The following is a 228,892-nucleotide window of genomic DNA, read 5'->3' on the forward strand; positions in this document are numbered from 1 at the left end:
TCCTGGGACACAGCCTCTCCTATGACAACGCTCTATGATAGAGCTTCCTATACCCGGGACCTGACGCTCCATCTCTGAAAACCAATTTTTGACTATTGTTTTGAACCTTCTCACGCAACACCTACGCTTGCTCTTGGTTTCCTGTTTCCATCTCTCTTCCATCAGCTCCTGTGACCCTGTTGTCTTTCCTCTGGTTTCTTTCTTTTGGCCTTGTGACGTGAAATTTTAGTTCCCCAACCGGGGATTGAACTTGTACCCCTTGCATTGGAAGCATGGAATCTTAACCACTGGACCTCCAGGGAAGTCCCCTTTTGCTCCAGTTTCTGGTTCCATAAGTTCAGATTTGTTTTGATGCTCATATCCTCCAAAACAGGGACTGGCCTGTGAGTCAATTTCAGTTAATGATTTTAAAACTTTTTAGTAATTATATGTTTAAACGGTTATAAGCACCTATGTAACATCTTCAAGTTTGCCTCTTAGCCTATCAAAGTCTAAAATATTAACTATTTTGGCCTTCTGGAGGAAGGTTTGTCAACCCTGGCTCATGGTACTGCTTGCACAAATTCCCACCCAGCCACTCCATGTATCTGAGCTGTTCACTGTCACCATCACCCGCCTCCTGCCATACACACAATCCCATCCAGGTCCTTCTGTAAAACCAGTTTCCCTGGCAGGCTGATCTTGACTCCCTTGCAGGGGACCAGGGAAAAAGCACATTGGACGGGGCATCAGGAGAAATTGCTTCCAACCCCAGGCAATGGCTACTAACTTGCTCTGTGACTCTTGGTTAACTCAAGTAGCTTTTCTGTTCCTCCATTCCCTCGCTGTTGAGTGGGGAGTTTGGGAGTGAATTACTCTGGAGATTGCCCACAGCAGCGCTGGCCCTTTTCAGACCATCGATCATGTCCTCACAAGCAACACATGGAGAGAACAATGCCCCAGGCAGGGCTGAGGAACTGCAGGATGGAGCCCACGGTTCGTCCTTCATGCAGGGACCGGGGACAAGGGGCCAGGGAGGCACATGTGCATGCCCACACAGACACACAAGCTACACACACTTGATACCTGCACACCCTTGCACATATGCTCAACATACACCTGCAGGTAGCATGCACATGTCACACACGTACCAGACACACACATGCACACATACAGGCACACTCACACCACATCCAGACATCACAGACGCACAGATGCAGACACACATCACACTCAGAGGCACACCCCGCACCACGGATGCACAGACCCACAGAGACACATGCGACCTTTCATGGGTCATTAAACAGGGAGTTCCCCTCCACCCCACTGTTCTGGGGCATATCCCTAGGGAGCCCTCCTTGACTCCTGGCTTGATTAAGTCAGGTCTTCAAGAAACCAGAAAATTAAATTTGGGGCCATTTCTCTGTTCCGGATATTGTGCATAATTTGAGGATTACTCTGAGCAGGGCAAAGAGAATGAACTTCTCTCTCTTTTTAAAAACTGGGCTTGAAAAGGAAAACACTGTTGTGAGGGTTAATGAGTGTGCTGGTGGGCGAGGTCAGGAGGGGTGGGGCCAGAGAACCGTGGCTGAGCACCAACCAGATTGCCTGTTGGGGTCAGGTCAGTAATGCAGGGGCTGTAAAGAAAGAGATTGCATTTAATTAAAGAAACATCTTACAATCTTGGTTTTGCTGAAACGCATGTCCAACCCAGACCAAACACCCAGGGGGCCAAACACAAATTGTGTAGTTGGGGTTGCTAGAAAACCTCCCACGAGTTATCTTTTAACACGCGTCAGAACCCGAATTTATCCAGATGTTGGGGGAAGAGAGGGAGGGAGCCCTTTATTTGATGGGTCCTGCATACCACAGGCTTAAGAAGATGATAATGAAATACTCATAGCTTTTTGGGGACTTTTACACACATAGCTTGGTTCTTCCAATGGACGTCAAAGTTATGATTGTGTCTAACCCCCAGACCATTTACCGGGTGTAGAAGTAAAACAAGGCCTTAAGGTTAATAGAGCAGAATTGGAGAATCTTGAGCAAGATCTCTCAGCCCAGAGGTGCTTGAATGACTGCCCAAAGCACTGTGTTAAGAAGGACTCTGAGGGTGTAATTGAGCAAAGAGCTCCAAGCGCTCTTGGCATGGTGTCTCATGATGGGGGTGAGGGGGTAGGGGGTTGGGAGGTGGAGGTGTGGGGTGCCGTGGAGGGGGCACCCATTTTGCATTCTTTCCTTTAGCCTTGGTTTCTTTATCTGTAAAAGTGAAGGACTTGTCCTCCATCTGGGCTCATAAACTCACATGCCAATAGAACACAGAGAGAACGCCCAAGTGAGAGACTAGACAAAGCATAAAAAATATATCATGAAGGAAGCTTCCGGGGACCCTGTCTGCTGTTGTCATGTGGGTACCGAAGCTTTGGGTTCCTGAGTCTGACAGTTTTGAGATCACTGAAGATTTCAGATTTTAACTTAAGAAATGGGTTAAACTAGACCATTGTCTTATATTATAGTATGAGTTGATGGTCTTCAATGGCCATCAATTTCTATAGTTTCTTTGAACTATAGAAATAAGCATTTAGTGTGGATCATCTTGTCTTGACTTTAAAATATTGCAGAGACACAGCATCATATGTCTCTCTCAGCCCTTACTTGAGTAAACACAAGTAAATACCAGGGAAGCCCCAAATACAGCTCCATAATCTTTCTAAAAATAAAGCAATTTATCAGGAGTCTGACTACTTACCCAACCTTTTGTTATTAACCTGTTTATGAATCTTATATTTTTCAGAAAGTTAAGATGTATGTTTGGTATGTGGCCACTGGTAAGAAGCTTAATCATAAAAAGTGAAAAAAAATAAAAATGTTCCAGATCTTAAAGTTTAAAAAAAAAACTATTTTTAAGTGGCAATTAATTTGAATACTTAAAAAATACCTGTGCAAGCTGTGTGTGTGTGTGTGTGTGTGTGTGTGTGTGTGTTTTGGCTGGATATGGCCCCAGGCCTTTGCTTTGCCTCCTTTGGTCTTAACAGTCCCAATGATTCCTTTCAATTCAAAACTTTGAAAAGTCTGTGTGGGCTGCAGATCCACAGAGCACGCGCATGTGCTCTATTTCTTAGTGGACCCACTGTTCTAAACCTGTCCCTGCTCCATTTGGCCTGAGATCAATCTAAGCACCCACTCTGCGCCCACCACCAGGCTTTGACATATTTTATTGTACTCAAGCTTCACATTGACTGTCCCGTTTTTGTGACAGAAGACACAGGCTCACAGAAGTTACAGACTCACTCAAGGCTGCACCGCACATAGCAAAATTAAAATTTAGTCCTTGGTGATTTTTCAGGTTCTTGGCATTTTTAGGGTGGAAATTCCCTGACATAGCACTAGCAGAAAGACACTCTCTAACACGGATAACTACACAAAGCCACCGAGGCCGTTGACCCAACATCGCATGTAGATCCACTGTGCATTTTCAGTGCTCAGAGGATTGTAACCTGATCCTCTTCAGTGGGGATAACCCCGCAGGCGTTATCAGGGCTGAGCGGGTATCAGAGGCCCCTGGGTGAGCAGTCCCTTGGCCGACTTCCAGCCCATAAATTGTCCTAAATGGCCTCCTGGTTTTGGCTGTTGGTGGAGGGTGGGAGATGGGGAGGCCCTGAGAGGCAGTATCTTTCCCATCTGTTCCACATTATGGCGCTGTTAAATATTTCATGCTCTCCATTGTCCCAACAAACACAAACAGAACTAATCTCTGTGCTTAAGCTTCCTTGACTGACATTGCCGGTGATTAAGCAACGTACTTATTTTCCCATAACTGGAGAGGACTGGTTCTTCAGGAGGTTTGGAAAGGGAATAGGTTCTCACCCACAAAGCTGAGTGAGAATCCTCCTCATGCTGACAGGGTAGAAAAAAGTGACATCTCTAAAGATGAGGGTGGGGATGAGAGAGGCTTTGCAACTGTTTCTGCCTTGGAGATGAGACTTAGAGGAGACAAAAGGTTTTCTGGATGTCCATTTATCCATCCATCCCTCTTTCCATCTATTTATCCATTCATCCATCCATCCATTTATTTATCCAGCCAGCCAGCCAGCCATGCATCATTTTATCCTCATTGCTGCAAGGGAGCCACAAGCCAAGGGATGTACGTGGCCTCTAGAATCTAGAAAAGTCAAGGAACTGATTCTCCCCTAGAATCTGACTCCGAGGTTTTAGCTCCATTTTCGGACTTTTTATTAGTTTTAAAAGATTATTAAGATAAATTTTAAGATAATTAATCCATCTTATTTTAAGCCACTAAGCAACCAAGCATAGCACAAGTATGCGGTAATTTGTTATGGTAGCCGTAGGAAAGTAAGTCACAGCCTCAGAGGAGCATCAAGTGAGCTAACATAAAAAGCACAGTGCTGTCACATAGCAGATACTCATAAAAGAGTTTCTCTTGTTCTTATTGTTACCACTGTTAGGACATGCTGTCCTCTGAGGAGCCCACAGCCTAGTGGGGGACAGGAGCACGTGCCTAAGTTGATAAACCCTGGATAAAGGGAAGATAAAGAGAAGCCCCAAAGGGTGAGTGAGGCTGCGGAATTGCTGTCTGAGACTAGCCTTGGGCACTCCGGAGCTATAGAAGGACAAGGGGGTGCCTTACCCTCTCATGCTAACATCATCAGGGTGACGTCTGAGCATCTTAGTCTGATCCAGAGCAGACTGCAGGCCTGATGGAGATGAGAGCTCTGCATACTCTCCAGGGGTAGGGGCTGCGGGCTTCATTCTGAGCAAACCATCCTTCCACACTCCCTGCAGTTTCCAATCTGCTCCCTCAGGCTCTGACATATTTAAATCACCTTTAATCCTCAAAATAATCCTCTTTTGTTTCCTCAGTACCATTTTTGTTTCAAAGTGGAAATAACAATTTTTTCTTTTTTCTGATTGAAAAATGTGATGCATGATTGTTGAAACAAATCTGGTGGACAAAGGTACAATTCTGTGATTTTCTAAAATGCTATAAATACCTGCTATAGATGGGTGGAGTGCCCTGAATTGTCACTCTGCCTTTGTCCCCTCCCTCTGATGTGTCACTCATCAGAACCTTCCCACTCCCCCTACTCTGGGTGGGTTGCTGTCCATGCCTTGGTTCTTGCCTTGCCAGGCGATGGGTTTTGACCACTGAGATGATAGTGGATGTGACAGAAAGCGGAAGCTTGGAAGTACTTAAACTCTTCCATGTTTGTGGGAACATGTCTTGGCTAGCCGGCTAGAGGATGGGAATCTTGTGGCCAGGGTCCCGCATGGTTCCAGTTGACAGTCCGCTGACATTGGACCTGTGGGTAAGCCCAGCCAGAACCAGAAGAACTGCCCAGCTGAGCCCAATCTACGTCACTGATCCCACATATTCACTGACTATATGAATACTTATTGCTTTGAGCAGTTGGATTTGGGGGACAGTTTGTCATGTTCCATTATTTTTTTTTTCTTAAACCAAACTTTATTTTTCTTCAAGTTATGACATTTTTATACACCATGATAGTTAAAGGACTTTGGTTTACTGATACAGAATAATAGGACTTCCTTGGCGGCTCAGTTGGTGAGCAATCTGCCTGCAAAGCAGGAGACCTGGGTCTGATCCCGGGGTCGAGATGATCCCCTGGAGAAGGGAATGGCTACCTACCTACCCCAGTGTTCTTGCCTGGAGAATTCCACCACAGAGTAGCCTAGTCCATGCGGTCACAAAGAGTCGGACGTGACTAAACGACTAACACTTTTGCTTTCACAGAATAATAGTTACAACAACTTCCAATGACATGTACCAAGGATTTATTACATGCTTGGCTCAGTACTAAAGGTTTTTAAACAACAGTGTTTCTTACTGACACACCTGGGTGAGCATCCCCTAGCAGCTTTTGGAATGTCCCAGAGTTTCAACTTAGCTTTACTTAATAAGGAGAGGTTGGGCGGGGGGGAGGGGGGGGGAACGGGACCTCAAGGGGCCTGAGAACCTGCATTTTAGCCATCTCTCCCCTGATTCCTGTGCATCCTAACCTCTAGGAACCATTACCACTCATTGTCTCATTTCGGCTTCACAGCCTCCCTCTGAGGCAGAGATCTTCATGCCCACTTTACGGAGGGGGAAGTGAGGTTCAGAGAATTGAAGTTTACAAGTGTGAGGTGGAGCCAGAACTTGAACCCATGTGTCATGACAGTCAAAGACAGGCTTTCCCTTAGTCAGCACACACCACTCTGGTTAAAGCCTGAGTCCCACCCTCTGCTTGACATTTGGGGCTCACCTGGTGGCTCAGATGGTAAAGAACCCACCTGCAATGCAGGAGACCCAGGTTCGATCCCTGGGTCAGGAAGATCCCCTAGAGGAGGAAATGACAACCCACTCCAGTATTCTTGAGTGGAGAATCCCATGAACAGAGAAGCCTGGTGAACTGCAGTCCATGGGGTTGCAAAGAGTTGGACACAACCTAGCGATTAACCCTTTCCTTTCTGGGGACCAGGGATAACTGTTGTTCTGGGTCCCCTTGAAGCTGGGCTTGCTCCGGACGGAAGTGAGAAGTGTCAGGGGATTGATGAAGTCAACTTTCTTTACTGAAATGGAAGTTGTTGTTAAATAAAAGCATAAATATTTAATTACGTACCGTGACTCCTCCCTGCATAACAGTTTGGAGTCCAGATTCAGTATGAAGCAGGCTTAACATACACACAGCCCCTGGGTTCAGTCCGTGCCTCCCTGACTGAAGGCGGCTGTGCCCTTCCTTCAAGGCTGGCTTCCTACGCCCTGAAGAGAAGAAGCCCTTTACTGTTTCTTCCTCAGCCATGGTGCTTCTAGGGGACGAGCAGTGCCAGGTACCTGTCCACAGCCTCCTGACGCCACTAATGGATCTGATGCTGAAACTCTCACCTCTTTGCTGTGAAAGACCCTTCGAGAAAACAGCCCGCACTGTCTGAGGTGAGTGGTGCTGGAGGCATGGTTTCCTCCTGCCATAGGCTGCTCCTCATGGCTCCCCGAATGGCAAGTTTCAGGGAACACTTTGAACCGTTCTCTCATCGCATTGAGCTCTCTGCCTAGATTTTTCCTCTTCTAAGTTCAGGGCAGAAGGGAGGCAGCCACGATACCCATCTCTGCAGTGGGTGGAGGGGGAGTGGTGGGGAGCAGGGCAGATGGGGAGGGGAGAGCTATCTCTGGCCGGCCCAGGATGCTTTTTCTGACCTGAGGACCCTTCTCTCTGAGGTGTTTTCTTGTGCATGAGATGGTTGTTGGTAGCAGATCAGTTATCGGGAAAGTTCTCTAGCACTCCCTCCCTCCTTATTCCGAGGTTCCTGTCTCCTTCTCCGTCTAAACACTTGAAAGACAACAACAGAAGTGTGAAACAAATTCCATGGAAGTTTCACCAGCTGGGTGCAACAGTGAAATGGTTTAGCCTTTGAGAGGCCGGAAGTTGCCTTGGGGTGGCTGGCGTGTTGGGGGCGAGAGGGCGACAAGACGGAAGATGGAAGGACAACGACCAGGTTGTTAGGGAAGGCCAGGCCAGTAGGGAAGTGACAGACAGTGAAACAAATGAACAGAGAACAACAACAGTGATGGAACAGCTAATTCATTGTGCTCACCACGTCAGGTATGTGTATTAACTCAGCTGATCCCCAAATGCCTCTATGAAGCAGGCACTGTTAGTATTCCCATTATACAGATCACGAAACTGAGGCTGCCTTGGTTCCTGCTCCTGTCTAAGCTTGGTCTTCCAGCCTTTCTTATTTTTAAAGAATGTTCCTCTATCGCTGCTCTATCCCTCCTATACGTTGCCTTTGGGGGACGTTAGCCAGAATTGACTCCCGTCTTTGCCACCAAAGGTACTAACCAGTGTGGGGCCAGCTGAGGAGCTGCCACTTGTTCCCATGATTGGATCTGGGTTTACTCTGTAGTGTCTGGGTCTGCCCCCCATCCCCAGATCCCAAACCTGTTCAGTCTTCAGATTCAACCAAGGACAGTACTCACCCCACCCCATCCCCCACCCTGGGAACATTTGCAATACCTATCTGGAGACATTTTTAGTTTTCATTACTGGGGATATTGTATCACAGAGTATTATGGGCATCTAGTGTGTGGGGGTCAGGGATGCTGCCAAACACCTTGTAGTGCCCAGGATGGCATCCACAACAAAGCCTTGAATGTTAACAGTGCCAAGGGTGAGGAACTCTGCTCCTGCCTGCCTTGTATCTGATCCCTAGAGTGAGGGTCTGACTTCTATAGCCCCTCTTTCTTTATAGATTCCCTGAAGGCTCTTTCCTGCCTCCACTTGTGGCCACCTGCTCCCCGTCACCCTTGCCACATGCCATGAACCATGTGGACATCCTCTTACCACCCCCAGTGGGTCCTCTCTGGGTCCACCTGACCCCAGTTCCAAGCTTGCCACCTGGGTTTGATGGCTCCCAGGTCTTGGCGAAGACCAGCTGCGGTCACCAGACTCTTTTTGTTCAGTTGCTCCATCATGTCTGACTCTTTGCGAACCCATGGACTGCAGCATGCCAGGCTTCCCTGTCCTTCATCGTTTCCTGGAGCTTGCTCAAACTTATATCCATCAAGTCGGTGATGCCATCCAACCATCTCCATCTGCCCAGACACAGAACAGACCCCTCACCCACCAGGATGGAGGTCTTCTCCCTCCAGGACACAGTGTCCAGCTCAGCCGGACACCACCCACCCCTTCTGCAGCAGCCACCCGCTTCCCAGGCATCCAGAAGCCCAGTTCCCTGGAGTTCTGGTGCGGGGGCGAACCTGGCAGTAGAATGAAAAGACTCACTGACCCATGCCTAAAAATAAAAATATTATTCAATTGTCATGCCTTACAGACCAAGCGCCTGACGCAGAAGGCAAACCCATGGCAACCAGATAAACATGCTGAAAATCTTTTGTCTTGGGTGGATTAGAATGCATCTCAGCTGGGCCTTCTGGAGCTGGAGCCAGGACGGGCGTCTCCACAGCTCTCTGGTTTCTGGGCTTGGGTGGGATTGCTGTGTGTACGTGGGAAGAAGAGGGCATTGGGTCCCCTTAGCTGATCCCATTTGTTGGCGATTCCACTGCTCGGAAGTGGATTTGCATTAGAACAGGGAGGACCTGGATCATAAACGTGGACACTCCATTTGCGTCTCCAGTTAGAGACCCTTTTCCTTTTTATGGGCTTCAAAGGTGGAGCTAGTGGTAAAGAACCCGCCTGCCAATGCAGGAGACATAAAGAGAGGTGGGTTCGATCCCTGGGTCAGAAAGATCCCCTGGAGAAGGGCATGGTAACCCATTCCTGTATTCTTGCCTGGAGAATCCCTTGGACAGAGGAGCTTGGAGAGCTAGAGTCCTCACGGTCGCAAAGAGTCAGACACGACTGAAGTGACTTAGCATGCACACACTTCCCTTTTATACTCGTGGGGATATTTGGGCGCTGGACTAGCCAGACAGAACTCTCTCTTCCTCTAAACACTTCCTGCCTTTAAGTCTTTCTTCTGTTCATTGCCTTGTGCAACACGTTCTTCCCTGCCATCTCTACACGACTGACCCAATCTCCCCACCCAGTTAAAATGTCACTTCTTCCAGAAAGGATTTCAAGACTTTTTTTCCCCCTGTGCCAGCTCCACCCCAAACATCTGCGGGCAGCTAGCTGATCCTTTATCCTCCCGGGCTTCCCAGGGCACTTTACCAATCTTTATCCTGTGTTCCTTACCTCAGCAGGAGGGAGCCAGGCCAACCAGCTCATATCCCAACTCTGCTCCTAAGTGGTGGTGTGACTCAGAACACTGAACCTCTCCACGTCTTAACTTTGTTCCCTGTAACATGAACCTGACCTAGCTGGCGGGGCTGTTGTGATTTTAAAAGTGCAAAAGGTAAGGAATCGCCTGCATATAGCTGCTGCTGCTGCTGCTGCTAAGTCACTTCAGTCGTGTTCGACTCTGTGTGACCCCACAGACGGCAGCCCACCAGGCTCCCCCGTCCCTGGGACTCTCCAGGCAAGAACACTGGAGTGGGTTGCCATTTCCTTCTCCAATGCACGAAAGTGAAAAGCGAAAGTGAAGTCGCTCAGTCGTGTCCGACTCTTAGCAACCCCATGGACTGCAGCCTACCAGGCTCCTCCGTCCATGAAATTTTCCAGGCAAGGGTACTAGAGTGGGGTGCCATTGCCTTCTCTCTGCACACAGCACCCCGAAAATGCCAGTTGTCAGTAGCAGCACCTTCAGGCAGCAAGAGTATGTGTTCTGCAGTCAGACTTGTGTTTGAGGCTGGCTTCACTGTTCAGTGGCTTTTAGGGATTAAATTGTCCTCCCCCTAAAATATATGATGAGGTCCTAACCCGAAGTACCTCTGAATGTGACCTTTTTCAGAAAATATGGTCATTGCAGATGCAATTAACTAAGATGTGATCATGATGAGGGTAGGATGGGTTCTTTTTTTTTTTTTTTGGCTGCACCAGGCTGCATGTGGAATCTTGTTTCTTGACCATGAATCGAACCTGGGCCCCCTGCATCAGGAGTGCAGAATCTTAACCACTGGATTGCCAGGGAATTCCCAAGGGAAAGTTCTTAACCCGCATGCCTGACGTCTGGAAGAAGACGGCATGAGAACACACAAGAAGACGGCCACGTGATGATGGAGGCAGAGGTTGGAGTCAGGCGTCTATAAGCCAAGGGATGCCAAGGGTGGCTGGAAACTCCCCCACGCATGGAGGGAGGCAGGGGATGGATTCCCCCTCACAGCCCTGCTAACACCCCAATTTTAGACCTCTGGGCTCCTCAACTCTATGAGGGTGTATTTCTGTTGTTTCAATCCACCACTGTGTGTGGTCCTTTATGACAGCAGCTTCCAGACAATAAGATGATGATATTCACCTCTCAGCTTTGGTCCCTCCGCTGTAACCCAGGGCTTAGATGTGAAAGCTCCGGGCATCTAGTAGATCCTGACTTAATATTCATGGAATCTGGACTCAACCACCTTCAGAAAAAAGGAAAACAGAGGTGAGGAGATATGTGTATTCCCAGCCCAGACTAAAGAGAGGTCAAGTGAGAAATCTAGTCAGGAGTGTCAGTTGTTGCATTTCTGCAGGTATTTACACCCTGGAACCTTCCAATAGTCATGAATGGACGTGAGAAGTGGGCCATAATGAAAGCTGAGCTCATGAAACCATCACAGCATTGTTAGTTGGCTATACCCGAATACAAAATAAAAAGTTCAAAAGAAAAAAAGAAAGTTGTGTGCCAAAGAGTTGATATTTTCAAATTGTGGTTCTGGAGAGGACTCCCTTGGACTGCGAGGAGATCAAACCAGTCAATCCTAAAGTAAATCAACCCTGAATATTGGAAGGATTGTTACTGAAGCTGTAGCTCTAATACTTTGGCCTGATGTGAAGACTCACTGGGAAAGACCCTGCTGCTGGGAAAGATGGAAGGCAAAAAAGATTGAAGGGGGCAGAGGATAAGATGGTTAGATAGCATCACTGACTCAATGGACATGAGTTTGAGCAAACTCTGGGAGATAGTGAAGGACAGGGAAGCCTGGCCTGCTGCAGTCCATAGGGTCACAAAGAGTCCAACACAACTTAGGGACTGAATAACAACAACAAACTTTTGTGGAGGCGGGTGATGTCCCAGAAGACTCACCGGACAAGAAGATAGGAAAGGAACCTGCCAGATAAAGTACAGATAGACTGGAAAGATGAAGAAGGGGAATAAATACCACTGAAAACCCAGGAGTCCTGCCAACCTCCACCCCCCAGACCAAGTGGCAAGGAGATCATCTGCTGTTTTTATTCACCCAGCATCTCTTCCCACGTCTTCTTAAAATAGGACCGTCCTTCCATGAATAGCTCTGTCCTCCAGGCACGTGAATCTAGTACAGCTGTCAATCAGCCCCCTGTGGGCACGTGACCCAGGTTTGCACGATCAGCGCCTCCCATAGTCAGGTCATGCTACGGGAAATGCAGGTGACCCAGTTTGCCCAGTCCCCAGCTTGGATTCTCCATACGGAGGCTGGAGGGAGAAGGCCTCCTTAACCTCGAGATGGCTGAGCCGGAATGACCTTCGCCTGGAACTTTCTGTAGTCACGACCTGTTCCCTCCACTGGGCGGAGCAGTTCACCTGGGAAAGAAAAACTAGGCTCCACACAGGTGTGTGTGTGTGTGTGTGTGTGTGTGTGTGTGTGTGCGAGTGTGTATGTCCCTAGGCCAGCCCCACTCACAGACACTGTTACACAAGCCAGTACATCTGTCTCCATTACTTTTTTTTGGCTGCGCTGGGTCTTGGTTGGTCAGTGGGCTTTTCTCTAGATCTGGCAAGTGGGGGCTACGCTCTAGCTGTAGTGCGTGGGCTTCTCATTTCAGTGGCTTCTCTAGTTGCAGAGCACAGGCTTAGAGCTTCAGCAGCTGGGGCTCCGGGCTCTAGAGTGCAGGCTAAATAGCTGTGGCTCATGGGCTTTGTTGCTCCGTGGCAGGTGGAATCTTCCCGGACCAGGGATTGAACCTGTGTCTCCTGCATTGGCAGGCAGACTCAGTGAAGACAATCTTCACTGTGACTTTAGCCACTTTGAGCTGAGATCCTGCCACCCACTGTGAGAATGTCCTGCTCCACCCAGGAGGGCTGGTGGATAGGAAGAGGATCCATCAGGGAAGTCTCCAGGCCCACCCCGGGAGATCCAAGGAAGAAAGGTTGCGTGCCCCAGGAGATCGGCAGGGCATGGGTTTCCTCTGGGTGTTTGGGGTAAACCTCAGGAGAGGGGAGGCATCCAGGAAGCCACCAGCCTGTTCTCTGGACGTCCCTCCCAGAATTGCTACCTCCCACTCCCATGCTGGGCTTTTGCCCGCACTGCAAGCTTAGGGACCATGGAGTGGAAATGCTGGGGGACTGGCTGTCTAAAGACAGATCCAGAGGACAGAGGGAGGCTTTGGCCCCAGACTGGAGGAGGGACAGACCTAGATAGTATATTAAAAAGCAAAGACATCCCTTTGCTGACAAAGGTCCGTAGAGTCAAAGCTATGATCTTTCCAGTAGTCACGTACGGATGTGAGAGTTGGACCATAAAGAAGGCTGAGTGCCGAAGAATTGATGCTTTCAAACTGTAGAGCTGGAGAAGACTCCTGAGAATCCCTTGGACAGCAAGGAGATCAAACTAGCCCATCCGAAAGGAAATCAACACTGAATACTCATTGAAGGGACTGATGCTGAAGCTGAAGCTCTAATACTTTGGCCACCTGATGCGAAGAACGGACTCATTGGAAAAGACCCTGATGCTGGGAAAGAGCGAGGGCAGGAGGAGAAGTGGGCAACAGAGGATGAGATGGTTGGATGGCATCACTGATACAATGGACATGAACTTGGGCAGACTCCGGGAGATAGTAAGAGACAGGGAGGCCTTGTAGTCCATGGGGTTGTGAAGAGTCGGACACGGCTTAGCAACCAAACAATAACGACAGAGGAAGGCAGCCTCTTCCGCTAAGAACAGGTGAGTGGGGGGAGCAGTGGCCACTGCTAGATTAGATACAGGCTGAGGATGTGCAGAGGCCCTGGGGCGGGATGGAGGCGGAGGGAATGGCAGCTTAGCAGACGTGGAGGAGCAGAAAGGCCGCTGCTTGGGCCCTGGTCCCCTGCCCACTAGACTCACACACTCCTTGCCCAGCCTCTGCCCAGCTGTCCCTTGTCCCAGCAGACCCGCGACCTGCTGGGTTTTTCTTGTTTGCCCATGTCACCTCTGGCCTTCAGGTTCATCTCTGGCTACTTTATCTTCCCTCTAGACGATAAGCCCTGGGAGGACGGGGACTTGGTGCTGCTCAGAGCCTAGCCCAGCATCCGTCCCGTGACAGGCCTCCAGTCATGGATTCAGACTGACCTGGTCTAGTCTTATCTTGACTGTGTTCGACCTTGAACAACTCCTTGGGGCCCCCATTCCTTTACCTGTGATCCCCCTGGGGTTGCTGTAAAGACAACTGAAGCCCTGTGCCAAGTCCAGAGAAAGAAAGTTATCATGTTAGTTTCCTCTTCCTGCCTTGGCTTGCTTTTAAAAGCTGGGACTGTCTTGTTTCAGGACAATGCAGCCTGGTTCCCAGCCTTGGGAGGGAGCTGAATGGTGTTGGTGAATTGAATCGACTAGGGACAGAAACCACCCAGAGGACACAATTTGATAAATTAATCCTATTTTGGAGACTTCTGCTCACCTAATTTTAAGGAAACCAAGATATTGAACTTTGATGACGGTCTCATCTTCCCCAAGAGTTGTAAATCTTGCCAACAAGTTCTCAGATAATAAATGTTTTCCTTGTGAAGTTTTAGCATTCCCTTGAGCAATAAAGGTGACCTTTTGCTCTTATCACATTGCATGATAGAGTCAGGCCTCACTGATGGGCCAGTTTGGAGATCATAGAAACATCTGTTCAAGAGCAGAAGATAATATCCACTCACAACAAGGGCTTCAAACAGGAGAGTTCTATGCAACATAAAATCCCCACTTCACTTGCACTGTTGATAAAAGTTCCTTAGAAACTCAAATCTGATTTGGACCCCAAAGGAGAAAATTAAAACCAGAACTGAGACACGTATACCATACTTTGTTTGGTTTGGTTTGATTTTTGCATGTGCAATTTAAAAGAAAGAAATGCAAATATCCTCCTATTAGGATTCTACTTTCAATAAGGTTAAACTCATGAGTCATTATTCCCAATAGCAAAAATGTGAGTTTAGAGACTTGGAAATATTTTATGGAGGTGCATAAAGTTTTAATATTATGAACAGGATAAGAGGAACAAATTCCCCTGAGCAGACACCATCTGTGTTGTCTGTCTCTGTGTCCCCAGCACCTAATGCAAGGCCTGCCTACAGCAGAAGCTCACCCAGTATTTGCTTAAGTAAGCCACAGTCATAAATATCATAATCAGTTTGGCCACCAATTTAGAACCACAGTGCGCTTTGCTTCCTACGTCAGTGGAAAGCCCTTAATAATTCAAGTCCAATACAACTGGGCTTCAGAACAGACGTTTGCCCAAAGGAACATACTTGGAGTTGTTCATTTCCTAATAGAGCCCCAGTCCAATTCTGGCTCATCCGATATGTAGGCTACACTTGCCTTCCTATTGTGGGTTGGTTGTCTTCTCATTTCTCTTTTGAGGAACATCACTCACACGGGGAAGCCTTTAGGTCATGCTTTGTCAGTTACATGTAGGTATTTCACCTTCTGAAAGAGTCTGTGAAATTCCTAGGAAAATTTCAAAGTCAAGGGTCTATCCATTTCTAGCTGTGTATTAGAAAAAGTATAAAATTGGGATCCACACTGAGGAGAAACTGCTAGAAGGGGAATCAAAACAGAGTAATAGAACAATCGGAGTGATGGAAAGAAAAAGACATAAACATTGGGGGAAGAACAGTCAAATTCAGTCAGCTGGGCACCACATTTTTATGCATTCCATGAAAACAACAGAAGGAGCTCTGTAAAGTAAGAAGAGTTATCTGAACCAAAGGTCCTTGAAAAAGTTCATGGAAACAAAATTAACATTAAAATGAGCAGCCAAAAATTATCTTGGAAAATTCTACACCTAAGTTAGTATAAAAAGAAAGAAAATAAGGAGAACAATATACCTGCAGGCAGTGAAGCATACAAGAAAGACATGCTCATAAAACAGGTCTAGACTGAAACTTGCTATTTTTTAAAGCTAAAAGTCTTTAATAATATGATATGAGACATAAAAATATGTAAGTTATATTTCAAAAACTAAAAAACAAGATAGAACTCAAAAATTGGAAATAGAAGGAAAACAATTTTAGAAGTAAAAACAGAAATCAAAGAAACCTTAGCAAACAACATAACAGAACATGCCTTAAGATAAAAAGCAGATAAAATTTTAAAACAAGAAAGAGACAAAAAATATTTGATAGGCAATGACAAATACTGAAAATAGGCAAAGAAAATATGATATAAGGATAACAGGAGACCCTACAAAAGAAAACCAAACCATGAAAACAGAAGAAATAATAAAAACCATCATTCCAGTGCACTTTCCTGAAAGAAAAGATTGAAAGCTTCATACTGAAAGATCACACTGTTATCCTAAGAACATTGACCAAGACAGTTTATCAAAACCACAGATTTTAATGAAAAAGTCTTTGGGGAGCTGAGATACAAAGAGCATGTGACTTATAGAAAAAATTGGATTACAGTCAATTTTTTAAATATCAGCAATGTATGCCAGAAAATGTAATAACTCAGTTAAGATACTCAAGAGGAGAAAATGTGAGTCAAAGACTTTATATAGAAGTAAACCAATTTTTAAATACAGAGGGTATAAAAATGACACAAACTGTCATCAACATGCAGGAATCACAAAATAGATTGTCCCCATGATTCCTTCCTAAGAAATCTACTAAAGAATGAGCTCAGATGACCAAAATAATAGAGAGGCATCAACAGATGGACTGTGGTGAGCATTATACACATACTTATTTGTAGATGTAGTGATCATATGTTCGCCATGTGTATGGTGGAGCTACAGTAAAAGAAAACAATGGAGAGAGAAAAGGGAGGCATATGTAGAAACATCTTCAACTGTTTTCAATATTCGTAGTTGGTGATGGTTGTATGAATATTATTATCATGACAGTTGAGTGTATGACCTAATGCAAATGAATAATTATGGGATCTTTTAATTCTCACATCCCCTGTGTCCCTGATTAGTAGAGTGTTCAGTGTGGAAGAAAGAAGATAGGGATGTGATAGAAAAGTGAAGTCACATAAAACAAACCCCTGTAGCTCTGATTTGACTTGGAAACATCAAGGTGAACTGATGAGGCATTTTTTGCACATTATAGCTATCCTAGTTCTGTCTACGGAGAAGGTGGACAAGAAATACCCATCACCATAGTGAGTGAGAAAAGTCGCTCAGTTGTGTCTGACTCTGAGACTCCATGGACTGTAGCTCACCAGGTTCCTCTGTCCATGTAATTCTTCAGGCAAGAATACTGGAGTGGGTTGTCATTTCCTTCTCCTGGGGATTTTCCCAACCCAGGGATGGAACCCAGGTTTTCTGCATTGTAGGTAGATTCTTTACTGTCTGAGGCCCCAGGGAAACCTATCACCATATGCAAATGTTAACTCAGATATATCAGCACTAAATGTAAGAGCTAAAACTATGAAACCCCTAAAAAAAAGAAGAAAATCTTTCTGACTTTAGGGCAGCAAGATTTTTTTAGAATATGATATTAAAAGTGCTAACCATCAAAGAAAAAAATGGATCAATCGGATTTACTAAGTTAAAATCTTCTGCTTTTAAGAAGACACTCCTGGGGCAGAGGACATAAGGGAAATTTCTGTATCACACACTCAGTTTTGCTGTGAACCTAAAACTTCTCTAAAATATAAAGTCTATTTAAAAAATCTTTTCCAGCCAAAGAGAAAGCCAAAGTCTTGCATAATTTTATGTAAAACTTTATTGTTACAATTTTCTACTAAAACAGTAGTGACATTTTGAGGGCTGACATAGAGTGCAGAACCAGTTGATGGGATTCATCAATTAATGAGATGCTTGTGGTCCCTCTACTGAGGTGCCACATCTTGCAATGTTTGTTTGCATTCAATGAATGTTTATTTGCATTCAGCCAAGTTTGAATGCAAACTTTGTTGACTGCGAATGAATATTTGCATTCAACCAAGGTAGGTTTTTATAATATTCTGACTCACAAAAAGGATATAAGGACATAATGTCTTTCCTAAAGTTGTCACCTGCTTATTTAACTTATATGCAGAGTACATCATGCAAAATGCCAGGCTGGATGAATCACAAGCTGGAACCAAGATTGCCAGGAGAAATATCAACAACCTCAGAAATGCAGATGACACCACCCTTATGGCAGAAAGCAAAGAAGGACTAAAGAGAGTCTTGATGAAGGTGAAAGGGGAGAGTTAAAAAGCTGGCTTAAAACTCAACATTCAAAAAACTAAGATCATGGCATCCAGTCCCATCACTTCATGGTAAATAGATGGGGAAACAATGGAAACAGTGGCAGATTTTATTTTCTTGGGCTCCACAGTCACTGCAAATGGTGACTGAAACCATGACATTAAAAGATGCTTGCTCCAAAAAAAATAAAAAAAGATGCTTGCTCCTTGGAAGAAAAGCTATGACAAACCTAGACAGTGTATTAAAAAGCAGACACATCACTTTGCCGACAAAGGTCTGTATAGTCAAAGTTATGTTTTTTTTCAGTAGTCATGTATGGACTGAACAACAAAAAAGTTGCCTAGCTAACATACTCTCTCCTACCACTCACATTGTCAGCTACTCTCCTATTTATTACTATTTGAAAGTTCATAATAATTTTTGTACCTAAAATGAACTACTTCTACACTCATAGTTATTATAGCACATTTATACAATAATACATGCACTTTTGTACTTCAATTGATTGATAGAATTTCAATATATAAAGTATGTATTTCAAGATGGGTGTTTAGCCTGAATAAATCTGAATGCCATGCCTTATTGATATTGCTGCTGTTATTACAATGATTAGATATGAGACAGTCATGTGATTGTTGGCCACACACAAGTTCAGGTATGCCAGAAATGATACTGAAGTTGGCATCAAGTAATTGACCTTCCAAAGGCCAAGCCAAAGCTGAAGACAAATATCATATTTTGGCCACTACCAAAAGGCTGAAGTTGATCTACATTGTTTAATAAGCATGTATTTCTTTTATGATTTTGAACAAATATTTCTATTAAAATCGTACATTAAAAAAAACTACTTATCTTCTAGTCCACTGGAGAAAAACTATGGATAAGAACATTGGATTGAAACTTTAAATAGTTTACATCCTTTTTATGAATGGAGAAAGGAAAAACACACACACACATCCAAACCAAGTGAATTTTATGGTGTGTAAATTATACCGCAATGAAACTGGTCAAGATTTAAAAACATAGTCAATATTTATAACAACCTATATAGGTAAAGAATTTGAAAAAGAATGAATGTATATATGTATAATGGAATCAATTTGTTGTACAGCAGAAACTTATACCTTATAAATCAACTCTACTCCAGTAAGATTTTAATTTAAAAAAATTTTTTAAAAAGTTAGAAGAAAATACACCGTTTCCTCTTAATTGTAAAAACAAGAAGAAAGACTTCGTATGTGCTGTGTGCTTAGTTGCTTAGCTGTGTCCGACTCTTTGTGACCCCATGGACTGTAGCCCACCAGGCACCTCTGTCCAGGGGATTCCCGGGGCAAGAATACTGCAGTGGGTTGCCAGGCCCTCCTCCAGGGGATCTTCCTAACCCAGGGACAGAACCCAAGTCTCCCGCATCACAGGTGGATTCTTTACCAACTGAGCCACAAGCGGAGCCCAAAGACTCCATGAAGGAATTGAAAAGGGAAAGCACAGACTAGGAGATGATGTTGGCAATCCATCTACTCGATAATGGACATGTACCCAAAAAATATAGAGAATGCTTACAACATAAAGAAACAACCTAATATTAAAAATGGGCAAAAGTCTTGAGCAGCCATTTTACGAAAGAAGACATGAATGTATGATAGAGATGAGATGCCACTAGATGTCCACCAGAACAGCTAAAACTTTTAAATCTGAAAGTGCCAAGGGCTGGAGCTGGCAGGGAGCAACCGGAACACTCATGGGTAGCTACGAGTGTGTAATGGGGTGATCCTTTTGGAAAACAGTTTTGGAATCATCTGTAAAGTTAAACATAAACCTACCAAATGTCCCAGCAATTCTACTCCTAGATATTTACCCAAGAGAAATAAGTATATAGTTAGATAGTTCAGTCGCTCAGTCGTGTCCGACTCTTTGTGACCCCATGAATCACAGCACGCCAGGCCTTCCTGTTCATCACCAACTCCCGGAGTTTACTCAAACTCATGTCCATCGAGTCGGTGATGCCATCCAGCCATCTCATCCTCTGTCATCCCCTTCTCCTCCTGCCCCCAATCCCTCCCAGCATCAGGGTCTTTTCCAATGAGTCAACTCTTCGCATGAGGTGGCCAAAGTATTGGAGCTTCGGCTTCAGCATCAGTCCTTCCAATGAACATCCAGGACTGATCTCCTTTAGGATGGACTAGTTGGATCTCCTTGCAGTTCAAGGGACTCTCGAGAGTCTTCTCCAACACCACAGTTCAAAAGCATCAATTTTTCGGCACTCAGCTTTCTTCACAGTCCAACTCTCACATCCATACACGACCGCTGGAAAAACCATAGCCTTGACGAGACGGACTTTGTTGGCAAAGTAATGTCTCTGCTTTTTAATATGCTATCTAGGTTGGTCATAACTTTCCTTCCAAGGAGTAAGTGTCTTTTAATTTCTTGGCTGCAATCACCATCTGCAGTGATTTTGGACTGCTGACACTGTTTCCACTGTTTCCCCATCTATTTCCCATGAAGTGATGGGACCAGATGCATGATCTTAGTTTTCTGAATGCTGAGCTTTAAGCCAACTTTTTCACTCTCCTCTTTCACTTTCATCAAGAGGCTTTTTAGTTCCTCTTCACTTTCTGCCATAAGGGTGGTGTCATCTGCACATCTGAGATTATTGATATTTCTCCCGGCAATCTTGATTCCAGCTTGTGCTTCATCCAGTCCAGTGTTTCTCATGATGTACTCTGCATATAAGTTAAATAAGCAGGGTGACAATATACAGCCTTGATGTACTCCTTTTCCTATTTGGAACCAGTCTGTTGTTCCATGTCCAGTTCTAACTGTTGCTTCCTGACCTGCATACAAGTTTCTCAAGAGGTGGGTCAGGTGGTCTGGTATTCCCATCTCTTGAAGAATTTCCCACAGTTTATTGTGATCCACACAACCAAAGGCTTTGGCATAGTCAATAAAACAGAAATAGATGTTTTCCTGGAACTCTCTTGCTTTTTCGATGATCCAGCGGATGTTGGCAATTTGATCTCTGGTTCCTCTGCCTTTTCTAAAACCAGCTTGAACATCTGGAAGTTCATGGTTCACGTATTGCTGAAGACTGGCTTGGAGAATTTTGAGTGTTACTTTACTAGCATGTGAGATGAGTGCAATTGTGCAGTAGTTTGAGCATTCTTTGGCATTGTCTTTCTTTGGGATTGGAATGAAAACTGACCTTTTCCAGTCCTGTGGTCACTGCTGCGTTTCCCAAATTTGCTGGCATATTGAGTGCAGCACTTTCACAGCATCATCTTTCAGGATTTGAAATAGCTCAACTGGAATTCCATCACCTCCACTAGCTTTGTTCATAGTGATGATTTCTAAGGCCCACCTGACTTCACATTCCAGGGTGTCTGGCTCTAGGTGAGTGATCACACAATCATGATTATCTGGGTCATGAAGATTTTTTTGTACAGTTCTTCTGTGTATTCTTAGGACTGCATAAAGTCTTCTATGACAGATGATGAACTTGGTGCTGAAAAGGAAAGGACATTTGTGAAAGAAGAGGGCATTCTATATGCTTCCGCATATACAGGCAAAACTACTCTAGAGAGATTGAAATCGATTACAAGTTGCCTCACTGGGATGGGTGTGGATGTTTGACTGAGATAGTGCATAGGGGGACTTCTAGAATGATGGCAATATTCTGTATCCTGACTGGGGTGTAATCTCTCAGGTACACAATCTGCCCAAATTCATCAAACTGTATATTGTATTGCCTGTAAAGGATATATCAGTAAAGTTGACTCAAAATAACAAAGGGAAGGGAAGGACTGGGAGTTTGGGATTAGCAGATGCAAACTATTATACATACGATGAGCAAACAACAAGCCCCTACCGTATAGTGCAGGGAACAATAGTCAATATCTTGTGATAAACCGTAATGGAAAAGAATATATGTATGTAAAACTGAATCATTTTGCTATACAGCAGAAATTAACAGAACATTGTAAATCAACTACACATCAATAAAAAAATTTTAATGAAGTAAAAAGATAATCTTCTTTATAATAGAGTTTGGGGAAGTGCTAGTTAAACCATGCATCTTTGCTCTTTATGCTCAGAAATAATTGAAAAGCAGATTCAGGAGCCAGACAGATGGAGTTTTTTAAATTTATTATCTTTTTAAAACAGCTTTCTTAATGAAATGATCAGATTTAAAAAGGCAGCAAAGTCTTGTGACCACAGCTGGGGTCCCTAATCCTCTGCCTAAGCTGGCAAAGCAGAGATGCTCAGAATCATGCCATCCATACATTACACCGCGGCACTGGCTCAGAGAGGTGAGGTCTTCGTGTGGATTCTCTGATGGCAAAGCTTGACACATGGACTTGGGTGAAGGCTGTTTACTTGGGAGGTGATCCAGGGAAGTAGGAGTGAAAGGAGTGGTGAGGAGGGGATGGGGGAGGAGCCAGAGCGAGGGAGCCTGGCCCAGATCGCTGCTATAGGCATGCGGGGCTCAATTCCAGGGGACCCTCTGAGAGGCATCCGCACACAACACTTCACAGGACTCCACCTGAAGGAAGCAAACTGGGACATTTAGCCACCAGATCCCTCCCCACACTTGCGACTCTTGTGGCCCCTGAATTTTCACGCAGCTCTAGGCTTTCAGAAGGTGGAGCAGTTTGGGCTGGGCTGACCGATATGGGCAGAGCAAGGGGCGGTGGTGGTGGGGCGGGGGGGTGGGGTGCGATGCAAAGCTGCTCTCATCATCAGACTGGGAACCCCTCCGAAGGCAGAGACCCTGAGTTACTCTCTTGGTGTCTCCTGGGATCTTGCAGGACACAAGGCAGGTATGAGTGTCCACAGCATAGTAAGTGCTCAACAAATACTGGAGGGAGGGAGGAAGGGAGGAGATAGCTGTATCCCCAGGAGTGGCTGGTCCTGGGGCAACTTCGCAGCCTCAGGGAAACACCAGATGTCATGCAGGGAAGCCAAGTGATCGTGTTACCCGTCAGGGTTCTTGGCCTCCTACTTTATCAACAGAAATTAACTACAGGTCAGACAAGAAATCCAGGCAAGGCTTTACAGGGGCTCCTACTGCAGCAGGGGGGAGCGTGAACAAGTAACAGGTTTCCTCGCTTGCTGGATCTCCAGAGGGGGTTGAGCTCATCCCTTGTATGGTGGGAGGGTAGGTGCCAGGGGTCAGGCCAGAGTGACTTAGGCCATTTGCCTACCCCTTATGTGGTGCTGGGTTTCCCTGATGGCTCAGCCAGTAAAGAATCTGCCTGTAATGCAGGAGATTTGGGTTTGATCCCTGAGTTGGGAAGATCCCCTGGATAAGGGAATGACAACCTGCTCCAGCATCCTTGCCTGGAGAATCCCACGGTGCGCAGAAGAGCCTGGCGGGCTACAGTCATGGGGTCACAGCTGGACACCACTGAGCGACTGACGCTTTTACTTTTCACTTTCACTTTAGGTGGTGTTGGGTGCACAGGATGGGCAGTACCCAGCTTTTGCTCCATGATCGTCAAAAGTGCAGTTGGGGTTTTTGCTCTCCTTGTATCTTTTGTCCAGAATTTGCACCAACAGTGCTTGCCTGCGGTTATTTTTAGTCCTATACAGTTTCCTTATATTTTGTTGCTCAAGGAGAGGTGTGTCCAGAGACAAGCACTGCAGCAGAGGGTCCCAGGTCCCAACCTGTCTCAGTGGGGTGGGGGTTCCGGAAGCAGGGGCGTCCTCAGCATAAGAGGGGCTCCCGTCCAAGGGAGAGAGCACGGGGGTGGGGGGGCATCCTGGAGACACAACGTGTTGACAGATCCCAGGGCCTAGTGCAGATCCAGGGTGAGGTTGGCTGAGGGAGCAGAGACAGGTCGCAGTGAGGAGAAAGGTGACTAGAGGGTGTGGGTGTGGTTCTGGGCAGCATTAACAGAGGCACTGGGGTCAGTGAGATCACGGGAGACAGAGGGAGGGCAGCGAGTGAGCAGAAGCCGTTGGTGCCCCATCCCTGCCTCAGTCCCCCGAGAAGACATTTTCTGTCCCCTGTGGGCTCCCGCGTCTCTGGCCTGGCCACCTTCTCCAGCAGCTGGAGTAAACCTGGAGTAGACAGACAGAGGTCACCCTCCACAGACAAGGGACAGAGGGGCTGGAAAAACACCCCATCTTCCTGCCCCTTGCAGGGACGGCTCTGAGGGGAGTTCCAAATAGCGTGTCAGAGGGTCTCCAGCGGTACTGACCTCTTACTGCCGACAACAACAGTCACCCATTAACGGACTTTTTTTTTTTAAACTTTCCTCCCTTCCCTATCCCCTCACGCGCTACCTAGAACCACATCCCAATAGGCCACTTATACCCAAGTCTCAGAGACCACCTCCTCAGGCAACCCAAACTACAAGTGAGTGAGTGATGAAAGCAGAGGAAAGCCAGGATGAAGTGCCAGTCTGGGGTGGACGGGTACCATTCACCACCCCGGGTGCCAGGTGGGCCAGTGTACCCACCCTGAAGAGGCTGCCCCCTCAATTCGTTCAAGTATGGAAAACAGAATTCTACCCGGTGACTTCCTTCTTGTTGTTAACTGTATTAGTTTGCTGGGGCAAACAACAGAATTTATCTTCTTCACAGCTCTGGAGGCTGGAATTCCAAGACCAAGGTGTCGGCAGGGTTGGTTTCCCTGAGGCCTCTCTCCTGGGCTTGCAGACAGCCGCCTTCTCCCCGTGTGTGTCACGTGATCTCTATGTGTGTCTGTGTCCTAATCTCCTCTTCTTATAAAGATACCCATCAGACTAATTAGGGCACATCCTCATGACCTCATTTCAGCTCCATCACCTCTTTAAAGGCCCTGTCTCCAAACACAGTGACATATGAGGTTCTAGGGGAGGGGACTTCAACATATGAATTAAGGGGACTGCAATCCAGTGCCTAATACTAACCTTGGATCTTTTATGAAAAGTAGGCTGGTTGCTCATTTGGTTGGGGGTTGGCCAGATGGAGAAAGGACCACAAGGGCCCTCTCTCCCACGAAATTTCCTTCACTCCACGGCTCTAAGCTGAGAGTGGCCTGAACTCCCAGTGGAGTTTTAAAATGTAAATCCCCTTGCAGGATATTAATCCCGCCCACCTCTTTTTCCTGTTCTGGATCCCAGAGGGGTTGGCAGTCGTTAAGACCTGGCCATTCAGTCTCCTCACAGGCGAGCTTGGGTTCCCAAAGTGCAGATGGTTTGGAGGGAGTTTTATTTGTGTTTTAACATCTTCAAACTCCAGAGCACCAGAGGGGCCTGAGCTGTTTCTGTTCTACCTGCGTTTGTCCCCGGGATGTGGGGAGGCGGTCACCCTGCACCATCTCACCCTGCCGCAGCCACAAAGGCCCAACACGAGGTGGGGATCAAAACGGGCAGGCCTGGCGCTGCCAAGCCAAACACAGAGGAAGTGAGATGTGAGCCCAGCTAGGAAACCAGACTCCCCTGGAAATTGCTGCTCCCCAGCGCGTCTGGAAGGCCGGCTCCGTAAAGCGGCTCTGGAAGCCCTGAAGGGCCCCCACAGCCCTTGTCTTGATGGAGATGCCAATAAAAATCTCAGCACATCCAGCCTACAGGCCCCGAGGCTCTGCCCTGGGGCCATAAACCTCCTGATATGAGCAGCTGGGGAGCCCAAGGGAAGAGTCCTGTGCTGAGAAGGCCACCAGCCAGAAGCCCGAGGGCCGGAAAGTCGTGGAGACACAGTTAGGTAAAGAGGCCAAGGTCACAGTTAGGTAAAGAGGCCAAGGTCGGAGAGCAGGAAGGGAAGCCGTCCGCCCCGTCCAGGCCCCGCTCCAAGACCAGGCCAGAGCTGTAAAATCCAGGGGGACTTCAGAGAGGAGTAAGGACTGCCCAGAAACTGCAGGTTCTTGGAGACACTGGGGGGGAACTGACCTCAGAAAGCAAACGTAAACAGACGCCATGGATGTCAACTCAACTTTGAGGACATCCTGGGGATTCAACTGCACTCAGTGACAGAGGGGGGTGAAGTGAGAGTGTGTGTGTGTGCGTGTGTGTGCACTCACACACACATCTGAATCCACAGGCTCTGGACATTCCAGTCCCATGTGTGTTGTTGTTTAGTTGCTAAGTTGTGTCCAACTCTTTGCAACCCCACGGACTGTAGCCCGCCAGGCTCCTCTGTCTATGGAAATTTTCCAAGCAAGAATACTGGAGTGGGTTGCCATTTCCTGCTCCAGGGGATCTTCCTGACCCAGGGATCGAACCTGCATCTCTTCATTGGCAGGCAGGTTCTTTATCACTGAGCCACCAGGGAAGCTGGTCCTCTGCGTACATGAGTACATATTTGTGTACATGGAGTAGGTGTTTGTGCATGCAGAGTCACATGTACAAACATATCTATTTGTGTGTACATAGGGTTGCCAGATTTAGCAAATAAATATATAGAATGCTCACTTACATCTGAAATTTAGACAATAAGTGAGTACTTTTTTGCTGGTACACGTATTCCCAAGTGTTGCATGGGACATGCTCAGACTGAAATTATTCAATTGTTTATCTGAAATTCAAATGTAAGTAAGTGTCCTGTATTTCATCTGGTAACCTGCTGTGTCCGTGAGTGTTCAAATTTAGAGTTGCCCAAAGCATTTAAGGACTACAGAAGGGGATTTTGGTAATGAGGCCCAAAATACTTATATTTATATATTATTAGCATGATCGTCCTCAAAATTTCTCCTACCAGGTGAACTACTCTCTGTAAGAGGAGGGTTGCTTGCTTTATATGGTGCAGCTGTGACCTTGCTGTTGCCCAGTCACGCAGTTGTGTCTGACTCTTTGTGACCCCATGAACTGTAGCATACCAGGCTTTTCTGTCCTTCACTATCTCCCAGAGTTTGCTCAAACTCACATCTGTTGAGTTGACGATGCCGTCCAACCGTCTTGTTCTGTGTCACCCACTTCTCCTGCCTTCAATCTTTCCCAGCATCAGGGTCTTTTCCAGTGAGTTGACTCTTTGCATCAGGTGGCCAAAGTATCAGAGCTTCAGCTTCAGCATCAATCCTTCCAGTGAACATTCAGGGTTGATCTCCTTTAGGATGGACTGGTTCGATCTCCTTGCAGTCCAAGGGACTCTCAAGAGTCTTCTCCAACACCACAGTTCAAAAGCATCCATTCTTCAGTGCTCAGCCTTCCTTATGGTCTAACTATCACATCCATACATGACTCCTGGAGAAACTATAGCTTTGACTCTATGGACCTTTGTCGGCAAAGTGTCTCTGCTTTTTAATACGCTGTTTAGGTTTGTCATAGCTAGTCTTCCAAGGAACAAGGGTCCTTTAATTTCATGGCTGCAGTCACCATCTGCATTGATTTTGGAGCTATAACCTAAATACATTTAACTTGCAAATGTATCCACAGAGCCTTGCAGAGAAAGAAGTAAGTAACATGTGTAAATGGTGCATTTGTGTTTCCTGCAGTTCCAACCAGCGAACTTGCATGAGTGAGTAACAGCTGAGAGATGCAAATCTGTGTTCCCTCCGCCATATCAGCCCAGACATCCCTCCTAGCAGGAGCACTGATCATCCTGGGGTCCTCTATGGCTTAAATATACCCATTTTGGGGATTTCCCTGGGTGGTTCCGTGGATAAGAATCTGCCTACCAGTGCAGGGGACATGAGGTCAATCCCTGGTCTGGGAAGAGTCCCCATACCTGGGAGCAGCTAAGCCTGCGAGCCACAACTACTGAAGCCCGAGCGCCCTAGAGCCCATGCTCCGTAACAAGGGAAGCCACTGCTATGAAGCCCACGGACCACAACTAGAGAGTAGCCCCTGCTCCCCACCACTAGAGAAAGCCCAGGCAGCAGCGAAGACCCAGCACATCCCAAATTAAAATTCATTAAAACAAACACGTGCATCGTCCTGCCCTTTGATACTGAAATACAAGCCAGCTCCTTCATTCTCAGCTTACCACAGGTAGAGACACTTGTTTAGAGTGAAATGGGAAAAGCAGACCTGCATCCTTATCCAGTCCCACAGAAGCTTGTGGAAACCAGCCAGAATTATGTCCATTTTACTGCTTAAAGAAACTGAGGCTCCGAGGAGGAGGAAAGTGCCTCGGAGGGGCAAACAGGCAGCCTCATTCTTCGGCGATCTTGTCAGCAGAAAAGAAGAGGGGAAAGAGTGATTAAGATTATCTTGTAGAAGAAACCAGCAAATTCCTTTCACGCTGGCTGAAACAGGAAATGAAGTGGATTGCTGATTTGTAGCTGTTGGAAATCCAAATACATCACTTGGAATAGAATTCTAGAAATGATTAGGGTCAAACAAACAAAATAACCAAAGACACACACATTCAGTTTCTTGGGTGATGGTATCGATAAAACAGATGCCAATTAAAATCACATTTGTTATTTTAGTTTTTAGTTATCCTGATGAATAATTCAGGCTGATAACTTCCCATACTGTTGATCAAGCTAACATGGATCCGGTTTCAATGTGAATTGTGTTAGCTATAGTTGTTTAGTCACTAAGTCGTGTTGGACTCTTTTGTGACCCCATGGACCATAACCTGCTAGGTTCCTCTGTCCCTGGAAATTTCTCAGAAGAGAATACTGGAGTGGGTTACCATTCCCTTTTCCAGAGGATCTTCCCAACCCAGGGATCCAACCCGTGTCTCCTGCATTGGCAGGCAGATTCTTTACCACTTAGCCACCAGGGAAGCCCTAGCTATGGTTGTTTGCATCTTATTTTTAATTGCACTTAATTAGAGCTTCCTGGTGTCTCAAACAGTAAAGTCTGCTTGCAATGTGGGAGACCCGAGTTTGATCCATGGGTTGGGAAGATCTGGAGAAGGAAATGGCAATCCACTCCAGTAGTCTTGCCTGGAAAATCCCGTGGATGGGAGAGACTGGAGGGCTACAGTCCATAGGGTTGCAAAGAATTGGACACAACTGAGCACACACATGACTAATGTACTGAATTGTACTTGCATTTTATTTTGTTATTGATAAAATGCTATTATTTATTGAGGATCACCTATTACCTATCAGCTCTGTATAGTCTTTGGTAAATCTCACATCACCTGTATGAGATAGTTACTGTCATTATGCTCATTTTACAGATGAGGAGACTGGAGTCAAAGACATCCTTCAGCCAGAAACCAGAAAGTTGGGATTTGAGCCCAGCAATGCAAAACCAGGGTTTCTTCCAAAACACAGGTGCCCAGAGCAGCAGTACGTGTGCTGAACTTAGCAGGAAACGTTAAAGGGGAGTATAGCCCCACCCCATGTGTGTGTACAGAGGTCAAGGGCAAGTCCAGACACAGAGGGAGATCCAGGTGACGTGCTAAGCCCTGACCTGTAGTCTGGCTGGTGCCCCTGACCCTGACCCTCGGCTCACTGTTTACTGTGATCATAGTGGTCAGTGTAGGGGGCAGGCAGCTTGCTGCTCGGTGGTGTGGGGGGAGGCTCTGTGAGAAAAGCACAGGCTTTGAAGGCAAGCAGAGCTCCATCTGAAGCCTGACTTTACTCTTCACCAGTTGTGTAGCCTTGAAGCTGGGACTGCTGCTGCTGCTAAGTCGCTTCACTCGTGTCCGACTCTGTGCGACCCCATAGACGGCAGCCCACCAGGCTACCCCGTCCCTGGGACTCTCCAGGCAAGAACACTGGAGTGGGTTGCCATTTCCTTCTCCAATGCAGAAAAGTGAAAAGTGAAAGTGAAGTCACTCAGTCGTGTCCGACTCTTCGAGACCCCATGGACCACAGCCTACCAGGCTCCTCCGTCCATGGGATTTTCCAGGCAAGAGGACTGCAGTGGGGTGCCATTGCCTTCTCCACAAGCTGGGACTACCTCTCCCTAAACCACAGAGTCCTTGTTATAAAGTGTGGGTCAGTAAGACCTTCCTGGCAGATAACACTGTGAGATGAAATGCTAGTTCCCTTCCACGCCCCAGCCCTGAGGAGCAGGTAAGCACACAGCTACAGCCCTCATCCCTGAGACAGGGGACTGACCGCACAAAGGCGGTCACAGGTGTGCGGCGACCAGGGGCCAGGGCGAGCACCTGCCCAGTGCTGCTGGGGTTCTGGCCATCTTCATCAACAGGAGGGAAGACACTGCTCTTCCTTCCGTCTCAGAAGGAAGCCGAGCTGCTGCTGGGGGACTGAGCCCAGCACCGCCTCCTCTGACAGCTCCAAACCCCAGGCCTTCCTGGACCCCTGGCACGGACTCGCCGCTTCTGGGCACCACCCTGGCTGCTATTGACTAAATACTTTCCTCCAAGCCTACTTGGTGTCTTTACTGAAACTTTCATTCAGAAGAACGTTTACTGCTGTAAATAGACTGTAGCCCCAACAAAGCATTGGATTGATACCAACCAGGGTTCTCGGCCTTCCCCAGTCAATGGGAATTGATGAGAAGCCAGACGAGAAATTCAGGCAAGGCTTTGCGGGGGCTCCTGTGGATGCAGGAGAAAACAGGTAAAGGGTTCTCTTGCTTGCTCCCCATGGGGGGCGAGCTGGTTCCTTCCATGGGGTGAGGGTAGGGGTGTACATAGGGGTCAGGTCAGAGGGGTGGCTTAGGTGGTCTTGTGTGCAGGGGGCATGTGCAGTCCCTGCTTTTGTTCCCAACACACTGTTCATGCTCCAGCTCTTCAGAAGTGGCAGTTGGGCTTTTTGGTCTTTCTAAATCTTTTGTCCAGGATTTGCCCCAACTTCACATGAGCCCCTTATAGTTTTTTGGTATTTTGCTGCAATCCAGGAGCCGTTTGTCCAGGTGCAAGCCCTGTAGCAAAGGGTCCCAGGTCCCAGCCTGTCTCAGGATGACAGGAAGTCCAGGTTAATAAATTCCAGCCGGACAAGCCACCGCCTGCCCATGGCTCTGAACTTGGGCCTGCCCACTCCAGGTTTGAACCCAGAGGGAGACGAGTGAAGGTCAAAGGAGCGCCCAGGACAGAGAAGCATCAAGAGGAGACTTTCTCCTCCACTCCACCAGAGGTTTGGAAGCAAACTCAAAAGGGAATAATTACATCCTGGGGTGGTCCCATGTTATTTAAAGCGACAGTCCCTGAGACACCAAAATCACAACTGGGCTTCCAGAACTAGCCCACTCTTTAGGAACCACTGATGGACACAACCCTCCTTAGGATCGGGATGTTGAGTGGCCTGCCTGGTGGCACGCAGTAGGAGAACAGAGAACCAGCTTCTGCAGCTGGCCTCCAATGCTAAGTCCATCTAACTGCTGTGGCCCATAGGGTCCAGAAATGCTCGGGGAAGGACTCAAAAGGCTTCGCTTGCTCAGGAACTCTGTTTCCGGATGTGGCAGATACAAATTTTCTCCCACGGATCATCCCAGAAGTGGGGCAATCTGGAGCCCTGGTGGGTTAGAAGCAGTTGTCTCCTACACAGGGATGCTTCATCCCTCGTACCTGCTAATTTAGACCAGCGTTTCTCAACCTTAGCATTTGAGGCCAGAGAGTTCTTTGTTGTTGGGAGGCCTTCCTGTGCATGGTAGGATGTTAAACAGCATCCCTGTGGCCTCCATCCACTTGATGCCAATAGCATCCCTCCAATTGGGACAGCAATAAATGCCTCCTGAGGGGCACACACTCCCCCCCCCATCTGAGAATACTGCTGTCGATCAAATGAATATGGTTTTTAGCTCAAGGGGGGAAGTTCTCATATTAGTGAGGTTTTTCAAAACCTTTTAAGAAAAAGGATGAGAAATTTGTAAGTTAATATTTATTATCCTTGCTACCTAAAAGTTATCTGCCTGAAGATTATAAGCATTCAGGGTGCAGTCATGTATTATTTATGTCACTTGAGGCAAACTAAAAGCTAAGAGAATGGACCAGAGGGTGGGGGAGGAAGGAAAGAAACGGACATTTAAGGAGCATCTCACTGTGTGCCGGATGCTTGACACATCTGCTCTCCTTTAACTCTTGGGAAAATCATCAGGGAAAGGATGAGGAAGGGAGATTGGAAAGGTGGGATCTTCTGGTGCTGGGAAGCCCACGCTCCCTGCCCCAAAGGGGAGAGAGAAGGAGAGTGTTGGTCCCAGTACTTGGAGGGACTTGGAGCCTGGCTGGTCCAAGCTCCCCAAGCTCAGAACAGTGATGGGATGTCCTGGAGGCCATCAGCTGATGTGACCAGAACCCAGTCTGTCATCAAGAGAGCGGAGAGGTTCATTCGTGAACGCTCTCCACTCCCCTAAAGCCTCACACAACCCCATGAAGAAGACACCTCCTTACTCAATTAAGGGAAGGGGAAGTCATTGCATACACTGAGCTCGTCACAGCACCGGAGGAGGCAGAAGAGGCTGTAACCTAGATGGTCCATCTTGTCGTCCTCTGCTCCAGACTCGGCTCAACCAGATAGCCCTTCCTGGATTATGCACAGATGGGGATGGACCTGGAAGGAAGGCATCTGAAACCACTCGATCCCTCATCTTTTCTCTCCATCTCCTTTCATCTTAGCAACTCACTGCTTGACGGCAGACAAAAACTGATGTCTGATGGAGCAACCCTTTGCACCTGGAAAGTCAGAGACCACACACGGGTCACTCCTCGGGTCAGGAGAGCTCTCAGAATTTCTAGCCAGGTTGGGAGAGGACCACGCTTGCTCGTTAAACAGCAGGAGAGGAGTCAAAGCTACTTCCCAACTGGCCGTCCTGACATCAGAGTGAGTGTGCCGGGAGCCCCATCACTGCCCTCACCTTCTATGGAAACACTCAGAGGACTAAAAGGGGTCATCATTTCCAGTGAAATTCTACCCAGGGGACACTTGCCCTTCTCCAGGCTTCTCTGAGTGCTAGGTGCCCAGCCTCACGTTTGCTCCATGGCAAGCTTATTAAATACTAGCTGAAAAGGACTTGGAGAAAGATGAACACTATCCTCTTGCTGTGATGCGAGAACTTCTCAGCAGAGGAACTTGCTCCGGGGCCCAGAGCCCTGCCCATTGCTCGTGAAGGCCATGAGCAGGCTCTGCCTGCTACATGGAGCCACGCTCATTTGTGCAGATTTCTGTCTACTTTTGTTCCCGAGAGGAGAGATGCTGGCATTAGGTTAGAGAAATGGGAGAATGAACTGGGGTGAATCAAGGAAGGCAGTCCTTGGCAGGATGCGGCTCCTCCGGCCGGCACAAAAGGATTCACCTGGGAAGGGGGCCAGCTCAGGAAGGTCTTTGTGAGCGGCTCCTTGGCCGGAAGCCTCTGCCAAGCCGGCCAGTGGAGGTGCCAGCCAGGCCATGGGTCACTCCTGCAGGGGCACTGGCCATGTAAGGTTGTTGGTCCCTTCTCCAGCTCAGCCAACTGTCCAGTAGGGGGCGCTGTGGCCTCCACACTGGCAGAGCTCAAACCTCTGCCTCTGGTGGACCCCAGCCCTGCACTCCCCAGGACTAGGGGCCAGTCTCTAGCCCTGCAGCTGGCTCAGGAAGCTGGTGCTTACAGGCTGCCTAGGCCAGGCCTCCCAGGCAGTCCTGCGACCTTAGGGATGATACATTATATGATACATAGTCATCATTATAGCAGCTGTTTACTGAGCACCTACTGAGTGCCAGGTGTACTTCACCAAAACTTCACAGGAAGCCCCTGGATTAGGTTTAATTATGCCCACTTTACTGATATGAAAGGCAAGGCTCAGAGGCTGCATGGTCAGTGAGCAACAGAGCTGGGGCTTTATGTACAGGTCCAGGCTCCTTCCACTACCCACACAGCCTCACATCTTGTCATTCCAGCTAGGCTGCCTCTCCTCTGGGATCCAGGATTTCCTCAACTGGCTAGTGCAGCCTTCAATAGTACCCCAAAAGGGAGTCAAGTAGATTCTGGGCCCCAGTGGGGAGAGATCAGGTTCTAAGTGGCCTCATGAGATCGGGCAAGTCATGTCCCATTTCTGATGGAGCTTCAAATCTCTCATCTGCAAACATCATCTCCAAGCGTTGTTGCAAGGCCAAGGGAGATGATGTCTGGAAGGGCTTTAACTTAGCTGGAGAATACTGGAGAATACTTAGCCTGGCTTCCTGGAGGTGGTGATGTCTCATCTTGGACCTTAGGACCTACTAGGGCCTGGCCTGGAGAAGTCACCTGGTGAATGCCTGCAGATCTTGTTTCTTGTGTGAATGCTTATTGCATGTTGTAAGCTCCGGGTGTTGGTGATGGACAGGGAAGCCTGGCGTGCTGCAGTCCATGGGGTCACAAAGAGTCAGACACGACTGAGCAACTGCACTGAACTGAACGGAACCTGAAGATGAGGTTCCTGTGGTCATGCCGCCTGCAGTCCCCAGCAGAGCCTTGGGCATAAGTAGATGCTGCCCGCTCCTCACCTGCTCTATAGGCGGAGATGGAACATCATCTTCTGCTCCAGGGAACACTTGGTAAGGTCTGGGCACATTTTTCTCATCACAAATGGCAGGGGTAGAGGGTGCTATGGGCACCTAGTGGGTAGAGACCAGGGATACTGTTCAATATCCTCCAGTGCACAAGACAGCCCCCACCACGAAGACTGACCAGCCTTTGAACTTGAACTAAAGTGTCCATTTTGTTGATGGTGAGACGCCCATTCGAGTCCGGGTCTACTGCCTTCTAATATTTTACCGAGGGGGAAACTGAAGTCCAGAGTGGGAATGGGCTGACTGGGCTATGCTGAGGCTTACATGTCACAGTTTTGAAGGTCCCTTTGTGAGTACCCATGACCAGGCACCCATGTGCTTGGCTCTGTGTACAGGTTGGGCATGCGTTATCTCACCGAATCCTCACAAGCAGCTTGGGAGGCTGGTACTGTTATAAACCAAGCACAGAGGTTAGACAGCCTTCCCAGGGTCACACAGCTGTAGAAAACAAGGCAGGGATTTGAACCTAGGAGTCTTAGGATCCAAAGCCCATGTTCTTTGCATCACCTGGCCCACCTCTGGCAGAGTCCCCATCAGAAACACAGAGCAGCCTTGTTTTCCAAAGTAAATAGAAGAATCTTTCCAGGAGCATCATCACCATTGCTCTGAGGGTCATAATCATTGGGCTCCTGCTGTTTGGGGACTTTCTGGTCCTTTGCAGGATCAGCCACCCTCATGTGGCCTTGGCCAAATGCTCTGGCCTCTCTCAGCCTCAATTTCCCCACCTGAAAACAGACTCCAGGGCCAGCGCCTGCCGGGCGCTCCATGGAATGAGATCACACACGCCTGGTCCAGCCTCCTGCAGAGGACAAGCCAGCTCTGTCCCTCTTCCCAGCCCCTCTCCTTCCTGGTAGCGGCAATTCTGGTTCTGGCTCTGGAGTGACCTGGTGGGCTTGTTCCATGGCCAGGATTAAGGAGTCTTTACATATTTGTGTGGGCAGCTCTGGAGCTGCCCTGCTTTGCTTCTGAACAAAGACTCCTCATAGCATTTCCCTCTGCTCCCGCCTCCAGGGTGCTGGGAGCCAGCTCAATGGAGCGCTTGTGGCCCTGTGAGCAGCATTGTGCATTGTCAGAGGCCAGACCCAGCCGCCGGGGGTCCGCGATCAAGGTCACGTGGGGCGGGGCGTGCTGTGCACAAATCACGTGGGCCACCTCCCGGCAGCCTCCCAGCCCCGGGGATTGGTCCCGGGCCCTGGGCCGCGGGGACTTCCACCAAGCAAGCCTTCCCCAGCTCCTCTCTGAACCTAATTAAGGCACCCATCGCTGGCTGACTGCAACCCTGCCCAGCTCAGGCGAAACCCCACATTCCTTAACGGAGCCCTGAACTGAAATGACCCAGGAAGCCAAGGCGGAATGAACCCCCAGCTGAAGCCGAATATTTGTTTTTCACTGAACTGGAACAGCACTTGTGTGCTTTCCAAAGTCATTCACTCGGAACGGCTGTGCGTTTGTTTATTCATGGAATACACACTTCACCGGCCACCGTCCTGTGGGTCAGACCCGGTTCAAAGGCACAGGGGACATGCAAGTGGGGAGGAAGACATGGCGTCTGCCTCAAGTTGCGGAAACAGATAACGCGGAAACATTTCCAGACATGGCGGCCGCGTCCACACCTGGTGCGAGGGGAGCGACTGCTTCTCGGAGTTCAGTAGGGAAAGGCAGGTAGGGGAATCTGGGAGAAGAGTGGGGAGCGGGCACCCTTATAGAGTGTGACCAAGTGCTAGAGGAACAGAACGGGGGAGGGCTGCTCCTTCTCCTGGCAACCTCAATCTGATGCAAACCTGAATTTCACCTCCCTGAAGGGCAGGAGGAGCTTCCTTGATGGCTCAGCTGGTAAAGAATCTGCCTGCAATGCAGGAGACATGAGAGACGTGAGATGTGACCCCATGGACTGTACAGTCCATGGAATTCTCCAGGCCAGAATACTGGGGTGGGTAACCTGTCCCTTCTCCGGCGGATCTTCCCAACCCAGGGACCGAACCCAGATCTCCCACACTGAAGGCAGGTTCTTTAACAGCTGAACCACCAGGGAAGCCCAAGAATACTGGAGTGGGTAGCCTATCCCTTCTCCAGGGGATCTTCCGAACCAGGGTCTCCTGCATTGCAGGCGGATTCTTTACCAACTGAGCTATCAGGGAAGCCCTATGGATCCCTGTGTAGGAAAGTCACCTGGAGGAGGAAATGGCAACCCACTCCAGTATTCTTGCCTGAAAAATCCCAGGGACAGAGGAGATATAGCACAAAAGGTCACAAAAAGTGGACCACACCTGAGCAACAGAACACATGTGCACGAACTACAGGAAACCATGTAACATGAGGATGATGAGATGCAGTTGAATTTTCAAAGGTCCAGAAGGTATCCTGAGCAGAATGCTGGGTTATTCATTCATTCATCCCTCATTCGTTCATTCAACCAGCATTTATGAAGCACCCATCCTAAGCCAAAACCTGCCCAGTCTTAACCGCAATCCCTTCCAGTTTCCATAGGAACACAAAAGAATCTTCTAAGCAAGCCATTCAGTCAGTGGAGCTCACAGACCTGGGTTCAAATCTCGCAACAAATGACTTGAATAAAAGTTTTAATTTACTTGAGGTTTTGTCTTCATTTGTAATGCAACCTGCCTTATGGCAATATTGGGAAAGGAAGTGTAGAAAGAGCATAGATCTAGAACCTTGAAGTTTGACCTGACGCTGTTACCAAGCTTCATGATGATGCCCAGAGGCTCTGAGGACTGATATTAAAGTGATGAGTCACACCTGACATCTGGGAGAAACTCAGGACCAAATATTCCCACCTATTTATGGCATGTTAGTGGCCAGGGAATGTTCTAGGAGGACTACCTTGTGAGACAGATTTTATTTTCCAAAGATGATCACAGCAGTATCTCCTCATCCACATTCTCTGCTGTAATGTGACTTTTCCACTCTCCCATCATGATGTGGAATCTAATTCCTCTCTCTTAGAATCTGGTCTGGCCTGACCGACTTGCTTCACCGTAGAAAGTGGCTGGGCTCTAGGGCTAGGTTTTAAGAAGCCCTGCAGCACCCACCCGGGTCTCCTGAACTGATCTGGGAGTGATCTCAGGACCCAGCCACCATGCAGGAAGAAGTCCCCTCATGGGGAGCCCATACTGGGGTATGCTTGCTGCTCTCCCATTTGAGAACCAGCCTGCCATCATATTGTGTAAGCTATCTCTGATATCTGCAAGGTAAAGTCTGCAGATAATTCCAACCCCAGCCAGACTCTGATATGCAAAGAGCATGAAAGACCCTAAGCAAGAACCACCTAGTCGAGCCCAGTCAAATCACTGAATCATGAGAGATGCTTTGATATTTTAAACTACAAAGTTGTGGGTGATTTTTTTACATATGGCAATGGATAACTGAAACACTTGGGGTGACTTTCAGGACATTTTGATTAAAGAGAACTAAGGACAAGAAGTTAATCAGGCCTCCTCCTCTGGGCCTGCAGAGACCCCAATATGATCACAGTCAGAGTATCCTGAGCCCAAATCATTTGTTTACTTGCCTCTCTCACTAGACTGTGGGGTCCTGGAGGGCAGGAAAGATGTTAGGATTCTGAGGTTGCTAAAAACAGAAATTTTTGGCTCCAAAATCACTGCAGGTGGTAACTGCAGCCATGAAATTAAAATATGCTTGCTGCTTGGAAGAAAAGTTAGGACCAACCTAGATAGCTTATTAAAAAGCAGAGAAATTACTTTGCCAATAAAAATTCATCTAGTCAAAGCTATGGTTTTTCCAGTGGTCATGTATGGATGTGAGAGTTGGACTATAAAGAAAGCTGAGCACCAAAGAACTGATGCTTTTGAACTGTGGTGTTGGAGAAGACTCTTGAGAGTCCCTTGGACTGCAAGGAGATCCAACCAATCCATCCTAAAGGAAATCAGCCCTGAATATTCTCTGGAAGGACTGGTGCTGAAGCTGAAACTCCAATACTTTGGCCACCTGATGTGAAGGACTGATTCATTTGAAAAGACCCTAATGCTGGGAAAGATTGAAGGCGGGAGGAGAAGGGGATGACAGAGGATGAGATGGTTGGATGGCATCACTAACTCAATGGACATGAGTTTGAGTAAACTCCAGGGGTTGCTGATGGACAGGGGGGCCTGGTGTGCTGCAGTCCATGGGGTCGCAAAGAGTCGGACACAACTGAATGACTGAACTGAATTGAACTGAACAACAGAAACAAAGATTGGTTTATGTATGTGAAAACAGAATTGATCAGGAGAATTTGGGAGAACTTGAAGAGTCTCAATAAAAATCTAAAACTGGGTTCAGAAAGGAGTGAGGGAGCTTTAGGCAATAGGGGCATCAGGAGAGTCTTTTAGGTGCCAGCTCCGTAAATGGACAAGAGCCCTTTGTCATGCTCATGTCGCCCTGCATGCATGCTAAATCTCTTCAGTGGTGTCTGACTCTTTGTGACCCTATGGGCTGTAGCCCTCCAGGCTCCTCTGTCCGTGGGATTCTCCAGGCAAGAATACCGGAGTGAGTTGCTGTGCCGTCCTCCAGGGGATCTTCCCAATCCAGGAATTGAACCCGCGTCTGTTATGTTTCCTGCATTGGCAGGCAGATTCTTTACCTCTAGAGCCACCTGGGAAGGCCTCCTGTTACTCTGCTCAATATGCACATTCCAGGGGAAGAATCCTGGGTCACAGAACGACAGGCCCACCTGGATGACAGGCCCACCAAGGCTGTATCTGTTAGATGGAGCTGCTTCCTGGACAAGAGGCTGGGGAGTGGGTACTGAGCAGGCAAATCTGAGTCCCCCCCATTTACCTTAGAGACCCCATTACTTGGCTTGATGTCTGGCACATAATAGGTGCTCAAGAAATATGAGTGAACAAATAATTAAGTGAATAAATATGCATGAATGAATGAATGGAAAAATAACTGAGTGGAACGTGGGTGGGCAGTATGCTGGCCTGTGAAGATATCTGCCAGATATTACAGCAGGCTTTTCTCCTCCACCCAGCCAGACTTTTCTCCTCTCAGGAGAATTCCCAAGGCTGGATTCTAGAAAGTATAGAATTTTAATCCCTTATCCTCTCAGTTTAAGAACATTACACACTTGGAACAGTGTGATAATTCCTGATAATACTCCAGGAGGAGCAACTCCCTAGCCCTGCTCAATTTTAAGTTAGGTTTTCAGGGAAAGGGCAGTGACAGAGACAGGTGTGAGTAAGAGTGAACTCTGAGGCTGGAAACTGGATTGTCTGATGGTTTTTTTTTTTTTTTTGTGGAACCAAGCAGCTATTAAGCAGAAAGCAGGTGTATCATGCTTGGTCTGCTGGAGGCTACACTTCACCCAAGACAAGTGGGTCATCCACACATCTGCCCAAAATCTGCCCATAAAGGATGTCAGATGGTGCCTCAGTCTTTACATGGTCTCCTGAGAATAAATGGATGGATTTCATTAGCCCCTAAACAAGATCCTGCTATTTCTGTTTGTTTTGTATGCCCCAGACAATCCTCCTAAGTGTATAACACAAAGTGGACACACAAGGGGAAGTGTTTGCAATATGAAATGAGTCTTTGATGCCTTCACAATTACACAATGGAAGAAAAATTAAAAAGCAATTTGGCTCAGATGCTGGGGGGAAAAATTGAAAGCAAAAGCAGAAGAGGGTGGCAGAGGATGAGCTTGATAGCATCACCAACTTAACGGACATGAATCTGAGCAAACTCCGGGAGATAGTAAAGAACAGGGGAGCCTAGTGTGGTGTAGTCCACAGGGTAGTGAAGAGTCTGGCAGGACTTAGTGACTGAATAACAACAACAATGTATCAATATCTAGAAACATCCTAAGTTAATTATCTAGGGGTAAGTTGATGGGCTTCCCAGGTGGCGCTAGTGGTAATCATGCCTACCAACGCAGGAGACGTAAGAGACATGGGTTTGATCCCTGGGTTGGGAATATGACCTGGAGGAAGGCTTGGCCACCCACTCCAGTATTCTTGCCTGGACAATCCCGGTGGACAGAAGAGCCTGGAGGGCTATAGTCCATAGGGTTGCAAAGAATCTGATATGTCTGAAGCGACTTAGCATAGGCACTGTAACTTCACAGCTGTTCTCCACACAGGAGGAAAAGAATAAAAGGAGGGGAAGGCATTCATGGTGAGCACTTACCACGTGCCAGAAGCTGTGGAGGGCACGTTCACTGTATGATGTCCTTTTATCCCTACAGTAATCTGGAGGTTCCTGTTAACCCCATTCCATGAGTGAGGAAACTGCATCCAGAGAGGTTAGGTACATTACTCAAGGTCGTGAAACTGCTAAGTGGCAGAGCCAGGATTTTGACATGGATCAAGTCAGATTCTGTGGCCTGTCTCCATTTCATTACATCACACGGCCTCCAAGGAGTAAACAAAAGAGTCTTTTCAGGGACCTTATTCATGAGTGAGTCTGCCAGAGCCATTTAGTCTTGCTTTCACACAACTCTCACGAGTGTGATCATCTGATCCCTTAGTTCACAGACTTTCTGAGACAGCTAATAAGAAACAGGAGAGAAGGCTACAGAAGGAGACACTCTGGTAATGACAAATAGTGAAGTAGGGCTTATATTACAGCAAATGAATCAGTTGAATGAGAGTAACTCTCCCAATTGTAACAACTAAAAACTCTGAACCGTGTATTTAAAAAAATTAAAATAGAACCATTTGAAGGCACTGAAAAGAAAAAAATAGAATACAACTCTTGGAGAAAAAGAAAGCACACAATTTTATTAGTCTTCTCAAAGATAAAACTTTTGGTTTCATTCTGTTTTTCAATTTCATTGATTTCTAATTTTACTTTATTACTTCCTTTCTTCTTCTTTCTTTGACTTTAATTTGCTCTCCCTTTTCTTGTTTTCAAAAGTTTCTTGTTTCAAAGTGTAGGTCATTGCTTTGAGAACTTTTCTCTTTTCTCATGGCAATTAGTGCTATAAATTTTCCTCTAAGCACCACTTTAGCTGCATCTTTTGAATGTTTTAATTTTCATTTAGTTCAAATTACTTTCTAGTTTCCCATTTGATTTTTTCTTTGGCCTATGTGTTAGAAATGTGTTATTTACTTTCCAATACTATGGGATTTTCCAGATATCTCTTGAGTATTGATTTCTAATTTAATTCCTTTACCACAGAACGTACTTTGTGTAACTGGACTCCTTAGACATTTACTGAGACCTGTTCTGAGACCTTGGTCTACTTAGGTATATGTTCAGTGTGCTTGAAAGGAGCTTGTATTTTACTGTCCTTGGGGAAAGTGGTCTATGAATGTCAACTAAGCCACGTTGGTTGGTAGCATCCCATTTGGGGTTTTGTTCCCTTTTTTCCTCTTTTTCTGCCTTCTTTGGATTATATATTTTTAAACTCATTAAGTATTTATTTATAGGTTTATGCAGTGCTATTAAAGTTCAATCAAATGTAAAACTTAGGGACTTCCCTGGGGATCCGGTGACTAAGACTCCACTCTCCCAACACGGGGGGCCGGGCTTCAATCCCTGGTCAAGGAACTGGATCCCACAGCCACAACTAAGAATTAGCATGCCACAACTAAAAAAGTTCCACATGCTGCAACTAAGCCTGGCACAGCCAAATAAATAATTTATTTAAAAAAACTGTAAAACCTAGCAGACAGCTCCCAGTTGTTAGGATTATCTCAAGGGACACTGAGTTGGGGATTGCAAGTCAACATAAGCTGCAATGAGCTGGACTTGGCTGTTGGCTCAGTCTCTCCAGCCAAAAGTCACTGTTTGTTCCACCTGGAGTGCTCCCAGGCCAGGAGAGGAGGAGTGCTCTCCCCAGGAGAGCTCTGGGGAGCAGCAGCAGTGGGCTGGGGGTGGGGTGGGGTTTGGAAGCTATTGGTATTGCCATTTGCTTCCAGATGGATTGTATTTTTTATGACTCCATTTTATCTTTTTTGTTAGTTTCTTAATTATACCTCTTTGTTTTAGTGCTTGCTTTAGGGCTATAGTACACATATTTAACTTATCACAGTCTTACCTTCAAATGATATTCTATCACTTCACATACTGTATAAAACAGAGTATCCCATTTCCTCCCTCCTGGCCTTTGGGCTAATGTGCCATACACTTTTACTTTTATATACTATAAACCCTACAATAAATTGTTAGTATTTTCACTTTAGTCAATTATCATTTAAGAGGATTCTTTAAAAGAGAAAATACATATTTTACATTTACCTACATATACATCATTTCCAGTATTCTTCACTCTTCTAAAAAGAACTAACTAAATCAAGTATTGTCAACAGTGTGAAGCAACTGGAACTTCCATGCACTGTTGATGGGGAAATAATATTGTGTAACCATTTTGGAAAACAGTTTAGTGGTTTCATGCTAAACACACACCTACATATAATCTAGATATTCTTATAAGAATTTACAGAAAATAAATATAAGCATATTTCCACACAAAGACAAATAGATAAATATTCATAGCTGTTTTTTCCTATAACTGCCCCCAGCTGGAAGCAACCCAAGTGTTCATCAACAGGTGAATGGATAAACAGATTGTGGACATCCATACAACAGACTACTACTCAGCAATAATAACGAATGCATGAGGACACCTATGACAGTGTAGATGAAGTGCAAAATAATTATGCTTTAAGAAAAAAATCCAGAAAGGAAAAAAGATGCATGTTGTACAATCCCAATTATATATAATTCTAGAAAATGCAAAGTAATTGGTAGTAGCAGAAAGCAAATCAGTAGCTGCCTTGGGAAGGAGAGTGATAACGGGGGATAGACGCCAAAGAAGCACAAAGCAAGTTTTAGGGGGTGATGGGTAAATCCATTATCTTACTTGTGGTGATATTTTATGGTTGTTCCATATGTCAAATTTCATCAAAGTTTACACTCTAAATATGTGTAATTTACTGTATGTTGATTATACATCAACACAGCTGTAAATATTTATTGGATGGGTTTAAAGCCAACTGGACACAGCAGAAGAAATGATCAGTTAACTTAAAGAAAACATATTGCTTCCATTGAAGAAAAATGAGAAACTAATACTGAAAAACAAAAAGGGATCCTAAATGATTAGTGGGACAGATCCAAGAGGTTAGCAGATGTTCAGCCGAAGTCTTGTAAGAGGAGAAGGGTAACCAGACGGGGAGGGGGGGGAACAGGAAGAGATAAGGGCCACATTTTTCCTTTTCAAATTTGCAGTACACCAGAGGTCCAAAAAAGATCAACAAACCTCAAGCAGGAAAAAGATGAAGAAATCCACATCATAGTCAAATGTCTGCAAACCAAAGATAAAGAGAAAACCTTTAAAACATGTGAATAAAAAAAGGATACATTCAGCAGGGGGAAATAGCAGCAGGAGCCACAGATACATTCTGTTCTCTATAGAAACATGGAGAGACAGAAGACAATGGAATTACAGCTTTAAAAGTGCTGAAAGGAAACAACTGCCAACCTAGAATTCTATATCCAGTAAGAACTTTCTTCAAAAATACAGGGAAATAAAGACATTCTCTGATAAACAATCACTGAGAGAATTTAGTGCCAGCAGATTCACACTGCAAGAAATGTTATATAAAATGCCTCTGGTTAAAGGGAACTGACACATATGGAAAAACAGATCTAAAGGAAGAAAAGAAGTGTACTGAAAATGTTGAATATGTGGGTAAACATAAATGACTAGTTTAAAAAAGATTTCTTTAAAATATGATTAAACATTTAAAGCAAAAAATATTTAAACGTGTAAAAATTTATAATGTAGAAATAAAATGGATGACAAGAAAAGCACAAAAGAATAAGAAAATAAATGAATTTATGCCATTGTAGTTCTTACATTTTACAAGAAGTGATAAAATATTAATTTAAAGTCAAGTTGTATAATAAGTTCAGAGTACATACTGTAATAACTGAAGTAACCACCAAAAAATAATACAGATACCGAAGTGTCAATGAAAGGGGAGAGAATGGAACACTGAAAAATACTACCCCAAAGAAAACCTGAAAGGAGGAATAAAGAAAGAAAGAGGAAAAGAGACAAAAAGAAAACAAGTAGAAAATGAAGGCTTACATCCAACCATATCAGTAATTACTTTACATGTAAAATAAACACTCCAATTAAAAGCAGCTGTCGGACTGGATTAAAGAGTAAAGAGTAAAAAATGAAAACAAGATACAACTCTATGCTGTTGACAAGAGAGAACTTTCGATATAATGAAGAAAACAGACCTGAAGTTCCAGTGACAGAAAAAGTGCATAACATGAAACTATTAAGCACAGAAAAGCTAGTGTGGATGCAACAGCAAAGTCAAGCTTACGACAAGATGTGTTGCCAGAGAAAGAGAGGAACATCTCATATTAAAATCATTGATTAATAAAAACATCCATATATGTATGGATAATAGAGTTTCAAAACAGGTGAAGCAAAAATTCAAAGAATGAAGCGGGAAAGTAGGCAGCTGCAATCACAGTTGGAGGTTTTAACAATTACTTTACCAATAACTCATTGAAACAGGGCCAGGACCAGGGAAAGACAAGTGAAGCAATCACCTTGGGTACAAAATTTCAGGGGCATCAAGAAACCTTGTAATCAAAGAAAATGATATTTTAAGATAGTATTTAAGAAAATCAAAATGAGTGCAAGAACTCCATAAGGAACAAAAGTTCAAAATTTTAAATAATGACAGCATCCAGTGTTCCTGCATTTCTTGAGCAAAGAGTCAGACAAGACTGAGTGCACACACACCAATGTTCCAGATTTTTCCTTTTGCTCCAGGCTACAGTATATATCAGAAGAGAGTCATCACTGACTCTTCTTTAGTAGTTTTATTTTTCCTCTCTCCATGATTCAGAAGAAATTACAAAGAGAATTAGAAAGTATTTCAAACTGGGTGAAGGTGACATATAGTAAGACATGAGGGATGCTGCTAAAACACTTCTTATGGGAAAACATACATCTTTAAATGGCTATATTTGTATGACTCAGGGAACTCAACCTGGGGCTCTGTAACAACCTAGAGGGGTGGGGAGGGGTGGGAGGGGGGTTCAAGAAGGAGGGGACATATGTATGCATGTGTGCCCAGTCGATTCAGTCGTGTCTGACTCTTTGCAACCCCACGGACTGTAGCCTGTGAGGATCCTCTGTCCGTGGGGATTCTCCAGGCAAGAATACTGGAGCGGGTTGCCATGCCCTTCTCCAGGGGATTTTCCCAATCCAGGGATCGAACTGGCATCTCTTATGTCTCCTGCATTGGCAGGCAGGTTCTTTACCACTAGAGTCAACTGGACCCATGGCAAATTCATGTTGATGCATGGCAGAAACCGACACAATATGGTAAAGCAATTATCCTTCAACTAAATAAATTTTTAAAAAAAGAATAAAGTTTTAAAGTCCATGGTCTATGCTTTCAGGTTAACAATCTAGGGAGAAAAAGAATAGATTAAACTTCAGCTAACAGAAATTTAATTCTAAAAATGAGTCAAAAGCAATGAAATAGACAGCAAACAAAAAGTAGCAAAAAGCAACAAGGTCGAAAGCTGTTTCCATGAAAAATTAATAAAGTATATAAGTCCCCAGCTGGACTGATAAAAGAGTGGGAGAAAAGATAACCCAATTTATTAATATCAAGAATAAAAAGGGGAATATTGCTACAGATACTATAAACATTAAATGGATAATAAGGAATAACTTTATGCCAATGAATTGGACAATGTAGATGAAATGGATAATTACTCAAAAAGTAAAACCTATTAAAACTGATCAAGAAAAAAACAGAAAATCTGAAATTATTTGCTTCTGCTCTTACACACAACTCCCTTTCCCTCCGGCCCCAGGATTCAGATGAGCTTTTCTAGACCCTGGGCATTTTATATCTCAGGGTTCCCTGGTCCTCAGCCCCTCCTCTGGGAGATATAGTAAATAAATGTTGTCATTGATTGCGTTTTATAGCTCTATGTCATCTATATTTATTCCATCATTAATTCAGCAAGTTTACTGAGCATCTTCTATCAGACTCTGTGCTAGGTATTGGAGTTACAGTAGCTAATTGCATTAATTAGTGTGAATTGAATTTGATCATTTGTTCATTCTTATTAAAAAGTGGGCCTTGGATCCTTGGTGAGGGAAGTAGCCCATCATTGTGACATTGTTTCCATAGAGAAATCAGACTGTTATTTCCATAGAAAAATCAGACTAGGTGGATGTTATTTCAAGGCAGTATCTTTGCATTGGAAGTGAAACTTATTCTAAACTTGAGGATTGACTGCATTCTATTGAGGCAATAGATATATGCCTGATACTATTTAGAAAGCATTTTAACTAAAAATACTTACAAGGTGGTCAAGGCTTTAAAGGAACTGTCAGTTATCTGAAAAATAATGTCTGTGATTCTCCAACAAGATGCTTCTAGATTGCCAGCATCATGTGACCCACCTGCTGTGGTGGCATCTGGGACCCCACAGGTGTGTGGGTGCTGTTGAGGCTGGGAAAGCGGGTGGGTGAGGAAGGAACCTGGGCTGAAGGGGAGCAGGACCGAAATCCCAACTCTGCTACTCAGCAGCTGCCTGTGTCTGAACAAGGCATTTCCCATGTAACAGCCGGCCCAGGGTGGATTGGAGGAGTATGGGCGGGTCTCCTTGCAGGCCCAGAGGTGCCTCAGCAGATCTGCCCTGCGTGTGACCCAGCCACCTTTTATCACCTGTCCCCTGGGTACCAGAACAGCGAGCCAGGAGGGTCCCAAGAACCCCTCCTTAATGCCCTCTGTTCCCACACCCACACTGGTGCAGGACCCAGTCACACACGGACTCCAGGACCCTGTAAACCATTAAGAGGAAGGTACTCGTAAGTTTAGAACAACATCCACGTCTTCACCTGGTCGTGCACTCCACCACATGTAAAGCCCTAGCTCTTCTCTCATTTAACTTTTAAAACCACCTCCTAAGACTCCAGGGTGAGAATCACGTGCCCATTTCACAAAAGGGAAAATTGCTTGTCAGAAGGAAGTAGCGCCTTCCCCAAGGACCCACAGTCATGGGCACAGCTGGGACTCCACACCTGCTCCAATCTTTGTCCTCCGTGACCTTGGGCTGCAGGAGATTCCACTGTCCCCCTCTGGTCAGGGAGGCTGATGAACAAAATTACTGTAGATGCTGGAGGCTTAATTGGTGTTGTTTTTTTTTTTAAGCCACATAATGGATACTTGTAAATATCTCTGGAACCAGATGGAGCCATTAAAATGCTAAACAAATAAGGGCTATCTTTTAGAATCTATAGGTTGTTTCCTGGAGTCTGGGCCAAGCAGACTTGATGGAGGTGAGGTTACCCCTTCAGCTGTGAAGGAGCTCAAAGCAGCTCTTGGGGGGGTGGGGGTGAGCTTCTGCATGGGCCTGTGGTTTCCTCTCCAAACCTGTGTAAACCTCTGAAGGGTGTCCTAAGGCCAGAGTGGTGTTTCTCAGGGTGATGTTGCTAGACAAAGAAGAAGCTGTAAGGCAACTTGTTCCATGAGGAGGGGGTGCTATGAGGAAGGGGTGCTGTTGAGAAGGAGTGCTGAGCAGCTGCTCCGGGGTGACATTTGCCCGCTGCGGGCCATCTCCCCAGCTCCCGCCTGTCTCCCTAGGACCATGCAGATGACAAAGGCGCCCAGTCTCCATTTCCCAGGGGCTTCTGTTTCTAGATACCTTGTTAGTTTCCCCTCTATTTCTCTAAGGCTGCAGAACAGGTGGTGGTTTGACTTTTCTCTGTGCCTACATCAAACTTGTTTCTTTTCAGAAGCAGAGATCTCTGGATCTTCCTGCAACCTCTCTTCTCTTCAGCCCCACTCCAGGGTAAATTTCTAGCCTTTTGCTTCTGCTGAATTCCTCCTGGCACCTCCAGCCCAAGTGCAGGGTCTGAGTCTTCAGACCCACCCAGGATGGCTGCACTGCCCTGGATCTCACCCAGTGGGAGTCCCAGCGCCAACGTTGTGGGGGGCCTTCACCCTCTCCACTCCTAATCTCCAGCGGCCTCCTCGCTCCCAAGCCACTCCACAGAGACATCAAGCCAGGAAGAAAAGAGCCTGCTTGTCATGAGAACACTTCAATATGAGTACAGTAAGCCCCCTACATACGAACATTCAAGTTGTGAACTTTCAAAGATGCCAATGTGCGTGCCAGCCCCTGTTTGCTATTCTACTGTACTTTTCAAGGTAATGTACTGTCAGATTAAAGATGTTTTCTTCATTTCTTTGTTTGTTTGTTTTTTAGTGGCATAATAGTGGAAGTTGCTTAGTTGTGTCTGACTCTTTGCGACCCCCATGGACTTGTAGCCCACCAGGCTCCTGCGTCCATGGAATTCTCCAGGCAAGAATTCTGGAGTGGGTTGTCCTTCCCTTCTCCAGGGGACCGTCCTGACTCAGGGATCAAACCTGAGTCTTCTGCTTTGCAGGCAGATTCTTTACCATCTGAGCCACCAGGAAAGCCCATTTTTTAAAGAAGTATTATGTAAAAAGTATTATAAGCTCTTTATGGTACAGTACCGTATAGCCAGTTGTGTTAGTTGGTACCTAGGTTAACTTAGTTGAACTTGTGAATGTGCTCTCAGAACAGAACTCACTGGGATGTAGAGGACTTACTGTATATCTCCTTCATTTGTAGACAGCCCATCATCTTGTCCTGTACTGAAATTCTGGAGCTGCCATCGGCCCCCACCACCTCCAATCTATCCTTTCAACACCCTTGTGCCTCAGGTTTCTCATCTGTAAATATTATTTTATAGGATAACAGGCCCTAGCTCACTGCCGTGGAGAAGGAAATGGCAACCCACTCCAGTATTCTTGCCTGGAGAATCCCAGGGATGGGGAGCCTGGTGGGCTGCCATCTATGGGGTCGCACAGAAGCGACTTAGCAGCAGCAGCTCACTGCAGTGCTGGAAGCATGTAACTGTGCCATCACCCAGCAGGGCTTGAAGATATAACTACTACACTCCTTCTACAGTTCTGTTCAGGCCTACTCTCGGGGGCTCATTCCTGCCATGGGATGAGCTCTTAGGCAGTCCTTGTGGCTTATCTGCTGACTCTTGGGTAATGTGCATGCATGCTAAGTTGCTTCAGTCATGTCCAACTCTTTGTGACTCCATGGACTGTAGCCCGCCAGGCTCCTCTGTCCATAGACCTTTCCAGGTGAGAATACTGGAGTGGATTGTCATGCCCTCCTCCAGGGGATCTTCCCGACCCAGGGATCAAGCCCATGTCTCTAACATCTCCTGCACTGGCAGGTGGGTTCTTTACCACTAGCACCACCTGGAAAGCCCCTCTTGGATAATACCAATACTGATAGCAATCCTAGGGGGTCACAGTGGTCTCCTGGCCTCATTTTGGTAAATACTATGTTCAGTCAATGTAATAACCAACACTTTTGTCTTCATTCAAAGTTAAAGCTCCTCCCTCCCTAGGCTAGCACCTGATGCAGGGAACAAAGGCCCGGGAGCATTGTGGTCCCCATGGAACACTTCGGCATCCTTTGTCCCATTATCAACGCAAGTACAGTGGTCCTGTCACCTCCTCTGCCACCAAAGCCACTTCAAGTAGCCTCTTAAAGCCCTTGAGATTTCACAAGGGTGGGTCACACGCCAGTCCACCGTGTCTCTGAAGCTGTGAATGACACATGTCATGCTCTCTGAGATCTTCTCAAAGCCCCTCCCAGCTGGCCTTAGACAAGAGGAAAGCACCACCCACTCCTCCTGATTGGAGAAGGGATTAGGGGTGTGGAGGCGGGAAGGGGCTCCATGCACATGGACCACTCCTTTGTGGTTCACTGAACAACCCTTCCAATCTCCTGGCTTTTCCTTTATGTTCTGGGGCAGCTAGTCACTCAGTCGTGTCCAACTCTTTCCAACCCCACGGACTGTACAGTCCATGAAATTCTCCAGGCCAAAATACTGGAGTGGGTAACCATTCCCTTCCCCAAAGGATCTTCTCAACTCAGGGATCGAACCCAGGTCTCCCACATTGCAGGTGGATTCTTTAGCAACTGAGCTACCAGGAAACCCCAGATGAGCCTACAGAGGTCATAACATCAGTTGCCACCAGCTCCTTGGCAAGTTTGACCTAGGTGGTTTGGAATCCATTCTAGAACACGGGAGTCTATTCCTTGAAGCCATCATTTCAGGGCCTTGATAAAAATGAAGAATAAAATAGTTCTGCTTAAACACCACAGGATATAATGTTCTTTCCATTTAAAAGGGACTAGCACACAGCAACCACGCCATAAGTGTTGCTATTCAACTAAGTGAATAAGTGTTAACCAGTACTGTTATTACCACTAATGATTACTATCAGGACCTGGCCAGCCTCGGCGCTTGCAAAGCTTCCTTCCATTTATGGTCTAACCTTTCCAGATGCCTTGCAGTTTCTTGCCTTTGCCCATGCTATTTCACCTCCCCTGGATGCCTTCTCATTCCACTCTCAGTCTGGAGAACTAACCTCTTCCTTCTAGCCCTTGTCACCTCATGGCCACATTGGTGGATGATTCAACTTCCCCAGATGAGCCTGACCCCTCTCTTATTCTGATGCTCACAGCATCTAATCTGCCTTCATCCTGGCACTGATCCCACCCTCTGCATGACCTTCAGGAGATACTCACTCCCCACATGTACACACACACACACACACACACACACACAGGATTTTTGAACCATGGCTTATGTATTTACATAGCTCTAGTGGACCTGCACTTAGCAGCGATTTTTGAATGATTGCGTGATGAGTGAATGCAGAATGGATATGTCAAGGAATCAAAAAAAAAAAAAAAAAACCACCAATCCGTCCATCCACCCATCAATGAGCTAGGAGAAGTGAAATTTTCCTCAGTTAATTTTGCCCAAAGTTATCACCCATACTGAGTATTTGTTTTTATTTTTTGAATGTTTATTTATTTATTTGGCTGCATTGGGTCTTCATGGCAGCACACAAGATCTTTGTTGAGGATGAAGGACCTTTAGTTATGGCACGTTGGATCTAGTTCCATGACTAGGGATGGAACCATGGCCCCCTTGCATTTGGAGTATAGAGTCTTAGCCATTGGACCACCAGGGAATTCCTCCTGCCAAGCATTTGACCTTGACTCTGGCAAATCCCAAGGTTCTGAGAGACTAGTAAAGTCAGTGCTTTTAGTGGTGATGGTCATTCCTTCACTTTTCACTGAGGTTGCCATTTTCATGAATCAAGAGGTGTGAGGGTCCTATTCCCTGTGGAGTACTAGTGATTGTGATCTGTGAGCTCTGCATCTGACACTGATCCTTGACAGTTTGACAAGGAAATTCACTTACCCAGTCTCACTTTTAGTCGTCTTTACACTTCTAACTTGCCAAATCCAATGATCAATTTTCACTCCCATCTTCCCGGCAGCATTTACTAATAACATGGTTAATCACTATTTCCTCTGCCTAGAAACACTTTCTCAGACACCACGCTTTTGTGGGTTTTCCTCCTACTTAGCTGGCTTCTAATTCCAGATTCTGTCCTCCTCTGGACTTCTCCTTTCTTTTCCCTTCCTTTCCTTCCCCTCCCTTCCCCTCTTTTCTCTATTTTCCTTTCCTCTTCCTACAACCACACCTTTAGTGACCTTGTCCATTCTCAAGGCATTAAATATCTTTTTACACTGATGACTCTAAATATTTATCTCCACCCATGCCAGCTCTTCTGAGCTTCACAAAGCCAACTGTATACTTGATAATGCCTCGCCTTGGATGGGCTTCCCTCATAGCTCAGCTGGTAACAAATCTGCCTGGATTTGACCTCTGGGTTGGGAAGATCCCCTAGAGGAGGGCATGGCAACCCACTCTAGTATTCTTGCCTGGAGAACTCCATGGACAGAGGGTTGCAAAGAATCAGACATTACTGAAGTGACTTAACATACATACACACACCTTGGATATCTCAGACTTTGGATTCTTGATTCCCAGTGCCCATCTAACCACATTAAGTTCCTCTGGCCTTGTTCATCTCAGTAAATGACAGCATCGTTCATCCAGACCAACAACCTCACATAGTCATTCTTACCTTTTTTCCTCCCCCTTATACTCATATACTCATAAGAGATGGTTGGATGCCATCACTGACTTGGTGTACATGAATTTGAGCAAGCGCCAGGGATTGGTGATGGACAGGGAAGCCTGGCATGCTGCAGTCCATGGGGCTGCAAGGAGTTGAAAATGACTGAGTGACTGAACTGAATCGATACTCATATTGGCAGATTCTATTGGCAATGGCTTTAATAGCAGCTGACTCCTTGTCTCCTTCCTGCTCCTGCCCTGGTCCATGTCACTGATTTCTTGCCTGGTTTATTGGAAAAGTCTCCTAATTTGTCCCCTTACTGCCACACCATGTCCCATTTGTTCTCCATACAGCACCCAGAAATATCTTTCAGAACAAGTCATAACATCCCTTTCCTTTGCTTGCAACTCTCAGATTGTGTCCTAGCCAATGCAATAAATCAAGAAAAAATAACAAGACTAAAAAAGAAAAAAGAAGCAGCAGCAGAAATGGCATGATAGAGTCTCATAAGAAACCTCAAGTTGCATTTTGTTGTCATTTCTTTTCAGTCTCCTCTGATGTGAAATGGGCTCTCATTCGTTCCTGCCTTTCACATCCTCAACAATTATGTGGGGTAATCCTCAGCCTGTGCCTGCATGATGCATTTATTGCTAAGATATATGGTATGTCCAATTTTAGTAGAAACAGTCAAAAAGTTTCCCAAGGTGGCTGCACTTACCATGCATTCCCACCAATAGTTTGCTGCACATCCTCATAAACACTTGATATTTTCTGTTTTGCTTAATTTCAGTCATCCTGGTGGATGTGTAATAAAATCTCAGATAATTTGAACTGGCATTTCTCTCATGATTAATGAGGTTGAACACCTTTGCATGTGCCTACTGGCCATTTGAAGGTCTTCTCTTGTGAGGATCTTATTCAATAATTTTATTCACTTAAGAAGTAGATTTTTCTGTATTTTTTTAAAAAGCCTTTTATTTTGTATTGGAGTACAGCTGCTTAACAATGCTGTGATAGTTTCAGGTGAATAGCAAAGGGACTCAGTCACACATATACATGCAACCATTCTCCCCCAAACGCCCCTGCCATCCAGGCTGCCACATAACATCAAGCAGAGTTCCTTGTGCTAAACAGTAAGTCTTTTCTAGTTATCCACTTCAAATATAGCAGTGTATACATGTCCATCCCCAAATCCTAACTATCCCTTCCCCTCATCCTTCCCCCCAGCAACCATAAGCTTGTTCTCTAAGTCTGTGAGTCTCTTTCTGTTTTGTAAGTAGGTTTATTTGTAGATCATTTCTTTTTAGATTCCAGATAAAAGGGATGCCATATGATATTTCTCCGCCTCTGTCTGACTTACTTCACTCAGTATGACGATCTCTAGGTCCATCCATGTTGCTGCAGATGACGTTATTTTGTTCTTTTTGATGGCTGAGTAATATCCCATTGTATATATGTACCACATCTTCTTTATCCATTCCTCTATCAATGGACATTTAAGTTTCTTCCCTGTCTTGGCTATTGTAAAGAGTGCTGCAGTGAACACTGGCGTGCATGCATCCTTTCAGATCTTTTTCTTATTGATTTGCATGAGTTCATTATATATTTTCAATATGCCTTGAAATGTTGAAAATAATACAATAAAGTTTCTAGAAGAAGCAATATTTTTGTGTAGGCAAAATTTTATTTAAATTGTTTAGGCAAAGATTTCTTTAAATCAGTATAAGAAGCTCTAACCATAAAGGAAAAGATTGATAAGTTGAATTACACTAAAATCAAGAACTTTTGTTCACTGAAAGATATTATTGACAGTCTAAAGGCAAGCCATAAAATGGGAGAAGATACTTATAATACATACATCCAGTAATGACATTTGGGGGCCATATTTACTAAAATTGATCATTTCTATGTACTATGAACTTGTATTAAACATTCCTGAGTACATACATAACATAAACACTTACATATGTGTAACAAAAGCATGAACAAAAATGTTATTAGCAGGATTATTGTTTTTTTATTTTTTAATTTTTAAAAAACTATTTATATTATACTGGAGGATAGCCAATTAATAATGTTATGATAGTTTCAAGTGGACAGCACAGGGATTCAGCCATATGTGTGCTTGTAGCAGCAGTATTACTTTTAATAGCTACAAACTGGAAACCACCCAAATGACTAGCAATGATAGAACAGATAAATAAATCAAGGTATGGTTATATAAGGGAAAAAATAAATAGTTATGGGGGGAGAAATATCTAATTGCTGCATGTACAGATAGGGATGAAATCTCATAGACAGTGTTGGTCAAAGAAAGACAGGCACAAAGAAATATGTACAAAGTATTTGCATTCATATGAAGTTTAAAAATAGGCAAAACTGCTTTTTACTTTGTAAAAACTTATCACTGATGTGTTTTCTTAACAGTTGTATAATTCATAGTACATGAAGTATTTTGATTAAAATTAAAAGAATGACAAACAGTGCTCTAGTGGCTTCCTATTGTACTCAGAAGAAGTCCAGATTCTTATCAAGACTGTATATTATTGGATGCCCTGGTCACTCACCTCAACTTCTATCTCTTTACACCTCATTCACTCCACTCCAGCCAGACTGACCTTGTGGCTGACACTTGAACACACAAAGCTAGCTTCCACTTGTGATAAATAACACCACTGTTCCCAAGTCTTCACCTTCTCTATATCTATGCACTTTGCCACATGACTTTGCAGTTGCTTCCACTAGAAATAAAGTATATCTAGTATATTTCTCTGCCCCTGGATGTTAGCCTCAACATGGGATGTACTCTGCTCAATGAAATATGTTTAGAAGCCACAGGGTGCCAGTCCTAAGCCTAGACTGTAAGAGAACTCATCTCTTTCTGATCACCCCGTTGCTCTTCTACCTCCATCTTGAGAACATGTCCTCCTCAGCCTACTGATCCAAAGAGGATGAGAGACACCGATATGTACCCTGGAGCCAAGCCCAGCTGAGGCCACCCTACATCAGCTACCTACTAGTGGATCTGCAGAGGCATCATCAAGAATAAATAATGTTGTCTTAAGCTGCCTCATTTGGGGATGTTTGTTATGCGGCATCATTGTAGCAACAGTTGATGAATACAGCACTTCAGGGTCATTACCTTCTGCCAGAAAAGCTTGTTATCTGAATACTCACATGGTTCACATCCTTATTCTAGTCTGTGTTCAAATGCCACCCCTGCAAAGGTGCCTTCCCTAACCCTTCTACCTTAAATATCCCCATTCCATCCCTTCATTCCTCTCCAGCCTCTTACCCTGCTTTGTATTGCTACCTAACATTTTATTGCTGGCACAGAAATGCAAAGTGATCAGACGTTAAGTTAGTAGAAGGAAAAAAACTAAAGCAAAAAAAAAAAAATTCTGCAAAATCCACAAACTGTCACACCAGCCCCTGGGAAAACCGTTCCATCATGATAGTGATTGGATTCCAGTTTCCCAGTCCATCCTTCCCAGAGCCCTTTCTGGGGCCTCGCTGCAAGAGAACATGCCCCAGGCAGGAAACAGCTACCCATCAGCGTGGCGTTGTGCATTTGCCAAACACCACCCACATGCCTGATCTTTCAGAGTCCAACCACTGGCCATAAAGAGGAATGAGTGCCAACTATGTGTCTAGCCCCATGCCAGGTTCTTTGTGGGCTCTATGACACAATACTCCCAAGATCTCACCAGGTAAACAGCATCAGCGTTACTGTTTACCAAGGAAACCACAGCCAGGGTGGTTAAAGAGCTTGTCTAAAGGGAACTGGCAGAGCCAGGATTTGAACCTCAATCTGGACGGGGCTGAAGCCCAGGTGGTTTCCACCACATTATCAAGTCCCTCTGCACAGAGAGAGACAGGGGTGAATGCACCAGAGCTGGTGAGTCTCAGGGCCAGTATTGGAGCCCCTACAGTTTTAGAGTCAGCACTTTGATTTTTACCACATGTTCCTGGCTATGGAATTTGATTTCGTGAAAGCATCATCTTGAACCTGACCTGCTCATTGTGAATTATTTTCAAGGTCTTAGGTGGATAAACAGACAGTTCTCAATCGTAGCTTCAGATTCCAGCCTCCACTTGAAATGCTTAAATAGAGGTGGGGTAATAGCACCTTCATAGCACCTAAAAAGGTTGGTGCAGGCATAGTTAGAAAGATGTACAATGGGTGAAAAGAAAGGAGGAAGTGGCCATGGACATATTTAGAGGGAATTGACAAAGAAGGAAGGAGAGAATAAAAATTGCCTTGGTTTCTACAAGGAACCAGCACAGCAGTTTGCAGAGTTATGTATGCCGAAGCCTGTGGCAAGAGGAAAAGGAAAAAATACAAAAAGTTTCTCATCAAATAACTTTCCCAAGTACAGTACAAAGGTCTCTGGGTGTGTGCCCAGCACACCTCAGCCCAGAGGGCAGCAGTGGGCAGTGGAGGGGGGTAGGGGGAGCGGGACAAACTCGCGAGAACAGGCAGTACAGGTCAGTGCTCACCAGCCTAGAAGCAAGAGACAGTGGGTCCTGAATCAGCCCTGAAAGAAGGAAATGCCATAAGACCTCTTTGTGGCTCTGTAAACCTCCCAGGTGGTGGTAAACCTCCCATGCAGTGGCTGAGAGCTGGTGCAGATATTTATTACTGCATGTAAATTGTCATAATCTTTATGGTACTCCCAAAGAACCTTCCCATGTGCACATTGTTCATATTGTTCACAGGGGACCCAGGTTCAATCCCTGGGTAAGGAAGCTCTCCTAGAGAAGGGAATGAGTACCCACTGCAGTATCCTTGCCTGGGGAACCCCTTGGACAGAGGAGCCTGGCGGGCTACAGTCCATGGGGTCACCAAGAGTCGGACATGATGGAACATCTAAACCACCACCACCGCCATCTGTCTATCCCGGTGGAACACCTGCTCCATCATTCTGAGGAGTGAGGATGTTGGGTCCTGGGCTGCATGCTGAGAACCCGCCCAGGGCCACACACAGCAGGAGTGTAGGAAGGGCTTGGGGGTGAACATGTGTACCCCCAGGAGCCAGGACAGGCCCTTTGATGAGATCAACCCCCCGTGGACACTGGCCGGCTTGCAGCCCCGAGAGCTCTGCTACCTGCCAGGTATAAACTCCTGACAGCACCACTGATAGATTTGAGGTTCAATCTCCTGGAAGCTTTCCCATCCCCATGTCCCCCAGTCAGAATGAATCCTCCTTCCCAAGTCTCCTGCCATGGCCTTTATCACTCTACTGATGGTGGCACTTGCCTTTCACAGATGCCAGGCGCTTGGTCAGTGACCTCCATGAATCTCCCCCTGGCAGAGTGAGGAGCCACAAGTTTGAAGCAGAAAAGCATCCAGTTCTGAATGAAGTCTTAACAGAATCTGTCCAGCTGCTGGGCTGAGCTTAGTCTGCGGCGGGCAGGCAAGGACAGACACAAGGAAGCTAATTTAGAAGCAACTGTAATAATCTCATTGTGAGAGGATGTAGCCAGTGGGGGGCGGGGGCAAGAAATGATTGGATTATGGATTTTTAATTTTTAGGTAAAATCAATAGGACGTCTTAGGCACAGAGGGTACCCAAATACTAAGATCTGGAAGACTTGGGGGGAGTCAGTTTTGAAAGAAAAATAGGGAAGTCAGTTTGGGATGTGTTGAATCTGAAATGTCTGTAAGGCATCAAACTAGAAATATCAAGTAGGCAGTTGGATCTATGAGACTTAAGTGTGGGTGCTGTCAAGGTGGAGTTAATGTATTAAAGCCAGGAGCCTGCTTGGGATCACTGAGAAGTGAGGATGAAGGAAAAAAGAAAACCAAGGAACTGATCCCAGGGCTTGACTACACCTCGCTGAGCACAGCTCTGTACTAGGAGCCGGGGGAGTGCACAGATTTAAATGAGAGGCAGTTTCTGCCTTCAAGGAGCTCATGGCCTGGTGGGGAAGACGGAGTTTGCATCTCACCCACAGATCTCATGAGCTGGGCAACATGGAAAGAACTCCAGTTCCGAGCCAGGCAGACCTGGGCTGGACATCTCCCTCCACCATCCCCTCCCCACCCACTGGCCTGGCTTTTCCCTGCCCTACAAGGATCTCTAGAGCCTCAGGCTCTTCCTCTATAAAATAGGGATAATTATACATCTTGCAGAGAAGACGCTGAGAGATATAAAGAAAAGAGAGGTGCTTGGCACAAAGAGGGCCTCAGCATCCTGTGTTTTATGATTTGCTAGCATGTTCCCCTCCCTTAACCCTCCTCCCCAGAGCCCCTTCTTAGCTCGTAGCCTCAGCTGGGTTTCCCCGGGGGCCTGGTCCCCGGGGATGGGCCCTGGGACTCCGTTTGCCTGCTGCCCGCCGTTCCTCCGTGGCTCCTGCTGCCTTCTGTGGGCTGGGGACGTCTGGTGGCGAGGTCAAGGCCACAGCTGCCCCTTGGAGTAATTGAAGATGACAACAATATTTCGTGTCTCAGGGAGACTGGTACAGATCAAAGGCATCGCAAACGAGCTGCTGCGACAGGCAGGAATTCCCTGGCAAAAGCCACCAATTACCCCAAATTGGCTGCAGTTATGGCTATTACCATTAAGGGCTGCCTGGCTTCCCCCAAACTGCCGCCGAAGTGCCCTTTTGATGGCGTGTGTAAGAACATCCCAGCCGCGCTGGAGTGGGCGGGTCAGAGAGAACCCCAAGGGTGCCCACCTGCCACACCTCAGGCTTCAACATGGATTATGGGCCAGAGACAAGCAAAAGGGAATCTGGAAGTGTTCTCTGAGCAAATAGGAATCGGGGGTCTTGGAAAAATGTGTGGGGAGGGAGGTTGAGGTCTTGTGCTCAGCAACGAAAATAACTGTGGGCTCTGGACTTCATCTCCATGAGCTGTGGCTGTGCCTCACCAGAGGGCCGGGCATCAGTCCTCGGCCCAGGGTCCTGATCAGAGGGCAGGGCTCTAAATGTTGTGCCAGAGGATGGCCTCACTCTGGACCTGAGAACAAAGCAAAGGCGACCTTGACAGGATGCAGGAGCCTGAACAGAGCTACAAAGCTCTGAGGGTGTCTGATGCTGCTTCACTGCCTTCTGGGTTTGGCAGTGGCTTTGGGGAGAAAGTCCTGAAGAAGATGGGCAGCCAGAGAGTGACCTTTAGGCCAGCGTGGGGTGTATATCAGAATTCCAGCAGGTACCAGGGATGAGGGACTAGTACAGGAGCAAATAGTTCCTTCAAGGCTTTCTTCATTCCAGCCATGAAATATCATGGATCTGATCTCTGCCTCTAACACCTATGAGCTGTGTGACATTAAGCAAGTTACCTAACCTCTCTGAACCTCTGATTCCACGTGTGAAAAGTGAGCAAAATAATACAGACATCAGAATCATACAAGATGGCACCATAATATGAATCATGAAATTATTATTGCTGCTAAGAAAAGGTCCAAGACTAACTGCTGCTTGGTGATCTGAGAGGGGTCTTTGTTGTCTACAAGAAACACATAGACCACTGTTTCTTATGCTATCAGTCAGCTGGTCAATGGGGATTGAATGCATCATCCCGAGAATAAAAAGTAAAATGACTTTGTGTTAGGATGCTTTGGGCTGCAAGTAACAAGATGCCTAATTGACAGGGGCTTAAACAATGAAGATTATCTCAGCCAGCAGCTGAGGGGGTGGGTTTAACAGCTCAACAAATCAAGAATCCAGTTTCTTTCTCTCTTTAGTCTCTGCCATCTCCAATTAGCAGTCTCAGCCAGCACCAGCTATATAATTTATAGGGCTTGGTGCAATGGAAATGAAGGACCCCTTATTACAAAACAGGAAAAAAAGCTCTGTAAAGGGTACTAAAATATAAACCATATTCCTTTCTTCCACAGTCCCTTTCTTGACATGTCATGATGTTTTTATTTGCTATATAATGCCATGCTTCGTCATGAGGGCCTGGGAGTGGTGGGGGTCCTGCCCTGCAACTGGACACTGCTGAGCTCCTCTCCCCCAACCATGGACTGACATTTGGTGGCCAGCTGGGACCTAGAGCAGCAGGAGGTGGGGAGCAGGCAGCTGTGAGACCCTCTGGGAAGGCGGTGGGAGTGGGGAAAACCAAGGGAAAACCATGTCCTCCAGGACATGCTCCATTGTCCCATGAGACTTCACTTACGAAACAAGAACTCAAAGATAAAATTATTCAGAATTTTAATACAGCAACTATAGAGCATGAAGCCCCAAGCACAGGGCCCTTCAAAGTGACTGCACTGGCCACATACCCTCAAAGCCAGCCCTGACCTGGGCTCTGCCCTCAGCGTCTTCACATGACGACATCCACAGGTAAGGAGAAAGAGGGCTTTCCCCACAGCCTCTCACCTTTGCGAGGGGGAAATAAGTATTTCCCTGAAGCCTCCCAGGGGTCAGCGAGGTGAAAGAGGGATTTCTGTCATCTCATTGGCTAAACTAGGTCATGTGACCCCCTGGTAGCCGCAAAGGAGTCTGGGAAAAGGAATATTTAGGATTTTCAGCTTCTGGAGGAGGAAGTGGGCAGGGAAGAGAAAGCCTGGCAACAGCTGCTGCCTAGACAATCAACAGTGTAGACCACAGGCAGGTGTGGGAATTGTTCCTCAAAACCAGCCCCTGCGACCTAGATCCGCTTCTGGCTGATGGGTCATCGGCTGTATGGGGTTCAGGTCCACGGACCCGAGGGAGGGGTGCCGGGGACTGAACGGTCAGCAAGCAAACATCACGTGCCAGGTTCCTGGACACAACGCGTCTTTCTTGCCCCAGCCCGGGGGACAGATGGTGTTAGTCTCACTTTCTGCAGGTTGGAAAACTTGAGGCTCACAGCTTCAAGTAAATTGTCCTAAATTCATAGCAAGTGAATTAAGTGAGAGGTTGAGAACACGAGCAGACATTTCTCTTGACTCTGAAGCCTCTGCCACCTCCCCTAGCTGGTCCTAGGCCAAGCCCCCGAGAACAAGAATGTTCCAGTGACTTGCCTGAGGGGTGGGAGCAGGGCAGGGCTCCAAACCAGGAAGGGTGTGAGGGAACGTTCTCCAGAACGCCACAGCTTAGTCAATATTGCCCCATTGTTAAGTGAAATGAGGAAACCTGACTCAGGACGGTCTCCACTTTGGCTTTTAAAAATATGTGACAAGCTGAGGGCTTTGAGTGGTTAAATAGTTTGCTGAGGGAAGCAGTAAAGATAGTCCATGAAAACGCCACAGAAGAGAGTGTGGTGACAGGAGCTCTCAGGCTTCCCAAACTTGCCTCCTCTGGCTGCCGTCAAAGTTCGCCTCCCACACATTGGCCTCACGACAGCTCCGTGACCCCGAGGGCACGTGGGTTCCCTTCACCAGCCTTTGCTGTTGCCGCTCCGTCCACCCCTCAGTGAAGACTCTCCCCAGGGCCATTTAGTGGCATGGTGGGAAGAGCCCTGGCCTGGCAGCCTAGCGATGTGCGTCCTTGTCTTGACTCTGCCACTCATCCATTTGTGACCCTGAGGACTCACGTCCTGTGTCAGTCAGAATTTGGGGGCTGCAAGCAACAGACACCCAGCTGGCTGACTCAGGCAGTAAAGGGCAGGCCATAGATGGTTTCAGAATTAAGAGGAAAGGACCAGATTCTGAAGGCAGGATAACGCTTCCCAGGCTGGGGCTTCAAGCAGCAGGAACTGACGAGGGGGGTCTCCTTCACACACTACCTCACCCTTCTCTTCTGGCTGTATCAGCTCCAGCCATCTTCAGTGCTTGAAACTCTGGGAGTTGAGAGACAGAGCTTCTGATGGGTTGAGCTGGGCCGCACACCCATTCCTTGGCCAGAAGACGTGGGCACCTTGATAATTCCACTGGCCAGCCGATCATGTGGAGGAGGTAACTCCTCCCAAAGAAGTCAGAGTACTATTTTCAGAAGAAACGGGAAGCGATATTGGTCAGAAAAAAATCAACACATGTCTACTACAAATCCAGCTTCTGGAGTCTCAGTTTCCCCATCTGTACAATGGAGACAGGCTTCCCAGGTGGCGCTGGTGGTAAAGAATCTGCCTACCCATGCAAGAGACATAAGAGGTGTGGGTTCGATCCCTGGGTCAATAAGATCCCCTAGAGGACTGGCATGGTAACCCACTCCAGTTATTCTTGCTTGGAGAATCCCATGGACAGAGGAGCCTGGCAGGCTGCAGTCCATAGAGTTACAAAGAGCTGGACATGACTGAAGCGACTTATTGCACACACACACAATGGAGGCAGTGATACCCGTCTAACCTGATGGTGGTGCTGATTTGGAGTACCTGTGTGTGCCCCACACCGAGTAAATGGTGACTGTTCATACCGTAGCCAAAGGGGTTTCGTGAGATACCAAGACCATCCTTCATGTGGATCTCAGCTGGATGGCCATGCAGTTGGGACTGGATAAGGATTCGGTGTTCAAGCCCACTTATTTGAGTCCAGAAGGTGTTTCCTTCCAGGAAGAAAGAGGTGAGCCATACGGATATTTATGCTCACATACTCATTATGCCCAGCCCATTTTCCAGATGGGACCCAATCTCAGAGAACCTAAAAAGCTTGTTAGTGTTAGGCGCTGCTGAACCCAACTCAGGTCTGCGTGACCCCAACATGGCGATGGCGGTCGCAGCTCAGGGTCTCACTGGCGCCTCTGGGACCACCACCTCCCTCCAGAAGGACCTCGTGTGGAATTTCTCACCGAGGCTCCCTGGACCCTGCAGATGGTTCTGCTTATACTCTAAGGGAGTATTACGTGGATTCACCTGCAGTCATTTTCTGGGGGCAGGCAAGTTACCAGATGCTGGTACGCGGCCTCCCCTGCACTCTTCCTGCGAGGTATGAAGCTTTAATTTTTGCTTTTCTTAAAAAATAATGGTTCTGGGGGCAGGAGGACACGTAAAATCAAAAGAAAATTGTAGGCAATGTGCAGACAATTCTTGGTTTCCAGATGCCCATCAGCCACCTCAGGAAATGGGCCCTCCTTGCAGGTAGGAGCTGCCAGAAACCCTTTCCTGCGGTGGAACACCCTGGTGGGGAATTAACGAGAACTCTGCCTTCTCACCAGGGACCCTTCTTCATATTTAGTGGCATTTAAGAAACAATTCCCCATCACTGCTGATTAAGATGGACATCAATTTCACTGGAGAGGTGATACCAAATTTTGGCCACCTGCCCTCGCTGGAAGAGGTCACCCCCTTCTCTGAGTGTCTGCATTTCTTTCCTTTCCAAATTAGGCCCGGGTGTGTGGGGGAGGCAGCCTCTGTCATTTCATGGGACCTGGGGTCCTCCTGGCAAAGATACCCAGTGGCAGGAAGGGTCCACTCATTTGTACAGGGCTGTGGGTCGGGAGACTGGTTACAGGTTTTCCTGGCCCTGAGGTGTCACCTAGAAACTCTGGGAAACATGATCACCCTCCTCCAACCCCAAATCCTCCTCGTGTGACGTTCTCTCTTGTGTTATGTCATGACCTTGTGCATTTCCAGCAATCAGCAAAGTTGGGGGCATGCAGATTGCAACTTTCACAATTTTGAACCACTCAGTTGTTCCATGTACAGTTCTAACGGTTGCTTCTTGACCCACATAATGCTTCCAAATTGAGAAAGGAGAACAAGGCTGTATGTTGCCACCTTGCTTTTTGAACTTATATGCAGAGTACATTATGCAAAATGCCAAGCTGGATGAATCATAAGCTGGAATAAAGATGGCCGGGAGAAATATCAACAACCTCAGATATGCAGATGATATTACTCTAATGGCAGAATGTAAAGAGGAACTAAAGAGCCTCTTGATAAGTGTGGAAGAGCAGAGTGAAAAAGCTAGCTTGAAACTCGACATTCAAAAAACTAAGATCGTGGGATCTGGTCTCATCACTTCCTGGTAAACAGAAGGGGAAAAAGTGGAAGCAGTGACAGATTTTATTTTCTTGGGCTCCAAAATCATTGCACATGATAACTGCAGCCAAGAAATGAAAAGACACTTGCTCCTTGGAAGGAAAGCTATGGCAAACCTAGACAGCATATTTAAAAGCGGAGACATCATTTTGCCAACCAAGGTCCATATGGTTTTTCCTGTAGTCATGTACAGATGTGAGAGTTGGGCCGTAAAGAAGGCTAAGTGTCAAAGAATTGATGCTTTCAAATTGTGGTGCTAGAGAAGACTCTTCAGAGTCCATTGGACTACAAGACCAAACCAGTCAATTCTAAAAGAAATCAACCCTGAATATTCATTGGAAGGACTGATGCTGAAGCTGAAGCTCCAATACTTTGGCTGCCTGATGGGAAGAGCCAATTCACTGGAAAAGACCTTGATGCTGGGAAAGACTGGAGGCAAAAGGAGAAGGCTGTGGCAGAGGATGAGATGGTTAGAGAGCATCACCGACTCAATGGACATGAATCTGGGCAAACTCCAGGAGACAGAGGAGAACAGAAAAACCTGGCGTGCTGCAGACCATGGGTTACCAAAGAGCTGAACACAACTTAGTGACTGAACAATGACAGCAAATTGAAACTTGTAACTCAAAGAGAAGTTGAATAATTGAATGGAAGCCCAGTCTTCTTGGGCTGCAAATTTCCTGCTAATCTCTTTATCAAAAATTTGCTGAGGCCCAGGGAAGGTGTGGATGGGTTTCTAGCAAGCAAGGAATGGAGAAAGAGAATGGACACCCCGTAGCCACCAGTCCTGTTTAAGTTATGTGAAAGGCTTCATTCAGGCTAATCAGATGCCTTGGTCATACTGTTGTATTTCATAAATGCAAAAAATAGGTATTGATAAGAAAGATCATTCTACATTTACAGTAGAACACCCATGCTAGTCATGATGCTAAGACCTTGGGATGGATTGAGAAATAAAGTAAATGCAGGAGATGAGTTTGGATTCATTTCTTCATTTATTCATTGTCACTCATTCATTTCCCCAACCAACTCGGAGGGTTTCCCAAGTGCAGGTAGTTTTCTAAGCACTGGGATCCAGCAATGAGCAAGGCAGACAAGATCCCTGCCCCCGCAGAGCTGTACCTCTGGGGTTGCAGCACCAGGGCCATGGAGGAGAGACAAAATAAAAAGAAGCAGATATTCACATCTTATGGAAAAACCTGAATGAACTTCTTGGCACACCAGCCTGTGAAAACTGCTAACAAAGAAAGACCCAGGGTAGTAAGATAATAACGGATTTCTTACTGTAGGTTAATGCAGATGGGTGTTACAGATATAGTGATACATGTGTGTGGAGTCCAATTCTCCTGGGGAAACTGGGCAGGAAAAGCTTCCCAAAGATAAGTACCATTTTGGGAATGCTTATTATGCAGCAGAAGTTGTATCAGGTGTTTGATATGTATTTTCTCTAACCCATACAATGACCATCATTGTCCTACTTTGTAGATGAAAAACACTGAGGTTCAGAGAAGTTGAGCCACTTGTCTAAGGTCACACAGCAATATGAAGCCAAGTGAGTGAGGACCCCAGGCCAGTCTGTGTCAAAGGGCACAGGCTGTTGAGTCTCTCTCTCTTTGCAAAGGTTGTAAGGCCTGAGTAGGTATTAACCTACTGGGCTCTGACTACAGGGGTGGGAAGAGCATAGTGAGTGAGTTAGGTAAGCAAAGATGGTGATGTGTAATTGTCTGGGTATATCTTTCCTTTTCTCCTTTGCCTTTAGCTTCTCTTCTGGGGAAACAATGGAAACAGTGTCAGACTTTATTTTCTTGGGCTCCAAAATCACTGCAGATGTGACTGCAGCCATGAAATTAAAAGACACTTGCTCCTTGGAAGAAAAGCTATGACCAACCTAGGTAGCATATTGAAAAGCAGAGACATTACTTTGCCAACAAAAGTCTGTCTAGTCAAAGCTATGGTTTTTCCAGTAGTCATGTATGGATGTGAGAGTTGAACTATAAAGAAAGCTGAGCACTGAAGAACTGATGCTCTTGAACTGTGAGGTTGGAGAAGACTCTTGAGAGTCCCTTGGACTGCAAGGAGATCCAACCAGTCCATCCTAAAGGAAATCAGTCCTGAATATTCATTGGAAGGACTGATGCTGAAACTGAAGCTCCAATACTTTGGCCACCTGATTCAAATAACTGACTCATTTGAAAAGACCCTCATGCTGGGAAAGATTGAAGGCGGGAGAAGGGGACAACAGAGGATGAGATGGTTGGATGGCATCACCGATTCAATGGGCATGAGTTTGAGGAAGCTCCAGGAGTTGGTGATGGACAGGGAAACCTGGCGTGCTACAGTCCGTGGGGTCACAAAGAGTCAGACACCACTGAGTGACTGAATTGAACTGAATTGCCTGGTATGATCCAAGAGCCCAGTGTGGCAGGGAACAGGCATGTGAGATGAGGGTTAGGGCTGGAGGGCCTGGTAAGAGCGGGAGGCAGTGTTCAACAGCAGAACCATGGAGGGAATGAAGCCAGGGAGGGACATTTGTAGGTCTTTTCCTATCTTAGCCTCCTAAGCCCATTTTTTGCACAGGTCCTTGGCACCCAGCTACAGGAGAGAGGCTGCCTCATGTCTGCAGCCTGCATGGACAGGATGTGCAGACAGACAACACAGCCAGGTTCAAATCCTAGCTCCATCCCCTCCTTACCATGATGCTTTGGAGAAGGGACTTACCCACTCTGTGTCTTGACTTCTCCTTTTGTGATCTGGGTGGTCATAGGGTCACAATGAGTTGTTGTTGTCTTTAAATAGCCTTTCATTTTCTTTAAGCAGTTTTAGATTCATAGCAAAATTGAGTGGAAAATACAGACATTTACTGTGTACCTTCTGACCTTATACATGCACAGCCTCCCCAATTATCAATAACCTCCCCAAAGATCGGTACATTTATTGTAATCATTGAACCCACATTGACAAATTATCGTCATTCAAAATAGATACTTTACATCAGAATTTACTCTTGATGTTGTACACTCTATGGGTTTAATGTTAATGTATGTATCCATCATTATTATAGTATCATACAGACTAGTTTCACTGCCCTACAAATCCCGCATGCTTCCCCTGTTTATCTCTCCCTGTCCATAAACCCTGGCAACCACTGATCTTTTTCTTGTCTCCATAATTTGGCCTTTTCCAGAAAGTCACATAGTTGAAATCCTACCGTGTGTAGCCTTTTCAGATTGGCTTCTTTCACCTAGTAATATGAATCTGAGTTTCCCCACATCTTTTCATGGCCTGATAGCTCATTCCTTTCTTAGGGTTCAATAATATTCCATTGTCTGGAGGGACCACAGTTTATCCACTCACCATGGTGAGTCTTCAACAAAGTAACACATAAACAACATGGAGAATGGTTCCTGAATGTAGGAGCCACATGTAGACACCGAGCATCTGTCAAGTGCCCTACAGAGTAGAGTGGCTTGGTGGCGAGTTTGACCCTCTTCTGAGAGCTGGACCCCACGTGAAGGTAGGGTCTCAGTGATTTCAGAGTCCCTGTCTAGCAGGTGGCGGGCCCAGTTAGAGCTGTGGGCTGTGTGCTCCTCTGAAGGAGGAGCTGTGTAAGGCTCCTGGGTTCATAGTATCCTTGAGCTCAGTTCATTCAGAGAGATAGGGCCTGTGAGGTATGCATCACCAAATGAAATTCTTGTGTAAGGATAATCTCATCAATGGAAAGTATTTGCAACATCACCCCTGCTAATTAGCTAAAACTTTTTGGTATCAATTCAGGGCTTCCCAGTTGGAGAAGAACCCACTTGCCAATGCAGGAGATGCAGGACACATGGGTTTGACCCCTGGTCGGGAAGATCCCCTGGAGGCAACCCACTCCAGTGTTCCTGCCTGGAGAATCCCATGGACAGAGGAGCCTGATGGGCTACAGTCCACGGGATTGCAAAGAGCTGGACATGACTGAAGTGACTTAACCACACACGCATGCACCAATTCAACAAACTGTTTTTGAGGCTTGCTGTTCTGTGAAGCGTGATTCCTAAATATATTGCTTAGAAGACATGCCCTAGGGTGTAGGTTCTAGTTAACCAGTGCACCCAACATGCATCTGGCAACTTAAACCAAAGCTCAGTTCTAAAGACAGTCACAGGCGCGTCACAAAGGCTGATTATGGAGTCCATCCCAGGTGCTATCTGCCTGCTCTCTCTGACTCTCCCCTCCCTCCTTGGCCTTGGGAACTGGCTCTTTCAACAACTCATTCCCCTGGACTGGTCACCAGCCAGGCTGAAAGCTGGGCGTGGAGGTGGGCAGGTGGGAGTTGTGAAGGCAGTAAGGAAGGACAGGGCGTGACAGAAAAGCCCTGGCCTCGATCGTGGGTCCCTGGGGTTGCCCCAATTTGCTGCGTGGCCTTGGAAACTCCTTCCCCTCTTGAGAATCAGGCTCACTTCTCTGAGCAAGGCGCTGGGCTCCCTGATGGCCCACAGAGCCACAGAGGCTCACCACCCACAGGGCATCGCCTGGGGAGCTGTAGGTGTGAACCAAGGCCCGTCATCCCAGGACCACCCCTGGCTGGCCAGGAGATGGCAGGTGCCTCCTCCTCCCCGTTGGCGCTCTCTCTCATCTGCTCTCACCCAGAGAGAGGGGAGAACCCAGGTCCTCAGGCTCTGCATCCACAAAGGCAAACTGCTCGCGCCTCTGTCCTGCAGCTCCCTCCTGCAGCTCCTTCTGCGTCAGTGAAACCACTTCCATACAGATGGAGGAGAGAGCCTCTTCCTTTGGCTATGGAGTCTGACTCTGGGCATCAGAGTTTGGGGATCCTTGAGCCAAGCTGACCAACACTGGGTCCCAACACCACCTCTTCCTGGCAGGTGACCATGGACACAGAGATTCCCTGAACCCCATGTTCTTATCCATTTAATAGAAACATTGACATACCCAGCCCATATTTCTCCTGGGGCTGGAAGGGTGTTGAATTGAGATTGTGAAGAGCCATGTGTTTGTGACAGCCTGGGCAGTGAATGCTGGGGATCCTTTGAGCTGTGATGATGTTCGGGAGGAAGGCAGGAAGGGGAAAGTTGCTTGGGTTGGATGGGGAACCTTCAGCTGCCCACTGAAAAAACCAAGGGCTGAACAAGCAGAAGAAAGAAGGGAGAGAGGGCAGCCAGTGGGAGGAACAGGGTGAACCAAGACGCAGAGGCTGACCTGTGAAGAGTGAGTTGGAAGGATGCGTAGGATGCCCAGCCTCCCAGAGATGGTTCAGTCTGTCCCCTGCCAAAGAAATGCCTCCATTTTTCCAGGACTTCCTCCCTCTCTCCCTCTTACTCCTTTCTCCTCCCTCCTTCTCCTCCCTTTCTTCTTTTTGCTTCTTTGTCCAAATACTTATTGGCACCTAGCATGTCCCAGCCACTGTGCTGGTCATGGTGACCACATACCAGCCCCTGCTTTTACAGAGTTAAAGGCAAGTAGGAGAGGCTCATTTCATGAACAACATACTTTTCAGAGAGTCGATTACAGGGGGCTGAGTGCCCTGCAGGGCAAGTTCAGGGAATGGGAGAATATGTAATAGAAAAGCTATTCTCTCTGTGGGTTGGGGGAAGGGTGGATGGTTTAGAAGACATGGCCATGGCTCCTCCCATCCAGGGGTGGAGTTTATTTCTTTATCTCTTGCATCTGAACTTGGCCATGTGCCTTGCTCTGGCCAATGACACTAGCAAGTGCAACACAGGCAGAGGCTTAAGAAGCTCTTGTGTGTTGAGACTTGCCCTCTTTTGAGGCTCTTGGGATCCTGAGATGATAATGTGAGGAGCCCAGGCTGGCCTGCTGACCACGTGGAGGAGGACTGAGGCGACCCCAGCAACAGTGTGCCAACTGCCATGCGTAGGGGGCCACTCTAGGGCACTTGGCCCAGCCAAGGTGCCCGCTCACTCTGGATACCTGAGAGAGCCCAAGGGAGACCAGCGCAAGACCCACCCAACCTGGCAACTATAGAGTCATAGGCTCATTACTGATTGTTGCCTTAAGTCACCACATTTTGGGGTGCTTTGTTACACAGCCAGAACTGGCTGATACCATAGGAAAAGGATTTCCTAACGATGAAAGGTCCAAGCTACATCTGAACATCCAGGAGGAATTAACCAGGGAAAGACCAAGAGAGGGTAGAGAATTCTAAGCAAAGCAAGAAGAGCAAAAGTGGTGTGCAAAAGCGGTTTGGCAGGAGGCAGAGCAGCACTTTTATTTTTGAACACTTTATGGAACATGCACCCTGAAAATGCACCCACAGACAAACTATCACAGAGTGAATAAACGCTTGTACAATCAGATTCATATGGGAATCAAAATGATGAGCACCCCCAGAGGATCCCTTAAGGTCCCTTCCCATTCACCACTTCCCTCCAGAGCTGTCCACTATCCTGACTTCTGTCATAGAAAGAAGTGTTCTTTGAACTTAATTCTAAACTCCACAGATTGTTTCTGAACTTTTTTAAAAATTGAAGTGATTTATAATATTGTGTTTGTTTCCGGTACAGTGATTCAGTTTTTTCAGATCATATTCCATTACAGGTTATTATAAGGAAGTGGGTATAGTCCCCTGTGCCATAGAGTAAATCCCTGTTGCTTCTCTATTTCATGTATAGTCATTTGTAAGTCTTGATCCCATAGCCCTAATTCATCCTTCCCCTCCTCTCTCTCCCCTTTGGTAACCAGGAATTTAGACTGTGAGTCTGTTTGGATATACATTCCTGTTATTTTTTAGATATCACACATAAATGACATCTTACAGTGTTTGTATTCTATAGAGCACTGCAGACGTGAGAAGGAGGCAGTTTTTCATGAAAAGTGTGATGGGAAGCCGGGGAGTGACCGGCCCTGATGCCATCCAAGATTGCTCTGGGGACTTGTGGGGAATACACATTGGGATGTGAGGTTGGGCGCAGCCGGGGAGCAAGGAACCCAGCAGGAGGGGTGGAGCTTGTGGAAAGGAGAGATGCTGGCTGCCTGAATCAGCGCGCCCGGGGAGGTGGCAACAAGAAACTGTCATTCTGGTTATCTAGTGCAGCACAACACAACTTAGTGACTTAAGAAAGCAACAGCGATGCTTTTTCTCCAACAAGGTTGGTGTTGACGGGGCTCTCTGCTCGGAGGTTCTCACTTAAGGTCTCTCATGCGGTTACTGGCAGATGGTATCCAGGGTAATCAAGAGTTCGGCTGGGCTGAAGGTGAGCATCTCTCTGTTCAAGATGGCTTTTTCACTCTGGTGCCTGATGGCTGGAGCAGCTGAGAGCTCTTGAGGTCTCTCTCTTTCTGTCTCTCCTCCTGGCTGTCCGTGACTAGCTTGGCTTCCTTACAGCATGGCAGTTTCAACTTAAAGGACACCTGGATCCCCCTAGAGTTAGTGTTCTAAGAGGCCAAGACAGGAACTGCAAGGCTTCTTATGACGCAGCCTCAGACGTCCTAGAACATTGCTTCTACCATATTCTCTTGGTCTAGCAAGGATTAAGTCCATCTTAGGTTTAAGGGAAGGGAAATTAGACTCTACCTCTCCATGTGGGAGCAGCCCACACATGCATGGAGGGAAGAGTTAATAGCAGCCATCGTTGGATGCTAGCAACCAAGAACAGATTAGGAAGATCAGATAAAATTAATAGGACTTATATCACTGGTTTAGATCAAGGCTTTTCCCCTTACTCCTTAGGACTCTACCTGTTAAAATCCATTTCAACCACATGAAACATACATCCTTCTCAGCAAAGCCACACTAAGGGTTCTTACAATGAAATGCTGCTCTTTGAGATGCTTAGGGGTCAGAAGTAGAAATGTCGCTCAGCATTTTACACAAACACAAGAAACCTCCCTGCAGAGGGCAATGGACAGAGTTTTTCTATTCTTGACCTAGCAGGAAAATCTCACCCTCAGTGGTCTTGTTTACCTAAGGCCAACAGTTAGCTGACAGATTTTATTTTCTTGGGCTCCAAAATCACTGTGGACAGTGACTGCAGCCATGAAATTAAACTACATTTGCTCCTTGGAAGGAAAGCTATGGCAAACCTAGACAGTGTATTAAAAAGCAGAGATATCACTTTGCCAACAAAAATCTGTGGTTTTTCCAGTAGTCACATACAGATGTGAGAGTTGGACCATAAAGAAGGCTGAGCACCAAAGAATTGATGCTTTCGAATTGTGGTGCTAAAGACAACTCTTGAAAGTCCCTTGGACTGCAAGGAGATCAAACCAGCCAATCCTAAAGAAAATCAATCCTGAATATTTACTGGAAGGACTGATGCTGAAGCTGAAGCTCCAATACTTTGGCCACCTGATGCAAAGAACTGACTCATTGGAAAAGACCTTGATGGGAAAAATTCAAGGCAGGAGGAGAAGGAGACAGAAGATGAGGTCGTTAGATGGCATCGCTGACTTAATGGACATGAATTTGAGCAGACTCTGGGAGATAGTGGAGGACAGGGAAGCCTGGTATGCTGCAGTCCATGGGGTTACAAAGAGTTGGGTGTGACTTAGTGACTTAAAAACAGCAAAAAACAGTTTGCTAAACTCATTTCCCAGTGAATCTCCAACATGAACCATTCCACTTAGTAACATGGGCCAGTTCAAAAGATTCTAAAGCTGCAGCCATAGAGAAGAAAGATCAAACTGGTTTCGGCACAGTATCTGGGGTTGAGTCCTTTCTCTACTAACCTATGACCTGTGTGACCTTGGGGATATTCCTGAATTTATTTCTGTCCTTAGTTTCCTCATCAATAAAGCCAGGATGATAATCAAACTTCCTTCAAAGGGTTGAGAGGATTAAATGAGATAATGCAAGACATCTGATAAATTCCCCGCTCAAGACTGATTTTGCAGTAAATATTGGCTGCACAGCAGGTAAGAGAGGCAATAAATTTGTTGAAATTGATTTGTCCATGCAGGGATCAAGGGCCAATCCAGGGACTTTTATTTGCACTAACTTTTGGCTTTTAAACCACCCTTCCTGAGCTTATCATCAATGAAGTTTTCTTTTGATTTCAAAATGTTAAATTCCATATATTTCCCCAATGTTGTTGCAAGCACTTCATACAGGGTGTTTATTTTTCCTTACAGCATCCTGTCCCTCCCCGCATCATCACATTGCCTACATCTCACACTCTGGGAGAGAAAAAGTTTCATCATTTGCTTCACTGGAAAATGTATACTCCTTAAATAGTGTTCTAATGCCTGCAAAAAAAAAAAAAAAAAATTAGCAGAACTGTCTCCAGGGAAGCAGCCTTTGACTATTCAAACCTGGAAGAAATGAAGGGTTTTATTTGTGGAAATTGGGACATCCGGTGGTGTCTACTTAGGGAAGCAAGATTTTTTTTTTATAACCACCCATCAACACCTCCACACTCCAAAAAGTAATAAAATCCCAGAGAATACATTAATATTTTATATTATGGGGAAACTCCCAAATTCAAGGACAGTTCATTTTATGCCATAGAAATGATCTGAATCTTACTAAAGCATCTCTTCTCTATATGCATATCTTTGATCTCACAGTAACTTTTTCAGGTAGCGACTCTGGGCCCCATTTTACAGATGAAACCCCCAAAGACCCAGAGAAGTTAAACACTTGCCCAAGGTCACACAGCCTGAGTCTTCACTGTCTGCCTACACCCACATCTTCCATCCTTTTGCTTGAACCTGAATTTCTTCTGTTTTTCAGTGTCTCTCTCTGCTACCAGCCTTTGTATCACATCCTTCAATATTCCTGGAGGCAGGGAGCAATCAGGGAAAATTTAGCAGGAAAAAATGAGCAAATAGCAGACACTTAACATTCTGTGGGATTGTAGAGTCGGATAGGACTGAGTGGCTAACACTTTGTTTCACTAGCATTCCTAAGGCATAGAAGGGACTCCTTTTTATGGCCATGCTGCATGGCATTTAGTTCCCAGATGTTGTTGTTTAGTTGTTGAATTATATCCGACTCTTTTGCGACCCCATGGAGTGTAGCCTGCCAGGCTCCTCTGTCCATGTTATTTCCAAGGCAAGAAACCTAGAGTGGGCTGCTATTTTCTTCTCCAGGGCATCTTCCTGACCCAGGGATCAAATCTGCGTCTCCAGCATCAGCAAGCAGATTCTTTACCACTGAGCCACTGGGAAGCCTCATAGTTTTCAGACCAGCTATCAAACCCGCATCTCCTGCGTTGAAAGTTTGGAATCCGAACCACCAGACTGCCAGGGAAGTCCCAGATCTTGACTTACTTGAGAAGCCCAGGGCTCCAAGAGATTTTAGAGTTATGGCTTCACAGAGTTAAATACAAACTTATTTATTCACACATGCAACTGAGCTTTACTGAGCACCTGCTATGTCCTCAGGATGGTATCGGGTTCTGGGAAGACAAAGATGAACTAGGTAGTCCTGTCTGCATAGCACTTCTGAGGAATGTGCAATAAAGTGGGTTTAAGAGCCATGTACAAGGACATGGACAGATGCTTCAAAATCCCTTAGCCAGCCTTCAGGTACTGTCAACACCACTATCTGAACAGCCGGAGAATCTGTCTCTGCAGGAGCTGCTCTGGTGTGGGTCACCACCATCTCACACCTGTGTCACTGAGACCAACAGGGCCTCCCCAAGCTGTGATCCCTTTCCACGCCACAGCAGAAGGCACAATCGGACTCCTTTTCATCCTGCAAAGGCTCCTCTCTGCCCTTAGAGCAACAAAGTCCAAACGCCTGTGCTGGCACACCTGCTCACAGGCAGATTCTTGGCTTTGTTTTCTGTTGGGTCCTCCTGCAGGGCCAGGCTAAAGGTGGGCATTGAACTGGTATTTTTTAAATGAATAAATGAGGTCAGGAGATGGGTGTCTACCCTACAGTGCAGCCTTATGACATCACAATGCAGACTTCTTGCCCAGAAGATGTTCTTGGTCTAGTTGAAGCATGGTTAGATAGAATTCACCACAATTTTTAATCTGGACTTGACATGAAATTGCCAACAGTTTTATATGCTGATGAGTGCTCTGATTTTAATGGAGCTATGATTTTTCAAATGTTATATAAACATGACAAGGCATAGGTATGTGGGATTGATGTGGGTGGGCAGAGAGGGCAAAGTCTGGTTTTGGCTTACTCTGATTTTGGACAGGTTACTAAGCAGTTTTAAGCCTCATCTAAAAGTGATCCCTGCCCAGCTGGCCTAACAAGGTCACAGTGAAGACCAGATTAGCTCTGGCTGAGAAAGGACCCGCTAAACCCTAAAGAATTGTGCACAAAAACAGGACCATGACAGTGAGCAGAGAAAATAACTTCCCGTGATAGGAAGCCCCCATCACTCTCCTCTCCTGGAAGTGGGTGGGAGGGTCCACGGGGATTATCTGTGTTGTTTGTCTTCTTTGCCAGTGGGGGTGTGGATGCCCACAGTCCTTCTGTGGGCAGGGATGTTGGGTTTGAGGCTCTCTGAGGTTCAGACCAGGGATTCTCTACAACTCCTTTCACTTGGCAGAAATCAGTTTTAAACAATGACAAGGATTCTAGCAGAATTGGGCAATTTCTAGAAAATTAGTTTCTGGAAAGTCCCAAGAAGCCAAGCCTTCAGGCAGAGTACTTTTCCTCCTCCGAAATGAAAGTGCAAAAGAAAAACAGTATTGTTAATTCATGCTAGAGGGCAAATAACCTAATCCCCCTTGGAAGTCACATGGCCCTCCCTCTCAGCCAGAACTCCAGACCCTGGAGGCTGCATGGACCCAAGAAGGAAGGGACCTTTCACAGCATGGTGCTTCCCTGGTACCCAGCAGCATGGGTTTTACCCATTGCCAACGCACAAACATTTTTTGATGGCCTCCCCAGAAGTTTACTTGGGCCCAAGACCTAGGGATCAACTGTTTGCCATTTGATCCCTGTTTTTTGAGTTCAAGTCAATAATAAAAGTCATTTCTTCATCCATTCACTCAGTATTGAGACCTGTCTCTAAGCCCAGCACTGTGCTAAGTGCTCAGATAGAGAAATTAATGAGACACGGCCCTTATTCTCAAGTCGTTCACAGTTAAAGTTGGAGGGAACCATCAAGGAAAGGTAATTATAATGCAACGTGGAAACCCGACGGCAGGGTCCATGGGACACTGTGAAATTGTACTGAGTACTATGGGAATTGTATAAGACGGGCACTCAGCTGGGTCTAGAGGTTTTGGAGAAGGTTCTCTTATGGTAGACATGATAGAGCAGGGATAAACCAGATGAAGGTGAAGGGCAGGGGACAGGGAAGGGATAGGGCATTTCAGAGGGAGAAGAGGGAATCAAGGCCTGGAGGTGATTGGACATGACCTGAACTTGATCAAAAAAGTGGAAAATCAGGATGGATGGAAAAGGAGGTGGCATAAGGACCAATCAGGAAGGGCCAGAGTCCAGAGACCCTGAAGGGATGGGGGAGTGATATGGACACATGAGTTCAGGGACTGTTCTTATACCTTGTAGAGGCCAGCATCATGCTCAGTGCTGAGTCAGGTTCCCAGCCCACTTTAAAAAACCACCTCAAAGTTTCTTTCCACTTGGATGCAAAGAAAGAACTTCTTTGGGCTGGTGATCCAACATCTGGTACACAGTTGGTGCTCCATCAATGGTGACCGAGGCCCCTCCTCGCCAGGGAGTGGCTGCCGCCTGTACAATGGCCCCCAAAAGATGCGGTGTTCCCTTCACAGGAACAGACATCTTTTTATCATGAAAGATGGCCCATCCCTGCAGCTAACATCCACACGGCTTGTTTAAATCCCTTTGTTCCCTGAGATCTGGATGTCAAGGAAGGCTGATTCTCTTGGCTCTCAACTGGGGAAAGAAAATGACTTTTGGCCTAACTTAGCCCATAACAATTATGAAAAATAAATTGAAGTGTAAAGACAGGCGATGGCTAGCAGATGGGGCAAAATGAGGTGAGGCCTGGCTTCTTGCACCCTGCCCTGCAGGACACAGACACAGACCCTGCTCCCTGGAGTGTGAAACGACCAGGCACTTTCAAATCAAATCAGGAAGAAGGCAGCACCAGCCTTGGCCTGGGGGCCTGTGCCTGGACACCCATGGGCTCCCGTTGGCAACACAGGGCCTCCGTTGGGCTTCTGGACCCTCAGATGAGGAGAGCCAGGGCAGGATGGGAACTCCTGGGAAGGGCCTCAAGAGGTTAAAAAAGAACTTATTGGTTTTCTGTCTGATTGTAAAAATATGTGCTCTTGGCAGGGAACTTGGCAAATGGAGAACAAGGAGAAAGAGAAAGCAAGCTAGAGCTGTGGACCCGGACAGTAGATTCTCATTCATCCTGCAGATAAAGTGCCCCCACGGGAAGAGCAGCACACCTGGGCAGCCACACTCAGTCCCTGGCTGTGCCCTGGGGCTGCCTCCACTGACCCCCTGCCCCCAAAGCTGGCTCCTTTCATGTTTTAGGCTCGGCTCCAATTCAGTCCTCGGAGACCTCCCTGACCCCTGTCTGCATCCCAGTTACTTAGCCTGGGTGGATTTTTTTTTTTTTTCCTGGAATTCACTTCTGTTTGTAATTGTCTCATTTCCTTGTTTGTTGGCTGGCCACCATTCCCAGGAATCTACCTGAGGGCCCTGCCTCAAGGGCACAGGGTCTGTCCATCAGTGGGGGCTCCACTGTTATTTCTGAATTAGGGAGTAGCCCACCGAGGTTTCTAGTATTTCAACCACATGAATGTGGCAATGATGAACATGGCCCATATGTATAAATATTCACTGGGCCCTGCCTGAATTTTTTTCCTCTCTTGGAATATCTCATATATAAGCCATTCTCCTCCCCTTTCTTTCTCTGTGTCTGTTTGTTTTCTGGAAAGGGTCAGAGTACTGAGCTGGGGCAGGGACCTCACGTCCCTAACTCCTTCTTCAGCCTTTGGCAAATTCCAGGACTCTAATGCCTCTTTTTTCTTTTCTGTGTTTGAAAAGCCAATAAAGAATTCTGCCTAAGGTATGAGTTGTGAGCCCCAAATAAGATAAGATCCTGGAACTCTCAAGACTCAAAAGAAACAGTGAAGAAACACACACATACCCCACGGAAAGGTCCATACTCATTCTTTCCTTTTCAGTAAAGCCCCAGAGAGGGTCACTTGGAGACTGAGGTGCCCCAGACGCATGGAGTACCCCAGCTCCCCTTGTGTCGGCTGCTTCTCCCTCCTCCCTAGAATCTGGGGTCACCTCTGTATTGGATCCCCGAGGAACAGGTCCCCACTATCCAAACCCAGAAAAGAAAGCTGGAGGGAGAACCCCACGACTCCATCTGCACACTCGCTGGCCCCCTTCCCAGGCCCTGGCCGGTGCCCGAGTGTCCTAGGGGCGGGTGGCCCCCGCTTGGGGGCTGCCTCCCCGAATTGAGCGGGGGCAGGGGGTCTGGGGTACAAGGGTGGGTGTGCCTGTCAGGGTCCTAGGTGGGACTGGGGTGGGGTGGGGGGAGGCGCTGGGAGTCAGGGTGGAGGGCGTATCAGGGACCCGCGGGGTGGCGTCACCCGACTCACCGCCCCCTGAGACATCACAATCTGGGGGCCGGGACCCCTCGCCTCATCACCAACCCTTTTGCAACCACACAATCCAAGCCACAAACACCCCGGAAAAAAAAAAAAGAAACCGGCCGGAGTCCAGCCTCCCTCCCCGCCCCGCCCCTCCCCTCCCCTCCCCTCGGCCCCCTGGGCCCCCGCCCCCGGATGGGGGAGTGAGCGCTAGCCCGGCGCTCCGCACCCGCCGCCCCGCGCCCGCCCGCTGCCCGCCCGCGGCGGGGGCGGCCCGCCCGCGCGCCCGCTCCGCCCGCGCCCCGCCCGCGCCCGCGCTCCTCCGGCTCCGCGGCGCCCTCGCCGGGTGCGTGCCGCTCGCACGCCCGCCCGCCCGGCTCTCCGCGCCCGCCGCCCGCCGCCCGCGCCCGGCCCCGGCGCCCCGGCCCTCCCGCCCGCGCTTCATGGCTGCGCAGGAATGGGACTGGTTCCAGCGCGAGGAGCTCATCGGACAGATCAGCGACATCCGAGTCCAGAACCTGCAAGGTAACGCGCCCCCGCCTCCCCGGAGAGGGGCGCCGATCGGGGGAGCCCGGAGCCCCGGGAGCCGCTCCCCCACCCCCACCGACCGAGCTCCGACCCGCGCCGCCCCCGGCCCGGTCCTGTCCCCGTCCTGTCACTTACTGGGGGCCCTGGGGAAGGGGTGGCGGCGAGACACCCGCCCTCAAACCCCGGCATTGCCGCCCCCGGCCAGATGAACAGTGACCCGGGGGTAGGGTGGCACACGTGTGTGTGTGTGTGTGTGTGTGTGTGTGTGTGTGTGTGTGTGGTGGGGGGCATCCCATTTGCTTTGTGGAGGGGACGTCACGACTCCCGCTCCGGCCACAGCTGCGAGTTTGGAGAAGTTTGTACTTGGGCTCTTGGGGGTGGTGGCCCAGGTCAGGGAGGGGAGGAGAAAGTGCGTTTGCGTGCGTGCGTGTGTGTGAGTGTGTGTGTCTGTGTGTGTGTACGTTCGCACACAGTTCCTGAGTACCTCCAGGGCTAGGGGAATTGAATGGGGGGGCGGTGCCTCGAGGTGGACAGAGGAGGAGGTCAGAGGCGCGGATCCGTGGGGTCAAGAGGCCGCTTTGTTCGGGGAGCTGCCCCTCCCCTGGCCCGGGGGTCCCCGGGGCGGGCTGGGGGTGGGATAAGGGCAAGAGGCCCGCTCGGCGGCGCGGGACGCTGGGACCTGTGTGTATCTTGGGGCAAGGTGAAAGAGAAGCTTGGGAGCCAGCAGGTCTGACCCGGGCTGGGGGTAGGGGGGTGTCTCCTGCCACAGATGAAGTGTCTTTATCTTCCCGAGGAGTCTGTCCATTGTGGAAACTTAGAAAGCAGAAACATATTTAAAGGAAAAACTTCACCCACAATCTCCTGGTAACCCATGCATCCACCACACATCCAAAGAAAGCTGCTTTTCATGGAGGTGTACTTCCAGCCTCTCTTTTCTTATGTGGACTCTGCAGAACTGGACCACGTTCCACCTCTGACCTCTCTTCACCCATATAGACCCCGGCAGGGAAGTTTAGCAGCTTCGTCTTCAGGCTTGGATTTCTAGAGATTCCATGGTTAGGTGGTGACTCAGAGAGAGCTGGGAGGCCTGGACAGAGAGGTGATGGGGTGGGGTGGTGGGTCCCCCCGCTCATTCCAAGTGGGCAGGGTGCAGTCTTGAAGGGGGTGACCAGGTAGTCAAGTTTAAACATTACACCTGGTAGGATATTTCTTGCGAGCCCACATGGTCTGCTCCACCCCTAGGCTGGGCAGGGACCGTGCAGGCAGAGGTGACTTGAAGTGGGGAGGAAGGGAGGAGCCCTGTGCCCTGGACTCTGTAAACCGAGCTTGTTCTGGGCTCCCCTCAACCTTTTCTGCTGTGATTTGTGTAAAACACAGAGGACTGAGCTGGAGATATTGAAAATGATCTTTTTTGATAAGTCTCACATCTGGGTCCTGTTGCCTGAGAACAGACATCCTGTTTGGGGGGTGGGTGTTAGTATCTTTTGCTGAGATGGCATCTAGTTTGGGCTGTCAGGGTGTGTGTGTGTGAGAGGCAATCAGTGGGTGTTTAATAAGCACATATTAACCAAATCTTGGTGCAACAGTTCCCTGCACCCCTCAACTCTCAATGTGAACGATATCAACTTGTGAAGGGATGTTCAACAATATGAGCAGCTAGTTACACCTGGAACAGGAGAGAGGGCTTCACTGAATGGGGGCAATTTGAAATGGGTCTTGAGGGTTGAGTAGGAGCTCACCGAGTAGGCTCTTCTCTCTCAGCTCCCAGTGATCTGCCCTCACTTCTACGCAATTGCCAATTACAGTGTGAGCGTCAATGGGCTTTGCTATTTTTAAAAAACAGACTTTTAACACTGTGTGTATTATTTATGTTTGTGTCTGTGTACATAAAATGTGCATTAATTTCAAGGACAAGCCCAACATATTTTTATGGGTGGATATACACGTGTAACCATTACTAAGGTCGTGATGTAGAAATTTTCTAGTACCCGGTTGGATGCTTTGTCTCCCCACCATCCCTACCTCAACAAAGCAGCTACTATTTTAATCTTTATTGCTATAGTTTTGCCTCTAGAATTTCTTACAAAATTGAACAGTACAGTGTATGTACTCTTTTGAAATGGCCTTTTTTTTTTGGTTTTGCATTATATTGGTGCTTGTATCACATTCTTGCTTGTATCAGTAGTTCCTTTTTTAAAGTTTTTTAAAAAACTACTTCATTGAAGTATGATTTACATATTATAAAATTCAACCTACATTTATAATTCAGTGATTTGTAGCAAATCTGCAGGCTTGTGCAAACATTTTAACAATGAAAGCTGGGGAACCCTTTCATTACCTGCTAAAGGTCCCCAGTACCCAGCATCTCGCTGTGTCAGTCACGCTCCCAGCCCTAGATCAGACAGAACGTACTTCGCTGTTTTTGCCAAGGACTCATCCACTGTATGGATGTACCGCAGTTTGTTGACGTGTTCTTCAGTGAGGCCCCTTTGGGTTGTTTGCAGTTCAGGCCGTCCTGGAGGGCTGGAGCTGTCAGTCCTGGGGGGCGCTGTGGAGGTGCTGGCCGATAGCTGTGCGGCTCTGCCCAGCATCTCTGAGAAGAGGCTGGGAGAGGAGGTGGGGACAGGAATCTGTCTTGTCTCTCCCCGTCTTTCCCTTGGCGTCCCCATCTCTTGAGGATGCTAAATGGCCATTTTCTCTCCTCGTCTCTCTGGTCCTCAGGAAGTCCAGCCAAAGGGCCAGGTCTGGAAGGCAGCCTTCACCGAGCTTAGAGCATCTGCCCAAACCAGCTGGTGGGTGTCGGCTGGCCCTGGACGTGTCTGGGTGGACATGTAGGCCGTGGGCGGGGCCCTCGATCATCTGAACTCGGTACTGGTCAAGGGAGGCAGGAGTCCAGGCAGAAGGGTTGTTTTCCAAACTCTGTGCTTCCTTCGAGCACAGGTGGGCAGCAGTTGTCGTGGTGATGGGATGCTGGGTACAGTGGCATTTCACAGATCTGCGTCACGGGGACTGAGGCGGATCCTCAGCCTCCAACAAGCTTTTCTCTATGGCCCCGAACTGTGGAATTCTGGAATCCATGCAAATATGATTGTACTGTCACCAGACCATCCCCCCTGGAATGCTGGAATGAAGACCTCCCAACCTGTCTCTGGAGGTCGGGGAGAGCAGGGCAGGAAGCATGGCCTCCTTCAGGAGGGCTGTGACGACTCCCTGTATCTGACACGTGAAGTCCTTTCAATGTGCTCACATCCATGGGCTCCTAAAAGTGTCTGCAGATGAAGGACTCTCTAGCCGAGAGCGCAGAGGTCCATCTGGGCGAGAAGCTGGCTGTGTCATCCCCCCAGGGTCCCTTGCAAGGAAACGGGGGCGGCCCAAGCTGTTGACCTTTTCAGAGGGGAGAACGTGGAATTGCAGGATGTGGGCAGCTGCCGCCTGGTGGCCCCCACTTCCTGGGAGCTGTGTGGTGGGGAGTGGAGGCTGGAGGCAGCCAGTTCAGGTCTGCGTCTTAGTTCTCAGTCCGGCTTTGGGCAGCCGAAGGGTGGGTGCCCTTCCGATGCCAAGGCTGCCCTGACTGCCTTCCTCTTGGACTTGGCCTCAGGGTCCAGCTAAATGCTGCACCAGTTCTGGGGTCCCCTGACTGTTGGTCCAAAGCTGGTGTCAGGCCAGGACTTGGAAGATGCCCCCGTTTATATAGGGAGCCTCCACCACCCCCAAGATTCACAGCCCTTTTCCTGTTGAGTTTAGCAAACATGTGCCAAGCGAATCACATCATGCAGACACCAGGGAGCGCGGAGTTGGTTCCTGTCCCTGCTTTGAAGGAGCGTAACACCATCATGGCTCTCAGCCAGACTGGGACTCCAGTTTTCTGCTTCTGGCAGCAAAGTCATCCGTTCAGTGCAGGACTGTCTCCTGTTGCACGGGTGCCTGTTGGGTCTAATGCTATGAAGCTTGACCTCATTGTTCCTGAGCGACCTGGCTAAGACCTGGCACCTAGAGTTGGATGTGGATGGAGTTAGGTAGGACTGGGCTTCCTAAGGGGCTCAGAGGTGAAGAATCCACCTGCCAATGCAGGAGACGTGAGAGTTTCGGGTTCCATCCCTGGATTGGGAAGATCTGCTGGAGTAGGAAATGGCACACTCCAGTATCCTCGCCTGGAAAAATCCCATGGACAGAGCAGTCAGGCAGGCTACAGCCCATGGGGTTGCAAAGAGTCGGGCACGACTGAGCACATACGCAATGAAGCAGCGAGCAGACATAAGCCTTCCTCACTGCATCTCTAGGGGAACCTGCTAGGAAGAGGGGTCCAGCACTGCCAATGGGGCCCTGCTAACTGGGGTTCCCTAAGTAGCATCCCCGCCTTTGTTTCAGCGTCTCCCTCAGCCAGGATTTATTGGAAAGCAGTATCACCCAGGGTTAGCAAAATAAACTGTGTCTCGGGACACTTGGAATTGACTACCAAACAGAGATAGTGACAGTTCACTCAACTGTGAGCAGCCTGCGTGCCAGGCAAGGCACAAACCACTCTTTAGAACTCTTTCCACAGGACTTGGAGGCTGCTCGAGATGCAGAGAGCTAGCATGACTTGCCCCCAAGGTCATGGGCTTGTAAGTGGGGCTGAGATTTGAATGCAGGTCAGACTAAAGCCACGTTTCCCATCTCAGTGGCTCTGTAAACCTTGGTCAAAGGCCGCCTGGGTGAAGGAGCTAGGAGCCTCAGGGCTGGGAGCCGGGAGGGCCTCTGGGGGGAGTTGGCACTAAAACCAGACCTTGAGTGTGCATACTAAGTCGTTTCAGTCGTGTCCGACTCTTTGTGACCCTATGGACTGTAGTCCACCAGGCTCCTCTGTCCATGGGATTCTCCAGGCAAGAGTACTGCAGGGCGTTGCCAGACCCTCCTCCAGGCAATCTTTCCAACCCAGAGATTGAACCCATGTCTCTTAAGTCTCCTGCATTGGCAAGTGGGTTTTTTACCACTGGTGCCACCTGAGACCCCAGACCTTGAGGGCAGAGCAGTAACTTGATGGCACGAATTCTATTGTGTTATGCAACACGGAAGGCAGCAAAGTGGCCCCAGGATTGCCTGAAGGCAGGCTCCAGGGCAGGACTGTGCCTGTGTGCTCAGGAAGATCGGCCCTGGCCTTTATACCTGCTTCCTCCTCTCCTCCCGTTGGCCCATGCCCAGGCTCTCCTCACACCAGCCCAGACTCCATAGTGACCTCCTCCAAGTCACCCACCACCCAGCCACCAGCGCACATCTCTGCTAATGCCTTCAACAGGTCTCCACGGCCAGCCTGAGGGTGCAGGGCAGCTCCCGTCCACCTTAGGATAAGCATCCTTATCCACGAGAGCTGGGATGTGGGAAAGGTGGGGCTGCTCTGGTTTACAAGGTGAAGTCCAAGTCCCTTCCCTGCTGGATGAGGCCTGTGGGGTCTGGTACAGGATGCCACATCAGCCTCCCCTCTCTCTCCTCGTACCTGGCACCCTCCCGAGGGCAGGAGGAGAAGGGGACGACAGAGAAAGAGATGGTAGGTTGGCATCGTCGATTCCATGGACATGAGTTTGAGCCAGCTCTGGGAGATGGTGAAGGACAGGAAAGCCTGGTGTGCTGCAGTCCATGGGGTCGCAGAGAGTTGGACATGACTGAGCGACTGAACAGCAAAGACCTCTCACGCAGATAGCCATGGAATCAAGAAATAAGGCCATGGTCAAAACTGGTCAGCACCCAGAGAAGCCAAAGAACCGACAGGGAATCTCTCCTGCTTCTGCCTCCCTCAGCTCTCAGAGGGCGCAGCAAGTGTGCTGGAGGTTTCTCTACAAAAGAACCACCACGTAAATCAAATTCAGACGCTTCGCATCCTCCAGGAACTTGCTGCCCATTAAGGCTCTGCCCCCGGGGCTGTGTGCTCAGTTCTAAAGGATGAGTCAGTATGTAGAACGTGGCTTTCGGCCCCCCAGCTGGAGTCATGCCACCGGCTTTGAGTTAACTCTGGATCTTGCCCATGAAAGGCTGTGTTCCAGCCCCGGCTGCCTGCCTCCCTCAGGGTGCGGATTCTTCTCGAGCAGCCTTTCCAGGTGGAGCAGGTGTGCAGCTGGGAAGCCGCAGCCAGGACAGGGCAGCTGCAGGTCTGGGTCTGGGTCCTGGCTTTGCCCGCTCGCTTGCTAGGGGATCCTAGTGGGATCCTGGGAAATCTCTTCCCTCGCCCTGTGCCTTAGTCTCCTCATCTGCCAAAGGAGAGGGTAGGACTGTCAGGGGCTCACATGGGGCCCCGAAGGTGGTGCAGGGAGGGGCAGGCCCTGGACAGAGCGGGTGTACATACCAAGTTGCTTCAGTTGTGTCTGACTCTGTGCGACTCTATGGACTATAGCCTGCTAGGCTCCTCTGTCCCTGGGATTCTCCAGGAGTGGATTGCCATGCCCTCCTCCAGGGGATCTTCCCCACACAGAAATCGCACCCAAGTCTCCTGTGTCTCCTGCATTGCAGGCGGGTTCTTTACCGCCAGCCCACCAGGGAAGCCCCCTGGACAGAGCATCCCCACCTAAAGCCATCCTGGTTCCAGCCCCTGGCACACATGGGCGGGCGGCCATCCTGAAGCTCTGGGCGCCACTGAGCACAGCTGGCTGCGTTCCTGAATTGCTTTTGCTGTCAGGTGTGGGAGACTCACTCCCATTAAAGGTCCCTTGTAGAAGAGGTCGCAGTTCATGAGTTCCGTTAGAATAGTACACGTGGGTAAATGAGGCGCCTTCTTGGTTTATTCTTGGGCTGATTAATCGTGGTTCCTAGGAAGAGCCCAGGAAAGGTCTGGGACACATACTCTGGACTAGCTGGGCTGAGTTGAAGGTTGACCCCAGCGAGGTTCAGGGACCGGCTCACGCACGGCCCCTGCCCTGCACGTGCGCATTTGTACTGAGGAACGTTCCAGACCAGCTGGAGCAGAAGCCCGTCAGCGAAACGGTTGGTCCGCAGGGAGACGGAAGCCTTCCTGGTGACCCCGGAAGAGCTTTCTCACAGAATCCCGTGTTAGTGATTGGCCTTGACTCCATCAGAACAGTTCCGGGGTTCGGGGGGAGGCTTCTGAGTAGATCCAGCGCTCTGGGGAGCCAGCCCTTTGCCCAAGAGGCCCAGGTTACATTAACTGCCCTCCCGGGGCCGGAGAACACTCTGGCATTTAATTTTTGACTGAAACAGCTGAGACAGTGGGCAGAGTCCTGCCTGACCAGCCAGAGGTCACGCCTGCCCTGCCTCAGAGGGGAAGAGAGAAGAAGAAAGTAATTGTCTTTTTAGTGGTTGAACCGTTAGAAACCTTTTCTTACTCCCCCCGCCCCTTCCCCGCACCTCTTATTTTTTTAAACAGTGGTGGATTGTCTCAGTCACAGAAGGAATTAGAGGCAGCATCAAAAATCACAAAGGGTGGTTTTAAAGAATCTTTCACAGTTTTTCCTCGAGTAGTCTGTCTGCTTTTCTTTCATTAATTTTTTTTTCTTATCAGGGCAGGGATTAGTGAACTATGGTCTGAAGGCAGGATCCAGCCCACTGCCTGTTTGGGGGGAATCAAGTTTTATTGGAACACAGCTCTGCCCATTCAAGTGCATCACAGTGGCAACAGAGAAGCTGTGACCACGGAGACCCACAAAACCCAGAACGGTTACTCTCTGGCCCCTTCGGAGTGTGGGAATCCAGAGAGCTTCCCGTGGGGTAGCTGGGTCTTTGTTTTCTCAACCCAGACCCAGGTTACGTGACAAGTCAGAGATGCTTGTGAAGGGTTGTTGCATGTACACGGCCCAGCCTTATTTGCAGAAGGTTGACACGTGCCTGGGGTGGGTTCTGTGCCCGCTTTAGAAATGGACTTCCCCCTGGAAGCCCAGCCGTTTGTTCAAATAATCATTGTTGAGTCCACCCTGGAATGTGGGAGCTGGGATGGAGGGATGGATGGATACTCAGGACACCATGGACAGGGGCATCTTGAGGCTAAGATGAGCACTTTAGGACTGAGGATGCTAAGGTGGGTGCTCCCAGGAGTAAGGGGCCGGGGAGGCCTGATCCAGCCTTAAGGGTGTGGGCCTGAAAATATCTGTAGTCCCAGAGGCGGACAGTGTGGGACCACGGGGTAGGGGGGTGTGGTGGAGGCGGGAGAGGGTGCTCTGGTGGGTTTGCAGGCAGGATCGGGGGGTGCAGTGCGGGGGTGGAGCCCAGAGGTGGCACATTCAACTGCATTCCCCTTGCCCTTCCTGAGCACCAGGATCCACTGCTGCTTGGAGGTTATAGTCCAGAGCTCTGAGGACCAGGAAAAGCCAGGGAGGATTTAGGGAATTTTGTGGAAGCCTTGGAATCGTTCTGGTGTCAACCAATGGGACCTTCGGCTCCTGCAGAACTTGGGGTGTGGAGGTCTACCTGGAAGGCATTAGGGCTCAATGATGTCATACCCCACCCCACTTACCCCTCCTGGGGGGTGCACTCCATGTAGGCAGGAGCCTTTGCAGTATTTATATCCCTTTTTATATCTCTTTTAAACTATTTTTAATCTTCTACGGTATGACATACTTAAAAAGCAGCATTCCGTGGCCTTCTTGCTGGGAACTGGGGCAGGGGGTGGGGAGGGGGCGTGGAGGTGACCTGACAGTTTGGTGGTGAAATAACTGGACTCTCAGATGAGGCCTCTCTCACCTCCCACAGCCATCAGTCCTGACCCTCAATCTTCTCTCTTGTCTACACCTTTCTTTGCCTACTTTTGCAAACATCCTCCTTGTCAGTTGCCAGGACCACTGTTTTCTTGCTTCTAGCTTCTCTGGTCCCACTGCAGCCCTGCGATCCGGAGGTGTCTCTCTCTCTCTGTCTCTCTGTCGCCAAGTCAGTCCTCTACCAAAACTCTTTGCCCTTGGGCAGAAACCCTGCCGTGTGCTCTGGGCAACCTCACTTATGTGTTTGCAGGAGTCAACCAGCTGCCTCCGGAAGTCGTCCTGTTTCTCCTACAAGTCACTCTTTTCTCGTTCCTGTACCTTTGTTTGCACGTCTCCTTCTGCAGAGAATGACCGTGGCTATATCTAGGGCAGCACCCTGCCTGTGCCTTCCTGGGGAGGAATTCACAGCCACCTCTCCTGGCCACCCAGCCCTGAGTGGGTCCCCAGAGGAGCACATGCATCTTTGTCCCGCCAGCTCCAAACATGGGGTAGGTCTGCAGAACTGTTGGCCGCACTGCTATAGGCTGAACGATGGCCCCTAAACATGTCACCAGAACCAGGGACTGTGTTCCCTTACTTGGTGAAAGGGACTTTGAAGATACAGTTAAGTACAGGATCCTGGGATGATCACGGGTTACCCAGGTGGGTCCCCCTAATCACAAGCATCCTTGTAAGGAGGAGGCAGGAGGGTTGGAGAGGAGATGTGTGGGTGGAAGCAGAGACCACAGTGATGCCATTGCTGGAAGGGTCCGAGAGCCATGGAGCGCAGGCAGCCTCTGGGAGCTGGAGCAAGAAGGAAAAGGATCCTCCTCTAGGGTCTCCAGGAGGAACACAGTCTGCTGACAACTTTGATGTTAGCCTGTCACACCCGTTGCGGACCCCTGACTTCCAGAACTTTCAGATAATACAATTGTGTTGTTTTAATCCTCTGTGTATGTGGTAATTGGTCACAGCAGTGACAGGAAACTGACACATGAATGAATTACAGGTGGCTTATCAAGCCTTCTCCTCTTTCCTGGAAGAGACACGCCTAGGGAACATGTGCACACCTGGAATGCCCTTTCGTTTCCAGGGGAGTGTGGTGGACACTGTAGGGTGGTGGTACTGAGCCTGAGTCAGGAGTGCAGAGGCCTGGGCTCTAGTCACAAGGCTGGCCCCCCTTGGCTGCAGAATCTGTTATGGGGGGCCTGCCTGGCCCAGGGCAGCAGGGCAGGACTTGAGGGGACGGGAGAGGGGAGCCTGCCTAGGCCTACAGAGACTCTTCACCCAGAAGTCCATGTGCAGTAGTGGTGTGATCTGAGATACATGCAGGGCTGTGAATGACCAGGGGACGATGCTCCAGGCTGGCCCTGGTGACATGCATGGTGAGGCAGAAAGAGGGTGACATCACAGCAGCCTCTGGGTACCCCCCGATATGTGGACCCTGCAATTCAACATGCTTTGGCAGCCATATTGTCTCCATTCTAATCCTTGTGTTCCTTTAGAGTTGAGATACATGAACTCTGGAAATGCTGATAACCCTGAGTGAGTCAAGTTTCGGATATTCTGGATAAACACTCTTCTGTTTCATGTGAAATATCAAAGTCTGTTTAGAAAACCTGAGAGCATCATTAGAGGATTGGCTTATATGCAGTTCGTGATTTTTGGCAGCATTACATCGAGCGTTAAAAGTTCAAACATAAACATACAATTATGAGGAACCTAAATTCCCAGAGAAGGGAAGGAAAGCCCTAATCACTCTTCACTGTTTAAGCGTGGTCGAATGACATCATGCTGTATTTCTGTTATCTCATGTATGTCCCTGAACTTCCCCTCTCTGCTTACTTGAAGGTGTCCCCATAACCTTTGCTCTGGTTCCATCGGCTCCACGGTTAAGTTTATGAAACCAGTAGTGATCGCTGATAATGACACTTTTATTTTTTTTAATTTCTGCTTATGTTTATAAAACAAGGAGGAATTGCAATCAGCTGTTCCAGGAATTCCCTAAACATGCGGGACAATGAAGATGGCAGTGCAGTTCAAAGGCTCTCCTGTGCCGTGGCTTGTCCCCAACCTCATCAGGCTGAGTTAGCTGAGACCTGGCTTGAGTGACTAAGGATGATTTCGGGGCACTGATGTTGTAAAAATGTATAGTGTATAGTACAGGATGTATAAAAATCAGTCAAGTCAGGGATACATGGGGCTTTGATGTTGTGATTATGGGGAGTGTGAGGATGGAGGGCTGACCCCTTGCTGGACCCCGAAGCTCATCATCCAAATAACCCCTGTGGCGGGCATTATTAGCTGTCGCCCCCAAACTAAGGCTGAGCAACATCATGACGAATGCCAAGCTCTACTGAGCTAGTAAGTGGTAGAACCAAGAAACAGAACCAAGTCTGGGCAGATGGAGTAGGTTGAGGGGAGGGGATGTTAATAGGGGAGACTGATGGGCCTTGGATTTGGGGACGGGGGGGAAGACTTGATGAGCCCTGGCTCAAGGCTGGCTGTGGAGAGGGCAGTTGATTTGGAACCCAGGAAGAAAACTGGGCCAGGCTAAAGGCTGTTTGGCCAGCTGTCAGCCAGCTTTGGGTTCTGCTTCTTATCAGAGTGGGCTCGGTGACTCAGCTGTTTTATAAGTCACGTACACACCAGGCTCCTCACACTGTGACAAAGTCAAGTCTGAATTCCCAACTGATGGTTCCTGACTAGTGATTCCCAGGGGCAGCTCTGAGAGGAGCCAGGACAAGGATCCCCCTTCAGAGGTTGACAAGATGAAATCCCTATAACCTTGAGTTGTGGCTGAAGTGGCTAGAGGCAGCCATGGGAAGCCAGCCTGTCAGCCTCACCCTGCACTGTGTTGTGGTCACGGCAGATTATAGAGCACAGTCGGAACCCTCTGAGGTCAGTGGTGTATCCCCACTCTACAGATGTGGACACTGAGGCCCGGCGAAGTTTGGCTACTTTGCCCGGTCCCACAGCTAGTGACGAACTTGGACAAACTCCTGGAGATAGTGAAGGACAAGGAAGGCTGGCGTGCTGCAGTCCATGGGATCACAAAGAGTTGGACACGACTGAGTGACTAACCCTCCCCACTCTGGTGTCTGAGCCTTATACTGACCCTGCATAACTATCAGTACCCGCTGAGGCTGGTCTGCCCAAGGTTATGCACTTTCCCTTGATGTATACAAGAGACTATGTGTGTGGAGCTCTCCCTGGGGGAACTGGTTTGGCCTTTGAGCTTGACGCTAATCTAAAACAAAACAAAACATGATACCTTCCAAATCAAAGCTGAAGGCCTTGGACCTGGGTGGCAGCAGGTTGGCAGGCCTGGGTGATAGCCTGTTGGGTTCCCGAAGTGTTGTGGGCAAGCGCAAGGTAGTGGCATGTGATGACTCACCTGTGCCGGGGGGCCGGGGGGAGGACAAGGTGCCATGAAGCTGTGGGACTGGTGGTGGGCTGGCAGAGGAGGAGGCCAGGAACCAGACGAGCGTTACCCTTGATAAACTGTGACCACCCAGGGTGGGCACTGCTGGGCTTGGATTTGTTATTAGTTGTGGCTTGTTGACGGAGAAGGCAATGGCACCCCACTGCAGTACTCTTGCCTGGAAAATCCCATGGATGGAGAAGCATGGTAGGCGGTCCATGGGGTCACTAAGAGTCAGATACGACTGAGCGACTTCACTTTCACTTTTCACTTTCACACATTGGAGAAGGAAATGGCAACCCACTCCAGTGTTCTTGCCTGGAGGATCCCAGGGATGGGGGAGCCTGGTGGGCTGCCGTCTATGAGATCACGCGGAGTTGTACATGACTGAAGTGACTTAGCAGCAGCAGCAGCAGTAGTGTCTTGTTGACTGTTGGTTTGCCCTGGTAGACCAGAAGGCTCAGTGGGTCAGGCACTGGGACCTGTCTCATCCACTACTCTATCCCAGGGCCTCACCTTCTGTCCCAGGCTCAGTGTATGCTCAGTTCATATTGGTTGAATATATGAATGAAGACTCAGAAGGAAAGTATAGATTCTGGGATCTAGCAAAACTAGGGTTTTGGTTTCAGCCACCTTTTAAAATTGCCTAGCTGTAGATGTCTGGGCCTGACAATATCTTTTTGGTGAAAGGGGGGATGAGCCCAACTTCTCTTAGTTGTGAGAATATTCAGTGATGTCACCCATCTTCATCCATGCCTGTTAATCCCTTTCCTTTTCCAAAGCATATAAGATGGTAGTGTTCTCCAAGGTTTATATGCAAAACAGGTGGTGCCCCCTGTTGTCGCTTTTCCTAGAGGCAGTCACTCACAGATTCTGCCACCTGATGATTTTGTTATTTTCTTCCATATCTGTAAATAACATGCATGTATTCCTTCATCTTGATGTTTTGGTTCTAAGCTCTGATTTCCTACTATGGAAAGGAAGGAGGTAGGTCTCCTTTTTACCTCTTTTAACCTCAGATCTTTCCTGTCCTCCTTACTTCCCAGTATAGTGTCATCATAATTTTGGTAAGATCGGGAATTGAAGTTAACAGTGATCCTGCTAGGCTGGTGCAGTTCAGAGCTGTGTCGTGGAGTAAATTATAGTCACCGTTCCTCCTCTGCTTTCTGCTTTCCTCGGAGTCACCTATTGTTGTTGGCCTGTGTGTTTAAATTCATCCTCAAACTGGGTCAGTGTTCTAGACAGCCCCTCGCATCATTTGGATGCATCAGGTAAATTCTCTCAGTTTCCTCTTCTTCAGCACTTCAGGATCCTCTGACCTGTCCCCAGTCTGGGCTCATTTCCCCCCACACCTGGGACCTGGCTCTCACCAGGGCCCTCTGACACCATCACCTGTGGTTCCCTTCTGTCCTGGGTCAGATCCGCCACTTCCTGTCTGCCTCTGTGGCTTTGTCCCTTGAATACAGGAACACATGCTTCCTGAGAAAGAGTGCCCAGGGGGTGAATTTTCTGAGAACTTGCTTGTGGGAAAAATGGGTTTGTGCTCCTCTAATTCTTGATTTGCTAGATTAGCTGGGCATCAAATTCAAGGTTGGAAACCATTTTCCTTCCAATTATTGAAAATCTCTCTCCACTGTCTTCTGGCTTCCAGGGTTGCAGTTTTTTGATTCTTGGTGTGGCCTGTTTTGTTCTCCCTGAAAGTTGATAGGATCCTCTTTTTGTCCCCAGTGCTCTGAGACTTCCAGGTGACCTGCCCTGGTGCTGGCCTCTTTTCATCTGTCATGCTGAGCTCCTATGAGATCCTTCCATCTGGAATTATGTCTTTCAGTTCTAGGACATTTTCTGGAATTCCATCATGGTTTCTGCTCCTTGGTTTTCTCTAATACACTGGAACTTCTTTTATTTGGATCTTGGTCCTTCTGGATGAATCTTCTAATTTTCTTATCGTTTTCAATTTTCCATCCATTTTGCTTTTTGCTCTACTTTCTGGGAGACTGCATCAATTTAATGCTCCACATGTTAACCTATCACATTTTTAATTTGCTAGAGTTATTTCTTATTCTTAAGCGAAATTCAGCGTCTTCTCTCTCCCACTGAGAATTGTAGTGATGGACAGTGGTGGCCAGGGTGATACTTTGAAAGGCAGTGGTTGAGAGCACAGATCCACACGGCCCGGTTTGAATCTCACTTCTGCCACTTCTTTGCAAGTTATTTAACCTCATCATTCTTCAAATGCTTCATCCGTAAAATGAGAATAATCAGCCTGGTATCTGTCTCAAGAGCTACAGTGATTACAAGAACGACCAGAGGTGAAGCTTGAGAGCTGCCCATGCACAATGGATGTGATGACATGTGTGTGTTCTTTCTGCCTCTCCCTCTGTTTACTGTGTTTGTTTGATCTGGAGCTTTCACGTTAGAAAATTCTTTCTTTAGCTGATTCATTCACAGTCCTTGGTTGGCTTCTCAAATTTAAGAGTTGGGGACTAAAATGTGTCCTCCATGCACAGGGGCAGGACTTCTTGACCAGAACTCCTCTGGTGGGCGCCCCGTGGGTTGCGTTGTGGGGAACCCCAGTGCCTTATGTTTAAGCCTTTCGTTCTATCTGAGCAGACCCCTCATGGAAGGGTCTCGCAGTCTCCTGTCTGGAGGGTCAAGATCAGACTGCTAGGGGTAAGGGCTGGAGGTCTGGGAGCTGAAAGGAGGAAGAAGGCTTAGGACAGGGTGGTCCTCTGCATCCAATATGTATAAAATCATTTAATCTGCCTGTTTTGAGTACAATTTGCATTGAGACCTCTCTTTCCCTTTTTAGAGAATAAACTTCGAGTCGTATGCCTGGTGGAGGAGGGGCAGTCACCCAGCTAGATGTCGGGAGGGGATACCAGGACCCACCTGGTTCTTTCCTTTCATCCTCTTTTTGCATTCTTCAGCCCCAACCTGTTTCCAGAGGTACCTGTCAGCACTCTCTTCTGAGCCTTTGAGACGTCCGTCTTGTACATGGAATTGGTTTTTGTCCCTTCTCATTGTCATTTGATTTTGTAAAATTTTTTATTGGAGTCGAGTTGCTTTACAACGTTGTGTTCGCTTCTGCTATGCAGCGGAGTGAGTCAGCTATACATACACATCCTCTTTTTTCGATTTCCTCCCCATTTAGGTCATCTCAGAGCGCTCAGTAGAGGTCCCTGTGCCTCACAGCAGGTTCTCATTAGCTATCTGTTTTATACATAGTAGCGTATATATGTCAGCACCAGTCTCCCAGTTCACCGCCACCCCTGCCCTTTGATTTCTTGAATTTGGTAAATCGGGTATCAGAGGTCGGTCTTTTCCCTGCTCTGCAGAATTTATCACTGTGTCCTTCTGTCCTTTCCATCCTGGAGGGTTTCTGTTCTCTGTACGCAATCCATCCACCAGGCAAGATCCCTTTACTCTAGGTTTTACTGGCATTTCCAGGTGGACTGGAATTAGAGTCCATGTTCTGTCTGTCCTCTTTTTCCAAGAAGGCACTCCATCACTTTTCCAAGAGTCTCAGGATAGCCTCGGAGGAAATTGGCAGGCAGGTGCTGCATTTACCTTAGCCTTAAGATTCCAAGCATGAAGATGCTTGCTTGGCGATGTTCCCTTCCCTTTTGACTGTTTTCCAGAGCCCACTGCTGAATACTCATTACCAGGAGACCTCAGGGAAATCATGGTGCGGGGGGCGAGGATGGGGGGAGGCAGGCATGGATCAGTCACCTGATGACTGTTTTCCCAGCCACACACTGTGGATCCCTGGGGCTGGGGACCCAAGGGAGTTAGGGATCTTCACGGGCTGCATCTGTTCAGGCGGAAGGACTTTCTCCCTTGAACTTGCCACCGAGGTCCCCCCAGGCATCAGCACCCTGATCACTGGGCTGAAAACTCCTCTCACCTTGGCAGGTGGGGTTTTAATTGGACTCCCTGTGCTAACCTTTATGTGTTTGTTTTGCTGTTTTTGTTTTAAAGCAGCTGCTTCTGCTGCCCACGAGTTGCCTTGGTTCCTTGGAAGAGAAAAACCAAACTGCTGAAGGAACAGGTTGTTTGGTTTCTACATTGTTTGATGTTGGAACCCTGCCTGCTTTTATAAAACCTTCCCAAGCACAAAGCCACAGGCTACCTGGGGGAGAACTGGCTGGGGCCAGGCTTTGAAAGTTAAGCTATTCTTCATGGCATGATTAAAGATTATCCTGCCTGAGCCTCCAGCAGACACTGCGGGGCTGACTTGACTTGATTGTCTAGATTTGTGAGTGGATCGGATTACACTGGAGGAGGAGCACAGGAGAAATATTCTTTGGAGAGTCCAGTAAAGACAAAAGCAGTACATGACCCCTTCCCCCCAGGACCCCTGAAATGATGCCTCTTTGTCCTGCAGCCCTTATCAAGTAAGCACATTTGATAAATATGAACAAAACCAGAGAAAGGCCTGTCTGGTCGGAATGAGGTTTTGGAAGCCAGGAGTGAACTTGAATTTTATTCATTTATTTATTTTTTTGAACTTGAATTTTAGTTCCTTCACTTTGTGGCTGTAGAACATTAGCCAGATTACGTGTCCCTGTGGAGTTGTGATCTCTTTCACCTGTAATGTGACTTTGATCGCAGGAAGGCCCTCCCAGGGTTGTTTGGAGGATTCAAAGAAGTTGTGAATGCTGAGTGCCCGCCACTAACCAGGATCTTTGAATAAATATCTCTTTCTTAATTCTAAGAAAAAGAGGAATTGTGTGGCGGTGGTGGATGTTTTTGTAGGGGTTCAACTGGACAACCATGAATGAATCCATCACCTAGTATTTTGAGGTCAGATCTGGTGTCTGTATAGGTGATAACACTGTGGAGACCGCAGGGCAGTAGTAGATGACAAGCACTAAGTGAGTTGTCTAGCTGGAGGCTGGACTCCCTTGGAGATGGGCAGGATGATGGGGGCCTAGCTACCCAGCAAGGTGCCACGTAGCAGGATCATGTGTTGGGTGGGCACTGCGGATGGTTAGGTGGTGAGGGAGAGGGTTGGTAGAAGCCAAGGTGCAGGGGCAGGAATGTGCCAGAGTGTTCAGAAGGAGACTGGCCCAGCCTGGGTTAAAGGGTCCAGAGGGAGTCAGTGGGTCCTCATGAATAATGAAGTGATTTTTGGACTCATTTTTCCCCTTGCCGCCATGTCACCTGGAGACATGGTCTGGGTTGGCTTGTGGCCAGAATTCCACAATGCATAGGTATTGCGGGGATGCTATTGAGTTTTGGAGTAGATGGTCTTCCTTGGATGGGATGTTCCATGTGTTACAGGAGATTTAGCATCCGTGGTTTTGCCCACAAAATGCCAATCATGCGATGATCAAAATCTCCTACTTGGGGGAAATTGATGCTTTTGAACTGTGGTGTTGGAGAAGACTCTAGAGAGTCCCTTGGACTGCAAAGAGATCAAGCCAATCAATCATAAAGGAAATCAGTCCTGAATATTCATTGTGGAAGGACTGATGCTGAAGCTGAAACTCCCATCCTTTGGCCACCTGATGTGAAGAACTAACTCATTATGTTGGGAAAGATTGAAGGCGGGAGGAGAAGGGGACGATAGAGGATGAGATGGTTGGATGGCATCACCGATTCAACGGACATGAGTTTGACCAAACTCCGGGAGTTGGTGATGGATAGGGGAAGCCTGACATGCTGCAGTCCATGGGGTCACAAAGAGTCAGACATGACTGAGCGACTGAACTGAACTAAACTTGGGGGAGTATTACCACCCATTTGAAAACTAACAGGGCACCGTTTATGCAGATGAAAGGGGGACACTGTTTTTTTTCTAAAGAGCCATCTCCACTCTCGGACACAGAGGAGCTTTGGTGACTACGTGTGCCCCTCACTCAAAAGACCCTTTGATAGGACACCCCAGCGTTGAGGCTCTTGGAAAATCAATAGTTGATGTAATAGTTGTTCTGTGAATTGTGTCCATTATAACCAGAGTGCTCTCCAGTTCTTGGAAGTGTCCAGCAAAGTGATGCAACAAATGCACAACCCTTTGGACTATTCACGGAAAATGGTTTAATGCCTCGGGTGCAGATGCTGCAACTTTTATTTGTTTTCCAAAATACTGCCTCTTTTCTCGCCAAATCAAACCAACCAGGATTCTTCTGGTTCCTGAGTGAATTTCATGCAACAACAACTTGCAACAGGTATTTGTTGAGTATCTGCTTGATGCCAGGGGCTCACCCAGGTGCCAGAGAGAGACAGCCCTTATCTCTGGCCCACGGCAGGGAGTCAGTCCCCAGGGTCCCACGAGGATATAATGACAACTGTGATGGTGGACAGTTGTGAGAGCATCCGGCAAGGGAAGTCTGCGGCAGGTGCTGTGAAGGACTTTCAGACGAGGTGACATTTGAAGTTGATGTGGGAAGGATAAGTGGGAATTAGACAGATGGAAGGGGAGAGGGACATTCTAGGCAGAGGCGACATCTCACCCAGAGGCTGAGGTGGGCAGGCACGTGGCTCATGGACACGGCTCTACCGACTGGAGGGGATGGAGGTGGCCTTGGGAGCTGTATTCAATCTGGAACACCTCGTGCACAGAGCCCTGGGTGAAGGTGGGCATGTCTTTGGAGTTGAGGCAGAGCTGCTGGATTTTTTCCATTCAGTGAAGCAGTAGACTGGGGCGCTGTGCCATTATCACAGGGGCCAAAAATGCCTGTGATTTGCTTGCATGCAAATATGCTCAGCTCTGGGACTTCCCTGGCGGTCCAGTGGTTAATAATTCGTGTTTCCACTGTAGGGTCACAGGTTTGAGCCCTGGTCAGGGAACTAAGATCCTACATGCTGTGCAGGGTAGCCAAAAAGAAAAAAAAAGAGAGAGAGAGAGAGAAATTGACAGATAGGCTCAGCTCTCAAGAGGGGCTCCCTGCCATTGGTGGAACACGGGTTGGCTCCAGTCCCTGGAGTTGGGGTGCCTTGGGCACAGCAGACACTGTGGTTCTGGTGTCCTGTGGGCATGTCCTCTCCTCTTCCCATGCCCATCTCTCTCATTTCCTTCTCCTGCACTGTCCTAGTTCAGACAGATCTGCCCCTGCCAAGATAGGAGAGGCTGCTCCCTTCAAGCGTCATTTTTCTGGGTTGGGGATGATGAAAATGTAGATGATGAAGGCAATGTATTCACCACCTATATAACCATCATGTCCCCATATTGAATGCCTACGGTGTGCCAAGAACTCTGTTGGGTATTTTATATTTAATTCTCACCGCAACTGTATGAGGAGGGGAATTACCTCATTTTTCATGGAGGAAATTGAGGCTCAGAGAGATCAAGTGTGAGGTTCATGGTCACACAGCTGGAAAGCAGCCGGATTGGAATTTGGCTTCGGGTATTTCTTGCTCTAAAACCTGTGCTCTTTCCTCTAAGCCATACTCATCCCAGGATCGCGTCGGGCACTGCACTTAACAGGCACGTGGCTCTGGCCTCATTCAGTCACCTCTATGGGCCTTAGTATCCTCAATGGAAACTGTGGGGTGAGGTTTGCACTACCTGTTACGGTAGCCAGCAGTCACCTGTGCCTACGAGGACATGTCTGATTGAGATGTGGTGTGACTGTAACATTTGAAGACTTTTGGAGAAATGTGAAACGTGAGTAGCTTGACAATATTTTGTTTTCATGTTGAGATGAAAATACTTTGGATATAGTAGGTTAAAAAAAAGTATATTACTACAGTGAATTTCTCCTGTTTCATGGGACTTTCTACAATATGGCTACTAAAGACTGTAACTTCACACGTGTGGCTTGCATTATATCTTGACTTGGCAGGGCTAGGTTAGACTATGATTCCAGAGGGCCTTTTCATGCTTAAGTGTGCAGACTCCGGGGCTTGTATCACTCTTCTTCCCATGTGGGGTCTTTGAGCCCCAAGCCCCCTTTGACTTCCTTACTCTGTGATTGACTCTCCAAGTGGGGGCTCTTACCCTTGACTCCTGCCTGACTTCTGAGTCCACTGCGGGAAAGAAATGTACCTGCTCTAGCATCATGTAGCGCCCTGGGCAGGTTGTTTCACCTTTCTGAGTCTCAAATGCCTCATCCATCAAGTGGAGGTGGATCTTGGCCTCCTCACAGGGTTGTTCTGATAAATGATGTCTGTGAAGCCCCACACCTAATAAGAGCTCTGCTCACACCCCCACCCCCACTCACAGTCTGCAGCTGACGTTTGCCACCCTCGCAACAGAGTCCAGTTGCGGTTGGCATTGTCCCTGCCATCACTGGTGTTCATTTCTCTAGCAAATGTGTTGGCGATGGGATGCGGCAGAGTCAAATGAGCCGCCCGCCCTGCTGGCCTGCTGGCCTGCTGGCCAGGAGTCGAGAGCTGGGGGAGAGGGACATTGCCCCACCCTGTGCCCTGGCAGCCAGGATGTGGGTTGGAGTCTCGACTTGACTTTGCATCTGATGCCGGGAACTCAGAGTCCTCTGAGCAAGTGGGTCAAGTACCCACCTGGAATCCTGTCTCCAGAGGCCGTAGCTCCCGACTCTGGTCCATCTCTTTGGGCTTCATGGGCTCAGATCTGGAAGCTCTGGGGTTAAAGAGTTAAAATGGGTCTTTGGGGTACTGGTGGGGCAGTTCTGGTGGGCACAGATGGTGGTGATGAGGGGGCAGGTGTAGGACAGGGGACTGCTGTCTAAAACAGAGCCCTCACGTGCCACAGAAGCCGTGGGCGCCAGGATGAGCCCCCTGACCTCCTGGGCTCCATTCCCCAAAGTACTTAGAGGAAACCAGGTCCTGATTTACTGATAATGTGCGTGAAGCACTCGGCCCGAGCCGGTGGCATCTATCTGCTGTGCATTCATCTGTGGCTATGACTGCTTTTGTTTTCACAGGGTTGTCAAAGTCAGGCAGTCATGGTTTGGGGCCACTGTCCTGTCACACCTGCCACTGTTAGTTTTGTGTGACCCCTTCTGGTCCTTTTCATGTGAGTTTGTGTTTTCCTCACTTGTATCAGTTACCCATTTGAGTCCCGCTTTTTTCTGCTTCCTGTCGTGTCTGATCCAGCGCCTTCTTCCGTGCTGTTGGGTGGCCTCCCTGGTGCCCCGTGCTGGATGAGGCCCCCTCTGCCCTTGGCATCGCGTCTCAGCTTTTGTCCCTTCATTGTCACTCTGCTATGACTTGTCCCCTCCTCCATCAGACACGAGCCCTTTGCAGGAGGGTCTGGTCTGAGCCGCCTCCGTGGGCTGGCCCAGCAAAGCCCAGAGAGTAGACACTCCGTGTCCCACCGAGCGCCCGGGTTGGACTTCTTGTAACCAGCTTCCTCCTGGGAGGTGTGAGGCTGCGCTCCAAGCAGAGTTACCTTCTTGAGCATCTTGCGCTCTGAAGGCATCTCCACTCTGGGTGATGCGTTCTCAGGATGCGTGCTCAGTCGTGTTGCTTCAGTCATGTCCGACTCCTTGCGACCCTCTAACTATAGCCCGCCAGATTCCTCTGTCCATGGGCTTCTCCAGGCAAAAATACTGGACTGGATTGCCATGCCCTCCTCCAGGGGATCTTCGTGATCCAGGGATCGAACCTGGGTCTCCTGCATCTCCTGCACTGCAGGCGGATCTGTTACTGCTGAACCACCGGGGAAGCCCGTTCTCAGAATAGGGCCCCTGAAAAACGATGACCGGGTCAGACATGGTGTGGCTCTTTGTAAACCTTGATGGTGAGAGGAGCCTGGCAGGCTACAGTCCATAGGGTCGCCAAGAGTCGGACACTCTGGTGGGGAGTCACATTCCTGTCATGAAGGTTACCATCTTTTTGCACGACTGATCCCTTGCTCCCTGCGGTCCTGGGCTGGTGACTCCATGGCCTCCTGAACAGTCTCTTGTCTTCTCGATGCAGTTTGTCTCCAAGAGTGGCAGACGGCACAGAGAAGGTTGTGGTGGCTACAAGGGGAGCCCTTGTCAGGCAGTGAAGGGTGACCTGGGACGGGACGAGCTGGATCCATCAGCTCCCCCTCAGGCAGGTAGATCTTTCTGTCCCTAATGCCAAGAGAGAACACAGGCTCCCCAACGTGCTTTGTGGTTCACTGGGGCACAAAACTTGGGGAGAAGTGGGAGAGGAGAGGGGGTGCTGCAGGCAGGAACCAGTTGGGAAGCAGGTGCGGCAGGGGTGGTCAGGTGGGCTGAGTCTGGGCGGTAATCGACCTTGCAGTTGGAAGGACTGTCTAGAATGCTGTGCCTGGACCATGCTCCTGGCCTGGCCGTGGAGCAGCTGGACTGCTCCTCGCCTGCTGGTGGGAACGCAAAATGGCACAGCCGCTTTGGCAAAGTTTGGTTGTTTCTTATTTTTATTGCTGTTGTTTAATATTTTATTTATTTATTTACATGCTTTGGGTCTTGGTTTTGGGACACAGGATCTTTTGTTGCAGCACAGACACTCTGCTTGTGGCATGGGCTTAGTAGTCGCAGTGCTCAGGCTTAGTTGCTCCAAGCCACATAGGATCCTGGTTCCCAGACAAGGGATAGAACCCAAGCCCCCAGCATTGCAAGTGGATTCTCAACCACTGGACCAGGAAATTCTGGTGGTTTCTTACAAAGCGAAACACACGCTTTTTGCTGTTTGGTCAGGCACTTCCCCACCTTGAAGAATGTGTGCGTGTGTATGTGTGTGCTCAGTCGTGCCCGACTCTTTGCGACCCCACGGACTGTAGCTCGCCAGGCTCCTCTGTCCGTGGGATTCTCCAGGCAAGAATACTGGAATGGGTTGCCATTTCCTTCACCAGGGGATCTTCCTGATCCAGGGATCAAACCCGTGTCTCTTTTGTCTCCTGCACTGGCAGGCAGGTTCTTTACCACTAACACCACTTGGGAAGCCCTATGGAAGTATTTATAGCTGCTTTATTCTCAAAAGCCAAACGCTGGACACTATGCGAATGTCCCCCAGTTGGTGAACTGTGAAACAATGCTGAGAAAGAAAAAGTTCCTGCACATGTGACATACCTGGATCTCCAAATCAGAATTTTTAAATGGCCCCATGGTTATTAGGGTCCAAGAACCAGGGGGAGAAGATTGGCTACTGTGGGGCACAGAGGAGCTTTGTGGGTGGGTGGGGTGATAGAACAGTCTATATCTTGAATGTGCTGGCTCCATGATTTTATTCATTGAAACTTACAACATTGTACACAAGAGAGTAAATTTTACTATATGTAAATCATATGTCAATAAATCTGACTTCCAGAAGAGACAAAGAGTGAAGAACCATTGACAAGCTGATAATCTCTGTATCAGTTTTTTTTTTTTTTTTCCCTTGATTCTGGTGTGTTCATTTATTCAGGATGGCATAAGAGTAATCTTTTATGGTCCTGTGACCACTGGTGTAAGTAAGCACTTTCTGGACTGATCTTTGGAATCTCTTTCTTGTAAAAACCCCAGAACCCCACTGAGCCCCAGGCATAGATTTACCTTGTAAACGAGACTTTACAGGCTCCTTTCAAATCTAGTAAAGTGAGACCCACAAGGAGGGACACAGGTCGGAGTCTGACAGCACCTTTCCACTCTGGGCCCCACAGGCACCAAGCCCAGAGCCCTCCCTGGGAGTACATTAGCTGGCCTGCCTTTGCTTTCTCTGCCTCAAAGAGAGACAGACCTGGGGGTGACTCTGGATCCGTCTTGATTAGGCTTGGCTGTAAGTTACTGAGAAACTGAGATAACAGTGTTGTAAACAGACATTTATTTCTTTGAGGGCAGTCCAAAGCTGTTAGGCAACTATCTGCCACAAATATCTTAGTGACCCAGGCTCCCTCTAGCCCATTCCACTGCCATCTTCCAGTGTGGCTTTGACCTCACAGTCTAAGATGGCTGCTAGAGCACCAGCCATTGCATTAGTGTTTCTGGCAGCAGGATGGAGGAAGGGACAATAAAGAAGGACCAAGGTGTGGATTCTAGCTCTTTGTTAGTGGAAGTTTCAAGAAACTGCCTCTTGGCATTTCTGCTTTCATCTCATTGGCCAGCATGTGGTCACATGGTTATGATTCACTGCAAGGGAGGCTGGGCCTGTGGTGCCCACTTAAGAACAGGCAGCCTATTTTTATGGAAGAAAGAGAGAAGGGATATTTGAGGTGGGGAGCAACCAATAGTCTCTACCACAGCTCTCAGTTTTGCCGTGTCTTTGTTGTGGGGCTTTGAACCAATCTCTAAACTCTTGAGGTCTTAGTTTTCCCACCCATAAAATGAGCATGTAACTGCTACCTCACTTGCTCATTTTGGAAATGAAACAAGACAATGTACATATAATCCTTGGGACCCAGTTTCCCCGTGGAAACCAGTTTTATTATTCCCACTGTGTTTACTACGAGTGGTCTCTGGTTATTAACTCCTGGGCTGAAAGGGCACAGCGGAGAACACCTTGAAGAGGGGACCCACTTTGTAGTTACCAGATCCAATCATCCAGCCAGATTTACTCAACAGTTAACTCTGATAGGCCCTGGGGACCAGGCTGCTACAAACTAGTGTCTCCACTAACTTCCCCTGTAGCGGGCGCACTCTGCAGAAGGATGCTCTTGACATCCCTGTTGGGCAGAGGGGAAGCCTGAAGCACTGAAAGCCTCAGGGACTTGTGTGAAGTCACATGGCCAGTGAGAGGTGGGGGCATTTGAGCTCAGGCCAGAGAGGGATGGTGTCCCGAAGTGTGTTGTGGGTGCCCACGGCTTTGTGCTGGGATAAACTGCGCATCAGGGCAGGACAGTGGGGTAGGGTGAGCAGGCGTGTTACATGCGGCCCCCGAGATCGATGTCCCCCTTGAAAGCAGCCGAGTAGAGAGGTGGTGTGGGTGGAGGGAGGAGGGCACCCCAGGTGGCAGTGATGGAGCGAGGGGGGTGTGCCATCGGGGTGGGCTAGATAGGTCATGGCGAGGTGCTCCATTTCCCACTGAGCTGCTGGTCTTCATGATTACCGCATGTGGAGACATGTCATCCACACTGTGTTGACTGGGTCACCTGCATCCAAGCCCCGCCACTTGCTGGCTCTGTGACCCATCTGAGCTTCTGATGTAATTCCCCCCCCATATCCTGGGCCCTACACTAAGCCTGGGTGAGAAGACAGGACATATGCACTCAGGAGGCACCTGGCACTTCTTGGCAGGGGCCTGTCCTCATCTGGACCCACCTGGCCACGGCCCTTACCTGCTCTGGGCCTCCTCTGCACCCAGCTCAGGGTCGGCTCTGTGGACAAGCCCCCTGACATGGTAGGATCCACAGTGCCCGTTTCCTTGGGTCCAGAGCCAGACCCTTATCCTTCCTCCGAACAGGCCCCTGTGCGCAGGCGGTCAGCCAGGACCTCAAGGTGGGAAGAGCGGCCCCCAAGCCCCGACATTGCCATGTCAAGGACAGTCCGGTCACATGGCCTTCAGCACCTTTTCTCTGCAATTCCCTCGCTCAGAGACAGGGGAGGAGCAGTTTGCTGCATTTAAAAGCCCCAGGACGGGGGCTGCCCTGGCGGTCTGGTGGCTTAGACTCTGTGCTTCCGCTGCAGTCGGTGTGGGTTCAATCCCTGGTTGGGGAACTAAGATCATATGCTGTGCAACCAAATAAATAAATTGTAAACAAACAAACAAAAAACTCTTTATAAAAAATAATTTAATTAAATTTAAAACATAAAAGCCCCAGAATGAACCACAGGCTGTTCACAGCGGCCCTCTCCGTGTGCTGGACCAGTGGGCATCTGATATTTTCCTTTTTCACGTATGTGTTCCCTAATTTTTCTACAAACTATATGTTAAGTTTTGACTAATAAGATAAACAAAGGTTTTGAAGGTTGAGCTTCCAGTGTTCTGCCTGGTACGTGAGAGACAAACCTGCTGAGCCCTGTCCCGAGGCCTGCCTTCTCACAGACACTTCCACCCAACCAGAGTTTCTGTCTCCATTTTAACCCACTTGATGAAAGGGGAATGTATGAAAACTCATGAATAATTCACATTACAAAAGGAGTGTTGGCTTTACAGCAATTTACTGTCAGAGTTCACTGTCTGACAAAGGCTGCCTGGAGAACCGAAGACATTTGCCAGCCAGAGAGGGGAGACACCTACTCTGCTCACTGTATGTCAGAGGGTCATTCTCTCCTGGACCTGTGTCCTCACCCAGAAAATAGAGGGTTGGATGTTGCTGTGAGTTCTGTCTATTGTTCGTGCCTGCCTGGGTAAGGGGCGGGCTTCCTGGGTGGCTCGGATGGTAAAGAATCCGCCTGCAATGCAGGAGACCCAGGTTTAATCCTTGGGTGGGGAAGATCCCCCTGGAGGAGGGCATGGCAACCCACTCCAGTGTTCTTGCCTGGAGCATCCTGTGGACAGAGGAGCCTGGAGGGCTGTAGTCCATGGGGTCACAAAGAGTCAGACACGACTCAGTGACTAACACACACACACACACACACGCACAGGTAAGGGCTAGGGCCAAGTCTGGGCTCCATGGAATGGCGTGCCGGATTTGATTAGCAATGTCTGCTATGATGCTTTTTGAGAGGACTTAACATGAGTGAAGGATTGACTGTCCCAGGGCTAGATTATCTCAGAAATCTCTTAGACACTCTGTGTATCTATGAGCCGTCCCCAGGGTCAGCTACACAATTGGTGGCTGCTGCTGCGAAGTCGCTTCAGTCATGTCCGACTCTGTGCGACCCCGTAGACGGCAGCCCACCAGGCTCCTCCGTCCACAGGATTCTCTAGGCAAGAACACTGGAGTGGGTTGCCATTTCCTTCTCTAATGCATGCATGCATGCTAAGTCGCTTCAGTCCTGTCCAACTCTGTGCGACCCTAGGGACAGCAGCCCACCAGGCTCCTCCGTCCACAGGATTCTCTAGGCAAGAACACTGGAGTGGGTTGCCATTTGCACATAATTGGTGGAGTCCAGTACAAAAAAGAAAAGTGGGCTCGGGCTGAGAGTGTGGACGGCAGCCTCCTCCCCAGAGGCTTGCTGCCCCAGGCCCTCTGGTGCAGGCGGGGGCCTGGGCTGTGCATCCCGCGGGCGGCGGGCCGCCCCTCCTGTGTCTCCAGATGTCCAGGTCTCTGGCCTCCCAGCCCCACGCTTGGGGTCCCTGTCCCCCTCCTCGTCCCCTTTCCGCTAGGCCCGTTGCCACCTTGTCCTCGGCGCCCGCCGCCTCACCGTGAACCCTCCTCCACTGGCCTCCTGGGACTGCTCTTTCTAGACGGTGAACCTTGGCAGCTCCGTGAGGAAGCTTTTCCGACTCAGCCTGTGACCTACCTAAGCCAGGCTTTGGAAGCCTCTGCGTCCCGGGGGTGGGGACAGGGTGGGAGGCTTGCCAGGGCTTGGCTGACAGGTGGGCCTCCCTTGCCCGCCCCCCTCCCGGCGCATCTTGGCTTGGGCATCTCCTGTGTGCCAGACGCTGTTTCGGTGCTGGGAACGCTAGGTGGGCAAGACAGGCTAGACCCCACCCCCGCTGGAGCTTCACGTCCTAGTGGGAGAAATGAGCCGTACACAAGTAAGTGCACGAGCAAGCAAAATCTGGATGTTAGACGTGCCTGGCGGGGACTTCCCTGGTGGTATGGTGGATGAGAATCCGCCTGCCAGTGCAGGGAGCGTGGGTTCGATCCCTGTCCTGGGACGATCCCACATGCTGCAGGGCAGCTAAGCCTGCGAGCCACAGCTGCTGAGCCCGTGTGCCGCGACTACCGAAGCCTGTGCGCCTAGGTCCCATGCTTTGCAACAACAGAAGCCTCTGCAGTGAGAAGCTCATGCCCCGCACCTAGAGTAGGCCCTGCTCGCTGCAACTGGAGAAAGCCCGCAGGCAGCAGCAAAGACCCAGGGCAGCCAAAAATAAAGAACTTATTTTAAAAAAAGAAGTGCCTGGCGGAAAATCAAGACGCTTTAGGGAAGAGGGTGATGGGTGGGGAAGGAGGAGATGTGGGAGCCAGAATGGTGGTCCCCAGAGAGGCCCACGTTCTAACTCCTGGAACGTGCAGATGTGTGCCTTCCCAGGACAAAAAGGCCTTTGCAAATGTGATTAAGTGAAGGATCTTGAGGTGGGAGATTGTCCCGGATTATCCGAGTGGGCTCAGTGTAATCACAACGGTCCCTCCAAGTGTAAGAGGGCAGTGAGGGGTCAGAGTCAGAGAGAAGCAGCTTGAGAAGGACTTGACCAGTTGTTGCTGACTTTGAAGAGGGAAGAAGACCGCGTGCCAAGGAATGTGGGTGGCCTCTCAAAGCTGGAGAAGGAAAATGGATTTTCCCCTAGAACCTCCAGACCGAACAGTGCCTTGATTTTGGCTCGGTGAGACTCCTTTCAGGCTTTGACCTCTAGAACTCTGAGATGAATTTCTGTGGTTTTGTGTCTCTGCATTGTGTTGATTTACAGCAGCCAGAGGAAGCCTGTGCAGGAAACTCTTTGCAGTCAGGGGAAGCCTCTGAGGAGGTGAGTGATGACCAGCGGCAACTCTGCAAAGATGGAGTGAAAAGTACTTTGGGCAGAGGAAGCTGCAAGTGCAAAGGCCCTGGGGTAGGATTGGTTTGTCTCTGTCCTGGCCAGCTGTCATGTGGAGTGACCTGGTTCTTTGGTCAACATGAGAACTCTGTCTTATGTCCTTTGCTCATGTTTTTCCCTCTGCCCTCTGTGCTCCTTTAGCCAGCAAACTTCTATACATCCAACCCAGTGTCTCTGAGAAGCCCCTCCTGCCATCAGGGCCGTACAGACTAGCAGTTCCGCTCTTTGCTGTTGTCGGCTCTCATCACCCTTATTCTGTGCACACCAATCACTTGTTTACACGTCTGTCCCCTCAGCCGGGCCATTCCCCAGGAGGAAAAGCTGTCCCTTTTGCTGCTATCTTTAGCACTTGGCACAATGCCTGCGGGGTTTGTTGAGTGCCTGCAAGCTTTGACCTCTGAACTGGTTTTTTTTTCTGCAGCCTCTCACTCTTTCCGGCTACCAACCTCTGGGATTAGCCAGCTTGTGGGCGTAGCAGCCTGAACACATTTTCCCCAGGGACAATGTCCTCCACCCTGTCATCAGCACTCAAATGCCTTGAGCTTATCCTGAGGCCTTATCAGCTGGAAGTCCAGCAGGAAACTCACAGGGGAAGAGTCTGCAGGGTTTGCTAAAGGGCTGTTCACAGGGGTGGGGGTGGGAGAAAGGCCCAGGCAAGGGGGGCGCAGCCCTGGGAACTCAAGGAGAGGGGGTGGAGCTGTGGGGACAACCCCCCACAACTGCCCTGCATAGCACCCCTTACAGCCTGGCGAGGGGTCCCTGGCAGGAACTGTGGGTCGAGGTGAATGAATGAAGCCCTGGCATGAGAAGAAGTGAAGTGAAAGTTGCTCAGTTGTATCCGATTCTTTGCAACCCCATGGACTGTGGCCCATCAGGCTTTTCTGTCCATGAAAGTCATCAGGCAAGAATACTGAAAAAAAAAAAAAAATACTGGAGTGGGTTGCCATTCCCTTCTCCAGGGGATCTTCCCAATCCAGGGATCAAACTCAGGTCTCCCGCATTGCAGACCAATTCTTTACCGTCTGAACCACCAGGGGAGCCCATGAGTGCAGGGGGCTGAGTCATCAGACCCCTGTCCACCCCCACCTGGTCCTGCCAGCAGGTGGCTGGAGGACAGGGGTGCCCAATGCTGCACCCTGGGGAGGGTCAGTCTCCTAGATGGGCATGAACTGCGGAGAAGGGGGAGGGAGGGCACTGCCTGGGGAAACCACATACCACAGTGACCTAATCCTGATCCTCAACTCAGCGCTTTAACATGTGTCCTTTTCTGCACGTTATTCGAGACCAAGAGTCACTTGTCCAGGATGGAGCTGCTGGGAAGGGCTAGGTGAGGGAGGAAGCTGGACTGTGGATGTGGGGCTGTCTCCTGGGTCTTTCTGCTGCACCTGATCCTTCCACCCAGATACCAGTGGGCGTGGGTCCCTGAGCACCGACTATGTGCAAGGTGCATGCCCGACAAACACCCCAGCCCACCTCCTTTCCAAGGGACCCTGGGTTCCGTCTCTCAGAGCCTAGCTTTCTTCATTCATCCTTGCAACAATCCCTCTTTGTGATTCTGTGGCTGGCTGTATTTTCTAATGTCTGTCTTCCTCCCTGGGCAAGCAGGACCCAGGCATCTTGCTCATCACTGTGGCCTCATTCAGTGGCTGGCACATAGTAGATGCTTAGTAAATACCTCTAGATGGAAGAATGCGTCCTCCCCATTTATTACAGGTCTGTCAGCAGGCGGGCTGCCCTGCAGTCCTGGCTGCTTGGGGTGTAGTGAGTGGGTGGGACGGGCAGTTGCCTGGGGTGGTAGGGCAGCTCTTCAGGGCCAGACTTCATACCTCCAGCGCCCCCCCAGCAGCACACCGCCCCACCACATCCCATTGGTCTGTTCTCAGCGAGGGTGTGGACCTCTCCCACTGCCTTCACTGGCTGCCCACACCCACCCCCAGCCAGGCAGGGGACTGGCACCCTCCCTGCTGGCATTCAGCAAGCTTTGGCTGCAGCATTAAGTGAGAGACGAGTGGGCGGGATTTGTGTTCTTCCTCTTCCTTTCTGTATGCTGCCTCCTTCCTTACCATATGGAAGTCCAGGCCTGGTTTCTAGAGATCCCAGGTTTGTCTCATGGCCCCAGTGTGGGAAGGAAGGAGCCCAGCTGTCATTCTCTTGCGGGGACAACATCCCACCTGGGGCTATGTTGTTGTCATGGATTTCTTTTTTCATTTCATGAATCAGAGAGGGCTTCCCGGGGGCGGTACACCAGCATGGTTCTGCCCTTCCCTGCTGCCCCTGACACAGAGCCAGTTCCAAACCTCTCCTGGGCACGATCCAAAGGGAGCGGTACAGACCGGAACCTGGCGGACTTCCTAGGAGAGTTTAAAAAAATATCTGTTTATTTTATTTGATTTCAAAATAAATTAGGGAAAGCTTAGAAGATAGGTGGGGGCAGAAAGAAAAGTACATTCAGGCCCATTCACTCTGATGTAATTAATGTCATTTTTAATTTTTTTTTTTCATTTCTAATCCTTTCCCAAATACATTTTTATTTGTTCTCACGGTCATGAACAAAAGTGAAAAGCATTAGTTGCTCAGTCGTGTCCAGCTCTTTGTGACCCCATGGACTGTAGCCCACTGGGGTCCTCTGTCCATGGGATTTTCCAGGCAAGAATACTAGAGTGGGTTACCATTCCCTTCTCCAGGGAGTCTTCCCCACCCAGGGACTGGACCTGGATCTCCTGGATTGCAGGCAGATTCTTTACCATCTGAGCCACCAGGGAAGGCGATGTGTAAAATATCCTTCTGCTCTGTGTCACTTGTAGACTTCTTCTTCCGGGTACTCAGTTGCCTCCATCTGACTGCCTCTGATGGCTGATTGGGTGTGCTGGGATTGAATTAGCTGTGACCTTGGAGAGGCACAGACTCAGGGCCTCCGGTCCCCACGCCCCCATAAGCATCCATCCTGTGCTTTCACAGGCCTGACCTTCCGAGCCTTATCTTGCTCTCCCAAGCTTGTCTGTGCTAATCCTCCATGATTTTTCTCTCACTCCCAGCAAATCCTGGCTCCTGGGAAAGCTGGTGTTTTTAGCAGGGTCCTCCCCACCCTCCATCTCTGCCACCAGCCTGGGAACCAGGAGAGCAGGTGAAGTCGGGAGGGGGGGTGCTCCCCTCTGCCCCCGGACTATGGAAGGGAAACGCTGTTGTCAGGCTTTTGACTTGAAGCTCTTAAAAGTCAAGGGCATCTCCTGGGAAGGAAAATCAATGGGTAAGACAGTAAGGCTTTTGCCTGTTCCAAGGTGGGGTCAAGGGGAGTCAGTCCTGGGAGGGCAGATCTCTCATTACTGGTCTTTGTTTGTGTCGTTGTTATTTAAGCCATTCTAGGGGACATTATGACATCTCTGGAGGCCTTTAAAAATAGCAGAGTTTCTAGCTTTAAAAGTAGCACATGTCCACTGTATAAAATTTGAAAAATATACAAAGTATAAAGAAGATAAAAATCATTTCAAATAGCACCACGCAGAAATGACTGAAGTTAATATTTCAATACATCTGCTTTTCCGGCTTTTTTTCCCTATAAATGTATTGATGGTTTGAGGATAAATGGTTTAATGTACAGTCACTTGGACCTGCATTTTGGTTACAGTGTCATCACCTCCAGGCCAAGGAATAATTGAACTAAAGATTTCTCTCCCTGTCTCAGTCCTTGGTCTGTGAAATGGGCCTAAGGTGGAACCTTCCTCGAGGGCTTGCAGTGAGGCTAAATGATGTCATATAAATATATGTCAAGCCCCAGCCCAGTGCCAGGCACACAGTAGTGCTAAGTGGCTTCAGTCGTGTCTGACTCTGTGACTCTAGGGACTGCAGCCTGCCAGGCTCCTCTGTCCTTGGGGTTCTCACAGTAAGGCACACAGTGAGTGCTCAATAAATGCTTTTCGTCATTTGGCCAATCCTGTACACAATTTTGTGTGCTTATCGGGAGGCACTAGTGGTTAAAGAACCCTCCTGCCCATGCAAGAGATGTGGGTTCAATCCCTGAGTCAGGAAGATGCCCTGAAGATGGTAACCCCCTCCAGTATTCTTGCCTGGAGAATCCCATGGACAGAGGAGCCTGGCGGGCTATGGCCCATAGGGTCGGCAAATAGTCAGACACAACTGAAGTGATTTAGCACGAACATACACAATTTTGAACCCTGCTCCTTTTCATTTTGTATTAGGATCTCAGAATTTTCCCACGTCTTAAAAGCTGGATAAACACCATTTCTGTGGCTGCATGAGACTTCTCCCTGTGATTTTTTTAACCACTGTTTACCATTCAGGGCTCCTCCAGCTTCTCACTGTTTTTGATACATCCTGCTGTGATGAAGTTCCATGCCTGTTCATTCGTTCTCCTGGTTTCTGATGATCTTTAGGACAAATAAAGAGGTACAAACATATTGGGTCACTGGATTTAGGAATTTCTTTTTGGAGCTCCGGATAATTCAAAACCTTTTTTGGGAGGGCAATACCACTCTACATTCCCTTGATGCCTTTGCTAGGACCAATCTCACCTTCCCTTCACCGGCATTCTGGGGGAGTTGATGTTTATTTGTAAAAGTGACCGTACCCAGCCATGCCTGTAACCAGGAACCTCTGGGGATGAGAGGCGGTCACTCTGGCCAGGGACATTTTCAGGCAGGATGAGGGTGTCTGGTTTCCGTGTGTGTGTGCGTGTGTGTGTATGTGTGTGTGTGTCTTGTTCTGTTGGCATCGGCACTCTGCGGCCAGAGGTATTAGCTCCCAGAAGGGCAGGAGCTGTGGGAACAGGAGGATGCAGACTGGCGTGGTTGGGAGGAGGCATCTGTTTACGGAGCATTGCTAGGCAGCTGGGCTCCCTCTGAACGCGGCGGTCCCAACAGGTGGTTTCCTGGAGGGTGAGCCAAGTCCCAGGCAGTCTGGAGGCGCACACCTGCCGGTCCATGAGTGGATGTTGTCATCAGTAACCAGGGACACGGAAGCATCCCCAGTTCCACCCCAGCCAGCTAAAACCCGTTCCAAGGTGGTTTCTTTTTCAGTTGTTCCTGTTCTTTTGGAAATGAAGAATTCGCCACAACAGCTTGGTCAGGCCGGAGCCTAGCAGATAGCTTGGAGGCTACTAATAATAATGAAACTAATACAGTGACCATTTCAGAGAACTGGGCCCTTGCCAGGCATGTTTTCCTGTGACCTGTTCTGCAGCCACATGGGATGCACGCCCCCTTGTATCCTGGCTTTTGTGCATCGTTATTCCTGACTGCTGAGACTCATTCGCCCTGTACTTAACACCACCACCCACCCCACCCCACCCTCACCCCCAACGGCCAGTGAACTCTTCTAATCTGAGCAATCCAGACAAAACGAAACAGATATAGAATAACATAACACCCATTTTATAGGTGAGACTCGGGGAGGTTAGCTTGTCCCAGCTCACCCGGCTGAGAAAGGACAGAATCAGGGTCTTATCAGGGTCTGTCTCCAAGCTCTGCTCTTTTAATATCCCCTGTATACTCCCTTCATACAGCTGGTGTGGGGTTTTGTTTTGTTTTAAATTTTTTTTTGATGTGGATCATTTTTAAAGTCTGTATTGATAATCTGTTACCGTGTTGTTTCTGTTTTATGTTTTGTTTTTTTTTTTTGGCTGCAAGGGATTCAATCGGGTTGAACCCACGTTCCCCACATTGGAAGGTGGAGTCTTAACCACTGGACCTCCAGGGACGTCCCACAACTGGGGTTGATGAGGCACCCATGGCTGTGCCACTGGGTGAGGTTGGGAAATTCAGAGAACAGCAAAGCTGATCTGACATTCAACTCCTCACAGCATCTTAAGGAAGCTTGTGAGTTTCCTGTGGATGCTGTCTCAAATCGCCACACACTTCCTGGTTTCAAAGAACACAGCTTTATTTTTTCATTGATTTTTATGTTAGTCTAGTTGCTTTACCATGTTCCATTAGTTTCTGCTATACAGCCAACTGAACCAGCTCTGCGTTTACATATATCCCCTCTTTTTTTTTGATTCCCTTTCCATTTAGGTCATCGTAGAGCCCTGTGTCTGGGCTTTCCAGGTGGCACAGTGGTGAAGAATCTGCCAATGCAGGAGACACAAGAGACACGGGTTCAGTCCCTGGGTCGGGAAGATCCCCTGGAGTAGGACATGGTAACCCCCTGCAGTATTCTTGCCTGGAAAATCACATAGAGGAGCTTGGTGGGCTGCAGTCCGTGGGGTTGCAAAGAGCTGGACACAGCTGAGCACAGCACAGAAGCGCAGCCGGGCGCCGTGTAGGGTTTCCTGTGCTACACAGTAGGGTCTGTTAGTTACCTGTTTCATACTCAGTCACGTATATATGTCCATCCCGGTCTCCCAGCTCATCCCACCCCCTGCCCCACTTCCCCTTATGGTGTCCATATGTTTGTTCTCTATGTCTGTTTATCAAATAAGGTCATCTATATCATTTTTCTGGGATCTACATGTATGCATTAATATATAATATCAGAGAACATAGCTTTATTATCTGACCGTTCTGGAGGTCATGTGGTCTCACTGCCCAGGGACCAGCAGGGCAGTATTCCTTCCAGAGACTCCAGGAGAAAATCTGTCTCTTTGCCTTTTCTTGCTTCTAGAGACCACCTGGGTTCCTTGGCTCGTGGCCCCTTCCTCCAGCCTCATAGCCAGCAGCATCTCTTCTTCTGTTGCTGACTCTGCTTCTGTCAACGGCTTTCTCATCTGTCTTCTGGATCAAATCCTTCTCAGCCCCTCTCTTATAAAGACCTTTGTGATTCCACTGGGCCTATCCAGAGAATCCAGGATCTCTCCACGTCCAGATCCTTAATTTAGTGGAGATGGGATAGGGGATAAAGTAGGAGTTTGGAATTAATATTTAACACTACTATATATAAAATAGGTAAACAACAAGGACCTACTATATAGCACGGGAAAACCTATGTAATAGCATATAATGGAAAAGAATCTGGAAAAGAATATATATATATATATATATATATATAATGTATATGTATGCACTTGTATATGTGTGTGTATAACTTAATACTTTGCTTCACACTGGAAACTAATACAACATTGCACATTTACTGTGGTGGTGGGTTAGTCACTGAGTCATATCTGACCCATTGCAACCCCATGGACTGGACCCCATGGACTGGACCTCCCAGCTCCTCTGTCCATGGGATTGCACCACAACACTGCACATTTACTGTGGTGGTGGGGTAGTCACCAAGTCACATCTGACCCTTTGCGACCCCGTGGACTGGACCCCATGGACTGGACCTCCCAGCTCCTCTGTCCATGGGATTTCCCAGGCAAGAATACTGGAGTGGGTTGCCATTTCCTTCTACAGGGGATCTTCCCAACTCATGGATTGAACTCACGTCTCCTGCTTAACAGATTCTTTACCACTGAGCCACCTGGGAAGTCCCAAGCGTTAACATGTCAAGATTCTAAATAACCATACCTGGGTCTGACCGCTGCAGAAATCCATCCCTCTGACTTTAATTCTGTGCCATTCTCTCCATAATTTCTCCTATTGGTAGGGGAAAAAAAATCAAGGTATAATATAGATACAGTAAGAATATCACTCAATGTGTTTCTTTTATTAAGTGTAATATGTATACAGTATGATGTACAGATTACCTGAATCTTCAGCTTGTGTGTGCTCAGTTGCTCAGTTTTGTCTGACTCCTTTGCGACTCCATGGACTGTAGCCTGCCAGGCTCCTCTGTACGTGGAATTTTCCAGGCAAGAATACTGGAGTGGGTTGCCATTTCCTCCTCCGGGGGATCTTCCCAATCCAGGGATTGAACCTGTGTCTCTTGTGTCTTCTGCATTGGCAGGCAGATTCTTTACCACCTTGCCTTGCCACCTGGGAAGCCCAACTTTCAGCTTACAAATTGGTGAATTTTAACAAGTGCACCATCTGTGCAACTACTCCTCAGAATCACAGGAAGGGAACCTGTAGAACCCCAGGAGCTTCCCCGCTATGTCCCTTCCCTGTAAACACCAGCCTCCAGCAGTAACTTCTGTTATGATTCCTTTCACCATGATGAGCAGTCCTTGTTCTTGAACTTTATATAAATAGAATCATGCAGCCTGCATTCTTTATGTACCTATGTTGTGATGTCTTTCGCTTGATATGTGTCTGTGAGACTCGTTCAGGTTGTAGGGAGCAGTCGTTCCTTCTTTTTCATGGCTGTATAATATCTCTTTGTGTTAAAGCAGCACACTTTTCCTTTCGTCTTATGGATGGCAGTTATGTCGTTTCTAGTGTGGGGCTTCTATGAATACTGTGATTAAGAACATTTATTGGGCATGCCTTTTGGTGGACTTCAACACTTGTTCTGGGTTGTACTCAGAGGTGGACTTGCTAAATTGAAAGGTTTGACATGTTTCATTTTAGTAGAGATGTCCAAACAGCTTTCAAAAGAGTACCCGCTCACACTACTGCCCGCGATGGATAAGATGAACCCAGACTCCATCGTGAGACCCCCAAGCGCAGAATCTACCTGTCTCTTTGACCTTGCCCTTAGTCACCTGGGAGAACCGATTCTCCGGCTGCTCGAGTCTCAATTGCTCTCTCTTGCATCTCATCCTTTGTATCTCCTGTTCCCTCTGCCTGGAACACTGTTCCTTGCAGCCCTGCCATCTCATTCTGCCTAACTTCCCTTCATCTTACCTCTTTCAAGAAGCCTCCTCTGATCCTCAGCCTTCGTTCAGTCCCCTCCAAGGGCTCCCTTGCCCCCAAGACTGGCCAGGTCATACCTGTGGCCACTCTGGGCTGTAGCTGCCCAGGTTTGTCCTCTCCAAGTGGGGGATCTGGTGTGAGTGAGGTCTTTGAATACAGGACTTCTGGGAGGATGCTGCTATGGTGATGCTGAAATCCTACCGGGTTTAGAGGCCGAGGCCAGATGCCTCTCCTAGGCCCCTCTGTTCTTCAGTTGTGAGATCTTAGGCTAGTCACTACCTTCCTGCGGCTGTTTTCTCAGCTGCAAAATTGGCATCAAACCTGCCTTGAGTCAGAGACGCACTGAAAGGACCCCTCAGCTAACGGTCAGGAAATGCTTTTGTAAACTGGTAGGTGGCATTTAAGCATGCACACAGAATTTTGATGTCCGCTAATTGTTTTGGGGTTGATTGAGAAGGGAAACTGCAGAGAGCTGGCCAGGAACCCCTCTGTCCCCTCAAAACATAGGAGGATGTGGAGATAGAAGAGAGTGGATGGTTTTGGTCGTGAATGGTGAGCTATGGGATCCCACCAAAGACCCAGAATCCCAGAACTTCTCAGGTGCCCAAGTCTTGTTGAAAGTTTGGTTTATGGAAATCTTACCTGCTAAGCTCTTGGAGCAGAGGTTCTTGAAGTGTGATTTCTGGGCGGCAGCTTCATCATCACCTGGGGATGGATTAGAAATGCTGGTTATCAGGCCCCCACCCCAGGCCGCTATATCAGAGACCCTGGGCATGGGGCCCGGCAGGGTTGGCCACCCCGGCACTCCAAGAAGGGAAACTCACAGACCCTCCTTTCACTCTCAGAATCATTGGGAATTATGGATCCAGTTACTGCCGCTGATTCACCCTGCTCCCCTGAGGTTCCTAGGGCCCCAGACCTGTGCTGAGGAGGCCAGGCAGGTCGAGGCAGGCCCCGCACACCTGGCCCTCTGGTTTGTGTGAGGCACTGGGCTTCGGTGGAGACTGACCGCGGGGCTGAGCTAGGAGAGACGCTGCTCTCAGATGCAGGGTTTGTGGGCAGAGGACCAACGTGGGCGGACAGGTTTTTATTTATTCATGTAGACACAGACGTGATGCTCAGATCCACAGGACTGTGCTGGTTTGCACCGTCAGCTCATCAGAATCTCTTCTCACTGCTTCTGCAGATTCCTAGGAGAGGAGTGTCGGAGGGGACTGTCAGAGGGGAGGTGCAAGGACCGGCTAAGGCGGAGGGACTGGGATTCCGGGAAGGTCACGGAAGCAAAGTGCAATAGCCCTGGGGGACGTGGCCTGAGAAGCCGCTTAAAGTGTGACCAGTGCCTGCCCTCGTCCAAGCTCCCATCACTTGGGCCTGGACGGAGACAGCTTCCTAAATGACTTCTTGACTTGTTCTTACTTCCCATCCTGGCCTCCTCTCCACAGGCCACCAGAGTGATGTTCTTAACTCTGATTTGACCATCCCCCATAGTTGCGTCGAAGTCCAGATCATAGCGCAACAAAAATCATTCAGCGTCTTGAATGATTGAAGGCACTTGCCTTCTACCCATCCTCTGCTCCTGCAAAACCAAACTGCTCAGGTGTATGGTACACACTGTTCCCCGGTCATTCTCTTCTCCGGCTACTGTGGCTGGTGAACTCTTATTCATCCTTCAGAACCCAATTCACATATTCTCACCTCCTCATGCAGCTGCCACTCTGAGGAAAGTTACTACCCTTGACCAGAGACACACAAGCACGTCCAGAGGGTGTGGCCCATAGCAGACAAAAGTGGAGAGTTCTCTGGTGGATCAAGGGATGGAGAACACACACACACCTGCTCCCCTCTCTCCTTTCATCGCCCAGTGTTGGAGTAGCCCATCTCTGTGCAAGAAAACATCATGTTGTCACAAACCATCATTGAGAGCTGAAAGTCAAAATTTCTAAAACCTGCTTCCAAGTGTCCAGATAGGAAGATTTCAGTTAAGAATGGCTTTGAATAGGGCCATCTTAATTTCAAGCCAACATATGTTGCCATAGCAGATTCTAAGAAGTCTCAGAAGCGTTTCCCAGTATAGACTTAATTATGGTCCTGTGTAGTAGTTTACTTATGTGTGAGCATGAAATGCCTGCCACTGATTTCCCCGGGGCCTAGTGGAGCATCTGTGAGCAGAGAGACTGTTTTGCCTTTGCCAAGGCCAAGGGATTCCTGCATCCAGAGGTCTCCTGATGCTGGCAGTTTCAGACTGACCCAGAGCACTGTCTGGGAGGGCACCTATGTAGCTTTTAAAGCTTAGCTTCTCCAGACATCACCTCCTCTGGGAACCTTCCTTGATTTTCCCCCAGTCAAGGGAATGAGGAGCTTACTGCTGCTGGAGATGGTAGCTTAGACCTCCTTGCTTTTAGACCATGAGCTCCTGGAGGGCGGGGATGCTGTGTTTCCATCCTGTGAGTTCTTGTGTCTAACACAGTGCCGGGCACAGAGTTAATATTCATGGTTTGTTGAATGAATGAAGGATTCTTCATTGATTGATTAGTCTGGATTTGAGGGAGTCCCTGACCCCCACCTGATTCTCTGTGCTTTGCGCTCATCTTTCCCATTTCATGTTTTCATTTCCTGTTTCTCTTCTGCTCTTGACTAGCCTAACTAATCTCTAAGCACTGCCCTGAACGGCTGAACCAGAGTGACTGCTGCTTTCTATTTGAAACACCAGAAGGAAAGTTATTGAGCTCACCAAAATTTCCATCAAGAGCAGTGCGGATCGTCAGAAGATAAGCGTTGGTTATCTCGGACTTGTGTGACTTTGGATAGTTTTGTCCTGATGACTTCTCTGAATGCTGTTCTTTGAAATGATTCAGTGAGGTTGCAGGTGGGACAGGAACTCGCAGCTAAGACTTCCGGTCCTCATTTGTTTGCATCTCCAGCAAGTCAGCTAATCAGAAGTCTGACATCTAAGCTTGATTCTTCATCTTTGGCCTGGACCAGGTCCCCATCTGTAAGATGCTCTTGGTGGCCTGGGACTGGGGATGGGTCCTTGGCAAAGGCTTCTTGGCACATACAAACTCCCATTTTATTCTGAGAGCACCTTGAGATGGCCTGTCCAAAATGCCAGCCTCTTATTAAGGCCTCACTCAGCCAGGAAATTAGTGAAGGGGGTCCTGGCAGCAGGGGCATGTGACGAGACCCTCCCTCTCTCCCTGTGCTCACGGCACCAGGCAGCACCAGTTCGGGGCCCAGGGAGAGATTCCCGCACCCACGTCTGCCTACCGGGAGGGGATGACAGAACTGATTCCCCAAACCTTTTCCCTCAAGTCTCTTAGGTCTCCTGAATTGGCAGGCAGTTTCTTTACCACTGGCACCACCTGGGAAGCCCACCATATATTTTAATTCCTATTAATTTAAAAAAATGTGATTATAGAGTATTTCAAGCGTTCACCAAAGTAGAAGAGAACAGTGTACACTTCACCCTTTGCAGCTTCAGCACTAATCCAGCTTCGATCTCCCGTATGTCACCCTGTGCCCCCAGTCCGCCTCCCCCACCGGCCCTGATTGTTTTGAAGCAAATCCCAGACCTCAGCTCATTTTATCTGCAGATGTTTTAGATGAGAGCTCCAAAAGAAACATTTTCAAACCATAGGAATGGCAACATCATCACACCTGACAAGTCAAACAAAATCCTTTTAATATCGTCGAACACCACCAGCACTGAGATTTCCCTAATTATCTTCATGCATGGCTTTGGTTTTGCTTTCTGCCATTGTTGTTCAAGTTGGGATCCAAACAGGGGCTCCCGTTGCACCTGTTTGCTCTGTCTTCCAGATCTCTTCTAATTAGAGGTGCTTTAAGGGCAGAGATGCGGGAATCCTTTTTATTATTGTTATTGTTATTTTTATTGGAGTATTGGAGTATTGCTTTATACCGTTGTGTTAGTTTCTGCTGTATGGCAAAGTGAATCAGCTATGCATGTACCAATATCCCCTCTGGATTTCCTTCCCATTTAGGTCACTGCAGAACGTTGAGAGTTCCCTGTGCTATGCAGTACGTTCTCGTTAGTTATCTCTTTTCTATGTAGGCGAGTATACCTGTCAGTTCCAGCCTCCCAGTTCATCCCACTCCTCCCTTCCCCGCCTTGTTATCCGTAAGTTTGTCCTCTGCATCTGGGTCTCTGTGAGATTTGGACATTCCGGAAGGGTTTAGAGGGGTCAGTGCCACTCCAGCCCCGCTGACCACCTTCCCTGCCCCTCCAGCCGTGGCCCGGCCCCCGGCGCGAGATCCCTGGCCTTCGCCGCACCGCTTCTCTCTGCTTCCGTCCGTCCTTCTGCCTCCCACAAGTGCCTTCTTAGTCCTGCCTTTATTTCCCTGTGTCCTCAACACCCCCCAGGTGTCTGTGGTACTGACCTGGATACAGGAATAACAATGACGAATCTCACTGAAAAGATACTACATGCCCAACCTCTGTCAGAATCCGTGCACACCAACGTGTGCATGTGTGTGTGATCATATATACTTGCTACCCTCTGTTGCCCTCAGGTCTGGACTGAGATGTCTCCTTTTCGGTAAGCCTTCCCTAGCCAGGGTTTCTGGAACTCAGCACTAGGGATATCTTGGAACAGATCACTCTACGTCATGAGGGGCTGTGCTGTGCATCAGAGGAGGTTTAACAGCCTCTCTGGTCTCTGCCCACCAGATGCCTGTAGCGCCTTCCCCCCGAGCTGTGATCATCAAAAACCAGGAATTGCCAAATGTCCCCTGGGGTCAGAATCGTGCCAGAGTGAGGACTACTGGTTGAAATTTTAATTGGGAGCATTAAAATACCACCATTTTTCATGCTTCACTCACAGGCTCCTTCTCCCTTCCCTTTTATGTTTGATTTTTCTCTTTGGCTCTTATACCCTACTAACAGACTAGTCATTTTGTGTATTTATTCCCTTGGTTGTTAGCCTCTCCATATCAGACTTGCAGGTGTCACACATCTGGGGCTTTTGTTGGCATCATTTGCAAAATACCCACCTATGCTGTTTCCCCAGGGCCTGGAGCACTGTCTGGCCCATAGGAGGGGTCGGTAATTGTTTGTTGAATGAAGAAGTGACTGTCTTATAAAAATATTGTGAGACACACCCAGTCAGGGGCTCCCCCACCAGTAGTCACAGGTTTGGAGGTGTCCTTCTTAGGCAGCGTGCTGGGACCAGCTCCCTGGGGCTCAGGACACGCTTCCCTCCTAACCAGTGACCAGAGCCATGTGCCCTGGTGTCCAGGAACCAACAGGAAATGGCATGTGGCAGCCGCTGCTGCAGAGAGATGCAGGCAGCTCCCCAGGGGGTATGTTTGCTGACCACGTGATGGCATGATGACAGCTAATCACGGGTCCATGCCTGCCAAGCTTGGGCAGGGGTGGCAATTAAAATACCGGCTGATTTCAGTGTCCCAGATGCCACGTAGCCTTGGGAAGCTTAAAAGGTGTGGTTAGTGCAGTGTGGGTCAGATGGGCGGGCAGGGAGGGGAGAAAGAAAACAGGCGTTTCCAAGCAGAGCAATGGGGAGAAAAAGACCAGAGAAGAGAGAGATGGACTGGGGGTGTGCAGAGATCTGAGAGCTGAGCATTTCCAGGAGGAAGCAAGCTTGAGCCAAAAGCAGGAGGCAAGGACTACACTGCAAATGCGGGGACAAGAAATGATAATAACTGGGAAATAGAAAGACTGCAATCATGGATGGAGTAAAACTGATCGCTAAGCCAGAGCCCAGCTCATAAACCTAAGAAAATAACAGGGCAAAACTCTTCCTTGTCTTTCTCTGCCACAAAAACACACACGGAGAAAAAGAAGTAAAACAACTCTCGAACCACATGGGCAAAGTATCTGTTTTCTATTTTTCAACCAAAGTAGGGGAAAAGGTTCAAGATTGGTCAGCTAAGCTGGGTTCAGAGTGAGAGTCTGAGTGCAGGCTGGACTGGGTGGACAATGGCTCCGTAGAAAGCCTTTGAAAGGGCTACGCAGTCACTGATTGTCCGGCCGGCTCTGGCAAACAGAGTTTTGTAGCTGTTGGTATTATTGTTGACCTAAGATATGTAGTCAGAGTGGAGACCGGTAGGTGAGAGCATAGGCAGTGTTTGTAGAACCGCAGGTCAAGCGTCCACTCACACTTACCCACCCCGACCCAGGCTGATAATCAAAATTATTAAATTCCCTGGATACAGCCGTGAGTGTACAGATGCACCAAGTGTATGGTTGTTACTGATCCATCCCAAACACCACTGAGCCTTTCAGAGCCTTTCTTGAATGCTCTTGTAGCCTGTGGACTTTTATTTATTTAGTGATGAGCCGAGGCTTAGCGGTGAAGAATTCGCCTGCCAAGGCAGGAGATGTGGGTTCGAACCCTGGGTTGGGAAGATCCCCTGGAGGAGGAGATGGCAACCACTCCAGTATTCTTGCCTGCGAAATCCCATGGACAGAGTAGCCTGGTGAGCTACAGTCTGCAGGGTCTTAGAAGAGTCAGACACAATTTAGCGACTAAAGGACAGAACAACATACCTGATGAGGGACTTGCATCAAAATGTATACTTGTATCTTGAAGTAAAATGACAAACAATCCAATTAAAAATGGGCAAAGAATCGGAATAGACATCATTAGTCCTTAGGGAAATGAAACAGAAACCACAGTGAAATACCACTTCACAAACACTAGATGGCTTAAACCAGTAAGACAGACAATAACAAGTGTTGACAAGAATGTGGAGAAACTAGAACCTTCATACGCTGCTGTGGGAATATAGGGGATGGTGCAGCTGCTTTAGAAAGCATTCTGGCAATCCCTCAAAATATCAGTTACTATATAATCCAGCAATTCCACTCACAGGTGTTTATCCAAGAAAAATGAAAACATAGATACACACAGAAAGTTGTACATGGATGTTCATAGCAGCATTGCAGAATTATTAAAAAAACTGGAAACAGCTGAAGTGTCCATCAACATGGAATGGATAAATGAAATTCTGTAAATCAGTACTATGGAATATTATTCAGCAGTGAAAAGGAATGAAGCCCTGATTCATGCTGTAACATGAATGAACCTCAGAAACATTACACTAAGCAAAAGAAGCAAGTCACAAAAGGCCACATAACATAAGACTCCATTTATGTGAAATGTCTCAAATTAAGGGAGCTAGAAAGTAGATTAAAGTTTGCCTGAGGCTGGAGAGGAAGGTGGGGAGTTTAGTAGTTGTTATTTAGTTGCTAAGTTTTGTCCCACTCTTTTGCAACCCCATGGAATGTAGGATGCTAGCCTCCTCTGTCCATAGGATTTCCCAGGCAAGAATACTGGAGTGGGTTGCCATTTCCTTCTCCAAAGGATCTTCCTGACCCAAGGATTGCGCTTACATCTGTAAGCTGTATTGGCAGGCGGATTCTTTACCGCTTAGCCAGGGGAGGGAAGTGTGGGGAGTATAGAATGACTTCTAATGAGTATGGGATTTCTTTTGAAGCAAGTGTTCTGAAATTAGATTGTGGCGACATTTACACAACTCTGTATACATACTAAAACCCACAGACCTGTACTTTAAATAGGAATATAGTATGTAAATTGTGTCTTGAAAAAAGATAAGTGAGGATTTGGCTAGCGTAAGGGGGAATGGATTATTTTTCATTGACTTACTTGGGAAACACTGAGTTTAGGTGTCAATGACAGGGAGATGGTCAATAAAGATAGCCTTTGACTGGACTGTGGTTTGGCAAAGAGATATGGTACTTTGTTGCGGGAGGGTCCCCACTGACAGCCTGAGTCCTGAGCTTGGCCCACCTGGCGGGCTGTTTGACCCTGCCCAAGTCATCCTTCTCCTTAGGTTTTGTTTTCTCCTTTATAAAATAGGAACCTGTCTGGGGGGAATGTGAGCTGCTCTAACAGATAAGCCCACGCATCACAGTGGTTTCATGTAGCGGAAGTTAATTTCTCACTCATGCCAAGTCATACAGCCCTCCTGCCAGTAGATGGGATGGGAGAGCTGGGGTAGGAGCACACGACAGGGTGGACGACCAAGCCGAAAGTGACATGCACACTTCCACCCCATCCACTGGCTCGACCTCGTCACATGACCCCAGCTAGATGCAGGGGTCGGAGGATGCAGTCACCTCCCGGGAGTGTCTTCACACTTTGGGGCGGGAGCCTGAACTTTGGTAGGCAGGTTGCTGGGCTTAGGGCTGCAGGAGGGGAGCCTGGGAGTCAAGAGGCCATGTCTTTGTCTGGTGGGACCATGAGTACAGACCGTGTGCTGAGTTGAAAGGCACCGTATGAACAGAAAGTGCTATAACCTTTATCACGAATCACAGCCTGGGATGAAGACCTTCGAATCACAGCCTGGGATGAAGACCTTTCAGTTCTGCTGTGGGTCAGGCCATCTGACCGCCTTTCAGGAGATCTGGGAATTAGAGGGGAAGCATGTGTTTATACGAACACCTGTGAACTCCCAAATCAAAAGACGGTAGCGCTGCTCACTTCCTCTACTTCATTCAGGTCTGAAGCCGAGGAGTCGCTCTGACCATCTGTCCCACACGGTCCTGCTGTCCCAGGCCCAGATGGCGGCTTCTCCTCTGGCCTGCACGTGAGCTGGGTTTCACCAGGAGATGGCTCGCAGCTGCCTAGAGAATTGTGTTGTGAGACTGTTGCTATAGAGAGAATCTGACTATATTCAAACTTAAGTTCATTCAACAAGAATGTTCTTTTTCCTCAAGGCTGGAGAATGTCACCGGGGAGGCCCTCCTTCCCTCTATCTGCTTCAGGCTACTGGAAGGCCAGTGTTCTACCCGGCTGTGTCTAAGCAGGAAAAGAATGCCTTGTTCCTTCTGATCCCAGCCAGCTGCTTGAAATATGATTCACTGGAAGCAAAAATGAGAAACTGATATGGTTGGAGCAGTGGCAGATGGCTGCAGGCAGGAGGTCTGATTCGCAGGTAGTGACTTTCTCCTCTTACCCACACTCGCAGGGGCCACAGCTCAGCCCAGGGTGTTTTAGTGAGGGTCCGCTAGAGAGACAGAACCCACAGGTTGCATGTATGTGTGCTGTCACTTCAGTCGTGTCCAACTCTTTGCAAGCCTGCCAGACTCCTCTGTCCATGGGATTCTCCAGGCAAGAATACTGGGGTGGGTTGTCATGCCTTTCTCCAAGGGATTTCTTCCTGACTCAGGGATCAAACCTGTCTGTTATGCCTCCTGCATTGCCAGGTGGATTCTTTACCTCTCGCACCACCCGGGAATCCCATGTGTATACACAGATTTATTTTAAGGAATTGGCTCATGTACTTATGGAGGCTGGCAAGTCCAAAATCTCCATCAGGCTGGAGACACACAGAAGAGTCACAGCTCAAGTCCAAAGGCCATCTGTTGGCAGAATCCCTTCTTACTCAGGGGAGGTCAATTTCTGTTCTTGTCCAGCCTTCAACTGATGGGATAAGGCCCACCCACCTATTGGAGGGCAATCTGTTTTACTCAGAGTCTACTGATTTAAGTGTCAATCTCATTCCAAAAAAATAAACCTTCACAGAAACATCCAGAATGATGTTTCGCTAAATATCTGGGAACATGACCCAGTCAAGTTGACATGTAAAATTAACCATCACACCAGGTTTATTACAAACATGCTCACAGAGGTGGTGAGCTGACCTGCAAAAATACGTTGACACTGGGAACCTTGGTTGTGAATCTTGCCTCCTAAATAGTCTAAGAATGCAACTGTCACCTCTTTGAGCCTCTGTGATCTTGTAAAAATACCAGCCACTTTTTGAACCACGTCTTTAACTGAGGATGGTGGATTCATGGTTCTCCCCAAGTTTAAAAGACAGGGTATTTAGGGGACTGGCCCAATTTACAGTGGCTTGGTGAGGAGTGGAGCCCACCAGGTCTGGCCTCCCAGCTCACAGTCTTTCCACCATTGGGCACCAGGCTGGGGAAAAGGATCAATTAAGTAAGGTGTAGGTATATCAAAACCAAGCACAAAGCTGGTCCCGGCCTGGCTGAAGCTCGGTTAGTAACAGGTCTCTTTTCAGAAGGCCCCTTTAGGGGTGGTGATATTCAGTCTGGACTTGGAGAGTCTAAGGCTGTACTGATGAGGGTGACAACCTTCTCACTGGTGTCTGCTTTGCCAGCCGTTTGTCTTTGCTCTTCCCAGACACTTGCTCATTCATCTCTCATGATAACCCCACGAGGTAACTCTGGAGATGATCCCTAGGTCTGCATCCCACCTCCCAGAAGGACCAGCCATGTGGCCTGGGTCACATCCCCTGACTTCCTAAGTCCGACTTTCTCCTCTGGAAAATGATGAGAAAATCTAGAAAACAGCCCCTACCTGGAACCTAGCGAGGTTGGATCAGATCATATCTCTAAAGCCTGTAGCATGGGGCCTGCCTGGCACAAAGCCAGAGCTTGAGAGACCATTTTCTATTTTTATGAGCCATGTAATAAATGCCCAGTGGATGTCTCTTGGCCAATTCTCTGCTTGTTCTAGATCATTTTTCAGGTCATAGCTTGCTGAACTGTCCTGTGATCACTGGAACATATTTGTCTTTTGTGGAGAGAGATAGGGTGGCCCGTCCAGTGAGCAGAACAGCTGGGGAAAGGCTAGATGTTCGGTAGCCAGGCTAAAACCTGGGTTAACCAGAGGGCCAATACAGACCCAGAGAAAACGTTGACTTAACAGAGTCTCCAGAGTTGGCTCTGAGAGTGGCTTTAATTAACGCTTTTGAACAGGTGATGACACTCGATGGCTGGCGCCCTGCTCGAGGTGGGGAGATACGTGGAGAGTTCAGCTTGATTTCCCAGGATGATCGGGAATGCAGGTGTGGACACGGGCCCTGCCCCAGCGCCTGTCATCCTCTTCTGGGCCCTGAGCCGAACTACGGCTCAGAGGAGGAGGAGTTCCCAGGAAAGGCATCAGAGAGAGGGAGCTTCTTGCAAGTTGTCAGGATTCATTCCCTATCAGAACACAGTTGATGGTTGCTTTCAGAGGCCTGGGCAGTAAGGGGACGCTGATGCCTTCCAGGTTCTTGCTGTGGGTGGGAGATGGTCCGTAGGTTATGTCCCCTGAGGGGTGGAGGAACCAGCATACCTGCCATCAGCCTCGGATGGCCCGGGGTGGGAGAGCCTCCTGCCCAACAACAATGATGGGTCCCACTGTGCGGGTCTCAAGACCCTGGTGACTCTCAAGACTGTATAGATCAAAGATGGTGCAGTGGTTTACAGTGAAAGGGGATGCTGTTAAGTACAGTCCATGCTCATTATCCGCGGATTCCATATTTGCAGCTTGCCTGATCAGCATGTTATTTGTAGTCCCCAAATCAGTCCTTACACGGTCATTTGCAGACATGCAGAGTGACAGAAGACTTGAGTGTCTAACTCACAAGTTCCAGCCGAGATGGAACAAAGTGATGACCGTCTTCTTGTTTCGCTTCTCATACTGTCCACAAGTGTTCTTTCGAGGTCTTGTTAGTGTGCTTGCTTTTAGCATTTTTCTGCTTTTTCCTTGGTAATCTCGCTATTTAAAATGGCCCCTAAACACAGTAGTAAAGTTCAAGAAGGCTGTGATGTGCCCTACAGCAAAAGTACATACATTAGATAAGCTTTGTTCAGGCTTGAGTTACAGTGCTATTGGCCCAGAGTTCAATGTTAATGAGTCAACAATATATATCAACTATAGGGTCTTTAGACAGAAACGCACATAAAACAAGGTATCTGTTGATCAGCTGACAAAGAATGTGACCATGAGTAGGAACCCAAACGCATGTTTCCCATAGGAGGAGTAATTCAACTTTTGCTAATTCAGTGTTTGTGGTGACTTTCTAGAATGGAACTACTGTGAATAATGAGAATCAACTGTATTACCTTTGATCAATAGGAATAAGCCTGATCATGTCATCACTCAAGACCTAACACAAAGCCACCTCTTCCAGGAAGCCTCCCATGGTCTCTCCAGCCTTCAGAGATCTTTCTCTGACCCCATCTTGCCCCACAATATGTATTACATTTACCATGGATTTGACATGTGACATCAACTGCAAGACATTGTCATTTTCCCCACACGTTTATCTTACTGAGTGACAATGGCATGAACTCCTTGAAAGCTGGCACTGCGTCTGTTAAAACTCTGGACTCTACTCATGGTACTGTGTGTTTGATTCTTTCTGCAAATACTTGATTGATTAGTTTGATTTGCATGTTGGAGTTTTATGGACGAATAAATGCAGGGCTGAGTGAAGGAAGGAAGGAATGATGTGCACACTGAATACCAGGCACCCACGGGAGGCAGTGATGGTGCGAAAGTCCCAGGACACAGAGACCTGGATGCTGCCGTTGTGGGGAGCAGAGACGAGGCCCCCCCCCCCCCAATTCTAGGATGGGCAGGGCGGGTCAGGGGAATTTGACGAGTAGGTGGAGGAGGGCAGGAAGGGTGTTCCAGGCAGTGCAAAAACCGTATGTGCAAAGGCCCAGAGGCAGGCGAGCAGGCGTGTTAGGAGGCAGTGAGGGGGGAGAGAGGAGATGAGGAGGGGACAGGTGGGTGGGCCAGGCCCCCGCGGCCTTGGGTCTGCACGCTGAGGAGTCCGGCATTAGGAAGGGCCTCATTAGGAAGGTCAAGCACTCAGGGGGTTGCGGTTAAATGTGACGCTTTCATCCTCCGTTCGCTCAGCAGCACACATGTAATTCAGAACGGGTGTCTGCCCTGTGCTGGTCAGTGGGTCAGGGACGGAGGCCCCGTGCTCTGGGTCAGTGCCGGGGCCCTCGGGTGCTCAGGCCCAGGAGGGCGAGACGCAGACACGTCAACTCGTTCCCCAGCCCCACCAGCGGGGCCAAACCAGGTCCTCAAGCAGGCCAAGGTCGTGCCTTTCCGTCAGCTCCCAGCAGCTCCACCGGAGCCGCGGCCCTGCCCTTGCTTCCTCCCAGATGGTTCCTGAAACCCCGGAGGGTCTGGGCAGAGGTGGGCATGGGCCGGGCTCCCAGGTCCTGCGAAGGGCACGCTCTGGCAGCCGCTGCGCTGGCCCACACTGCGCTTCCTCCCCGCTCTGAGGTCCAGCCCGGGTGCGGGCAGCCGGGGCACGCCCAGCGTCCCAGCTCCCAGCTCGGGCCTGCGTCACAGCCACACAGGGTCGCCTCCCTCCGTCCTGCCCCAGGAGGAGCCGCCCGGGTCCTGCTCCTTTCCCAGCCCCGCGGGCCTGTGTCCATGCTTCCGGGTCCAGCAGCCACCCCTGAACACAGCTGCACACACACACACAACACAGACACACACACACATGGGTGCACACTCACAGACACACACACCACAGGCACACACACACATGCACACTCACAGACACACATCAGAGACATACACACATGCATACACACAGACACACACACCACAGACACACACATACATACATACGTGCTCACAGACACACACACCACAGGCACACACACACACACATCAGAGACATACACACATGCATACACACTCGCAGACACACACACCACAGACACACATATACATACATACACACAGACACCCATCAGAGACATACACACATGCATACATACTCACAGACACACACACCACAGGCACACACACACATGCATACACACAGACACCCATCAGAGACATACACACATGCATACACACTCACAGACACACATACCACAGACACACACACACATGCATACACACAGACACCCATCAGAGACATACACACATGCATACACACTCGCAGACACACACACCACAGGCACACACACACATGCATACTCACAGACACACATCAGAGACATACACACATGCATACACACAGACACACACACCACAGACACACACATACATACATACGTGCTCACAGACGCACACACCACAGACACACACATACATACATACACACAGACACCCATCAGAGACATACACACATGCATACAGACTCACAGACACACACACCACAGGCACACACACACATGCATACACACAGACACACATCAGAGACATACACACATGCATACAGACTCACAGACACACACACCACAGGCACACACACACATGCATACACACAGAGACACCCATCAGAGACATACACACATGCATACACACTCACAGACACACACACCACAAGCACACACACACATGCATACACACAGACACACATCAGAGACATACACACATGCATACAGACTCACAGACACACATACCACAGACACACACACACGGGTACACACTCACAGGCACACACATGCGTACACACTTACAGACACACACACTCACAGACACAGACACACACACATACATACATACACACTCACAGGTACATACCACAGACACACACACATGCATACACACTTACACACACACGTACATATACACTCGCAGACACAGACATCATAGACACACACACATACACACTCATAGACATAGACACACATGCATATACACTCACAGACACACACACACACCACACAGACACCCTACACATGTACGATTAACACATAAACCATATACACAAATACACACATACTGCACACAGCACCCAAACATGTCACCACTCCCCACACACATACCACACACACCTCATATACAAACACACACACCGTACACAAACATCCGCACACATCACATGCCCTACACTACCTTTACACAGCCAGCGTACCACACACACTGCGTATACACACATGCAGACACACCACATGCATTACCCAACCAGGCACACAGAACAGCCACACGTGGCATATCCTCTCCACACAGGCCACACATCTACTGCACACACAGCACAAATCATACACCCACACACCACACGCACATCACCACTCCCCCACACCGCACACCACACACATCCGATACAAACACACATGCTCTAGACAAACACCCACACATATCACATACCCCACCTGTACACCTGTACTCACACACCCCGCGCATGCCACACACTGCATACTTGTACACACCGCACACCCCTTACACACATTCCTACCCCCAAACAAACACACATGCCCCTACACCACACCCACACACCATACACAAATACATGCTTACGACACACACCACCCCCACACACCACATACACGCATAGTACACAGATGCACACGTGAGATGCCCTGTTACCTGGTGCGCGGGACCAGGCCCCACATGCTCCCTGTCTGTCCAGACGTGTTTCCTACCAGCACTGTCTTTCTCGTCTCTCTGATCTTCATTCTGGGTCCCTTGGCCGGAGGCTCCCGTCAGCACTTGTTAAGGTCAGCCGCATGGGCATGCCCCATGCCAGGCTTGACATCACGTCTTCCCTCCACAGGAGACTCTTTGCAGGCATCCAGTGAACCATGCACACTTCTTTCCCTCTTCTCTGGGCATGAGCCCATCCCCAGAATCTTCTTCATCCCACAGACATAGAGACTAGGCTGGCTTTCCCCCCAGCCCTTCATCTTTGAGCCTTCTGTTCAGAAAGATGGAAACGTGGCCCCTCCTGTCGGAACACGGTTGTCAAGGCAACAACACGCTTCCTTGGAGTTCTAGCAAAGGAGGGAGGATCTTCTGCCCCTCTTGGAGCAGCGTGACTATTAGAACAGAAGAAAGAGCTCCAGTTGAAGGCACGCCCGTGGCACGACTGCCGCGTGTGCTGGCTTTATAATTCTTACCCCGACACGCCCCACACGCCAGGGCCAGCGGTATTACTTTAGTCATTGTGCAGGTGGGAAGGAGACTCTCAGAGCATCTGTTGGTTTGTTAATGCTGCCTCACACAGTACCACAGGTTGGTGCTTTAATAGCAGAGACGTATTTGCTCACCACTCTGGAGGCCGAGTCCAAGATCAGGGTTGGTTCCTCCTGAGACCCACGACGGTGGGGTCTGTTCCTTAGGTGTAGATGGCCTCTTCTCCATGTGTTCATGTCGTCTTCCCCGTGTGTGTGTAAGGACCCCAGGCCTCTTGGGTTTGGACCTACCCTAGTGACCTCATTTCAACTTAACTGTCTGCGTGAAGACCCCATCTCTAAGTACAGTCAACTCCAATATCCCAAGGGGTTAGAAGTTCAACATACAAATTTCTGAGGGAACACAATTCAGCCCATCCCAGAGAAGGTAGGCAAATTACCCTTGACCTCACAGCTGGCTGGTGGAGCTAACAGAGAAACCAGTATCTCCCAGAGGCGAAGAGCTTGCCAGGTCAGAGCACAGCCAACAGCAGTCCTCTGGGAGAGGACTGTCTCCTGGTTCTATGGGGGTGGCTGAGGGTGGGGTGGGCGCTTTGATGGGAAAGGATGGAGCGGATAGTACCTCCACAGCCCCCTGATGATGCCTTTATATCCTTAACTCTGGGAGTCGCCCACATTTCAACAGGAAGGGTCAGGCATGGAGACTGTTCTTTCTACTGCACATACCCACAGGTACATGGAAGACAGGAAGTGATTTGGGGATCAAATTCTAGTTCTGGAACTCTTGCATGCGTCCAAGCCTCATTTCTTCATTGGTGAGATGGTGATGATAAGACCTGCCTGTTAGGACTGTTGGTGGCAAGTGACAGAAGCCTAACTGGAACGAATCTGTGCACAAAAGGGAAGGAGACTGCTTTTGTTTTGTTTTGTTTTTTTCCATTTATTTTTATTAGTTGGAGGCTAATTACCTTACAATATTGTAGTGGTTTTTGCCACACATTGACATGAATCAGCCATGGATTTACATGTGTTCCCCATCCCGATCCCCCCTCCCGCCTCCCTGCCCATCCCATCCCTCTGGGTCTTCCCAGTGCACCAGCCCTGAGCACTTGTCTCATGCATCCAACCTGGGCTGGTGATCTGTTTCACCCTTGATAGTATACTTGTTTCAGTGCTATTCTCTCAGAACATCCCACCCTCGCCTTCTCCCACAGAGTCCCAAAGTCTGTTCTGTACATCTGTGTGTCTTTTTCTGTTTTGCATATTGGGTTATCGTTACCATCTTTTTAAATTCCATATATATGCGTTAGTATACTGTATTGGTCTTTATCTTTCTGGCTTACTTCACTCTGTATAATGGGCTCCAGTTTCATCCATCTCATTAGAACTGATTCAAATGAATTCTTTTTAATGGCTGAGTAATATTCCATTGTGTACATGTACAGGAGAGTGCTTTTGGATTTCAAGAAAGAGGAGCCAGACCCGCCACTGGCAAGGTCGGGTTGAGGCTGAGCCCCAGGAGGAGAGGAATCCAGGACTTGAGTGCCACCAACTGTTTTGTTCTTCTCTGCATTTTGACTAAGTCTCCCTTCTGCTCTAGACCAGCTTTCTCCACCGAGTGGGAAACGTGCTGTCCATGAGCCCCCAGGTTTATGGCATTCAACTCCGATCCGTTCCCTGAGGCCTAACCCATGCACCCTGAACCTCTGCACCCAGCCCCTACTGGCTGCAGGAGGATATGACTGCCACTTCATGGCTGGTAATTGCCATTTGATGCAGTCGCTATGGTGAATTTTCTCAGTTTTGATTTTTTATGCTTCCCTCTGGGGTTCCTAAGCTCCCCACTGACCTCACCTGTGAGAGGGTTTCCTGTTGTGTGGGAACTTCTCCACGACTCCCACCCCATGACAGGTCCCCGTTCCAAAATCCTTTGTTCCCCTTTTCATCTTTATCCTTTGCCCTGCCTCCTTCCGAGGAGATTGGTTTGCTTTTCTGGACATCTGGGGTCCTCCGCCGGCCTTCAGAGGTTGTTCTGTGAAAGTTGTTCCATGTGCAGATGGTCTTTTGATGCGTTTGTGGGGAAGAAGGTGGTCTCCCTGTCTGTTCCTCCACCATCTTGGGACGTCTCCTCAATCAGCCAAGTTAATACGTCACCGCTTCAGTCATGGGAGGGGCATCCTCAATGTGCTCTGTGGCCCCAAGTCCAGAGTCCCCAGGGAAGTAGCTCACGGGTAGAGCTGGCCTCCCATGGCCTCTAAGCCAATCTGCTGGCCAAAGAGTTTGTTTGCTGAGCCCTGAAGAGTTGATGCTTTTGAACTGTGGTGTTGGAGAAGACTCTTAAGAGTCCCTTGGACTGCAAGGAGATCCAGCCAGTCCATCCTAAAGGAAATCAGCCTTGAATGTTCATTGGAAGGACTGATGTTGAAGCTGAAACTCCAATACTTTGGCCACCTGATGCAAAGAACTGACTCATTTGAAAAGACCCCGATGCTGGGAAACATTGGAGGCGGGAGGAGAAGGAACGACAGAGGATGAGATAGTTGGATGGTGTCACTGACTCAATGGGCATGAGTCTGAGTCAACTCCAGGAGTCAGTGATGGTCAGGGGGGCCTGACGTTCTGCAGTCCATGGGGTTGCAAAGAGTCGGACACGACTGAGCGAGTGAACTGACAAACTCTTTGGCCAACTCAAAAACTGAGCAGAGAGGGTCAGAACAAGGTGGCTCCACACCCCTTAGAGCCATGTTGCGGGGGCAGGAGGAGCGAGAGGGCAGTCTCCAAAAGAGTTTGAAACAGAGTTTGAACGCACCATCGTTGGGAAAATTAAACAGGATGATGGTGAGGACTCAGCCGACTGCCTGACTCCAGAAATGTTAGCTCTCTTCTCCCTCACCCGCCATGAAGTGATGCCAGTGAATTGGAAGAGACTAATTTGAATTAATGAGGTGTGTTCCAATATTTTAAACACTTATGCACATAGTTACTCTATTAGCAAAACATTTTCAGTGGCTCCTGCTGGGTCTTTGTCAATGAATGGATGCCTTATTTACAGTTGGCATCCTTCACAACCAAGAGAATGACTTAGAATCTATTACTCGAGTAGGACAGAGAGGGAAAAGCGAATGAAAGCGGTAACAAATAGCTCCTCGTCTAGACGCAGCTGGCAGCAGGTCCCCGACAATTGTTTCATTGGGTGAGCAAAGCATAAATCATCTGTTTTCCTCTCGCCTCAGCCTTGGTTTACTTCTCAGATTCTAATTGGCGTCCTGCAACCCAGGATGAAAGATCGCACGTTCTAATTCAAGGAAATCCACAGGAATAATGACCTTGTTGTGTATTTGGTCCAAAGGAACCCCTTGGGTGGCATTCATGGCTCTCTCCCCAAGCCTTCCCCCCTACTTTGTAGAATAATTTTATTTATTAATTTTTTTTTTTTATTGGCTGCGCTGGGTCTTCTCAGACCAGGGGGCGGCAGGGGGCGCTGCTCTCCAGTTATGACGTGAGGGCTTCTTGCTGTGACTTCTCTTGTTGTGGAGCGGGGGCTCCGTGGTTGTGGTTCCTGGGCACGAGCTCAGTAGTTGAGGTGCACAGGCTAGTTGCTCCGCTGCACGTGGGATCTTCTGGGACCAGGGATGGAACCCGTGTCTCCTGCACGCAGGCGGATTCTCCACCACTGAGCCGCCAGGGAAGCCCGCCGTCCCCGTTTTTGCCCCTTTCCCCCTGCCAGGAGCTGGGGGCTGACGGGTCTCAGAACCGCCCCTTTGTTATGGGTGAGGCCCCAGTCTTCTCTGTCCTCCTGCAGGGAAGGCCCCTCCTCCCCCTTCCCTTTCTGCTGACCTGGGACCTCCAGGTTCCTGCTTCAGCTCCCCGGCGACCTGGGAAGTTTCTGAGTGGATGCTGCCTTCAGCACGAGAGTCCTTCTCCTGGCATTGAGTTTCTCTGTGCCGGTGGGGTGCTGGCCAAGCCCCATTTGTTTTGGGGAGTTTTTCTCTCCCGTCAACACAGACGCCCATTATGTGTCCAGTGCACTGATCAGTTTCATTCTGAAATGAACACGTGAAGGAAGGTCCAGCCAGGAGACACCTGGTCATTTCAGTGTCTTGAGTGAGTGACATTTAAATGAGATGGAAGAGAGGTGTTGAGCCCTCACTGGGTACATGCCACCACTTGCCACATGCCCGCCTGGGGGCATGGCAGGTGAGGCATGCTCTAGGGCTTTCCCAGGGAGCCACCGAACTCATCAAGAAAATGTTTTCTAAGCGTGAAGCCAGGCAGTACTCTGTTGAATCACAAAGACCCTGGTTGCCATTTCCTCAGGCAAGATTCACTGTGCCTGACACCACCAGGAGAAAGCTCCTTCCCGCTGAGCACTCAAGAAGCAGGTATAGTTCTTTTGTCAGTCGAATTTGGCTTAATACAGTGTGGGAGCTCCGTGAGGACCTTCCTGACCGGTGTGGAGGAGTGGGTGGTGGGGACTCAGTGGAGGGTGCCTGCGGGGAGGAAGGTCTGGGGGCCTCGCTCCCCCGAAGGCCATCCGTGTAACTGCCTTGGTCTGTGTAACCGCCGTATGTCCCTTAGTCCAGAACCTGGGCTCTGGATCCTGACCTCCTGGGCCCAGATTGCAGTTCTGCCCACTTGTCAGCTGTGTGACTGAAGGCAACTTATTTACCCTTGCTGTGCCTCAGTTTTCTTGTCTGTAAAATGGGGATAATCATAGTATTTGCCTTGGGCTTCCCTTGTGGCTCAGCTGGTAAAGAATCCACCCACAATGCAGGAGACCTGGGTTCAGTCCTTGGGTTGGGAAGATGCCCTGGAGAAGGGAACGGCTACCTACTCCAGTACTCTGGCCTAGAGAACTCCATGGACTTGTATCATCCATGGGGTCACAAAGAGTTGGACACGACTGAGCGACTTTCACTTACTTACTTGCCTCATGGGATTAAAAGACTTGAGGTTAAAATAGGTCATTTAGGTGAAATGCAGAGTATAGTACAATCAGTTCTGCTATAACATATGTACTCCTGAACAACAATGCCCTAATGCATAGCACAGGGAACTATATTCAATATCCTGAGATAAACCCATAATGGAAAAGAATATAAAAATAGAATGTATATACATGTATAACTGAGTCACTTTGCTATATGGCAGAAAGTGACACAACATTGTGAATCAAACATACTTTAGTTTAAAAGAACACTAAAGAATTGGCCATATTACACATGCATCCTGTCTGTTTTGGGCTTTCTTCCCATTTATTTTACCACAGTGCATTAGGTGGAGTTCTCTGTGCTACACAACAGGTTCTCATTAGTTGTCTATTTTTCTGTACAAGTAGAAGCTAACACAACATTGCAAAGTGACTATTCACCAATAAAAATGAATTTTTTAAAAGATACACCAGAAAAACCACTAAAACGCATAAAGTCTCTAACTCATAAAAAAATAGAAATGAAGGAAAATAGGACTAGAGGCATGTCTTGGGAAGTCTGAGCTGCTGGAGCAAAATGCCAGGAGCTGGGTGACTTATAAACAGCAGGGATTTGGTTCTCACGGTTCCGGAGGCCAGAAGCCTGAGGTCCAGGTGCCAGCAGATTCGGCGCCTGGTGAGGCCTCTTCCTCCTGCTGCTCCGATGGCGGTCTTCTCGCTGTGTCCTCACAGGGTCTCCCCCTGTGCACGCACTGCCCTGGTCTCCGTGTGTCCGAACCTCCTGTTCTTAGGACGCCAGTCAGATTGGACCAGGGTCGCCCTTCCGGCCTCCTTTTAACTTAATCACCTCTTGAAGGACCCCATCTCCAAATATGGTCACATTTGGAGTGTGGGGGGAGGAGTTAGGACTTCAATATATGAATTTTGTGGGGGGACCCAAGTCAGCCCATTGCAGGTTGTAGCATTATAGGTGATCGGCATGGCTCAAAGCACAGTCTGTGGCCCAAGGGAGCTGGTAGATGTTTGAAGTATGCACACAGGAATGTGTGTGCGGGCGCGTGCGTGTGTGTGTGTGTGTGTGTGCGGGCGCGTGCGTGTGTGTGTGTGTGTTGTGTAGTCCTACGTGGCTCTCTTTGACTCCGATCAACTGGGTGTAGCTTTCTCTATACATCTAGCGTTTCTCAAAGACAAAATTGTGCATCAGCAAATACAGAATTCAGATTGTACTCAGATTGTCCCCTAACCTGTCCACAGCACTGGCTCTGAGTCGTGTTTGTAGCAAGCCTTGTAGCAGAGCCATCTGTCTCGCTGCATGTTATGTCCTCCAGGCTGCTCCTCTTTGGGGGTGGCTGTGGCTCCCGGGTCTCAACACCAGGCCTGTCCCAGCAGGGCATCCTCACACCTGTTCCACAAGAGGGAAAGCACAGCTGTGACCATCATCCCCATTGTGCAGATGGAAAAACTAAGACCCAGAACTTGAGACCTGCCCAGTGGTGGTGTTGCCAGAGGCAGGAATCCAGGCCCTCTCTGTCTCGACAGCGGTTCTCAAATCTGCCTCTGTGAGGGCGTCAGCCTGCAGTGGGGATGTTCTGCCTGCAGATCCCAGGCTCCTTCATTGCCATCTGGGTGCTGTTCATCAGAACCCAGGCCTGGGCAGCCGTGTTAATAGAACTGTGATCGTGACTTGACCAGGCAAGTCAGATGATACTGTCCTCCGTCTCCCAGCATGTAGGTGAGACTTGATCCATATTTGTAGATGTGATTAAAAAAAAAAATGTGTAGAAACTGGCATTTTCCATATGTGTGGGACCTCCTTCTGAAGGTGGGCCTGGCTCATCCCCACGCTGACCTCTGCCCCTGAGAGGTAGGATGGCTGAGTGCAGAGGGCTTGGGCCGTGGAGTTGAAGCCTGGGTTCTTCTTGCTCCCACATGGTGAGACCCTGGGAAACTCACAACCTGGAAAGGTAGGCGCTATGGGTCCCATTTTACAGATGTGGAGACTGAGGTGCCCATGAGATTGCATCTGAAATGCCCTCCACTTTGTTGTTTCTAATTTGGGTGGTTGGAGGTCCCAGAGGACATGAAACTCAGAAGGGGTGGTGTTGGGGAAGTTGCCTGGAGAGCACCCTTATTTCCAATACTAACTGCAAGTTGGAGGGCTTCTCAGACCAGCCTCAGGTTTGATCGTGTCTTAGAAAGCCACAGAGCTCCACTCACATCCCCCTCCCGGCGCTGACGTGAAACAACACACCCAGACGACACCCACTGGGGAGCTCATGGCAGCTTCAGTGCCCGGAGTTTTTCCTGGGGCTTTGGTTCATCAGCATGATCAACTGATCAATAGATTGATGGATGGCCCACGTGGTTGCACTCAGTCTCCAGGCCCACTGATACTGTCTGACTCACAGCCCCCATCCCAGGTCACACTAGTGGTCTCTCTAGCGTGGTCAGCCCCAGCCTAAACAAAGACACTCCCTCTGAATGGCACAGGTCACTTCCCAGAAGGCAAGAGCAAATGCCAGACCTGTCTTTGGCCAAAGCCAGATTTCTGTACTTCTCAGAAGTGATGGCAGGAACTAGCTTTGACTGACCTGATGGACGTAGACGTTCTCAGCCTGTCCCAGGGCTGGGCTGTCTCATCTGCCATCACTGCCACCTGTCAAGTTCTCGTGAAAGTGAAAGTGTTAGCTGCTCAGTCGTGTCCGACTCCTTGGGTCCCCGTGGACCGTAGCCCGCCAGGCTCCTCTGTCCATGGGATTCTCCAGGCAAGAATACTGGAGTGGGTTGCCATTTCCTTCTCCAGGGGATCTTCCTGACTCAGAGATCGAACCCAGGTCTCCTGCACTGCAGGCAGATTCTTTACCATCTGAGCCACCAGGGAAGCCGCCTTTGTCAGGCTTTGACTGACCTGATGGATGTGAAAGTGCTCACCCTGTCCCCGGGCTGGGCTGTACCATCTGCATCACTGCCACATGTTAAGTTCTAAGCATTCTATAAATACCTGCTCTCACTGCTTCCTCATGCCAACCCTCCAGTGTTGGGGACTGCCCCCTACTTTGCAGATGGGACCCGTGAGGGAAGGGTCATCTTGCTCAGCAGTGCAGAGCTGATACATGGTGGAACCAGAATGCCTTGGGCCCTGCGTGTTCACTGCCTTCATTTTTAAACTTGTTTTAAAAAGCATGAGTAAGTTGCTGCCCGACTTCATGTGGGCCGCTCAGCAACCCTCTGGTGCTCCTTTAGTAATTTCCGGTCCCTTGGAGAAGGAAGGACCACCCTGAGTCCAGCGGTCTTGGGGCCAGACTCAGCCAGAGCCGAGAGGAAGGGGTGCGAAGCCATAAAGCGGCCAGGAGGGAAGTTATTTTTCAATCAAGTTGGACTTTGCCTGCTAATCCTTCCCCTCGGCAGGGGCCGAGGGCAGAAACTCTTCTCTGCGTGAAGACCCCATGGTCTGGCCCCAGTCCTTGGACCTGCGTTTAGAACGTGGCCTGCAGCTTTGAGAATAAGCAAAACGAAAGGAATGTCTCGGAAAACCACCAGGCCCAGAAGAGTTCCAGCTGCTCCTTTTATGAAAGAAGTGATTGAAAGGAGGGAGGAGGCGACCCCTCCCCAACAAAGAGCCAGCAATTTTCTCTGTGACACCCCTCGCTCTAGAAATCAGAGCACATTAGTTAAGACATTTAAAAGTCCTTTTTTTCCCCTTCCTCTGTGACCCTGAACACAGAATTCCCCACCTCTCTGAGCCTCCGTTTCCTCATTTATAAAATGGGGATATTAACACTCACAATACTCACACCTCACAGGTGGCCAGCACAGAGTCCAGAACTCAATACACGTAGGGTCCTGGTTCTCACAGTCGAGGGTAAGAGATGATCTTTGTGATTTTAATGCCAGGGTGTCAAGTCCTTGTTCTGTAATAAGTGAGGTCTGTTATATAAAGTTGAAGACATTCTGGATTGGACATGTAGGGAACAAATGTGTTGTAAAAAGTGCAAAGACCACTTGATTGGGAGATGAGTCTTTTTTACTGCATCTCTGATTTTATAGGGTTGGTCCATGAGAATACAGGGATTCACTTTACAGCCAGAGTGATTGGACCTCATCCACAAAACTGACATCAAGGGCAAAGGTGCCAAGCTTTTTCCAAATGCACGATGGCAGGTGGTGGTTTTATGATCACCATCTAAGAACGAAGACGGACGTTGTCTTTGGCCCTTCAGTACTTCCCCCTCCCCCACCGCCCCCACCACGTGGGATGGCTACGTGCAGATGCCAAATGCATGTACCACATGGGAAATAAAAAGTGCCTCAGGAAAGCTCGAGGTTAGAGGGGGTGATGGTTCCAGGTGGTCCCTGGAGCAGATTTCCTGTATTTTTAAGAACCAGCCCTCTCCTAATGCCTTTTCAAGATCTCACAGTCTCTGCCACCTTTTCTAATACCTTCCCAGTACCCCCCGCCCCACGCTGCTCCTCCAGCCCACCCGACATGCACACATTGGTTATCCTCTCTGGGTTTTTTGTCCCCCCACCCCCCACCAGTGTTGTTCAAAGGCCCCAAGCAATATACAATATTCCTGAGCCGCCCGTATGCCTTAATCTGTTGTGGTCATTGGTTCTTTGCACCATGCAGTTAGAGATAGACTTCCTGGCTTCACAGGGTGACCTCCAATAGAGTTAATCTGCAGGGTTTTAGAACCTGGGCAACACGCCCCTAGCTCTTCACAGTTTTTACTTGTTTCTTGTTTCTCACTTGGACTCATCAGCCACTATTCAGCGAAGTTGGATGGCTCTTTGAACAAAACTTAGATGTTGGGGGAAACATAAAGGAGAGAGGAGACATCATGGGAAATTTGGTGCCTGTAACTTGCCCCTGAGTCATCCTGTCTTGAATCACTTATCTCTGGCTTCATGAGAGAATGGACATGAAAGAGTTTTGCAGATTGTAAAGTGCTATAGAAATGTGAGGACCCACAGGTGCTTATGCATAGACGTGCTTATTACTGAAATATTTATAGCAGCCAAAATAATTGGAACTAACCTCACTCTCCAACCATAGGGATATAGTCGAGTAAGCGTTGAAGAGTTTATGTTGGGTTTATCATATCATATCAGACGGTGTGTATTCCATGAGTTAAGATCGCATTGAGCTGCAAGTAACAAGAAAACAACTTAGAGTGATTTCATCAAATAGAATTTATTTATCTCATACGGTGAAGCCTGGAGATCAGCAGCTTGGAGCATGTTGGGACCCAGTAGAGGCATTAAGGAACCAGCTGCTTCTGTTCACTGCTCAGTCACTCTGAGCAGCGGCTCTTATGTGTTTCAGCTTCACAGCTTCATGACTGGAAGCCAAAGGATTAAAGGAAAAGTAAACTCCAGCCCTCTCTGCTCCCTTTTACAGAGCATTCCTGGAAACCCCACCTCCTAACTTTCTCTTCCACTTCATTGGCCAAGCTTTGTCACATGACTCCCCTGGGCTGCAAGGGATGCTGGGAAATGGTCATTTTTAAAGGAGGCAGATTGATGGCTCAAGATTAGGATTCTGGTAGTTGAGAAGAAGGGAAGGATGAGTATTGATTGGGGTGGTGACTACTTGTGTCTGCTGCAGTCCACCCCTTTGGCTTCCCACCATTCATACACATCTGATTTCTGTCTCAGGACTCATGTGAATATTCCTTATCAGAACGTTCCCAAGGGAAACTCAGAAAGTTTCACCCTCTTTGAAGTGAGTGAAAGTAGCTCAGTTGTGTCTGACTCTTTGTGACCCCATTGACTATACAGTTCATGGAATTCTCCAGGTCAGAATACTGGAGTTGGTTCCCATTTCCTTCTCTAAGGGATCCTTCTGTAAGGGATCTTCCCAACCTAGGGATCAAACCCAAGTCTCCCACATTGCAGGCAAATTCTTTACCAACTGAACCAAAATCCAGGATCATGAAGAGCTGTGCCAGTTACCCATCAGGTTTGACTATGTCTGTCTGGATCTTTCTACCTGTAAACTAAAAGACAAGCTCTTTGCCCTCTCTCCCAACACAGCCAATACGCAGTGACGGAGAAGGAGCAAGCCTGGTGGTGATAATAAAAATGACAGCTTCTACTGCTGACATTCAGGAAAGGTTAGAAAAGATATTGGGCAGGCAAACTGCAAGTACCCACCCCACAGAATACCACATTGTAAATATAACATGGTCAGCATTATGTTCAAACAAGCAAGCAAAATAAAAAAATACATAGAGAAAGAATAAAAGGAAGCTTGCCTTGGAATAACTGAATCCGTGAATTTTTTTTCTTTCTATTTTATTTTCTATTTTTTTTTCCTGTTATAGGTGTCTATTCATTTTACCAACAGAAAACTCTTTTGTTAGGTAGGACATTTGTAAACATTTCTCCCAATGATATTAGGGATAAAAGATGAAAAAAGATTATGCTATCCCCAGAGTTGGGGGCATAGCAAATGTTTTGAAGTCAAGCTTAAAATGTCTATCGCATGTGTGCACATCGTTTTAAAAATTAAATATACAGAACAAGCTTGAAATAATATTCGTAGTCTCCTTCCCCAGATCTCTCCACTTCCAGGCTTACTTCTCCAGGGAAACTCTTTGATAGGTTTTAGGCTTTGAAGATAGGGTTCTTCTCTGGCAGAAGCTGTGGTTTAACGTGGGAAAACTGATAAGATATATGAAACCGCTCATAGCACAGCCTCAGAAAGCAAGCATCCCTGTGCAGAGGAACCCGCCAAGGTGACCCACGGTGCAGCAGGAGTGAGTGACCTAAATTGGAAGGACTTAGAATAGTTCTGCTAATGAGTTCTGTCCTGGTTTACTGCGAAGTCTGGGAGTGGCGGTGCTGGCTGGTGTCCTGGTCAAGGTTGAGGTCAGAGGCGGTGTGACCAGTGTGCTGGGTGGGACACAGGTTCTGGGACCAGACCTGGGTATGAAAACTGGCTCTGTTACTGACGAGTTTTGTCCCTGCCTCAGTTAGTCCATCTGTAAAATGGGAATTGGGAATGTTTGAGTTAAGGACTGGTTGTTGTTGATTTTATTTTTTAAACATTAAAAAAAATATATTTTGTTGATGTGGACCATTTTAAAATTCTGTATTGAATTGGTTACACTATTGCTTCTGTTTTGTGTTTTTTGGCTGCTAGTCATGTGGGATCTTAGCTTCCTGACCAGGGATTAAACCTGCACCCCCTACAATGGAAGGTGAAGTCTTAACCACTGGACTGTCAGGGAAGTCCCTTAATATTTAGTTTATTTAAATTTATATTTCTTCTTGCCCTAATTTTGGCATTTTATAATCTTCTAAGAATTTATCTTAGTTATGTGTCTGAACTTTCAGAATACCATTATTTTATTTTAAAGACTATTTATTTGAATCAGGATCTGAATAAAGGCCATACATGACAATTGGTGGGTGTCCCTTAAGCTTTGCTTCATCTACAGTTTTCCCTCCATCTCTCTCTTTGAGTTTGTAGTTTGCTTGATGAAGAAATTAAGGGGGATGGTTTCATTGCGATCAACAGAAACCCATGAGAGCATGATTAAGCTAAAAAGCTGTGTTTGCTTTAAGAAATAAGTGCAGGAGTCCCACCGAATACAGAGGCCAGGGTGTGTGTAGCAGGGCCTCAGGCACAGGCCAGGCCAGAGCTCTCCTTTGCATGCTTTCTGCCTCTCCATCTTTCCCACCCCATCTCTCGTCTCTCTGTCTCTCTTTCTTCCCGATTGATCTGTCGGCTCTCCAGTCCGAGTGGCAGTGATTGGCCCCCGTGCCACTTGCTGCATTCACAGGGCCAATCAGACTGTAGTCAGACCCATTTTGATTCCTAAGAAGGAGCTCGGGCCCAACCCTGATCCAGTAGCTGTGTCATTGGCTTCCAGGGTCCCCTGCCTTTACCACCTGGACTGATGACCAGGGAGGGGCATCTTCGTATCAGGGGGGGCCCTGCAGAGCACTCCGGCGTGCCTGCCACAATGATGGTACCTGTCCCTTAGGGTCGCAGGTCAGAGAGAAGAGATGGGGGCTTCCTAGCTCGGGGCACATAGTGAGCCTGGAAACGGTGGCAGTTTCGGTAATAAAAAGCAGACACCAGGAATTCTTAAGGGTCAGGAAGATGAGTTCATGCACAGTAGTGTCGTGGCACAGTGCCCCTTTTCTTCCTGAGGGGCAGTTAGATGCAGCGTTTTGTCATCATTGTTGTTGTTTTTATTTGAAAATATTCTTAGACACAGCATCTTGATTGGCCATTCATTTAACCTAAGTGCGGAGGTGCTTAACCTGGGCCAGATGTGGCTCTTGACTGCTGTGTGCAGATGGTGATCCTTTTCCAGTCAGACTGGTCCTCTTGATTCCTGAACACGGGAGAAATCAGAATTCGACTCTCACCAATGAGCCATTGTAACCTGTCCTATCAGAGACGGACGGTCACAAGTCCCTTGGGCCAGCACATACCCGGGTTGGTCCCCATACTGACTCCTGGGTATCTTTATCTAGGCTTTCTGGGTTCCATCCCATAGATTCCACCAGGAGACTGTAGCTTACATCAACGACCTGGCCATACTGTGAGCAGGAATGGCAGGTACGAAAAAGGAGATGACCTAGTTTTTGTTTCTAGAGCTGCACTGGTAAGGTTAGACGGACAGATTGGAGAGGTCACCACTGAGAAGTGAGAGATCCAGGCTGTGTCAGGATGAGCCTGGTAGTTTCAGAGGCCGGATGTAATGAGTAGACTAGTAGGTGGGTTTTCCACTGATGGATTGATTCACTCATTCATTTATTCATTCATTCATTCAAGAAGCGTCTCAACTTATACACCAGGCATGGGTGGGGTGAGGAGGGTGGCAATCATGTAGCAACCACTCTACTTATTAGTTCACTCGTTCATGTGTCTGTCCATTCATTCATTTCTTTGACCAAAAACATGTAAAGTAATTTATCTGATCCACAAAATAAAGTTTAAAAGTTTATAAACAGAAGAATCTGTATCAAATTCAGCTGGCCCTCAGTATCTACAATTTTTGTATCTGTGGATTCAGATAAAAAATATTCTCAAAAAATTTCCTGAAAGTTTCAAAAAGCAAAACTTGAGTTTGCCATGGGGGCAACTATTTACATAGCATTTACATTATTAGGTCTCAGTGGTAATTTAAAGATGATTTAAAGTACATGGGATGGTATGTTTAGGTTATCTGCAAATACTGCACTGTTTTATATAAGGGACTTGAGCATCCATGAATTTTCTTATGCACTGGGGTCCTGGAATCAAATCCTCGAAGATACTGAGGACAACTGCAATATTTTTGTGAAAATTGACCCCAGGGGAAAGTTAATATCCAGATATGCAGGCCATGGTTCCACTCATTTGTTAAACTTGGCCTTCACGGTTAAGGAATAGGGCTTCCCTGGTGGTCCAGTGGCTAAGAATCCACCTGCCAATGCAAGGGACATGAGTTCTATTCCTGGTCTGGGAAGACTCCACAGGGCATGGAGCAGCTAAGCGTGGGCACCACAACTATGGAGCCTGAGCTCTAGAGCCCTCAAGCTGCAACTGAAGTCTGCCCGCCCTGAAGCCCGTGCTCTGCAACAAGAGAAGCCACCTCTATGAGGATCCCAAGCGCCATAACTGGAGAGAGCTGATGTGCAGCAGCAAAGATGCAGCGCAGCCAAAATTCAATTCAGTTCAGTTCAGCTGCTAAGTTGTGTCCGACTCTTTGTGACCCCATGAACCGCAGCACACCAGGCCTCCCTGTCTGTCACCAACTCCCAGAGTTTACCCAAACTCACGTCCATTCAGTCGGTGATGCCATCTAACCGTCTCATCCTCTGTCGTCCCCTTCTCCTCCTGCCTTCAGTCTTTCCCAGAATCAGTGTCTTTTCAAATGAGTCAGCTCTTCTCATCAGGTGGCCAAAATATTGGAGTTTCAGCTTCAACATCAGTCCTTCCAATGAACACCCAGGACTGATTTCCTTTAGGATGGACTGGTTGGATCTCCTTACAGTCCAAGGGACTCTCAAGCAGTCAAAATTAACTCCCTGATTTTTAGGGTGTAAGGAAGTATTTTCCGACAGAAAAGTGGAGAAGTGAACTGGTTATGAGATTCCTGTCCCTCGCCCCCGCCCCACTAAAGTGGAAACCCTGAATATTTGTTGTGGTGCCTGCCCCTTTGTGTAAGAACCTGTTCAAGAATCTGTTAGTGATAGGATGTGGCCCCTCTTTTAGCAGATTAGAGTGTTTTCCTCTCCTGCATAAATGTACAAATTCGTTTTCAAATAAAAATTCACCCCATAAGCAACCTGTGCCAAGGACTGGTCTTCATGGTGTATCTGGTTGGAGGAATCGCAGTAGTTTTCAGGCGAGGTAGCAAAACCTTCCTCCAGCTCATCAGATTTTCCAAGAGCCTGAAAATACATTTACCAGGGCTTCCTGGCCAGAATCTCAGAATATCTGTGTGTTTTTAGTTTTTCTCTAAAAGGTTAAGATTTGAAGAACTGGGAGTGTTTGGGCTCTCTAGGTATCCCATCCCACAGTTGGTGAGCTCTGATGGCCTCGCTTCCTGACACCAAACCGAAACCTGTCATCCTCTGGCTCCTCACTTGTACCCACTGAACTTTCCCCTTTTCCATAAGACAAGCTCTGGGATCATGGAAGCCTGATCTTGGAGATGTACTGAGCACCTCATCCTGGGAGGCATTCAAGTAGATGCTGGATAATTGCCTCGATGGCAAGATTGAATGAGAAGCTGCTCCTGGTATTTTTTTTTTTTTTTTACGTATTTGTTTTATTTTTGGGTGCCCTGGGTCTTTATTGCTGCAGGTGCTTTTTCTAGTTGTGGTGTATAGGCTTCTCACTGCCGTGCCTTCTCTTGTTAGAGAACACGGGCCCTGGGGCTCAAGGCTCAGTAGCTGTGACATGGGCTTGGTTGCTGCTTGGCATGTAGAATCTTCCCAGACCAGGGATAGAACGTGTGTCCCCTGCAGGTGGATTAACCACTGGGCCACTAGGGAAGTCCTATTCTTGGTATTTAATAGCCTCTCTATGCAGAACATGGGCTGCCAAGCTCGCTGATGGGCAAAATAATTCTGGGTTCCTTGTGATGCTAAGAAAATGGGTAGGTGGGGGATTGTTCACCTTGGACAAAATTTAATCTACTAAGAAATTTTACCTACAGGTAGCTCTGTTTGATTTCTTTAAACCTGTTATCGTTTAAGCCTACTGATTTCTTTAAACTTGTTCCCATTTAAACTTTACAAAAGAAGAAGAAAGAAATGATTGTGTGGAGTTGTTTTTCTGCTCCATGCTTGCTCCCTTGGATTCTTCAGACAAAGTGGATATTTAGCAGGGGATGAGGAGGGAGAGGCAAGGTGATAGAACCTGATTTGCAAAAGGCCAGCTGCTGAAGAAGGAAAATAAAGGCAAGCATGACTTTAAAATCTGGTTGCCCCACATGTGATTTTCCTTGTTAGTTTTGGTGATGGGAGGAGAAAACCCAAGTGGCTTTCTCTGACTTGTAGGGACCAAATACTCAGTGTTTTTGTTTTTTTTTTTTTTAAGTGCTTTTAATTCCCATCTATTTTCTGTCCCATCCACACTGCCACTGCTGTTTGCTTTTTCTTATAACAGTAAAGTAAAAGTGTTAGTCGCTCAGTCATGTCCAACTCTTTGTGACCCCATGAAATGTAACCTGCCAGGCTTCTCTGTCTATGGGATTTCCCAGGCAGGAGTACTGGAGTAGGTTGCCATTTCCTTCTCCAGGGGATTTCCCTGACTCAGGAATTGAACCCAGAGTTCCTACATTGCAGGCAGATTCTTAACCTGAATCTGAGCCACCAGGAAAGCCAGTTTAACAGTAAGCAGAATGCAAACAACCCCCTGCTCCTGAAGCCCGAAACTGACTTAAAAGTTGGGCTGTGAAGGGTATGGGTTTCTTAGGTGACTCAGTGGTAAAGAATCTGCCTGCCAATACAAGGAGACACAGGAGGCATGGGTTTGATCCTTGGGTCAGGAAGATCCCCTGGAGGAGGAAATAGCAACCCACTCCAGTATTCTTGCCTGGAGAATCCCATGGACAGAGGAGCCTGGCGGCCTACAGTCGCAGAGTCGGACACGTCCAAGTGACTGAGCACCCAGGCACATGAGGGGTATGGCCACCAGCAAGGTCTAGAATGGCTGCTTAAATCAGGCAAATCTTGCAGAGGCTTGTGAACTCTCAAGCAGGGCTTGGCAAGCTGCAGCCCACTGGCTGTTCTTATAAATAAAGTTTTATTGGAACACAGCCATGACCATTTGTGTATCACCTTGGCCAGTTTCCAGCACCACCGCAGAGCTGACTAGTTGCTGAAGACCATATGGCCTGCAAAGTCTAAAACATTTACTATCTGGCCCTTGACAAGAAAAATTTGCCAACTCCTAGCAGGGAGCAATAGTTCTCAGCCTTGGCTCAGCATCAGGATCACCTTGGGAGCTTTAAAAATGCAGATGCCTGGGCCCGCCCCCAGGGATTCCAATTCAGTTAGTCTGGAGCAGAGCCCAGGCATCCAGATCCCCAGGTGACTGGCCTGTGTAGCCAGGGTTGAGCGTCAGGAGTCTAGTCTCAGTGGGGTTTTGTGAGATTAGTGAAAATGAAAGTGTTAGTTGCTCAGTCATGTCTGACTCTTTGCAGCCTCATGGACTATGGCCTGCCAGGTTCCTCTCTCCACGGGATTTCCCAGGCAAGAATACTGGAGTGGGTTGCCATTTCCTTCCTGACCCAGGAATTGAATTGGGTCCCGCATTGCAGGCAGATTCTTTACTGTCCAAGCCAGCAGAGAAGCCCTTTGTCAGATTACAGAACTGGAATCTGCCATTCCACAGGGTTTCTACCCAGTGTGAATGATCTGACCTTGACCTCAGTGTCAGAGTGCAGTCCTGGAGTGCTGGACCATCACGGCTATGGCATAAGGGAGACATGTAATGCCAAAATTCCTCCAGTGACCCTGGGAACTAAAAGTCCCTGAAGAAGGTTGAGGGTGATCCACATTACCTCGGGGTGTGTGTGTGTATACACACTCAAGCATGCACACACACACATGGGTATGTGCAAGCGTGTACATTTAGATGGTTTGTATATGTAGATAACTTTTATCTGTTTTCAAGCACGTGCATTTCAAAGAGGAACCCGAGGTGTGTGAAGCATTTGTGTTTGTCACCTTGGCAGCCTCTTGCCTCTCAGGCTAATAATTAACGTGAAGTGTTGGGGACACTTCCAGCTCCGGGAGAAGTTGACACCTCTTGTCTTTCTCCATCGTCGTTTTCAGTGTTACTTCTTCTGCTCAGGGTAGGAATTTAAATTCACGCCAGTGTCAGTTTTCGTTGGCAGGTGAAAGGTGTAAATGGGACTTTCGGGGTTTGTTCTGTCCCTGGCAGTTTTTTGGCGGTGCCAGGCTTTTCCCTAGTTGTGGTGCACAGCCTTCTCTGCGCAGTAGTTTCTCTTGCTGCAGAACAAGAGCTCCAGGGCACGTGGGCTTCAGTAGTTGTGGGACCTGGGCTCCATAGCTGTGGCTCTCAGGCTGTGGAGCACAGGTTGAATAGTTGTGGAGTACAGGCTTAGTTGCTCCGAGACATGTGGGACCTTTCCCCATCAGGGACTGAACCCATGTCCCATGCATTGGCAAGCAGGTTCTTATCCACTGTGCCACCAGGGAAGCCCCTCTCCCTGGCATTTAAAGCAAATATTACTCACCTTGCGTTACACTGTCTTTGCCTCTCATGTGGCTCCCAGGGCCTTCTGCCCTCTTTCCCCGCCCCAGCAGCTGTCCCCTCCCGCCCTGCTGTCCAGAACACAGCACCCTGTCTACTGCCTGGAATGACCAGCTCCTCCTGGTTTCCCTTGGACTTTCCCAGTCTTAGCGCTGGTGGTCCTGGGTCCCTGGATCCTCCTCGGTCCAGGGCAAACCAGGACAGCTGGTCACCTTAATTCTAGAGCGTCTCCCAGATGATTGGCCTTTGCACGGACATAAAAACACTGGCATTTGAAGGGTGAGTGTGGAGCTTTATTAAAGACAAGTGTGCTTCAAAATACAAATCAAGGTCATGTGTATCAGTATAATCTCCTTTTTTAAAAATAGCTGAACCCAAGAAGTTAAGCTAATTGTTATTGCTAAGTTGCTTCAATCATGTCTGACTCTCTGCAGCCCTTTGGACTGTAGCTCACCAGGCTCCTCTGTCCATGGGATTCTCCAGGCAAGAATACTGGAGTGGGTTGCCATGTCCTCTTCCAGGCGGTCTTCCAGGGATCGAACCCATGTTCCTGTGGCTCCTGCATTGCAGGCGGATTCTTTGCCACTGAGCCCATTAAACTCAGTTTGGGAGCAAAACACCAGGAGGTCAGCCTGTATTCTGCTGTGGAGCTCACCAGGGTGTGAAAGCTATTCTTCCTGAAGATTCTTCAATAAGATGTTTGCTTGGAAGGGGATCCGCCACCCCAGAGAGGTGCCATAGAGAGGATGCTGGCTCACAGCCACCAGGCTAGCCTCTTCCTCAGCTGTGCCCCCAGGATCCTAGGCAGGTCATTTCCCCTTCTCTGAGACTCAGTTTCCCCATCTACAAGGGAAGCACCACTGCTCACCCATCAGCGTTGCTGTGAGAATTCAGTGATGGATGCAGAGTGTGTCTCACTGTGTTGGAAGAGGCTGCAGAAATGTTAGCCACAGGGGCGAGTTCAGGTCCCAGGAATCACCGTCTCCGTAGAATGGGAAAAGAATATGTTTCCCTCTTCCTTCCCTTCCTTAATCTCTCCCCCACCCCCCATCTTTCTCTGTGGGCTCTGGCAGAGGAATCCTGTGAGGACGAAGTCCGCATTCTTATTTTCCATGGTTGGGTGTAAGCATCAGGCCTTTTGCTTCCTGGATAGGTGTGTAGTGTATAAACAATCTAAGGTGTCGGATACCACTTAAACCTCCGTCTCCGATTCAGCTGGATGCTTCTGGGCAGTCTGCCTGGCTTGGTCATGTCACCTGGCCTGCCCATCTGGGTGGGTGTTAAAATCCTTTTTCCCAACCTTGGTTTTTATGACGGGCTGGCGTCATCTATCGTAAATCAAGGTGGGCCAAGGTTGAGCACTGAGGTTAGACAGAATCACTCACAGAAAAAGCTAGAGTGGGTTTATTTTTTTTTTATTTCAGTTACAGGCACCAGTCGTGAATATATATATATACACACATATAGCTTAAAACTTAATTTGGTGTGTAATTGGGACTAGCTCTTTGGAGCCCTGGGTTATGTGTTTTAGAGCAGCTGAGAAGCAGGGGCATGGCAGGGCAGGACGTGGTATGTTAATTGGTGGCCTCTGGGACCTGTGAGAGAGTTGGATTTAAGTCCCTGGTTCGAATGAGCTTGGCAGTTTTATTGGGAGTCTCTCTGGGCGCAAACTGGGGAGACCACCGGTTTGCGCCAGCTGGAGCCAGGAGTTGCTCTTGGCTCTGATGCCCATCGGAGCATCGCTGGCCGCACCAGGGACAAAGGCGATGGAGGAGGCAGAGAGACAGTGAGGGGCCCCTGCCCACTCAGCCGGCCAGCCCCCGCATACTGTTTGGTAGGAGTTGCAGGCTTCCTCAGCCTGTGGTCCCAAGGAGGGTTTTACATTTTATTACCAAAGTCTCGATAAAAGGGACCTGGGTCAGAGCAAACATTGGGGGAGGAAAAACAAAGGAAATTAAATGCAAAATCACCGCTGACAGCGCAAACCACATGGAGGCCTTGGCTTTACCACCGCCAGAGCCGATGGGGGAAGTGGCCCCCAGGAGTCGGAACCGAAGGCTGCTGGCCTGGTATTCCTGAAGCCTGGCTCCTCTGCTGTTTGAAAAGAAATTGCCGTTTAATTTGTTTCTGAGTTTTATTTCTCAAGTGAACCAGCATGGGGCCATGTAATGAGGTTGTGTTTCTGGGAGGTGTTGAAAGATGGGGGAAGGAATGAAACCACAATGGAGGAGGGGGGCGCCCCTTCTAGGAGCAGCCGGGGGCTCCCGGGGGTCCTTGCTGGGCAGGGGGGCAGGCAGGGGCCCCCGAGAGCTGCCTTCTCTGTGTGATGTCCATGGGGCAGTGGGTGCCCTGGTGTAGTCTGATGGCAGTCCAGCTGAGAGAGAGAGAGGGATGTGTCTCTCCCAGCTGATGGAGAGAATTGGCACAGCTCAAGGGAGCCAAGGTGATGGGGGGTGGGAGGGTGGGGGTGGGCAGGGATGGTTACTTAGGATGAGAAGGGGTCTGAGCCATGGAGAAAAAGAAGGATATTTGACAAGGAGAGTGGGTTTCCCATCCAGTGTAGGAAGTCAGTTCAGACCAAAATGGGATAGTGAATGAAAAGTGTCTTAGGATGTCACTCATATGAGGTTGGGCAAAAGGTTTCTGGACCTGTCTGCTATTGGAGGAACCCCTCAAGACTGTCACCAGTGGGGCTGTGACTTCCCCTGGAGCGGAGATGGCCCTCTGGACAGACCTGGGTTTTGCAGCAAACAAGGCCTGGGGTGTGGGAGCCAATGCAGGCCAGGTTCCTGCCGACCGGCCTCCAACCCCACAGGAGCAAAGCTTGAAAAGCACAGGGCCTCCAGCTGCCCTGCCCACCCCAGCCTGCTGGACAGAGAGGGGTGAGTGGGGCCCTCAGAGACCTTCCCACTCTGGGGACAGAGGGCCACCGCCTGTCACGCGGGCGGCCACTCTCCATCTCTGTAGAAAGCTGTCTGTGGGGTCCGCGTTTGTGTCCCTGGGGTGCTATGAATGATGAGAAGGGGTGAGTCTGTTCACTGAGCTCCTCTGTGTCCCCAGCACACACACACACACACACACACACACAGAGGCATCATCTTTTCATTTGGTCAGGGTTGGGGGGAGTGGCGGCGGCATAGTACAGAAAAGAAACTCAACTTCAGAAGAGTTCAGCAGCTTGTCAGAGGTGAGCAGTAACACCCAGGCTGCATTTGTTCAGCACACGTGCTGGGCCCGGCCCTGGGCGAGGGCTTTGAGTTTCTGGAGATGCGGCCACAGCTCGTCCATCCCAGCCGCCTCCCTCCTCCCACCCAGGCAGCGCCCTTGAAGCTGGAAACAAGGGCTCCCAGCCGCCCCCTCGGGATGGACGTCAAAGGCTCAGCCTCCCCTGTGGGATTCCGGTCTGCGGTCCTCCTAGGTGAGCTCCAGTTCATCTCTTAGATGTATCAGAGCAGCTGTATGAAATTAGCGACTTAAAGCATCATCAGGAAGAGCATTTTTGACAAAGCAGGAAAGGACTCTTGTTACTGCTGCCGTTATAAGCATTATCGCACTTATCGATCAGGGCCAGCCCGCGACATCTCAGGGTCTGGGGTGGTGCCCATGGGCCTGGCTCCAGAATGCTGGCTCTTTCTCCTCCACAGGAAATGTCCTACTGCTGTCTCTACTCTGCCCCAAGATGATCAAGGAATTATGTCACTTGTCTCTTCCCAGGAAGGCCCCAGTTCTCCAGCTGTGTCCTGTCATCACCCCCGAGCTGATTCAATTCAGATGCCCAGGCCCCAGTCCCAGAGAGTGTGACCCAGTAGGTCTTGGCTCAGGTCCAGGAATTAGCATGTTGACTCTCACATGCTCTTAATATCAGAAGCTCTTGATATTAGGGATCCCTGAGCCGTGCTTTGACAAATACTGAGTCTTTAGGTGATCACGTTGCAATTGTGTACAAGAGCACCCACGTGGATTAACTCTGAGCATGTGTGTGTGTATGTGTGTGTGTAGTTCTAAGAGGATGGACATTAAAAAGTCTATAGCGGTGATCCCTGGGTGTAATGAGATTTCAAGAGGTTTGAGATCTATTTCTCTGTACTTTTCTATATTGTTTTAATTTTTTTAAATATATATAATGGGCATATAATTTTCCTCAACAGATAAAGTCATCAAGTCTTTCCCATGGGCAGGGAAGAGCAGACTATTATAGAGGAAATATTAACTGTGTAGGAAGTAGACTTGGGGGAAATGTGGACCTACGGCAAGAAGGCCACAAGTGTAAGTGATGTTTTAATTCCCAGAGCCTGCATCTCTCTTTTCTGTGGTGTCCAACTCCTGAGCCTGCCATCGAGAAGGAAGGAATGTCACACCTCCTGTTTTCAAATGGCCTGTTCTTGGCAAAGCCGGGGCCAAAGTCATGCCTGGGAATTTGGGACGGTGGGCTCGAGAGAGAAGGCTGAGCCGCCCCTCTAGTCCCTGTTCCTAGAGCCCCACCCTGCCTCTCCGCCCTGTTCCGCGCACGGGCACCCTGGCTGGCCAGGCAGAGCCAAGATGGCGATTTTACAGTGCTGTTACGACGCTGTTGTTGTCCAGTAAACCCACACCAGGCCCCACAAACACTGCTCGAGAAGGCCAGACCCTTCTTGAGAAATGGTTTCCTACACCTTTACAACGTGATAGGTGCCGTGGAAAAAAGGGGCCGTTGGATTTATGGAAACTATATAAAGTTTATAGAGTCTTGGCAAGCCAGAAGGAGAAAAAGCCTGTGGGATGGGGGTGGGTACTTGGAAATGGAGAAGGCCCTGAAAGGGCATCAGGCTTATGTGTCCAGACACCAGACGAAATACCTCGAGGGCATGCGGTGGGGGGAGGGGGGCAGCCTTTCTGTAACAACTGTTGGGGGCGCCCTGCAGGCAGGCCCCATTTGGTCTTCAGGGCGTCCCGGTGAGGGAGGCACAGTTTCCCCCTTCCTGGAGAGGGGAAGCTGAGACAGAGGTGTTCGGAAAGTTCTGACCTTGTCTAAGGTCACACAGAGAATGGCCTAAGGGCGTGTGGCTCTCAGCTGGGCCTTCTGGGGCAGGCTCAATTCTCTCACTCCATCACCTGTGTCCTGAGTGGCGTGTCCCAGTTTCAGGTACAGAAAATACGGTCTCTGTACCCTATTTTGGGTTGGGACCGTTTGCTATTTGTGACTGAGTTTCTTGGTCCCCTGGTGTCTTCAGGCATCACCATGCTGTCCTGTGGCTCCCCTTCGCTCTGAAAGTTGATTTGTGCCCGAATCACCCACGGACCTTGGCAGTGAAGCCACCCAGAGGTTGGCTGTGGATCAGGGTGGGCTAAAATGCTGTCTTTGCCTTTCGGGATCCCCTCTGTGTCCCACGTCTATGGGGGATCCTCTTAGGGCCCCCAGAGGAGTCCCCTGTGGAGTCTGAAATCACCTCCTCCGAACCCGGCAGCCCGTGAAATTTCTAATTCACTTTTCCTTGCTTGTGTGCCTTGCGGCGTCCGTGTTTTCTCTCCTCCTTGGCTGTAATTCTTGGGGTGCAGGTTCCATGAATGCTTAATTCTTCATCTGTGATTTTGCCCACAGGCTTGGGCATGGTTCCCAGCAAGTAGTAATCACCGAATAAATATCAGCTGGGAGGCTGGCTGGCTGGATGAATAGATGGATGAGTGGATGGATGGATGGATGAGTGGATGGCTGGCTGGCTGGCCTGGTGGGTGGGTGGGTGGATGGAGGGATGGATGGACAGACAGACTGATGGGTGGATGGGTGAATGGATGGACAGATAGGTGGGTGGGCAGGCAGAATGATGAGCCATATATATAGACTAACAGACACCCACTTCCTCATTTGCACCCTTCCGCACAGTTAAACTAACAGCCTACGCCTGGTTCTCTTAGGCTTTCACTGAATGCACTTCTGTTTCAGGAGACAGACTTTGCTCTCTCTGAAGCCATATGGAGAAACCAGCCTGAGTGTTTGAATGTGTGTGTAAATACTTTACAGTCCCCATAAACTTGTTTAAAGACAGGTGGGGGTGAAGGTATAAACTGGGGCAGCCTTTTGGGAGGGCCATTTGGAAGTAGCTATTAAATTTTTAAATGTGCCTACTACTAAGACCCAGCAGTTCCACTTGGAGTCGTCAAGCGTAAGGAATATATTCACACGTTTGTGCACAGAGACTCACATACTGGGGTGCTTGTACCTGGAGCTGGTTACTGCCCTGCTCCACACAGTGAAAAACCAGAAACCGCCCATGTTTATCCACAGCGAGAAAGACACAAAACTGGGGGAGACCCACACTATGGGAAAACCTGCAGCGGCAGAAAGCTCTCCTGTATTCTGGAAAGTTCTGAGACTCTGTAACTCATGGCCCTTCCTGCCTCATTGCCATCAGCTTCTTTTCCTTTCTCCCTCCCTTCTCCACCCACAAAACAGTTTGCTGGAAGGAGATCTTTCAACCTGATGCCTGCTAGCCAGTGACCTTCCCTTACAGAGAAGAAGGAGTATGAGAGAGAAGCAGTTATGTGTATAATTACTGTCTGCTGGCTCTTCAATTAAAAAGATTGAAAGGCACAATATTAAAATTTGATTTATGGGCACCACTATCTACCTAATAATGAGGCTGGGAGGAAAAAAAAAGAACCACAGTCGTCGTTAGAAAAAACTGTAGCCTTTTTTTTTTCTCTGCCAGGAGATAAATTGCCTCTCATTTTCTTATTGCTAAAGAAATGTGAAATGGTTTTAAGCATATGTGATATGTTCTTCCAATGAGTTGAAATCCAGAACTTAGTAATTTAGGAGTCATCTGGCTCCGACGTTTCCAGGAAGCTTCCTGAGAGACGTAGCAGCTTCAGCAACGGGGGCTGCTGCCACGGTCCACGGGGCTCCCAGACCCAGACTGAGGCACAGGTGCCACCGCTGGTCACAGAAACTTCCTTCAGGTCCCCGGGCATCAAGCCGGCTGATGCCACAGAACCTGGGAGAGAATGGGAAAGCACCGGCTCTAGTTCCAAGTCCCAATTTTGGGGCCTATTCGTTCTCTGATCCTTGATTTCTTCATCTGCAAAATGGGAACCATACCCTTACTAATTGCATGATGCTGGGCAAGTGCCCTGGTTTCCCCACCTTGAAGGTATAATAGCCCCTCCCTGAGAGGGTTGTAGGAAGGATTAAGTCAATGAATCTGTGTAAAGTGCATAGTTGGGTACCTGCCATGTAGCAAGTGCTCAGTAAATATTTTTTACAATCGTCTTCATCAACACTGCAGATGCCTTTGTCATAGTTTTTGGAAGAGTTGGAATTCAAACCCAAGTCTTCCAATTCTAGGGTGCTGGCTGATGAGGGATGGATAGACAGATGCTTGGTTCTGTCTCTCTCCAACTGATGCCCAAGGCAAGTCAGGCTACTTCTCTGAGCCCCTTGGTGTTTATCTGTAAGATACTAGTTTCTACTTTGCAAGGTGATGTCAGGTTTAAAGATTGTTGGAAACAAAGTGTCCAGGACACAATTAGTTCTGGGCAGACAGATGGTAATAACCCTTGAAAAGGATGATCTTACCTTCAAAACCTATTTGGGAGGCGGTGGTGGGGAATGCTGTCCTCGGGGAGGAGAAATCTGTGTCTAGTTGGCGCCCTCCCACCTCACTAGAGCTGTGCAGAACTCCCCTGCCCCAGGAGTGGGGAGGGGAGAGTGCAAAGTATTCCCTGGCTCTGAAAATAATAGCTGCAAAGAAGAGAAAAAGGAGCAGCCATCGTGCCAGAAACTGTCGAGCTTGACCTGCAGGGTCACAGGTCAGTCTCACTGTGGCCTGGTGGTGAGCCAGCCTTATCTTCACGGGCAGATCAGATATGGGGACAGGCGACTGGCCCAAGGGCACAAAGCTGGAGGTGACCAGGCTCAGAGTCCAAGCCAGGACTGTCAAATTCTTTCCGCCACACATTGCCGAGCCCCCTCCCAGTTCCTAGTCCCTGACTTCCCCTCCTCTCCTCCATCCCAGCTCTTCTGACCCATTTCTGCGGCAGGGGTGTGGCACCATCGCCCAGAGCTTTAAATTTGTATCTTCCCACCAGCCCTCCTGCTGGAGAGTCAAACGCCCCAATGCTCATGTGAGCTTGTGCCGACCATTTTGTTCTGTGTGTCTGAATTTGTGGATGTTTAATCTGTTTAAGGTGCTTGGGGTTGGGCTGGAGAAAATGGATTCTAGGTGCTGCCAGCGCCTTGCCAACCCTGTTCTGAGAAGGTTTCCATACCTATGGGACTTCTGGGCTCTCCATCCTACAGAGATTCCATAGACTCTCCCCCTTGGGAAGAGGGCAGGATTTTGCACGTATTTCTTTTCACCCAGCTAATGGCATCTCTTTATTTTCAGTTGAGAGGGAGAATGTGCAGAAGCGGACTTTTACTCGATGGATAAATCTCCATCTGGAGAAGGTAAGCAAGGCACTTGGGTTGTTAGGTGATCAATGCTTCCATAACTGGGTACATAGTTCAGTAGCGCAGTGAGGACAGGAGGGGGATGCTCTGTGTTCTTGTTGTGTTGGTGTTTTTCATTCATTCATTTAAATGTTTGTTGAGTGTGTTCTCATTGCTGAGAATCAAGTTCAGTGCTGGGAACAATCCCTTGGACAGAGGACCCTGGTGGAACCTGGCAGGCTAGAGTCCATAGGGTCACAAAGAGTCGGCCATGACTGAAGCAACTTAGCATGCACGCATGCACACACACTTTGAACGCAAAGACACGTAAGACACGAGGTTCTGACCTTGTGAGGTTATCAGCCTAGCTGGGGAAGGAGAGGGTCCATCTTTAAATGGGAATCGATGAGCAGAAGTTAGGAAACATTCATTGCTGAATAACCCAAACATGGGATTGCAGGGGGATCTTGACTTCTAGTCTAGAGAGGTCAGGGAAGCTCTCATTAAGACCCATGTATAGGTATTTGGGTTGATTTAAGCAAGAACTCCTGACACTTTTTCACCAAGCCAGATTGCCTGGTTCATCACGTAAGGCTGCTATCGATCAACAGTATTATCTGCTCGTTTTGGTGCATCAGACACTCAACTCCTTTAATCCTCAAGACAGCCTTCCTCATGCTGTTCCAGAAGCCTGTAGACATTGAATTGTGTCCCTGTAATCCCACAACTCTCAGAGAGGAAAGCTCTTCCTTTGGCTTCCCTTGCATATTCAATTTGGTGGCCCCTCTTCTTCCAGGGCACCCCCGTTTTTTTTTTTTTTTTGCTAACGTTCTCTGACCAAGCAACGTCCAGCCATATTTTGTCTGCCAGCCTCTCAGGCACACAAACCCTAAAACAAAAGTGTCTGAACCAGACAGAAGGATGAGCAGCGGAGGAGGGGCAGGATGTGAAATGGATAAATGAACCATTCAGAGGCATAGAAATCCAAACCCTCCTCACCACTAGCTTAGCCTCCAGGGGGAGGACATTCTAAATTGCCCCCGGGGCTGGGGAAGGAGAGATTCTTTTTCTCGTTTACAAGAAAGCTGATTTATGAGGATTCATTTTACTCGCTTTGCATCTTCTTAAATTCCACGATCTGGTTCTCCCAATAGACCCAAGCAGTAGTCTCGCATGTTTCACAGCTGGCGGCGATATTCAAGGATTCCTCTTCAGTGACATTTCTTCTTTCTTCTCCTCTTAAAAGGCACAAGGGTAATATTGATTGCCCTTAAGAGCTCTCCCCAAAGAAAGGTTCATAGAGGAAAATCACTAAAATGATTAGAAAGCAGAGAAAATAAATGTGGCATTTTAGGAAGTGGCGCTCTTGACCCACATTCTAATTCACGTAGTGTGAGCTTTAGTCCTATAATATTTCCCCAGTAGCTGCCTGACCACCCACACTTCTGCTCCCCACCTCTAGAATGGGGTCCACTCAGCCCAGGAGGTTCCTCAAATCTCCAGGGCAAAAACTCTCTACATCACGGATGAAGCATTATAAATTATTTGCCCGTTGTTTTGACTATTGGTGCATTTTCGGCAGTGTTCATAAAGTGAAGTGTTATTTTTGGGAAAACAAAGGAAAACTGTTCCCAAAACCTGAGTTCCCCGAACTCCTAAATTAATGCCTGATGTGTGTCAGGGTAACTGGAAATTCCTCCTGGTGGACGAAGCTTAGCCAGGGCATATTTCTTTCTTTCTTCCCTTTTATAAATTAAAAAATAAATACAGAAAAGCACGGAGGGTTAATAGAGCAAATACTCATGCACCAACTCAACCCCCAAATGAATCTCTGTTAGCCTTATCACATCCAGAATTTTCTTTCCGGCCACGCTTCTGCCCCTGTTTCAAGGCAGGTGGGTAGCACTCACTCTGAAGATAAATCAGACACCACTTGAAACTGATGCCTAACACACAGGGCAAAATTCACAGCCGTGTTTCCAACCTTGAGACTTTCAAGAACAACCTTTCATGTAAAGGAAACCGAGGAACTCCTCAGGGAAGTGGGCTTAGCTGCAATTTGAAGGCTGTCAGAAATATTTACGGACTCTCTGGCTTCTGGAAAAAATCCTTAATTTACCGAAGGAGTTAGATCATGAAGAAACCCCTGGGGGTGCTGTTTACTTGGCCATACCAATCTCATGAAGCCCACGGAACGTCTGGAACCCCGAGGAGTGTTTTCACTGGAGTGGGTTCAATTTCTCCTCTTGCCATCATGCGGATGGCTGCCAGCCAAGGCCCTGCTTTCCGCTGCTGGGCTGGGGCTCTCAGAGACACTGTCAGTGGGAACGACCCTCCTGGTTCAGCTCCAAGGCATCGCTCGGCTATGCTCGGGGCTGGTAACTAGAAATGCTGTGAGTCCATCTATCAGGGGCTGTTTTTGTTCGGGTCTTGTGCCGTTTCTGCCCCATGTTAGCAGGAATAACATTCCCCTATGAGTCTTGGTAACCTGATGCCGTCGTGCTCCGTGTGGAATGTTCCTGAGGAGCAGCGGGGAGTTTGCAAAGAAAATAATTTGCCTCTGGGTTCAAAGTCGCTCTTGCCCTTGAAGCAGAACCCTCTTCTGTGCACCTGTGGGTGGAATTGCCCTGTGTTTTGACTACCTAGGGGTGTGGGTGGGGGGCTCATATAAGAGGTCAGGAAATGCCACCTTCCTGAATGGAAAAAGAAAACACAGGCCCTCCGAGGCTTTCACAGGATGGGAGTTCCCTGAGAAAAGGGTGCCCGGGCCACAGCTCCAATAGTTCCCTGGCTCCCTGGCTGGTGACAGCAGCCACCCCCTGCCCTCACCCCATTAATCCCGTCTCCAATGGGAACCACCCCCATTCCTTGTACCCAAAAGCAGAGAGAGTGAGTACCCAGCTGAAATGTTCTACTGCTTCCAAAGATTCCAGTACCAAAAAGTAAATAGAATTCATGCTGGTTGTTGTTGTTGTCTAGTTGCTAAGGTGTGTCTGACACTCCATGACCCCATGGACTGTAGCCCACCAGGCTCCTCTAGCCATGGATTTCCCAGGCAAGAATACTGGAGTGGGTTGCCATCTCCTCCAGGGATCTTCTCAATCCGGGGATCGAACCTGCATCTCTTTCATTGCAGGTGGATCCTTTACCACTAAGCCCCCGGGGTAGCTCCATTCATGCTAGGGGGGGCGGGAGGGAGGTGGTAATTAAAAATGCAGGTTCCTGGCCCCTGGCCCCCAAAATTCAGTAAGTCCTAACCATCCTGCATTAAAATTTTTATCGTTTGTTTAGTCAACAGAAGCCTTTCTGTAGGCATAGTCTTACCTGGAACTCTAAATAAAAACCACTAAGAGCTGATGAGGTAAATGTAGTGGGTTGGTCTCCTTTTGGAACCCCCTCCCCCCAGTGGGGTCCCTGAAGCTGCTCTGCTGAAGCCTAGGGTTGCGGGGAGCATGGTTTGCAAAGCCCTGTGCTGGGACAGCTGACCAACAGGTTCCTGCTGGCCCCACGCACCCCAGGCCACACCTAGCCAAGTTCTGGGTGGACAGGGCACGGTGTCCCTCAGACCTCCCCAGGTCAGAGAGGAAAGCAGTTGGGCTTCTGGCTTTTTCCACCTGGAGCCTCCTCCGGGAATCCCCGGCACAACCTCTGCCTATGCAGCGCCATCTCCAGGGAGAGAGGGTTACTACCTCCTCGGATGCCCATAGGCAGCTCTGGATGTTGCAGGTTTTTTCCTCCAGATCACTGATCGGCTACTTTCTTTCCCCCTCTTCTGCAGTGCAACCCACCTCTAGAAGTTAAAGATTTATTCATCGATATACAAGATGGCAAAATCCTAATGGCTTTGTTAGAAGTCCTGTCTGGGAGGAATCTGGTACGTATCTTCCAGAAGGGTTGGGAAGAGATAAAAGTCAAAGGTAAACGCTGCCCGTAGTTCTTTTCCATCCAGATCTCTATGTCTGTACATATATCTGGCCATCCATAAGTTCCTATGATGGGAAACTTGGGAGGGTAACATTCCTTTCTCAGTGACTAAGACTGATATAATCATGTATAACTAAGCAAATATACCTTAGCAAGTAAATAAATGCCCCATGTTTTCTGTGAGTCCAAAGCTGAAGATTTTAACTGGATCGAGAGTGTTTAGCGGGCCAGCCATTCAGTTAACTAGAATGAGAGATAAGATTCAGGAATATGGACAAGACCCCACGGCTAAAGCTAGATACACAGAATTCTGGAACCTTCTTGTGAGTATGGCTGAAACTGAATTGAGCCAGCTGGTCTTGAGGTTCATTCCAATTTGGAACTCTGCCAACGTGCTCCACACTGCCTGGTTCTGACGTGTGCAAGTCAGTCCTGTCTCCCTGATTCACCGAGCAGTGTTGAACAGCTTCAGCACTGTTGGCATTTTGTTTCGTTTTGTTTAATTTTTAATTTATTTACTTAGTTGATTGCACGGACTCCTCATTGCTGCAGGCTTTCTCTGGTTGCGGTACTTGGGCTTCTGATTGCAGTGGCTTCTTTTATTGTGGAGCACAGGCTCCAGGGCACATAGGTTTCAATAGTTGCAGCTCCTGGGTTCTAGAGCATGGGCTCAGCGGCTGTGGTACCCGGACTTAGTTGCTCCCAGGCGTGTGGAATCCTCCCGGACCAGGGATTGAACCAATGTCCCCTGCATTGGCAGGCGGATTCTTATCCACTGTACCACCGGGGAAGTCCACTGTTAGCATTTCGGGGGGGGTAGTTCTTCATTGTAGGGGCTGACCTGGTCATTGCCAGATGTGTGACAGCATCCTTGGTCTCTCTCCACTGGGTACCGGTAGCACCCGCAGATGTTACAACCAGAAATGTCCCGAGGCGCTGCCAGATATTCCTTGTTTTGGGGGGGGGGCATCCAATGATCTGGTTTGAGTACCAGAGGTATCAATTTTGAGAAACGGGCTCTAGAGTCCAGTGTTTGATTGGTCCACATGATCCAGTGTGGCTGATACGAAAGTGTCTCTGTAGGGCCCCAGCTCTCCCAAACCACAGTTCAGCCCATGCCGACCTCCCTGGGTTTGCTCTTAACGCTAGGTTTAAAGTCAAGAGCTCCGACTTCAGTTCTCAGCTCTCAGGCAGCTGGAGTCTTCCCCAAGCCCTCACCCCTTTCTTGCCTTTCTTTTCCCAGTAGTCACCTCCAAGGGGGCTGTGCCAAGTGACGTGAATTCTTATGAAGGGCAGACCCACTGTGGTGGAAAGAGTACTTGGTTTCTTGACTGATCTCACAGTGGGCTGGCAGCATAGTCCTTCAAAGGCTTCTTGAAAAAGCATATTCTAGTCCCTGGTTCTGTGTTGCCAGCAGCCCAGGCTCCCACTTTGTTGCCTGGGCACTAATCGGGAGCTGCTATAGCCTCGGTGGGAGGGGAGACTCTGCTGGGAGTGTTTGATCCGGGAGTCCAGCTGGGAACAGCCAAGACCTCACCCGTGAGCTCCCCTGGCAGCTCATACCATGTGCAAGGGATACCCACTGGCTTGCCCGTTAGTGTGAAGCACTCACCCCAAGGATCAGGGATGGGCTTCCGTTTCAGGATGAGTTTCCTTTGCCAGTGCTCCTAGCGTGTGCAACAAGCATTGTCAGAGTTTTTGCTTCTTCAAGCCCCTTTCTCTCTTCCTCTTTGGGTTTCTCTGTGTCTCTCTGTGTCTGTCTCTTTCTTGGTGTCTCTGTCTCTCTGTGCTTCTGTCTCTGTCTCCATCTCTCTCTCCCTCTCTCTCTCTGACGTGGGATACATGTCCACCAAGTCCTTGGCCAGAAAACAGAAACATCTGTGGCCTCCAGGGAGGGTTTGCCGGATGATTTAGCAGCTGCGGGTGACGCTCCCGGCTGGCGCTCTCTGCCTTGACAAACGGCATCAGCGCAGAGAGGAGAGCATGTCACCGACAGTCTCTGGGGGAGGGAGGCGTATCAAAAGCCAGGAGCTGGGTCAGAGAGGGAAATCTGACAAATCTGCCCCCTGTTTAACCCCCGGGTTCCCCTCCCTCACCAGCTCAAGTGAGTTTGGCCCCAGGAACCATAAATAAGGCGACCCTTGGGGACCCCTGAGACTGCGGTTGTGTGTGCCGGGGCCCCGTGCATGGATTTGGATGGGGTCCATGCAGGCTCTGCTGTGAGCCCCGTCCTTCCCTTGAGATTCATGTGGAAAAGGTAAAGAAAGAAGACAAGCGCCTCCAATGGCACTGCGGGGATCTGAGTGCCTGTCTGGGCTTAACTGTTGTGCCGTCCTGTTTTGTGTTACAGCTACACGAGTACAAATCCTCATCCCATCGTATTTTTCGGTTAAACAACATAGCGAAAGCACTTAAGTTTTTGGAAGATAGCAATGTAAGTATCTGAAACACATCTTGTTCACAGAGCCTCCCCTGAGACAAAAAAAGACATGATTTGAAGTCTAGTGCTGGTCACAAGAGACGCGGGCAAAGGGGTCCCTGCTAAGACAGTCAGATGGAACAAGTTGAAATGTTAACGGAGCTCCATCAGTCGAGATACAGCTAATCCATCAGGCGAGATGCAGTCCCTGATTCCCTGCCCACCCGCCCCTCCAGCTCCATCAGGATGGAAACTCCGGTGGATGTCTGGGTGTGGGAAGGGCAGAAATGTTGAGTGGCTCTCAGATGTTCAGAATGTAGTTGACATTTTCCTTTTCACTTTGGGGGTTAAGAGTACAGTGAAAAGCTAGTGCTCTGTGACTACCTAGAGGGGTGGGATGGGGCGGGAGGTGGGGGCATGGTTCAAGAGGTGGGGAACATATATATATGGCTATGGCAGATTCAGGTTGATGTATGGCAGAAACCATCACGGTATGGTAAAGCAATTACCCTCTAATTTTAAAAGGAGTACAGTGAGCATGTCAGGGTGTAAAACTTGTTCTTAGCACTCAGAATATGGCAGAAGCAAGGCAGAGAAGGGGGCTAACTGAGCCAGAGGAAAATCACGTAATTCTGTCCTCTTTGATAGAACTTTCCAGACTTAAATTAGCCTTTTCTGTGTTTTGAACTCTGCTTCATGTCCTTCAAAAATGGGAGGGAATGGCCCTAGAGAGATAAAATTTCCAAAGTTCCCCTTTCATTAAGTTTCATCAGTTACTCTGGGTGGAAAGCCCTTAGCTTGCCTGACACGTCGGCATGTACAGTAGAACGTCATCACAAAGTGCTATTCCTTTGGCGCTCCTGGGTCATAAGGGGATCTAATCTGGGCTGATACAAACAGCAAAGGAATGTGTTGAAAGGATGCCAAGGACTCACAGGATGACTTCAAAGCCTGGGGAATCAGGGGCGGAGCCCAAGACTGCTAAATGCCAAGACCACTGCAGCGCCCCACCACCTCTGAACGCAAGGACCCACGTGGGCACGGCTGTCACTACTCTGTCCCTCTGCCCCCACTCCCACAGCCCCTGGAAGGAACTCTCAGCGTCACTCATTCAGGCTCAAAGGCCTGGGCTGATAAGCCTGTATCCTCACCCCTGTCCTGGCCGCCAAGTGCGGAGAAAAGCGGTTTTGGCTTTTGAAGAGGGAGGTAGACTCTGCCTCCCATCCTGTAGGGAAAGACCCAACCTAGGAGGCGGTTCAGATGGTGGGACCAAAGGGCATGACACAGCTCACAGCACCATCATTCATAATAGCCCAAAGGTGAGAGCAACCCGGATGCCCATCCATGGACCAAGGGATGAACCAAGTATTATCTGTCCATGCAGCGGAATATTATTCCACCCTGAAAAAGAAAGGAGTGTTGATACAAGCTACATTGTGGATGAAACTTGAAAACATTATGAAAGATGCTGGACCAAAAGGACCACTTGTTCTAGAACTCTATTCCTGTGATATGTCTGGCACAGGGAAATCTCTCGAGTCAGAAGACAGATGAGTGTTTGCTCAAGGTGGAGAGGAATTGGGATTAGACAGGTGACAGGTAAAGGGTACAAGATTTCTTTTCAAGGTGATGAAAATGCTCTAAAATTATGGTAACACTAAAAAACCATGGAATTGTGTGCTTTAAATGGGTGAACTGGTTCAGCTCAGTTCAGCCACTCAGCTGTGTCCAATTCTTTGTGACCCCATGGACTGCAGCATGCCAGGTTTCCCTGTCCATCACCAACTCCAACTTCCCTGTCCAACACCAGCTATTGTTTTTCCAGTAGTCATGTATGGATGTGAGAGTTGGACCATAAAGAAAGCTGAGCGCCGAAGAATTGATGCTTTTGAACTGCAGTGTTGGAGAAGACTCTTGAGAGTCCCTTGAACTGCAAGGAAATCAAACCAGTCCATCCTAAAGGAAATCAATCCTGAATATTCATTGGAAGGACTGATGCTGAAGCTCCAATACTTTGGCCACCTGATATGAAGAACTGACTCATTGGAAAAGACCCTGATGCTGGGCAAGATTGAAGGCAGGAAGAGAAGGGGATGAGAGAGATTGGATGGCATTACTGACTCGATGGACATGAGTTTGAGCAAGCTCTGGGAGTTGGTGATGGATAGGGAAGCCTGGCATGCTGAAGTCCATGGGGTTGCAAAGAGTCGGACATGACTGAGAGACTGAACTGAACTGTCTTAACCATCATGGGCCATGAACAGTGATGTCAGTACTCTGTGTTTGTCCAAAGACATGTTAAATCTGGAGGTTTGGTGGTGTTAGTATAGCATGCAGACAGACCCTGGGCATGTACTGTCTGTTCTTGGAAAAAGATGTCTTTCTTACTAGCTATGTGTCCTGGGCACGTTCCATTGACCTCTCTGGAATTTCTTCACCTGAAATACAGAGATAATAGAAGAATCTGTGTTGTGGGGTTTTTGTGAAGACAAACAGTGCTAATACTCTGAGAATAGTGCCTGTTAATGGGAAGCACTATGTACTGTTTATTAGACACACTTGTGTATACTTTTGCATGTTGGGGTCCCCGAGAGGTGCCCTGTGGCATCACCAAACAGCACACGTAAGAAAGAGAAACAGGCCCACAAGAGCATCAGGAAATAATGTGTTATAACCTACTTGGACCCTGTCTTTAAGCTCATACATTGCTTCTCTTCAGGTAAAGCTGGTTAGCATTGACGCAGCAGAAATAGCAGATGGCAACCCCTCTTTGGTTCTTGGGCTAATTTGGAACATAATCCTCTTCTTCCAGGTAAAATCACTTCTTTCCCATAACACACATCAGTCATCTCTGCCAATACAGGAGTGGGGCCCGGATCATGGGAGACAGTGAGATTTCGTTTCTGACAGATTTTGCCTTTTCTCTTTCCTAGAAAAGAACCAAAGGAATCTTGGTTGCTAAAGATTTTGAGTCCCTGTGATTCTAAAAGTGATGTGAGCTTTGTTCTTCTCTTGGGACTTAAAGAATTAAATATTTACTTGGAAAAATAGTTTTCTTCTAAAGGGTCCCAAGAGCCAGGGAAATACTTCCAGCCAAAAACTGAACTAGGTAGTTACTCTCCTAACATGACAAGTGTTCATCAGAGACGATTAGAAAGCCTCTACAAAGACAGCTCTAGGAAGAGGCATGTGTAACAGGGGAGACCTTGCAGCCTTCACACCCTCAGCATCTGTCTGAAAATGCAGATTTTATAGAAGAGGGAAGAGGTCTGGGGCTGGAGTGTGAAGGGGTTACTTCAAGTTGTGCTCAAGTTATTTTCCCTGAGTAGGAGGGAGTAAGCTGAGTTCATCTTCTAGAATCCCCCACTTTTGAAAGAGAAAATTATGGCTCACTAATGGCCCTCCCAAGAGTAAAAATGATGTACACAGAGGTGGAGCCAGGTCAGGAGGCCCTCAGCAGCAGCTTCTGCCCAGAGCTAGACAGACTCCAGGAAGAGATGATTCTCCCTGCTATGCATCCGTGCATGCACCACAAGCCACACGAAACAGCCTGGCCATCATGAGTACTGACACCCAACCCTCAGGAAGGAGTAATCAGTTCTGCATGAACTGATTCCTCCAGCCGGGGTCCAAGAGAACCCATGCTGGGTCTGAAACGTCATTTTCCTTCCAGATTAAAGAGCTCACGGGCAACCTCAGCAGAAACTCTCCATCCTCCAGCCTGTCACCCGGCTCGGGGGGCACAGACTCAGACTCCTCCTTCCCACCCACACCCACCGCAGAGAGGAGTGCAGCAATCTCGGTGAAAGACCAGAGGAAAGCCATCAGGACGCTGTTGGCCTGGGTGCAGAGGAAAACGAGGAAGTAAGCCCCATGCCCTGCTCCCCAGCACCCTGCGCTGCTACCAGGGAGAGGGAGAGGGGCAGAGGAAGAGGGCGTCACTGTTTACTCAGTTCTGCGTCCATTACATGCCTGGCGCTTCACTTAGACTCTCAGAACAGGGAAGTCTGTCCTTTCTGTGTCTCTGCACAAAACTGTACTTGCTCAGTGTTTGGTTTGCAGGAAGCTGATGCGGCAATTTGAATAGAAATCCAAGGGGTCTTCACCACTTTAAATCCCTAAGTGTGGTTGGCCGTGGATCCTAGTAACATGGACATGTTTATTATTATGGGTTTCCCAGGTGGTGCTAGTGGTAAAGAATTCACCTTTCAATGCAGGAGACCATAAGAGATGCCGATTTGATCCCTGGTTCAGAAAGATCCCTTGGAAGAGGGCATGGCAACCCACTCTGGTATTCATGCATAGAGAATCCCATGGAAAGAGGACCCTGGCGGGCTACAGTCCATGGGGTCACAAAGAGTCGGACACGACTGAGCAACTTAGCATGCTTATTATTAAGCTTCTGGGTATCTTTCAGGGTCTGTACCTACTTAAAAGCAAGTAACAAATCAAGGCTGCAACCTATGAGTCAGGTTGCAACCCTTCCAACACTAAGACAGGTGAACTGGAACCAGATCCTTGGACTTGTGTTTAACCCCTACCAGACTGGGAAGACCTGGTGCATCAGTTTCCTCTCTAAGCTGCACCTGTAAGATGGTGACTTACTACTCACCCCCTTATGGGAGAGTTAGGGTTAAATGAAATAAACTCTGTGAAAGCAGAGTACCAGCACTTCATAAGCACTTAGCATCAGATCCCATCTCCCCAGTATATGGAAATAAAAGGTGCCAGGAAAAATAAAAGATGGGAGGGAGGGTTAGATCTTGGGGGTTTTGATTAAGGGGTTGAACATGATAAGAGTTGATTAATGTGAACAGCCATTCAATGTTGTTTTAAAATAACTAAACCAAAAGTGAGCTCATTGCCAGGAGTTAGGGTGACTGTAATGGAGAGGAAGGCTCTTTCAGGGGAGACAGTCTGTATGGCCATTGTGGCGGGGATCACAGGAATGGGTGCTTGAGACAAAGTGTCCGGCACTTCTGCCACACCTGTGACAGTGAAGTCAATGAAACCCTAGTACGTGGCTTGTAGCCCTGGCTCACCTGTGGCTCATAGCCCTGGAGCCACGTCGGTGTCTGGTTCTGACGGCACTCGCCTGTAACATAAGACGCTGTGTTGAGGGAAGCAGATGATGGGCACCAAGGTCTCTGTGCTGCTTTTGCAACTTCTTATGAATCTCCACAAATATCTAAACAAAAAGATATTTGTGTTTTTCTAAGAGCGTGCAGTGACCCCGGTAGGGAAACTGGCAGCGGGAAGAGGTGCTCTCAAGGGTTGGAGTCTAAAGGAAATTAATACAGGATGACCTCTCTTTGTCATTTTTAAAGTTGTAATTTTATTTCTACTAATCATGACATTAGCTAGCACTTACTGAGTGGCTTCTTTGGGGCACCTACATGACAGATGGTCCATGTGGTATGGCCCCTCTGGGGACGGATTCAACCTAACACTTCCCCGTGACCGCTCTGTTTTGTAAGTTTGAGGCTAAGAAGGTACGTGATCTGCCTAAGGCCACAGCGCTGGAAGCGTGGGGGGGCAGCCAGGGTGTGAACTTGAACTTTCTGGCTCCATTTTATGACACGACACACCCATGTTTGCTGCATTTCAAAGATCACTGATAAAGGGAATCATGTGTTAAATGAAGGCTTTATGTGTCTATCTGGGAGGGGGAGTTCAAGTTCCTGTTATGTCTCCTTGTGCGACATAACCTTCCTATTGGGTTTGTCCGGACATGGAAACATGGATGGGTCAGTGCAGCTGTCCTGAGACTCAGGGCCCGGGGCATCTAGTCCTCGCCAGGTCAGCAGCTCCCGGCCCCACTCGGAGGCCAGCGAGGCATCCCTGAGTCTGTTTACACGCCTGCCGCAGCTGCTGCTTCCCTTCAGGTATGGCGTGGCGGTGCAGGACTTTGCAGGCAGCTGGCGGAGCGGGCTGGCTTTCCTGGCTGTGATCAAGGCCATCGACCCCAGCCTGGTGGACATGAAGCAGGCGCTGGAAGACTCCATGCGGGAGAATCTGGAGAAGGCTTTCAGCATCGCTCATGATGCCCTTCACATCCCTAGGCTCCTGGAGCCAGAAGGTAGCAGCGGTTCTCTCTCTTTCTCTTTCTTCATAATTTGTTTTTAACCTGTAACACCTTCTGTCCACATGGGAATTCTGGAGAATACAGAAACATCTAATGAAGTCATTTTTATATCTCCTGTATTCCTGCCACTGACATCATTTCCCCAGTGTTTTTCCTTATATCTAAATACAATTTTTTAATGTAATTGGGATCATTCAGTGTATGTATGACTTTGTCTCTTCCTTTTTTTTTCCTTTAAGGATTTTAGAACTTTTATTTTATTGTGAAATATATCACGCATGTAGCAAAATGCAGGAAACAAGCATGCATTTTTGTGATTCTGTGATAATCACGTGTGAACATCTGCGTGGCTACCAACCAAGTTCACAGCCTGCAGCCTCCATCACTACCCATTTTCTGTTTAATTGTCAAGACGTCTCATATCATTTTGATTTTTTTATGTTCCTCCTCTACTACTTTCTTTTGTATTAAACAAGCATTTCTACTTTTTTTAAAAAAAGTTTTTGTAAAAAAAACCTTTATTTTATACTGGTTAGCAAATAATTAACAAATAATATTGTGATAGTTTCAGCTGCAAAAGGGACTCAGCCATACATATACATGTATCCATTCTCCCCCAAACTCCCCTCCCATCCAGGGTACCACATAACGTGTATCTTCCTTTTTTTAACTTAAACATTCTAATTGTGACATAAGTATTTTGCATGCTGCTAGGATGCCTTCATTATATGTTTTTATTGGCTGCATAATGGTCTATCTAGTGGACATACCAAAGTGTACTTAACTCTTTACCACTGGTGGATGTTGAGGTGGTTTTGGAATAGTCTTGTGTATAATGCTGCAATGGACATCTTATAAGATAAAGTTCAGTGTGCGTCTTAGATTATTTCCTCCAGGACCAGGTCCCATCTCTGGAATGACGCAGCTAGAAAGTACACACCTTTTTAAGGCACTTGGTTATCTCTATCAAACCATATTCCATGTGGGTCAGGCTTATTTAGGATTCTCTCTGGCAGTGTGTAAGGGTCTCAGCTCAACAGACTCACTGATGGGATGGGCAGTGAACTGGCTACTCACAGGGAAGGACTCGGACAGCAGGGAATAACAGAATCTTGGGTACAGGAGTCTTGGATTCTCCATCCCAGCTTCTCTGCTCATCAGCCAAGTGTGAGGCTTCACTACTCAAATCATCCCCCTTCCCTTAAAGGCCTTAAATTTCCTGATGTGTGAAATAAAGAGAAAAAACCCTCTCTGGTCTGTGGGATCTTTCACCGTGAAGCATCCCAAGATCCCATGTGAAAATTCTGTGTTCTGTAATGTAATGTAAACTGGTACAGCTCTTATGGAAAACTGCATGGAGAGCCCTCAAAAAATTAAAAAAGACAACCATGTGGTCCAACAAACTCTCTCTTGTTGTTCAGTCAATCAGTCGTGTCCGACTCTGCAGCTCCACTGACTGCAGCATGCCAGGCCTCCCTGTCCCCCGCTGTCTCCCAGAGTTTGCCCAAGTTCATATCCATTGAGTCATGGACAGGACTATCCAACCATCTCTTCCTCTATCACCCCCTTCTCCTCCTCCCCTCAACCTTCCCCAGCATCGGGGTCTTTTCCAGTGAGTAAACTGTTTGCATCAGGTGACCAAAGTATTGGCAAACCTTCTGCTGAACATATGGTCAAAGGAAATTAAACTTAAAGGAAACAAGCTTGTGAATTCCCTGGTGATCCAATGGTTAAGACTTGGTGCTTTCCCTGCCGTGGACCAGAGTTCAGTCCCTGGTCAGGGAACTAAAATCCCATAAGCTGCACAGTGCAGACAAGAAAAAAGCCAGAAAACCCCCAAAACAAACAAAATAAACAAAATCAAAGGAACGGAAATTGCAGTCTTGAAGAAATATCTGCACACTAGTGTTCATTGCAGCATTATTCACAGTAGCCAAAGCATAGTAACAACCTAAGTGTCCATCAGTGGATGAATAGATAAAGAAAATGCCATGTGTATACAATGAGATATCATTCAGCCACAAAAAGAAGAAAATTCTGCCGTTGGTAACAACACAAATGAACCTGGAGGACATTATGCTGAAATAGGCCAGACACAGAAAAATAAATACTACATGATCTCATTTATATGTGGAAGCTAAAAAAGTGAAACTCACAGAACCAGAGAGTATAATGGTGGTTACCAGGAGCTGGGGGTTGATAGTGGAGTGGAAAAAGTAGAGAAACATACAAACTTTCATAAGTTCTGGCAAGTCTAACATAAATATAGTGACTATAGTTAATAACACTGTATTGTCTACTAGAAATTTGCTCAAAGAGTAGATCTTAAGTTTTCTCAGCACATCAAAATAAGGTAACTGTGAAATGATGGATGTGTGAATTAACTCAATTGTGAGAATCATTTTGCAATATCTATGTATATCAAATGATCGTGTTGTACACCTTAACTATATACAATTTTTATTTGTCAATTATACCTCGATAAAACTGGAAAAATTTAAAAATTTTAAAAATGTAAAAATAAATAAAATAAAACCTGTGTTTTGCATGTCCGTCTAACTCCTGTGTTTCTCTTAACAGACATCATGGTTGACACACCAGATGAGCAGTCCATCGTGACTTACGTGGCTCAGTTTCTAGAACATTTCCCGGAGTTGGAAGCCGTATGTCTGTTTTCCTTACCTATAATTCAGAAACTGTATATTTCCATCAGCTGACCATGGGATGAAGCTGGTGTTCGAGCTGTGTGACAGCTGTAATAATTGAATCTCTATCTCATGTGCCTTGCCACATTTTGATTCCAAAATCATCGCTAACGTGTGCACCATTAAAAAGCAGAATGGGAAGTCAGGCACACCTCTCACAAACCTCTCCCCATCCCAAACTTTTAAGATTAGAAGAGATGCCCACTTGTTATATGAATCAGCTACTTGATTTTCTAGATGTCAGATGGGACATTTTAGCAGTCTACCAGATTTTATCAGAGTGTGAAAAAATTTTAAAGACAATGACCAAGCACATATTTTTAATTTTTAGAATCTGAGCATACTTGGTGACTGATTTTTTGGAGCAGAATCAGACCTTTCAGAGTTGTCAATACTCTGTTGAACCTCCAGTCAATCCATGCCCAAGCCTGGGATTGTAATAATAATGATCACAACAGTAACAATGATCCTTTATTGGAAAATTACTTTATTGGGACACCCATGGCTGATCTGGGAAACTGAACAGTAAATGAGATGGATGAGGTCCGTGACTGTGTAGCTTTGTTCTAATAGAGAAAACAGGTGACAAGTCAACAAATACATTGTTGTTTCAGGTAGTTAGAAATACTAGACTCACACCCCCACCAAAAAAAAAAATCATACAGAACTAATACTCACAGGAGGGACAGGCTGCTCTTTTAGCTGGAGGCTTGTCAGGTCAGCATCCTGTGTGTCTCTGGGCTGACTGCCACCCCTGCAATCCCATTTGACTCTGTATCATTTTCATTTTGTAGAAGAGAAAGTGCATGCTCAAAGAGGCTAACAGACCTCTCCAGGGTTGCCCAATTGCCCAGCACAGAGCTGGGGTTTGATCTCAGTTCTTTTCCAAAGCTCAGGCATTTAGATTTCTTACAACATATGCCTAAAACTGAGACCTCATTTTGCCCAACTCAGAAGAGCCAGGCTGGATTCTTTCCAGGCTTCCTATGTGTGTGATTCCCATCTGTTTCTGGACCACAGATCACTTTCCAGGGTGCTTTAGAAGCAGGCATTCCATGGGCTGGAATGTCAGTTCTGCCACTTGAAGCTTGGTGACCTTCAGCTGTTTACTTAATCTCTCTGATACATGTCTGTATGAGATGCCATCTGTAAAATAGAAATATGACCCACATTTTCAGGGTTATGTGAAGAGTAAAGAGATATTGTAAAGTCCTGTGCTTGGGACAGCAGTTGACCCTCAGGAAATGGTGGTAATGCCATCCTTTAATTTAATCTTCATTATGAAGTTCGGAAATACTAGGGACCAGGGCTTTTATTAGCCCTGAGCTCTTCAGCCTAGCAGAGTTTGAAATCAACTAAAATTTATGATGTGTGTGTGAGTCAGAGTCATAGCTTGGATTCAGCAAATCTGACACTTGGATCTCCCCAGGGCTGGGGTCAGAGACTGGGGCTGGGGAAGGAGGGGTCAAGCAAGATAGAACATGGTGAAAGGCCCCCTGACCCACACAGCACAGGGCATCCCCTCAGCACAGTCCGTTTGCATCCACAGGGGATACAGAGTCATCCCAGCTGATCTAGATCCCTGTTGAACTGTTGTTTTTTTAAGTTTCATAATTCAGCTGACTGTAGTACACTTTAATAAATATTCATTAAGCCCTGGTCATGTGCCAGACACTGTGCCTGGCTTTATGCCCTGACATATGGTTTATTTGGGTAAATGTACCATATGCATTTGAAAAAATGTGTCTTGTACAGTGAAAGCATCAACAGTCCAATTAAGTTGAGTTGGTTAATATGCTGTTCTAATATTCCAGAGACATCCCAATTTTTTTTTGCTTTTCCTACCAATGAATGTGAGGGAGAAAAGTTAAAAGTCTCTGACTTATGATTGTGACTTTATTGTTCTTCTTAGTTCTGTCAAATTTTGCTTTATGTGTGTGGAAGCTATGCCATAAATGCATATACATTAAGGATTGTTGTGTCTTTTTGATGAGGTCATCATTTTACTTTTGTTTCATTTCACCGTGGAGTAAATTTGATAGGAATATAGGAACTATTATAAGTTAGTATTTGTATGATTTATCATTTTCTATTAATATCTTTCTCCTTTCAGTGTACCCATGCTTATATTTAAAGCATTTTTTTGTAAAAATACTATAGTGTTGGGTCTTGTTTTTTATCCATTTTGACAAGAATTATTAGTGTTTCACTTTATTTGCCCGTGTACATAGATGTAATCTACCATCTTACTGTTGTTTTCCACTGGTCCTGTCTGTTCTATGATGCTTTGTTCTTCCTTTCTCATTTTTTTTGGATTGTTCAATTGTTTTTTGGTTTCCATTTTACCTCCTCTGTTGGCTTTTTAGCCACATCTGTTTGTTTTGTCTTTTTAGTAGTTTTCCTAGGGATTATAATACTCATCTTGAACATACCTCAGTCTACCTTGGATTACTATTAGCTAACTTTGATTTTTTGATTTGGCTGCGTCGGGATCTTCACTGTATCATCGGGGATCCTTTGTTGAGGTGCATGCACTGTAGTGGTGATGCGCAGGCTCAGTGGTTGTGGCACACGGGCCCCAGAGCACACTGGCTCTATAGTTGTGGCTTGCATGCTTAGCTGCCCCTCAGCTTGTGGGATCTTAGTTGCCTAACATTGCCTAAGTTTCCAGCGATTAAACTCACATCCCCTGCATTGCAAGGCAGATTCTTAATCCCCAGAGAAGTCCCTCATTGTACATTTTATATATTTTGTATATTTTTGTATATGCAGCTGTTTGATCCCACTCACTTTTCTTCTCCTTTCCTTTAGCAATTATTGCCATTTGCTTTGTTTCTGTATATTTTAATTCCCCATGGTTTGCTATTATTTCTGTTTTGCATATAGGGTTATCATTACCATCTTTCTAAAGTCCATATATATGTGTTAGTATACTGTAATGGTCTTTATCTTTCTGGCTTACTTCACTCTGTATAATGGGCTCCAGTTTCATCCATCTCAGAACTGATTCAAATGAATTCTTTTTAATGGCTGAGTAATATTCCATGGTGTATATGTACCACAGCTTCCTCATCCATTCATCTGCTGATGGGCATCTGGGTTGCTTCCATGTCCTGGCTATTATAAACAGTGCTTCGATGAACATTGGGGTGCATGTGTCTCTTTCAGATCTGGTTTCCTGCTTTTCTTTAAGCTGGAGACTTTTTAAGAAAACTTTTAAGATCATTTTATATCGGTCACAGATTTACCATTTTAAGTACTTCTCATTCCCCTATTCCAGATCTAGGCTTTCATCTGTGATCATTTCCTTTTAGCCTGAAGAATGACCTTTGTGTTTCTTTTAGTGTAGGATAAACAGTTGTTTTACAGTCTTTATGCTAATTCCAACCCTGGGTTATCTTTGGGTCTGCTTCTAATGACTCATGTTTCTCTTGATTATGGATCTCTTTGTTTGCTTCTTTGTATCTTAAAATTTTAAATTTTATGCCATATCTGATATGTGATGAGGTACATGATATTTCCCCCACCGCCACCCCCAGAGAATGTGACCCTTCCCCAAACAAGGACCTGTGACCAGGAGCTGACCATTTTGACCTTCTCAGAACTTGATAAGGACTCTGTTGCAGTTTTATTTAATTTCCGCCCTCTGGTTTCAACTAGTTTTAGAATGAGGTCAATCCACTCTCCCCACCAGTGCATTGGGAGCCAAGCACTGCAGAACCACCAAGATTGCTCTCTACTTTCAGCCCTGCTCTCAGCTACATCTTTTTTTAAAATTGAAATATAATTGCTTTACAATGCTGTGTTAGTTTCCTCTACACAGCAAAGTGATTCAGTTATGTATGTATATGGATCTCTGTACAGACATATTCTTTAAATTCTTTGCCATTATGGTTTATTATAAGACACTATAGTTTCCTATATTAAGTGCTATAAAGTAGATCCTGTTGCTTATCTATTTTATATATAGTAGTTTGTATCTGGTAATCCTAAATTCCTAATTTATCCTTCCCCCACTTTCCTCTCTGGAAACCAGGAGTTTGTTTTCTGTGACTGTGGGTCTGTTTCTGTTTTGTAAACAAGTCCATTTATGTAACACTTGAGATTATACATAAGTGGTATCATATGGTATTTGTCTTTCTCTGCCTTTGCTTAATATGATAATGTCTAGGTCCATTCATGTTGCTGCAAATAGCATTATGTCATTTGTTTTTATCGCTGAGTCGTATTCCATTGTACAGATGTACAATGGAATGTACACATGAGGATGTACATGGAATGTACCACACCCTCTTTATCCATTCATCTGTCTATGGACACTTAGGTTGCTTCTGTGTCTTGGCTTCTGTAAATAGTTCAGCTGCGCCGTGCTTAGCAGGAGTCCCTGTGTGGGAAAACTAGTACATGAAGAGAAGTGGTTTTTCCTGTTTGAGGCCCTTCCAGATTCAGTCTCTCACACCAGCCCAACAATCATAAAGATTTAGCTGCTCTTTCCTTATCTTAGGTGGGTTCACTTATTAGTCCGTATACCCAGACCAGGCGGTGGCCCACAGGTATGAGGTCGCCGACGATCTCCTGTCTTAGAAAGGGCCCACCCTTCTCCAGAGTTCAGTTCATTGAGATGTCTTAGCAGCCATAGCTTCGAAAATGACCTTCTCTTTAACTTACCTGATGGTTTCACATTTCAGCAGTAACAGTAGTCATTTGCCCATCTGCAGCGATATCAGAACCCTTCCATTCATTCTGAAGTGCTCTTGCTTGTTTGTTGTTGTGTTTTGAGAGGGGACTCTGCGTGGCACTTAGACGCTGCTCATTTCATGGCGCCCTGTGTTTCTTGGCAGGAGGATTTTGTGGATTCCGACAAAGAAGCCCCTATCGAATCCACCTTCGTTCGCATCAAAGAAACCCCTTCGGAACAGGAGAGTGCCGTCTTCCTTCTGACCGAGGACGGGGAGCGAGCCTACACTGTCAACCACGAGGCCAGCCACCCGCCTCCTTCCAAAGTCTTCGTCTGTGACAAGCCTGAGGATGTGGAGGAACCCTGCCTGGGTGGCGTGTCCAGCCAGGAGCTGGTGGACAGCTCCTCCAAGTTCATGAACCAGATCATCGAGCAGGTTCTCCAAGGGATCCCCGGGAAGCTCAACAGCACCAGTGAGCCGGCTCCAGAATCTTCCATCCTATCATCCCGAAAGGACAGCCAGAGGTCCAACTCTCTGCCGATCAAGAAGACGGTGCACTTTGAGGCCGACACCTACAAGGATGCCTCCTGCAGTCAGGACCCTTTCTACAGCGCGGACCTGCACTTTGAAGGGAGCCCTGGAGAGACCAAGGAGTCGTCCAAGCAGGATGAACAGGTCTTGGTGGCTGATGTTGCTGAAGAAACACCAAAACAGGAGGTGCCGGACATCCTGGAAGAAGCAGCCTCCGACAAGGTCCCTGACGACGTGTCCTCAGTGGATGGCGAGATCAGTCATCCTCCCACTTCCCAGACCTCTCCCCCTTGGAATGGGGCATCGGAGAGGGCATCCAGCCCTGGGGACGAAGGCCATCTCCCCTCACCGCTGGGAGAGAACACCGTTATGGCCAATGCCTTGGAGATCAAGGTGAAACTGCTGATGGTAGAAGCGATGGATAAAGAAGACTATTTTGAAGCCATACCATTAAAAGCCTCAAAGTTTAACAGCGACCTCGTCGATTTTGCCTCCACCAGCCAGGCTTTCAATGAGGTTCCTTCGCCTCATGAGAAAAAACCTGCAGAGGAGGTGTCGGAGGATCACCCTGAGAGGTTGGGCAAACGGAGAGGGAAATCCGCCCGCAAGAATACAGATTCGGATGAGGCCCCAGTGGAGCTCGACCAACCTGACCCTCACAAGGACCCTGGAGACCAAGACCAAGGCTATTCTTTGGCCCCCGAGGAGGCCCCGGTGGATAAAAAGCGAGAGGCGTATGAGAAGGCCAAGCGCAAGTCCTTCCGACGCTGCCGTCGGGGAGAGGAGGAAGGGGAAGCCGAGTGCCTCCGGGGGCTCGGGGGAGAATTGCCTTCCAACCCGCCGAGCAGCAGCATCAGCTTGGAGACCCTCCACAGCCCCAGCGAGGAGGGCCTGGACTTCAAGCCATCTCCCCCGCTCTCCAAGATTTCCGTCATCCCTCACGATCTTTTCTACTACCCACACTACGAGGTGCCCCTGGCGGCGGTTTTGGAGGCTTATGCAGAAGGCTCGGAGGATTTGAAAAACGAAGAGATGGACCTGGAAGAACCGGAGGGCCATCTGCTGGACCTGGGGGCCAGGGAGGATGAGGCCGAGGAGGCCGAGGCCTCCCAGAGCAGCTTCAGCTTCTCCGGGCTGGGCAAGGACCTCCCCCAGGCCAGCATCACAGAGGATGCCAGTCCCGCCTCGGAACCCTCTCCCCCACCCTCACCTGAGGACCACCAGCAAAGGGAGGCCGAAGATAGCATCCCTGTGCAGGGCCGTCAGGTATGTGACTATGGAGTTGGGAACCCTGCATGGGGAATTCTGTGCTTCTCCCAAATTCCCTTTGTGTGTGCGTGCTAAGTTGCTTCAGTCGGGTCCGACCCTGTGTGACCCTATGGACTGTAGCCCGCCAGGCTCCTCTGACCGTGGGATTCTCTAGGCAAGAATACTGGAGTGAGTTGCCATTTCCTTCTTCTAAACTCCCCTTCTTCCTCTATAAAACGGAGGAATGCAGCTTCCCGCACGGGCATCCCAGGTCCAGAATTTAGGGAGAAATTTACTCCAGGCTCAGGCAAGGGCAGGATGAGCGCCTGAGAGGGACACTGGTCCAGTTTGGCACCCTGGGCACCTTGCTGGCCTCCCCGTGGTCCTGGCCCTGCCCACAGGCTGCCCAGAAGACCAGTTGAGGTCATGCCTCGGGGGAGGGGGCATTCCAGCATCGAGATAGCAGAAATGCTTTTCAGTAGTAATCACAGCTCTGCCTCCTGCACTGAGTCGACTACAGACCCTCTTCCTCCAGCAGCCGGCAAAACCAAGCCAGACCTCACCCTGGACCCCAGCCTCGATGTTTCAAGGCCTGTTATATGTTTGACACGATAGTTTGGCTCCTGCAGTTAGAAGTGGGTTGTATAAACAGGGCCGGGGGGGACACTCACGTCTGAGCTGGAGCAGCCACATGCTGTCTGCTACCTCGAGTCCGCCTTCACGTGGCCCAGCAGCTCTAGAGGGGCCGCCAGAGTGAGCGGTGAGAGGGTGCAGGGAACCCTTCTCCTCCTGCCCCTCCAGACACAGCTGCCTCTCCCCCGCCTCCCAGACACTCCTTTGCCTCCAGGCTTTGCTGGGGTTGCTCCCCTATCTGGAGGCCTTTGCTTACCACCTACCACCTGTGTGTGTGTGTGTGTGTGTGTGTGTGTGTGTGTGTGTTCACATGCTCAGTTGCTCAGTCATGTTGGACTCTTTTCGGGTCTCATGGGTCGTGATTTTCTCTCCCAGTAAAGAGGGAGCATTTCTGTATTCATCTCTGGGCTCCAGAGGCCAGCCCGACAGGGCCTGCAAAGCCACAGTCAAGGTGCACTGAATGGCAGGTTGGGGTGTTCTGTGAGGACAGGTAAATTAAACCCTGAGATGATGGAGAGTCGAGACAGGATCCAGTGAGGGTGCTCGGAGCAGCAAGAAAGCCTTGCCCTCCGGGGAGGCTGCAGAAGGGGAATCTGAGTAACCTTAAAACACAGGGGGTTTCCCTGTTGGCTCAGCGGTAAAGAACCTGCCTGCAACGCAGGAGACCTAGGTTCGATCCCTGGGTCAGGAAGATCTTCTGGAGGAGGGCACACAACTCACCCCAATATTCTTGCCTGGAGAATGCCACGGACAGAGAAGAGCCTGGTGGGCTACAGTCCATAGAGTCGCACAGAGTCGAACACGACTGAAGTGATTGAGCATGCGCACACGCAGAGGACATTTAGGGGACTCTCCCAATGGTCCAGCGGCTGGAACTCCAAGCTCCCAGTGCAAGGGGCCTGGTTTCCATCCCTGGTCAGGGAACTAGATCCCACATGCCGCAACTAAGTGTTCGTACGGTGCAACTAAAGATCTCGTGTTCCACAACTAAGGCCCAGAGCAGCCAAGTCAATTAATTAATTAATTTTTAAAAACAAGACATTTAGGGTTTAGATGGGCCAGAAGTGATAGCGTCATCTGTGGCTTTGCCAACTCCAGACAGTGGAGGAGAGTCCCCGCCTGAGCGCGGGAGGGGGAACAGGGTTCTCTGGCCCTGACGGCGTAGAAGCCAAGCTTGGCCAGACCTCCTTGGGGCCAAGCGCCCACTCTCAGTCTTTGGCTAGAGGAGAGGGTTGGGTGGCTCTATTAGGTGTCAGTGATCTGTCTGCCACCTTAGGGAGAGGAGCCCAGTCCTGCCTTCCTGCCCCTCCCCGTCTGTCTGCTATCTGTCAGAGCAGGCTCGTCCTGTGGGAGACCCCAAAAATCCTGCGGGGTAGGAAATGCCCCTCAATAGGTCTCCAGATCCCCAGGCTGGGGATGACAACAGCAATGGGATGATTCTCTGAACCATTAGGGGCCGCACATTGCTTTTAGAGCAAAAGAAAGGGGACCGAGTGGGTGGTGTGAAGAGGGCCTGAGTTGCCTCTCTGCCCCTCGGGGTGACTTAAAACAGCTAATGAGGGGACGTCCCTGGCGGTCCAGTAGTTAAGAATCTGAGCTTCCAGTGCAAGGGATGTGTGTTCAGTCCCTGGTCGGGGAACTCAGATCCCACAGCCTTGCTGCACGGCCAAGAACATTTTTTAAAAAAAGGTTGGAAAATGACTAATAAGCGCCTCAGTCTCCTCCCCCAGTGACTGAGTGGAGACATGTAGATGAGGTACTTCACTGTCTTCTGCTTCCAAAGGCAGGCTTTGCGCCTGTGTGTGTGGCCAGCATGTGAACAGATGGTTTGGGACAAGGTTGGAAGAGTCCTGGATTGGGAAGGGCTTCGGGAGATCAAGGTTTGCATCTGTTTTACGCTGAGCTGTGGGAGGGCTTGGGGAGAGCTTGCATTTCTGGGTTCCGGGGTGGGCACCAGCCTGCATCTCTCATCACTGGACTGCTTCTTCCGGTGCTTACCTGTCCAGCCAGCAGGTGCCCACTCCTCCCAAACACACCTTGTAATTGGCTCCTAAGTGTATGTAACCCAGGCCTTGATCCCAGCGAGTGAGCAGGGCCGGGGGAGGGGAAGCGGTGAGGCCCAGGATGACAGGTGAGGTCTGGGAGTCTTGTTTCCTGACAGAGAGGATGACATGGATGGAAAATTTCTCCCATACCCGGCCTTCCTTTAAAAAAAAAAAAGGAAAAAACTGTCTTCTAAACAGACTAGAAAATGGCAAGTTCTGGCTTCTAGTCTTTAAGAAAATCAGTCCTCTCCTCATTTCACTTTTCAGAAAGGTAGCATTTGCTCACTGATGATGGAGGAGGAACTGGCGTTTCAGACTGCTGAGAGCGGGCTTAATTTCTGCAGGGAGCTTTGTTCTCATGGGCTGCCTGAGTCTGGCCACTCTGATACTCTTATTAGAATACCTGTTGAGCAAGTTTTTCCAGCCCCAGTCGGAATTCTTGAGAGGTATAGCCAACAATTCCCACGCTTCTTAATTTCATGTGAGAGCATTCCTCGTGGGTTTCAGAGAGCCTAGTTGGGCCGGTGGTCAAAGAATCTTCCTTATTATGTAAATGCAATAGAGGTTGCGCTGCCATCCACCTTTGGACAAAAGTACAGTGAAGACTCATCTCCTGAAACACAAGGGCCACCTTCGCAACCCTTGCCCCACCTGGCGTCCAGTACTTGTTCTTCTGTTTAAGTGGATGATGGTTGTGTGAAGGGTCTAACCATTGCCCGCTGTGAGGGATGTCCTTTAGAAGAACCACAGTGGTATAAGCACTTTATAAGAGGCTGATAATTATTATACCCATTTGACAGACAGAGAAACTGAGGATCAAAGGGATCAAGTCAGTTACTCAAGGTCAGATAACTGACTTAGCTAAGATTTGAAAGCAGGTCTTACTGACGGTAAAACCCATGCTGTTTTGATCCATCAATCTGGAGCGTTTGGAACTCTGCACAGGGAGCAGGAATTCTGGCAGGCTTCTCCTCCGCACTAGACTGTGCTGGAAGGACCCCACAGGAGCGGCCGGATTGGAGGGGGCACCTTAGCTGGGCCTTGGAGTGAAGGTGGAGTGGGTTGCTGCTGGATGGTGTCACGCACTCCACGTTGCGGCATAAAATGCTGACTTGTATTTGGTTGTTTTGTCCTTCAGTCCCAGGAATTCCCAAACTCGGAAAATGTAGCCAGCCCCTTAGAGGAAAAGGTAATGGAAGAATCGATCAGCAGTAAAAAAAAGGAGAAAAGGAAACATGTGGACCACGTAGAAAGCTCAGTATTTATAGCACCTGGAACTGTTCGCTCCTCAGATGACCTGGAAGAAGACACCGGTGACCACAAAGTCCTTTCCAGGTATTTTATTAACATCTTCTCGCCCCAGAGCCCCAGCCTGGGGAGCTACTCTCTAATCTCATCCCATTTCCGGTTTCTGATTGGATGGGGATGCGGGGGCAGGGCTGGACAGCAAGGGAAACAGATTCAGATAAAGTGCTCCTTCTCCACACCTGGGCTCCCCCAAGGACTCACCTCAAAACCAGGAGGACCTGCAGCTCACCTCTTCTCACCTCCAGCAGCTTTGAGTGGAAACGGGCAGTGAGCAGAGAGGTGGCTGAACTGGAGGTAGGGGTGGGGATGAGAGGTAATAGACTTGACCCTGCCAGCCTTAGCCCATGATAACTACCAGTCAATGTAGGTAGAGATCAAACTTAGCCATTTGGGAGCATCTTACAGAATCAGAAGGGATGTACTGCATATGCGTGGAGGGAACCATTTATCCCTGTTGCATGGAAGCTGGACTTTAATATGACAGCTTCACCCACGAGTTTGGATCCAAGGCAGTAAGGATGGTCGATTTACCCCAGGGGAGGAGGAGGCAGGGAGGATGATGAACTTAAACTGCTAGGAAGCCTGTAGCACACATCTGCTCTGTCACTCCGAGGCTGCTGGATGGGCCGGATTATTCCCAGGGAAAATATTTAACTGCTGAATGTCAGAAGACCCTGGTCTCTCCCCATCATCACTCATCATCACATTTGCCTTCACCTTGTACCAGCCCTTGCGTGTTCAGGCATTTCCCTTACATTGGTTCATCAATTCTCGTGGGCACCCCGATAGGCAGGCAGGTGAGACTGGGCATCATTAGGAAGCTTGGGGGGTACCTCCCAGCTTAGGAGATACCAAGGGACCCAGACCTGTCAGAGGTCCTCGCTCCTTCCGTGACCCCACGTTGCCTGTGCTGGGTAAGCTATGCTGGCCACAAAGGGAAATGTTTGAGACAATCATTGGGGGAGTGAGGGGGTCTTTAAGCCCATACAGGAAGAGCCAGGGAGTGGGGGTGTCCAATGCCCTGCTTCCCACGTCCCCTCCACCTGGCTCCCATGTTGGGTTTTGGGGGACAAAGAGCAGATGGGAGCCCAGGGGAGGAGGCATAAGGCACAGTGGGAGGCAGCTGCCAACTGCTGCCAGCTGCAATGGGAGGGGCCACTAGTCAGATGCCAGGCTGCTCCCCTTCTCCCTAAGCAGGCCAGGCCTTAGCAGTCTTTGAGTCGTCACGTTTGTGTGATGGAACCCGCTAGACTTGGGGACTCTGGAAGAGGCCGGCCACGGCTCTGCCCTCCAGGAGCCCCCAGCTGGAAGGAGACAGGGAGTGCTCCCTCTATCCTGCTGGGACTGGGTGGGCATCTTGGGTGTGAGAGGCAACTAGGGCTTTATGATGAGACCTCAGAGGGGGCAGAGAGGGTCAGGGTAGCCTAGGTGCTGAGAGTTCATTTGAATTCAGCATCAAGGGATGAGCAGGACTTGCATTTGGGAGAGGGAGAGAGCTGTTGGGACAAACAGCCTGAGCAAGAACTGGCACATAATAGGCATCTCAGGAAGTATTCATCGAATGAGAGGGTGCGGGAGGAGACACAGGGAGCGTGGGGGTGGGGAGGAGGCGAGCACCTTGTTCGTCCCTCTTCATCAGAAGGACCAGCCAAACCTGCCCCATGGAGATAGATGGGACTGGGGGAGGGATACGGAAAAGTCAACCGACGTTTCACTGTCTGTGAGCGTGAGGCTGGGTTGACCTTTCGATGCAAAGGTTTTACTCTGATCTCTCAGCTCCTCCAGCCCATCTCACGTAAGCAACGCTATAACCGTGATGCATCATCTTAGCCATGGTGGAAGCTAAATACCTAATGTCATCAGATAACATGGAGGGGCGCTCATGCGTGTGAATGAACTTGGACGCCGGTCCTGTGCTCAGGGCCACCTCACCTCCCCCCCCAACTCCCTGACCCTGACTCCAGAGCACTGATCAGGGAGGTCATTGCCTGGCTGAGGCTTAGGAAAGGAGCAGAGCCCTGGGCATCTATCTCTGTGCCCAGGGACGGCACAGGGTATTTTCCTGGCTGTTGGTCACCCCCGTGGCTCCCCATTGGTCTAGACAGAAAGGCCACTCGCCCAGAGCCTGCAGGACCCCTCATGGCTCATCTCTCAGCCTCATCTCTGTCCACCCTCGGTCACCCTCTTCCCCATCTCCAGTGCACCAACCACCCTGGCCTCAGTTGAGGTCCTGGAATGCCCCCAGCCCATCTCCTTCACCTTTAAGGATCCTTCTGTCCCCCACCTGTCTCCTGCCTTGCTCCCTTGAGTCTCAGCCCCACTACCACTTCCTCCAGGCAGCCCTCCTGGATTTCTCCAGGCTATTTTTGATAGCCCTTTATATGTTCTCTTAGCTTCTGTTCTCTTTCTTCACAGCATTGATCAAAGCAGTCATTTCTATAATAATACATGGAAGGATGTGTTTATCATCTACTCTCCCCCTAGATTGTCAGCCAGCTCCAGCCGGCTAGGACCAGTATGGTTCTAGCGTTTAGCACAGCACCTGGCTTGCATTAGGCATTCAAGGAATAAAAGTTCCTTGTTAGGGGGCAGGAGGTAGGGAATGATAAGGAGTGGGTGTGCTCTCTCATTCCAATGTGGTCTCCTGGAAGAGCAGGTTCTTTGTTTTTTTTTTTTTTTCCTGTTGGTGCATTTTGTTTCATTTCTGTGCTGTGATACCAGCCAGGAGAAACTAACACAGACTTTAAATTGAGGATGAAGACTGAAGTTTCCCTAGGCCTAGCCCCGCACCTGGCACATAGAATGTGCTCAAAACCTGTTAGCTGGAAACGTGCCACCCGCAGAAAGGGAAGAGTTTGGTGATGTTTAGGGGACAGCCATGAGCAGGAATAGCAAGGCTGACAATAATGGGAATAAACTCTTCCCTGGACCCCACAATGCCATGTAGTAGGTCTGACTTGAGAAAACTGATGTGATGGTCTCAATATCAGGCAGTCCACATCCAACGCCTCATTCTTCTGTTGAGCAGCAAGACAGGACCACTTTGCCCTACGGAATGCTAGTATCCCTGACAACTCCAAGAAGCAGATGGGGTGGGAATGACGATCCATTTCACAGATGTGGAAAACTGATCAGAGGTGTAACTATTTGACTATGGTTAATCAACTATTTGACTATGGTCAGTCATCCAGGATAAGAACCGAGACCTCTGGCTGGGTGTCTTTTTTGCCTTAGCCCTGAGTGAACCATAAGGTTGATGTCATCTGCATATCTGAGGTTATTGATATTTCTCCTGGCAGTCTTGATTCCAGCTTGTCCTTCTTCCAGCCCAGCATTTCTCATGATGTACTCTGCATTTAAGTTAAATAAGCAAGGTGACAACATACAGCCTTGACGTACTCCTTTCTCTATTTGGAACCAGTCTGTTGTTTCATGTCCAGTTCTAACTATAGTGAAGCAGCTTCATTAGAAGATCAGAGATACTTCCCACATCAGCCTCACAGATATAGTTAGAAAATCCACTGCCTCCTGTATGAAAGGAAATGAGGCGGTCCAGACCTGGGAGTCCTCAGCATCATGCACGGAGCACTGCAGAGGGAGTCCGGATCCCAGGACCCAGTTTGGGTCTGACTTTAGCTTGCAGACGACGTCTGCCGAGTCCCACAATTGGGGGATATTTGGAAAAAGAAATCTTCCCCTGCTCTGAAATCCTATGATTTTTAAGAATATGTGGTCTGCTTTCTATTTGAAATTATTTTCACTTTTTTTTTTTCTTGTCAATGAGGGCTCAGTGTGGCTCTTTCATATCATCCTGCTGTTTTTAAGCACGCATACTGGATAATGGGTCATTTCCATCACTAGGTCTGAAGTCAGAGCTTGCCTAAATCCACATGTGTTGGCCTCGGGAAGGGGGCAGTGAGGAGTTCTTGGTGGCATCAATTCAAAACATGTGTTTATTTTTCAGGACGAGTCACAGTGACTCCAGCATTTACATTCGACGACATACTAATAGGTCTTTGGAATCGGTTAGTATGTGAATTTCTTCTTCTCGCATCCGGCCCCTGCTAATCAATTCCTTTCCCTCCTTCCTTCCCCCCAGCCCAGAGCTTTGAAATTACTGACGTGCAACAGCTATGCTTTTGGATAGAAGACAAGCAAATTGAAACCTTGTCGTTAAGCACAGTCCAGTCAGATGTCCATTTTGGGCATTAGGGGATGTAAATAAAGTGATGATTTTAAAGCCCAAAGGCCTCTTTGTCATAACAATCGTATCCAAGACCTCCCACCCCACCCCTGCACACACATCCATAAAGATCACGTTCAAAGACAGAGATGCAGCCTGAGCAGAGGGTTCCCTTTGTCTTCACAACTGCTTAGCTCTGCATGTGTTGGGCCCCCAAAAGCCCGGGGATCCGTAGCTTGCCCCAGTTGTGGGGGGTGGGGCCTCTTCCGTCCACCCGTGGGAATAATCTGTAGAACATTGCTTAGTAGTTTTATTTTGGAACTAGATGTTTGCAAGATTGAGAAAAGCATGGCATGCTCGACTTTGTATATTTAAAATCATCTTATTTTCTGTTTCAGAGATTTCATCTTTACTAATTGGGTTGCGGGGGTTTTGTTTATAAATTTCACTGTAGGATCATTTTAGCTATGTTCAATTGAGGAACGCAGCAGATGTGGATGACAGAAGAAACCGAATGTTAACCAGGTGGGTGGCTGGACTACAGGCTCGGTAGGGTTTAAGGGATTTTTTTTTCTTTAATCACACAGTCTACCTTCTGGGGGTGGCTATTCTCCAACTAGGGCTTTGTTGGATAATAATATTAATAGTCTAGGAACATGCAAGAAAATACCTGTTTCAGAGAAAATGAATGGAAATTGAATGTGAGTGGGAGGGCAAAGTAGATATGAATCCAGGTTGACAAGCAGGGCACAGTTCAGAAAAATGACTTGGTTTAAAGACACGTCTGGGTCATGAGACCTAGGTCTCGAGACCTGGGTGTGAGTCTTCATTGCAATAATGCAGTGGCATCAGCTGGCCCTCTGAACAGAGCCAGGCAGAGGAGGGTAGGAATGGGATACTGTGTGTGCTTTTTAAAATGCTGTAGCCCCTGACAACCATGTTCCTTCTGTGTCGCCACTGCAGGTACAATACTCAGAAGCTCACTGAGCTGATTTTACAGTTTTATGGCATCAGAGCAGACATGAAGAGGGAGTGCAAACATGCCAGGATGTCTATGAAAGTATTTCTTACTGCTGGAGAACTAGATGACCCAGACTGAGTGTCGAATGGTTGTAACACCACCCGTTTAGAACATAGGCAGGCAGACAGATCTGAAACTGACAATTCTGAGATGTCCCTATCCCTGTTAAAGTGATTGAATCGCTTGATTTCATTTATTTATTTATTGTATTTGCCATGGATTTGAATTGGCTTGGAAGGACTTGAAAAGTGTTAGTCACTCAGTTGTGTCCAACTCTTTGTGACCCTATGGACTGTAGCCTGCCAGGCTCCTCTGCCATGGGGTTCTCCAGGCAAGAATACTGGAGTGGGTTGCCATTCCCTTCTCCGGGGGATCTTCCTGACCCAGAGATCAAACCTGGGTCTCCTGCATTACAGGCAGATTCTTTACCTTCTGAGCCACCAGGGAAACCTGGAAGGACTTAGATTATTCAAATGGAAAGACTCTGAAAGTTTCCCAACAGCCAGGAGTGTGATCTTTAGATGTCTACCTCTCTGGTTCTTAAAAAAAAAAAAAGAGGCAAGATTTGTTTCCCTCTCCTGCCATAAAATGGAAATATTAATTCACGTTTTCCACTGGGCTTGACATCCTCATAGGAAAATAGTACTTTTAGTTTTATGAGATAGAGTCTTTGGAAATTGAACCTGCAAGGTTGAGAAATGCCATCGCGTTTTCCATGCTTTTGAGCATTTATTACCTATGCAATAAAAAAAAGGTAGTTTAAAATTTCTCTAAAAACAATTTTAAGAAGGAGAAAGAAATTCTGCCCCTTATCTGCATAGGAATCACTCAGTTTCCAGACCAGAGCAAAGGTTTAATCCCCTCTTGACCTGGCTTCTTGCTGTATCAGGAGATGATTCAGGGAAGAGGTGATTTTTGCTTTTCATAATCTCTGTCATGTGCCCCAGATTGACCCCGAGGAGCTTACACACAGGTTCTGTAAATGCAGCTGCAAGTAGAGACCCTACTGCAATCAGATTATGTCTTCTGACCCTTTTCTGTCACCACCACACAGCACCCTTCTGGACTCTCTCCACCAGGCAACAATAAAATGTCACTTTAGCGCTACTTTAGGGCTTCCCTGGTGGCCCAGCTGGTAAAGAATCCGCCCACAATGCAGGAGACTAGGGTTCGATCCCTGGGTTGGGAAGATCCCCTGGAGAAGGGAAAGGCTACCCACTCCAGTATTTTGGCCTGGAGAATTCCATGGACTGTATAGTCCATGGGGTCACAAAGAGTCGGACATGACTGAGCAACTTTCACTTTCACTTTCTGTTAAAATAAGAGGAAAATAAGAGAAGAGGGACTTGCCTGGAGATTGAGTGGCTAAGACTCCACGCTTCCAACACAGACAGTCCCGGGTTTGATCCCTGGTTAGGGCACTGGATCCCGCATGCCACAACAGAGATTCCACATGCTGCCACTATGACCTGGTGCAGCCAGATAAACCAATATTAAAAATATATATATATATATATACACACTCTCTTAAAAGTATACATCTACTCTCTTCTCTTAAAGAAGAAACTAAGAAAGACACCTCTCACCAATATGGAACCTGGTAATCATTTTCAAGGTTAGATTCCAAAGCCAAGAACAAAAACTAGGTGGTAGAGAGGTGTGTCTTTTTGTTGCTAATGGCTGTTTTTAAATGATCAGTGAGCAGGGAACACTCCATTCCTCTCTTTAGATTCCTTAGGAAGCCCCTCTGTTCCTGGGAGAATAAAAAAGAGCTGTCAGCCTCGAACTCTGCCTTCAGGGCACTGCTGTATAAAGGGACACATCCTGGAGGAGGGTGCAAAGCTGGCCCGGGTCCCAGCTCTGTCACAAGTCATTGTGTGGGCTGGAGAAAGCCACCCTCCACCCACCCCATGAGGTTCAGCAGGCCCATCTGCAGAATGGGGCTCACAGCTCCTCTGTCTTGGTGTCGTGGAGATGAACTGAGAGGGTCTGAAAGCTCAGAGCATCCCGGGACCCCGCCCTCCACCTGGGTCTGCCCCTCACTGGGAAGCTGTTGGCTCTCCAGTGGGGCAGTGAGGCTGGAGAACGGGGAGGGAGCGGGGGTCCCCTGGATGGGGGAACATCACTTGTGACTGCTTTGGTGTGTCTCCCCTCCTGCAGGAAGGCCAACCACTCGGGCAAAGCCAGGCTGCGGGAGATCCAGAGCGACTCGCTGACACAGCTGGTCCAGCAGCCGGACGTGATGTACTTTATCCTCTTCCTCTGGCTCCTGGTTTACTGCCTGCTGCTCTTCCCCCAGCTGGACGTCAACAGACTCTGATGCGTGTGTCTGCGTAATAAAAGAGACAGGACCCTGGCCGTGGGGTGGGCATTCTCCTTCCTTCCTCTTCTTGCCTATTCTGGACGGGGCACTTCTGCAGATAGTGGAAGACCTCCAAGGAAACTTGGACCCCCCCACCCCTGCCCCGTTCCCACTTTTTTTTTTTCATGTTTCCTTTTGTTTTCTTTTCTTGTAAGTCCTAAGCATGCTTTTCTCTTAGGCTGTGAACACAACACTCAGGTGTGTGGCCGGATCCTTGGGTGGGGTTTGTGTGCCTTGGTCTGTCAGGTATTACGCTTAAGCTTCGTGGCTGAGACTTATGGGGCTTCTCAGGTGGCTCAGTGGTAAAGAATCTGCCTGCCAGTGCCAGAGACACAAGAGATGCAGGTTCGATCCCTGAGTTGGGAAGATCCCCAGGAGAAGGGAATGGCAACCCACTCCAGTATTCTTGCCTGGAAAACCCCATGGGCAGAGGAGCCTGGCGGGCTACAGTCCCTGGAGTTGCAAAGAGTTGGACGTGACTCATCGGCTGAGCACAAGCACTGATTTTTAGCTCGCTTGGTTTTTAAGGTCCCAGATGGACTTGAGTTTCTCACCTCCTGATGCCAAAGGGGATGGATACCCCAGGGAGAGCCCCCATGGAAAGAAAACTGCCCCACTTTCCTCGAAGAGTGGCATTTGGGTGAAGGTGCTGGGGGTCCTCTGGTCATCTGGCAGTTGGTCGTGGTCTTTGTGGGGCAGGGGAGGGGGTTATCCAAAAAACAGTGCAAAACTGCCAGCCCCAGGAAAGTGTGTCCACAGTCGGCAAAATGCACAGAAAGTAAAGGCAGTGCACACTTGTTCACACTAGGGTGTTTTTCTAGGGAGAAGATGCATTTTCATTTTGCTTTTGCACTGACCGAATTGAGATAAAGCTGTAATTTTTCAAACCTTTTCCACCCATGGAATCCTCCTTTCAAGAGGATTCTCAGGCGGTGGTCTAGTCGAAACATGAAACTCGGGGCAAGGCCTGGGATCCCTCTTGTTCTGCCTGGGCAGTCCCGCACCCGTACCCCCCACCTCCGGCTTCCATCCGTGGCTCCAGAGGCTGGTACCCAAGGCTGGTACCCAAGGTCCCCCAGAGCACTGTAAACACCTAGAGCCTCCCAAAGCCCCAGGAGGAGGGCAGGAGTGACCTGGCTGAGAATGAGCTCTGGTTGATGTTAGAGCAGGTAGTAGCGCAGCAGGTTGCTGCTCCGAGAGCACCTTTGTGCACACCTGCCCAACAGCTCGAGTCTCAGCACCGCCGTCCTTTGTGGTCCGTTATAATGGGTTATAATGGGTTTCTTGAAAAGGAGAAAGGTTTCCAGAAGGCATCTTGAGAAGTAGCCAGAACTGGCAGGTGGCAGAGGATGGGCATCCAGCTGCCCTCTGGTCTTCCGTCTTCCTTTTACCCTGGGCTCCCTGCTTCCTTTCAAGACACAGGCCCTGCCTCCCTGGGTATCCCTCCCTCCTCCCCTTGTCCTTCCCGCTCAGAAAGTATATTGGGTGAGACTTATAAACCCACAGACAGCGAGGTCCAGAGGGTCGTTCAGACAGCGTCTTTGCTGCTGAACCCAGAGTGGCAGAGCCGTTTGACCAAGATGGCACAGCCAACCGGGAGCAGACTTCAAGTGTACCCAGACCACCCGATGTCCCCTCCGGAGCTGTCCCCTGTCTTAGGGAACTTCTCTTGGCCCCAGGGATGTCCTGAGAAAATAAAATAATAAAATGAATAGATAAGAATGTCCTCATTTAAAACAAAACCAAAATTTTTAGGTTAACAGCCAACCTTTGTTTTTTTCTCGTATTTTTCCCACGAAGTTTTGTTCCCTTCCCACCCGTTCCTTCTGGAATACCCTTCACAGCTCTAATAGCCTGTCAGCTGACCCACCAGTGTTGTTCTTACTCCAAGAATCATGCTTCTCTCTCTGCAAGCCAAGGGCTTGCTTATTTCGAGCAGTGGGTCTACAGTTTACAGAATTCCAGCATGGCCGAAAGAATTTACCTAGCACATTTCAGTTGATGACAGCCAAAACCTGACTTCTATCCCACTCTGGTTATAGCCTGCCTGCTCTCCATGGACGAATCTAAGCCTTCCAACTGAAAGCTTTTGGGAGCTTGGAGCAATTCCATCTAGAGGGCCAAATGTCACATGGAAAATGAGCTAATTAATGAGCTCCCTAGCATCATTGAACGCTCAGAGTATGATACTAAAGATTATGTGTGTGATATTTTATAACTCTGGACATCAAACAGTCCTCACCTAAATTAGATGCTTGAAGAGCCAGGGAAGAGATGACCCGAACGTTAATCATTTCATTTTATGGATCTAGACCTTGTTCAGAAAAGTCTGCAGGTTTTCTCTCTCACCCATTACAAAGTGTAATATTGTTTAAAACCATCTACAGGCAAGATGCCTGAAAGTCATTTAGTTCAAGTTGGCAGCAAACTGATTTTTTTTTTTAAGAAAAAAAAAAATTCTCACTTGAGGATAGGCTTGTGTGAATGAAGTCAGTTATAGAGGGTGAGTAAGAAGCCAGCAGGACAAACCACCCCATGATTTGTATTTATTTTTAAGAATTTATTTTTAATTCTTATCCAAGTAATACATATTCATAGTTAAAAAAGAAACAAATATAAATAAGGCTTTTAATGGAAACTGGCAATCTCCTATGTCTTGCTTCCTGGAAGTAACTCTTTCAACTCTTCCTATTTATTCTAATATTTACCTTTGCATTTCTATATAACATGCTTATATTTCTTTTTATTTTTAGAATTTAGAATAGCAAGATGTCTACTGGCTTGCTGCCATGGCAGAGAAGGATCTTGCTCTTAGCCAAAGCCCACTTTGTTTTTCCAGCATAGTTAGATTATGTTGTTTGGTACATCTCTCTTCATCGTGAGCCTATGAGGTCTGTTTACTTCTGAACCAAGTGGTGTACTATAGTTGCTTGTCTTTTCCCGTCAAATTTTTTCTCCTTGATGATGATGATGATGATGATTTTGGTGTGGCACCTTCCTTAGTAACTTCTGAGAAAAGAACATGGAAAGTAAATATTTTGAGATTTTGCATAACTTTAAATGTCCTTATTCTGCCCTTACTGGGGGTAGCTGGGTACAGAATTGTGGGTGGAAAAGAATACTCTCCCACCACTCCCACCTGCAATGTGGTTGTTGAGATTCTTAATGTCATTCTGATTCCCAGGCCTTTAGCTGTGACCTGGGTTTCTCCACCCTCTCAGGAAACAATTTAAGATCCCTTCATTCTTAGTCTTCTGAACGGTCGCTTGATACACCAAGTGATGGTGTACCCTTGATGGCATACCTTGTTCTGGGCTCTCATGGGAAATTTCTTAAGTTTTCTTGTAATTGTTCACATTTTTTCTTTCTGGACCACCTGTTGTTTCAATGTTGGGCCTCCCAGGCTAATCCTCTAATATTGTTTTTTCTATTTCTCATCTCTTAATTTTTTATCTGCTTGCAAAGACAGTGAACTTTGTCTTCTCAGTGTTCCTAGTGAATGGTTTTTAATTTCCAAAACATTTTGTGGCTGTTCTCTTGTTTCTGTTTTATAGTGTCCTGTTCTTGTTTCATGGCTACAGAACTTATCTCTCTGGATGTTCATGATAGTGGGGTTTTGAGGAACTTCTTTTCTGCTGTTTTGCTTTTATTTCCTCTAAGTTCCCTTTCTTTTGTTAGTCTCAATCTCTGTCTTTCATGTTACACATTTTCTTGAGATATCTAGTGATCCTGTGGATCTTTTCTTGTGTACGAGTGATATCTCAAAAAATGGATCAGAAACTCTGTGTGTCTGTAGGATCACCAGGTGGGCACCTGAACTCTTCAGGGGGGGACCACACATATCAATAGTTGCAGGTCTTTTCTCATTGTGTTTCTTTAGAGATATTTCCACTTCCCTCTGAGCATACACAGGGCAGCTACTAGCCTATGCAGAACCCTCATGCAGTTTCAAAAGGGCATTCCCTCTGAGTGGATGATTTCAAGATAAGTACCCCTCTGGGGCAGACGCCACCCATGGGCATGTGACCAAACTGGCAGGCACATCGTTTGCCTCTTTCTCCAGGGAAAGGCTTGAGGAGCAGAGCAAGGACTGGATTTAACTCCCAGTTGCCCGTTAGCCTTGCCCCTTTGTGCAGTGCACAGACCGGAGGGCTGTACCCAGAGATGCTGGGGCACACCCGAGTGCCCGCATCCTGACCTCTGAGCAGGCATCTCATCACCATCAGTATGTAGACACCCTGGGTCGGTCCCACTGCACTGTGCCTGGTGTCCCGGGTTGGAGCTCCTCTGCTTACCCCGGGAAGTGGCTGCAGCTCAGTACCACGTCTCTCCTCTGCACGTAGTAGGTGTTGGGGTTCCCTGGCCCTGCTCCCGTCTGCCTCCACCCTGCCCCTGCCACAAATGGGTTGGCATCTCTCACCTGCTGTCACCTCCTCTCTATCGCTCTGTCTTCATGATGCCATCACATCCGTTCCTTTGCTCTTGTTTCTGGGCTTTCGCCAGGGAAGACATAAACCCACGTGCTCGGGTCACCATCTTGAACACATGGGCCCTGTCTCTGCAGACCCCCGCGTGCTCTCTCCCTGCTGGTTAGGCAAGCTCGCTGCTGCATGGACATGCTTGTGAACTTGCCCTGAGTCCTGCTGGGCCAGTGGTCTTCAAGTGCCTTCAGATCACATTGGGCCAAGTTGAGGGGTGGGGTGGGGAGGGAACACACAGCGCTCCCCTCGATGCCACAGTGCAGATGGGGGTTCTCCTTCCTGCCTCTTTCACCTCCTGCCCCCACACAACCATCTTAGAGCTCCCGCTCCCCCCAAGCTCCATGGAGTCATGCGCTTTTTAGGTTTTCATTGCCTGCCTTGCTTCACTGGGGAAACCAGTAGGCCACACTGGTGTTGGCCAGTGAACAATTACGGATGCTCCCTCTGTTGGGTGGCTGTTTGGAACTGGGTGAACAGTTTTTCCCCCTCAAGCTAGGACTCTGTGGGGAGATGGGTTACCACCAGGACTGAAGACAGAGTACACTCTTCTCTGCCCCTTAGACAACCACTCCGTACACAGGCTGCTTCTCCCTTTCTGGGATTGAGTAGAATTCTCCCCAACTAGGAGAAGGCAATGGCACCCCACTCCAGTACTCTTGCCTGGAAAATCCCTTGGATGGAGGAGCCTGGTGGGCTGGTCTGTGGGGTGCGAAGAGTCGGACACAACTGAGCGACTTCACTTTCACTTTTCACTTTCATGCATTGGAGAAGGAAATGGCAACCCACTCCAGTGTTCTTGCCTGGAGAATCCCAGGGACAGCGGAGCCTGGTGGGCTGCTGTCTATGGGGTCGCACAGAGTCGGACACGACTGAAGCGACTTAGCAGCAGCCACAGCAACTCCCCAGCTCTCCTCTCATCACTGTGCAGTGCTAACCAGCTCTGTGTGAGGGTCAAAATCATAGAAGGCAGAAGATTTGGAGGCAGCCTCCCTGTACAATCGATCTCCATAAATTGTACGATGTTTGCTAGCCTTAGGGATCATGTAAGCATCTAGTGTCTCATTTAAGAAAGCCTCATTTAAGAGATGAGAAAGTAGAGGACCAGAAAGGAGAAATGACTGGTCCCATTGTTGCTTAGCGCTCTCAGGAGGGACATCTTGACACCCAAGTGAGTTTTCTGCAAACCTCCAGCCTCCGGTCCCTGAAGCTCACTTGCACCTCCTTCCCCACTGAGGAGTCAGAACATCCGGGAGCTGATCTCAGACACAAGCCCGAGGAAACGAGGAAAGACTGTATCTCCCTGAATACCAGGACTCATGGTGGCTTCCTTGTCAAGAACTCTTTCGTTTCCATGGTCGTGTCATTGAAGGGCAGTCCTGTGACGCACTCTTTTTCATGTGACCTTGGCTTTTCTTAACTCTCCAGAAGGCCACTGCAGCTTGCAGCTATGGCCTTTCTCTCCTGTCTACTTGGAGACCTCCCCAGTCATCTCCATTGAGGTCCTGAAGTCCCCAAGGTGGGCTGTGTGCGAGTTTCAAGCCAGCATGTCTCTTCAGAACCTTCTTGGTGATGCTCTGCCAAGGAAACAAGAGCCCATGATGCCCTTTGGGCCCAGAGGTGTTATTTTCCTCACCTCGACATTGCATCATCTCTGCTGAAACCACCTTTGGGGGGCAGATTTAGTGCCTGGGGCCGCAGCTGCTGTCCAGAGCCCCCACTGAACAGCTGGCTCTTTGTCCAGTCCGTCCAGCTGCTGAGCAGGGTTGCGCTCAGGACGAGGGCCAGGACCTGGGCTGAGCGGCTGAAGGCTGAGAGCCAGCATGAGTGATAACACGCTCATTTGCTGGAAATGGCTGCAGAGTTTGCCTTAACAGTTAGCCAGTGTAGGGAGCCAAGAAATGAGACGTGGCTTCTTTGCTGGACATGAAATCCCACGGATCTTTTTATGCACTGTCTCTTGTTGGGCATCTGTTGAGGAAAAACAGTCAGCAAAGGGAAGTGAACCTGATGCAGGCAGAGCTGTAACTCGGTCTGTTTTGCATACAGAATTTTTCCATTTCCATGGTGAGCTTGCAGATGCTGTGGCCTCAGGCTCCAGGTGAGCCCTGGCCCTCCGTGCTCTGATGTATGACAGCTTCACAGCGACCCGTAGGTTTTCACCGTCCTCTTCCCTTGTGGATTCTGCCAGCTTGGGAAGGGGCAAAGGCCTGGAGATTCAGCCCCTACTTCCCGAGGGTCAGCAGAGATCATCAGAGTTCCGGAACCCCTCTGATTCTTCTGGAATCGCCAAGTCCTGCAGCATGGGGAAGATCAACTTAGATGTTTATAATTTGTTCTGCGACCCTTGATGAAAACCCATCTGACAAGCAGTCACCTCCAGCCCAGGGCTGTAGCACCAAGAAGCCAAAAAGCATCCTCCTCTGTGGGAAGAAGACAGCCGGTGTTTTATGCTGTTTGACCACATGGTGTTAAATACACAACAGTCTGGCCCTGATCCTGCTGGTAACTTTAAAATCCCCGACACTTAGATGTCAAGGCCATCTTTCATCTGGCAGGAATCTCTCTAACTGAAGCTCCCCCGCCCCGCCCACTCATTTTAGAGTCACTTCCTTCCCCAGGAGGTATTATGGGATGGGGAGGAGGGCAGGTTTGGGAATCAGCCAGATTTAGGTTCCAGTTCCTGCTCTGTCTTCAGATATCTGGATGACCTTGGGCAAATGCCCTCTCTGACCATCTTCTGTGTAGAGTAGATACTCAGTACATGTTTGTTGAGTGAATGATAGTTTCCTTGTGGACTTGCCCAGCGGTCCAGTGGTTAAGACTCCATGCTTTGCTGCAGGGGACACAGGTTCGATTCTTGGTTGGGAAAGTTCCATGTGTGGCCAAAAATATTAATAGCTTCCTTGTGAACTTGTTACAACATTGTGTGCTGCTCAGCAGCTCCTTGTCTGCCTGTCCCTCCTCGCCAAGGTTTGACTAGACCTCCTTTCATTATATTCAGTTACCATAGCTTTTCCCAGCTTCTTTCCAACCCGCCTCCCTCTTGCCAGCTGCTCAGTCTCAAACCTAACTCATACCTTTTATAAGAGGAAGTCTACCCATGAACTCACTGGACCCTTAACAATCACAGGAGGTGGTTCTTTCACCACAGGAGGTGGTGCTTTTAGCTTTAGAGGAAGCTAAAACACAAGAAGGAAAAATAACAAGATCATAGAGCTGGCAGGTGGCAGAACCACAAATATAGGACTTCCTTCCAAACGTTGATTTCCACCCTAGACTTCACTGCTTAGAAAATAAGCTTTGCCCCAAGGAGATTCTGATTCCTACTGACCGGTCTAGTTGGCAAACATGGGTGAGGGTCTCAGAGCTGGGCAGGTGGTAAAGTTTATCCGTCACTTGTAACCCCCCACCTTGCATTCTTTCCCTTTCTAGGTTTCTACACACTTTGACCCTTCCCTGGTGACACTGGTAAAGAATCCACCTGCAATGCAGGAGACCCAGGTTCTATCCCTGGGTCAGGAAGATCCCCTGGAGGAGGGCATGGCAACCCACTCCAGTATTCTTGCCTGGAGAGTCCCACGGACAGAGGAGCCTGGTGGGCTACAGTCCATGGGGTCGCCAAGAGTTGGACACAACTGAGTGACTAACACTTTCACTTTCCACATCAACACTGCTTAGATATTTCCTTCATCCTCAGTTCGTAAAAGTGACTGAGTAATATTGTACATCAATTATACTTCAATTAAAAATAAGTTTAAACATTTTTTAATAACTGAGGACACCCCAAATTCAAGTTTTAGTCTAAGGTTGCAAATTTGCAACCAAAATGACTGCCTTTAAAGGGCCTTCAGCAGCACAACCTCAGTGTCTAACATTCAAGAGTGAGTGACTTTAATTAACTGCCGCCAGCTCTTCACTCAGTTCTTCTAACACCTGTTTTTCAGAGTGGAAGAGAGGTGGCCTCCTTTGAAAAGCAAATTTCATTGTCCTGGGCAGAACACAATTAAAATAAGGATGAGAACATAATTCCTTGGAGGAAGACAACTGGTTGGTCTGAGATAGGAATCACCATTTTTTCCTTTGTTCTGCCTTTAAAAGTTGTGGGTTTTGCATTGTTGCAAAAACAAATAGAAAAGTGTCTTTTGGTAGGGTTTTTTTTAATTTCCCCCATTTGCAATAGTTCCCACTTCTCTTAGCCTCACCGGAAGTCAGTAGACTTTGCTGTGAGGATAGCCACAACATGCCTGTATTCCTAAGGGTTGAAACACTTTTTAAAAGGAAACTCTAATTTAGAGTGTCTGTAACCTAGAGAGTTGACAGTGTTCCGAGGTAGGACAGCACTGGCCTGGCTGTTAGGAACCCATGCCCTATCTTCGGCCCACCTGCTGTGACACTTTGAATAATTCATTTACATTTCTGGGTTGGAAGTTGGACAACCTCTTTTTAGAAGTGCATCCTAGGTTTAAAAATCCAAAGGTTAGCAACTTCGTTTTTTTTCTTTCTTTTTTTTTTTTAACATCTCAGTAAGTGGCCTATTTGCTTAGAATAAATGCGCCTCTGCATTTGTAAGTGAATTCCAAAGCTTAGAGCACGGCTTCCGGCTTTAGTATTTAGAAGGGTGCCTTCGGAAAGGGTTTGGCGGAATAAAAGGTAGTCTGTCTGTGGAAGGTGTGGGGGTGGAAGCTTGGAGTAGAACATGCAAGAGCTGCTTCCTGGGCTCCCAGAACTAAACTGGTCTCCTTAAATTAAATCAGCATCTGACACAGCAGTTTTCTCAGATTCTTTGAAATTCACAAGTTCAGCTGCAGGAATACACAGATGGGAACAACTGGACCTTTCTGTTCTCATTCTTTCCCCTGCCCCTCCGAGCATCGACAAGCAAAGTGTTAGTCGTTCAGTCCTGTCCGACTCTCTGCAACGCCTTGGGCGGTGGCCCACCAGGCTCCTCTGTCCAGGCACAGAAATTCCACTTGAATCAGAGGCTGCTTGCATATCTAGCATTGGATCCTTGAAGCCAAAGACTGGCATGTTTGTGTAGAATGTCCCTGGGGTGGGTGTGGCACTTGGGGAAGGGATACCATGAAACAGAGACCCTTTGTCCTTGAATTGCACCCTAAATTAGCTGCCGGCGTCACTTACATTGGTGCTGGTAACATCAGCCAAAGACAAAGAGTAAATATAAAAGGATGGTTGTTCCCTACCATGGAGCAGGTGCATGGTCGTGACCAATCAGTAAACCCGGGCACAGGAGTTGTTGAAAGTGTATACTATTGAGTGATGATAGGTTTATTTTTTCAAGGTCTGTAGTATGTTTAACAGATTCACTGCTACCGTTTCTCTTAATGTCATGGCAGGACATAATTGATAATGTCTGAATATTTTTACTGGGAGCACTAAGAGAACTATTGGAAAAAAGTGAAATGTTATTTTGTAGTACAAGAATTATTTTGTCTATTTAGTATATACATAGCTGTAGCTTTGTAAAAAAAAAAAGGTATCTTTGTTAAAAAACTGTATGAACGTGTACTCTTATTTATTAATTATTGTAAATGAAGATATAAATGATTATTTGCATAATTTATACCTGTGGGAAATTAACTGGAGTATTTGTTATTTGACTGTTTTCTATTAAGGAGTATTAGGCTTGGTGCTATGATGAATGGTCTTGTAAAATTACATGTATTCTTAAGAAAAATTTTGAGTATAAATCTCATGAATCAACCAGCTTATTGATCATTCTTATTTCCATGTGTATCCGTGCCTTTACGAACCAGAAATTGCACTGTCTTTCCTTCATCCCGACAGAGATTACTATTGCCAGGGTAAAAAGCCAATTGACTATAGAACCTCAGAGATTGTAAGTCTATCTTTTTTTAAACCATTAACTTGCCTTGAGCCTTTGCAGGTGCAGCTCTAAGAAGGAACAACAAAGGTAGCGGTGATGGCACTTCCTGTGGCAGTGGCAGTGGCTCTGTGATTCTGGAGTTAGGCTGGTTGCCTAGGTTTGAATCCTGGGTCTGTCTCTTACCAACTGTGTGATCTGTAACCAGTTACTGTAGTAATAGCCTAGGTCCCTCAGGAAACAGAGCCCGAGTTAAACCTCATGTGCTTGTGTATCCTTGGGGAGTGGTGAGATCCCAGGACAGCAAGAGTGAAGCAAGGAAGGAGGAAAAGCAAATCAGAGGTGATACAACAGGTATCTATCACACACCTGCCTAGCATCAGGCACTATTGTGGTCCCTGAGAACAGAGTAATAAATGAAACCAAAGTCTTTGTACTCACAGAGCTTACATTCTAGCAGGGGAGACAGGCATAAATGAAATAGGTAAAGTATATAGCATGTCAGACACCTATTGACAAGAGATGTAAGAAAGATCATGGCCAGGAGCATCGGTTTGGAGGTAGATGGGGAGGTGATACAATGTTAATAGTCAGGGAGGCCTCATTGAGAGGGAGACATTAGACCAAAGACTTGCAGAAGATGCACGGACAACTCGCTTAAATAATTGTGGAAGAGCTTTCCAAGCAAAGGGAAAATCAGATGCAAAGGCGCAGTGGTGGGTCATGGCTGGTGTTTTTAGGGGACGCCCAAAAAGCTGGTGTGGCTAAAGCACAGTTGGTGGAGGTGGGAGAGAAGCGGGAGAGGAGTTCACTGGAGCAGGTTGGGTGGGGCCGTGTCGGGTATTTTAAGGACTTTGGCCTTCACCCTGAGTGACCTGGGCTCCCTGGAGGATTTGGAGCACACGTTGAGCCAGGCTCACCCTGGCTGCCGTGATGGGAATAGACTTGGGAACAAGGGCAGGACCCGGAGGCCAGCTAGGAGGCCATTGCAACAATGCAGGAAAGAGGGCGTTGGTGCAGACCAAGCTGGGGGCCCTGGGAGTGATGAGCGGTGATGAGCTTTGTCTGTATTATGAGAGCAGACTCTCTGGGTTTGCTCATGGATTAGCTGTGGGGTGTGAGAGAAAGAGAGGATCTGGAAAGGCTCTAAGGGGACTTCCCTGGTGGTTCAGTGGCTAGGACTCTGTGCTCCCAAGGCAGGGGGCCTGGGTTCTAGATTGGGGAACTAGATCCCATATGCCACAGCTAAGATCCTGCATAGCCAAATAATATATATTTTTTCTTTTTGGTAAAAAAGAAAGGCTCTAAGGTTTGATTCAAGCAGCGGGAAGGGTGGAGGCCCTCTGGGCTGAGATGGAGAATCGGTGGGGGGATCAGGTCTGGAGTGCGGATGCATATACTGAGCTGAGATGCTGGGTGCGTGTCTCCTCGCTCTCTCCTTGTCCAAGTGTACTCAGTCCCACAGCCTGGGGGTGACTGATCAGCTGCCCACCCTGGGATGGCCCAGCCCCGACAGCCCTTAGCTGCTCTGCTGCTGCGTCCCGTCGGAGGCTTGGGCATCTCCGATGGGTTTTGAGAGCCTAGGTCCCCAGTGCATCAGGAGGCCGCTCCCTGAAGCTGGTCCCTCTGTCACTCCCTTGCCTCCTCTCCCCCTGTTTCTTCATGTGTTTAATCTTTTCAACACAGACGAAACCTTCCTTGACATGTGTGGAGGCTGCTCCTGCTTGAATGGAGAAACAGGGTGAAAACACATCAAACTATCTGAACCACATTAAAAAGCGGGGCGGGAGGGTAACATGATAGCACGCACTTGGATCACTGAATCCTGAAACCAGCTGTGCACAATCACGTTTGGACGTGGGGGCTTGAGTTTTTATTTGGACAAGGTAGTGATACTGCTAAGTACTCAAAGAAAGATGGGGGTGACATTTTTCTTTCCAGGATTGCCTTAACATTTAGCTTGGGTTTCAGCCGCCTCTGACAGAAAACCCACAAAAGCAATGGCCTAAACATGATGGAGGCTTTAGTCTTGTCTCTCTCTCTCGAGAGGCCATCGATCCGGGTCAACTGGGCAGCTTCCGCGCCTCCTGCTGCCCCTGGTGTTCTAGCTGTGTCATACCCAGACTGCCTAACTTGTCTGCATGGTCCACGATGGCATCTGTCCATCCAGACCACGCATCTGTGTCCTCTGCGGCAGAATGGAAGGAGAGGAGAACTGGGCTGCCCCCTCCTATAAGACTTCCCGGAAGACCCACACGACACATCAGCTTTTATCCCATTGTTCGTGCTGAGTCACAGCGCAGCTGCCAGGGAGGCAGGAAGTGGGTCCTTCGGCTGAATGCTGTGCTCAGTTAATTGCCAACAGGAAGAGACTGTAGGTCGGAACAGGCAACTAGCAGTGTTGGTGACATTTGACCCAGTCCTGGTGGTCCAGTCGGGCCAGATGTGGGCAGTTTCTTCATTATCAGTCTTGAACAGAGGGCCTACTGGGTTTCATGGGGGCTCAGTATCACTGTAAAGACAGGAATGAGATCAAGTCCATCCTCGGAAAAGGCTCGTGGAGGACCTGGAAAGGCGAGCGATGCTTACGGAGTCCAGCCACCATTTCTTGAGTGCTCGCCCAGGTCCTGGACGAGGGCCTCACTGAATGATCATAAAACTCTCAAGACATCCCATGCGGAGGTGGCCACGTCCTGCTCATGAGAAGAGGCAGGGAAAAATGAAGGTGGGGAAAATGAGTTTTTTCACAAGCTGCCCAGCAGAGTTACAATACGAACCTGGGGTCACCAGACATTCCCCATCATATCAACCTGCCTTCTGTGGCCCCGAAAGTGACCCCTGAGAGAAAGTGACCCCCCAAGAGAACATGGACTGGGGCACAGGGTCCAAAACTGCTCCCAGACAGAGCTCACAGAGGCCCAGGGGGAGAGAGCAATCACCCGTTCCGATCTGAGATGCACGTCCTGCCATGGGGAGAAAAACAATAGGGGAGCTTCTCTGGGCACTCTGAATCAGGGGTCACCTCTCCCAGGGACCCTAAGCAAGTCTCAAATGTGAAATAGAGATAATAACAACCCCAATGTGAGGCCTGAGATGACCTACTGTCTGTGAAAATACCCAAGAAAGAACCCGAAATAAATGTGCACGGTTTTATCAGGAAAGCATCCTCCTTCCTTTGTCTCTTAAACAACAGAATCCTAAAGGCCCAATTATTTTTTTTAGAACTCGGCCCGGTCCTACCCGATATTTATCATCAGCAGACTCTTTGGTGCCACTGCTGTAAACCTCGAGATGTCCTGATAGTCTCGAATGTTCTAGATGGAGCAGCATTTCTACACTACAGTTCTCTCTGGCCCTGGGCAGCAATGTCCCAACCACTGAGATTTGGCACGAAGGGGCAGAGTTAATTAGCATGAGAGCTGTGCCTCTGCCGACAGAATCCTTGTGTTAAGTCAGTCCTACTGGGTTACAGCAGCCCATCTGTAGTAACCACACACACACAAACCTAAAGTCTGAGTGTAGTATTTAATCTCATTCCTGTCGATTGATTGTCTATTCAAGGGTGGGGAGGTAGGCCTTCCATACAAGACTGTTCAATGAAGAAACTGCCCACATCTGGCCCAACCTGACAACCAGGACTGGGCCAAGTGTCACCAAAAGGTCAAATCACCTTGCTGGGCAGTCACTACGTTGTGTCCGACTCCACGACACCGTGGACTGCAGCACACCAAGCTCCTCTGTCCTTCACCATCTCCCGGAGTTTGCTCAAACTTGTTATCTGTTGAGTGGGTGATGCTATCCAACCATCTCCACCTCTGTCGTCCCCTTCTCCTCCTGCCTTATTCTTTCCCAGCATCAGGGTCTATTCCAATGAGTCGGCTCTTCACATCTGGTGGCCAGAGTATTGGAGCTTCAACTTCAACATCAGTCCTTCCAATGAACATTCAGTGTTGACTTCCTTTAGGATTGACTGGTTTGATCGCATAGGTGCCATTTAATGGGAAATTACTCACTAAGCAGTAAAAACTTAGTCTCTGGAGACTGTGGGAGGGTCTGATACCCCTTGTAGAAATGTGCACCTGCAGATGGAGACTGGGGAGGAGTGTGGACAGGAGCCCTGCCCATCTGAGCCGAGTTCCCTAAAATCAGAATCTATGGGGAGAAACTCTCAGCCTTTCCAAGCTTTCTGAAATGAAGGACCTTTTAAAAAATGTAGTTATTTCTAGTTTCTCATAGACCACATTTTGTAAAATGCAATACACATTATCTCAGAAATGATATTAAAAATGACATGAATAATACAAGTCATGATTTTTTTTTTTTTGCCACGCCATGTGGCTTTTGGGGTCTTAGTTCCCCACCAGGGACTGAACCTGGGCTCTTGGCAGTGAAAGTCCAGAGTCCTAACCACTGGACCACCAGGGGATTTCCCCTAATTTCTTATCAAATGTAACAGACATAAAATTATCCTGTAACATCCCTCAAAGATGAATTTACCTCTTTGTGACTCAGGGACCTGCAGGAAGCCAGAGACAAACCCCTGAGTACCATTGCCTGAACCCAACTACACCTCCAGCCTTCTAAAAGGAAATGATCATCTTTGTCTTAAGGCAACCACAGTAATTTTTCATTAATAGGCACCACTTATCTAAACTTCTGAGTCACAGCTGACTGGTTTATTTTCTAATAATTTTCCATTTCCTTGCAAGGAGTATAAGGTCCTCGCAGATATGTGGTCTAATTTTGTTTTGAGGGTATCTTGCCAAGTTTTATAAAGGCATGTGGTATTTCTTATTTGACTGATACAGCTGGACTGAGATGGGTCATCTGAGTTGATGAGGAGGCGGGAGGAGAGGCAGCCCCACTGGATCACACATTTGAAGTGGCCATCAGAACAAGCCCAGCCCCACCAGAGCTGCCCAGAGCTGCCCATCCACTGCCGGAAATGGATGATGAAAGACTCATGGCAGTTTCATCCTAACAAGCCTTACCGGGTTCTGCTCTGAGCCTCCACTGAATTCAGGTCTGACAGGCAGGCTTGTCCACCACTAGAAGAATTACTGCTGCTAGGGCAAGGCTCTGTCTAGGGCCTCTGGTTATCAGAGATGTGGGAGATTTTGTCCAACAGTCACCCATGAATGACACAGGTGAATGCCTGGCTTCAGTAAGCCCACATCCTCTAGCATCGTCAAGGCACCAAACATGACCAAACCAAATCAGGTTTCTCCCCTCCTCTTAAACACTTAGGGAAGCCCTGGACACCAGTTGGGAAGGGGGTCAAATTCCGAAACATCCTATGTACAGAAGGTGAAACGGTAACTGGCATTGCACTCCAGGGACCAATGAGACCTGTAACCAGAGAAGGACAGACCACTGCATAGATGCTATGGGAAAATATTCAGTTTTTCTAAATCTATCAAAAAATGGTAGATTTCACTTTTACCATCTATGTGATAAGTAGGATAAAAATCTAGGCTTCCCTCCCCTAGCACATTCTGTAACTCATGTTTCAAGGTCACTAATAGTAGTACTGTTAGTCGCTCAGTCATGTCCAACTTTGTGTGACCCCATGAACTGTAGCCTGCCGGGTTCCTCTGTCCGTGGAATTCTCCAGGCAAGAATACTGGAGTGGGTTGCCATTCCCTTCTCCAGGGGATTGAACCTGGTCTTCTGAATCACAGGAAGATTCTTTACCATTTGAGCTACAGGGAAGCTCTTCTTCAAGATGACTACTAGGAACTAATTCATCCCTGGGTCCATGGCCCAATAGGTGTGGTCTTCACATCAGTTAGGGATTACATTCAGCTGCATGTTATGGAACTCTGATGCTTTCACCACACAGGGTTCATTTTTTTCACACAGGACATTAAAGCAGGTGGCCCAAGGTATAGTGGCTCCATGATGCCACCAAAGGCTCAGATTTCTCCCGTCTTCTGTTCTGCCATCTTAGCATGTGGCTTCCCGCTTGTGGTCTCTTCTGGTCACAAGATGGCCTCTGCAATCCCAGCCTCACATTTCTGTGCTAGGAAGGTAGAAGGAAACTACACAGAAAATGTAAAATAGCTCCCATAGACGTTCCTGCAAGAACCATTGACCAACACTGTGAAACAGGAAGCCCTGTGCTGCAAGGGAGGTTGGGAAGTGTAGCTCGGTAGCTAGGAATTTTGCTGCCCCATGAGAAAGAAAAATCTGTTGTTAAAAAGGGAAGAACGAATCCTGGGGAGGCAGCCAGTCCTGTCTGCTCCAGCCTCCTCTTCTCCATCTTGGGAAGTGGATTTAGCTTGTTGTTTTCCCAGTGGAACAGCTGATAAAAATGACCATTAGTTAAATATCTATTATATATACACATACATATATATTAGAGATATATCTTTCAAAAAAAACTTTTGTCTGTTCATGTCTGATTTTTCTTTTTCTTTTTTTTTTCTGATTTTTCTTTAGAGTTTTTGGTCTTCTCCTGCTCGATTTAAAAAAAAATCTTTTTTTTACCTCATCCCACAGTACTGTGGGACCCTAGTTCCCCAAGGAGGGATTGAACCCATGTCCCCTGCATTGGAAGGCAGAGTCTTAACCACTGGCTCACCAAGAAAGTCCCTAAGTATCTATTACAAACCAGAAAGTTTGTCAGACCCTTTATGTTCATTTTCTCCTTCAACCTTCACAGTAATAACCTGGGAGGTAACTTACTATCATTTCCATTTTATAGACAAATAAATGGAGGCTGAGAAATATCAAGTACCTCATCCAAGGTGGCACACAGGAAACTGATGACAAAATCTAAATTTTAATCCTGATGTCTCTGTCCCTAAAATCTAACTTTCTACTGTAGCTCAACATACATCTTGATGATTGTCTCAGAGGAAGGGCTGGGACTGAAAGATTTTCTTGCTGAAGCTTATTCTAAATTCAGCATCTTTTGTATCCTGGCTATTTTCCTCTGTTGCCTGTCTCATGGGTTAACCTCACTAATATTAAAATAAATAATCTGGTACCCAGACTCAGATGGACACCTGCATTATTTTGGTTTCCAAAGACATTTTTGTAGCTAGACTCCTGTAAATGCAAGTGCCTAAAAGTTCACCTGTCTCTTGGAGTCCAGTGAAACCTGACTGTTAAGTACATTGATCAGTCAAGAGTCTTCATTCCAAGCAAGAGAGATTTATTCTGGATGATTAAGGAGAAATAATTAAGATGATAGGGACAGAGTAGTTAATGCTGGGGAGGGGGCAGAAATGGTGTTGTTTGTTTATTCCATTTATATAATTAGCTATAAATTCTTCCAAAGTAAACTAAATAAGTAAATAAAAGGACATGGGCTTGTTCATAGAACTGTTGGGAAAGGTAGAGAACCAGATTCAGGAGGCTAAAGCTTGGATGCTCAACATCCCAAATCCAATGAGAAAATCCTGCAGGGGTCCTGTCCCAACAAGTCCCGAGGAAAGACTCAAGGACCCACCTTGTCCTTCTCCTCTCCTCTCCTCTCTCTCCCCTCTCCTCATCTCCCTCACTGCCTGTTCAACGCCAAGAGCTCAGCTTTGCAAGCCCCCACCACAGTTGCCTCTCAAAGCCAGATATCCCCATCACCACCAAGCTGGCAACACAAGAGCCTGTTTTCTCACTTTCCCACTTCCAAATGGATGTACCCATGCTATATACTAGCTTCAATCTGAGTTCTCATTCTTATATTGGGAGGCAGGGCTTTAAAGGCAGGATTTTCCCTAGGTGTAGAAAGACCGTTCAAAAGATGATGGATCGGTAACATAAGGGATCCTTGCAGTGATTGAAATTTTCTGTATCTTAACATGTCAATGCTAATATCCTGGTTGTGATCCTGCACCACAGATGTGCAGGATGTTACCACTGGGAGAAACTGAGTGAAGAGTACAGAGGGCCTCTCTGTATTATATCTTACAACTGTGTGTGAGCCTATAATTATCTCAAAATAAAAGTTTAACTGTAAAAGGCATTAAGAGAATGAAAAGATAAGCCACAGACTGGGGGGAAATGCTTGAAAAACATATCTGATAAATGATTTGTATGCAAAATATACAAAGAACTCTTAATATTTAGTAAGAAAAAAACTTAATTGAAAAAAAAAAGATCAGAATGGACACCACAAATGAAGATGTATAGATGGCAAATAAGCACATGAAAAGATGCTCAACATAATATGTCATAGTGAATTGCAAATTATAACACGAGATACCATATACCCCTTTTAGGGTGGTTGAGATCCAGAACACTGACATCACTAAACACTGGCAAGGATGTGGAGCAACAAGAATGCTCATTTGTTCTGGTGGGAATGCAAAATAGTGCAGCCACTTTGGAAGACAGTGTGGCAGTCTCTTACAAAATTAAATATAGTCTTACCACAAGATTCCAAAATCATGCTTCTTGGTACTTACCCAAGTGAGCTGAAAACTCATGTTCACCAAAAAAAAAAAAAAAAAAAAAGCACCTGTGCATGAATGCTTATAGCAGCCTTATTCATAATTGCCAAAACTTGGAAGCAACCAAGATATCCTTCAAGAGGTGAATGGATGAAGGAACTGTGGCACATCTAGTCAATGAAATATTATTTAGCAATATATAGACATGAGTGGGAATTCCCTGGCAGTCCAGTAGTTAGGACTCTGCACTTTCACTGCTGAGAGCCTGAGTTCAATCACCAGTTAAGGAACTAAGATTCCAAGATCCCACAAACCAAGAGGCATGACCAAATAGGGAAGAAATGAGCTATCAAGTCATGAAAATATAGGGAGGATTCTTAAATGCATACTGCTAAGTGAAAGATGCCAGAGTAAATAGGCCACATACTGTATGATTCCAACTACTATTTGACATTCTGAAAAAGGCAAAACTACGGAGACAGTAAAAATATCAGTTGTTGCCAGGATTCACGGGGAACGGTAGGAGGGATGAATAGAGGGAATATGGGATTTTTAGGGCAGTGAAACTATTCTGCACGATAATGTAATGGTGAATATCTGACAATATACATTTATCAAGACCCATGGAATTATACAACACAAAGAGCAAACCTTATGTAAACTATGGTTCCTGGATTGTAACAAATAGAAGCAAGATGTCAATAACAGGGGAAACTGTGGAAGTGGGGAGTAGGGTATATGGGAACTCTTTGTACTTGTCCCTCAATTTTTCCTTAACCCAAGACCTGCTCTACAAAATAAAGTTTACCAATTTTTAAAAAAGTTTAATGACAAAAAAGATGAGGGACAGCCATGATTTTAATAGGGAGTTATTACAGAATTACCTAGAGAGGTTAGAGGGGTTCAGCATTAGAGGCTTAGACAATCTAAACCATCAAGCCACATAAGAGGAAGCATGAATTGTAAATAAATACCAGGGTGGAAACGGCAACCAAAGAAATGTAAGTTACAAGTATTTAATACTACTTTAAGCACACTAAATGAACAGAATGTAGATAATGGTTGCCAAATTAGTAATACAACTTCAAATATGCCCCGGTGCTCACCAACCTCTGAAGAATGTGACAGGATAATACCTAACCAGTGGCAGTTAGGTAGGTACTGGAGAAACACTTTGGCTTGTCAGTAGTGAGCAAAGGCCATACAGATAGATGCTCATGCCCTTTAACCAGGAAATTCTAGAAGTTTATTCTAAAGAATGATTCCTGAGGACCTATTTCAACAGAAGTTAAAAATCTATTGTGGTATATTACTACTCAGGAAAAATGACCTAGTATCTCTAAAAAATTGATGGCATTTTAAAAAGCAGGTGTTGGAGAGATGTTACAGAATAAAAGAGACATAAGATAAAACACCCAAATGCAGTGTATGGAGTTTGGACTCCATTTGAATGAACAACTATAAAAAGCCTATGGGTATTTTTTGGATATTGTTGTTGTTATTTAGCTTTCTAATCATGTCTGGCTCTTTGCAACCCCATGGACTGTAGCCTGCCAGACTACAGGGTCCAATAGTAGGACCTGTCCATGGGATTTTCTGGGAAAGATTACTGAAGTGGGTTGCCATTTCCTTCTTCAGGAGATCTTCCCGACCCAGGGATCGAACCCATCTCTCCTTGTCTCCTGCATTTCAGGTGGATTCTTTACCACTAAACCACTGGGGAAATTTTAATATGGACTGGAAACTAGGTGATATTAACAAACTATTAGTATTGTTCTGTATAAAAATGGCAGACAATTAGATTTTAAAAAGTCAGTATCAAAGAGCATTGTGAAGTATTTATGGATAAGATATCATGCTAAAAATAACCCAGCTTTTATGTATGTACACCGTTGGCCTTCTGTATCTGCAGACTGAACCAAATGTAGGCTGAATTTCATCTGTGGTTCGTTGAATCCACAGATGTAGAATCCATGGATACAAAGGACCACTGAACTACACCATTTATACAAGGGATTTGAGCATCTGTGAAATTTTGTATCCATGGGCATCCTAGAACCAATTCCCAGCAGACACCATGGACTGTATTTTACCACCATTTTTTTTTTTAACTGGGGGTGAGGGTGGGGAAGTGCAGGCTGTGGGGAAGTGAGCAGTATGAAGCAAGAATAGACAATGTTGATAATGGTTGAAGATGTATAATGGGTACATTGAAATTCACTATACAATTTTATATGCTTGAAAATTTCCATAATAAAACATTTTAAAGCATCATATTGTGGCAGGATACTAGCAGTACCTTACTATCTGTTGAAGATATTCGGCTCAGCACGTCACCTCCTAGCAAAGACGATTTCCCAGCCTTCCTTGCAGCTACATGCATCCTTTGCTGTTATCAACATCTTTTACCAGAGGTACATTTGTTACAGCTGATGAACCTACACTGATACATTATGATTATTCAAGTCCATAGCTTAGGAATTAGGGTTTTTCTCTGGCATTTAATAATGTCTATTACTTGTTCCGATTAGTTTTGATTATAGTACAATTTTCAGGGAAACTCTTGAATAAGATTTTAAACCAATTTTTAGGTAGCAAGGATAAAGAGGGAGAAGTGAATCCCATGGTTTTTAATTTACTTAAACAAAAAGAACTGACAGCTGCCGAAATGTTAATAATTTCACATGATATATGAAATAGAGTGGATCACAGTGGAAATATATAGCTCCATCTACTGTAAATACTTTGAATTGGATACCCCTGAGTTTTGTACTTGATGGATCTTAGGTTGCTTTCACAATGAATTTAGGAGTTCGGTAAGTGCTGTCATGCTCAGAGCATTTTGCAGGACTCTGAGTAACATAAACATAATGAACAGGAGGACGCAGTCCTCAGAAACACTGAACTGTGGAACAGCTTTCAGGCAGCCTCCAGCTCCCGCTGACATTCGGTGATCTACTGAGACTGTGTTGCCCAAGAAGGGCTGAGGTTTGAGCATATAAAAGGAGCTACACTGCCTTCCCTCAAGCCACAGTCATCAGGATGGGATGAAACAAAATGACCCTTGAGAGGGGAAAGGATTTTTGGAAAGTGTGGGAGAGATGGGAGGGAAATGGCAGTCCAGGGGTGAGGGTGAGGTAAACTCATGATATTCTCACTGACCCCTGGCTGACCAGCATTTCAGGGTAACAAAAGGACAGGGTCAGAGGTGAGTGCTGCATGTGGGATCAGGTCACTCATTTACAGCAGCTATGCCCAGCATGGACCAGACAGCACATTCTGAACTGAGAGGACACACAAGCAGCCACTGTCTAGTAGATTAAAAAGACATTCACTGTAACCTGTATTAAGCGCTAGAATAAAAGTCTATTCGATGTGCCTTGAAAGGAGAGAGAAGGAAGACTTTCATTCTGTCACAGGGACAGGGGTTGGAGCAGAGTTGGGACAGGGGTTGGAGCAGAGTTGGGGTAGGGGTTGGAGCAGAGTTCGGGTCTCAGAATGGGGTGACCTCACAAAGGAGGAGACAGCTGAGACAGACACTGAAGAACAGGAGACTTTCTAAGGGCACAGGAAGAGAGGAAGGGCATTTCGGGCAAGAGGAACAGCATGAACTACTGCATAGAGGTGTGAAATTTCATCATGCGCTGAAACAGGAATCAGGGTAGGCTTCTTGGCTGAAACTTAGTAAGATGGTGGGGCAAGAAATTACTTAAGTAGGTAGGGACCAGCTTCTCCAGGACCTTGAACTCCAGGCTGAAAAGTGTGCAAACACTGGGGAGCATTGAGAGCTTCGAACAAGGCAGAGACAAGAGAACAGTCATCTGGATGCAAAGCAGAGGGTAGACTATAGCCAGTGAAGACTAGAGGTCAGAGACGCTGGTTAGGAAGCTACTGTAATGAGTTCAGAAGAGAAACAGAGGATCAGAACCAGGGCAGGGACGTATAAGAAGGACAAAACAGAATCTCAGAGGGAGTTCAAATTCACCTCTGAAATGGGTGGCACCGGGCCACTGGCTGGACTTGAGTGACCACTTAAACAGGACAGGACGTTCAGCGGAGTGGCCAGGCATCTGATTAAGATCCACCTTTTGGCACAGTAAATGACATATAAAAAGTGCATGAAATCTATTATTGTTGCCACTATTATTACTATTCTCATTTATCTAAAAAACTAAGTCATCTCTTGATTTTTTTCAGATACTGATTTTCATAGCTATTCTGTAGGAAAGTTACATAATTGGGTTTCCTCATATGGAGCAAAATATGATCCATAGAATCACAGAGATCATTGGTTTTATTGTATGTGAGGTCATTAAACCTTAAATCAAAGCTTTTGTATCTTAGTCTATTCAGTGTTGTCCCATAAAGCAACTGCAAAGCATCAGGGAATTAACTCCACCTAGTTAGCCTTCTCCAATACTCTTGCCTGGAAAATCCCATGGACGGAGGAGCCTGGTGGGCTGCAGTCCACGGGGTCGTGAAGAGTCAGACATGACTGAGCGACTTCACTTTCACTTTTCACTTTCATGCATTGGAGAAGGAAATGGCAACCCACTCCAGTGTTCTAGCCTGGAGAATCCCAGGGACGGCGGAGCCTGGTGGGCTGCCATCTATGGGGTCGCAGAGTCGCACACGACTGAAGTGACTTAGCAGCAGCAGCAGCAGCAGTTTGCCTTCATCTCCTGCCCTCACGCTGGAGTGAGAACTTCCCAAAGTGAGACCCTCGCACTTATTTGCCATTGTGTCCCCAGTCTTTAGGAGAACACTAGAATATGGCGAATGCTCCAAAGACCTTTGTTGAAGAAGGAATAAATAAATGGATGGATGGATGAATGGAACAATTTAAAAACTTAAATCTTAAAAGAAAAATCCTTCTTTTGGATTAAGTGTAATGTGTATCATCTTTGAAATTGGTCAAATGACCCAGCCAAAGGGAGGAGTAGAATGAATTCTTGACAGATGCTTAGACACGGTGGACTCTACAGTGAACAAAGGTGTCAGCTGGCCACCCAGAAGCAGCTCAAGTAAAGCCACCCCCATACCCCATCTCCATAGTGAGATTCATCAAAGAGGGCAGGTTTCAGCCCAAATAATTTGGATTCATTGCCCAATATTGCTCAGATTTTCTGCAGACTTCACAGACTTTTTGTATTGGAATATTGATTCTTCTACCAGAATGAAACCCAAAATGCCAATGATTCAAACAATACACAAGGTTATGTTTAGGCTCTTAATGCTGGCTCCAATATACTGTATACTGAGATTCCAGATTTTTTCCATCCTGAAGCTCTGTCATCTTCAATGTGCAGCTTCCAACATCTCATTGAAAAACAACAGATCTGGTCCCCCACCACTGTATGCCCTGCCTGATTCTAGTCCCAAAAAGGGAGAAAAGAGGAGGTATGTATAAGGTTCATGCCTTAAAGTCTGAACCTTAAGGCAGTGGTCCCTGACCTTTTTGGCACCATGGACTAGTTTCATGGAAAACAGTTTTTCCATGCACTGGGGCAGGGGCATGATTTGGGGCCTATTCAAGCACATTACACTTATTGTGCAGTTTTTTTCTATTATCGTTACACCAGTTCCATCTCAGATCACCAGGCACTAGATCCTGGAGACTGGAGACCCCTGCCTTAAGGCATAACCAAGAAGCTGCACACATTATTTCTGTTCACATCTCATGAATGTGAACAGATCACATGTGAACCTGATCACATGGCCACAGGTGACTTCCAGCAATGCTGGGAACTGAAGAATTTAGCCTCCCTAAAATTTCTATCATTCTAGAGGAGGAGTTCTTAACCTTTCCCATGCCATTGATACCTCTGTCCATCTGATTATACTGCTTCACAGAATTCTCAAGCAAAAGTTTTAATTTAAAAAGTTTAAAATAATTAAAAATAATTGTGGGGGCTTCCCTGGTAGGCCAGTGGTTAAGAATCCACCTGCCATTGCAGGAGACATGGATTTGGTACCTGCTCCGGGAAGATTCCACATGCCGTGGACAATGACACCTGAGCGTCACAACTGCAGATGCCGACGTGCCTGGAACCTGTGCTCTACAACAAAAGTAGCCCCCGCTCTCTGCAACTGGAGGAAGTCCGCATGCAGCAGAGAAGACCCAGCAGAGCCAAAAATAAAATAAAGAGCCAATAAATAAAATAAAATAAAATAAATCTTAAAAAAATAATTGTGAAAATAGTTGCAACCATGATTATTATTGCAAGAATAACAAATATGGCAGCTGGTCTAATCATTCCTATAACTACTGTAACTCCAAAGCTATGATCAGCATAAGCAAAATTTCAAGGTCTCTACAATCATAATGCGATATAAAAATATCGGTGATTCCTTCTGGTAACAAAGCTACATACAGTATTAATCCTACTATTACCATCACTTACATTCACAATTGAAGGAAATGCTGAATTTCAGTTCAGTTCAGTTCAGTTCAGTCGCTCAGCTGTGTCCGACTCTTTGCGACCCCATGAACCGCAGCATGCTAGGCCACCCTGTCTATCACCAACTTCCTGAGTTTACTCAAACTCATGTCCACGAATTTCAGTTAGAGGGCAGTCAAAACAAAGATGTGAGTTTTTTCCACAACCTGATGCATGGATACCCTGAATTCTATTCAAAGGCTTTTGGAGTCTATAAGCCTAGTTTAAACACCCCCCACCCCAAAAGAGAATGGAGACTGAGAGCATTAACAGTGCCGGTTACATGGCCCATTGCCGTAGATGCTCAGGCTTTGTGATCAGTACTCTGTATTAATCACGGTTCAGTGAAGAAACAGACTCTTTGAAACCCCATGGACTGTAGCCTGCCAGGCTCCTCTGTCCATGGGATTCTCCAGGCAAGAATACTGGAGTGGGTTGCCATGCCCTTCTCCCGGGGACCTTCCCAACCCAAGGATAGAACCCAGGTCTCCCCCATTGCAGGCAGATTCTTTACTGAGTCTCCAGGGAAGCCTGAAGAAACAGAAAGCACAGAGAAAATTGAAAGGGAAGCTTTAACGTAAAGAATTATTAAGTGAAGCAGGCTTTGGTGTCACGAGGGATTGATGAGTAAGAAGAGACGCTAAAGAACACAGGAACTGCAGATAAAAAAAAAAAAGGCTGAGAGCTGATGTCTGGAAATTGTCAGAGGGCAGGGCAGGCTTCCTGAATGGCAGAGCAGTTGCTGCGGTGTCATGCTGGGGGAACTTGCTGGAAATTCATCTGCTAGATGCTTGGGAAAGCTGTTCTTGGACTGGTTCCTCCTAGAAGCACTATAAAACCCCCAGTGGAAGATGGTGGGTGCAGGACGCCAGGTACTGCTGACCACTGGGTCCTGAAGAAGCCAGGCTCTGGGGAAGGTATGTACATTGAGAAGGAAACCAGAATGTGTCCCCGCAAAATGGGTCACTTTGGCAAATGGATTATTTTGAATTAAAGGCATGTGAGAAACAGCAAGTACTGGGACACTCTGACCCTCTTCTTTCTTCCTAAAAGGAGATAAATCTCAAGTGTGAAAGGTACCCTCCCCGGATGAGGAGGAAAGAAGACCTTCTTATCAGCACAGAGATAGCACCAGAGGAATCTGCAAATGAACCTCAGTCCCTTTGTTTCCTCCCCATGCGTTTACTTTCCCACCTTCCAAGTTTGCCTTCCTTGGGAGCCTGAAGCTGCTCTCCTTTGTCCCGTCATTTCTCTACAAATTGTTTTTTACTGAAGTTGTCAAATCTCTGGGATTCTAAATCACAGTCTGAGTTACTTTTGGTTTAATCATCTCCCACATGACCTGTGTTGCACGTTTTAACTGTTTTTCTCTTGTTAATCTGCCTTTTAGTACAGGGGTGTCAGCCAAGAACTCAGAAAGTAAAAAGAACATTATTCTTCCTTCCCTACAGCTGCAAGGCAGGGCCCTGGGGGAGCTGGATGCTAGGAGACCTGCCTGCCCTGCGGTAACTGGAGATGCTCTAAGCTGGATGGCTTGTCAACAGTCCTTGTTGGATCACTAATTTGAAAATTTCCTCCAGATTCCAGCCTTGTTTGCCCCCAGTCTATGGCTCTGGGCCTCTGCCCAAGTTCTTGGTTTGTCTCCTGGTTCTCTAAGCAAAGGTTCGAGAATAGCCCTGAATGCTGCCAACTGGGCAAGAACTTGAATACTTTGCTCAGCCTTTTCCATCTCATTTCTTGGAGCCCCAAACTATTATCCAATATCCTCACTTATCAGCTGGGTCCTAATCACAATCTGGAAAATTATGTGAGGCTGTAATGCTGTCTGAAAACCGCGTCAGATCCTGGGCCCCCTCCTGTAGCTGATTAAGCCCTCTTGGACCAAGCCCAGGCCTGTCAGCGTCTTTTGGCTCCTGGGAATCTCTGACTCCTGTTTACGGGTGCCCCGTGTGCTTGCCAAGTCACTTCAGTCATGTCTGACTCTTTGTGACCCTGTGGACTCTAGCCTGCCAGGCAACTCTGTCCATGGGATTCTCCAGGCAAGAGTACTGGAGAGGGTTGCGATACCCTCCTCCAGGGGATCTTCCAGACCCAGGGACTGAATTGGTGTACTACATTGCAGGTGGATTCTTTACCCCTGAGACACTAGAGGAGGCGTCCCAGGCCTCCTTTTATAAGGGCACTAATCTTGTTCATGAGGACTCCACCCTCATTACCTAATAACCTCCAAATAACCCCCAAATCCACCTCCTAAATACCAATACCTTGGATTTCAACATACAAATTTTGGGGGACACAAGTGTTCAGATCACAGCAGGCAGCTACCCTGGTAGCATTTTTATTCTGATTTGCTTTGCTCACATCACATGGGGAAGATGTCAGAGAGCTGCATGGAAGGAAATCTGTGAGAATGAGAACTAAAAGGAAAAACCATAGTAAATTTAATTTGTCTAAGAAAATGGTTTGGTAAGTGGTAGTGAAGAGAGGATGAATGATAAAGTTACTTAAAATCAATTTTAAAATCTGTAGTTCTGTTTAACCACATTAAAAATAAATCTGGGCACACTTGGTTTTGTAATTCTAAGGTCCTTTAGAAAATCATTTATCAGAAGTACTAACACTGCATGAATGTGGTTTACTAAGTAATAATTCAATATAAATTAAGATTACATGTTTCCAAACGAAAAAGAGTGGAAGCTGAGATATAGGAAAACTGTTTTATTCCAGTTGGTGGGAAAAGTCAATCCAATATTGTGACACTGATATGAGTACCACATGCTGTAATCTTTCTGTTGTTTTATTTTTCCCTGTAGGATTGAAAAGACACTGAAACTCTGTAGGAGAATTATTCAGGGTACTGGGAAAAGCAGAAAGTGGTTTTAGATAACTTCTGGTAAAAGATTGCATACTCTGAAGGTCAAGGTTCTTTAGCTGTAAATTAAAACAGTCCTCAGGGATTCAATACTGATGTGAAGGCAAAAGACGTCACTGAAGTAAATGCCAACACCCCCCCCCCCCCAAAAAAAAAGATGACAAGAAATATTTAGTTAATTTCACCGAATATTTAGTTTGTTCACTGATGTCTAAAGACAGGCATGGTATAACTATGATCTGGGACAATGAAAAAGTTACTGAAGGTGCCCAACCGGTATATTTTTTTCCATTTTATTCTAGCTGAAGATGCTGTTTGAGTAGGTTAAGATTTGTGTTTTGCTATTTTAAGTATTTTGTTAAAAGCAAAGCAAAATAACAATAATAAAAGTTTAATCCTGTGACAAAGACTCTTAATCACAGTTAACAAAGCTCTCTGGTGAGGTGGAAAAGCTCTACTGCCTGGCAGTATGTTATCCTAACTGCACCTTCAACTTTCTAGAAAATAGAGTCTTGGTTACCTTGAAACCACAACTATAAAATGGAGAATAAAACACTCATGTTTTACCTTCCAAGTATCTCTAATTCAGCTACACCTCACTTCCACGAAGCCTAACCTCATCAAAGCCACAACATCTTTTACATCATCGTGAGCAAACACTTCAGTTGATCTTCTCCATTTCCTACACTCAGGGAAATTAACTTTTAAAATGTGTATCTGGGGTGGTGGGAGGGAGGGACACATATATAGTTACGGTGATTCAAGCTGTTGTATGGCAGAAACCAACGCAACATTGTAGGACAATTATCCTTCAATTAAAATTTAAAAAAAATTTATATCTGATCATATCAACTTTAACTTAAAAACTTTTCCACAGTTTCTATAAATCAGTAAATCCTTAAACAATACACACATCCTTTTGTGTTCTGCTGCCATTTCTCTCTCTCTCATCTCTGGCTCTCTGTTTGGGTCAATACTGGACTTCCACTTCCTTGAATGGGCCATACCTCTTTGCCTCTAGGCTTCAGGTATGCTATTCCTTCTACCTGGACTGTTCCCTATCCTTACCTGGCTACCAGTATTTCAGTTTCCTGTTTCCTGGTGTCTTTTTGTGGTCAATTCCCTCCTCCTCATCTTTTGTCCCCATCAACCACAGATTTCATTTCTTTCCCTCTAGTTTTGCCTTTCCCAGAATGTCACATAAACGGATTTCTACAGGATGTAACATTTTTGTCTGGCTTCTTTCACTTGGCATAATTTTTTTGAGATTCAACAGTGTTGTTGCATATATTAGGAGTTCTTTCCCTTTTTATTGTTGCATAGTATTTCATTCTCTGGATGAATGACAATCTGTTTCCTTATTCACCAACTGACAGACATTAGGGTCATTTCCAGTTTTTGGCTACTGTGAAAAAGGCTGCTGTAAACATTCACATAGAAGTCTTTACATGGACATTTGTTTTTCATTTCTTTTTTTTTTAAATTTATTTTTATTAGTTGGAGGCTAATTACTTTACAATATTTTGGTGGGTTTTGTCATACATTGACATGGATTAGCCATGGAGTTACATGTATTCCCCATCCCAATCCCCCCTCCCACCTCCCTCTCCACCCGACCCCTCTGGGTCTTCCCAGTGCACCAGGTCTGAGCACTTCTCTCATGCATCAAACCTGGGCTGGTGATCTGTTTCACCCTTGATAATATACATGTTTCGATGCTGTTCTCTTGAAACATCCCACCCTTGCCTTCTCCCACAGAGTCCAAAAGTCTGTTCTGTACATCTGTGTCTCTTTTTCTGTTTTACATATAGGGTTATCATTACCATCTTTCTAAATTCCATATATATGTGTTAGTATGCTGTATTGGTGTTTATCTTTCTAGCTTACTTCACTCTGTATAATGGGCTCCAGTTTCATCCATCTCATTAGAACTGATTCAAATGAATTCTTTTTAATGACTGAGTAATATTCCATGGTGTATATGTACCACAGCTTCCTTATCCATTCGTCTGCTGATGACCATCTAGGTTGCTTCCATGTCCTGGCTATTATAAACAGTGCTGCGATGAACATTGGGGTGCACGTGTCTCTTTCAGATCTGGTTTGCTCGGTGTGTATGCCCAGAAGTGGTATTGCTGGGTCATATGGCAGTTCTGTTTCCAGCTTTTTAAGAAATCTCCACACTGTTTTCCATAGCGGCTGTACTAGTTTGCATTCCCACCAACAGTGTTAGAGGGTTCCCTTTTCTCCACACCCTCTCCAGCATTTATTGCTTATAGGCTTTTGGATAGCAGCCATCCTGACTGGCATGTAATGGTACCTCATGGTGGTTTTGATTTGCATTTCTCTGATAATGAGTGATGTTGAGTATCTTTTCATGTGTTTTTTAGCCATCTGTATGTCTTCTTTGGAGAAATGTCTGTTTAGTTCTTTGGCCCATTTTTTGATTGGGTCATTTATTTTTCTGGAGTTGAGATGCAGGAGTTGCTTGTATATTTTTGAGATTAATCCTTTGACTGTTGCTTCATTTGCTATTATTTTCTCCCAATCTGAGGGCTGTCTTTTCACCTTGCTTATAGTTTCCTTGTTGTGCAAAAGCTTTTAAGTTTCATTAGGTCCCATTTGTTTATTTTTGCTTTTATTTCCAGTATTCTGGGATGTGGGTCATAGAGGATCCTGCTGTGATTTATGTCGGAGACTGTTTTGCCTATGTTCTCCTCTAGGAGTTTTATAGTTTGTGGTCTTACATTTAGATCTTTAATCCATTTTGAGTTTATTTTTGTGTATGGTGTTAGAAAGTGTTCTAGTTTCATTCTTTTACAGGTGGTTGACCAGTTTCCCCAGCACCACTTGTTAAAGAGGTTGTCTTTTTTCCATTGTATATCCTTGCCTCCTTTGTCAAAGATAAGGTGTCCATAGGTTCGTGGATTTATCTCTGGGCTTTCTATTCTGTTTCATTGATCTATATTTCTGTCTTTGTGCCAGTACCATACTGTCTTGATGACTGTAGCTTTGTAGTAAAGTCTGAAGTCAGGCAGATTGATTCCTCCAGTTCCATTCTTTCTCAAGGTTACTTTGGCTATTCGAGGTTTTTTGTATTTCCATACAAATTGTGAAATTATTTGCTCTAATTCTGTGAAAAATACCATTGGTAGCTTGATAGGGATTGCACTGAATCTATAGATTGCTTTGGGTAGTATAGCCATTTTGACAATATTGATTCTTCCAATCCATGAACACGGTATGTTTCTCCATCTGTTTGTGTCCTCTTTGATTTCGTTCATCAGTGTTTTATAGTTTTCTATGTATAGGTCTTTTGTTTCTTTAGGTAGATATACTCCTAAGTATTTTATTCTTTTTGTTGCAATGGTGAATGGTATTGTTTCCTTAATTTCTCTTTCTGTTTTCTCATTGTTAGTGTATAGGAATGCAAGGGATTTCTGTGTGTTAATTTTAAATTCTGCGACTTTACTATATTTGTTGATTAGCTCTAGTAATTTTCTGGTAGAGTCTTTAGGGTTTTCTATGTAGAGGATCATGTCATCTGCAAACAGCGAGAGTTTCACTTCTTCTTTTCCTATCTGGATTCCTTTTACTTCTTTTTCTGCTCTGATTGCTGTGGCCAACACTTCCAAAACTATGTTGAATAGTAGTGGTGAGAGTGGCACCCTTGTCTTGTTCCTGATTTTAGGGGAAATGCTTTCAATTTTTCACCATTGAGGGTGATGCTTGCTGTGGGTTTGTCATATATATATGTTCCTTTTATTCCTGCTTTCTGGAGAGTTTTAATCATAAATGGATGTTGAATTTTGTCAAAGGCTTTTTCTGCATCTATTGAGATAATCATATGATTTTTATCTTTCAATTTGTTAATGTGGTGTATTACATTGATAGATTGGCAGATATTAAAGAATCCTTGCATTCCTGGGATAAAGCCCACTTGGTCATGGTGTATGATTTTTTTAATATGTTGTTGGATTCTGTTTGCTAGAATTTTGTTAAGGATTTTTTCATCTATGTTCATCAGTGATATTGGCCTGTAGTTTTCTTTTTTTGTGGCATCTTTGTCTGGTTTTGGAATTAGGGTGATGGTGGCTTCATAGAATGAGTTTGGAAGTTTACCTTCTTCTGCAATTTTCTGGAAGAGTTTGAGTAAGATAGGTGTTAGCTCTTCTCTAAATTTTTGGTAGAATTCAGCTGTGAAGCCATCTGGTCCTGGGCTTTTGTTTGCTGGAAGATTTCTGAATACAGTTTCGATTTCCTTGCTTGTGATAGGTCTGTTAAGATCTTCTATTTCTTCCTGGTTCAGTTTTGGAAAGTTATACTTTTCTAAGAACTTGTCCATTTCTTCCAAGTTGTCCATTTTATTGGCATAGAGCTGCTGGTAGTAGTCTCTTATGATCCTTTGTATTTCAGTGTTGTCTGTTGTGATCTCTCCATTTTCATTTCTAATTTTGTTAATTTGGTTCTTCTCCCTTTGTTTCTTAATGAGTCTTGCTAATGGTTTGTCAATTTTGTTTATTTTTTCAAAAAACCAGCTTTTTAGCTTTGTTGATTTTTTGCTATGGTCTCTTTAGTTTCTTTTGCATTTATTTCTGCCCTATTTTAAAGATTTCTTTCCTTCTACTAACCCTGGGGTTCTTCACTTCTTCCTTCTCTAGTTGCTTTAGGTGTAGAGTTAGGTTATTTATTTGACTTTTTTCTTGTTTCTTGAGGTAGGCCTGTAATGCTATGAATCTTCCCCTTAGCACTGCTTTTACAGTGTCCCATAGGTTTTGGGTTATTGTGTTTTCATTTTCATTCATTTCTATGCATATTTTGATTTCTTTTTTGATTTCTTCTATGATTTGTTGGTTATTCAGAAGCGTTTTGTTTAGCCTCCATATGTTTGAATTTTTAATAATTTTTTTCCTGTAATTGAGATCTAATCTTACTGCACTGTGGTCAGAAAAGATGACTGGAATGATTTCAATTTTTTTGAATTTACCAAGACTAGATTTATGGCCCATGATGTGATCTATTCTGGAGAAGGTTCCGTGTGCACTTGAGAAAAAGGTGAAGTTGATTGTTTTGGGGTGAAACGTCCTATAGATGTCAATTAGGTCTAGCTGGTCCATTGTGTCATTTAAAGTTTGTGTTTCCTTGTTAATTTTCTGTTTAGTTGATCTATCCATAGGTGTGAGTGGGGTATTAAAGTCTCACACTATTATTGTGTTACTATTAATTTCCTCTTTCATACTCATTAGCGTTTGCCTTACATAATGCGGTGCTCCTATGTTGGGTGCGTATATATTTATAATTGTTATATCTTCTTCTTGGATTGATCCTTTGATCATTATGTAGTGTCCTTCTTTGTCTCCTTTCACAGCCTTTATTTGAAAGTCTATTTTATCTGATATGAGTATTGCAACTCCTGCTTTCTTTTGGTCTCTGTTTGCATGAAATATTTTTTTCCAGCCCTTCACTTTTAGTCTGTATGTGTCCCTTGTTTTGAGGTGGGTCTCCTGTAGACAGCATATATAGGGGTCTTGTTTTTTTATCCATTCAGCCAGTCTTTGTCTTTTGGTTGGGGCATTCAACCCATTTACATTTAAGGTAATTATTGATAGGTATGGTCCCGTTGCCATTTACTTTGTTGTTTTGGGTTCACGTTTATACAACATTTCTGTGTTTCCTGTCTAGAGAAGATCCTTTAGCATTTGTTGAAGAGCTGGTTTGGTGGTGCTGAATTCTCTCAGCTTTTGCTTGTCTGTAAAGATTTTGAATTCTCCTTCATATCTGAATGAGATCTTTGCTGGGTACAGTAATCGAGGTTGTAGGTTATTCTGTTTCATTACTCTAAGTATGTCCTGCCATTCCCTTCTGGCCTGAAGGGTTTCTATTGATAGATCAGCTGTTATCCTTATGGGACTCCCTTTGTGTGTTATTTGTTGTTTCTCCCTTGCTGCTTTTAATATTTGTTCTTTGTGTCTGATTTTGTTCATTTGATTAATATGTGTCTTGGGGTGTTTCGCCTTGGGTTTATCCTGTTTGGGACTCTCTGGGTTTCTTGGACTTGGGTGGCTATTTCCTCCCCCATTTTAGGGAAGTTTTCAGCTATTATCTCCTCGAGTAACTTCTCATGGCCTTTCTTTTTGTCTTCTTCTTCTGGGACTCCTATGATTCGAATGTTGGGGCATTTCACATTATCCCAGAGGTCCCTGAGGTTGTCCTCATTTCTTTTGATTCTTTTTTCTTTTTCCCTCTCTGCTTCATTTATTTCCACCATTTTATCTTCTACCTCACTTATCCTATCTTCTCTCTCTGTTATTCTACTCATGGTTACCTCCAGAGTGTTTTTTATCTCATTTATTGCATTATTCATTTTTAATTGACTCTTTTTTATTTCTTCTAGGTCCTTGTTAAACATTTCTTGCATCTTCTCAATCTTTGTCTCCAGGCTATTTATCTGTAACTCCATTTTGTTTTCAAGATTTTGGATCATTTTTATTATCATTATTCTAAACTCTTTTTCAGGTAGATTCCCTATCTCCTCCTCTTTTGTTTGACTTGGTGGGCATTTTTCATGTTCCTTTACCTGTTGGGTATTTCTCTGCCTTTTCATCTTGTTTAGATTGCTGTGTCTGGAGTGGGCTTTCTGTATTCTGGTGGTCTGTGGTTCCTTTTTATTGTGGAGGTTTCACCCAGTGGGTGGGGTTAGACGATTGGTTTGTCAAGGTTTCCTGGTTAGGGAAGCTTGTGTCAGTGTTCTGGTATGTGGAATTGGATTTCTTCTCTCTGGAGTGCAATGGAGTGCCCAGTAGTGAGTTTTGAGATGGGTCTATATGTTAGGTGTGACCTTGGGCAGCCTGTATGTTGACGCTCAGGGCTGTGTTCCAGCATTGCTGGAGAATTTGCGTGGTATGTCTTGCTCTGCAACTTATTGGCTCTTGGGTGGTGGTTGGTTTCAGTGTAGGTATGGAGGCTTTTGGACGGTCTCTTATTACTTTATGTTCCATGTAGTCAGGAGTTTTCTGGTGTTCTCAGGTTTTGGGCTTAAGTCTCCTGCCTCTGGATTTCAGTTTTATTCTTCCAGTAGTCTCAAGACTTCTCCAACTATACAGCACTGATAATAAAACTTCTAGGTTAATGGTGAAAAGATTTTCCACCGTGAGGGACACCCAGAGAGGTTCACAGAGTTACATGAAGAAGAGGAGAGGGAGGAGGGAGATAGAGATGAGCAGGGGGAGAAAAAGGGGGACTCAAGAGGAGAGAGACAGATCTACGCAGTTATCTGTTCCCAAAGTGTTCTCCGTAGCCCAGACACCCACAAAGATTCACAGAATTGGATTGGGAAGAGGAGGGGAAAGGAGGAAATAAAGGTGTTCTGAGGTAGAAAACAGAGAGTCAAAAGTGGGAGAGAGTAATCAACACACTCCTGAACAGAAATGGGAACTGAATATTGGATTCTTAAATGTCCAAAATTTATATCACATACTGAAAAACAAAGATTAAAAATCTAGTGTAGAGGTTAGAGTCTTTAAAATACAATATTTAAAAACAAAAACAAAAACACTAAAAAAAAATTTAGAAATATATATGAAGTTCGGTTTAAAAATAGGGCTTCTTTTTTTTTTTGCAAGCTTCTAGTGAAATGAAAATGAAAATTAAGGAATAATAGAGGAGTATTAGAGGCTTTAAAAGGAAATAAGAGAGAAAAGAGAAAGAAAAAAAACGAGAAAAAAAAAAGAAAGAAACTTTTTTTCCCTAATTAAAAAAATCATAAAAATATATGAAAATGAAAGTTAAGGAGTAATGGGGGAGTAATAGGGAATTTAAAAAAAAATAATAGAGAAAAAATAAAAAAGGAAAAAAAAATTTTTTTTTAATTTAAAAAATCTATCTATGTATCTATCTATCTATCTATATCTAGGAATTTCTCTGGAGCTGTTGCAGTCAGTGTGGGTTCAGTTCAGTTTCAGATAGCTCCTCTTTCCAGCTTACACTTCTCGATATCTATAGGCCCCTTCCGGTGTAGTCGGTGTTACCTTCAGGGATTTTAATCTGTTGCACCGTCCTTTCTGAAGCGGTTCCCTTTGTTTATTTGGCTTTTGTTTGCTGTTTCTTTGGTGTCTAATTTCCACCCAGACACAGGCGGGCGGAGGTGATCTCTTTTTTTTTTCCATTTATTTTTATTAGTTGGAGGCTAATTATTTTACAACATTGCAGTGGTTTTTGTCATACATTGAAATGAATTAGCCATGGATTTACATGTATTCCCCATCTCGGTCTCTTATTTAGGTTTGCTAGTTCAGTTCAGTCCTGCTACGGGGAGGGTGGGGCGCTGCAGACAGATATCTCTGTGTGGGTAGCACTCACCGTGTTCCGGCCACGCTGGGTTTGCCCCTGCTCACGGGTGTCTGTGCCTTCCCCGTCTACACTGCTCAGGCTCCCGGCTGCTCTATAGGGAGCATGCCCCGCATTGCGTGCGGTTCCAGTTTTCGGGTACTCCACAAAAGCGCGGACTCAGTTGCGCCTGCGTTTTGTGCCTTCCCCAGCCTGAGCGGCTCAGGCAGCCAGGAGCTTGACGGGCGCACTCTCCCCGAGTGCGGCGCGCCCTTTCCCCTCCGCGGCCCCAGCCTCAGTTTCTGCACACTCCCTTCGGATGCCAGCGGCTTGTGTTTGTTCTCAGGAGCTGGCCTCTAGCTGCGACCCTCCCGGCGGTGGATGTCAACCATCCAGAATCTCAGGGAGTCTTTGGATAGAAACTGGAGGCCTGTT

At 47.5% G+C, this 228,892-nt stretch overlaps 1 protein-coding gene and 4 long non-coding RNA genes across 10 annotated transcripts; 3 read left to right on the top strand and 2 right to left on the bottom strand.

Annotated features, from left to right (window-relative positions):
• The first annotated feature begins 33,370 nt into the window (after positions 1 to 33,370).
• On the top strand, positions 33,371 to 48,410 carry LOC139038696 (uncharacterized). The gene is made up of 2 exons (XR_011491762.1): positions 33,371 to 35,865; positions 47,960 to 48,410. It is a non-coding gene; the product is annotated as an uncharacterized lncRNA (long non-coding RNA).
• Positions 48,411 to 73,597: 25,187 nt separating this feature from the next.
• LOC110140614 (uncharacterized) lies at positions 73,598 to 78,303 on the bottom strand. Its single transcript, XR_002314799.2, has 3 exons — positions 78,081 to 78,303; positions 76,498 to 76,720; positions 73,598 to 73,801 (listed from the first exon to the last, which is right to left on the bottom strand). It is a non-coding gene; the product is annotated as an uncharacterized lncRNA (long non-coding RNA).
• Positions 74,924 to 75,980, top strand: LOC110140615 (uncharacterized). The gene is made up of 2 exons (XR_002314800.2): positions 74,924 to 75,110; positions 75,746 to 75,980. It is a non-coding gene; the product is annotated as an uncharacterized lncRNA (long non-coding RNA).
• Positions 78,304 to 78,888: 585 nt separating the features above from the next.
• CLMN (calmin) lies at positions 78,889 to 202,309 on the top strand. 5 transcript variants are annotated; one of them, XM_070477886.1, is made up of 14 exons: positions 78,889 to 79,059; positions 158,918 to 158,979; positions 162,740 to 162,835; positions 165,236 to 165,319; positions 168,024 to 168,116; positions 168,978 to 169,168; positions 171,190 to 171,383; positions 173,970 to 174,052; positions 178,936 to 180,570; positions 184,369 to 184,565; positions 188,503 to 188,563; positions 189,176 to 189,246; positions 189,685 to 189,781; positions 191,907 to 202,309. In XM_070477886.1, the coding sequence occupies exons 1-14, from the start codon at positions 78,978 to 78,980 to the stop codon at positions 192,060 to 192,062; spliced, it is 3,102 nt and encodes a 1,033-aa protein (XP_070333987.1). In that variant the 5' UTR covers positions 78,889 to 78,977; the 3' UTR covers positions 192,063 to 202,309. The 5 variants fall into 5 exon arrangements, 3 of the variants coding, with proteins under 3 accessions (XP_070333987.1, XP_020754797.2, XP_070333988.1); XR_011491763.1 differs by lacking the exon at positions 189,685 to 189,781 and having other exon boundaries at positions 78,890 to 79,059; positions 189,120 to 189,246; positions 191,903 to 191,931; XR_011491764.1 differs by lacking the exon at positions 191,907 to 202,309 and having other exon boundaries at positions 78,890 to 79,059; positions 189,120 to 189,246; positions 189,685 to 189,713.
• Positions 113,266 to 131,684, bottom strand: LOC110140616 (uncharacterized). 2 transcript variants are annotated; one of them, XR_011491765.1, is made up of 5 exons: positions 131,345 to 131,684; positions 116,904 to 116,966; positions 115,214 to 115,943; positions 115,035 to 115,103; positions 113,266 to 114,390 (listed from the first exon to the last, which is right to left on the bottom strand). It is a non-coding gene; the product is annotated as an uncharacterized lncRNA (long non-coding RNA). The 2 variants fall into 2 exon arrangements; XR_002314801.2 differs by lacking the exon at positions 115,214 to 115,943.
• Positions 202,310 to 228,892: the final 26,583 nt, after the last annotated feature.

Source organism: Odocoileus virginianus, chromosome 16 (genome assembly GCF_023699985.2).
Source record: "Odocoileus virginianus isolate 20LAN1187 ecotype Illinois chromosome 16, Ovbor_1.2, whole genome shotgun sequence".
In the NCBI taxonomy this organism is placed as follows: Eukaryota; Metazoa; Chordata; class Mammalia; order Artiodactyla; family Cervidae; genus Odocoileus; species Odocoileus virginianus.

What these genes read in the sequence shown, in the direction of transcription:
- CLMN (XM_070477886.1), top strand. Translation starts at nt 78,978, where the DNA reads ATGGCTGCGCAGGAATGGGACTGGTTCCAGCGCGAGGAGCTCATCGGA. An exon ending in TCCCTGTGCAGGGCCGTCAG is followed by an intron (nt 180,571 to 184,368) that starts GTATGTGACTAT and finishes TTTGTCCTTCAG; the next exon opens with TCCCAGGAATTCCCAAACTC. An exon ending in GACCACAAAGTCCTTTCCAG is followed by an intron (nt 184,566 to 188,502) that starts GTATTTTATTAA and finishes TTTATTTTTCAG; the next exon opens with GACGAGTCACAGTGACTCCA.